The sequence below is a fragment of the Thunnus thynnus genome, chromosome 5, assembly GCF_963924715.1.
Source record: "Thunnus thynnus chromosome 5, fThuThy2.1, whole genome shotgun sequence".
Taxonomy (NCBI): domain Eukaryota; kingdom Metazoa; phylum Chordata; class Actinopteri; order Scombriformes; family Scombridae; genus Thunnus; species Thunnus thynnus.
In genome coordinates this window covers 34973692-35217119 of record NC_089521.1, presented here as the reverse complement: position 1 = coordinate 35217119, position 243428 = coordinate 34973692, and the positions used below count along the sequence as shown (strand labels likewise).

Genomic DNA, 243428 nt, shown 5'->3' with positions numbered 1-243428 from the left:
CCACATTACTAAAAGATAACCCCACTTTACTAAAAGATACCCCCACTTTACTAAAAGACATGCCCACATTATTAAAAGATACCCCCACTTTACTAAAAGACACCCCCACTTTACTAAAAGACATGCCCACTTTACTAGAAGATACCCCCACTTTACTAAAAGATACCCCCACTTTACTACAAGACATGCCCACTTTACTACAAGACATGCCCACTTTACTAAAAGACATGCCTACTTTGCTAAAAGACATGCCCCCACTTTACTAAAAGATAACCCCACTTTATTACAAGACACCCCCACTTTACTAAAACACATGCCCACTTTGCTAAAAGATACCCCCACTTTATTAAAAGACATGCCCACTTTACTAAAAGACATGCCCACTTTACTAAAAGATACCCCCACTTTACTAAAAGACACCCCCACTTTACTAAAAGACATGCCCATATTACTAAAAGATACCCCCACTTTGCTAAAAGACATGCCCACTTTACTAAAAGATACCCCCACTTTACTAAAAGACACCCCCACTTTACTAAAAGACATGCCCACTTTACTAGAAGATACCCCCACTTTACTAAAAGATACCCCCACTTTACGAAAAGACATGCCCACATTACTAGAAGATACCCCCACTTTACTAAAAGACATGCCCACTTTACTAGAAGATACCCCCACATTACAAAAAGATACCCCCACTTTACTAAAAGACATGCCCACTTTACTAGAAGATACCCCCACTTTACTAAAAGACATGCCCACTTTACTAAAAGACATGCCCACTTTACTAAAAGACACCCCCACTTTACTAAAAGACACCCCCACTTTACTAAAAGATACCCCCACTTTGCTAAAAGATACCCCCACTTTATTACAAGACATGCCCACTTTACTAGAAGACATGCCTACTTTACTAAAAGACATGCCTACTTTGCTAAAAGACATGCCCACTTTACTAAAAGATACGCCCACTTTACTACAAGACATGCCCACATTACTAAAAGATACCCCCACTTTACTAAAAGACATGCCCACTTTACTAGAAGATACCCCACTTTACTGAAAGATACCCCCACTTTACTAAAAGATACCCCCACTTTATTACAAGGCATGCCCACTTTACTAAAAGACATGCCCACATTACTAAAAGATACCCCCACTTTACTAAAAGATACCCCCACTTTACTAAAAGACATGCCCACTTTACTAAAAGATATGCCCACATTACTAGAAGATACCCCACTTTACTAAAAGATACCCCCACTTTAATAAAAGATACCCCCACTTTACTAAAAGACATGCCCACATTACTAAAAGATACCCCCACTTTGCTAAAAGACATGCCCACTTTTCTAAAAGACACCCCCACTTTACTAAAAGACATGCCCACTTTACTAGAAGATACCCCCACTTTACTAAAAGATACCCCCACTTTACTAAAAGACATGCCCACATTACTAGAAGATACCCCCACTTTACTAAAAGACATGCCCACTTTACTAGAAGATACCCCCACTTTACAAAAAGATACCCCCACTTTACTAAAAGACATGCCCACTTTACTAAAAGACATGCCCACTTTACTAAAAGACACCCCCACTTTACTAAAAGATACCCCCACTTTGCTAAAAGATACCCCCACTTTATTACAAGACATGCCCACTTTACTAGAAGACATGCCCACTTTACTAAAAGACATGCCTACTTTGCTAAAAGACATGCCCCCACTTTACTAAAAGATAACCCCACTTTATTACAAGACACCCCCACTTTACTAAAACACATGCCCACTTTGCTAAAAGATACCCCCACTTTATTAAAAGACATGCCCACTTTACTAAAAGACATGCCCACTTTACTAAAAGATACCCCCACTTTACTAAAAGACACCCCCACTTTACTAAAAGATACCCCCACTTTGCTAAAAGATACCCCCACTTTATTAAAAGACATGCCCACTTTACTAGAAGACATGCCCACTTTACTAAAAGACATGCCTACTTTGCTAAAAGACATGCCCACTTTACTAAAAGATACCCCCACTTTACTACAAGACATGCCCACTTTACTACAATGCCCACTACAACTACAATTCCTTATTATCAGGCTGCCCTAACAAGTCTCTAAAGACTCTCCAGCTGGTCCAGAACGCAGCTGCACGTGTATTGACTAAAACTAGAAAAAGAGACCACATTTCTCCCATTTTAGCTTCACTACATTGGCTTCCTGTAAAATCTAGAATAGAATTTAAAATCCTTCTCCTAACTTACAAAGCCCTTATTGGTCAGGCACCATCATATCTTGAAGAGCTCATAATACTGTATTATCCCACTAGAACACTGCGCTCCCAGTATGCAGGCTTACTGGTGGTCCCTACAGTCTTTAAAAGTAGAATGGGAGGCAGAGCCTTCAGCTATCAGGCTCCTCTTCTATGGAACCATCTACCGGATTCAGTCCGGGGTGCAGACACCCTCTCTATGTTTAAGAGTAGGCTTAAAACTTTCCTTTTTGATAAAGCTTATAGTTAGGGCCGACCAGGCTCGCCTCTGATCAGCCCTTAGTTATGCTGCTATAGGCCTAGACTACTGGGGGACTTCCCATGATGCACTGAGCTCCTCTCTCCTCCTCCTCCTCTCCATCTGTATGCATTCATGTAACATCAATGCATGTCACTAACTTTGCTTCTTCCCCGGAGTTTTTTGTGCTTTCTCATCTCACAGAAAAACCTGCCTCCCGGGCCGAACCTTCGCGGTCCTTCACAGTCCTGATGGCATCCTTCCCTGGCTGTTGCTGCTTGTGCTTGTTGTTGTTTGTTGTTGTCATTGTTTTTCTTCTGTCCCCCCTCCCCCTTTCCCTCTTTCTTTCTCTCTCTCAACCCAACCGGTCAAAGCAGATGGCCGCCCACCAAGAGCCGGGGTCTGCTTGAGGTTTCTACCCGTTAAAGGGGAGTTTTTCCTTACCGCTGTCGCCAAGTGCTGCTCATGGGGGAATTGTTGGGTCTCTGTAAATTAAAGAGTACGGTCTTGACCTGCTCTATGTGAAAAGTGCCTTGAGATGACTTCTGTTGTGATATGGCGCTATATAAATAAAGATTGATTGATTGATTGATTGATACAAGACATGCCCACTTTACTAGAAGATACCCCACTTTACTGAAAGATACCCCCACTTTACTAAAAGATAACCCCACTTTATTACAAGACACCCCCACTTTACTAAAAGACACCCCCACTTTACTAAAAGACATGCCCACTTTGCTAAAAGATACCCCCACTTTATTAAAAGACATGCCCACTTTACTAGAAGACATGCCCACTTTGCTAAAAGACATGCCCACTTTACTAAAAGATACCCCCACTTTACTACAAGACATGCCCACTTTACTAGAAGATACCCCACCTTACTGAAAGATACCCCCACTTTACTAAAAGATAACTCCACTTTATTACAAGACATGCCCACTTTACTAAAAGACATGCCCACTTTACTAAAAGATACCCCCACTTTACTAAAAGACACCCCCACTTTACTGGGGGTGGGGGTATCTTTTAGTATCTTTACTAAAAGACACCCCCACTTTACTAAAAGACATGCCCACTTTACTAAAAGACACCCCCACTTTACTAAAAGACATGCCCACTTTACTAGAAGATACCCCCACTTTACTAAAAGATACCCCCACTTTACTAAAAGACATGCCCACATTACTAGAAGATACCCCCACTTTACTAAAAGACATGCTCACTTTACTAAAAGATACCCCCACTTTACTAAAAGACACCCCCACTTTACTGGGGGTGGGGGTATCTTTTAGTATCTTTACTAAAAGACACCCCCACTTTACTAAAAGACATGCCCACTTTACTAAAAGACACCCCCACTTTACTAAAAGACATGCCCACTTTACTAGAAGATACCCCCACTTTACTAAAAGATACCCCCACTTTACTAAAAGACATGCCCACATTACTAGAAGATACCCCCACTTTACTAAAAGACATGCCCACTTTACTAGAAGATACCCCCACTTTACAAAAAGATACCCTCACTTTACTAAAAGACATGCCCACTTTACTAGAAGATACCCCCACTTTACTAAAAGACATGCCCACTTTACTAAAAGACACCCCCACTTTAATAAAAGACACCCCCACTTTATTAAAAGACACCCCCACTTTACTAAAAGACATGCCCACTTTGCTAAAAGATACCCCCACTTTATTACAAGACATGCCCACTTTACTAGAAGACATGCCCACTTTGCTAAAAGACATGCCCACTTTACTAAAAGATACGCCCACTTTACTAAAAGGTACGCCCACTTTGCTAAAAGATACCCCCACTTTATTACAAGACATGCCCACTTTACTAGAAGACATGCCCACTTTACTAAAAGACATGCCCACTTTGCTAAAAGACATGCCCACTTTACTAAAAGATACCCCCACTTTACTACAAGACATGCCCACATTACTAAGAGATACCCCCACTTTGCTAAAAGACATGCCCACTTTACTAAAAGATACCCCCACTTTACTAAAAGACACCCCCACTTTACTACAAGACATGCCCACTTTACTAGAAGATACCCCACTTTACTAAAAGATACCCCCACTTTATTAAAAGATACCCCCACTTTACTAAAAGACACCCCCACTTTACTAAAAGACATGCCCACTTTACTAGAAGATACCCCCACTTTACTAAAAGATACCCCCACTTTACTAAAAGACACCCCCACTTTACTAAAAGATACCCCCACTTTACTAAAAGACACCCCCACTTTACTAAAAGACATGCCCACATTACTAAAAGATACCCCCACTTTGCTAAAAGACATGCCCACTTTACTAAAAGATACCCCCACTTTACTAAAAGACACCCCCACTTTACTAAAAGACATGCCCACTTTACTAGAAGATACCCCCACTTTACTAAAAGATACCCCCACTTTACTAAAAGACATGCCCACATTACTAGAAGATACCCCCACTTTACTAAAAGACATGCCCACTTTACTAGAAGATACCCCCACTTTACAAAAAGATACCCCCACTTTACTAAAAGACATGCCCACTTTACTAGAAGATACCCCCACTTTACTAAAAGACATGCCCACTTTACTAAAAGACATGCCCACTTTACTAAAAGACACCCCAACTTTACTAAAAGATACCCCCACTTTGTTAAAAGATACCCCCACTTTATTACAAGACATGCTCACTTTACTAAAAGACATGCCTACTTTGCTAAAAGACATGCCCACTTTACTAAAAGATACCCCCACTTTACTACAAGACATGCCCACTTTACTAAAAGACATGCCCACATTACTAAAAGATACCCCCACTTTACTAAAAGACATGCCCACTTTACTAGAAGATACCCCACTTTACTGAAAGATACCCCCACTTTACTAAAAGATACCCCCACTTTATTACAAGACATGCCCACTTTACTAAAAGACATGCCCACATTACTAAAAGACATGCCCACTTTGCTAAAAGACATGCCCACTTTACTAAAAGATACCCCCACTTTACTACAAGACATGCCCACTTTACTAGAAGATACCCCACTTTACTAAAAGATACCCCCACTTTGCTAAAAGATACCCCCACTTTATTACAAGACATGCCCACTTTACTAGAAGACATGCCCACTTTACTAAAAGACATGCCCACTTTGCTAAAAGACATGCCCACTTTACTAAAAGATACCCCCACTTTACTATAAGACATGCCCACTTTACTAGAAGATACCCCACTTTACTAAAAGATACCCCCACTTTACTAAAAGACATGCCCACTTTACTAGAAGATACCCCCACTTTACTAAAAGACACCCCCACTTTACTAAAAGACATGCCCACTTTACTAGAAGATACCCCACTTTACTAAAAGATACCCCCACTTTACGAAAAGACATGCCCACATTACTAGAAGATACCCCCACTTTACTAAAAGACATGCCCACTTTACTAGAAGATACCCCCACTTTACAAAAAGATACCCCCACTTTACTAAAAGACATGCCCACTTTACTAGAAGATACCCCCACTTTACTAAAAGACATGCCCACTTTACTAAAAGACATGCCCACTTTACTAAAAGACACCCCCACTTTACTAAAAGATACCCCCACTTTGCTAAAAGATACCCCCACTTTATTACAAGACATGCCCACTTTACTAGAAGACATGCCCACTTTACTAAAAGACATGCCTACTTTGCTAAAAAAAATGCCCACTTTACTAAAAGATACGCCCACTTTACTACAAGACATGCCCACATTACTAAAAGATACCCCCACTTTACTAAAAGACATGCCCACTTTACTAGAAGATACCCCACTTTACTGAAAGATACCCCCACTTTACTAAAAGATACCCCCACTTTATTACAAGGCATGCCCACTTTACTAAAAGACATGCCCACATTACTAAAAGATACCCCCACTTTACTAAAAGATACCCCCACTTTACTAAAAGACATGCCCACTTTACTAAAAGATATGCCCACATTACTAGAAGATACCCCACTTTACTAAAAGATACCCCCACTTTAATAAAAGATACCCCCACTTTACTAAAAGACATTCCCACATTACTAAAAGATACCCCCACTTTGCTAAAAGACATGCCCACTTTTCTAAAAGACACCCCCACTTTACTAAAAGACATGCCCACTTTACTAGAAGATACCCCCACTTTACTAAAAGATACCCCCACTTTACTAAAAGACATGCCCACATTACTAGAAGATACCCCCACTTTACTAAAAGACATGCCCACATTACTAAAAGATAACCCCACTTTACTAAAAGATACCCCCACCTTACTACAAGACATGCCCACTTTACTAGAAGATACCCCACTTTACTAAAAGATACCCCCACTTTACTAAAAGACATGCCCACATTATTAAAAGATACCCCCACTTTACTAAAAGACACCCCCACTTTACTAAAAGACATGCCCACTTTACTAGAAGATACCCCCACTTTACTAAAAGATACCCCCACTTTACTACAAGACATGCCCACTTTACTACAAGACATGCCCACTTTACTAAAAGACATGCCTACTTTGCTAAAAGACATGCCCCCACTTTACTAAAAGATAACCCCACTTTATTACAAGACACCCCCACTTTACTAAAACACATGCCCACTTTGCTAAAAGATACCCCCACTTTATTAAAAGACATGCCCACTTTACTAAAAGACATGCCCACTTTACTAAAAGATACCCCCACTTTACTAAAAGACACCCCCACTTTACTAAAAGACATGCCCATATTACTAAAAGATACCCCCACTTTGCTAAAAGACATGCCCACTTTACTAAAAGATACCCCCACTTTACTAAAAGACACCCCCACTTTACTAAAAGACATGCCCACTTTACTAGAAGATACCCCCACTTTACTAAAAGATACCCCCACTTTACGAAAAGACATGCCCACATTACTAGAAGATACCCCCACTTTACTAAAAGACATGCCCACTTTACTAGAAGATACCCCCACATTACAAAAAGATACCCCCACTTTACTAAAAGACATGCCCACTTTACTAGAAGATACCCCCACTTTACTAAAAGACATGCCCACTTTACTAAAAGACATGCCCACTTTACTAAAAGACACCCCCACTTTACTAAAAGACACCCCCACTTTACTAAAAGATACCCCCACTTTGCTAAAAGATACCCCCACTTTATTACAAGACATGCCCACTTTACTAGAAGACATGCCTACTTTACTAAAAGACATGCCTACTTTGCTAAAAGACATGCCCACTTTACTAAAAGATACGCCCACTTTACTACAAGACATGCCCACATTACTAAAAGATACCCCCACTTTACTAAAAGACATGCCCACTTTACTAGAAGATACCCCACTTTACTGAAAGATACCCCCACTTTACTAAAAGATACCCCCACTTTATTACAAGGCATGCCCACTTTACTAAAAGACATGCCCACATTACTAAAAGATACCCCCACTTTACTAAAAGATACCCCCACTTTACTAAAAGACATGCCCACTTTACTAAAAGATATGCCCACATTACTAGAAGATACCCCACTTTACTAAAAGATACCCCCACTTTAATAAAAGATACCCCCACTTTACTAAAAGACATGCCCACATTACTAAAAGATACCCCCACTTTGCTAAAAGACATGCCCACTTTTCTAAAAGACACCCCCACTTTACTAAAAGACATGCCCACTTTACTAGAAGATACCCCCACTTTACTAAAAGATACCCCCACTTTACTAAAAGACATGCCCACATTACTAGAAGATACCCCCACTTTACTAAAAGACATGCCCACTTTACTAGAAGATACCCCCACTTTACAAAAAGATACCCCCACTTTACTAAAAGACATGCCCACTTTACTAAAAGACATGCCCACTTTACTAAAAGACACCCCCACTTTACTAAAAGATACCCCCACTTTGCTAAAAGATACCCCCACTTTATTACAAGACATGCCCACTTTACTAGAAGACATGCCCACTTTACTAAAAGACATGCCTACTTTGCTAAAAGACATGCCCCCACTTTACTAAAAGATAACCCCACTTTATTACAAGACACCCCCACTTTACTAAAACACATGCCCACTTTGCTAAAAGATACCCCCACTTTATTAAAAGACATGCCCACTTTACTAAAAGACATGCCCACTTTACTAAAAGATACCCCCACTTTACTAAAAGACACCCCCACTTTACTAAAAGATACCCCCACTTTGCTAAAAGATACCCCCACTTTATTAAAAGACATGCCCACTTTACTAGAAGACATGCCCACTTTACTAAAAGACATGCCTACTTTGCTAAAAGACATGCCCACTTTACTAAAAGATACCCCCACTTTACTACAAGACATGCCCACTTTACTACAATGCCCACTACAACTACAATTCCTTATTATCAGGCTGCCCTAACAAGTCTCTAAAGACTCTCCAGCTGGTCCAGAACGCAGCTGCACGTGTATTGACTAAAACTAGAAAAAGAGACCACATTTCTCCCATTTTAGCTTCACTACATTGGCTTCCTGTAAAATCTAGAATAGAATTTAAAATCCTTCTCCTAACTTACAAAGCCCTTAATGGTCAGGCACCATCATATCTTGAAGAGCTCATAATACTGTATTATCCCACTAGAACACTGCGCTCCCAGTATGCAGGCTTACTGGTGGTCCCTACAGTCTTTAAAAGTAGAATGGGAGGCAGAGCCTTCAGCTATCAGGCTCCTCTTCTATGGAACCATCTACCGGATTCAGTCCGGGGTGCAGACACCCTCTCTATGTTTAAGAGTAGGCTTAAAACTTTCCTTTTTGATAAAGCTTATAGTTAGGGCCGACCAGGCTCGCCTCTGATCAGCCCTTAGTTATGCTGCTATAGGCCTAGACTACTGGGGGACTTCCCATGATGCACTGAGCTCCTCTCTCCTCCTCCTCCTCTCCATCTGTATGCATTCATGTAACATCAATGCATGTCACTAACTTTGCTTCTTCCCCGGAGTTTTTTGTGCTTTCTCATCTCACAGAAAAACCTGCCTCCCGGGCCGAACCTTCGCGGTCCTTCACAGTCCTGATGGCATCCTTCCCTGGCTGTTGCTGCTTGTGCTTGTTGTTGTTTGTTGTTGTCATTGTTTTTCTTCTGTCCCCCCTCCCCCTTTCCCTCTTTCTTTCTCTCTCTCAACCCAACCGGTCAAAGCAGATGGCCGCCCACCAAGAGCCGGGGTCTGCTTGAGGTTTCTACCCGTTAAAGGGGAGTTTTTCCTTACCGCTGTCGCCAAGTGCTGCTCATGGGGGAATTGTTGGGTCTCTGTAAATTAAAGAGTACGGTCTTGACCTGCTCTATGTGAAAAGTGCCTTGAGATGACTTCTGTTGTGATATGGCGCTATATAAATAAAGATTGATTGATTGATTGATTGATACAAGACATGCCCACTTTACTAGAAGATACCCCACTTTACTGAAAGATACCCCCACTTTACTAAAAGATAACCCCACTTTATTACAAGACACCCCCACTTTACTAAAAGACACCCCCACTTTACTAAAAGACATGCCCACTTTGCTAAAAGATACCCCCACTTTATTAAAAGACATGCCCACTTTACTAGAAGACATGCCCACTTTGCTAAAAGACATGCCCACTTTACTAAAAGATACCCCCACTTTACTACAAGACATGCCCACTTTACTAGAAGATACCCCACCTTACTGAAAGATACCCCCACTTTACTAAAAGATAACTCCACTTTATTACAAGACATGCCCACTTTACTAAAAGACATGCCCACTTTACTAAAAGATACCCCCACTTTATTACAAGACACCCCCAGTTTACTAGAAGACATGCCCACTTTACTAAAAGACATGCCCACTTTGCTAAAAGACATGCCCACTTTACTAAAAGATACCCCCACTTTACTAAAAGATACCCCCACTTTATTACAAGACATGCCCACTTTACTAAAAGATATGCCCACATTACTAGAAGATACCCCACATTACTAGAAGATACCCCACTTTACTAAAAGATACCCCCACTTTACTAAAAGATACCCCCACTTTATTACAAGACATGCCCACTTTACTAAAAGACATGCCCACATTACTAAAAGATACCCCCACTTTACTAAAAGATACCCCCACTTTATTACAAGACATGCCCACTTTACTAAAAGACATGCCCACTTTACTAAAAGATACCCCCACTTTAAAAATGAGGAAATATATGTATTTGTGAATCGGGTAACAGTGAACTAATAGTCATGAATCTTATCAGAAACGTCTTCAACTAAATTTGAAACTGAATTAGAACTTTGTAATTGACTGCTGGCCTGTTGTTCATTCAACACATTACCTCTCTCTCTCTCTCTCTCTCTCTCTGTCTCTCACCACACACACACACACACACACACACACACGTGACTTCCAGTAAAGAAGAAGGAAGGAAGGCGCAAACAGGCAGGAAGTAAAGTTGAAAGTATTCAGTCAGACGCCATTTTATAGTCAACAGAGCAGGAGGAGGAAAACAGTCTGAGGCAGGGTGAGTGTTAATATCAGGGCTGCTAATAATGATTACTGTCATTATTGATCAATCTGATGATTATTTTACTGATTAATTGTTTAGTTGATTAAACTGTGTCAGCAGACAGCTGCAGCTTCTGTGGATCTTGAAGTTAATGTTTAAACAATGGGCATTTGCAGACCAGTTGGACTGCAGCTTTGTTGGTTGGATTGAAGGTGGGCTATGTTGAAAGAGGCAGGTGCTGTTTGGAGCACCGAGCTGGTGAACAGCAGCACTGGAGGAAGACTTCTGGTTTAACAGGATAATATTACAGGACTTTTTAGCCCAAGGAACATGAAAACTAAAGAACATGGAGCAGAAGGCTTTAGAGACTGCAGTGTCTGTGGTTGGAGGTCGATAAAGCTCACAGGACGAACTGAGAGGCCAGATAACTAACAAATAGGAGTCAGGGCTTTGAACTGGCTGTTTTCAGCAGGAGAGAACTACTGGCAGATGACCTTCAGCAGACAGGGAGGGATGTATTGTTCGTATTTTCTTAAAGAAATGCTAAAGTAGAGAGGAGAGATGACGCTTCACAGTGCTTCTAGAGAACCAGACTCATGTTGAGGAATGGGAGGAAGACTCCTGGTATCCAGTGGGGGAGTTTTTAATTCATAGTCATAAATTTGATCAGAAACGTCTTCAATTATATTCTCTGCTCACACTTTGAGCTGTGAGTTACTTTGTAAAGTTCAGAGTAATTTTTGATCTTTGTTATTGACACATGACCTGCAATTGTTCACCACACACACACACACACACACACACACGTGACCTCCAGTAAAGAAGAAGAAGGGAGGAGCAAACAGGAAGGAAGTAAAGGTGAAAGTATTCAGTCAGACTCCATTTTAAAGTCAACAGAGCAGAAGGAGGAAAACAGTCTGAGGCAGGGTGAGTGTTAATATCAGGGCTGCTAATAATGATTACTGTCATTATTGATCAATCTACTGATTATTTTACTGATTAATTGTTTAGTTGATTAAACTGTGTCAGGAAAATATGAAATCACAGTGTTGACGTCTTCAAACGTTGTTTCCTTTGTTCTTTTCCTGGTTTCTGCGTCCTCACAGTGATGTAACGTGACACACTGCTGCAGTTAAAATAGAGAGAAGTCACAGTTAAGAACCACACAGATGTTTATCTGAAGTCTGTTTGTTGGATTTAAAGCAGAGTCAAAGTTTATCTTTGTGATGGCTGGAAAACACACATGGTTGTAGTTAAAGTCATGTAAACTAATAAGAAGCCACTAAGTTGAGAGGAAGAACTGGGTTTATTATACTGTGTATGTGTGTGTGTCTCCAGTGTTACTGGTTTACCTCTCAGACTCCAGAAGATGAATGATTTGGAGGAAGAGGAGGACGGAGCAGAGTCTCTGATATCGAGCTGTCTGTCTATGAAGAGCGACTGGTCTAAAGATCCTCCTCTAGTCTTCAGTAATGAACCTGGACCCTCAGACACAAAGTAAGAGACTGTTTCTACTGTAAACTGACCTGAAGATGATTCAGTTTAATGTCATTTGATAACCTACATTACAACACTATTCTATTATAATTCTGTGTTTTTTAATTCAGTCACTAATCTTTTTGTTGTTTGAGTTTTGACTGCATTATTTCTTCATTTACAGCTTTCATTTTGTTTATAGATGCTTGATTTCTGTTCTGAAATGTTTATTAGTTGCTTCCACCAATATTTAATGCAGGTTAAATTACAGAGGACAGATTGTTGTGTTTGTTTTCTAGAAACAAGTTAATCTGACAGCCCAGCATCAGGCAGCAGTGCCTTTAGTTTAAAACTATAATACGTATCTATTCTGCATTAAAATAGCTTTTCCCTGACGTCCTGTGTCCTCTGAATAGCATCAGAGAAACACTGATTTTCTATGTGAAACAGCTTCATTCAGTTTTTACCTGTTTGTTCTGGAGAGGAGGAGACCTCTGCGGATACTTCGGCTCCCGTTAAAAACATCCTGAACGATGAACACTGGAGTAAACCTAACCAGGAGAACCTGGTTGTTCAACAATGCAGACAACAACTCCCATGATCCCTTGCTACTTCACAACATCATCACACTCCGTCTTTTGTTGTTGTTTTGATTGAGACCCCTAGCGGCTGAAATTACATGCTGTGCGTTTCACTGTTGGTAAATAAACTGTTGTATTTTTTTTTTTTTTTTTTGGCATTTTCACAGCTCACATGTCAGACTTTGTGTTCTTAAACATGTAGATGTTAAATAGATGTTTAGAACATGCAGAAGGAGACATGAACATAACTATCTGTTGTTATTATTGAATCATGACCCTGAGCCAAGTTTCATTTTAAACCTGCTCTTTACTAAAAGACATGCCCACTTTACTAGAAGATACCCCCACTTTACTAAAAGACATGCCCACTTTACTAAAAGACATGCCCACTTTACTAAAAGACACCCCCACTTTATTAAAAGACACCCCCACTTTACTAAAAGACATGCCCACTTTGCTAAAAGATACCCCCACTTTATTACAAGACATGCCCACTTTACTAGAAGACATGCCCACTTTGCTAAAAGACATGCCCACTTTACTAAAAGATACGCCCACTTTACTAAAAGGTACGCCCACTTTGCTAAAAGATACCCCCACTTTATTACAAGACATGCCCACTTTACTAGAAGACATGCCCACTTTACTAAAAGACATGCCCACTTTGCTAAAAGACATGCCCACTTTACTAAAAGATACCCCCACTTTACTACAAGACATGCCCACATTACTAAGATACCCCCACTTTGCTAAAAGACATGCCCACTTTACTAAAAGATACCCCCACTTTACTAAAAGACACCCCCACTTTACTACAAGACATGCCCACTTTACTAGAAGATACCCCACTTTACTAAAAGATACCCCCACTTTATTAAAAGATACCCCCACTTTACTAAAAGACACCCCCACTTTACTAAAAGACATGCCCACTTTACTAGAAGATACCCCCACTTTACTAAAAGATACCCCCACTTTACTAAAAGACACCCCCACTTTACTAAAAGATACCCCCACTTTACTAAAAGACACCCCCACTTTACTAAAAGACATGCCCACATTACTAAAAGATACCCCCACTTTGCTAAAAGACATGCCCACTTTACTAAAAGATACCCCCACTTTACTAAAAGACACCCCCACTTTACTAAAAGATACCCCCACTTTACTACAAGACATGCCCACTTTACTAGAAGATACCCCCACTTTACTAAAAGATACCCCCACTTTACTAAAAGACATGCCCACATTACTAGAAGATACCCCCACTTTACTAAAAGACATGCCCACTTTACTAGAAGATACCCCCACTTTACAAAAAGATACCCCCACTTTACTAAAAGACATGCCCACTTTACTAGAAGATACCCCCACTTTACTAAAAGACATGCCCACTTTACTAAAAGACATGCCCACTTTACTAAAAGACACCCCCACTTTACTAAAAGACACCCCAACTTTACTAAAAGATACCCCCACTTTGCTAAAAGATACCCCCACTTTATTACAAGACATGCCCACTTTACTAGAAGACATGCCCACTTTACTAAAAGACATGCCTACTTTGCTAAAAGACATGCCCACTTTACTAAAAGATACCCCCACTTTACTACAAGACATGCCCACTTTACTACAAGACATGCCCACTTTACTAGAAGATACCCCACTTTACTGAAAGATACCCCCACTTTACTAAAAGATAACCCCACTTTATTACAAGACACCCCCACTTTACTAAAAGACACCCCCACTTTACTAAAAGACATGCCCACTTTGCTAAAAGATACCCCCACTTTATTAAAAGACATGCCCACTTTACTAGAAGACATGCCCACTTTGCTAAAAGACATGCCCACTTTACTAAAAGATACCCCCACTTTACTACAAGACATGCCCACTTTACTAGAAGATACCCCACCTTACTGAAAGATACCCCCACTTTACTAAAAGATAACTCCACTTTATTACAAGACATGCCCACTTTACTAAAAGACATGCCCACTTTACTAAAAGATACCCCCACTTTATTACAAGACACCCCCAGTTTACTAGAAGACATGCCCACTTTACTAAAAGACATGCCCACTTTGCTAAAAGACATGCCCACTTTACTAAAAGATACCCCCACTTTACTAAAAGATACCCCCACTTTATTACAAGACATGCCCACTTTACTAAAAGACATGCCCACATTACTAAAAGATACCCCCACTTTACTAAAAGATACCCCCACTTTACTAAAAGACATGCCCACTTTACTAAAAGATATGCCCACATTACTAGAAGATACCCCACATTACTAGAAGATACCCCACTTTACTAAAAGATACCCCCACTTTACTAAAAGATACCCCCACTTTATTACAAGACATGCCCACTTTACTAAAAGACATGCCCACATTACTAAAAGATACCCCCACTTTACTAAAAGATACCCCCACTTTATTACAAGACATGCCCACTTTACTAAAAGATACCCCACTTTACTAAAAGATACCCCCACTTTAAAAAATGAGGAAATATATGTATTTGTGAATTGGGTAACAGTGAACTAATAGTCATGAATCTTATCAGAAACGTCTTCAACTAAATTTGAAACTGAATTAGAACTTTGTAATTGACTGCTGGCCTGCAGTTGTTCATTCAACACATTACCTCTCTCTCTCTCTCTCTCTCTCTCTGTCTCTCACCACACACACACACACACACACACACACACACGTGACTTCCAGTAAAGAAAAAGGAAGGAAGGCGCAAACAGGCAGGAAGTAAAGTTGAAAGTATTCAGTCAGACGCCATTTTATAGTCAACAGAGCAGGAGGAGGAAAACAGTCTGAGGCAGGGTGAGTGTTAATATCAGGGCTGCTAATAATGATTACTGTCATTATTGATCAATCTGATGATTATTTTACTGATTAATTGTTTAGTTGATTAAACTGTGTCAGCAGACAGCTGCAGCTTCTGTGGATCTTGAAGTTAATGTTTAAACAATGGGCATTTGCAGACCAGTTGGACTGCAGCTTTGTTGGTTGGATTGAAGGTGGGCTATGTTGAAAGAGGCAGGTGCTGTTTGGAGCACCGAGCTGGTGGACAGCAGCACTGGAGGAAGACTTCTGGTTTAACAGGATAATATTACAGTACTTTTTAGCCCAAGGAACATGAAAACTAAAGAACATGGAGCAGAAGGCTTTAGAGACTGCAGTGTCTGTGGTTGGAGGTCGATAAAGCTCACAGGACGAACTGAGAGGCCAGATAACTAACAAATAGGAGTCAGGGCTTTGAACTGGCTGTTTTCAGCAGGAGAGAACTACTGGCAGATGACCTTCAGCAGACAGGGAGGGATGTATTGTTCGTATTTTCTTAAAGAAATGCTAAAGTAGAGAGGAGAGATGACGCTTCACAGTGCTTCTAGAGAACCAGACTCATGTTGAGGAATGGGAGGAAGACTCCTGGTATCCAGTGGGGGAGTTTTTAATTCATAGTCATAAATTTGATCAGAAACGTCTTCAATTATATTCTCTGCTCACACTTTGAGCTGTGAGTTACTTTGTAAAGTTCAGAGTAATTTTTGATCTTTGTTATTGACACATGACCTGCAATTGTTCACCACACACACACACACGTGACCTCCAGTAAAGAAGAAGAAGGGAGGAGCAAACAGGAAGGAAGTAAAGGTGAAAGTATTCAGTCAGACTCCATTTTAAAGTCAACAGAGCAGAAGGAGGAAAACAGTCTGAGGCAGGGTGAGTGTTAATATCAGGGCTGCTAATAATGATTACTGTCATTATTGATCAATCTACTGATTATTTTACTGATTAATTGTTTAGTTGATTAAACTGTGTCAGGAAAATATGAAATCACAGTGTTGACGTCTTCAAACGTTGTTTCCTTTGTTCTTTTCCTGGTTTCTGCGTCCTCACAGTGATGTAACGTGACACACTGCTGCAGTTAAAATAGAGAGAAGTCACAGTTAAGAACCACACAGATGTTTATCTGAAGTCTGTTTGTTGGATTTAAAGCAGAGTCAAAGTTTATCTTTGTGATGGCTGGAAAACACACATGGTTGTAGTTAAAGTCATGTAAACTAATAAGAAGCTACTAAGTTGAGAGGAAGGACTGGGTTTATTATACTGTGTATGTGTGTGTGTCTCCAGTGTTACTGGTTTACCTCTCAGACTCCAGAAGATGAATGATTTGGAGGAAGAGGAGGACGGAGCAGAGTCTCTGATATCCAGCTGTCTGTCTATGAAGAGCGACTGGTCTAAAGATCCTCCTCTAGTCTTCAGTAATGAACCTGGACCCTCAGACACAAAGTAAGAGACTGTTTCTACTGTAAACTGACCTGAAGCTGATTCAGTTTAATGTCATTTGATAACCTACATTACAACACTATTCTATTATAATTCTGTGTTTTTTAATTCAGTCACTAATCTTTTTGTTGTTTGAGTTTTGACTGCATTATTTATTCATTTACAGCTTTCATTTTGTTTATAGATGCTTGATTTCTGTTCTGAAATGTTTACTAGTTGCTTCAACCAATATTTAATGCAGGTTAAATTACAGAGGACAGATTGTTGTCTGTTTTTGAGACATGAACAAGTTAATCTGACAGCCCAGCATCAGGCAGCAGTGCCTTTAGTTTAAAACTATAATATGTAACTATTCTGCATTAAAATATCAAAAAACAACCAGACCTACGTTCCAACTGTATCTTTAATCAGATGAAGGATTTTGAAGGATCTTAAATTATCAGAGAAACAAGCTGAGCAAATGTTAGCAGCAGCTCGGCTCGCAGCTTTTCCCTGACGTCCTGTGTCCTCTGAATAGCATCAGAGAAACACTGATTTTCTATGTGAAACAGCTTCATTCAGTTTTTACCTGTTTGTTCTGGAGAGGAGGAGACCTCTGCGGATACTTTGGCTGTCCTGTTGTGACACTGAATAGAAGACAGGTCTCAGCAGACAGCTGCAGCTTCTGTGGATCTTGAAGTTAATGTTTAAACAATGGGCATTTGCAGACCAGTTGGACTGCAGCTTTGTTGGTTGGTTGTACAGAGGTAAATGAAAAACAAAATGAAATTCATCCTCGACAACACAAAGATCACAAAAAACTATGAACATTCCTCTCCAGGAGTACCTTTATATCTGCCTACCTCAATTGTCAGTGGTAAAGTACCAGTTCTTAACCGAGCATACAGGGACCTTTGCCTTCTCTGTAAGTTTAGCTTTATATATGGTTCTGTATAATAATCATCTTTCATTTGAATGTAGTTTCTAAGCTTTGGCTTCTTATAAATGTCTTCCTTCCATTGCTCCTTATAAATCTTTAATAATTTTTGTGCAACTTTATTTATATTACACTGCAAGTTATTCCTGAAAATAAAATTCAAATCAGAAAGAGAAAATATTGCAGCAACCTCTCTCGACCAAGGATAATTGTGTGCTCGATCCCAGTTGAAGATCTTTTTGGTCAGTCTTTCCTCTGGCAACTGCATAACGCAGTTCCACAACCTAACCTTTTCAACTCTCTGCTTTACAAGAAATGACTCCCATCCGATGTCACCTTCAACAGCTTGCTTAGCATTAAATGTATGCACCCCAAGAAAACACCTCATGGCTTGATTCTGGATGGCATTACATCTTTAAAACTCCACACACCTGCAGCACAAAATAAAATTGAGCCAACCATTGAATCATAAAGTTTAGTGAAAGTTGAAAAACTAAGCTCAGGACACAATTTTATTTTATTCATTACAGACCCTAGTGCTCTTCCTGCTGATTCTGCTAGTACTTTAATTCCCTCTGTAAAGCACATATTTTCATTAAAATCCAAACCAAGATATGTGTAAGAACTGGTGTACTTTAGAGGCATTGGTCCAAATTTAAATATATAGTTGCTTTGCCATTCACATTGCTTTCTAAAATGTATAATCTATGTTTTGTCATTATTAATAGTCAGTCTCCATTTACTACACCATAAACTCAAAATATTTAACATTTTTTGTAAATTAATCTCTGTCTCTGCAAGCAACACAATATCATCAGCATATAATAAAATACTTCAATTCATATTATCAATCACTATACCTAGATTGGCCTGCTTAATTTCTTCAGTTTAATCATCTACATAAAGGGCAAATAATGTAGGGGAAAGTACATCTGCTGCTTCACTCCAAATGGAGTAGGAAACCAGCCAGTCCTAAAATTATTTAGCTGTACACACGAAATCAGGGCAGTATACAAGGCTTTGATGGCCTTATAAAATTTGCCATCAATACCAGAACATCAGAAATCAACAAAACAAGCAAATGTATTTTTCCCTTCTTGTAGTTTTGCTCTCACCACTGAGGATATAACATAAATATAGTCAATAGGGAAAGAGCTGCATCAACTTGTGAGCTGTCGGTTGGCCACCACTAATGTCATGTGTCATAAAGAATGTGTTCATGTCCACAGAGAGAGGAAGAGGAGGGGTGTTTCTGTGGAGGAGCAGCTGTCCTGCTGTTCTTTGTGTCAGGACGTCCTGAAGGATCCAGTCTCTACCAGCTGTGGACACTGGTTCTGCAGACAGTGCATCATCTCATACCGGGACCAGTCTGCTTCATCAGGAGACTCCTCCTGTCCCCAGTGTGCAGAAAGATCCAGAACAAGATCTGGACTGCAGACAGACAGTCAGACCAGCACTGTACAAAGTAAGACTGAAGATCTGTCTGCTGATGTCATCATCTCTGAAAACAGGACAGGAATCTACCTCCTCTATCCTGCTGAAAATTAACACAGTCAGACATATTTCTTTTTAATTATACATTTTATTCTTCTCTTTCAGCAGAAAGTGGTCTGCAGGAGGTTTTAGATGAACATAAGATCAGTCTGAGGAGGAGATGTGAATGTGTGACTGAAGGAACTGATGAAGCAGGAAGTGAAACCCTCCTCAACAGGATCTACACTGAGCTCTACATCACAGAGGGACAGAGTGAAGACGTTAATACCCAACATGAGGTGCGGCAGCTTGAAGCAGCTTCCAAGATGGAGACCCTCCATGACACTCCAGTCAGGTGTCACGACATCTTTAAAGTCTCACCTGACCAACAGAAACACATCAGAGTCGTTCTGACCAACGGCGTCGCTGGCGTTGGAAAAACCTTCTCAGTGCAGAAGTTCACTCTGGACTGGGCAGAGGGCTCGGAGAACCAAGATGTCAGTCTGGTGATTCTGCTTTCGTTCAGGGAGCTGAACTTGATCAAAGATGAGCAGTACAGTCTCCTCATGCTGATCCATGATTTCCATCCAACATTACAGAAGGTCACAGCAGAGAAGCTCGCTGTCTGGAAAGTTTTGTTCATCTTTGACGGCCTGGATGAAAGCAGACTTTCACTGGATTTCAAGAACATGAAGGTCGTGTCTGATGTCACACAGAAGTCATCAGTCAACGTGCTGTTGACAAACCTCATCGAGGGGAAGCTGCTTCCCTCGGCTCTCGTCTGGATAACTTCCCGACCTGCAGCAGCCAATCAGATCCCTCCTACATGTGTTGACAGGGTAACAGAAGTACGAGGCTTCACTGACGCCCAGAAGGAGGAGTACTTCAGGAGGAGATTCAGTGATGAAGAGCTGCCCAGCAGAATCATCTCACACATCAAGACATCCAGGAGCCTCCACATCATGTGTCACATCCCAGTCTTCTGCTGGATCACTGCTACAGTTCTGGAGCACATGTTGACTACAGACCAGAGAGGAGAGCTGCCCAAGACCCTGACTGACATGTACTCACACTTCCTGCTGGTTCAGACAAAGAGGAAGAGGCACAAGTATGATGAAGGACATGAGATGAGTCCACAGGAGCTGACGGAGGCTGACAGGGAACTTCTTCTGAAGCTGGGGAAGCTGGCGTTTGAACATCTGGAGAAAGGAAACATCATGTTCTACCAAGAAGACCTGAAGAAGTGTGGTCTTGATGTCACAGAGGCCTCGGTGTTATCAGGAGTTTGTACAGAGATCTTCAAAAGAGAGAGTGTGATCTTCCAGAAAACAGTCTACTGCTTTGTTCATCTGAGCGTTCAGGAGTTTCTGGCTGCAGTCTACATGTACCACTGTTACACCAACAGGAACACAAAGGTACTGGAGGACTTCCTGGGAAAATACTACAGTTACTCATCTCTGGATGACTTCCTGGGAGAACACAGTTACTCATCTCTGGATGACTTCTTGATGGGAGCCATGGAGAAATCTCTCAGAAGTGAAAATGGCCACCTGGACCTGTTTGTTCGCTTCCTTCATGGCCTCTCTCTGGAGTCCAACCAGAGTCTCTTAGGAGGCCTGCTGGGTCGGACAGAGAACAGTCCACAAATCATCCAGAGAGCCATCAACAACCTGAAGGAGATGAACAGTAAGGATATCTCTCCTGACAGAAGCATCAACATCTTCCACTGTCTGATGGAGATGAACGACTGCTCAGTACATCAGGAGATCCAAGAGTTCCTGAAGTCAGAGAACAGATCAAAGAAGAAATTCTCTGTGATCCACTGCTCAGCTCTGGCCTACATGCTGCAAATGTCAGAGGAGGTTCTGGATGAGTTGGACCTGAAGAAGTACAACACATCAAAGGAGGGACGATGGAGACTGATCCCAGCTGTGAGGAACTGCAGAAAGGCTCGGTAAGTCCAGATGTGATTATCAACATTATAAAGCTGCCATCAGTATTACAGTAAAGATTCACACATGCACACTATCAAAGTGTTAAACATGTGTTACAGCTGCTTGTTGCCAAAGTTATACATGAGTAGTGCTTCACTACAAGGAGTACCTGCAAGCACATTCACATGTGTCAAGATATCCTCATCACAAGGAAAACATATTTCTATTCACATCAATGTTTTTATTTTCATAGTGATGAGGATATCTTGACACATTGATTATGTCACTGGTCATTTTGATATAAACATCCTTCTTATCCCTCCTGTGGGTATTTGTCTGAGGAAGACCTGTAATCAGTTGAAATGTTACCAGTAAATTTAAATGGAGCTGTGATTCCAGTGTGTGAGTTCTCCTTGTATCCCAGTTGAATAGATTTTGTATCCAGCACCTATCCCACTGAGGGTTTGTGGATGTGAACATGACAACTCTGACTTATAATGCTTCACTTCAAATGTTCTTCACATGTTACAAATGCTATGAGAGCAAGAAAAACTTATTATTGTTGGTGTGTTTATACCTCACATTAGTAAACACAGTTATTCTGTTTATTTATAATGATTTTACAGCTTATTGTTCACCTTCTAGTTTTCTTCCTTTGGGTTTAATACAAATCCAGCAAAATATCTTCAGGTTTTAAGTTTTTGTTGAAAATGTTTAAAGAGTCATTATATTAAATAATGAATTTACAAACAGAATATCAATGAATGCAGATGCAAATAACAAATATATATTAGAAAAAGTTTCTGCCAGTAGAAATGTGTATTCAGTGTCTGAGCAGTTACAAACTGTTTGATGGATCTGTTCACAATATAACATGCAGATGTTTGTCAAACAGTTTATTTCAGGAGAAACATGCAGAGATATTTCACGTTGTCTTTTGTCATGTTGGAGGACATCACTACATCACTGTGCTGGCAGTGGTAACTGTACGCCATTATTCATTTTTTAGACAGTACATCACATTTAAACTCCAGCACATCAAAAGACATTGAAGAGCTGTTAACACCTGTAGACTGACAGCTGACGTCACTTCAGATGACACCTGAAAGGAAAGGATGTCCAAAAACATGTTTCCTTGATTCTTCTTCCCTCACATCTTTTCCTGCATCTCTCCCTTGTATCTTAGGTGGGAGGGACTAAGACACAAGGAAGCATAAATGCAACTCCTTTTTCTTTCCCTTTGTCTGCAAGATGAAACCAAAACAGAGAATCCCATTAAAAAGTCTGCAGTACAGCAGCAGAGAGAGTGAGGAGACTTACTGAATAACTCAACTTTGATTTGAAGGGTAAATCACAACATGACACATTTACATTACTTTCATTTTCAGACGCTTTTGTCCAAAGTGACTTACATTTTTTTACATACACGTACAATTTTGGATTGAGTGTGTTGCTCAAAGACACTTGGACATGTGGACAGAAGGAGCTCAAGTTTCAAGCCACCAACCTTGTGATTAATGGCCAACCAGCTCTGTCAACAGAGATAACTGAGCTATTCATCACATCTTAGTTTGTTTAGTGATAAAAATGCCTAGAATCTATATTTATTATTAAAGTGAATATTATATGTATGTTATCTGCATTACAGACTTGCTGATTGTGGACTCTCAGAGACTCACTGTGAAGTTGTGGCTTCAGCTCTGAAGTCCAACCCCTCCCATCTCAGAGAGCTGAATCTGAGCTCAAACAGTCTGTCTGTCTCAGCAGTGAAGCATCTGTCTGCTGGACTGGAGAGTCCAAACTGTAGACTGGAGACTCTGAGGTCAGTTCACTGACTGTCTGTTACTATTGTTGATCTTAATGTTTAACAACTGAACCTAATTTATGTACATACATAACTTACATCTATGAAGTAATTTTTTCCCCATATTTTCATTTTTTACTGTACAAAGATTAGTCTGTAGTTATAAAAGATGACTGATTCTTAAAGAAACTGTAGAAAATGTCCACTGTTAGTTGTTAAAGTCAATTAATGTTTATAATTTTTGGTAAAGAGTCACATCTGTATACAGAAGATCCTCTCAACTAATATCTGTTTTAAATGGATCAAGTTTACTTGATGAAGGAGAAATATTTCCTTATTATATTCTTTAATGTGTTTTAATGAATAACGTCTGCTGATTGATATTGATACTTCAGAACACACACACACACACACACACACACACACACACACACACACAGGGACACAGAGATCAATGCAGGTGACCTCAGAGTCTTCAGTCCACACTGTAGACTGGAGACTCTGAGGTCAGACACCATTTCTTACTGCTGTGCTGAGATTAATATGATGTGACAGTTGTGGTGACACTAAACTGCAGACATAAAGCTGATATTATGCTGATCCACACTGAGGATCTTAATGGGAAAGTCTATTTTCTTCTTCAGTGGTTTAGTCCATTGACTGTGTCAGAGCAATGTTGAGTGCACAGTGATAAATAAACACATCTTAAGCGCAAGTCCGAGGATGTTTGATTTAGTGCATGGAGCCGCCGCATAACGACGCGTCAATTACATGTCTCGGTAGCAGCCCCTCACTGTGGCTTAGGTTTTTTTTGTTTTGTCGAAATCAAGTCACTACAGTGATGATAGAGAGAAAGAAAGAGAAATCCATGTGAACACCTCACGCATACTTTAGACCAGGCGTACACATGTTTTTCCTAAGAGATCTGAGACTGATGTGATGAGGTGGAGGTGAAATATAAGCTGAGAGACGGAATCTTTTAGTAAAACATTGTTTGTTTAGGTTGATAACCAGCTGCACTGATTGTGTGTGTTTTTGGGTTCTTTTGGGGTGTTTACACAGGTATTTGTAAAATGCCAATCAAAGGCGCATTTATAAATTTAACATTGATTAATTATTTTTGTGTTTAATTTTGTCATTCCTTTAATTTCCATAGGAGCCAACATTTTATTTTGCTCTTATTATTCTTTTTATTTTATCCTTAGTTGTGGCACACCTTGTAAAGTCGGTTTAGATATGAGCTACAAACTACAACATTGATTCCATTTCTGAGATATTACTGCTGACGATTGTTTACAGTCTATGTGATGAATTAATGATATGGATGGTATAAAGAGCCGCACAGCCGTGTGTAATGGTGGTGCGTAATGACAGCTATTCTGGCTGTTGGAGAAACTCGCAGGTGCAACACAATTTAGTGAAACTGCACTTCTTCTTTCCCGTTTGTTTCATTGACAGCTGTACAGACTGATGAGGCAGGTGACCAATTGATATGAAAACGGCTGGTTCAGGGTGTGTCTTCATCCATTTATGGTTCATTGTGGGAGTGGAAATGAGGCTCATGCACATGCGCCCAGTTCCTCAATGATTGAGATTTATAAAACAGAACCATGCGTACGCACGGCTTTATATATCTGATGAAAAGAATGCGTCTGCATGTTTGTGGCTTTATGCGTACACATAGTTTTAGTCATGAATCTACACAGAGTTGTATGCATCTGGTCCCTGGTGTGTTGCATTTTGAATCAGAAATCCTGCCTGACAAAGTATTCTTAGATCATATCAGTTACCCAGTAAGGCTGTTTGTTCCCAAAACCCATTCAGTGCAGACGTTGTTGGAAATGTGGACACAGCTGGCTTGTGTGTAGACATGATTTGGGGATATGTGGTTAATGTGGAGATGAGACGTGCAGCAGCAGAAACTGTGAAAAAGAACCCCAGTGTAATCAGTGTGGGGGGAGACATGAGGCAAGCAGACAGTCCAAAGAGAAAGAAAGAGATGGAAGTCATGAGGATCAGGTCCAAGAGAAGGCTGAGCCATGAGGAAGCAGCTAGGAATGAAAAGATTCAAGAAGTGAAGGAGAACTAATCAGGTAGGAAGCATGATGAATATTGTTTTTGTGAGGACAAGATGAAGTTCTGAGCACTTCTGTCCATGGTGATTAACTGTGCTGCTGAGGCAGAAATGAAATGTGAGAGAATAGAGATTATTACTGGAGAGGAAGTGCAGAGGCTGCTGAGAGGCTTTCAGACTCTCTCAGAGCCTTGATTGAGAAGTTATATTAGAGAATGGGATGAGGGTGCGAATATATATATTAGTTTTATCTTATATATAATCATTTAGATTAAATAGGAGAACTGAGTCTTATTTTCAATCCAGTAGAAGGCAGTAATGTAACTGACAGTCCATGTGTTGCATTATGGGATAGCATTTATGTTGTGTAAATGTGCATAATGATGAAACTCTTGCAAGTGATGCAGGTCTTTTATTATTCTTGCTCAACTGTTTTGCACATGTAGGACTAAAAATATAGCTGTGTCATGTTTGAGTCATTTTGCATTTTTACTTGTGTTTGGCTGCACAACATGAGTTTGTATAGATGGAGTCACTGGTGGAGCTGCAGAGTTTAAGAGGTGAAGTCACTACGTCTTTATTGAAGTAGCAGCATGTTGTCATTAATATTAATGAGAGCTCTTTTTCACTGTTTGTATTTGACAGTTTTTAACCTGCATCCTGTTGGGTTCAGCTGTTTGGAGTTTCCATTTTATAAACTTACATTCTATCAATCAATCAATCAATCAAACTTTATTTATATAGCACCTTTCAAACAAATAAAATGCAATTCAAAGTGCTGCACAAGCGACTGACAAAACGTAGGATGTTAAAAATGGATTTAGAGACTAATGAACACCAAAGCAATTAAAAAAGCAAAAAAGGTTCAATAAATAAAACAACAATAAAAAATGGGTAGTTAAGATAATAAAATATAAATAATAAAAGATAATACAAGCAATAAAAACAACAAAAAAGTTGTCAAATACTACACATTATAAATAGATTATTAAAATAGTAAAATGTTAATAAACAATTAAAAAAATGATTTATAATGATCAACAGTAAAATGTTGATAAACAAAATAGAATAAAATAAATAATGATGATAAATAAAATAAGTATAAATAATAAAACCTTAAAATGATAAAACACTACATAAAAGCCAGACTAAACAGATGGTTTTTAGTTTATGTTTAAAAATATGTATATTTTCAGCTGCTCTCAGATCCTCTGAAGGCTGTTCCAGCAGCTTCTAAACCTTCTTCACATCTGAACAGATTATGAAACACTGAATGATTTAAAAAAGGAACTTTGTTTTCTAAAGTGACGTCATTTATTCTTTATTCAGATTGTGCGACTGCAGTTTGTCAAAGATCAGCTGTGATTCTCTGGCCTCAGCTCTGAAGTCCAACCCCTCATCCCATCTGAGAGAGCTGGATCTGAGAGAGCTGGATCCGTATACGGTTCTGTGGGGAAACAAGCTGCGGAGCGAAGACGTGAAGCTGCTGTCTGATCTTCAGGAGAGTCCAGACTGTAGACTGGAGACTCTGAGGTCAGTAGAGAGTTGGAGTCAGTCCGTGCTGGTTTCAGCAGTATTGTATTAAACACAGTTAGTATCAAAGCAAAGATCCAGTATTTCCTGGTGAACCTTCAACCTTCTCAGTGGCTGCTTTCCTCAGTGAAGCTGTGAGAGGAGAATGGTGACAGGCTTCAGGATTGGACAGAAAGACAGAGAAAGAGAGAACAGTCAGCCAATCAGATCAGCCAGAAGCTTGTTGTGATCATGTGTTTGAGTTGATGTGAAGACGACTGTTGTTGTTGTGTTGATGTCTGCAGGAAATAAAGCTGGATTACAGCTGACAGCCTTACAAGATGTATAGAGACAGTGGTCCTCATCATCAAACTGTCCTACCATCAAATCTGATCTGAAAGTGTTTGTTCTCTCATTTCAACACTAAAGAATTGATCAGTTCATCTTTGTCAGAGCTCTAAGATCAGTCTGACTGCAGCCTGCAAATCACTGGCTCTGATTTCACACAAGCATCATCACGTTTAGTAACCATGTGGTCTTTATACAGACCAGAACCTCTGCTGAAGTCCAGGAACCACAGCAGGTGTTTAGCTGAGAGCTCTGACTGATTGTCATGTGATGATTTAACAGCAGGAAAGATTTTCAAATCCCACAGAGACTCTGTAGCTTTCAACTTTTCTAACAGTTCACATGTATCAACAGTAAATCCATCAGTAAACTGATGAGTGAATGTCTCTGTTTCTGCAGTAATGATGTGTTCATGACTCTCAGCACTTTATTTCCTCTGTGTACTTGAGTGAAATCTGCAGAGTAAACAGACTTGATAGCAAAAGTCTGTGCAGGTGTGTGAGCTTGGAGCTCAGTGTGTTCACTCCAACACGTTAACATGAGAGCTGAAAGGAAGCAGGCTACGCTGCACAGCTGTTCCACTTCTGGTCTGAACAGGACTGAAGTCCCTGCTGCTCTTTATACTGGATGTGCTGCATCACTGACTGACAGCTGATGAAGTGAGTCTCACTAAACACTGATTTGTGACCTCTGTTGTTTCTTCTTCTCTCATCAGATGGAAGGATTGATCTCTGTCAGAGTGTGAGTGAACATCCAGGAGTGTGTGTTGAGAGAGGATCAGCTGGATCCTGATGATCCATCTGGACCGGAGTCTGGATCTGGATTTTGTCATCTTCACTTAAGTCTCTTAACTGACTACAAACTGAACAGTTATCTCTGGATTTTGTTGAATCAGCACTTTACAGATGTGTTATACATGAGCTGTTTGATGCAGAAAAGATTAAAAACAGGTGTTATAAGTCAGACTCTGACCCTGGGCCCATATTTATCAAGCGTCTCAGAATCACTGAGAGTTAACGAGGACTAAAACTAATTAATGAAGCAGAAGAGAATTTACTGTGACTGTCAGCAGGAGAAGGATTACTCCTGGGAGAGAGTGAGACGTCGCTGTTTTACCACAGTCAGAGCAGCAAAGTAGAAATAATGATGACGTGTTGTAGTTTTCTCACAGTCTCAGCTGGAAATATGAAACAGTGGTAATTTGGTATATTATGTGTATAGGCAGGTAACCAGGCAGGTAACTTACCAAGGTTATGGAACAAAACTATGATGCCAACATTCATTATAAGATGATATTTACAAAGTGTAAAGAAAGCCTGAGAGATAAATGTAGCCTATATGTTAATGAAGATAACAGGTAATTAGACTCAGCTGTGTGAAATGATCTTGGTTCAGCCACATGGTTTCACAGCCTGTAATAGTGCTGCATCTTGCACATATTGCACAGACACATGTTGCAAACCCTCTCCATGAAGAACATCTTCTCTTCCACTGTCCAATTCCTCTTTCAACTACACCCCAAGTTAACTTGTGTTCTCTACATGAAGGTAAATACAGCGTAACAATAGAAACATATATTGTTCAGGTGCATCCTCCTCTCTCAAATATCAGGCTGTAGCTCTGCTGTTATTTGAAGGAGCCTCAATAAAAAATAAGCCTATAAAATATTTGAGCTGTTGTAATGAAGTTGAGATATCCTTCATTCTGCAGCTGACATGATTGTGTGTTAATCAAAGTTTTAGTGGGCTGTAACTGAGGACCCTCGTCATGCTCATTATCTTTACGACGTGCATTAAGCAGGATCAAAGTTTGATTCATGACTTCCATCATTGTTGCTTCTGACAGAATCGTCACTGTTGCACAGCTGCATTTTCCCCGTTACCATAAAGTGTAACATTGTGAGGACGTTCTGTATTTATTTAAATGATGTTCTGTAGAAACATCATGTGTTCTCCTCTGCATCACACACAAAGTCAGTCTCACTAATGATTCTGTTTTAGTCCAAACAATCTTTTAATAAGCTCAGTGTCATCAAGCGTTCCCAAAACATCTCTCCTCTCAGGGAATATCTCTGCCTGAACTCCATCTCCTGCAGCTCCTAAATATTGGCAGAGATAGGAATCATTTACCAAGTTTGGAAAGTTGATAAAAAGGCTTTTTCTCCTAAAAGTAGAAGCAGAGATGCATCACTCTGATCATTTTTGGCCAGTTAGGAGTGATTTCCTGCTCTGAGACGCTTGATAAATACGGGCCCAGATGTGACAGATGTGACAGATTGGATGTCCACAAATTTCATTCAGTTAAATTGTGAAAGAATTTATCATTGGTCCAGAAAACCTGCATGCAGGTCAAATCATATCTTGGTTCTGTGGTGAAAAACTTTGTATTTTTTGATTCCAGTCTAAGTTTTGATGATCATATCAGCAGCTGGTCCAGTCCTGTTTTCACCATTAAAACATATTCAAATAATATCTATAAAACCAGCACAGAACACTGCTGCTGTCAGACTTTGAACTACAAGCAGGAAAAGAGATCATATTACTCCATTTCTATCATCACTTCACTGGTTACCTGTTTGTTTTAGGATTGATTGTAAAGATTTGATTGATTACTTTTAAAGGCTCTTCATGGCTCCAGATGACATTTCAGAGTTGCTCTGTGTGTAAATATTAAAGGTATCTAGCTTTTATATGCAAACATATGATGTCACAATGAATAGTTTATATCTCATAACAATATTTAACAAGTCATTTGCATCAGGCTGTAAGTAAACACTGGTCAGCCAATCAGGAGGCTTTAACAATAACTATATATTTAAACTTGTAGTTGAGATCATGTGATCCAGCTGTGTGATCCAGCTCTATCCAATCACATCCTTTACATCTTGTTTTCTACATTAGTGCAGCATCTTGCATGTATTGTACAACACTGCACACAGTGATAATGATGCAAACAGACTGTGGACACAACTTCATTAAAAACATGAAATGTATCTTCTCCACTGTCCAACTCATCTCCAGCTAAACCTCCTGTTGACTTATGTGTCCTTACAGCTCTTTGAAATATATCTCTGCCATCAGCAGTTTAACACTAATGAATCATTCAATCAATAAAGCCAGGATTTGCATGAATGCAGCTTGTTTTTCTATAAGTTGATACTGAGTGGTGGGAAATGAATTAGTGCTGATTATCAGCACAGATAAATATGGGTCCTGGTCTTTGCTGTCAGGGCTCTGGATCAACCTGTTTGAGGAGCTCAGTCTGATAAGTCATTATCTTCCTTTAAATCACTTCTTCAAACTCATTTTATCCACTGATCTACTGATTATTTTTGTTTTATATGCTGAACATCTTAAATGTGAATCTAATGTGTGTTTTACTGGTTTATTTTCTTCCTGTATGTGTGTGTTAGTTTTGTGTAAAACATTGTGTAACGTTGGTTGTGAGAAGTTTTATAGACTTGTGAAAGGAGGGTGGTGGGATGATGATGGTGGGAAACAAAGACCAAATTCTAATAAACATCTGTGGAAATAAATGAACTTGCAGTGTTTTTATCCTGTGTCAAGCTTCAGCTTCATGTAATCTATTTTTATTGTGGTTATTTTTTCTGTCTTTGTGTATAAATGAACCATATTTGATTGAATCTGTGTTCTTTGTTTTGTTTCTGTGGATCTGTTAGATGTTTTTGTCGAACCACTGGACCACCAGGACGCCATCTGAGTTTTTGTTTACGCTTTATTTTAAAGCTCCATTATTCTTATAATTTCTTATTAATTTCTTCAAAGTTTCCAGGAAAGAATTGTCTGTGTAATTTGGTCTATTTATAGATTTCCATTTCCACCTGAGTTCATATTTATTCATCAGTCATTTATTGTTGGAAACTTTATTCTCATATATGTTGAATTGTATGTTTTTCTGTAGATGAAACATGTTTGCATGTTTGTCTGACCTGCTGTGAACTGACTAAAAGACTTTAGCTGATGCTAGCTTAGCAACTGGAATTCATTCATTGGAAGTGAACCAACTGAACACTGTCTTTATTTGACCTATAAATTAGTGATAAAGTACTTGGTTCTTTCCAGGAAATTTACTAATTTTAGATTGTCTGTGTTTTCTTTATTCTTTCACTTTATTGCTGAAATCAGGTGAAACAGCGCCACCAAGTGACGATACAAGAAAACAGCAACCCATACAGACTGAACACACACAACAAGGAGGAATAAATACATGAAAACAGACATTTTAAAACATGTGAGGAGAGGAGAGTAAATCTAGTTAGAGATGTCTCTATTCATCATTTTGTCTATCAAATGTCAAAAAACAGAGAAAAATTTAGATTAAGAGTGAAATTGGTTTGCAGTGTTTGTCCAAAACTTAACAAACACAATAAAAGAAACACACACACTAAGAAGAAAAAAGCAATCCAAGACATAGTCCACACATGGCACACATCCTTCATAAAATACACTAAACTACTACACAGCAGCGTCCAGCAGTGCTCCTGGAGTACAAAGATTCAATGTGAGAGAAGACACAATGCAGCCCAGAAATATACACAATACCATACTTTCCACTGTGCAGCACTGACTACAGTACTGCTGTGAGTACCAGGAGTTTTTATGTGCTGCTGTGTGTTATAGAGAGCGATGGCTGATGGGATAAAGGAATTCCTCGCTCTGTTACTGTTGCAGCTGGAGGCCTGAAGACGTGGGCCTGATGGGAGGGGCTGAAGCTCACTGAACAGGGTGTTGTGGGTGAAGCAGCAGGTTTTCAGTCTTTGAGAATGAGATTGGAGGTTCGATTCTTTTTACTGACTCAACATTTTATGAGTCACTGACTAAATAGAGTTGGATTTTCAAGTGACTCGAGTCACTGAGTCAGTTGCCCAGAGCCTGGAGAATCCCCCACCGCTTAACAAACACTCGTCTACTGATTACAGCCGACAACTCGGCCCTGACTGGTACAAATAAATAAACCTCATGAAATATTTCTCTTGGAGAATGTTTGTGATTTGAATAGAGGTGATAGTCAATATATTACACTGTTGAATGTCATGGTTGATCAATCACAATCGAGTTGTAGTAAACTACTAAAAAGGACAAATTAAAATTGATGGATGGTTACTGTCTGTGGCGTGGAGCTTGTTGGTGAGTGAGTGATTCGTGCATCCCGAGTTAGACCTTCAGCTCCGGGCTTGGAGAGCGAGTACTGAGCTGAAACAAGCACCAAAGTGGTTGCTTTTCTGAGATTTCATCCTAAAATGTCCTGAAACTATTAGAAAACATGGATCCATCAGAGCAGTGCTGCACTGTGACAGAAATAAAGAGGAAACACTGCGACATGAAGATAGATGCTAAAAAACGTCTTTCTAAAGCAAAGAGCTCCATTACTAATATGAGAGGCGTCATGTCGACTGTGATGCAGTTTTGTTGTTTCCAACTGAAAAAAGGACTAAGAAGAAGATATTTACCTGTTTTTCTATTTAGGTGTTTGACTATAAAACCTCCTGAAACTCTTTGTGGACAAAAACAACAACTGAGTGTAAAATCAGACAGCTCAGTGTAGACATGATCAGATTCAGGTGAAAGATGCAGCATAGATCCTCATTATTGATCTACTGAGGGAAAAGTAATCAAAGTAAGAAAAATCAGTCAAGTTCTTCTTGAACATCTACACTGGTTCTGTTGTTGAAGATTTTTTAGAGACAATTAGGACTGAAACTAACTTTTATTTTCATTATCTATGAATCTTTGCAGTATTTTCTTGATTCACAGTCTATAAAATGTCAGATAATAGTGAAAATCACGTTATAATCTGCGACAGATGTTTAGTTTTGTCTGACCAACATCCCAAAACCCAAAAATATTCAGTTTATAATGATTTAAAACAGAAAAAGAGCAAATCCTCAGAAGCTGGAACCAGCAGATGTCACTAAAACAATCGATCGATCTGCTTCTGTCATGTTGACCTGATCTGATGTTTATCTAAAACTATTGTATCTTTACTGGTTTCTAACCGTCGTCACAGTGACTGAAGACGACACCAGGAGACTAATTGAGCTGCGAGCTGCTAACGAGTCTCTGTTCACCGGGAGGAGGAACACCGCCAAGCCGGCCTGGAGGTAAAGAAGCACAAGATAGAACATCTGCACTGATGTTCACATGTTCAGTCTGTGATCATTAAACCTCTGGAGCTTCATAATCAGTTTAATAAGGTTCCTCTTCATGTGTTTAATGAGATGTTTGACACCACAACAGAGCAGCTGCATGGTTATTGTACGTGTGTGTTTATATGATGTCGGTGTTGTTGGGTCTGCAGGGGAATAGTGAAGGAGATGGGTCTGACGGGGAAGATAACACCTAACCAGGTCGCCAAGAAGTGGGACAACCTGAAGACCAAATTCAAGGTGACAAACTTCAGTTTCGAACCGTCAGGGTCGTGTTACACTGAGAAGAAGTCGATCATATGATGTGTTTAGATGTGTTTACAGCTTGTGAGCTGCTGCAGTGGAAGGAGTTCAAAGTCTGTCGTTATAGATCAGTGAAGTGTTTTTCCTTGTTCTGTATTCAGTTTTCTTTAAACAATTTCCTGATTGTGACTGAACACAGAAACGCTCCTGGATCATGTGACCATCATATGTTTAAAGTTCCTCCTCTCAGAAACATGTTCGTTCTTGTTCCTTCAGCTGGATGTTTGTTCTCGTCTCTGTGCAGAGTTTGTTTTCATTCATCTGCTGAAGGAGGAAATTTCTCTGAGCTCACTGAAAATCTGATTTTCAGGATGTGACATCACAGCTAGTTTGGAGCCAATCATGGTCCAGTATTCAACTTGAACAGTGTGATGATGAAACTTGAAGCCTCCAGTGCTCAAACACTGAGAATGAACATTACAGTAAAGGAGGAGACATCTGGTGTCCAGCAGGAAAACTGTAGAAATAAAATATATTTACATATTCATAGATTCTGGATTTTTAATGAGGCAGAAGGAGGAGATGTAAGTTTTTTAAGGTATTTTATATACATCTTACAATATGTCAGGAGTGGATCTGTAAATTCTGACCATCAGTTCCAATTATTTACACTTTTGTTTCTGAGAAATCAAGTTTTGTCCATTTTAGTTTCTAAATACTACAATACCCATGATCCTCAGCTGTGTTGCACTCGGTTCACTATCAGTTACAGAAATAGTTTGTTTCGTTCCTCCACACACTTGAGTCCTCACAGTGCAGATCATGATTTGTTGTGTTTGGTACATGATGAGTCTGTTGTTCTGCTTTAATTACAGCAGAATTTATTTGGGCGTCTGAGTCGAACTGAATTTTTCCCATTTTTGTATTTATTTGTATTTAAAAGTCGTCTGGCAGCAGTTTGTACCTCTCATGTGTTTCCATTACAGCACAAAACATCCAATTAAAATCTGAAAATAAACTGTGATGTTCAGGAGATATTTCCAGAATCTTCAAAGACTCTTTGAACCGTCTGGATGAACAAATATTCTGTCTGTTGCTCCATGAAAAAGACTGAAACCTGCTTCTGGATCCAAACAAAGATGGCAGCTGTAAAAAGTTGTGAAACAATATGAAAAGGTGTGATCAGTTATATTGGTATTATGTTACTTTTTATTATGTTTTCATACAAAACAACATGTTCATATTTTCTTGTGTCGTACAGAAAGTGCAGTGTCAGGTTATTTTCAGCTACCTGGACATGAGACCTTGAAAAGTAAGAACATGTTTTGTATGAAAATATAAAATAATTATTAATAATAGTGACGCAATATATGTAAATATAACTGATAAAACCTTTCAGTCGTGTTTCACGTCGTACAAATTGAGCAGGAAGAGTCGACAGTTTTCAGCTTCCATATTTGTTTGGATCAGAAAACAAAGAAAATGTTTTTCATGAAGCAACAGACGGAATATTTTTTCATCCAGAAGATTCTGAAACAGCTTCAGAACAGCAGGACGTGTTGGTTAAACGTCTTCTGGGTTTTTAAAGATCAACATGTAATTATATTTCAGGAAATACAGAATGAATATTTGTGTTATTGTGTCATGAATATAACTGCCTACCAGTCAGAGCAGAGTGCTGCGTTTACATTTACAAACCAGAATAGAAACTTCAACTTTGACATCAGATCTTCAGACCTTCACCGTCTACAACAAACTTCATAAATCACAGACAGAAACATAAACTGAACACTGCTGCAGAAGCCAGAGGAAACACCAGAACATTTCAGGTTTTTGTTGAGTCATTTTATGCTAAATTAACTCTTTTAAATATAATATTATAACATGAGACAGATGTCGTGCGTCTTATCTTTACCAGGTAGAGTGACGTTTGAAGCTGTTTGCTGCTGTATTTGTAGTATTTTCTCTGGATAAATGAACCAGAACTTGTAGGACTGAAGCTGCTGATGAAGGAGATAAAATCGTACTCAAGTGTCCCTTACTACAGAAGACTTTTTGTTTTTAAGTGCTTTAAACACAAACTGTGATTGTTCTCCAGTTCAGACATTTTATAAATGCATTTTGTTTACACATCCTGGTTTCATTTGTTTTTAGCAGAAATCATCTAGCTGAGTGTTAAAGTTCATTCTTGGAAATAGTTTGATGAAATAATCTTAACACAAAGTCCACTTACTAGCTTTTTTCCAGAGCTTTCAGTGGATGAAGTTGTCACCTGTTGTCATGTGACTGAGGTTAAGACTCTAGTAAGTAGATCTTGTGTTAAAATCATTTTGTCAGACAAGTAAATCAGTTTTAATGAGTTCAGGTTGTTTCTGACCTCTGACCTCCACAGATAAGTTCTCTTCCTGTGGGAAACACTGACTTTGTCGTCGGTCCTGAACACAGACTCACGTCTTCTTTCTCTCTCAGACGTCACTGAGCTGTTTGGAAGCACAGAAGCTCCTTTTTAAAGCCTTCAGACCTGAGAGCTGCTCGGAGGCTCAGCTGTACGTTTCTTCTTCCTGTGAACGCAATAAACTGTGTTGTGTGGAGTCAATGTGTCTGAAACATCACGTCTGTCGGTTTGCTACATGCGTGTGAAATGTGTAGTTGATTTACATCACAGATGATTGTCTGCGGTCGGCTCTTTAACCAACGCTCATCTGTTTGTTTGTAACGTCACATTTTACAGGAAGGACTGATGGCGTGTTCCTGCTGAAGCCTTCAATAAATGGACCAGAAAAAAAAGACATGCCCACTTTACTAAAAGATACCCCACTTTACTAAAAGATACCCCCACTTTACTAAAAGATACCTCCACTTTACTAAAAGACATGCCCACTTTACTAAAAGATACCCCCACTTTACTCAAAGATACCTCCACTTTACTAAAAGACATGCCCACTTTACTAAAAGACACCCCCACTTTACTAAAAGATATGCCCACTTTACTAAAAGACATGCCCACTTTACTAAAAGATACCCCCACTTTACTAAAAGATATGCCCACTTTACTAAAAGACATGCCCACTTTACTAAAAGATACCCCCACTTTACTAAGAGATACCCCCACTTTAATAAAAGATACCCCCACTTTACTAAAAGACATGCCCACTTTACTACATGACGCCCCCGAGCTGGTGAACAGCAGCACTGGAGGAAGACTTCTGGTTTAACAGGATAATATTAAAAAACTTTTTAGCCGAAGTAAAGAACTAAAGAACATGCAGCAGAGGGCTTTACAGACTGCAGTGTCTGTGGTTGGAGGTCGATAAGGCTCACAGGATGAACTGAGGCCAGATAACAAACAAATGGAAGACAGGGCTGTTTTCAGCAGGAGAGAACTACTGGCAGATGACTTTCAGCAGACAGAGAGGGAGGTATTGTTCGTATTTTCTTAAAGAAATGCTCAGGATGAGAGGAGAGAGGACGCTTCACAGTGCTTCTGGAGAACCAGACACATGTCGAGGAATTGGAGGAAGACTCCTGGTTTCCAGTGTGGGAGTTTTTAAATTAATCTTTGAATACAGAACAGAGATTTATTAAAAAGTTGTGTTTTTTTTTTGAGGGGGGGGGGGGGGGGATTAAGAAATATATGTATTTGTGAATCGGTTAACAGTAATTGACTGCTGCCCTGCAGTTGTTCATTCAACACATTACCTCTCTCTCTCTCTCTCTCTCTCTCTCTCACCACACAAACATGTAACTTAAAGTAAAGAAGAAGAAGGGAGGAGCAAACAGGCAGGAAGTAAAAGTGAAAGTATTCAGTCAGACTCCATTTTAAAGTCAACAGAGCAGAAGGAGGAAAACTGTCTGAGGCAGGGTGAGTGTTCATATCAGGGCTGCTAATAATGATTCAAGGTTCAAGGTTAATTTATTGTCATTTGCATGCTTACACATGTAAACAAAATTTGTACTCAGGTTCAGCAGCGTACAATGCAATAAGTCTAAAAATAATCTATAATAATTAGTCCTATACTAAGAATAAATAACACAAATAAGCATATCTAATAAATACTGCAGTGCAATAGATAAAAAAAAGCTGCGCAGCATGATAAAAACAGCAGCGTTAGAAAAAGAGCAGCATGTTAAGTTAACATGGCAGCATGACAGATAGCAGAGCAGAGGCCGAACGGTGAAAGTGTGTTCAATGAGGCGTGGAGTTCACGAGTCTAACAGCCTCTGGGTAGAAGCTGCGTTTGAGCCTCGTTGTTCTGGTCTTGATGCTCCGCTGCCTGTTGACCAGACAAAACTGTTTTATGACATTTTATAGACAAAACAATTAACTGATTAATGTAGAAAATAACTGGTAGATTAATCAATAATGAGTATAATTGTTAGTTGCAGCAGGAATTCAATGTAATTTAATCCTGAACCTTCATGTACAGCTGATTATAGGACATTACTATCAGTGTACATTCAGCACAAAGTGTCATCTAGTTATTGCTCTATCTTTAGTCTGTTTATTTTTATATTTTATCCTAATTATTAAATATATAATTCATCTTTTAGTTGTTTATTTTTTTTACCTACCTACCTTGTTTTTATGATACACATCCTGAGGGGATCATGGATGTGTGAAACTAAATTTCACAGCAATCCATCCAATAGTTGTTGAGATATTTCAATAAAGAAGTAAAAAGTCGACCTCATGGTGGCGCTAGAGGAGAAGTCAGAGCATCACCAAAGTCAATAGGATTCATCCTCTGAGGAACATGAATGTCTGAACAACATTTAATAACAATACATCAAATACTTGTTGAGAAATTTCAGTCTGAACCAAAGCATCGGACTAAGCTGCTGCTGGCAGCTAAACATGCAGGAGGGTGTGCTTTATAACACTGAACAGGATGTTATCCACAATATGTTTGGTAAAAGACTGATGCCATCCTGTTAGAAAGTTATCTACCAGGAACATTTACCTGTACATATTTGATTGTGACATTGTGTTAAATTAGCAGATAGTTGAGTCAGATTCAACTTTACCTGCTAACTGAAAGCTGCTGTGAGCTGCTCTGCTAACAGTGAACATAAATGTTATCAGAAACGTCTTCAATAAAATTCTCTGCTCACACTTTGAGCTGTGAGTTAATTTGTAAAGTTCAGAGTAATTTCAGATGCAATTGTTCATTCAACACATTACCTCTCTCTCTCCACACACACACACACACACACACGTACGTGACTTCCAGTAAAGAAGAAGGAAGGAGTAAACAGGTAGGGAATAAAGGTGAAGGTATTCAGTCAGACTCCATTTTAAAGTCAACAGAGCAGAAGGAGGAAAACAGTCTGAGGCAGGGTGAGTGTTAATATCAGGGCTGCTAATAATGATTACTGTCATTATTGATCAATCTGCTGATTATTTTTCTGATTAATTGTTTAGTTGATTAAACTGTGTCAGAAAAATATGAAATCACAGTGTTGACGTCTTCAAACGTTGTTTCCTTTGTTCTTTTCCTGGTTTCTGCGTCCTCACAGTGATGTAACGTGACACACTGCTGCAGTTAAAATAGAGAGAAGTCACAGTTAAGAACCACACAGATGTTTATCTGAAGTCTGTTTGTTGGATTTAAAGCAGAGTCAAAGTTTATCTTTGTGATGGCTGGAAAACACACATGGTTGTAGTTAAAGTCATATAAACTAATAAGAAGCTACTAAGTTGAGAGGAAGGACTGGGTTTATTCTACTGTGTATGTGTGTGTGTCTCCAGTGTTACTGGTTTACCTCTCAGACTCCAGAAGATGAATCATTTGGAGGAAGAGGAGGACGGAGCAGAGTCTCTGATATCCAGCTGTCTGTCTATGAAGAGTGACCGGTCTAAAGGTGGTCCTCCAGACTTCAGTAATGAACCTGGACCCTCAGACACAAAGTAAGAGACTGTTTCTACTGTAAACTGACCTGAAGATGATTCAGTTTAATGTCATCTGATAACCTACATTACAACACTATTCTATTATAATTCTGTGTTTTTTAATTCAGTCACTAATCTTTTTGTTGTTTGAGAATTTTCTGAAATGTTTATTAGTTGCTTCCACCAATATTTAATGCAGGTTAAATTACAGAGGACAGATTGTTGTTTGTTTTCTAGACATGAACAAGTTAATCTGACAGCCCAGCATCAGGCAGCAGTGCCTTTAGTTTAAAACTATAACATGTATCTATTCTGCATTAAAATGTCTAAAAACAACTAGACCTACGTTCCAACTGTATCTTTAATCAGATGAAGGATTTTGAAGGATCTTAAATTATCAGAGAAACAAGCTGAGCAAATGTTAGCAGCAGCTCGGCTCACAGCTTTTCCCTGACGTCCTGTGTCCTCTGAATAGCATCAGAGAAACTCTGATTTTCTATGTGAAACAGCTTCATTCAGTTTTTACCTGTTTGTTCTGGAGAGGAGGAGACCTCTGCAGATACTTTGGCTCCCGTTAAAAACATCCTGAACGATGAACACTGGAGTAAACCTAACCAGGAGAACCTGGTTGTTCAACAATGAAGACAACAACTCCCATGATCCCTTGCTACTTCACAACATCATCACACTCCGTCTTTTGTTGTTGTTTTGATTGAGACCCCTAGCGGCTGAAATTACATACTGTGCGTTTAACTGTTGGTAAATGAACTGTTGTATTTTTTATTTTTTTTTGGCATTTTCACAGCTCACATGTCAGACTTTGTGTTCTTAAACATGTAGATGTTAAATAGATGTTTAAAACATGCAGAAGGAGACATGAACATAACTATCTGTTGTTATTATTGAATCATGACCCTGAGCCATGTTTCATGTTAAACCTGCTCTTTACAAGAACTAATGATATTTGTAAAACAATTGTTGTTTCCACAGACAGAGAGCAGAGTCTCTGATATCCAGCTGTATGTCTATGAAGAGTGACCAGTCTAAACATTGTCCTCCACACTTCAGTAATGAACCTGGACCCTCAGACACAAAGTAAGAGACTGTTTCTACTGTAAACTGACCTGAAGATGATTCAGTGAGACGATTTCATTAAGGTTGTAGTGTAGATATGAAGGAAACACAGTGGAAAAAAATAATGAACTACCTTCCATTCAGCTGTAATCTAGAACAGATCTTCATGTACATGTTAACCAGAGACAGAGACAGGGCTGCTATTGCTATTTGATTTTCCAGTCTAACAATCTAAAGTAGTAGCAGGTAACCCAGGGTGATATTTACTAAGGATTTAGTAACAAGTCACATTGTGTCTCCTTATTTACTAAAGGACTGCACCGGGGTTTTGTGCAGGTAAAATGGAAGAAAATGGAGTGTTTGGTCTCCTGCAATACAGAATGTGTCTTAACGTGTTCCTGTTCAAAGACACAAAATATGGGAGGAAGTAATGGAAATGTATACAAACAGCCTGCTGCAGCTGATTTATCACTGCAGACTGACCACTGCAGCAGAGGAAACTGAGTCTGACATTTAACGTTTGGGAAAAGTCAAATGTGTAAAACTGTTGTATCACACTGACACAGAGGGAGAGAGATTATAGCAGAAACAGTGAGAGAGAGAAACACAAATGAAAAGATGCATTATGAAGATATTTAGCAGAGCTCTCTGTTCAGCACCACAACACAAGACAAAAGAGCAGCAGTTTGTTATTTTTCTGTTTTGCTCAGTTGCCTCCTGCTTATTTTTCCTGACTTTTACTGTCTCATAGTAGCTTAAAGGAGCCCTGTGGAGTTTTCTTGTTAACAGACAAAAGTCATGTTTACATTGACTTACTGACCAAAACACATTGTGTGAATCCTTGTGGTCTAACAAATGTGTTGAATCCATTTCCCTCCTCATGAAACATTTGCAAAGTCGATTTTTGAATCTAGTATTTTAAATCCTGCATTGTTTACATCCATGTTTACTAGTTTGCACTCTTCTTCTTCTTCTCTGCCTTTGCTGGCACATTGTTGTGTCTGTCTAATTACTTCTGAACATTTGTTTGTTTGATTGATTGATTGATTGAATTGTTTATTTAAGTGTGCTGCACCTTTCTGGTGCCCAGCCCATATGGGCTTACAAGACACTAGACAAAAATAACCAAGATGGCCACATGACATATCATAATGTACAGTTCCACAAATTCAGAAATAAAGCATTTCGGAACATTTAGTTTACATGGAAGAAATGTCCCATTATGATGGATACAATGTTCTCTGTCTTAGCTGCCAAGCATCTCCTATAAATCTCGCTAAAATAAAAATTTCCATATTAAAAAGCCAACTCAACACATCAGCATCGGATAACCAAAACAAATCGGGGTTTTTCAATTCTATCTTTTCAAACAAACAATTCCTCAAGTCATTGCACAGAGGGCAATGAAAAACAAAATGAAATTCATCCTCGACAACACAAAGATCACAAAAAACTATGAACATTCCTCTCCAGGAGTACCTTTATATCTGCCTACCTCAATTGCCAGTGGTAAAGTACCAGTTCTTAACTGAGCATACAGGGACCTTTGCCTTCTCTGTAAGTTTAGCTTTATATATGGTTCTGTATAATAATCATCTTTCATTTGAATGTAGTTTCTAAGCTTTGGCTTCTTATAAATGTCTTCCTTCTATTGCTCCTTATAAATCTTTAATATTTTTTGTGCAACTTTATTTATATTACACTGCAAGTTATTCCTGAAAATAAAATTCAAATCAGAAAGAGAAAATATTGCAGCGACCTCTCTCGACCGAGGATAATTGTGTGCTCGATCCCAGTTGAAGATCTTTTTGGTCAGTTTTTCCTCTGGCAACTGCATAACGCTGTTCCACAACCTAACCATTTAAACTCTCTGCTTTACAATAAATGACTCCCATCCGATGTCACCTTCAACAGCTTGCTTAGCAGTAAATGTATGCACCCCAAGAAAACACCTCATGGCTCGATTCTGGATGGCATTACATCTTTAAAACTCCACACACCTGCAGCACAAAATAAAATTGAGCCAACCATTGAATCATAAAGTTTAGTGAAAGTTGAAAAACTAAGCTCAGGACACAATTTTATTTTATTCATTACAGACCCTAGTGCTCTTCCTGCTGATTCTGCTAGTACTTTAATTCCCTCTGTAAAGCACATATTTTCATTAAAATCCAAACCAAGATATGTGTGAGAACTGGTGTACTTTAGAGGCATTGGTCCAAATTTAAATATATAGTTGCTTTGCCATTCACATTGCTTTCTAAAATGTATAATCTGTGTTTTGTCATTATTAATAGTCAGTCTCCATTTACTACACCATAAACTCAAAATATTTAACATTTTTTGTAAATTAATCTCTGTCTCTGCAAGCAACACAATATCATCAGCATATAATAAAATACTTCAATTCATATTATCAATCGCTATACCTAGATTGGCCTGCTTAATTTCTTCAATTTAATCATCTACATAAAGGGCAAATAATGTAGGGGAAAGTACATCTGCTGCTTCACTCCAAATGTGAAGAGTAGGAAACCAGCCAGTCCTAAAATTATTTAGCTGTACACACAAAATCAGGGCAGTATACAAGGCTTTGATGGCCTTATAAAATTTGCCATCAATACCAGAACATCAGAAATCAACAAAACAAGCAAATGTATTTTTCTCTTCTTGTAGTTTTGCTCTCACCACTGAGGATATAAAATAAATATGGTCAATAGGGAAAGAACTGCATCAACTTGTGAGCTGTCGGTTGGCCACCACTAATGTCATGTGTCATAAAGAATGTGTTCATGTCCACAGAGAGAGGAAGAGGAGGGGTGTTTCTGTGGAGGAGCAGCTGTCCTGCTGTTCTTTGTGTCAGGACGTCCTGAAGGATCCAGTCTCTACCAGCTGTGGACACTGGTTCTGCAGACAGTGCATCACCTCATACTGGGACCAGTCTGCTCCATCAGGAGACTCCTCCTGTCCCCAGTGTGCAGAAAGATCCAGAACAAGACCTGGACTGCAGACAGACAGTCAGACCAGCACTGTACAAAGTAAGACTGAAGATCTGTCTGCTGATGTCATCATCTCTGAAAACAGGACAGGAATCTACCTCCTCTATCCTACTGAAAATTAACACAGTCAGACATATTTCTTTTTAATTATACCTTTTTTTCTTCTCTTTCAGCAGAAAGTGGTCTGCAGGAGGTTTTAGATGAACATAAGAACAGTCTGAGGAGGAGATTTGAATGTGTGACTGAAGGAACTGATGAAGCAGGAAGTGAAACCCTCCTCAACAGGATCTACACTGAGCTCTACATCACAGAGGGACAGAGTGAAGACATTAATACCCAACATGAGGTGAGGCAGCTTGAAGCAGCTTCCAAGATGGAGACCCTCCATGACACTCCAATCAGGTGTCACGACATCTTTAAAGTCTTACCTGACCAACAGAAACACATCAGAGTCGTTCTGACCAACGGCGTCGCTGGCGTTGGAAAAACCTTCTCAGTGCAGAAGTTCACTCTGGACTGGGCAGAGGGCTCGGAGAACCAAGATGTCAGTCTGGTGATTCTGCTTTCATTCAGGGAGCTGAACTTGATCAAAGATGAGCAGTACAGTCTCCTCATGCTGATCCATGATTTCCATCCAACATTACAGAAGGTCACAGCAGAGAAGCTCGCTGTCTGGAAAGTTTTGTTCATCTTTGACGGCCTGGATGAAAGCAGACTTTCACTGGATTTCAACAACAGGAAGGTCGTGTCTGATGTCACACAGAAGTCATCAGTCAACATGCTGTTGACAAACCTCATCGAGGGGAAGCTGCTTCCCTCGGCTCTCGTCTGGATAACTTCCCGACCTGCAGCAGCCAATCAGATCCCTCCTACATGTGTTGACAGGGTAACAGAAGTACGAGGCTTCACTGACGCCCAGAAGGAGGAGTACTTCAGGAGGAGATTCAGTGATGAAAAGCTGTCCAGCAGAATCATCTCACACATCAAGACATCCAGGAGCCTCCACATCATGTGTCTCATCCCAGTCTTCTGCTGGATCACTGCTACAGTTCTGGAGCACATGTTGACTACAGACCAGAGAGGAGAGCTGCCCAAGACCCTGACTGACATGTACTCACACTTCCTGCTGGTTCAGACAAAGAGGAAGAAGCACAAGTATGATGAAGGACATGAGACGAGTCCACAGGAGCTGACGGAGGCTGACAGGGAACTTCTTCTGAAGCTGGGGAGGCTGCCGTTTGAACATCTGGAGAAAGGAAACATCATGTTCTACCAGAAAGACCTGAAGAAGTGTGGTCTTGATGTCACAGAGGCCTCGGTGTTATCAGGAGTTTGTACAGAGATCTTCAAAAGAGAGAGTGTGATCTTCCAGAAAACGGTCTACTGCTTTGTTCATCTGAGCGTTCAGGAGTTTCTGGCTGCAGTCTACATGTTCCACTGTTACACCAGCAGGAACACAAAGGTACTGGAGGACTTCCTGGGAAAATACTACAGTTACTCATCTCTGGATAACTTCCTGATGAGAGCCATGAAGAAATCTCTCAGAAGTGAAAATGGCCACCTGGACCTGTTTGTTCGCTTCCTTCATGGCCTCTCTCTGGAGTCCAACCAGAGTCTCTTAGGAGGCCTGCTGGGTCAGACAGAAAACAGTCCAGGAATCATCCAGAGAGCCATCAACAACCTGAAGGAGATGAACACCAAAAGAATCTCTCCTGACAGAAGCATCAACATCTTCCACTGTCTGATGGAGATGAACGACTGCTCAGTACATCAGGAGATCCAAGAGTTCCTGAAGTCAGAGAACAGATCAGAGAAGAAACTCTCTGTGATCCACTGCTCAGCTCTGTCCTACATGCTGCAGATGTCAGAGGAGGTTCTGGATGAGTTGGACCTGATGAAGTACAACACATCATGGGAGGGACGATGGAGACTGATCCCAGCTGTGAGGAACTGCAGAAAGGCTCAGTAAGTCCAGATGTGATTATCAACATTATAAAGCTGCCATCAGTATTACAGTAAAGATTCACACATGCACACTATCAAAGTGTTAAACATGTGTTACAGCTGCTTGTTGCCAAAGTTATACATGAGTAGTGCTTCACTACAAGGAGTACCTGCAAGCACATTCACATGTGTCAAGATATCCTCATCACAAGGAAAACATATTTCTATTCACATTAATGTTTTTATTTTCATAGTGATGAGGATATCTTGACACATTGATTATGTCACTGGTCATTTTGATATAAATATCCTTCATTACCCTCCTGTGGGTATTTGTCTGAGGAAGACCTGTAATCAGTTGAAATGTTACCAGTAAATTTAAATGGAGCTGTGATTCCAGTGTGTGAGTTCTCCTTGTATCCCAGTTGAATAGATTTTGTATCCAGCAACTATCCCACTGAGGGTTTGTGGATGTGAACACGACGACTCTGACTTATAATGCTTCACTTCAAATGTTCTTCACATGTTACAAATGCTATGAGAGCAAGAAAAACTTATTATTGTTGATGTGTTTATACCTCACATTAGTAAACACAGTTATTCTGTTTATTTATAATGATTTTACAGTTTATTGTTCACAACAGACAACAGTATTTTCCAGTGGACAGTACCTGCTGTACCTTTCCATAATGTGTCTGTTTATTTTATATACAGACACATACATGTAATATCTGTGATCTGCTGCAGCTACCAGCTTGTATGAAGCCTGAGAGGCGAAACCCAGGGCATAAAAAGTCTACAAAGCTCTTCCTGCTGATAACACTTAATTGCTGTGAGTGCACGGTGATAATTGAAGAGACTCAGTTTGAAGCTGCTCAGGTTTTATGAGCAAGACAATTTCATTTGAACTTTGTGGAGACGCTCTGATATGATGGGTGCTTCTCATGATCTTATTTCATGTCTTCTCTCTCCTCGGGTGACCCAGATATTGATCTGGAAATTGGTCTCATCATGAAGGATGTTTGAAATTGCTCATTTCTGTTTGGAGGAGAGAGGAGGCTGCCTGAAGGAGGGAGTAAACAGTACACAAGACCATCCTTCATCTTTTATCAAACTTACACAACCCTTTATTGGAAATCTGTAGTGATTAGACGCAGCAGCTGATCGGACTGATCTGATATTACATCACTAACATCTCAGTTTTATATCGAGACAAATAACAGAACCAACTCAGGTGTAATATCACTCCCAAGTTTAGATTTGATTTGTTTTCTGATTCTCAGTCTATTTAACATTTTGGATTAAAATTTTGACTGTAGGCCTGATTAATAAAGGAAGCATAAAACAACTGTCATCATTCATTAGAAAGAGTATTATTTTTATATTCCTTCTACTAATTTAGCCTGTGTCATGGATGATATAGTCAGGGAGGGAAGGTGAGTCTGCTGTCTGTTAGCAGAAAACACATTTAATTAAATATCAGTTTCTATGAGGCTGAAAATCCCTGTGCGTCAGGTATGTTGTGAAGAGCAGAGCAGGTGGACCCAAACACAGGAGACTGCAGGCAACAGGAACTTGAAGAATAAATCTTTATCCAGAGGGATGTTCCATCAAGCTGGCTAACGGGATAGCCTGGTTTATTTCGATAAGCCTTGATAATTTAAGTGAGAGTTTGTTCCATCACCGCGGCTTATATGAGTCCCAGCTCAGTAACCATGGTAACTTAGTCAGCAGAACTAGCTGCTCCGTGGCAGGTTAACGGTCAAACTTAATTCAGCTGCGTGTCAAAGAATGTCTGACGGACGGAAACAGACTCTCAAAAGACGGTTCCATCAAGAGTCTTTTCACACTCACAACCCTTTTATTTAAAAGCTCAGCATTTATAATTTAAGAAATAAAAGTGTGCCAGCGTTATTTTGAAGTTATTTATTTATTCATTCACTCATTTTGTTCAAGCTGTGAAGACAAAAAGAAAATTAAATAAAGTCCGAACCATGACCTTCTGCTGTGTTTAAATGTATACAGTATTAACTGCTTATAGTGATCACAGTTACAGTGATCAGCTGTTTATATGGATCAAAAAGCTCTGAGACACAATCATTCATATACAACATTTATGCTGTTTAAATAAGTCACCTATAGAAATCAAGTAGTCCACCTACAGTGATCATTTTGGGTCTCTTCATACATGACAACATGTGGAAAAACATTTTAAACCACGTAAATCTATTTTTGTACTTTACTCCCATGACCAGCGGCTGCTGCTGCGTGAACACTGACATCATGACAGAGACAGAAAGTCATTTTCTCTCAGTGACAAACGTTGTCTACTCGAAGCTTATGACAATAAAAGGGGGAGGAAGAAATTTAAGTGAAATTCACTGCTCTCTTTGCCTGTTCTGCCGCCGGGGAAAATAAGAAACTTGGCTGGACTCATATAAGCCACAGTGATGGAACGAACTCTCACTTAAATTATAGAGGTTTATCGAAATAAACCAGGCTATCCCGTTAGCCAGCTTGATGGAACATCCCTCAGGACTTAAATAAAATTAAACTGAAGAGGGGATGAGGTGCAGGTGGAGCAGGAGAACAGGAAAGAAGCTGATTGGCTGGTGAAGACACAGGGAGCAGGGCAGGACTAACGAGGCTGATGCAGGGCAGGTGTGGAGGGAAAGTGAGGAGGGAAAAGCAGGCTGGGGAGGAGTACATGAACACAGGAAGGAAACACAGAGCAAACAGAAAACTAAAAACCCCCAAAACACAATGAGACAGATAATGTTCCTGTAAAATAAAAGGCAGTAGTGTCTCAGATTGCATTTTCCTCATAACAATTCCTTAAACTAAACACATGCTCCTATATGACAGCAGTGAGAAAGGTGAAACTGTCTCCTGATAGTTTGTGTGTAGGGAGATGGGCGGGAAGCTCAGGTGAGGGGAATGAGGTGATTGCAGTGATAGCAGGGCAGATGGGAGTGGCATAGTGCATCTAATGTTGAACACAAACTATATACAGACATCACTACTGTGGTGAAATAAGATGCTCATAAAAACTGGCAACTCATCGTATGAATGACTAAAATTACATGAGCAAAAGGACTGGATAACAGAAGTGTAACACATAAATGATGATGGATAAATACAACCTAAGAGAGTTATGTGTAGATGAAGAGTAACTAAGCCAACACTAAACAAGCCGCTCCATAACCAGCACTGTACATGACTAGATAGTCACATAAAGCAGTGAGGAAGAAAGTTGGTGTGAGTGAGACGTGAACTTAGTAGAGCCAGACTCACTCAGAGCTGAGAGGAAGATACATAGAGCCAGACTGTGACAAGGTAGAAAGTAAACATTGATGTCAGATATATTTACATATTTCCTCTTTCCTTAAAACATATAAACTACAAGTTTAAATTATTCCTGCAGATTATGAGACATTCTCATCATAACATGAATTATTAAATAATGAATTTACAAACAGAATATCAATGAATGCAGATGCAAATAACAAATATATTTTAGAAAAAGTTGCTGCCAGTAGAAATGTGTATTCAGTGTCTGAGCAGTTACAAACTGTTTGATGGATCTGTTCACAATATAACATGCAGATGTTTGTCAAACAGTTTATTTCAGGAGAAACATGCAGAGATATTTCACGTTGTCTTTTGTCATGTTGGAGGACATCACTACATCACTGTGCTGGCAGTGGTAACTGTACGCCATTATTCATTTTTTAGACAGTACATCACATTTAGTCCAGCACATCAAAAGACACTGAAGAGCTGTTAACACCTGTAGACTGACAGCTGACGTTACTTCAGATGACGCCTGAAAGGAAAGGACGTCCAAAAACATGTTTCCTTGATTCTTCTTCCCTCACATCTTTTCCTGCATCTCTCCCTTGTATCTTAGGTGGGAGGGACTAAGACACAAGGATACGACTCAAGTGAGCAAAGCAAGGAGACATTTAAGACAAATAAGAAGCAATCACTGTGGACTTTATAGAAGCATAAATGCAACTCCATTTTCTTTGCCTTTGTCTGCAAGATGAAACCAAAACAGAGAATCCCATTAAAAAGTCTGCAGTACAGCAGCAGAGAGAGTGAGGAGAGTTACTGAATAACTCAACTTTGATTTGAAGAGTAAATCACAACATGACACATTTACATTACTTTCATTTTCAGACGCTTTTGTCTAAAGTGACTCACATTTTTTTTACATACACATACAACTTTGGATTGAGTGTGTTGCTCAAAGACACTTGGACATGTGGACAGAAGGAGCTCAAGTTTCAAACCACCAACCTTGTGATTAATGGCCGACCAGCTCTGCCAACAGAGATAACTGAGCTATTCGTCACATCTTAGTTTGTTTAGTGATTAAAATGCCTAGAATCTATATTTATTATTAAAGTGTATATTGTATGTATGTTATCTGCATTACAGACTTGCTGATTGTGGACTCTCAGAGACTCACTGTGAAGTTGTGGCTTCAGCTCTGAAGTCCAACCCCTCCCATCTCAGAGAGCTTGATCTGAGCTGGAACAGTCTGTCTGTCTCAGCAGTGAAGCATCTGTCTGTTGGACTGGAGAGTCCAAACTGTCAACTGGAGACTCTGATGTAAGTTCACTGACTGTCTGTTACTATTTTTGATCTTAATGTTTAACAACTGAACCTAATTTATGTACATACATAACTTACATCCATGAAGTTATTTTTTTCCAATATTTTCATTTTTTACTGTACAAAGTTTAGTCTGTAGTTATAAAAGATGACTGATTCTTAAAGAAACTGTAGAAAATGTCCACTGTTAGTTGTTAAAGTCATGTAATGTTTATAATTTTTGGTAAAGAGTCACATCTGTATACAGAAGATCCTCTCAACTAATATCTGTTTTAAATGGATCAAGTTTACTAGATGAAGGAGAAATATTTCTTTATTATGTTCTTTAATGTGTTTTAATGAATAATGTCTGATGATTGATATTGATCCTTCAGAACACACACACACACACACACACACACACACACACACACAGGGACACAGAGATCAATGCAGGTGACCTCAGAGTCTTCAGTCCACACTGTAGACTGGAGACTCTGAGGTCAGACACCATTTCTTACTGCTGTACTGAAATTAATATGATGTGACAGTTGTGGTGACACTAAACTGCAGACATAAAGCTGATATTATGCTGATCCACACTGAGGATCTTAATGGGAAAGTCTATTTTCTTCTTCAGTGGTTTAGTCCATTGACTGTGTCAGAGCAATGTTGAGCTGCACATTTAAAACCTTCATATAACAAGAAAAATCTGCACTGGATAATTCACTCTGAACCACTGAAACTTTTTTGTCTTTTATATTTGACAGTTTTTAACCTGCATCCTGTTGGGTTCAGGTGTTTGGAGTTTCTGTCTTCTAAACTTTAGAGCTGAGCAAAAAATAAATAAAATAGTTGTGATTAATTGCAATTCTTATTTGATCAATAATCGGTTCTTGAAATCCAGAGAAAACTTTGCATTTGCACCTTTAGTCAGTGAACATGTATACATGTGCACTGTGTTGTGTGTATGCAGTGGTTACTTATTGTAAATGGTTCAGTTAGAACTGTGTGACGTGTAAAATGTCTACTTTGTGGAAATGGAGTTATTACAATGTGCACAAAAATCTGATTTCAAATTTAAAAGTAAGGTAGATGCTAGCTGCTATATTAGCTGCCCTGAGTCATGACAGTCCCATAGAAGGACGGCGGAAGGAAGATTGAGGTGGACGATCTTGAAAGAGGCAGCGGGAAGAAATCAGGGAGAAAACAAGAAAGAAGAAGAAATTTGAAGTTACAGTGATGATAGAGAGAAAGAAAGAGAAATCCACTTGTCTGGAATAAAACTGACTGGGAACAAGGACAGATTTGGAGTTCTGTTGAACAAACATGAAGTCGCCAGTTGGATTAAGGACAAACTTGGCAATGTCAACTTAGTTGATGTGAAAAGAAATGGATTGATCATTGTTGGATGTGTTTCACAGACACAGCTGAAGAAGTTGTTGGAAATATGAGTTAGATGGTTAGCAGGTGTCATGTTTCCCACTTCATAGAAGAGTTCCAGTAAGTTGTTGACAGTCATTGAATGATCAGGATGAGTGACGGAGAAAGGTTTGAAACAAGACCAGGGGCCAGATGGATAAACGATACATACACACAAAAACCAGGCACACGCCATTTCCCACACATAAACTGGTATTTATAAAGACAGAATGTACAGTGAGAATGTGAACACCTCACGCAGACTTTAGACCAGGCGTACACATGTTTTTTCTTAGAGATTGTTGTATCAAATTGTTGCAGAAAAATGTACCAGAGCAAAAAAACTAAACTCTCTCTTGAAAATAAAAATTGAGTCAGAGGTCCAAGCAGCAAAGTGTTCTTTAATGCCGGCAAAAAAGGGGAGCAATCAGCACTTTTACAACGAACCAAATCGCTCTGAAGGTTTTTTCTTTGGGGCATTGTTTTTATTCCCTTGGGTCGGCATAGGTCACACCTTATCATCCACCCTCCCTAATTTTTGACCAATTATTATGTTACTTTTATCTCCGTCACTCGTTGTTGGTCAAAACTCTTCAAAACAGGTTTTGAGCTGTTTGAGGATATGTACTGGCATATTCAATTCTACCTGATTATATCCAATTTTTATATAAGTATTGGGAATCATTTTACACCATTATTGCCAAGTTGTCTTCTGGCCTTTTATTTTTTTATAAGTTATTCTAGTCATTTTACACCCTTATTTCTTGATCTCCTCCAGAGAGTATTTTTTTAAGAGGTGAAGACTTTAATGCAGACCCAAGCAAAGTGACATGTAATACAAACACACTCAAATTTCTCCAGTGTATGATTATGATTCTTCTACTGTGCCTCTATATGTACATTGTGATTAAATATGGTTCATGAGATTATACCTACACCAATACAAATTGTATCACACTAGCCCTTATTGCTTATAAACTTATAAAATCAATATGCATAGCTTAATATTGTCTTTAAGCACACCAATGACTTTTAATGAAAGTACACCACAAGATCTGAGGCTGATGTGATGAGGTGGAGGTGAAATATAAGCTGAGAGATGGAATCTTTTAGTAAAACATTGTTTGTTTAGGTTGATAACCAGCTGCACTGATTGTGTGTGTTTTTGGGTTCTTTTGGGGTGTTTACACAGGTATTTGTAAAATGTCAATCAAAGGCGCATTTATTAATTTAACATTGATTAATTATTTTTGTGTTTAATTTTGTCATTCCTTTAATTTCCATAGGAGCCAACATTTTATTTTTCTCTTATTATTCTTTTTATTTTATCCTTAGTTGTAGCACACCTTGTAAAGTCGGTTTAGATATGAGCTACAAACTACAACATTGATTCCATTTCTGAGATATTACTGCTGACGATGATTTACAGTCCATGTGATGAATTAATGATATGGATGGTATAAAGAGCTGCACAGCCGTGTGTAATGGTGGCGCGTAATGACAGCTATTCTGGCTGTTGGAGAAACTCGCCGCTGCAACACAATTTAGTGAAACTGCACTTCTTCTTTCCTGTTTGTTTCATTGACAGCTGTACAGACTGATGAGGCAGGTGACCAATTGATATGAAAACGGCTGGTTCAGGGTGTGTCTTCATCCATTTATGGTTCATTGTGGGAGTGGAAATGAGGCTCGTGCACATGCACCCAGTTCCTCAATGATTGAGATTTATAAAACACAACCATGCGTACGCACGGCTTTATAAATCTGACGAAAAGAATGCGTCTGCATGTTTGTGGCTTTATGCGTACACACAGTTTTAGTCATGAATCTACACAGAGTTTTATGCATCTGGTCCCTGGTGTGTTGCATTTTGAATGAGAAATCCTGCCTGACAAAGTATTCTTAGATCATATCAGTTACCCAGTAAGGCTGTTTGTTCCCAAACCCATTCAGTGCAGACGTTGTTGGAAATGTGGACACAGCTGGCTTGTGTGTAGACATGATTTGGGGATATGTGGTTAATGTGGAGATGAGACGTGCAGCAGCAGAAACTGTGAAAAAGATCCCCAGTGTAATCAGTGTGGGGGGAGACATGAGGCAAGCAGACAGATCAGTGACTGTGGTTATATTATCACTAGACTGGATAATATCAGATGTATAATTAAAATGATGGTGTAGGCAACTTAAGAGAACCAACTTACCAACATTACCATACTATTTGACATATTTTCTCTTTCACAAAATGTCCATTTACAAGCATCGCTGAAAGTTAAAAATTAAGTTGCAGTTGGAGATAAAGAAACTGGAGAAGGATATAAATAAGTGGAAACTGCTGATCACGTCTGTCCGGGTCAAATATCACTATAATATCATAACCTTTTCTTTTTCTTTATTTGTCATGCAGAAAACCATCTAATTGACATGTGTATATTTATTAGCCTACATGAATATAAAGTTACTGAATTTTATTGACTGTTTCATGATACAGTACAGCTGTTTCAAACGCATTGTGAGCATTTTTGAAGCAGCAGGTTCTGACTTTTGCCAATGACAAGTTTCTTATTTTCCCCGGCGGCAGAACAGGTGAAGAGAGCAGTGAATTTCACTTAAATTTCTTCCTCCCTTTTATTGTCCTAAGGTTTGAGGAGACGACGTTTGTCACTGAGAGAAAATGACTTTCTGTCTCTGTCATGATGTCAGTGTTCACGCAGCAGCAGCTGCTTATCATGGGAGTAAAGTACAAAAATAGATTTACGTGGTTTAAAATGTTTTTCCACATGTTGTCATGTATGAAGAGACCCAAAATGATCACTGTAGGTGGACTACTTGATTTCTATAGGTTACTTATTAAACAGCATAAATGTTGTATATGAATGATTCTGTCTCAGAGCTTTTTGATCCATATAAACAGCTGATCACTGTAACTGTGATCACTATAAGCAGTTAATACTGTATACATTTAAACACAGCAGAAGGTCATGGTTTGGACTTTATTTAATTTTCTTTTTGTCTTCACAGCTTGAACAAAATGAGTGAATGAATAAATAAATAACTTCAAAATAACGCTGGCACACTTTTATTTCTTAAATTATAAATGCTGAGCTTTTAAATAAAAGGGTTGTGAGTGTGAAAAGACTCTTGATGGAACCGTCTTTTGAGAGTCTGTTTCCGTCCGTCAGACATTCTTTGACACGCAGCTGAATTAAGTTTGACCGTTAACCTGCCACGGAGCAGCTAGTTCTGCTGATTAAGTTACCATGGTTACTGAGCTGGGATTCATATAAGCTGCGGTGATGGAACGAACTCTCACTTAAATTATCGAGGCTTATCGAAATAAACCAGGCTATCCCGTTAGCCAGCTTGATGGAACATCCCCCAGGATTTAAATAAAACTGAACTGAAGAGGGGATGAGGTGCAGGTGGAGCAGGATAACAGGAAAGAAGCTGATTGGCTGGTGAAGACACAGGGAGCAGGGCAGGACTAACGAGGCTGATGCAGGGCAGGTGTGGAGGGAAAGTGAGGAGGGAAAAGCAGGCTGGGGAGGAGTACATGAACACAGGACGGAAACACAGAGCAAACAGAAAACTAAAAACCCCCAAAACACAATGAGACAGATGATGTTCCTATAAAATAAAATGCAATAGTGTCTCAGATTGCATTTTCCTCATAACAATTCCTTAAACTAAACACATGCTCCTATATAACAGCAGTGAGAAAGGTGAAACTGTCTCCTGATAATTTGTGTGTAGGGAGATGGGCGGGAAGCTCAGGTGAGGGGAATGAGGTGATTGCAGTGATAGCAGGGCAGATGGGAGTGGCATAGTGCATCTAATGTTGAACACAAACTATATACAGACATCACTACTGTGGTGAAATAAGATGCTCATAAAAACTGGCAACTCATCGTATGAATGAGTAAAATTACATGAGCAAAAGGACTGGATAACAGAAGTGTAACACATAAATGATGATGGATAAATACAACCTAAGAGAGTGATGTCTAGATGAAGAGTAACTAAGCCAACACTAAACAAGCCGCTCCATAACCAGCACTGTACATGACTAGATAGTCACATAAAGCAGTGAGGAAGAAAGTTGGTGTGAGTGAGACGTGAACTTAGTAGAGCCAGACTCACTCAGAGCTGAGAGGAAGATACATAGAGCCAGACTGTGACAAGGTAGAAAGTAAACTTTGATGTTAGATATGTTTACATATTTCCTCTTTCCTTAAAACATATAAACTACAAGTTTAAATTATTCCTGCAGATTATGAGACATTCTCATCATAACATGAATTATTAAATAATGAATTTACAAACAGAATATCAATGAATGCAGATGCTAATAACAAATATATTTTAGAAAAAGTTGCTGCCAGTAGAAATGTGTATTCAGTGTCTGAGCAGTTACAAACTGTTTGATGGATCTGTTCACAATATAACATGCAGATGTTTGTCAAACAGTTTATTTCAGGAGAAACATGCAGAGATATTTCACGTTGTCTTTTGTCATGTTGGAGGACATCACTACATCACTGTGCTGGCAGCGGTAACTGTACGCCATTATTCATTTTTTAGACAATACATCACATTTAAAGTCCAGCACATGAAAAGACACTGAAGAGCTGTTAACACCTGTAGACTGACAGCTGACGTCACTTCAGATGACGCCTGAAAGGAAAGGACGTCCAAAAACATGTTTCCTTGATTCTTCTTCCCTCACATCTTTTCCTGCATCTCTCCCTTGTATCTTAGGTGGGAGGGACTAAGACACAAGGATACGACTCAAGTGAGCAAAGCAAGGAGACATTTAAGACAAATAAGAAGCAATCACTGTGGACTTTATAGAAGCATAAATGCAACTCCATTTTCTTTGCCTTTGTCTGCAAGATGAAACCAAAACAGAGAATCCCATTAAAAAGTCTGCAGTACAGCAGCAGAGAGAGTGAGGAGACTTACTGAATAACTCAACTTTGATTGAAGGCTAAATCACAACATGACACATTTACATTACTTTCATTTTCAGACGCTTTTGTTCAAAGTGACTCACATTTTTTTACATACACGTACAATTTTGGATTGAGTGTGTTGCTCAAAGACACTTGGACATGTGGACAGAAGGAGCTCAAGTTTCAAACCACCAACCTTGTGATTAATGGCCGACCAGCTCTGCCAACAGAGATAACTGAGCTATTCATCACATCTTAGTTTGTTTAGTGATCAAAATGCCTAGAATCTATATTTATTATTAAAGTGTATATTGTATGTATGTTATCTGCATTACAGACTTGTTGACTGTGGACTCTCAGAGACTCACTGTAAAGTTGTGGCTTCAGCTCTGAAGTCCAACCCCTCCCACCTCAGAGAGCTGAATCTGAGCTGGAACAAGCTGTCTGTCTCAGCAGTGAAGCATCTGTCTGCTGGACTGGAGAGTCCAAACTGTCAACTGGAGACTCTGAGGTCAGTTCACTGACTGTCTGTTACTATTGTTGATCTTAATGTTTAACAACTGAACCTAATTTATGTACATACATAACTTACATCCATGAAGTTATTTTTTTCCCATATTTTCATTTTTTACTGTAAAAAGTTTAGTCTGTAGTTATAAAAGATGACTGATTCTTAAAGAAACTGTAGAAAATGTCCACTGTTAGTTGTTAAAGTCAATTAATGTTTATAATTTTTGGTAAAGAGTCACATCTGTATACAGAAGATCCTCTCAACTAATATCTGTTGTAAATGGTTTAAAAGGTTTATTTGATGAAGGAGAAATATTTCTTTATAATACTCTTTAATGTGTTTTAATGAATAATGTCTGATGATTGATATTGATCGTTCAGAACACACACACACACACACACACAGTGAAGTTCTGAGCACTTCTGTCCATGGTGATTAATTGTGCTGCTGAGGCAGAAAGGTAATCTGAGAGAATAGAGATTATTACTGGAGAGGAAGTGCAGAGGCTGCTGAGAGGCTTTCAGACTCTCTCAGAGCCTCGATTGAGAAGTTATATTAGAGAATGGGATGAGGGTGGGAATATATATATTAGTTTTATTTTATATATAATCATTTAGATTAAATCGGAGAACTGAGTCTTATTTTCAATCCAGTAGAAGGCAGTAATGTAACTGACAGTCCATGTGTTGCATTATGGGATAGCATTTATGTTTTTTTAAATGTGCATAATGATGAAGCCCTTGCAAGTGATGCAGGTCTTTTATTATTCTTGCTCAACTGTTTTGCACATGTAGGACTAAAAATATAGCTGTGTCATGTTTGAGTCTTTTTGCATTTTTACTTGTGTTTGGCTGCACAACATGAGTTTGTATAGATGGAGTCACTGGTGGAGCTGCAGAGTTTAAGAGGTGAAGTCACTACGTCTTTATTGAAGTAGCAGCATGTTGTCATTAATATTAATGAGAGCTCTTTTTCACTGTTTGGATTTGACAGTTTTTAACCTGCATCCTGTTGGGTTCAGCTGTTTGGAGTTTCCATTTTATAAACTTCTACATTCTATCAATCAATCAATCAAACTTTATTTATATAGCACCTTTCAAACAAATAAAATGCAATTCAAAGTGCTGCACAAGTGACTGACAAAACGTAGGATGTTAAAAATGGATTTAGAGACTAATGAACACCAAAGCAATTAAAAAGCAAAAAGGGTTCAATAAATAAGACAACAATAAAAAATGGGTAGTTAAGATAATAAAATATAAATAATAAAAGATAATACAAGCAATAAAGATAACAAAGTTGTCAAATACTACACATTATAAATAGATTAGTAAAATAGTAAAATGTTAATAAAACATTAAATAAAATAAAATAATTTATAATGATCAACAGTAAAATGTTGATAAACAAAATAGAATAAAATAAATCATGATGATCAATAAAATAAGTATCAATAATAAAACCATAAAATGATAAAACACTACATAAAAGCCAGACTAAACAGGTGGTTTTTAGTTTATGTTTAAAAATATGTATATTTTCAGCTCCTCTCAGATCCTCTGAAGGCTGTTCCAGCAGCTTCTAAACCTTCTTCACATCTGAACAGATTATGAAACATTGAATGATTTAAAAAAGGAACTTTGTTTTCTAAAGTGACGTCATTTATTCTTTATTCAGATTGGGGTGGTGCAATTTGTCAAAGATCAGCTGTGATTCTCTGGCCTCAGCTCTGAAGTCCAACCCCTCATCCCGTCTGAGAGAGCTGGATCTGGGAGGAAACAAGCTGCAGAGCGAAGACGTGAAGCTGCTGTCTGATCTTCAGGAGAGTCCAGACTGTAGACTGGAGACTCTGAGGTCAGTAGAGAGTTGGAGTCAGTCCGTGCTGGTTTCAGCAGTATTGTATTAAACACAGTTAGTATCAAAGCAAAGATCCAGTATTTCCTGGTGAACCTTCAACCTTCTCAGTGGCTGCTTTCCTCAGTGAAGCTGTGAGAGGAGAATGGTGACAGGCTTCAGGATTGGACAGAAAGACAGAGAGAGAGAGAACAGTCAGCCAATCAGATCAGCCAGAAGCTTGTTGTGATCATGTGTTTGAGTTGATGTGAAGACGACTGTTGTTGTTGTGTTGATGTCTGCAGGAAATAAAGCTGGATTACAGCTGACAGTCTTACAAGATGTATAGAGACAGTGGTCCTCATCATCAAACTGTCCTACCATCAAATCTGATCTGAAAGTGTTTGTTCTCTCATTTCAACACTAAAGAATTGATCAGTTCATCTTTGTCAGAGCTCTAAGATCAGTCTGACTGCAGCCTGCAAATCACTGGCTCTGATTTCACACAAGCATCATTACGCTTAGTAACCATGTGGTCTTTATACAGACCAGAACCTCTGCTGAAGTCCAGGAATCACAGCAGCTGTTTAGCTGAGAGCTCTGACTGATTGTCATGTGATGATTTAACAGCAGGAAAGATCTTCAAATCCCACAGAGACTCTGTAGCTTTCAACTTTTCTAACAGTTCACATGTATCAACAGTAAATCCATCAGTAAAGTGATGAGTGAATGTCTCTGTTTCTGCAGTAATGATTTGTTCATGACTCTCAGCACTTTATTTCCTCTGTGTACTTGAGTGAAATCTGCAGAGTAAACAGACTTGATAGCAAAAGTCTGTGCAGGTGTGTGAGCTTGGAGCTCAGTGTGTTCACTCCAACATGTTAACATGAGAGCTGAAAGGAAGCAGGCTACGCTGCACAGCTGTTCCACTTCTGGTCTGAACAGGACTGAAGTCCCTGCTGCTCTTTATACTGGATGTGCTGCATCACTGACTGACAGCTGATGAAGTGAGTCTCACTAAACACTGATTTATGACCTCTGTTGTTTCTTCTTCTCTCATCAGATGAGAGTGATCTCTGTCAGAGTGTGAGTGAACATCCAGGAGTGTGTGTTGAGAGAGGATCAGCTGGATCCTGATGATCCATCTGGACCGGAGTCTGAATCTGGATTTTGTCATCTCCACTTAAGTCTCTTAACTGACTACAAACTGAACAGTTATCTCTGGATTTTGTTGAATCAGCACTTTACAGATGTGTTATACATGAGCTGTTTGATGCAGAAAAGATTAAAAACAGGTGTTATAAGTCAGACTCTGACCCTGCGCCCATATTTATCAAGCGTCTCAGAATCACACTGAGAGTTAACGAGGACTAAAACTAATTAATGAAGCAGAAGAGAATTTACTGTGACTGTCAGCAGGAGAAGGATTACTCCTGGGAGAGAGTGAGACATCGCTGTTTTACCACAGTCAGAGCAGCAAAGTAGAAATAATGATGACGTGTTGTAGTTTTCTCACAGTCTCAGCTGGAAATATGAAACAGTGGTAATTTGGTATATTATGTGTATACGCAGATAACCAGGCAGGTAACTTACCAAGGTTATGGAACAAAACTATGATGCCAAAATTCATTATAAGATGATATTTACAAGGTGTAAAGAAAGCCTGAGAAATAAATGTAGCCTATATGTTAATGAAGATAACAGGTAATTAGACTCAGCTGTGTGAAATGATCTTGGTTCAGCCACATGGTTTCACAGCCTGTAATAGTGCTGCATCTTGCACATATTGCACAGACACATGTTGCAAACCCTCTCCATGAAGAACATCTTCTCTTCCACTGTCCAATTCCTCTTTCAACTACACCCCAAGTTAACTTGTGTTCTCTACATGAAGGTAAATACAGCGTAACAATAGAAACATATATTGTTCAGGTGCATCTTCCTCTCTCAAATATCAGGCTGTAGCTCTGCTGTTATTTGAAGGAGCCTCAATAAAAAATAAGCCTATAAAATATTTGAGCTGTTGTAATGAAGTTGAGATATCCTTCATTCTGCAGCTGACATGATTGTGTGTAAATCAAAGTTTTAGTGGGCTGTAACTGAGGACCCTCGTCATGCTCATTATCTTTACGACGTGCATTAAGCAGGATCAAAGTTTGATTCATGACTTCCATCATTGTTGCTTCTGACAGAATCGTCACTGTTGCACAGCTGCATTTTCCCCGTTACCATAAAGTGTAACATTGTGAGGACGTTCTGTATTTATTTAAATGATGTTGTGTAGAAACATCATGTGTTCTCCTCTGCATCACACACAAAGTCAGTCTCACTAATGATTCTGTTTTAGTCCAAACAATCTTTTAATAAGCTCAGTGTCATCAAGTGTTCCCAAAACATCTCTCCTCTCAGGGAATATCTCTGCCTGAACTCCATCTCCTGCAGCTCCTAAATATTGACAGAGATAGGAATCATTTACCAAGTTTGGAAAGTTGATAAAAGGCTTTTTCTCCTAAAAGTAGAAGCAGAGATGCATCACTCTGATCACTTTTGGCCAGTTAGGAGTGATTTCCTGCTCTGAGACGCTTGATAAATACGGGCCCAGATGTGACAGATGTGACAGATTGGATGTCCACAAATTTCATTCAGTTAAATTGTGAAAGAATTTATCATTGGTCCAGAAAACCTGCATGCAGGTCAAATCATATCTTGGTTCTGTGGTGAAAAACTTTGTATTTTTTGATTCCAGTCTAAGTTTTGATGATCATATCAGCAGCTCGTCCAGTCCTGTTTTCACCATTAAAACATATTCAAATAATATCTATAAAACCAGCACAGAACACTGCTGCTGTCAGACTTTGAACTAAAAGCAGGAAAAGAGATCATATTACTCCATTTCTATCATCACTTCACTGGTTACCTGTTTGTTTTAGGATTGATTGTAAAGATTTGATTGATTACTTTTAAAGGCTCTTCATGGCTCCAGATGACATTTCAGAGTTGCTCTGTGTGTAAATATTAAAGGTATCTAGCTTTTATATGCAAACATATGATGTCACAATGAATAGTTTATATCTCATAACAATATTTAACAAGTCATTTGCATCAGGCTGTAAGTAAACACAGGAGCTCTATTAAGAGAAAGGATGTAACCAGCCCTGTTGCAAGACATTTCAATGAAAAGCAACATCACATCTCATCTCTATTTTTCACAGGCATAGAAGTGATGAAGTCCAGTCCAAGAGGTGGCAATGTCAGTTTTCTTAGTCATTCTCATTTTGGATTTTCAAATTTCAAAGTTTATCTCTCAATTAATGAGTTTTTGTAGTGTTTTCTTAATACCTCTTAGTTATGTGCTTTTGTAGTGGTTTTCTTTGATATATTATTTCTTATTATTTTTTATCATTTTATATTGTTGTATAATGTATCTTTCTGCTCTATCTATACACAGCACTTCACAAAGCTTTTTATCTTTACTATTATTATTATTATCATTATTATTGTTGTTGTCCTAATAAGTGTTTTTAATGTACGCCATATCTAATAGGCACATTTTTGGATTAACACAGTTCTGCTGAGAAACACTTTAGTTTTTCTCTGAGATGCAAAAACGATTATCGAGGCTCAAATCAAATCTAGTCTTGTAATATTTATGTAAAATGTCATTTGTAATAATTCACCATGTTTATTTTTTTTATTGACTCACAAAAGTACAAAGAGAAAGACAGAAAATAGAGAATTCTGACAGTTAATGAAGAAACAACTGAGTCCTACCATCTCTAACGCTCCCAAAACAATGTGAAAATCTGAAGCAAGCCTTTACCCTCAAACAATAACAGTCATAAACCTTATTAATGTCCTTCAATTCTCACTGTACTTACATCTTACAGCACAGGCAGCATGCAGTGTTCATACTGTAGAGCAGCACTGACAGAAGAAGAAGACAACAACTATTCAATTCATTCAAATAAAGAGAAAAAAGTCAAATCAAATGAAAAGGTTGGATTGATTTGTATTGTGACATTAAGGACTTTTCCACTGGTGCTCATGTTTCATGGATTCTGTCTCATTATTTTACAGTCTAAAAGCTTCCTTTTCTAACTTCATCATTTCTGTAGCTTCAGTCATCCGTTCTTTCTGAGTTGGCATATTTCAAACAATACAGTTATTGATGATGACCTTCTTAGTGAGCGTACATAGAGAAAGATCTTTTTACCACATTTCTTTAGTGACAAACTACAACATCCTGCTTTCTGTCACAGATGTAATAATCAAACAAACTTCTTCTTCTGCTGCAACAAAAAGACGCATCAAAAGTAGATTTTCTTTCAAAAAGTCACTAAAACAAAAACTGATCAATCTCACATAGATAAAAGCTTTTTTACTTCTTTCTTTTTTAATATATTTTATCATCCAGTTTTATATACAATACCAGCCAAAACCTTGGACACACCTTCCCATTCACTTCAATGAGAAAGTCTGTCCTGTATATTGTTATTATATTTTATTTTTAGCTATTTATTTTAACTTTTTTTAATAATAAATTACTTTCATCTTTTCAAACACAGTTTTCAAATGTAGAGTTATTTCACTTGATTTCTAATTTTTATATTTTGCTTGTTTTGCTTTTTCTTGTTTTGTTTTGTTGTTTTTTTGAGCAACTTGATTTTAAATAGTTGTTTTGTTGGAAGGAAAAAGCTGATGGGACCCAAATAAAAAAGAGAGAATAAATGCTTCTTAGCTCCTCCCACAGGAAACAAACTATCAACATGTTGTTGTTTTTGTTTTGTTTTGTTTTGTTTTTGTTTTAATACACTGTTTCCCAAAGTCCAAGATGACGTCATCAAATGTCTTGTTTTGTCCACAACTCAAAGATATTCAGTTTACTGTCATAGAAACTAAAGAAAGCAGAAAATATTCACATTTAAGAAGCTGCAATCAGAGAATTTGGAACAGAAATATGTCTTTGAATGTTTGTGATGTTCTATATGTCCAAAAGTATGTGGACAGCTGAAAATTGCTGTAAGGTCCTTCCCCAAACTGTCAGCACAAGGTTTATTGTGTAAAATATCACTGTATGCTGTAGCTTTAAGATTTTCCTTCATTGAGACTAAGTGGCTTCAACCAAACCAGGAAACAAAAGGACACTAAAGTATGAGGCTCCCAACCAGGGAGTCAGGACCCCCACAAAGACTCACAAGATCAATCCATAGAAAATCATCAAAAACATATTTCTGCTGCACAAACACAAAAGGTTGACTTTTCTCCATGCTGGCAGACGTGGTTTAGAGGATGAACCCTAATAACTTTAGTGATCCTCTGACTGTCCATCATGTATCATCAGCTCAGCATTTCATTTGTCAATACTTTGCTTTATGAGCAAATACCTTCAGAAGGAATGACGTTCCCATCAGCCTCAGAACATGTTAACATGCTGCACTAAGATGGTGAAGACGCTCAACATTATACCTGCTGTATATCAGCATGTTAGCATTGTCATTACACGTATGTTTGTTAGCATGCTGACATCATTTTATGTCTCCAGGACTCAGAAAACAATATAATCTGATCTGAACTGCTCACAACCAACAGACAGATGCAGCCTGTGATGCAGAGTCACAAGTAGACAGTTTTAGGGGAAAGGAACCACTCAGCTGTCCCTTTACTTTTGGCCATATACTTTATAATCAAAGCACAAAGGGCCACTTACTAGCATGGAAGCTTTCAAGCAGATCTCATGGCCTTCATTCAGTGAATAGAGCTGTTGTGTCTGTGATATTTGACCTTTAGTTTAGTTTAGTTTCATCTTTGTGCTTAGATCAGATTTTCTCCATCAAATATTGTTTCTGAAGCTCATGAATGAACATCCACAGTCAGTTGATCATTTTTGATTTCATCTCAGATTATTTCACTTGTTAAGTACTAAACCCAGTTTGGACTTTGATGTTTTTTGGTGAAAGCTTCATATTATTGATGTGAAGTTTTGTGAACTGTGGTTGTGTTGAAGGAAGCTGCTCTGTTAAGTCCAGTGTTGATATTCAAGCATCTGATCACAGAAACACGTTGATGGAAGACTGAGAATCTTAGTAGTGTTTAGTTTTGGACTCTTATTCCTTGACAGTGGACATCTCTGAGCATGTTGTAGCCTGATGTTAAGTGTCTCTGTAGCTGCTGCTCATTTTGTTAGAAAATACAATCTACATGGTGCAGCATTAAACCAATGATACACGTATGTTTAGACTCATCTGTCATGGTATTTAATAATAATATTCAGAGTGAAGTTGTATTTTCTTCACTGAGCGTCAGTCTGTCCAACCTTTACTCTGCAGATCTGTTCACATCAGCATGAAAACATATTTTTATTATTAAAATGAGGATATTTTTGCCCTTATTGTAGCTGTAATGAACACTGTCATTCAAAACATAAATGAGGTAGATATGAGATGATATGATCCATCTGGAGTGTTGTAGAAAATCATTTGAACTGTGAGATGAAGCGGACAGAAAGTGGAGTTTCAGCACTGGACTGTCAGACTGTAGATGCTGTTTTTCTGTTTTCTGTTTGTCCAGCAGCAGTTCTGTTTCCTCTCTGCTGACGTGGAGCTGGACTCAAACTGACTCAGGAGGGAACCAGTAGCATCTCATGGTGCTCAAAACACAGCAAGCAGTCCTAATCTGAGCAAATACTACCCGGGATTAATGATGTAGAAGTCTGTCTGTGTGTGAGACAATTCCAGCTCAGCCTGGAGGTCTTCATGGGTCCAATAAAACAGACCTGCCTGTGTTCATACATGAAGTTTAAACAAACAAACCTGTGAAGACCTGAAGCTCAGTCGTCTGTTTCATGTTGATTTTCCTCCTTATTTTGTATCAGTGTACAATCAGGAGTCTGAATGTTTGCTGTAAAACTCCCAAAAAACAAAGCAAATGTGCTCACAGAGGTGGACTGATGACTGAAGCAGATTTTCTTTATTTTAACTTTATACTCATTTCAAAGACATTTTCAGCTTCATTTTTAGGACATTTTACAGACAGAAATGGGGGAAAGTGTTAAGATGGTTTGGTTGGCATGCAGTCAATATACTGAGATTCATATGTAGTTCCTCATTTGAATAATAATAAAATCAATGAGTTTTCAGTGTGTAGTTTTGTGTCAGTGGATATATCAGCATATCAGGTTGTTTATTTAATTACACCCTCCTCTCTGTAAAATGTCCTGAAAATAACACCTTAAATATCTGCTAATTAACTGTTAAATGAAGCCTCAGCTAGATTTTGAATGAGGATAAAACATATTTATTCACATTTAGCCAGCTGTAATTATTAATGAAGTATGTTGTGCTTTAGTACTTTGATAGATTTAGTGGAAGTTTGACTCAACATAGTAGATAGTTGATGAACTAGTGTAGCTGGTGAGCAGCTAATTACTAGCAGTGGAAGAAATACTCAGATCCTTTACTGCAGTAAAAGTCATGTGTTGTATTTGAAAAGCTTGTTATATTATCCATTGTGTCAAATCTTCATCTGAAAAGTAACTAAAGCTGTCAAATAAATGTAGTGGAGTAGAAAGTACAATATTTCCCTCTGAAATGTAGTGGAGTGGAAGTATAAAAGTCCATCATGTCATTCAGTAAAGAGTTATTGAAAATGATTCAAGGCTGCAACTAAGAATTATTTTTAGTATTGATTAATCCCAAATGTCTGTTCTCAGCATCCAAAGTGATTCTTCAAACTCAGTTTTTACTGAAGAAAATGAATCCCAGTTTAAAGGCTCTACTGCTGACAGGGAATATTTTGATTTTCAACACTTTAATGTGACACTGAAAACTAGTTTGATCTGGTTAATCAGTCGACCTCCAGCTGTTCATCTGAGCTGGAACTGATCTGCTGTAGCTGTTTCATTATCAGCTATTAAAAACATTCTTCTCAACATCACACACTCACAGAGAGCTGCAGTCAGGACAAACCTGTTTCTCTGAGAAGAAAAAATAAACTTGTATCATCAGGACTTTCTCACACACAGCAGAGTCTCTGCCAAACACTAGTGAGTACAGCTGATAATATTTACTGTAGTTATGGGACAAATGAAGCTTTCTGAAGCAGTGAATCAATATGAAGCAGTTGTGTTGAAAATGCTTCAGTTTCAAAGCATTTGATGGTCAAAATGGCGACATCTGCTGGACAACTTTGACATTGCTTTTATATGTAAGAATTCAGGGCAAGACGTCATGAAACAGACAAAATATAAGTAAACTCACCGCTGTCCTCTGTCATATTTTATTCAATAAAGCTTATTTACCAAAAACTGTCTCAGTGTCTGATGTACAAATATATGGAGATAATTAGTCATTTGTCAATAATGTTTATAGAAAGCTCTTACTACTTTTATTAACTCCGAGTTCCCGCCTCCTCTCACATCAACTCCGTGGGATCTGCGGACGAGCAGAGATACCAGAGCGGGTAGAGAGTTCCCCACTGCGGGCCGAACACTCCTGTCTTCAGTTACAGTCCTCCCCGTCTGCCTCTCTGGGAGGATACTCGCGGTTTTCTGGGCGACAGCTGACCAACTGCTGACCCAGACCCGAGGCTGCTTTTCAATACGCTAATTCTCTGCTTCCTCGCGTCCTCTCTCCTCCGTGAGCCGGAAACCGATCTCTCTCCGCCGTCATGGAGGATCTTCCGATCCCTTAAATGCACCTGGAGGAGACAAGGAGCGAGGAGAGAGGAGGCTCCAGGAGGAGAGTAGAGCGAGTAAACACAGGTGTATCCTATGCGGAAGTGTTTTAACGGACAGCAACACCCCTTTGATCCAAAGAGTGTGTATTGATTGATCAGCTGATCTGATGGGACAGTTAACAGTCGGGCTGTTATTGTAATACAGCAGATCAGGAAAACTGCCTGTGGAGAAGGAATGAAAGTGTGATATCTTAGGGTACACGTCATCAGATACGACACTTGTCTTCAGCTGAGCTGGCTTTAATGTAGTAACGGCCATAACCACATTATAACATGACCAACATGGGGGTACGACTTCTCTTGGTTACTGCCATAACATTCTGCGTAAGACTGTACATAATCCCTCTTAATGGCAAGTGGAACCAGAGCCCTCTACTGGCTCGGGGCTGCAATGACATGCAACAGTCACTTCATGACAGAAAGCATCAACAGCAGCTGATCATAGCCTATTTATTTATGAAATAAAGATGACTGAATCAACAAAACATTCTACTATTTTTCTTCATGAGCCAAAAGGCTTCTCCTCTTCTCCGTTTCAGTGCGTCTTAGTTCCTTCAGAAAAACATGACGCTGCGTCTCCTATAAAATCATCCTGAACCTGAAAAGCACGTCAGACTTTCACAAACTAAATAAGCAACATTTTATTTAAACATATTCTGCAGGCTGCAGCTGTTTCTATTGTTCCTTTATGTCGGTTCTGTTCTTTCAGTAATTAACAGATTTAAATTGTCTATTTGTGTCTTATTCTGTGACAGCCAGATGATGATGATGATGATGATGATGATGATGATGATGATTCATTGGAGCAGTTATCAGCTGTTTTCCTTCCAGCTATCAATATGTAGAAAGTATTAAGTAACAGTGCAAAGTGTTCATTAATTGTGTATGAATTTTAATTACAAACTTTAGACTTTAAACTGTTACTTAGTCATTTCTATTGCTGACTTATTCATAATTGACATTTAGGGCTAAGTGAGTTATAACAACTTGTCGTCTCCTCAAAATGACGCCGTTTGATAAATTAAATTCCTCCATCCTCGCTGGGAGGAGCTAAGGCTCGAGGAAGAGGCGCGAGAGACGGAAGCGAGGAGACACGTCAGCGTAATGAAAAGCACCCCGAGTGAACCGGACACTGGCTGCTGCATGTAGTCCCACGGTAACGCCGGGGTCGCTGGCTGGTGGCTGTCTGTCGTGTCGAACCGCTCCGGACTCTGTCTCTGGGTTCTTTCTCCGAACCGGGCCGTCTGCTCGTGTGTTCCGCGTCCTCCGGTTCCTCAGCTTGTTGCTCATTCTGCAGTTAGTGGGATGACTGGAGATGTGTCTCTCCCAGTATCATTACTGCCCAGTTCATCATGCAAAATAATCAATACTTAAAACACACATAAACACATTCAAAACACACCAAATGATCAAGAATAAAAAAGTTACACAGCAAAACAAGTAAAAGTGTCAACCAACAACATGCAAAGTGAAATAACATCATACAAATAAAAACATGCAAAAGGCATTTCTGACCCAGAACTGTTTTTAGTACAATGAGGAAGTCACACACACACACACACACACACACACACACACACACACACACACACACACACGCACACACACACACGCACACACACACACACACACACACACACACACACACACACACACACACACACACACACACGACTTCCAGTAAAGAAGAAGAAGGGAGGAGTAAACAGTAAAAGTGAAACTATTCAGTCAGACTCCATTTTAAAGTCAACAGAGCAGAAGGAGGAAAACAGTCTGAGGCAGGGTGAGTGTTAATATCAGGGCTGCTAATAATGATTACTGTCATTATTGATCAATCTGCTGATTATTTTACTGATTAATTGTTTAGTTGATTAAACTGTGTCAGGAAAATATGAAATCACAGTGTTGACGTCTTCAAACGTTGTTTCCTTTGTTCTTTTCCTGGTTTCTGCGTCCTCACAGTGATGTAACGTGACACACTGCTGCAGTTAAAATAGAGAGAAGTCACAGTTAAGAACCACACAGATGTTTATCTGAAGTCTGTTTGTTGGATTTAAAGCAGAGTCAAAGTTTATCTTTGTGATGGCTGGAAAACACACATGGTTGTAGTTAAAGTCATGTAAACTAATAAGAAGCTACTAAGTTGAGAGGAAGGACTGGGTTTATTATACTGTGTATGTGTGTGTGTCTCCAGTGTTACTGGTTTACCTCTCAGACTCCAGAAGATGAAGGATTTGGAGGAAGAGGAGGACGGAGCAGAGTCTCTTATATCCAGCTGTCTGTCTATGAAGAGTGACCGGTCTAAAGATCCTCCTCTAGTCTTCAGTAATGAACCTGGACCCTCAGACACAAAGTAAGAGACTGTTTCTACTGTAAACTGACCTGAAGATGATTCAGTTTTTAATCTCATTTGATAACCTGCATTACAACTCTGTTCTTTCATAATTCTGTGTTTTTTAATTCAGTTACTGATCTTTTTGTTGTTTGAGCATTGACTGCATTATTTCTTCATTTATAGCTTTCATTTTGTTTTAAGAGTGCTAGTTGCAATATTTAATGCAGGTTAAATTACAGAGGACAGATTGTTTTGTTTGTTTTCTAGACATGAACAAGTTAATCTGACAGCCCAGCATCAGGCAGCAGTGCCTTTAGTTTAAAACTATAATATGTATCTATTCTGTATTAAAATGTCTAAAAACAACTAGATCTATGTTATATGTTTTGTTGAGTTGTGTACTTACATTAAACCAAATGGTTCCAACAATTTTCAAACCCAGAGAAATTTGTAATTTTAATCAAGGTAAAGGTCTGTTTCATTTGGTCACCTGTCAATGGCGTCATACCTCCTCTACCAAAGAGTTTACACACACAAGATACATGCGTCAGCGTTGTGTTTGTCCTCTACAGTGGCATCTACCAAACAATATACACCTACAAGGCGTTGTGGTACCCGCCAGAAACTGTCATAAATCGACTCCTACTCTGTCTTAAGCCACATTTTATGATAAACTTTTTAGATCTTGGTCGTTTTTAACTGTATCTTTTAACCAGATGAAGGATTTTGAAGGACCTTAAATTATCAGAGAAACAAGTTGAGCAAAAGTTAGCAGCAGCTCGGCTAGCAGCCCCTCCCTGACATGCTATGTCCGCCGTACAGCATCAGAGAAACACTAATTTTTAACGTGAAACTGCTTTATTCAGTGTTTTAACCAGTTTTAATCACCGGGTCTGTTTGTTCTGGAGAGGAGGAGACCTCTTCCGATAATTCAGCTCATGCTAAAAATCTGCTGAACGTCTCGATATTAAGTTATTAGAGAAACAAGCTGAGAAAATGTTAGCAGCAGCTCGGCTAACAGCCCCTCCCTGATGTCCTGTGTCCACCAAACAATGTCGGAGAAACACTGATTTTTAAAGTGAAACTGCTTCATTCAGTGTTTTTACCTGTTTTAATCAGTGGGTCTGTTTGTTCTGGAGAGGGGGAGACCTCTGCGAATAATTCAGCTCCCAGTAAAGACATCCTGAATGATGAACACTGGAGTTATCCTAACCCTGAGAAGCTGGTTGTTTAACAACAAAGACAACAACTCCCATGATCCCTTGCTGCTTCACACCGTCATCACACTCCATCTATTGTTATTGTTTTGATTGAGACCCCTAGTGGCTGAAATTACATGTTGTGTGTTTAACTGTTAGAAAAATAAACTGTTATATAAAAATCATTTTTTGTCATTTGGCATTTTCACAGCTCACATGTCAGACTTTGTGTTCTTAAACATGTAGATGTTTAAAGACTCTTCACGCAAATATATCCAGCTGTAGATAAAATGTTTAGAACATGAAGAAGGAGAGATGAACATAACTATCTGTTGTCATTATTGAATCATGACCCTGAGCCATGTTTCATGTTAAACCTGCTCTTTACAAGAACTAATGATATGTGTAAAACAATTGTTGTTTCCACAGACAGAGAGCAGAGTCTCTGATATCCAGCTGTCTGTCTATGAAGAGTGACCGGTCTAAAGGTCATCCTCCAGTCTTCAGTAATGAACCTGGACCCTCAGACACAAAGTAAGAGACTGTTTCTACTGTAAACTGACCTGAAGATGATTCAGTGAGACGGTTTCATTAAGGTTGTAGCGTAGATATGAAGGAAACACAGTGGAAAGAAATAATGAACTACCTTCCATTCAGCTGTAATCTAGAACAGATCTTGTACATGTTAACCAGAGACAGAGACAGGGCTGCTATTGCTATTTGATTTTCCAGTCTAACAATCTAAAGTAGTAGCAGGTAACCCAGGGTGATATTTACTAAGGATTTAGTAACAAGTCACATTGTGTCTCCTTATTTACGAAAGGACTGCACCAGGGTTTTGTGCAGGTAAAATGGAAGAAAATGGAGTGTTTGGTCTCCTGCAATACAGAATGTGTCTTAACGTGTTCCTGTTCAAAGACACAAAATATGGGAGGAAGTAATGGAAATGTATACAAACAGCCTGCTGCAGCTGATTTATCACTGCAGACTGACCACTGCAGCAGAGGAAACTGAGTCTGACATTTAACGTTTGGGAAAAGTCAAATGTGTAAAACTGTTGTATCACACTGACACAGAGAGAGAGAGATTATAGCAGAAACAGTGAGAGAGAGAAACACAAATGAAAAGATGCATTATGAAGATATTTAGCAGAGCTCTCTGTTCAGCACCACAACACAAGACAAAAGAGCAGCAGTCTGTTATTTTTCTGTTTTGCTCAGTTGCCTCCTGCTTATTTTTCCTGACTTTTAAAGTCTCATAGTAGCTTAAAGGAGCCCTGTGGAGTTTTCTTATTAACAGACAAAAGTCATGTTTACATTGACTTACTGACCAAAACACATTGTGTGAATCCTTGTGGTCTAACAAATGTGTTGAATCCATTTCCCTCCTCATGAAACATTTGCAAAGTCGATTTTTGAATCTAGTATTTTAAATCCTGCATTGTTTACATCCATGTTTACTAGTTTGCACTCTTCTTCTTCTTCTCTGCCTTTGCTGGCACATTGTTGTGTCTGTCTAATTACTTCTGAACATTTGTTTGTTTGTTTGTTTGATTGATTGATTGAATTGTTTATTTAAGTGTGCTGCACCTTTCTGGTGCCCAGCCCATATGGGCTTACAAGACACTAGACAAAAATAACCAAGATGGCCACATGACATATCATAATGTACAGTTCCACAAATTCAGAAATAAAGCATTTCGGAACATTTAGTTTACATGGAAGAAATGTCCCATTATGATGGATACAATGTTCTCTGTCTTAGCTGCCAAGCATCTCCTATAAATGTCACTAAAATAAAAATTTCCATATTAAAAAGCCAACTCACCACATCAGCATCGGATAATCAAAACAAATCGGGGTTTTTCAATTCTATCTTTTCAAACAAACAATTCCTCAAGTCATTGTACAGAGGGCAATGAAAAACAAAATGAAATTCATCCTCGACAACACAAAGATCACAAAAAACTATGAACATTCCTCTCCAGGAGTACCTTTATATCTGCCTACCTCAATTGCCAGTGGTAAAGTACCAGTTCTTAACTGAGCATACAGGGACCTTTGCCTTCTCTGTAAGTTTAGCTTTATATATGGTTCTGTATAATAATCATCTTTCATTTGAATGTAGTTTCTAAGCTTTGGCTTCTTATAAATGTCTTCCTTCTATTGCTCCTTATAAATCTTTAATAATTTTTGTGCAACTTTATTTATATTACACTGCAAGTTATTCCTGAAAATAAAATTCAAATCAGAAAGAGAAAATATTGCAGTGACCTCTCTCGACCAAGGATAATTGTGTGCTCGATCCCAGTTGAAGATCTTTTTGGTCAGTCTTTCCTCTGGCAACTGCATAACGCTGTTCCACAACCTAACCATTTCAACTCTCTGCTTTACAAGAAATGACTCCCATCCGATGTCACCTTCAACAGCTTGCTTAGCAGTAAATGTATGCACCCCAAGAAAACACCCCATGGCTCGATTCTGGATGGCATTACATCTTTAAAACTCCACACACCTGCAGCACAAAATAAAATTGAGCCAACCATTGAATCATAAAGTTTAGTGAAAGTTGAAAAACTAAGCTCAGGACACAATTTTATTTTAGTCATTACAGACCCTAGTGCTCTTCCTGCTGATTCTGCTGGTACTTTAATTCCCTCTGTAAAGCACATATTTTCATTAAAATCCAAACCAAGATATGTGTAAGAACTGGTGTACTTTAGAGGCATTGGTCCAAATTTAAATATATAGTTGCTTTGTCATTCACATTGCTTTCTAAAATGTATAATCTGTGTTTTGTCATCATTAATAGTCAGTCTCCATTTACTACACCATAAACTCAAAATATTTAACATTTTTGTAAATTAATCTCTGTCTCTGCAAGCAACACAATATCATCAGCATATAATAAAATACTTACATTCATATTATCAATCGCTATACCTAGATTGGCCTGCTTAATTTCTTCAGTTTAATCATCTACATAAAGGGCAAATAATGTAGGGGAAAGTACATCTGCTGCTTCGCTCCAAATGGAGTAGGAAACCAGCCAGTCCTAAAATTATTTAGCTGTACACACAAAATCAGGGCAGTATACAAGGCTTCGATGGCCTTATAAAATTTGCCATCAATACCAGAACATCAGAAATCAACAAAACAAGCAAATGTATTTTTCTCTTCTTGTAGTTTTGCTCTCACCACTGAGGATATAACATAAATATGGTCAATAGGGAAAGAACTGCATCAACTTATGAGCTGTCGGTTGGCCACCACTAATGTCATGTGTCATAAAGACTGTGTTCATGTCCACAGAGAGAGGAAGAGGAAGAGGAAGAGGAAGAGGAGGGGTGTTTCTGTGGAGGAGCAGCTGTCCTGCTGTTCTTTGTGTCAGGACATCCTGAAGGATCCAGTCTCTACCAGCTGTGGACACTGGTTCTGCAGACAGTGCATCATCTCATACTGGGACCAGTCTGCTCCATCAGGAGACTCTTCCTGTCCCCAGTGTGGAAAAAGATCCAGAACGAGACCTGGACTGCAGACAGACAGTCAGACCAGCACTGTACAAAGTAAGACTGAAGATCTGTCTGCTGATGTCATCATCTCTGAAAACAGGACAGGAATCTACCTCCTCTATCCTGCTGAAAATTAACACAGTCAGACATATTTCTTTTTAATTACACATTTTATTCTTCTCTTTCAGCAGAAAGTGGTCTGCAGGAGGTTTTAGATGAACATAAGATCAGTCTGAGGAGGAGATGTGAATGTGTGACTGAAGGAAATGATGAAGCAGGAAGTGAAACCCTCCTCAACAGGATCTACACTGAGCTCTACATCACAGAGGGACAGAGTGAAGACGTTAATACCCAACATGAGGTGAGGCAGCTTGAAGCAGCTTCCAAGATGGAGACTCTCCATGACACTCCAATCAGGTGTCACGACATCTTTAAAGTCTCACCTGACCAACAGAAACACATCAGAGTCGTTCTGACCAACGGCGTCGCTGGCGTTGGAAAAACCTTCTCAGTGCAGAAGTTCACTCTGGACTGGGCAGAGGGCTCGGAAAACCAAGATGTCAGTCTGGTGATTCTGCTTTCGTTCAGGGAGCTGAACTTGATCAAAGATGAGCAGTACAGTCTCCTCATGCTGATCCATGATTTCCATCCAACATTACAGAAGGTCACAGCAGAGAAGCTGGCTGTCTGGAAAGTTTTGTTCATCTTTGACGGCCTGGATGAAAGCAGACTTTCACTGGATTTCAACAACATGAAGGTCGTGTCTGATGTCACACAGAAGTCATCAGTCAACGTGCTGTTGACAAACCTCATCGAGGGGAAGCTGCTTCCCTCGGCTCTGGTCTGGATAACTTCCCGACCTGCAGCAGCCAATCAGATCCCTCCTATATGTGTTGACAGGGTAACAGAAGTACGAGGCTTCACTGACGCCCAGAAGGAGGAGTACTTCAGGAGGAGATTCAGTGATGAAGAGCTGTCCAGCAGAATCATCTCACACATCAAGACATCCAGGAGCCTCCACATCATGTGTCTCATCCCAGTCTTCTGCTGGATCATTGCTACAGTTCTGGAGCACATGTTGACTACAGACCAGAGAGGAGAGCTGCCCAAGACCCTGACTGACATGTACTCACACTTCCTGCTGGTTCAGACAAAGAGGAAGAAGCACAAGTATGATGAAGGACATGAGGTGAGTCCACAGGAGCTGACGAAGGCTGACAGGGAACTTCTTCTGAAGCTGGGGAGGCTGGCGTTTGAACAACTGGAGAAAGGAAACATCATGTTCTACCAAGAAGACCTGAAGAAGTTGGGTCTTGATGTCACAGAGGCCTCGGTGTTATCAGGAGTTTGTACAGAGATCTTCAAAAGAGAGAGTGTGATCTTCCAGAAAACAGTCTACTGCTTTGTTCATCTGAGCGTTCAGGAGTTTCTGGCTGCAGTCTACATGTACCACTGTTACACCAACAGGAACACAAAGGTACTGAAGGACTTCCTGGGAACATACGGCAGTTACTCATCTCTGGATGACTTCCTGATGAGAGCCATGAAGAAATCTCTCAGAAGTGAAAATGGCCACCTGGACCTGTTTGTGCGTTTCCTTCATGGCCTCTCTCTGAAGTCCAACCAGAGTCTCTTAGGAGGCCTGCTGGGTCAGACAGAGAACAGTCCAGGAATCATCCAGAGAGCCATCAACAACCTGCTGGGTCGGACAGAGAACAGTCCAGAAATCATCCAGAGAGCCATCAACAACCTGAAGGAGATGAACACACAAAGAATCTCTCCTGACAGAAGCATCAACATCTTCCACTGTCTGATGGAGATGAACGACCGCTCAGTACATCAGGAGATCCAAGAGTTCCTGAAGTCAGAGAACAGATCAGAGAAGAAACTCTCTGAGATCCACTGCTCAGCTCTGGCCTACATGCTGCAGATGTCAGAGGAGGTTCTGGATGAGTTGGACCTGGAGAAGTACAACACATCACGGGAGGGACAACTGAGACTGATCCCAGCTGTGAGGAACTGCAGAAAGGCTCGGTAAGTCTGGATGTGATTATCAACATTATAAAGCTGCCATCAGTATTACAGTAAAGATTCACACATGCACACTATCAAAGTGTTAAACATGTGTTACAGCTGCTTGTTGCCAAAGTTATACATGAGTAGTGCTTCACTACAAGGAGTACCTGCAAGCACATTCACATATGTCAAGATATCCTTATCACAAGGAAAACATATTTCTGTTCACATTAATGTTTTTATTTTCATAGTGATGAGGATATCTTGACACATTGATTATGTCACTGGTCATTTTGATATAAATATCCTTCATTACCCTCCTGTGGGTATTTGTCTGAGGAAGACCTGTAATCAGTTGAAATGTTACCAGTAAATTTAAATGGAGCTGTGATTCCAGTGTGTGAGTTCTCCTTGTATCCCAGTTGAATATATTTTGTATCCAGCACCTATCCCACTGAGGGTTTGTGGATGTGAACACGACGACTCTGACTTATAATGCTTCACTTCAAATGTTCTTCACATGTTACAAATGCTATGAGAGCAAGAAAAACTTATTATTATTGGTGTGTTTATACCTCACATTAGTAAACACAGTTATTCTGTTTATTTATAATGATTTTACAGCTTATTGTTCACCTTCTAGTTTTCTTCCTTTGGGTTTAATACAAATCCAGCAAAATATCTTCAGGTTTGAAGTTTTAGTTGAAAATGTTTAAAGAGTCATTATTTCATCACAACAGACAACAGTATTTTCCAGTGGACAGTACCTGCTGTACCTTTCTATAATGTGTCTGTTTATTTTATATACAGACACATACATGTAATATCTGTGATCTGCTGCAGCTACCAGCTTGTATGAAGCCTGAGAGGCGAAACCCAGGGCATAAAAAGTCTACAAAGCTCTTCCTGCTGATAACACTTAATTGCTGTGAGTGCACGGTGATAATTGAAGAGACTCAGTTTGAAGCTGCTCAGGTTTTATGAGCAAGACAATTTCATTTGAACTTTGTGGAGACGCTCTGATATGATCAGCAGCTGATCGGACTGATCTGATATTACATCACTAACATCTCAGTTTTATATCAAGACAAATAACAGAACCAACTCAGGTGTAATATCACTCCCAAGTTTAGATGTTTTGTTCTCTGATTCTCAGTCTATTTAAAACTTTAGATCAAAATTTTCACTGCAGGCCTGATTAATACAGGAAGAATAAACTGTCGTCATTCACTAGAAAGATTTTTATTTTTATATTCCTTCTACTAATTTAGCCTGTGTCATGGATGATATAGTCAGGGAGGGAAGGTGAGTCTGCTGTCTGTCAGCAGAAAACACATTTTAATTAAATATCAGTTTCTATGAGGCTGAAAATACCTGTGTGTCAGGTATGTTGTGAAGAGCAGAGCAGGTGGACCCAAACACAGGAGACTTGTATAAACTACAAGTTTAAATTATTCCTACAAATTACGAGAAGTTCTCATCATAACATGAATTATTAAATAATGAATTTACAAACAGAATATCAATGAATGCAGATGCAAATAACAAATATATATTAGAAAAAGTTGCTGCCAGTAGAAATGTGTATTCAGTGTCTGAGCAGTTACAAACTGTTTGATGGATCTGTTCACAATATAACATGCAGATGTTTGTCAAACAGTTTATTTCAGGAGAAACATGCAGAGATATTTCACGTTGTCTTTTGTCATGTTGGAGGACATCACTACATCACTGTGCTGGCAGTGGTAACTGTACGCCATTATTCATTTTTTAGACAGTACATCACATTTAAAGTCCAGCACATCAAAAGACACTGAAGAGCTGTTAACACCTGTAGACTGACAGCTGACGTCACTTCAGATGACGCCTGAAAGGAAAGGACGTCCAAAAACATGTTTCCTTGATTCTTCTTCCCTCACATCTTTTCCTGCATCTCTCCCTTGTATCTTAGGTGGGAGGGACTAAGACACAAGGATATGACTCACGTGAGCAAAGCAAGGAGACATTTAAGACAAATAAGAAGCAATCACTGTGGACTTTATAGAAGCATAAATGCAACTCCATTTTCTTTGCCTTTGTCTGCAAGATGAAACCAAAACAGAGAATCCCATTAAAAAGTCTGCAGTACAGCAGCAGAGAGAGTGAGGAGACTTACTGAATAACTCAACTTTGATTTGAAGGGTAAATCACAACATGACACATTTACATTACTTTCATTTTCAGATGCTTTTGTCCAAAGTGACTTACATTTTTTTACATACACATACAACTTTGGATTGAGTGTGTTGCTCAAAGACGCTTGGACATGTGGACAGAAGGAGCTCAAGTTTCAAACCACCAACCTTGTGATTAATGGCCGACCAGCTCTGCCAACAGAGATAACTGAGCTATTCATCACATCTTAGTTTGTACAATCTATATTTATTATTAAAGTGTATATTGTATTTATGTTATCTGCATTACAGACTTGCTGATTGTGGACTCTCAGAGACTCACTGTGAAGTTGTGGCTTCAGCTCTGAAGTCCAACCTCTCCCATCTCAGAGAGCTGGAGCTGAGCGAGAACAAGCTGTCTGACTCAGCAGTGAAGCATCTGTCTGCTGGACTGGAGAGTCCAAACTGTAGACTGGAGACTCTGAGGTCAGTTCACTGACTGTCTGTTACTATTGTTGATCTTAATGTTTAACAACTGAACCTAATTTATGTACATACATAACTTACATCTATGAAGTTATTTTGTTCCCATATTTTAATTTTTTACTGTACAAAGTTTAGTCTGTAGTTATAAAAGATGACTGATTCTTAAAGAAACTGTAGAAAATGTCCACTGTTAGTTGTTAAAGTCATGTAATGTTTATAATTTTTGGTAAAGAGTCACATCTGTATACAGAAGATCCTCTCAACTAATATCTGTTTTAAATGGATCAAGTTTACTTGATGAAGGAGAAATATTTCTTTATTATATTCTTTAATGTGTTTTAATGAATAATGTCTGATGATTGATATTGATCCTTCAGAACACACACACACACACACACACACACACACACACACAGGGACAGAGAGATCAATGCAGGTGTCCTCAGAGTCTTCAGTCCACACTGTAGACTGGAGACTCTGAGGTCAGACACCATTTCTTACTGCTGTGCTGAGATTAATATGATGTGACAGTTGTGGTGACACTAAACTGCAGACATAAAGCTGATATTATGCTGATCCACACTGAGGATCTTAATGGGAAAGTCTATTTTCTTCTTCAGTGGTTTAGTCCATTGACTGTGTCAGAGCAATGTTGAGCTGCACATTTAAAACCTTCACATAACAAGAAAAATCTGCACTGGATAATTCACTCTGAACCACTGAAACTTTTTTTGTCTTTTATATTTGACAGTTTTTAAGCTGCATCCTGTTGGGTTCAGGTGTTTGGAGTTTCCGTCTTCTAAACTTTAGAGCTGGGCAAAAAATAAATAAAATAGTTGTGATTGATTGCAATTCTTATTTGATCAATAATCAGTTCTTGAAATCCAGAGAAGACTTTTGCACCTTTACTCAGTGAACATGTGAACATGTGCACTGTGTTGTGTGTATGCAGTGGTTACTTATTGTAAATGGTTCAGTTAGAACTGTGTGACGTGTAAAATGTCTACTTTGTGGAAATGGAGTTATTACAATGTGCACAAAAATCTGATTTCAAGTTTAAAAGTAAGGTAGATGCTAGCTGCTATATTAGCTGCCCTGAGTCATGACAGTTCCATAGAAGGACGGCGGAAGGAAGATTGAGGTGGACGAGCTTGAAAGAGGCAGCGGGAAGAAATCAGGAAGAAAACAGAAGAAAGAAGAAGAAATTTGAAGTTACAGTGTTATAGCCATTTGTCATTTGTATCTATGACTGTGTTAAGGTCATTCCCTGGTTGCCACAGTAGGTGGCGTATTGGACAGCAGCATATGGAAATGCATATGTAGAAGAAGAGGCAATTACTCCTCAGGTGTGCTGCTTACCGGGAGAAGCACACAGTTTTTTGACCGCTGTTTAGAGGCTAATCTTTAAGCCTTTTTGTTTGTTTTCATGCAAGTTATAGATATAAGTGTATGCATAGCAAATGCTTTATTGGTGCACAGTGATAAATAAACACATCTTAAGCGCAAGTCCAAAGATGTTTGATTTAGTGCATGGAGCCGCCGCATAACGACGCGTCAATTACATGTCTTGGTAGCAGCCCCTCACTGTGGCTTAGGTTTTTTTTGTTTTGTCGAAATCAAGTCACTACAGTGATGATGGAGAGAAAGAAAGAGAAATCCATGTGAACACCTCACGCATACTTTAGACCAGGCGTACACATGTTTTTCTTAAGAGATCTGAGGCTGATGTGATGAGGTGGAGATGAAATATAAGCTGAGAGACGGAATCTTTTAGTAAAACATTGTTTGTTTAGGTTGATAACCAGCTGCACTGATTGTGTGTGTTTTTGGGTTCTTTTGGGGTGTTTACACAAGTATTTATAAAATGTCAATCACAGGCACATTTATTAAGTTAACATTGATTAATTACTTTTGTGTTTAATTTTGTCATTCCTTTAATTTCCATGGGAGCCAACATTTTATTTTTCTCTTATTATTGTTTTTATTTTATCCTTAGTTGTGGCACACCTTGTAAAGTCGGTTTAGATATGAGCTACAAACTACAACATTGATTCCATTTCTGAGATATTACTGCTGACGATGGTTTACAGTCCATGTGATGAATTAATGATATGGATGGTATAAAGAGCTGCACAGCCGTGTGTAATGGTGGCGCGTAATGACAGCTATTCTGGCTGTTGGAGAAACTCGCAGGTGCAACACAATTTAGTGAAACTGCACTTCTTCTTTCCTGTTTGTTTCATTGACAGCTGTACAGACTGATGAGGCAGGTGACCAATTGATATGAAAACAGCTGGTTCAGGGTGTGTCTTCATCCATTTATGGTTCATTGTGGGAGTGGAAATGAGGCTCGTGCACGTGCACCCAGTTCCTCAATGATTGAGATATATAAAACAGAACCATGCGTACGCACGGCTTTATAAATCTGATGAAAAGAATGCGTCTGCATGTTTGTGGCTTTATGCGTACACACAGTTTTAGTCATGAATCTACAGAGTTTTATGCATCTGGTCCCTGGTGTGTTGCATTTTGAATGAGAAATCCTGCCTGACAAAGTATTCTTAGATCATATCAGTTACCCAGTAAGGCTGTTTGTTCCCAAACACATTCAGTGCAGACGTTGTTGGAAATGTGGACATAGCTGGCTTGTGTGTAGACATGATTTGGGGATATGTGGTTAATGTGGAGATGAGACGTGCAGCAGCAGAAACTGTGAAAAAGAACCCCAGTGTAATCAGTGTGGGGGGAGACATGAGGCAAGCAGACAGATCAGTGACTGTGGTTATATTATCACTAGACTGGATAATATCAGATGTATAATTAAAATGATGGTGTAGGCAACTTAAGAGAACCAACTTACCAACATTACCATACTATTTGACATATTTTCTCTTTCACAAAATGTCCATTTACAAGCATCACTGAAAGTTAAAAATTAAGTTGCAGTTGGAGATAAAGAAACTGGAGAAGGATATAAATAAGTGGAAACCGCTTAGAGTGATCACTTCTGTCCGGGTCAAATATCACTATAATATCATAACCTTTTCTTTTTCTTTATTTGTCATGCAGAAAACCATCTAATTGACATGTGTATATTTATTAGCCTACATGAATATAAAGTTACTGAATTTTATTGACTGTTTCATGATACAGTACAGCTGTTTAAAACGCATTGTGAGCATTTTTGAAGCAGCAGGTTCTGACTTTTGCCAATGACAAGTTTCTTATTTTCCCCGGCGGCAGAACAGGTGAAGAGAGCAGTGAATTTCACTTAAATTTCTTCCCCCCTTTTATTGTCATAAGGTTTGAGGAGACGACGTTTGTCATTGAGAGAAAATGACTTTCTGTCTCTGTCATGATGTCAGTGTTCACGCAGCAGCAGCCACTTATCATGGGAGTAAAGTACAAAAATAGATTTACGTGGTTTAAAATGTTTTTCCACATGTTGTCATGTATGAAGAGACCCAAAATGATCACTGTAGGTGGACTACTTGATTTCTATAGGTGACTTATTTAAACAGCATAAATGTTGTATATGAATGATTCTGTCTCAGAGCTTTTTGATCCATATAAACAGCTGATCACTGTAACTGTGATCACTATAAGCAGTTAATACTGTATACATTTAAACACAGCAGAAGGTCATGGTTTGGACTTTATTTAATTTTCTTTTTGTCTTCACAGCTTGAACAAAATGAGTGAATGAATAAATAAATAACTTCAAAATAACGCTGGCACACTTTTATTTCTTAAATTATAAATGCTGAGCTTTTAAATAAAAGGGTTGTGAGTGTGAAAAGACTCTTGATGGAACCGTCTTTTGAGAGTCTGTTTCCGTCCGTCAGACATTCTTTGACACGCAGCTGAATTAAGTTTGACCGTTAACCTGCCACGGAGCAGCTAGTTCTGCTGACTAAGTTACCATGGTTACTGAGCTGGGATTCATATAAGCCGCGGTGATGGAACGAACTCTCACTTAAATTATCGAGGCTTATCAAAATAAACCAGGCTATCCCGTTAGCCAGCTTGATGGAACATCCCTCAGAACTTAAATAAGACTAAACTGAAGAGGGGATGAGGTGCAGGTGGAGCAGGAGAACAGGAAAGAAGCTGATTGGCTGGTGAAGACACAGGGAGCAGGGCAGGACTAACGAGGCTGATGCAGGGCAGATGTGGAGGGAAAGTGAGGAGGGAAAAGCAGGCTGGGGAGGAGTACATGAACACAGGAAGGAAACACAGAGCAAACAGAAAACTAAAAACCCAAAAAACACAATGAGACAGATGATGTTCCTATAAAATAAAATGCAGTAGTGTCTCAGATTACATTTTCCTCATAACAATTCCTTAAACTAAACAAATGCTCCTATATAACAGCAGTGAGAAAGGTGAAACTGTCTCCTGATAGTTTGTGTGTAGGGAGATGGGCGGGAAGCTCAGGTGAGGGGAATGAGGTGATTGCAGTGATAGCAGGGCAGATGGGAGTGGCATAGTGCATCTAATGTTGAACACAAACTATATACAGACATCACTACTGTGGTGAAATAAGATGCTCATAAAAACTGGCAACTCAGCGTATGAATGAGTAAAATTACATGAGCAAAAGGACTGGATAACAGAAGTGTAACACATAAATGATGATGGATAAATACAACCTAAGAGAGTGATGTCTAGATGAAAAGTAACTAAGCCAGCACTAAACAAGCCGCTCCATAACCAGCACTGTACATGACTAGATAGTCACATAAAGCAGTGAGGAAGAAAGTTGGTGTGAGTGAGACGTGAACTTAGTAGAGCCAGACTCACTCAGAGCTGAGAGAAGATACATAGAGCCAGGCTGTGACAAGGTAGAAAGTAAACATTGATGTAAGATATGTTTACATATTTCCTCTTTCCTTAAAACATATAAGCTACAAGTTTAAATTATTCCTGCAGATTATGAGACATTCTCATCATAACATGAATTATTAAATAATGAATTTACAAACAGAATATCAATGAATGCAGATGCAAATAACAAATATATATTAGAAAAAGTTGCTGTCAGTAGAAATGTGTATTCAGTGTCTGAGCAGTTACAAACTGTTTGATGGATCTGTTCACAATATAACATGCAGATGTTTGTCAAACAGTTTATTTCAGGAGAAACATGTTTCACGTTGTCTTTTGTCATGTTGGAGGACATCACTACATCACTGTGCTGGCAGTGGTAACTGTACGCCATTATTCATTTTTTAGACAGTACATCACATTTAAAGTCCAGCACATCAAAAGACACTGAAGAGCTGTTAACACCTGTAGACTGACAGCTGACGTCACTTCAGATGACGCCTGAAAGGAAAGGACGTCCAAAAACATGTTTCCTTGATTATTCTTCCCTCACATCTTTTCCTGCATCTCTCCCTTGTATCTTAGGTGGGAGGGACTAAGACACAAGGATACGACTCAAGTGAGCAAAGCAAGGAGACATTTAAGACAAATAAGAAGCAATCACTGTGGACTTTATAGAAGCATAAATGCAACTCCATTTTCTTTGCCTTTGTCTGCAAGATGAAACCAAAACAGAGAATCCCATTAAAAAGTCTGCAGTACAGCAGCAGAGAGAGTGAGGAGAGTTACTGAATAACTCAACTTTGATTTGAAGGCTAAATCACAACATGACACATTTACATTACTTTCATTTTCAGATGCTTTTGTCCAAAGTGACTCACATTTTTTTACATGCACATACAATTTTGGATTGAGTGTGTTGCTCAAAGACACTTGGACATGTGGACAGAAGGAGCTCAAGTTTCAAACCAACAACCTTGTGATTAATGGCCGACCAGCTCTGCCAACAGAGATAACTGAACTATTCGTCACATCTTAGTTTGTTTAGTGATCAAAATGCCCAGAATCTATATTTATTATTAAAGTGTATATTGTATTTATGTTATCTGCATTACAGACTTGCTGATTGTGGACTCTCAGAGACTAACTGTGAAGTTGTGACTTCAGCTCTGAAGTCCAACCCCTCCCATCTCAGAGAGCTTGATCTGAGCCGGAACAGTCTGTCTGTCTCAGCAGTGAAGCATCTGTCTGCTGGACTGGAGAGTCCAAACTGTCAACTGGAGACTCTGATGTAAGTTCACTGACTGTCTGTTACTATTGTTGATCTTAATGTTTAACAACTGAACCTAATTTATGTACATACATAACTTACATCTATGAAGTTATTTTTTTTCCCATATTTTCATTTTTTACTGTACAAAGTTTAGTCTGTAGTTATAAAAGATGACTGATTCTTAAAGAAACTGTAGAAAATGTCCACTGTTAGTTGTTAAAGTCATGTAATGTTTATAATTTTTGGTAAAGAGTCACATCTGTATACAGAAGATCCTCTCAACTAATATCTGTTTTAAATGGATCAAGTTTGCTTGATGAAGGAGAAATATTTCTTTATTATATTCTTTAATGTGTTTTAATGAATAATGTCTGATCATTGATATTGATCCATCAGAACACACACACACACACACACACACACACACACAGTGACACAGAGATCAATGCAGGTGACCTCAGAGTCTTCAGTCCACACTGTAGACTGGAGACTCTGAGGTCAGACACCATTTCTTACTGCTGTGCTGAGATTAATATGATGTGACAGTTGTGGTGACACTAAACTGCAGACATAAAGCTGATATTATGTTGATCCACACTGAGGATCTTAATGGGAAAGTCTATTTTCTTCTTCAGTGCTTTAGTCCATTGACTGTGTCAGAGCAATGTTGAGCTGCACATTTAAAACCTTCATATAACAAGAAAAATCTGCACTGGATAATTCACTCTGAACCACTGAAACTTTTTTTGTCTTTTATATTTGACAGTTTTTAAGCTGCATCCTGTTGGGTTCAAGTGTTTGGAGTTTCTGTCTTCTAATCTTTAGAGCTGGACAAAAAATAAATAAAATAGTTGTGATTAATTGCAATTCTTATTTGATCAATAATCGGTTCTTGAAATCCAGAGAAAACTTTGCATTTGCACCTTTACTCAGTGAACATGTGAACATGTGCACTGTGTTGTGTGTATGCAGTGGTTACTTATTGTAAATGGTTCAGTTAGAACTGCGTGATGTGTAAAATGTCTACTTTGTGGAAATGGAGTTATTACAATGTGCACAAAAATCTGATTTCAAGTTTAAAAGTAAGGTAGATGCTAGCTGCTATATTAGCTGCCCTGAGTCATGACAGTCCCATAGAAGGACGGCGGAAGGAAGGTTGAGGTGGACGAGCCTGAAAGAGGCAGCGGGAAGAAATCAGGAAGAAAACAGAAGAAAGAAGAAGAAATTTGAAGTTACAGTTTTAGAGCCATTTGTATCTATGACTGTGTTAAGGTCATTCCCTGGTTGCCACAGTAGGTGGCGTATTGGACAGCAGCATATGGAAATGCATATGTAGAAGAAGAGGCAATTACTCCTCAGGTGTGCTGCTTACCGGGAGAAGCACACAGTTTTTTGACCGCTGTTTAGAGGCTAATCTTTAAGCCTTTTTGTTTGTTTTCATGCAAGTTATAGATATAAGTGTATGCATAGCAAATGCTTTATTGGTGCACAGTGATAAATAAACACATCTTAAGCGCAAGTCCGAGGATGTTTGATTTAGTACATGGAGCCGCCGCATAACGACGTGTCAATTACATGTCTTGGGAGCAGCCCCTCACTGTGGCTTAGATTTTTTTTGTTTTGTCGAAATCAAGTCACTACAGTGATGATAGAGAGAAAGAAAGAGAAATCCATGTGAACACCTCACGCATACTTTAGACCAGGCGTACACATGTTTTTCCTAAGAGATCTGAGGCTGATGTGATGAGGTGGAGATGAAATATAAGCTGAGAGATGGAATCTTTTAGTAAAACATTGTTTGTTTAGGTTGATAACCAGCTGCACTGATTGTGTGTGTTTTTGGGTTCTTTTGGGGTGTTTACACAGGTATTTGTAAAATGTCAATCAAAGGCACATTTATTAATTTAACATTGATTAATTATTTTTGTGTTTAATTATGTCATTCCTTTAATTTCCATAGGAGCCAACATTTTATTTTGCTCTTATTATTCTTTTTATTTTATCCTTAGTTGTGGCACACCTTGTAAAGTCGGTTTAGATATGAGCTACAAATTACAACATTGATTCCATTTCTGAGATATTACTGCTGACGATGGTTTACAGTCCATGTGATGAATTAATGATATGGATGGTATAAAGAGCTGCACAGCCGTGTGTAATGGTGACGCGTAATGACAGCTATTCTGGCTGTTGGAGAAACTCGCAGGTGCAACACAATTTAGTGAAACTGCACTTCTTCTTTCCTGTTTGTTTCATTGACAGCTGCACAGACTGATGAGGCAGGTGACCAATTGATATGAAAACGGCTGGTTCAGGGTGTGTCTTCATCCATTTATGGTTCATTGTGGGAGTGGGAATGAGGCTCATGCACGTGCGTCCAGTTCCTCAATGATTGAGATTTATAGAACAGAACCATGCGTACGCACGGCTTTATAAATCTGATGAAAAGAATGCGTCTGCATGTTTGTGGCTTTATGCGTACACACAGTTTTAGTCATGAATCTACACAGAGTTTTATGCATCTGGTCCCTGGTGTGTTGCATTTTGAATGAGAAATCCTGCCTGACAAAGTATTCTTAGATCATATCAGTTACCCAGTAAGGCTGTTTGTTCCCAAACACATTCAGTGCAGACGTTGTTGGAAATGTGGACACAGCTGGCTTGTGTGTAGACATGATTTGGGGATATGTGGTTAATGTGGAGATGAGATGTGCAGCAGCAGAAACTTTGAAAAAGAACCCCAGTGTAATCAGTGTGGGGGGAGACATGAGGCAAGCAGACAGATCAGTGACTGTGGTTATATTATCACTAGACTGGATAATATCAGATGTATAATGAAAATGATGGTGTAGGCAACTTAAGAGAACCAACTTACCAACATTACCATACTATTTGACATATTTTCTCTTTCACAAAATGTCCATTTACAAGCATCACTGAAAGTTAAAAATTAAGTTGCAGTTGGAGATAAAGAAACTGGAGAAGGATATAAATAAGTGGAAACCGCTTAGAGTGATCACGTCTGTCCGGGTCAAATATCACTATAATATCATAACCTTTTCTTTTTCTTTATTTGTCATGCAGAAAACCATCTAATTGACATGTGTATATTTATTAGCCTACATGAATATAAAGTTACTGAATTTTATTGACTGTTTCATGATACAGTACAGCTGTTTCAAACACATTGTGAGCATTTTTGAAGCAGCAGGTTCTGACTTTTGCCAATGACAAGTTTCTTATTTTCCCCGGTGGCAGAACAGGCGAAGAGAGCAGTGAATTTCACTTAAATTTCTTCCTCCCTTTTATTGTCCTAAGGTTTGAGGAGACGACGTTTGTCACTGAGAGAAAATGACTTTCTCAGCATAAATGTTGAATATGACTGATTCTGTCCCAGAGCTTTTTGAACCATATAAACAGCTGATCACTGTAACTGTGATCACTATAAGCAGTTAATACTGTATACATTTAAACACAGCAGAAGGTCATGGTTTGGACTTTATTTGATTTTCTTTTTGTCTTCACAGCTTGAACAAAATGAGTGAATGAATAAATAAATAACTTCAAAATAACGCTGGCACACTTTTATTTCTTAAATTATAAGTGCTGAGCTTTTAAATAAAAGGGTTGTGAGTGTGAAAAGACTCTTGATGGAACCGTCTTTTGAGAGTCTGTTTCCGTCCGTCAGACATTCTTTGACACGCAGCTGAATTAAGTTTGACCGTTAACCTGCCACGGAGCAGCTAGTTCTGCTGACTAAGTTACCATGGTTACTGAGCTGGGACTCATATAAGCCGCGGTGATGGAACGAACTCTCACTTAAATTATTGAGGCTTATTGAAATAAACCAGGCTATCCCGTTAGCCAGCTTGATGGAACACCCCCCAGGACTTAAATAAAACTAAACTGAAGAGGGGATGAGGTGCAGGTGGAGCAGGAGAACAGGAAAGAAGCTGATTGGCTGGTGAAGACACAGGGAGCAGGGCAGGACTAACGAGGCTGATGCAGGGCAGGTGTGGAGGGAAAGTGAGGAGGGAAAAGCAGGCTGGGGAGGAGTACATGAACACAGGAAGGAAACACAGAGCAAACAGAAAACTAAAAACCCAAAAAACACAATGAGACAGATGATGTTCCTATAAAATAAAATGCAGTAGTGTCTCAGATTACATTTTCCTCATAACAATTCCTTAAACTAAACACATGCTCCTATATAACAGCAGTGAGAAAGGTGAAACTGTCTCCTGATAGTTTGTGTGTAGGGAGATGGGCGGGAAGCTCAGGTGAGGGGAATGAGGTGATTGCAGTGATAGCAGGGCAGATGGGAGTGGCATAGTGCATCTAATGTTGAACACAAACTATATACAGACATCACTACTGTGGTGAAATAAGATGCTCATAAAAACTGGCAACTCATTGTATGAATGAGTAAAATTACATGAGCAAAAGGACTGGATAACAGAAGTGTAACACATAAATGATGATGGATAAATACAACCTAAGAGAGTGATGTCTAGATGAAGAGTAACTAAGCCAACACTAAACAAGCCGCTCCATAACCAGCACTGTACATGACTAGATAGTCACATAAAGCAGTGAGGAAGAAAGTTGGTGTGAGTGAGACGTGAACTTAGTAGAGCCAGACTCACTCAGAGCTGAGAGGAAGATACATAGAGCCAGACTGTGACAAGGTAGAAAGTAAACATTGATGTCAGATATATTTACATATTTCCTCTTTCCTTAAAACATATAAACTACAAGTTTAAATTATTCCTGCAGATTATGAGACGTTCTCATCATAACATGAATTATTAAATAATGAATTTACAAACAGAATATCAATGAATGCAGATGCAAATAACAAATATATATTAGAAAAAGTTTCTGCCAGTAGAAATGTGTATTCAGTGTCTGAGCAGTTACAAACTGTTTGATGGATCTGTTCACAATATAACATGCAGATGTTTGTCAAACAGTTTATTTCAGGAGAAACATGTTTCACGTTGTCTTTTGTCATGTTGGAGGACATCACTACATCACTGTGCTGGCAGTGGTAACTGTACGCCATTATTCATTTTGTAGACAGTACATCACATTTAAATTCCAGCACATCAAAAGACACTTAAGAACTGTTAACACCTGTAGACTGACAGCTGACGTCACTTCAGATGACGCCTGAAAGGAAAGGATGTCCAAAAACATGTTTCCTTGATTCTTCTTCCCTCACATCTTTTCCTGCATCTCTCCCTTGTATTTTAGGTGGGAGGGACTAAGACACAAGGATACGACTCAAGTGAGCAAAGCGAGGAGACATTTAAGGCAAATAAGAAGCAATCACTGTGGACTTTATAGAAGCATAAATGCAACTCCATTTTCTTTGCCTTTGTCTGCAAGATGAAACCAAAACAGAGAATCCCATTAAAAAGTCTGCAGTACAGCAGCAGAGAGAGTGAGGAGACTTACTGAATAACTCAACTTTGATTTGAAGGCTAAATCACAACATGACACATTTACATTACTTTCATTTCAGATGCTTTTGTCCAAAGTGACTTACATTAATTTACATACATGTACAATTTTGGATTGAGTGTGTTGCTCAAAGACACTTGGACATGTGGACAGAAGGAGCTCAAGTTTCAAGCCACCAACCTTGTGATTAATGGCCGACCAGCTCTGCCAACAGAGATAACTGAGCTATTTGTCACATCTTAGTTTGTTTAGTGATCAAAATGCCTAGAATCTATATTTATTATTAAAGTGTATATTGTATGTATGTTATCTGCATTACAGACTTGTTGGATGTGGACTCTCAGAGACTCACTGTGAAGTTGTGGCTTCAGCTCTGAAGTCCAACCCCTCCCACCTCAGAGAGCTGGATCTGACCCGGAACAGTCTGTCTGTCTCAGCAGTGAAGCATCTGTCTGCTGGACTGGAGAGTCCAAACTGTAGACTGGAGACTCTGATGTAAGTTCACTGACTGTCTGTTACTGTTGTTGATCTTAATGTTTAACAACTGAACCTAATTTATGTACATACATAACTTACATCCATGAAGTAATTTTTTTCCCCATATTTTCATTTTTTACTGTACAAAGTTTAGTCTGTAGTTATAAAAGATGACTGATGCTTAAAGAAACTATAAAAAATGTCCACTGTTAGTTGTTAAAGTCATGTAATGTTTATAATTTTTGGTAAAGAGTCACATCTGTATACAGAAGATCCTCTCAACTAATATCTGTTTTAAATGGATCAAGTTTACTTGATGAAGGAGAAATATTTCTTTATTATGTTCTTTAATGTGTTTAAATAATAATGTCTGATCATTGATATTGATCCTTCAGAACACACACACACACACACACACACACACACACACACACACACACACACACACACACAGGGACAGAGAGATCAATGCAGGTGACCTCAGAGTCTTCAGTCCACACTGTAGACTGGAGACTCTGAGGTCAGACACCATTTCTTACTGCTGTGCTGAGATTAATATGATGTGACAGTTGTGGTGACATTAAACTGCAGACATAAAGCTGATATTATGCTGATCCACACTGAGGATCTTAATGGGAAAGTCTATTTTCTTCTTCAGTGGTAAAAATAGTTGTGATTAATTGAAATTCTTATTTGATCAATAATCAATTCTTGAAATCTAGAGAAAATTTTGCATTTGCACCTTTAGTCAGTGAACATGTGTACATGTGTACTGTGTTGTGTGTATGCAGTGGTTACTTATTGTAAATGGTTCAGTTAGAACTGTGTGACGTGTAAAATGTCTACTTTGTGGAAATGGAGTTATTACAATATGCACAAAAATCTGATTTCAAGTTTGAAAGTAAGGTAGATGCTAGCTGCTATATTAGCTGCCCTGAGTCATGACAGTCCCATAGAAGGACGGCGGAAGGAAGATTGAGGTGGACGATTTTGAAAGAGGCAGCGGGAAGAAATCAGGAAGAAAACAGAAGAAAGAAGATGAAATTTAAAGTTACAGTGATGATAGAGAGAAAGAAAGAGAAATCCACATGTCTGGAATAAAACTGACTGGGAACAAGGACAGATTTGGAGTTCTGTTGAACAAACATGAAGTCGCCAGTTGGATTAAGGACAAACTTGGCAATGTCAACTTAGTTGATGTTAAAAGAAATGGATTGATCATTGTTGGATGTGTCTCACAGACACAGCTGAAGAAGTTGTTGGAAATATGAGTTAGATGGTTAGCAGGTGTCATGTTTCCCACTTCATATAAGAGCTCCAGTACGTTGTTGACAGTCATTGAATGATCAGGATGAGTGACGGAGAAAAGTTTGAAACAAGACCAGGGGCCAGATGCATAAATGAAACGTATGCACAAAAACCAGGCACACGCCATTTCCCGCGCATAAACTGGTATTTATAAACACAGAATGTGCGGTGAGAATGTGAACACCTCACGCAGACTTTAGACCAGGCGTACACATGTTTTTCCTAAGAGATCTGAGGCTGATGTGATGAGGTGGAGATGAAATATAAGCTGAGAGACGGAATCTTTTAGTAAAACATTGTTTGTTTAGGTTGATAACCAGCTGCACTGATTGTGTGTGTTTTTGGGTTCTTTTGGGGTGTTTACACAAGTATTTATAAAATGTCAATCACAGGCACATTTATTAAGTTAACATTGATTAATTACTTTTGTGTTTAATTTTGTCATTCCTTTAATTTCCATGGGAGCCAACATTTTATTTTTCTCTTATTATTGTTTTTATTTTATCCTTAGTTGTGGCACACCTTGTAAAGTCGGTTTAGATATGAGCTACAAACTACAACATTGATTCCATTTCTGAGATATTACTGCTGACGATGGTTTACAGTCCATGTGATGAATTAAGGATACGGATGGTATAAAGAGTTGCACAGCCGTGTGTAATGGTGGCGCGTAATGACAGCTATTCTGGCTGTTGGAGAAACTCGCCGCTGCAACACAATTTAGGGAAACTGCACTTCTTCTTTCCTGTTTGTTTCATTGACAGCTGTACAGACTGATGAGGCAGGTGACCAATTGATATGAAAACGGCTGGTTCAGGGTGTGTCTTCATCCATTTATGGTTAATTGTGGGAGTGGAAATGAGGCTCGTGCACGTGCGCCCAGTTCCTCAATGATTGAGATTTATAAAACAGAACCATGCGTACGCACGGCTTTATAAATCTGATGAAAAGAATGCTTCTGCATGTTTGTGGCTTTATGCGTACACACAGTTTTAGTCATGAATCTACAGAGTTTTATGCATCTGGTCCCTGGTGTGTTGCATTTTGAATGAGAAATCCTGCCTGACAAAGTATTCTTAGATCATATCAGTTACCCAGTAAGGCTGTTTGTTCCACATTCAGTGCAGACGTTGTTGGAAATGTGGACACAGCTGGCTTGTGTGTAGACATGATTTGGGGATATGTGGTTAATGTGGAGATGAGACATGCAGCAGCAGAAACTGTGAAAAAGATCCCCAGTGTAATCAGTGTGGTGGGAGACATGAGGCAAGCAGACTGTCCAAAGAGAAAGAAAAAGATGGAAGTCATGAGGATCAGGTCCAAGAGAAGGCTGAGCCATGAGGAAGCAGCTAGGAATGAAAAGATTCAAGAAGTGAAGGAGAACTAATCAGGTAGGAAGCATGATGAATATTGTTTTTGATGAAGTTCTGAGCACTTCTGTCCATGGTGATTAACTGTGCCACTGAGACAGAAAGGAAATCTGAGAGAATAGAGATTATTACTGGAGAGGAAGTGCAGAGGCTGCTGAGAGGCTTTCAGACTCTCTCAGAGCCTTGATTGAGAAGTTATATTAGAGAATGGGATGAGGGTGGGAATATATATATTAGTTTTATTTTATATATAATCATTTAGATTAAATAGGAGAACTGAGTCTTATTTTCAATCCAGTAGAAGGCAGTAATGTAACTGACAGTCCATGTGTTGCATTATGGGATAGCATTTATGTTGTGTAAATGTGCATAATGATGAAACTCTTGCAAGTGATGCAGGTCTTTTATTATTCTTGCTCAACTGTTTTGCACATGTAGGACTAAAAAAATATAGCTGTGTCATGTTTGAGTCTTTTTGCATTTTTACTTGTGTTTGGCTGCACAACATGAGTTTGTATAGATGGAGTCACTGGTGGAGCTGCAGAGTTTAAGAGGTGAAGTCACTACGTCTTTATTGAAGTAGCAGCATGTTGTCATTAATATTAATGAGAGCTCTTTTTACCTGTTTGGATTTGACAGTTTTTAACCTGCATCCTGTTGGGTTCAGCTGAGTTTCCATTTTATAAACTTACATTCTATCAATCAATCAATCAAACTTTATTTATATAGCACCTTTCAAACAAATAAAATACAATTCAAAGTGCTGCACAAGTGACTGACAAAACGTAGGATGTTAAAAATGGATTTAGAGACTAATGAACACCAAAGCAATTAAAAAAGCAAAAAAGGTTCAATAAATAAGACAACAATAAAAAATGGGTAGTTAAGATAATAAAATATAAATAATAAAAGATAATACAAGCAATAAAAACAACAAAAAAGTTGTCAAATACTACACATTATAAATAGATTATTAAAAGAGTAAAATGTTAATAAAAAATTAAATAGAATAAAATAATTTATAATGATCATCAGTAAAATGTTGATGAAACAAAATAGAATAAAATAAATCATGATGATAAATAAAATAAGTATTAATAATAAAACCATAAAATGATAAAACACTACATAAAAGCCAGACTAAACAGATGGTTTTTAGTTTATGTTTAAAAATATGTATATTTTCAGCTCCTCTCAGATCCTCTGAAGGCTGTTCCAGCAGCTTCTAAACCTTCTTCACATCTGAACAGATTATGAAACATTGAATGATTTAAAAAAGGAACTTTGTTTTCTAAAGTGACGTCATTTATTCTTTATTCAGATTGTGCGACTGCAGTTTGTCAAAGATCAGCTGTGATTCTCTGGCCTCAGCTCTGAAGTCCAACCCCTCATCCCATCTGACATGGCTGGATCTGAGAGGAAACATCCTGCGGAGCGAAGACATGAAGCAGCTGTCTGATCTTCAGGAGAGTCCAGACTGTAGACTGGAGACTCTGGGGTCAGTAGAGAGTTGGAGTCAGTCCGTGCTGGTTTCAGCAGTATTGTATTAAACACAGTTAGTATCAAAGCAAAGATCCAGTATTTCCTGGTGAACCTTCAACCTTCTCAGTGGCTGCTTTCCTCAGTGAAGCTGTGAGAGGAGAATGGTGACAGGCTTCAGGATTGGACAGAAAGACAGAGAGAGAGAGAACAGTCAGCCAATCAGATCAGCCAGAAGCTTGTTGTGATCATGTGTTTGAGTTGATGTGAAGACGACTGTTGTTGTTGTGTTGATGTCTGCAGGAAATAAAGCTGGATTACAGCTGACAGCCTTACAAGATGTATAGAGACAGTGGTCCTCATCATCAAACTGTCCTACCATCAAATCTGATCTGAAAGTGTTTGTTCTCTCATTTCAACACTAAAGAATTGATCAGTTCATCTTTGTCAGAGCTCTAAGATCAGTCTGACTGCAGCCTGCAAATCACTGGCTCTGATTTCACACAAGCATCATCACGTTTAGTAACCATGTGGTCTTTATACAGACCAGAACCTCTGCTGAAGTCCAGGAACCACAGCAGGTGTTTAGCTGAGAGCTCTGACTGATTGTCATGTGATGATTTAACAGCAGGAAAGATCTTCAAATCCCACAGAGACTCTGTAGCTTTCAACTTTTCTAACAGTTCACATGTATCAACAGTAAATCCATCAGTAAAGTGATGAGTGAATGTCTCTGTTTCTACAGTAATGATGTGTTCATGACTCTCAGCACTTTATTTCCTCTGTGTACTTGAGTGAAATCTGCAGAGTAAACAGACTTGATAGCAAAAGTCTGTACAGGTGTGTGAGCTTGGAGCTCAGTGTGTTCACTCCAACATGTTAACATGAGAGCTGAAAGGAAGCAGGCTACGCTGCACAGCTGTTCCACTTCTGGTCTGAACAGGACTGAAGTCCCTGCTGCTCTTTATACTGGATGTGCTGCATCACTGACTGACAGCTGATGAAGTGAGTCTCACTAAACACTGATTTATGACCTCTGTTGTTTCTTCTTCTCTCATCAGATGGGAGGATTGATCTCTGTCAGAGTGTGAGTGAACATCCAGGAGTGTGTGTTGAGAGAGGATCAGCTGGATCCTGATGATCCATCTGGACCGGAGTCTGGATCTGGATTTTGTCATCTTCACTTAAGTCTCTTAACTGACTACAAACTGAACAGTTATCTCTGGATTTTGTTGAATCAGCACTTTACAGATGTGTTATACATGAGCTGTTTGATGCAGAAAAGATGAAAAACAGGTGTTATAAGTCAGACTCTGACCCTGGGCCCATATTTATCAAGTGTCTCAGAATCACACTGAAAGTTAACGAGGACTAAAACTAATTAATGAAGCAGAAGAGAATTTACTGTGACTGTCAGCAGGAGAAGGATTACTCCTGGGAGAGAGTGAGATGTCGCTGTTTTACCACAGTCAGAGCAGCAAAGTAGAAATAATGATGACGTGTTGTAGTTTTCTCACAGTCTCAGCTGGAAATATGAAACAGTGGTAATTTGGTATATTATGTGTATAGGCAGGTAACCAGGCAGGTAACTTGCCAAGGTTATGGAACAAAACTATGATGCCAAAATTCATTATAAGATGATATTTACAAAGTGTAAAGAAAGCCTGAGAAATAAATGTAGCCTATATGTTAATGAAGATAACAGGTAATTAGACTCAGCTGTGTGAAATGATCTTGGTTCAGCCACATGGTTTCACAGCCTGTAATAGTGCTGCATCTTGCACATATTGCACAGACACATGTTGCAAACCCTCTCCATGAAGAACATCTTCTCTTCCACTGTCCAATTCCTCTTTCAACTACACCCCAAGTTAACTTGTGTTCTCTACATGAAGGTAAATACAGCGTAACAATAGAAACATATATTGTTCAGGTGCATCCTCCTCTCTCAAATATCAGGCTGTAGCTCTGCTGTTATTTGAAGGAGCCTCAATAAAAAATAAGCCTATAAAATATTTGAGCTGTTGTAATGAAGTTGAGATATCCTTCATTATGCAGCTGACATGATTGTGTGTAAATCAAAGTTTTAGTGGGCTGTAACTGAGGACCCTCGTCATGCTCATTATCTTAACGACGTGCATTAAGCAGGATCAAAGTTTGATTCATGACTTCCATCATTGTTGCTTCTGACAGAATCGTCACTGTTGCACAGCTGCATTTTCCCTGTTACCATAAAGTGTAACATTGTGAGGACGTTCTGTATTTATTTAAATGATGTTCTGTAGAAACATCATGTGTTCTCCTCTGCATCACACATAAAGTCAGTCTCACTAATGATTCTGTTTTAGTCCAAACAATCTTTTAATAAGCTCAGTGTCATCAAGCGTTCCCAAAACATCTCTCCTCTCAGGGAATATCTCTGCCTGAACTCCATCTCCTGCAGCTCCTAAATATTGGCAGAGATACGAATCATTTACCAAGTTTGGAAAGTTGATAAAAGGCTTTTTCTCCTAAAAGTAGAAGCAGAGATGCGTCACTCTGATCATTTTTGGCCAGTTAGGAGTGATTTCCTGCTCTGAGACGCTTGATAAATACAGGCCCAGATGTGACAGATGTGACAGATTGGATGTCCACAAATTTCATTCAGTTAAATTGTGAAAGAATTTATCATTGGTCCAGAAAACCTGCATGCAGGTCAAATCATTGTAGGAGAACCAGTTGATCTTTGTTTTTTCTGCAATCTCCAAAATAGCCCAAAGAAGGCCTGGGCTCAATCAACAATAACTTCTAACCTCTAAAGACATGGATGTATATTCAACTTTGTCTGGAAATGCCCTCAGGTAAACTGAAAACCCTTTCTTCACATTTAAATGTCAGTTTTGACTCCTCACAGAACCATCTCTTCACCCCAAACTCTTCCCAAACTGTGTGGGACAATCCCAAATGGAAATTATGACACTAATGATGCTACATGCTTTACCAACCCAAGTTTCAGAGGATACCGGATTAAAGGACCCTTTCCTTGGACAAATGCAGAGAGACTGTTTATCATAGTGAAACCTCATCCATTTGTTTGATGAGTTTGGACAACTCTACCTACATTTTATGTTCTCTTTTCACCTTCTAATCTCATACACACACACACACACACACACACACACACACACATTCCAAAGCACATCCTCCCCTGTTGCTTTCACCCTGGTGTGACTTCAGATAAAGATAGTCCAGACCTGTCATAAATTCAGTTAAGCCTTTCTGTGTTCCTTAAAACCAGAAGTTTGATTCAGTGTTTCTTAAGTATATAATCATCTTATAATCTATATATTATTGGTCACAAAGTAATTCCTGTTAAACCAGTCCAACTCGATCTTTCTGTTATAAAGTATAGCTGAGATAGAAATATCTAGCTTTAATTGTTCCATAGTAATGGAACCACAGTGCCATCTAGTGGACAACTTTCAATGAGGTTGAATGTTAAAGACAGACCTCTCCCGGTGTATGATGCATAATGTTTTATTATTGTAATATATATTAAATTGCCATTAAACTCTATATAATTCAGTAGGAATGTGATATGTATGAAAGATACTTTGATAAGCAAAGAAGTAACACTAGTAGTTATAAAGTATGTTAGCTAGTATGAAAAGTAATTTGTTAAATAACTATAGTATGTTTTAATTAAGCTGCATTGATGATTGTTAACTTTGTGTGTTAATGGATGTATAGCCAACAAACTACATTCTGTTTTAACCTCATCAAAGGATTAAATTCAGGTATTGTGATGGTGATTACATTATAGATGTGTGTCTCTGAACATTTGAGTAACGTATCGTACATTTGCAATTTAGGGTTAAATCTGGATGATCATGGTGAGATAGTTGAATGGTTGAAATGTAATCAACTCAGGGAAGATCACGTGTTTTCTTTTGCGCGGGAGAACATCTATCTCCACCCACACAGGCCCATCTTAGCGCCAGCCCTGATAAAAACAGTGTGCTGGCTACGCTCGCTCTCTCTGATACTCCGATACTCTGCTACGTAGACGTACGTTGCGTCCTGAAGACTTCCGCCATTTTAATTTTCTCCACACTTTTTCTTTTGTATCACGTGATCTTCTAAGTTAACTTTTTTCCCCTTTAAGGCACGTGCAGTATTGTTACTTCAGTAAAACAAATTTTATGTTGGAATTCTTTCACGCGTTTTATTTTGAAGTATAGTTTTGTTCGGCCGGCGAGATTATTATTGGAGTTATTTAGTAAGAAAGTCATTCAGTCAGAGACTTCAATTAAAACGATCCGCTCTCTATGGATCAATACCTCTTCAAGGTTTCAAGACCTTTATCCTTCTTTGTAACGGTGAACCCTGTGGTGATCAGGAGAATCACCTGAAGAAGCTGTAACGACATCACTTCTCCTTAAAGGCTCCCGCAACGCTCACGAGAGGAAACTCACCACGCAAAGTAGGCTGAACAACGCTACTCCTGCTATCCATCTCCTTCATGATTAAGAGTTGGTGTCGTTTAAATTGAACTCTCTGGTTAATTCCTTAGAGAAGTTTAGAGAAGAATTAATTCTCCGTTAATTACGCTATTATTAACATTTCACCATCATTCATCCATAACTTCATATATGCCATTTAGAACATTTATTCTGGTTGATTATTCATTTATCTGTTTGCATTGAAATCTCATTTATTTACTGTTCATTATTTAGTTCAATAAATATATCTTTATCAGCATGTCGTTGTCTGTGGCTTCAATTTAAGCAGATAATTAGATCACTGCATCGTAACACACTACATCAAACGTGAGACTGATAAGTTGTTTCTGTGTTTCTTCCCGGCACAGTTAAATTAGACTAATAATGGGAAGTGGTGCCCCTTTTCAAACAAGGATTTTGTATTAATAAAGGTGATGTTCCTACATCATATCTTGGTTCTGTGGTGAAAAACTTTGTATTTTTGATTCCAGTCTAAGTTTTGATGATCATATCAGCAGCTTGTCCAGTCCTGTTTTCACCATTAAAACATATTCAAATAATATCTATAAAACCAGCACAGAACACTGCTGCTGTCAGACTTTGAACTAAAAGCAGGAAAAGAGATCATATTACTCCATTTCTATCATCACTTCACTGGTTACCTGTTTGTTTTAGGATTGATTGTAAAGATTTGATTGATTACTTTTAAAGGCTCTTCATGGCTCCAGATGACATTTCAGAGTTGCTCTGTGTGTAAATATTAAAGGTATCTAGCTTTTATATGCAAACATATGATGTCACAATGAATAGTTTATATCTCATAACAATATTTAACAAGTCATTTGCATCAGGCTGTAAGTAAACACTGGAGCTCTATTAAGAGAAAGGATGTAACCAGCCCTGTTGCAAGACATTTCAATGAAAAGCAACATCACATCTCATCTCTATTTTTCACAGGCATAGAAGTGATGAAGTCCAGTCCAAGAGGTGGCAATGTCAGTTTTCTTAGTCATTCTCATTTTGGATTTTCTGTTTCCAAAGTTTATCTCTTAATTAATGAGTTTTTGTAGTGTTTTCTTAATACCTCTTAGTTATGTGGTTTTGTAGTGTTTTTTTATGATGTATTATTTCTTATTATTTTTTATCATTTTATATTGTTGTATAATGTATCTTTCTGCTCTATCTATACACAGCACTTTACAAAGCTTTTTATCTTTACTATTATTATTATTATTATTATTATTGTTGTTGTTGTTGTTATTATTATCATTATTATTGTTGTTGTCCTAATAAGTGTTTTTAATGTACGCCATATCTAATAGGCACATTTTTGGATTAACACAGTTCTGCTGAGAGACACTTTAGTTTTTCTCTGAGATGCAAAAACGATTATCGAGGCTCAAATCAAATCTAGTCTTGTAATATTTATGTAAAATGTCATTTGTAATAATTCACCATGTTTCTTTTTTTATTGATTCACAAAAGTACAAAGAGAAAGACAGAAAATAGAGAATTCTGACAGTTAATGAAGAAACAACTGAGTCCTACCATCTCTAACGCTCCCAAAACAATGTGAAAATATGAAGCAAGCCTTTACCCTCAAACAATATCAGTCATAAACCTTATTAATGTCCTTCAATTCTCACTGTACTTACATCTTACAGCACAGGCAGCATGCAGTGTTCATACTGTAGAGCAGCACTGACAGAAGAAGAAGACAACAACTATTCAATTCATTCAAATAAAGAGAAAAAAGTCAAATCAAATGAAAAGGTTGGATTGATTTGTGACATTAAGGACTTTTCCACTGGTGCTCATGTTTCATGGATTCTGTCTCATTATTTTACAGTCTAAAAGCTTCCTTTTCTAACTTCATCATTTCTGTAGCTTCAGTCATCCATTCTTTCTGAGTTGGCATATTTCAAACAATACAGTTATTGATGATGACCTTCTTAGTGAGCGTACATAGAGAAAGATCTTTTTACCACATTTCTTTAGTGACAAACTACAACATCCTGCTTTCTGTCACAGATGTAATAATCAAACAAACTTCTTCTGCTGCAACAAAAAGACGCATCAAAAGTAGATTTTCTTTCAAAAAGTCACTAAAACAAAAACTGATCAATCTCACATAGATAAAAGCTTTTTTACTTCTTCTTTTTTAATATATTTTATCATCCAGTTTTATATACAATACCAGCCAAAACCTTGGACACACCTTCCCATTCACTTAAATGAGAAAGTCTGTCCTGTATATTTTTATTATATTTTATTTTTAGCTATTTATTTTAACTTTTTTTTAAATAATAAATTACTTTCATCTTTTCAAACACAGTTTTCAAATGTAGAATTATTTCACTTGATTTCTAATTTTTATATTTTGCTTGTTTTGCTTTTTCTTGTTTTGTTTTGTTGTTTTTTTTGAGCAACTTGATTTTAAATAGTTGTTTTGTAGGAAGGAAAAAGCTGATGGGACCCAAATAAAAAAGAGAGAATAAATGCTTCTTAGCCCCTCCCACAGGAAACAAACTATCAACATGTTGTTGTTTTTGTTTTGTTTTGTTTTGTTTTGTTTTAATACACTGTTTCCCAAAGTCCAAGATGACGTCATCAAATGTCTTGTTTTGTCCACAACTCAAAGATATTCAGTTTACTGTCATAGAGACTAAAGAAAGCAGAAAATATTCACATTTAAGAAGCTGCAATCAGAGAATTTGGAACAGAAATATGTCTTTGAATGTTTGTGATGTTCTATATGTCCAAAAGTATGTGGACAGCTGAAAATTGCTGTAAGGTCCTTCCCCGAACTGTCAGCACAAGGTTTATTGTGTAAAATATCACTGTATGCTGTAGCTTTAAGATTTTCCTTCATTGAGACTAAGTGGCTTCAACCAAACCAGGAAACAAAAGGACACTAAAGTATGAGGCTCCCAACCAGGGAGTCAGGACCCCCACAAAGACTCACAAGATCAATCCATAGAAAATCATCAAAAACATATTTCTGCTGCACAAACACAAAAGGTTGACTTTTCTCCATGCTGGCAGACGTGGTTTAGAGGATGAACCCTAATAACTTTAGTGATCCTCTGACTGTCCATCATGTATCATCAGCTCAGCATTTCATTTGTCAATACTTTGCTTCATGAGCAAATACCTTCAGAAGGAATGACGTTCCCATCAGCCTCAGAACATGTTAACATGCTGCACTAAGATGGTGAAGACGCTAAACATTATACCTGCTGTATATCAGCATGTTAGCATTGTCATTACACGTATGTTTGTTAGCATGCTGACATCATTTTATGTCTCCAGGACTCAGAAAACAATATAATCTGATCTGAACTGCTCACAACCAACAGACAGATGCAGCCTGTGATGCAGAGTCACAAGTAGACAGTTTTAGGGGAAAGGAACCACTCAGCTGTCCCTTTACTTTTGGCCATATACTTTATAATCAAAGCACAAAGGGCCACTTACTAGCATGGAAGCTTTCAAGCAGATCTCATGGCCTTCATTCAGTGAATAGAGCTGTTGTGTCTGTGATATTTGACCTTTAGTTTAGTTTAGTTTCATCTTTGTGCTTAGATCAGATTTTCTCCATCAAATATTGTTTCTGAAGCTCATGAATGAACATCCACAGTCAGTTGATCATTTTTGATTTCATCTCAGATTATTTCACTTGTTAAGTACTAAACCCAGTTTGGACTTTGATGTTTTTTGGTGAAAGCTTCATATTATTGATGTGAAGTTTAGTGAACTGTGGTTGTGTTGAAGGAAGCTGCTCTGTTAAGTCCAGTGTTGATATTCAAGCATCTGATCACAGAAACACGTTGATGGAAGACTGAGAATCTTAGTAGTGTTTAGTTTTGGACTCTTATTCCTTGACAGTGGACATCTCTGAGCATGTTGTAGCCTGATGTTAAGTGTCTCTGTAGCTGCTGCTCATTTTGTTAGAAAATACAATCTACATGGTGCAGCATTAAACCAATGATACACGTATGTTTAGATTCATCTGTCATGGTATTTAATAATAATATTCAGAGTGAAGTTGTATTTTCTTCACTGAGCGTAAGTCTGTCCAACCTTTACTCTGCAGATCTGTTCACATCAGCATGAAAACATATTTTTATTATTAATATTAGGATATTTTTGCCCTTATTGTAGCTGTAATGAACACTGTCATTCAAAACATAAATGAGGTAGATATGAGATGATATGATCCATCTGGAGTGTTGTAGATCATCATTTGAACAGTGAGATGAAGCGGACAGAAAGTGGAGTTTCAGCACTGGACTGTCAGACTGTAGATGCTGTTTTTCTGTTTTCTGTTTGTCCAGCAGCAGTTCTGTTTCCTCTCTGCTGACGTGGAGCTGGACTCAAACTGACTCAGGAGGGAACCAGTAGCATCTCATGGTGCTCAAAACACAGCGAGCAGTCCTAATCTGAGCAAATACTACCCGGGATTAATGATGTAGAAGTCTGTCTGTGTGTGAGACAATTCCAGCTCAGCCTGGAGGTCTTCATGGGTCCAATAAAACAGACCTGCCTGTGTTCATACATGAAGTTTAAACAAACAAACCTGTGAAGACCTGAAGCTCAGCCGTCTGTTTCATGTTGATTTTCCTCCTTATTTTGTATCAGTGTACAATCAAGAGTCTGAATGTTTGCTGTAAAACTCCCAAAAAACAAAGCAAATGTGCTCACAGAGGTGGACTGATGACTGAAGCAGATTTTCTTTATTTTAACTTTATACTCATTTCAAAGACATTTTCAGCTTCATTTTTAGGACATTTTACAGACAGAAATGGGGGAAAGTGTTAAGATGGTTTGGTTGGCATGCAGTCAATATACTGAGATTCATATGTAGTTCTTCATTTGAATAATAATAAAATCAATGAGTTTTCAGTGTGTAGTTTTGTGTCAGTGGATATATCAGCATATCAGGTTGTTTATTTAATTACACCCTCCTCTCTGTAAAATGTCCTGAAAATTACACCTTAAATATCTGCTAATTAACTGTTAAATAAAGCCTCAGCAAGATTTTTAATGAGGATAAAACATATTTATTCACATTTAGCCAGCTGTAATTATTAATGAAGTATGTTGTGCTTTAGTACTTTGATAGATTTAGTGGAAGTTTGACTTAACATAGTAGATAGTTGATGAACTAGTGTAGCTGGTGAGCAGCTAATTACCAGCAGTGGAAGAAATACTCAGATCCTTTACTGCAGTAAAAGTCATGTGTTGTATTTGAAAAGCTTGTTATATTATCCATTGTGTCAAATCTTCATCTGAAAAGTAACTAAAGCTGTCAAATAAATGTAGTGGAGTAGAAAGTACAATATTTCCCTCTGAAATGTAGTGGAGTGGAAGTATAAAAGTCCATCATGTCATTCAGTAAAGAGTTATTGAAAATGATTCATGGTTGCAACTAAGAATTATTTTTAGTATTGATTAATCCCAAATGTCTGTTCTCAGCATCCAAAGTGATTCTTCAAACTCAGTTTTTACTGAAGAAAATGAATCCCAGTTTAAAGGCTCTACTGCTGACAGGGAATATTTTGATTTTCAACACTTTAATGTGACACTGAAAACTAGTTTGATCTCGTTAATCAGTCGACCTCCAGCTGTTCATCTGAGCTGGAACTGATCTGCTGTAGCTGTTTCATTATCAGCAATTAAAAACATTCTTCTCAACATCACACACTCACAGAGAGCTGCAGTCAGGACAAACCTGTTTCTCTGAGAAGAAAAAATAAACTTGTATCATCAGGACTTTCTCACACACAGCAGAGTCTCTGCCAAACACTAGTGAGTACAGCTGATAATATTTACTGTAGTTATGGGACAAATGAAGCTTTCTGAAGCAGTGAATCAATATGAAGCAGTTCTGTTGAAAATGCTTCAGTTTCAAAGCATTTGATGGTCAAAATGGCGACATCTGCTGGACAACTTTGACATTGCTTTTATATGTAAGAATTCAGGGCAAGACGTCATGAAACAGACAAAATATAAGTAAACTCACCGCTGTCATCTGTCATATTTTATTCAATAAAGCTTATTTACCAAAAACTGTCTCAGTGTCTGATGGTCAAATATATGGAGATAATTAGTCATTTGTTAATAATGTTTATAATAAGCTCTTACTACTTTTATTAACTCCGAGTTCCCGCCTCCTCTCACATCAACTCCGTGGGATCTGCGGACGAGCAGAGATACCAGAGCGGGTAGAGAGTTCCCCACTGCGGGCCGAACACTCCTGTCTTCAGTTACAGTCCTCCCCGTCTGCCTCTCTGGGAGGATACTCGCGGTTTTCTGGGCGACAGCTGACCAACTGCTGACCCAGACCCGAGGCTGCTTTTCAATACGCTAATTCTCTGCTTCCTCGCGTCCTCTCTCCTCCGTGAGCCGGAAACCGATCTCTCTCCGCCGTCATGGAGGATCTTCCGATCCCTTAAATGCACCTGGAGGAGACAAGGAGCGAGGAGAGAGGAGGCTCCAGGAGGAGAGTAGAGCGAGTAAACACAGGTGTATCCTATGCGGAAGTGTTTTAACGGACAGCAACACCCCTTTGATCCAAAGAGTGTTTACTGATTGATCAGCTGATCTGATGGGACAGTTAACAGTCGGGCTGTTATTGTAGTACAGCAGATCAGGAAAACTACCTGTGGAGAAGGAATGAAAGTGTGATATCTTAGGGTTCACGTCACCAGATACGACACTTGTCTTCAGCTGAGCTGGCTTTAATGTAGTAACGGCCATAACCACATTATAACATGACCAACATGGGGGTACGACTTCTCTTGGTTACTGCCATAACATTCTGCGTAAGACTGTACATAATCCCTCTTAATGGCAAGTGGAACTAGAGCCCTCTACTGGCTCGGGGCTGCAATGACATGCAACAGTCACTTCATGACAGAAAGCATCAACAGCAGCTGATCATAGCCTATTTATTTATAAAATAAAGATGACTGAATCAACAAAACATTCTACTATTTTTCTTCATGAGCCAAAAGGCTTCTCCTCTTCTCCGTTTCAGTGCGTCTTAGTTCCTTCAGAAAAACATGACGCTGCGTCTCCTATAAAATCATCCTGAACCTGAAAAGCACGTCAGACTTTCACAAACTAAATAAGCAACATTTTATTTAAACATATTCTGCAGACTGCAGCTGTTTCTATTGTTCCTTTATGTCGGTTCTGTTCTTTCAGTAATTAACAGATTTAAATTGTCTATTTGTGTCTTATTCTGTGACAGCCAGATGATGATGATGATGATGATGATGATTCATTGGAGCAGTTATCAGCTGTTTTCCTTCCAGCTATCAATATGTAGAAAGTATTAAGTAACAGTGCAAAGTGTTCATTAATTGTGTATGAATTTTAATCACAAACTTTAGACTTTAAACTGTTACTTAGTCATTTCTATTGCTGACTTATTCATAATTGACATTTAGGGCTAAGTGAGTTATAACAACTTGTCGTCTCCTCAAAATGACGCCGTTTGATAAATTAAATTCCTCCATCCTCGCTGGGAGGAGCTAAGGCTCGAGGAAGAGGCGCGAGAGACGGAAGCGAGGAGACACGTCAGCGTAATGAAAAGCACCCCGAGTGAACCGGACACTGGCTGCTGCATGTAGTCCCACGGTAACGCCGGGGTCGCTGGCTGGTGGCTGTCTGTCGTGTCGAACCGCTCCGGACTCTGTCTCTGGGTTCTTTCTCCGAACCGGGCCGTCTGCTCGTGTGTTCCGCGTCCTCCAGTTCCTCAGCTTGTCGCTCATTCTACAATTAGTGGGATGACTGGAGATGTGTCTCTCCCAGTATCATTACTGCCCAGTTCATCATGCAAAATAATCAATACTTAAAACACACATAAACACATTCAAAACACACCAAATGATCAAGAATAAAAAAGTTACACAGCAAAACAAGTAAAAGTGTCAACCAACAACATGCAAAGTGAAATAACATCATACAAATAAAAACATGCAAAAGGCATTTTTGACCCTGTTACATTAGACTCAGAGTTTGTTCAACCTGCTTTCTGGAATAAACCCTCAGAAAAGAACTGTTTTTAGTACAATGAGGAAGTCACTCACACACACACACACACACACACACACACACACACACACACACACACACACACACACACACACACACACACACACACGACTTCCAGTAAAGAAGAAGAAGGGAGGAGTAAACAGTAAAAGTGAAAGTATTCAATCAGACTCCATTTTAAAGTCAACAGAGCAGAAGGAGGAAAACAGTCTGAGGCAGGGTGAGTGTTAATATCAGGGCTGCAAATAATGATTAATGTCATTATTGATCAATCTGCTGATTATTTTACTGATTAATTGTTTAGGTGATTAAACTGTGTCAGAAAAATATGAAATCACAGTGTTGACGTCTTCAAACGTTGTTTTCTTTGTTCTTTTCCTGGTTTCTGCGTCCTCACAGTGATGTAACGTGACACACTGCTGCAGTTAAAATAGAGAGAAGTCACAGTTAAGAACCACACAGATGTTTATCTGAAGTCTGTTTGTTGGATTTAAAGCTGAGTCAAAGTTTATCTTTGTGATGGCTGGAAAACACACATGGTTGTAGTTAAAGTCATGTAAACTAATAAGAAGCTACTAAGTTGAGAGGAAGGACTGGGTTTATTCTACTGTGTATGTGTGTGTGTCTCCAGTGTTACTGGTTTACCTCTCAGACTCCAGAAGATGAAGGATTTGGAGGAAGAGGAGGACGGAGCAGAGTCTCTGATATCCAGCTGTCTGTCTATGAAGAGTGACCAGTCTAAAGATCCTCTTCCACACTTCAGTAATGAACCTGGACCCTCAGACACAAAGTAAGAGACTGTTTCTACTGTAAACTGACCTGAAGATGATTCAGTTTAATGTCATTTGATAACCTACATTACAACACTATTCTATTATAATTCTGTGTTTTTTTAATTCAGTTACTAATCTTTTTGTTGTTTGAGTTTTGACTGCATTATTTCTTCATTTACAGCTTTCATTTTGTTTATAGATGCTTGATTTCTGTTCTGAAATGTTTATTAGTTGCTTCAACCAATATTTAATGCAGGTTAAATTACAGAGGACAGATTGTTGTGTTTGTTTTCTAGACATGAACAAGTTAATCTGACAGCCCAGCATCAGGCAGCAGTGCCTTTAGTTTAAAACTATAATATGTAAATATTCTGCATTAAAATGTCTAAAAACAATTAGACCTACGTTCCAACTGTATCTTTAATCAGATGAAGGATTTTGAAGGATCTTAAATTATCAGAGAAACAAGCTGAGCAAATGTTAGCAGCAGCTCGGCTCATAGCTTTTCCCTGACGTCCTGTGTCCTCTGAATAGCATCAGAGAAACACTGATTTTCTATGTGAAACAGCTTCATTCAGTTTTTACCTGTTTGTTCTGGAGAGGAGGAGACCTCTGCGGATACTTCGGCTCCCGTTAAAAACATCCTGAACGATGAACACTGGAGTAAACCTAACCAGGAGAACCTGGTTGTTCAACAATAGAGACAACAACTCCCATGATCCCTTGCTACTTCACAACATCATCACACTCCGTCTTTTGTTGTTGTTTTGATTGAGACCCCTTGTGGCTGAAATTACATACTGTGCGTTTAACTGTTAGAAAAATAAACTGTTATATAAAAATCATTTTTTGTCATTTGGCATTTTCACAGCTCACATGTCAGACTTTGTGTTCTTAAACATGTAGATGTTTAAAAACTCTTCACGCAAATATATCCAGCTGTAGATAAAATGTTTAGAACATGAAGAAGGAGAGATGAACATAACTATCTGTTGTCATTATTGAATCATGACCCTGAGCCATGTTTCATGTTAAACCTGCTCTTTACAAGAACTAATGATATGTGTAAAACAATTGTTGTTTCCACAGACAGAGAGCAGAGTCTCTGATATCCAGCTGTCTGTCTATGAAGAGTGACCGGTCTAAAGGTCTTCCTCCAGACTACAGTAATGAACCTGGACCCTCAGACACAAAGTAAGAGACTGTTTCTACTGTAAACTGACCTGAAGATGATTCAGTGAGACGGTTTCATTAAGGTTGTAGTGTAGATATGAAGGAAACACAGTGGAAAGAAATAATGAACTACCTTCCATTCAGCTGTAATCTAGAACAGATCTTCATGAACATGTTAACCAGAGACAGAGACAGGGCTGCTATTGCTATTTGATTTTCCAGTCTAACAATCTAAAGTAGTAGCAGGTAACCCAGGGTGATATTTACTAAGGATTTAGTAACAAGTCACATTGTGTCTCCTTATTTACTAAAGGACTGCACCGGGGTTTTGTGCAGGTAAAATGGAAGAAAATGGAGTGTTTGGTCTCCTGCAATACAGAATGTGTCTTAACGTGTTCCTGTTCAAAGACACAAAATATGGGAGGAAGTAATGGAAATGTATACAAACAGCCTGCTGCAGCTGATTTATCACTGCAGACTGACCACTGCAGCAGAGGAAACTGAGTCTGACATTTAACGTTTGGGAAAAGTCAAATGTGTAAAAGTGTTGTATCACACTGACACAGAGGGAGAGAGATTATAGCAGAAACAGTGAGAGAGAGAAACACAAATGAAAAGATGCATTATGAAGATATTTAGCAGAGCTCTCTGTTCACCACCACAACACAAGACAAAAGAGCAGCAGTCTGTTATTTTTCTGTTTTGCTCAGTTGCTTCCTGCTTATTTTTCCTGACTTTTACTGTCTCATAGTAGCTTAAAGGAGCCCTGTGGAGTTTTCTTGTTAACAGACAAAAGTCATGTTTACATTGACTTACTGACCAAAACACATTGTGTGAATCCTTGTGGTCTAACAAATGTGTTGAATCCATTTCCCTCCTCATGAAACATTTGCAAAGTCGATTTTTGAAGCTAGTATTTTAAATCCTGCATTGTTTACATCCATGTTTACTAGTTTGCACTCTTCTTCTTCTTCTCTGCCTTTGCTGGCACATTGTTGTGTCTGTCTAATTACTTCTGAACATTTGTTTGTTTGTTTGATTGATTGATTGAATTGTTTATTTAAGTGTGCTGCACCTTTCTGGTGCCCAGCCCATATGGGCTTACAAGACACTAGACAAAAATAACCAAGATGGCCACATGACATATCATAATGTACAGTTCCACAAATTCAGAAATAAAACATTTCGGAACATTTAGTTTACATGGAAGAAATGTCCCATTATGATGGATACAATGTTCTCTGTCTTAGCTGCCAAGCATCTCCTATAAATCTCGCTAAAATAAAAATTTCCATATTAAAAAGCCAACTCAACACATCAGCATCGGATAACCAAAACAAATCGGGATTTTTTAATTCTATCTTTTCAAACAAACAATTCCTCAAGTCATTGTACAGAGGGCAATGAAAAACAAAATGAAATTCATCCTCGACAACACAAAGATCACAAAAAACTATGAACATTCCTCTCCAGGAGTACCTTTATATCTGCCTACCTCAATTGCCAGTGGTAAAGTCCCAGTTCTTAACTGAGCATACAGGGACCTTTGCCTTCTCTGTAAGTTTAGCTTTATATATGGTTCTGTATAATAATCATCTTTCATTTGAATGTAGTTTCTAAGCTTTGGCTTCTTATAAATGTCTTCCTTCCATTGCTCCCTATAAATCTTTAATAATTTTTGTGCAACTTTATTTATATTACACTGCAAGTTATTCCTGAAAATAAAATTCAAATCAGAAAGAGAAAATATTGCAGCGACCTCTCTCGACCGAGGATAATTGTGTGCTCGATCCCAGTTGAAGATCTTTTTGGTCAGTCTTTCCTCTGGCAACTGCATAACGCAGTTCCACAACCTAACCATTTAAACTCTCTGCTTTACAATAAATGACTCCCATCCGATGTCACCTTCAACAGCTTGCTTAGCAGTAAATGTATGCACCCCAAGAAAACACCTCATGGCTTGATTCTGGATGGCATTACATCTTTAAAACTCCACACACCTGCAGCATAAAATAAAATTGAGCCAACCATTGAATCATAAAGTTTAGTGAAAGTTGAAAAACTAAGCTCAGGACACAATTTTATTTTATTCATTACAGACCCTAGTGCTCTTCCTGCTGATTCTGCTAGTACTTTAATTCCCTCTGTAAAGCACATATTTTCATTCAAATCCAAACCAAGATATGTGTAAGAACTGGTGTACTTTAGAGGCATTGGTCCAAATTTAAATATATAGTTGCTTTGCCATTCACATTGCTTTCTAAAATGTATAATCTGTGTTTTGTCATTATTAATAGTCAGTCTCCATTTACTACACCATAAACTCAAAATATTTAACATTTTTTGTAAATTAATCTCTGTCTCTGCAAGCAACACAATATCATCAACATATAATAAAATACTTAAATTCATATTATCAATCGCTATACCTAGATTGGCCTGCTTAATTTCTTCAGTTTAATCATCTACATAAAGGGCAAATAATGTAGGGGAAAGTACATCTGCTGTTTCACTCCAAATGGAGTAGGAAACCAGCCAGTCCTAAAATGATTTAGCTGTACACACGAAATCAGGGAAGTATACAAGGCTTTGATGGCCTTATAAAAATTGCCATCAATACCAGAACATCAGAAATCAACAAAACAAGCAAATGTATTTTTCTCTTCTTGTAGTTTTGCTCTCACCACTGAGGATATAACATAAATATGGTCAATAGGGAAAGAACTGCATCAACTTATGAGCTGTCGGTTGGCCACCACTAATGTCATGTGTCATAAAGAATGTGTTCATGTCCACAGAGAGAGGAAGAGGAGGGGTGTTTCTGTGGAGGAGCAGCTGTCCTGCTGTTCTTTGTGTCAGGACGTCCTGAAGGATCCAGTCTCTACCAGCTGTGGACACTGGTTCTGCAGACAGTGCATCACTTCATACTGGGACCAGTCTGCTCCATCAGGAGACTCCTCCTGTCCCCAGTGTGCAGAAAGATCCAGAACAAGACGTGGACTGCAGACAGACAGTCAGACCAGCACTGTACAAAGTAAGACTGAAGATCTGTCTGCTGATGTCATCATCTCTGAAAACAGGACAGGAATCTACCTCCTCTATCCTACTGAAAATTAACACAGTCAGACATATTTCTTTTTAATTGTACATTTTATTCTTCTCTTTCAGCAGAAAGTGGTCTGCAGGAGGTTTTAGATGAACATAAGATCAGTCTGAGGAGGAGATGTGAATGTGTGACTGAAGGAAGTGATGAAGCAGGAAGTGAAACCCTCCTCAACAGGATCTACACTGAGCTCTACATCACAGAGGGACAGAGTGAAGACGTTAATACCCAACATGAGGTGAGGCAGCTTGAAGCAGCTTCCAAGATGGAGACCCTCCATGACACTCCAATCAGGTGTCACGACATCTTTAAAGTCTTACCTGAACAACAGAAAGACATCAGAGTCGTTCTGACCAACGGCGTCGCTGGCGTTGGAAAAACCTTCTCAGTGCAGAAGTTCACTCTGGACTGGGCAGAGGGCTCGGAAAACCAAGATGTCAGTCTGGTGATTCTGCTTTCGTTCAGGGAGCTGAACTTGATCAAAGATGAGCAGTACAGTCTCCTCATGCTGATCCATGATTTCCATCCAACATTACAGAAGGTCACAGCAGAGAAGCTCGCTGACTGGAAAGTTTTGTTCATCTTTGACGGCCTGGATGAAAGCAGACTTTCACTGGATTTCAAGAACAGGAAGGTCGTGTCTGATGTCACACAGAAGTCATCAGTCAACGTGCTGTTGACAAACCTCATCGAGGGGAAGCTGCTTCCCTCGGCTCTCGTCTGGATAACTTCCCGACCTGCAGCAGCCAATCAGATCCCTCCTATATGTGTTGACAGGGTAACAGAAGTACGAGGCTTCACTGACGCCCAGAAGGAGGAGTACTTCAGGAGGAGATTCAGTGATGAAGAGCTGTCCAGCAGAATCATCTCACACATCAAGACATCCAGGAGCCTCCACATCATGTGTCTCATCCCAGTCTTCTGCTGGATCACTGCTACAGTTCTGGAGCACATGTTGACTACAGACCAGAGAGGAGAGCTGCCCAAGACCCTGACTGACATGTACTCACACTTCCTGCTGGTTCAGACAAAGAGGAAGAAGCATAAGTATGATGAAGGACATGAGACGAGTCCACAGGAGCTGACGGAGGCTGACAGGGAACTTCTTCTGAAGCTGGGGAGGCTGGCGTTTGAACATCTGGAGAAAGGAAACATCATGTTCTACCAAGAAGACCTGAAGAAGTGTGGTCTTGATGTCACAGAGGCCTCGGTGTTATCAGGAGTTTGTACAGAGATCTTCAAAAGAGAGAGTGTGATCTTCCAGAAAACAGTCTACTGCTTTGTTCATCTGAGCGTTCAGGAGTTTCTGGCTGCAGTCTACATGTACCACTGTTACACCAACAGGAACACAAAGGTACTGGAGGACTTCCTGGGAAAAGACTACAGTTACTCATCTCTGGATAACTTCCTGATGAGAGCCATGGTGAAATCTCTCAGAAATAAAAATGGCCACCTGGACCTGTTTGTTCGCTTCCTTCATGGCCTCTCTCTGGAGTCCAACCAGAGTCTCTTAGGAGGCCTGCTGGGTCAGACAGAGAACAGTCCAGAAATCACCCAGAGAGCCATCAACAACCTGACGGAGATGAAGACACAAAGAATCTCTCCTGACAGAAGCATCAACATCTTCCACTGTCTGATGGAGATGAACGACCGCTCAGTACATCAGGAGATCCAAGAGTTCCTGAAGTCAGAGAACAGATCAGAGAAGGCACTGTCTGAGATCCACTGCTCAGCTCTGGCCTACATGCTGCAGATGTCAGAGGAGGTTCTGGATGAGTTGAACCTGAAGAAGTACAACACATCAAAGGAAGGAAAACTGAGACTGATCCCAGCTGTGAGGAACTGCAGAAAGGCTCGGTAAGTCCAGATGTGATTATCAACATTATAAAGCTGCCATCAGTATTACAGTAAAGATTCACACATGCACACCATCAAAGTGTTAAACATGTGTTACACCTGCTTGTTGCCAAAGTTATACATGAGTAGTGCTTCATTACAAGGAGTACCTGCAAGCACATTCACATGTGTCAAGATATCCTCATCACAAGGAAAACATATTTCTTTTCACATTAATGTTTTTATTTTCATAGTGATGAGGATATCTTGACACATTGATTATGTCACTGGTCATTTTGATATAAATATCCTTCATTTCCCTCCTGTGGGTATTTGTCTGAGGAAGACCTGTAATCAGTTGAAATGTTACCAGTAAATTTAAATGGAGCTGTGATTCCAGTGTGTGAGTTCTCCTTGTATCCCAGTTGAATAGATTTTGTATCCAGCACCTATCCCACTGAGGGTTTGTGGATGTGAACACGACGACTCTGACTTATAATGCTTCACTTCAAATGTTCTTCAGATGTTACAAATGCTATGAGAGCAAGAAAAACTTATTATTGTTGGTGTGTTTATACCTCACATTAGTAAACAGTTATTCTGTTTATTTATAATGATTTTACAGTTTATTGTTCACCTTCTAGTTTTCTTCCTTTGGGTTTAATACAAATCCAGCAAAATATCTTCAGGTTTGAAGTTTTAGTTGAAAATGTTTAAAGAGTCATTATTTCATCACAACAGACAACAGTATTTTCCAGTGGACAGTACCTGCTGTATCTTTCTATAATGTGTCTGTTTATTTTATATACAGACACATACATGTAATATCAGTGATCTGCTGCAGCTACCAGCTTGTATGAAGCCTGAGAGGCGAAACCCAGGGCATAAAAAGTCTGCAAAGCTCTTCCTGCTGATAACACTTAATTGCTGTGAGTGCACGGTGATAATTGAAGAGACTCAGTTTGAAGCTGCTCAGGTTTTATGAGCAAGACAATTTCATTTGAACTTTGTGGAGACACTCTGATACGATGGGTGCTTCTCATGATCTTATTTCATGTCTCCTCTCTCCTCGGGTGACCCGGAAATTGATCTGGAAATTGGTCTCATCATGAAGGATGTTTGAATTTGCTTATTTCTGTTTGGAGGAGAGAGGAGGCTGCCTGAAGGAGGGAGTAAACAGTACACAAGACCATCCTTCATCTTTTATCAAACTGACACAACCCTTTATTGGAAATCTGTAGTGATTAGACGCAGCAACTGATCAGACTGATCTGATATTACATCACTAACATCTCAGTTTTATATCGAGACAAATAACAGAACCAACTCAGGTGTAATATCACTCCCAAGTTTAGATGTTTTGTTTTCTGATTCTCAGTCTATTTAACATTTTGGATTAAAATTTTGACTGTAGGCCTGATTAATAAAGGAAGCATAAAACAACTTTCATCATTCACTAGAAAGTGTATTATTTTTATATTCCTTCTACTAATTTAGCCTGTGTCATGGATGATATAGTCAGGGAGGGAAGGTGAGTCTGCTGTCTGTCAGCAGAAAACACATTTTAATTAAACATCAGTTTCTATGAGGCTGAAAATCCCTGTGCGTCAGGTATGTTGTGAAGAGCAGAGCAGGTGGACCCAAACACAGGAGACTGCAGGCAACAGGAACTTGAAGAATAAATCTTTATCCAGAGGGATGTTCCATCAAGCTGGCTAACGGGATAGCCTGGTTTATTTCAATAAGCCTCGATAATTTAAGTGAGAGTTCGTTCCATCGCCGCGGCTTATATGAGTCCCAGCTCAGTAACCATGGTAACTTAGTCAGCAGAACTAGCTGCTCCGTGGCAGGTTAACGGTCAAACTTAATTCAGCTGCGTGTCAAAGAATGTCTGACGGACGGAAACAGACTCTCAAAAGACGGTTCCATCAAGAGTCTTTTCACACTCACAACCCTTTTATTTAAAAGCTCAGCATTTATAATTTAAGAAATAAAAGTGTGCCAGCGTTATTTTGAAGTTATTTATTTATTCATTCACTCATTTTGTTCAAGCTGTGAAGACAAAAAGAAAATTAAATAAAGTCCAAACCATGACCTTCTGCTGTGTTTAAATGTATACAGTATTAACTGCTTATAGTGATCACAGTTACAGTGATCAGCTGTTTATATGGATCAAAAAGCTCTGAGACAGAATCATTCATATACAACATTTATGCTGTTTCAATAAGTCACCTATAGAAATCAAGTAGTCCACCTACAGTGATCATTTTGGGTCTCTTCATACATGACAACATGTGGAAAAACATTTTAAACCACGTAAATGTATTTTTGTACTTTACTCCCATGATAAGCGGCTGCTGCTGCGTGAACACTGACAGAGACAGAAAGTCATTTTCTCTCAGTGACAAACGTCATCTCCTCAAACCTAATGACAATAAAAGGGACTCATATAAGCCGCAGTGATGGAACAGACTCTCACTTAAATTATCGAGGCTTATTGAAATAAACCAGGCTATCCCGTTAGCCAGCTTGATGGAACATCCCCCAGGACTTAAATAAAATTAAACTGAAGAGGGGATGAGGTGCAGGTGCAGCAGGAGAACAGGAAAGAAGCTGATTGGCTGGTGAAGACACAGGGAGCAGGGCAGGACTAACGAGGCTGATGCAGGGCAGGTGTGGAGGGAAAGTGAGGAGGGAAAAGCAGGCTGGGGAGGAGTACATGAACACAGGAAGGAAACACAGAGCAAACAGAAAACTAAAAACCCAAAAAACACAATGAGACAGATGATGTTCCTATAAAATAAAATGCAGTAGTGTCTCAGATTACATTTTCCTCATAACAATTCCTTAAACTAAACACATGCTCCTATATAACAGCAGTGAGAAAGGTGAAACTGTCTCCTGATAGTTTGTGTGTAGGGAGATGGGCGGGAAGCTCAGGTGAGGGGAATGAGGTGATTGCAGTGATAGCAGGGCAGATGGGAGTGGCATAGTGCATCTAATGTTGAACACAAACTATATACAGACATCACTACTGTGGTGAAATAAGATGCTCATAAAAACTGGCAACTCATCATATGAATGAGTAAAATTACATGAGCAAAAGGACTGGATAACAGAAGTGTAACACATAAATGATGATGGATAAATACAACCTAAGAGAGTGATGTCTAGATGAAGAGTAACTAAGCCAACACTAAACAAGCCGCTCCATAACCAGCACTGTACATGACTAGATAGTTACATAAAGCAGTGAGGAAGAAAGTTGGTGTGAGTGAGACGTGAACTTAGTAGAGCCAGACTCACTCAGAGCTGAGAGGAAGATACATAGAGCCAGACTGTGACAAGGTAGAAAGTAAACATTGATGTCAGAAATGTTTACATATTTCCTCTTTCCTTAAAACATATAAACTACAAGTTTAAATTATTCCTACAAATTATGAGACATTCTCATCATAACATGAATTATTAAATAATGAATTTACAAACAGAATATCAATGAATGCAGATGCAAATAACAAATATATTTTAGAAAAAGTTTCTGCCAGTAGAAATGTGTATTCAGTGTCTGAGCAGTTACAAACTGTTTGATGGATCTGTTCACAATATAACATGCAGATGTTTGTCAAACAGTTTATTTCAGGAGAAACATGCAGAGATATTTCACATTGTCTTTTGTCATGTTGGAGGACATCACTACATCACTGTGCTGGCAGTGGTAACTGTACGCCATTATTCATTTTTTAGACAGTACATCACATTTAAACTCCAGCACATCAAAAGACACTGAAGAGCTGTTAACACCTGTAGACTGACAGCTGACGTCACTTCAGATGACGCCTGAAAGGAAAGGACGTCCAAAAACATGTTTCCTTGATTCTTCTTCCCTCACATCTTTTCCTGCATCTCTCCCTTGTATCTTAGGTGGGAGGGACTAAGACACAAGGATACGACTCAAGTGAGCAAAGCAAGGAGACATTTAAGACAAATAAGAAGCAATCACTGTGGACTTTATAGAAGCATAAATGCAACTCCATTTTCTTTGCCTTTGTCTGCAAGATGAAACCAAAACAGAGAATCCCATTAAAAAGTCTGCAGTACAGCAGCAGAGAGAGTGAGGAGAGTTACTGAATAACTCAACTTTGATTTGAAGGCTAAATCACAACATGACACGTTTACATTACTTTCATTTTCAGATGCTTTTGTCCAAAGTGACTCACATTTTTTTACATACACGTACAATTTTGGATTGAGAGTGTTGCTCAAAGACACTTGGACATGTGGACAGAAGGAGCTCAAGTTTCAAACCACCAACCTTGTGATTAATGGCCGACCAGCTCTGCCAACAGAGATAACTGAACTATTCGTCACATCTTAGTTTGTTTAGTGATAAAAATGCCTAGAATCTATATTTATTATTAAAGTGAATATTATATGTATGTTATCTGCAATTCAGACTTGATGGATGTGGACTCTCAGAGACTCACTGTGAAGTTGTGGCTTCAGCTCTGAAGTCCAACCCCTCCCACCTCAGAGAGCTGAACCTGAGCCGGAACAATCTGTCTGTCTCAGCAGTGAAGCATCTGTCTGCTGGACTGGAGAGTCCAAAGTGTAGACTGGAGACTCTGAGGTCAGTTCACTGACTGTCTGTTTCTATTGTTGATCTTAATGTTTAACAACTGAACCTAATTTATGTACATACATAACTTACATCCATGAAGTTGTTTTTTTCCCATATTTTAATTTTTTACTGTACAAAGATTAGTCTGTAGTTATAAAAGATGACTGATTCTTAAAGAAACTGTAGAAAATGTCCACTGTTAGTTGTTAAAGTCATGTAATGTTTATAATTTTTGGTAAAGAGTCACATCTGTATACAGAAGATCCTCTCAACTAATATCTGTTTTAAATGGATCAAATTTACTTGATGAGGGAGAAATATTTCTTTATTATGTTCTTTAATGTGTTTTAATGAATAATGTCTGTTGGGCCGTGGCTACAAGTTTGGCTATCAGCAATAATTAATGATTATCAAAGATAATTGTTAATTATTAAAATCAATAAAATTATTAATAAGAATTAATAATAACGGGGCACCACCCTGGACTCAGGGAAAAAGATAGCCAATTCAGTCTCAAAGTGTACTAATCTATGAATTTGGGACTTTGATTAATAATTACTTGAATAACTATAAACAAAATCACCATATCAATAGCTAGTAAAGGTTAAAGGATTTGGAGTTCTTTACAGAGCAGAGGTTGGCAAAACTCATTCTTGTGCAACATTAAAACAGACAACAGGTATATCCAAAAGCATTTATTTAACAAAAGGGTAAAAGCAACACACAATACTAATCTAGCTAAGTGTATCTATATACAAGTATGAATGTGTGAGTGTGTGTGTGTGTGTGTGTGTGTGTGTGTGTGTGTGTGTAGGGAAGACAATAGCAAGATGGCTGCAGTCACCTGGTGACTGAGCACATGGCATGCCGACACTTTGGCTGATAAAGGGAACTACAGGGATAAAAGGCCAGACCATGTGGTGTCTTGAACCACATGTGCTGCCTGAACCAAAGTTTGCCAAACTAGGTTTTAACCTCTTAACTGTGTGGTTCTCTATTCAAGGCCAACTGGTGTATGCTAAAGGTGCCAGGTTAAAACGAGGTTAGTTGCATGCAAGGCCTAGTTACTGGATGTAACATGTGTTAAGCATGCTAACATTAACCTAGCGGTGTGGCTATGCAGTAACCTGACTATAGGCAACAAGGACATCACAACAACAGTTCAATGTATAACCTTAACCAAATCAATACACGTACAGTACATTGTTTGAGTTAAACATTCTTGCTTAGCCGTACTATGCTTCACTGTGTTGCTAGGCTATGCCCAGTTGTTACCAGTCCATGAAGGAAGAGATGCTTTGTGGTGTCCTGCTTTGTAGCCGGTGAATCCGTGGGTGAGTCAGGCTGAGAAGGCTTTGGCTCTGAAGCTGAAAGATGCAGGCGTTGCTGGGGAGAGAGCACTCCAGTCGTGCAGAGGGCCCAGGTCACTCCTTGGTGTAGAGTTAGCAGCAAGCTAACTCCATTTCGCGGCTCCTGTACTTGTTAAACTGGCCAGCAGACTTGTGTGTTAGCTGCTGGCACAAGGAAACTTAGTTTCTGAGTCTTAGGCAGGCTCTCGCGTCTTCTGCCGTAAAGAAGACTGTGTGTGTCTGCTGTGGGCAGGCCACACAAGAGAGCAGAGATGGTGTGAAAGAGAGCAAGGAGCTGCTCCTGCTGCAGCTCGTGGAGAAAAGAGAGAGATAAGAGGGGAATCTCTAGTTTTGATAACCTGGATCAATGGGTGGAGCTTCACACTTTGGGTGCGAACCCCCAGGGCTCAGGTTTCTTGGAGTCTTGAAACATGTGGTAAACTGTGGTTCACATGTAGTCCCAACATCCCCCCTTTGGTCCTAGGATTGCACCTGATGTGTGATCCTGGGAGCACAAACATACATGTACTGTATGGTCCACAGTTGAGTTCAAGAGTTCATTTGTCAGTTCATTCAAGTTTGTAACATCTGGGCGGTGGTTAACACTATCTATCTTGGCTAAGCAAGAACAGTCAGAGTTACAAATCAAAAGCATGATAGACAACAACAAAGGCATAGTCCTAAATAACATAACCTGGGTTTCTCATTACTCTTTGGGTTAGTGAGAACAGGAATGTTAGTGGTGTAACTTTGTTAAGGTGAGATGCAGAGAGAGTGGCACCTAAAATGATAAAGCCGTTTCTGGAGTGTCCAAGAGTGTTTGTTGTTTCACTCATTGGATCTGATGACAATACTGACTGCTCAATGTAGTACTCAGTCTGATCTTGGCAGACTTTACAATTTTGTCCTTCAGGCAAGTGTAGCTGCAGAAGGATGTCATCATATTTCCAAAAATCCCAAAGTCCTAATGGCTGTATCGTTGTTTGTTTGGCACTATGTCCTAAACTTGTGGTGGGTGAGGACATGTGTATGACTACTTCTGAAAGTACCTAATCAAGTGTCCTGAGCTAGTATTTTGCAAAGTGATCCTATTGACAAAATACTACCAAGGAGTTGATCCAATTGTACTTGCAAAGTAGGACAGTTGTGTCTGAGCTGAATCAGAATTTAGGCTTTCCTCAACTAATAGCAGGCTGTCTGGCTATTACTGAGTTTAGAATAACTGAGGTTGCTACTGTTGCTAACAAACCCAAGTTTACCTATGTAACTTCAGGAAAAGTAAGGCACTGGTATCTGTCTTACTGTCAGTACAGGGGTGGACTGTGTTGCTGTCTAGAATTGTGAGAAGCAAACTCTAGAGCTCTTGTGCCTTAAGTTTCTAACTTGTGGCTCAGGGCTGTAACGCTCCGTGTAGCCAGAGGGAGAGACATTCAGAGGCACTGTCACTGTCTGATAGATGGTGACCATGTACTGAACTGTGGTCAGAGATGCTGTGGTCATCATCTGATCTGTCCATTGTCTGGTCACACTTCTGGGCCAGAATCTCTGCGTATGGCCTTCTAAAGCTTCTACTGTGTGAATGCCTATCTCGACGCAGTTGGTGGACATGGCGCTTACGCTCAGTGTCCCTATGCTGCCTTTTGTCACCCCCCTTTGGACTGTTCTGAGGGTGATCTTTTGAGGCAGCAGACCTGTATGACGCTTCAGTGTTTGAGCTGGCAGGCTCAATTGTTTTCCCTCCTGCTTTGGAAGTGACAGCAGTTTCCCAAGCCACCTGTGTCATCTTTCTTATCTCACGCAGTGAGGGGTTACCTTGGTGCGTCATAAGTACAACGTGAGTGCGTACGCATGGATGAAGGTTCTGCAAGAATATGGACTTGAAGGTGGGGTTTTCTTCTAAGCCTGGTGCATTCTTGCCCTGGAAGTATGCATGCCTCAAACGTTGGTAATAATCCCTGGGATGCTCACGACGGGAATGTTTAACTTGGAGGGCTGCAACCATTGATGTGGTCTCGTCAGCAGTAGAAGAGAATTCTTTTACTAGTGCTTGACGGAGCTCTTGGTAGTCATTTCTGACTCTGGAAGGTTGTGATTGTATAAACTTGTGTACAGCTTTAGAGCTGGTTTTCCACACAAGTTTAACTTTCTCACTTTGGGTTGCATGGGGCAGGTCAACTAGATTGTATTCTAGTTCTCTAAAGTAATCTTCAATGTGGTGATTACAGCTGTCTGGGTCAAAATGATCAATGTCCTTAGCTATGAGCTCAAGCACTTTAAGGCGGGGACACTGTGAAGTCATTTCTGGTGAAGACAAGACTAAACTAGCACTATCATGGACATGTGCATCACGTACTACAGTTCTCTCTGGTTGAAGGGCAGGGGCTGAACAACTGTTATCACTTTCCTGATAGTGCTGAGGAGAGGCTGAACAGTTCTGGGATGATCTAGTCCCCCCTTCGGAAGGATGAGCACGGATGAATGTGTCATGTATCGGTGGCTGAGAAAAACACTGGGCAGAATATCTTCTAGAGGATAAACTACATGTCTCTTCAGTGTCTGTTTCAGAGAGATGGGAACTCAGGTAGCTGTTATCTCTGTCTCTCAGTGGAGGTTGAGAAGCTGACTTCATTCCCAAGAACTTAGGGTCAGTTGGGAATTGTTCCAATCTTCTGAGTGGAGAGGGAGTTAACCTTTCATTATGGGAGGAGTGTGAATCGGAATAACTGGAATCACATTGGCTGAATGACTGTAGTGGGGCAGGACATTCTAACCTAAGCCTTAACAATTCCTCCCTGTGTGAGCAGAGATTTAACTCTGCTGAGTACAGGTCTTCTAAATAGCGCATGGCTTTCTTATTGGCCGTCTGAACCTCATGGAGGAGGCAAGCATTTTGCGCTCTAAGGAAATCTACCTCCTTTTCTAGGGCTGCTCTGCTCTGACAGGCAAGGCTGGTTTGCCTGTGGAAGTTCAGAAGCAAGCATAACAATGGGTCTTTGGATGCGGTCTGTGCATCATTCCTGTCCTTGAGTAGTGAGTCTATCTCTTTCCTGCACTCACTGAAATTCAACCTGCTGATGAATTCTGGGTAGCCAGGTTCTAGGCTCTGTGCTAGGGAAGAAATAAACTGTTCTACACAGGGGTTCTCCATTGTTGTATCCGGAACGGAGGATTAGATTAACAGTTGACTAGTACAACAAAACAATGTGGTTGGCTATGGTGTTGCGTGGCAGACACTTAGTAGTGTAGTTTGGGCAGTACACTAGCCTAACCAAACAATTTTGTGGCTTACACTATGGGGAGTAGCTTCCTGTGGAGGAGGGGTAGCTACGACACCGTCTAGTGGCTCTAGTGGGCACAACAGATTTCAACATGCACTAACTGAGATGCAGCGCAGTAACAGCTAGAGGATTGTTTCTTAAAGTTGACTCAGGCTGGAATGCATGGCAGTAACAGCTAGAGGATAACTTCTAAGTTTCACAGGGCTGGTAGCACGCTGTGGCTCTATCTCACGGGCTCTATTTCTTACTCAGGCTGGAATGCATGGCAGTAACAGCCAGCTACAAACTCTCTATGTGTCACAGCGCCGGTGGCACACTGTGGTTTAATTAACAAGGGGAGCACTTGAATTAACAACTAATTCTGACAGCTTGACTGGATGGCATTGAATGTGTACTATTCGAATGCTGAACCAAAATTCTTACACTTCCTACAGAGTAGGTTCAACCTGAGTGGCTAGCAGCAATAGCAATCTCTTAGTTTAACACTACGAGGGCTTAAAGTGGTAGTTATCAACAACTCAAGATTTGGGTTACCAATTGCTTTAGCGAAAATTGATTTGAAAAAAATCAATTCTCCCAACACTTGACTTGTTTGTAAGTACAGCTAGATATCTTCTCCTATGGCAGACTGGTCGTGTTAAATATAAAGACTTTTGGATAGTCTAAAGGTTTTAGATTCCAGAATTTTGGTACTGGCCAAAATTATGCTGAAATTAATATTGCACAATTATGAATAATTGCCAACAATACTCTGCCTCACGCGGGGCGCCATTTTGTTGGGCCGTGGCTACAAGTTTGGCTATCAGCAATAATTAACGATTATCAAAGATAATCGTTAATTATTAAAATCAATAAAATTATTAATAAGAATTAATAATAACGGGGCACCACCCTGGACTCAGGGAAAAAGATAGCCAATTCAGTCTCAAAGTGTACTAATCTATGAATTTGGGACTTTGATTAATAATTACTTGAATAACTATAAACAAAATCACCATATCAATAGCTAGTAAAGGTTAAAGGATTTGGAGTTCTTTACAGAGCAGAGGTTGGCAAAACTCATTCTTGTGCAACATTAAAACAGACAACAGGTATATCCAAAAGCATTTATTTAACAAAAGGGTAAAAGCAACACACAATACTAATCTAGCTAAGTGTATCTATATACAAGTGTGAATGTGTGAGTGTGTGTGTGTGTGTGTGTGTGTGTGTGTGTGTGTGTGTGTAGGGAAGACAATAGCAAGATGGCTGCAGTCACCTGGTGACTGAGCACATGGCATGCCGACACTTTGGCTGATAAAGGGAACTACAGGGATAAAAGGCCAGACCATGTGGTGTCTTGAACCACATGTGCTGCCTGAACCAAAGTTTGCCAAACTAGGTTTTAACCTCTTAACTGTGTGGTTCTCTATTCAAGGCCAACTGGTGTATGCTAAAGGTGCCAGGTTAAAACGAGGTTAGTTGCATGCAAGGCCTAGTTACTGGATGTAACATGTGTTAAGCATGCTAACATTAACCTATCAATCAATCTTTATCAATCAATCAATCAATCTTTATTTATATAGCGCCATATCACAACAGAAGTCATCTCAAGGCACTTTTCACATAGAGCAGGTCAAGACCGTACTCTTTAATTTACAGAGACCCAACAGTTCCCCCATGAGCAAGCACTTGGCGACAGCGGTAAGGAAAAACTCCCCTTTAACGGGTAGAAACCTCAAGCAGACCCCGGCTCTTGGTGGGCGGCCATCTGCTTTGACCGGTTGGGTTGAGAGAGAGAAAGAGAGAGGGAAAGGGGGAGGGGGGACAGAAGAAAAACAATGACAACAACAAACAACAACAAGCACAAGCAGCAACAGCCAGGGAAGGATGCCATCAGGACTGTGAAGGACCGCGAAGGTTCGGCCCGGGAGTCAGGTTTTTCTGTGAGATGAGAAAGCACAAAAAACTCCGGGGAAGAAGAAAAGTTAGTGACATGCATTGATGTTACATGAATGCATACAGATGGAGAGGAGGAGGAGGAGAGAGGAGCTCAGTGCATCATGGGAAGTCCCCCAGTAGTCTAGGCCTATAGCAGCATAACTAAGGGCTGATCCAAGGCGAGTCTGGTCGGCCCTAACTATAAGCTTTATCAAAAAGGAAAGTTTTAAGCCTACTCTTAAACATAGAGAGGGTGTCTGCGCCCCGGACTGAATCCGGTAGATGGTTCCATAGAAGAGGAGCCTGATAGCTGAAGGCTCTCCCTCCCATTCTACTTTTAAAGACTGTAGGGACCACCAGTAAGCCTGCATACTGGGAGCGCAGTGTTCTAGTGGGATAATACGGTATTATGAGCTCTTCAAGATATGATGGTGCCTGACCATTAAGGGCTTTGTAAGTTAGGAGAAGGATTTTAAATTCTATTCTAGATTTTACAGGAAGCCAATGTAGTGAAGCTAAAATGGGAGAAATGTGATCTCTTTTTCTAGTTTTAGTCAATACACGTGCAGCTGCGTTCTGGACCAGCTGGAGAGTCTTTAGAGACTTGTTAGGGCAGCCTGATAATAAGGAATTGCAATAATCCAGCCTAGAAGTAACAAATGCGTGAACTAGTTTTTCTGCATCTTTTAGGGACAGGATGTGCCTGATTTTTGTGATATTACGTAAGTGAAAAAAGGCAGTCCTTGAAATTTGATTTATGTGGGAGTTAAAGGACATATCCTGATCAAAGATAACTCCCAGATTCCTTACGGTGGTACTGGAGGCCAGGGTAATGCCATCCAGAGCAGCTTTATCATTAGATAATTTGTTTCTAAGGTGTTTAGGGCCAAGCACAATAACTTCAGTTTTATCTGAATTTAGTAGTAGAAAATTGCAGGTCATCCAGGTCTTTATGTCGTTAAGGCATGTTTGGAGTTTGTTTAACTGATTGGGTTCATCTGGCTTCATTGATAAATATAATTGGGTATCGTCTGCGTAACAATGAAAATTTATGGAGTGTTTCCTAATAATATTACCTAAAGGAAGCATATATAAGGTGAATAGAATTGGTCCAAGTACAGAACCTTGTGGAACTCCGTGTCTAACTTTTGCCTTCACGGAGGATTCATCATTCACATGTACAAACTGAAATCGGTCTGATAAATAGGACTTAAACCAGGTTAATGCAGTTCCTTTAATGCCAATTAAATGTTCCAGTCTCTGCAAAAGGATTTGATGGTCAATTGTGTCAAATGCAGCACTAAGATCTAACAGGACAAGTATAGAAACAAATCCTTTGTCTGATGCAGTTAGGAGGTCATTTGTGACTTTCACCAGTGCTGTTTCTGTGCTATGATGCGCTCTAAATCCTGACTGAAAATCCTCAAATAAACTATTGTTATGTAGAAAGTCACATAACTGATTAGAGACTGCTTTCTCAAGGATCTTAGAGAGAAATGGAAGGTTAGATATAGGTCTATAATTGGCTAAAACACCTGAATCAAGAGTAGGCTTTTTAAGAAGAGGTTTAATTACAGCTACTTTAAAGGACTGTGGTACATAGCCTGTTACTAAAGACAGATTGATCATATCTAGTAAAGAAGTGCTCACTAAGGGTAAGGCTTCCTTAAGCAGCCTAGTTGGGATGGGATCTAAGAGACAGGTTGATGGTTTAGCTGAACAAATCATTGAAGTTAGTTCAGACAAGTCTACTGGAGAAAAACAGTCCAAATATATTTCAGGATTTACTGCCGTTACCAAGGTTCCTGTGTTTGGGGAGAGAACGGTGCCTGTTGAGGGCAGGAGATGGTTAATTGTGTCTCTAATAGTTAGAATTTTATCATTAAAGAAGCTCATAAAGTCGTTACTACTGAGAGCTATAGGAATACATGGATCAGTAGAGTTATGACTCTTTGTCAGCCTGGCCAAAGTGCTGAAAAGGAACCTAGGGCAGTTTTTATTCTCTTCTATTAATGCTGAGTAATAGGCGGCTCTGGCATTACAGAGGGCCTTCCTATATGTTTTAAGACTATCTTGCCAGACTAAGCGAGAATCTTCTACTTTGGTGGAACGCCAAATCCTTTCCAATTTTCGCGATGTTCGCTTTAATTTGCGGGTTTGGGAGTTATACCATGGAGCTAACCTCTTACGTTTTATTATCTTCTTTTTTAAGGGGGCGATGGAGTCGAGTGTTTGTCTTAGTGAGCCTGCAGCATTATCAATAAGATTATCAATTTGGGAGGGACTAAAGTTAACATAAGAGTCCTCTGTAGTATTGAGACATGGCAGTGAATTCAGTATTGACGGAATTGCTTCCTTAAATTTATCTACAACACTATCAGATAGACATCTAGTGAGGACATTTTTATCTAATGGTTTGTAATCCAGTAATAGGAATTCAAAAGTTATTAAAAAATGATCTGATAAAATAGGATTTTGTGGAAAAATTATTAAATGTTCAATTTCAATCCCATAAGTTAGAACAAGGTCTAGGGTGTGGTTAAGACGGTGAGTGGGTTTATTTACACACTGAGAGAAGCCAATTGAGTCTAATAATGAGAGAAATGCAGTGCTGAGACTGTCACTATCAACGTCCACATGAATATTAAAATCACCTACTATAATTACTTTATCTGTACTAAGGACTAAATACGACAAAAACTCTGAGAATTCAGATAGGAATTCAGAGTACGGGCCAGGAGGACGGTACACTATAACAAAAAGAACTGGCTGTAAAGTTTTCCAGGTTGGCTGGGAGAGACTAAGAACAAGGCTTTCGAATGAGTTATAATTAAATTTAGGTCTAGGGTTGATGATTAGGCTTGAGTTGAAAATGGCTGCAACTCCTCCTCCTCGGCCAGTGTCTCGAGGAATATGAGTATTAATATGACTGGGGGGAGTGGATTCATTAAGGCTGACATATTCTTCATGACACAGCCAGGTTTCAGTGAGACAAAATAAATCAATACAATGATCTGAAATTAAATCGTTTACTAAAACTGCTTTAGATGAAAGAGATCTAATGTTCAAGAGTCCACATTTAATTATCTTATTTTGTTGTACTATTGCAGCAGTGGTTTTAATTTTTACTAGATTTTCATGAATGACTCTTCTTTTATATACTTTGGATTTAATTGATTTATGTGGTCGGGGGACAGACACAGTCTCTATGTGGTTTTCGGTGGGTAACTGCTCTAATGGAAGCGCAGAGAAGCGTGTAGGACTGCAGCTCTGCCTCCTGGTCTCAACTCTGGGTTGTCATGGTTTTGGTCTACTAATAAACTTGGCCATATTTCTAGATATGAGAGCAGCTCCATCCAGAGTGGGATGTATGCCGTCTCTCCTAATCAGACCAGGTCTTCCCCAGAAAGTCTGCCAATTATCTATGAAGCCCACATCGTTTGCTGGACACCACCTCGACAACCAGCGGTTGAATTGTGACATGCGGCTATACATGTCATCACTGGTCAGATTAGGCAGCGGTCCAGAGAAAATTACGGAGTCCGACATTGTTTTAGCAAATGTACACACCGACTCAACATTAATTTTGGTGACTTCTGATTGGCGTAATCGGGAGTCGTTGCCGCCGACATGGATGACGATCGTACCATATTTACGCTTATTCTTAGCCAGCAGTTTTAAATTTGACTCAATGTCGCCCGCTCTGGCCCCAGGAATACATTTAACTATAGCTGCTGGTGTCGCTAACTTCACGTTTCTGACTATGGAGCTGCCAATAATCAGAGTTTGTTTCTCAGCGGGTGTGTCGCTGAGTGGGGAGAACCTGTTAGAAACATGAACTGGTTGGTGGTGAACCGTGGGCTTCTGCTTAGGGCTATGCTTCCTTCGGACAGTCACCCAGCCGCCCTGGCTTCCCGGCTGCTCGGGAGCTACCGGGGGAGTGGGAGCTACGCTAGGTCGGCCCGCACCGGATACTAGGGGCTGGCTAACTATATTAGCAGCTGATTGTTTTTCCATGGTGCGGAGCCGCGCTTCCAATTCACTAAGCCTTGCCTCCAGTGCTGCAAATAGACTACACTTATTACACTTATCACTATCACTAAAGGAGGCAGAGGAGTAACTGAACATTTGGCACACCGAGCAAGAGAGAGCAGGAGAACGAGAGGGAGAGAGAGAAGCCATCGCTAACTGCTTAGTTTGAGTTAGCTGCTAGTGCTAGCTGCAGAGCTAAAGTGACTAACAACTTGTGCGATTAGCGAGAAAAGTCGTTAAGAGAAAAGCGCTGAGAGTGCTTGTGTAAAACTAGCGAAAGTTTCAATATACAGCAGATATTAATCAACAGTAATGTGATATATATAGGAAAATCAACTGAGATGAGAGCAGCAACAACGCTATCAGTATACACAGTCGGCAACCGGAAATGATACAATACGCTTACCTAGCGGTGTGGCTATGCAGTAACCTGACTATAGGCAACAAGGACATCACAACAACAGTTCAATGTATAACCTTAACCAAATCAATACACGTACAGTACATTGTTTGAGTTAAACATTCTTGCTTAGCCGTACTATGCTTCACTGTGTTGCTAGGCTATGCCCAGTTGTTACCAGTCCATGAAGGAAGAGATGCTTTGTGGTGTCCTGCTTTGTAGCCGGTGAATCCGTGGGTGAGTCAGGCTGAGAAGGCTTTGGCTCTGAAGCTGAAAGATGCAGGCGTTGCTGGGCAGACAGCACTCCAGTCGTGCAGAGGGCCCAGGTCACTCCTTGGTGTAGAGTTAGCGGCAAGCTAACTCCATTTCGCGGCTCCTGTACTTGTTAAACTGGCCAGCAGACTTGTGTGTTAGCTGCTGGCACAAGGAAACTTAGTTTCTGAGTCTTAGGCAGGCTCTCGCGTCTTCTGCCGTAAAGAAGACTGTGTGTGTCTGCTGTGAGCAGGCCACACAAGAGAGCAGAGATGGTGTGAAAGAGAGCAAGGAGCTGCTCCTGCTGCAGCTCGTGGAGAAAAGAGAGAGATAAGAGGGGAATCTCTAGTTTTGATAACCTGGATCAATGGGTGGAGCTTCACACTTTGGGTGCGAACCCCCAGGGCTCAGGTTTCTTGGAGTCTTGAAACATGTGATAAACTGTGGTCCACATGTAGTCTCAACATGTCTGATCATTGATATTGATCCTTCAGAACACACACACACACACACACACACACAGGGACACAGAGATCAATACAGGTGACCTCAGAGTCTTCAGTCCACACTGTAGACTGGAGACTCTGAGGTCAGACACCATTTCTTACTGCTGTGCTGAGATTAATATGATGTGACAGTTGTGGTGACACTAAACTGCAGACATAAAGCTGATATTATGCTGATCCACACTGAGGATCTTAATGGGAAAGTCTATTTTCTTCTTGAGTGGTTTAGTCCATTGACTGTGTCAGAGCAATGTTGAGCTGCACATTTAAAACCTTCATATAACAAGAAAAATCTGCACTGGATAATTCACTCTGAACCACTGAAACTTTTTTGTCTTTTATATTTGACAGTTTTTAACCTGCATCCTGTTGGGTTCAGGTGTTTGGAGTTTCCATCTTCTAAACTTTAGAGCTGGACAAAAAATAAATAAAATAGTTGTGATTAATTGAAATTCTTATTTGATCAATAATTGGTTCTTGAAATCCAGAGAAAACTTTGCATTTGCACCTTTAGTCAGTGAACATGTGTACATGTGCACTGTGTTGTGTGTATGCAGTGGTTACTTATTGTTAATGGTTCAGTTAGAACTGTGTGATGTGTAAAATGTCTACTTTGTGGAAATGGAGTTATCACAATGTGCACAAAAATCTTATTTGAAGTTTAAAAGTAAGGTAGATGCTAGCTGCTATATTAGCTGCCCTGAGTCATGACAGTCCCATAGAAGGATGGCAGAAGGACGATTGAGGTGGACGAGCTTGAAAGAGGCAGCGGGAAGAAATCAGGAGGAAAACAGAAGAAAGAAGAAGAAATTTGAAGTTACAGTGATGATAGAGAGAAAGAAAGAGAAATCCACTTGGCTGGAATAAAACTGACTGGGAACAAGGACAGATTTGGAGTTCTGTTGAACAAACATGAAGCCACCAGTTGGATTAAGGACAAACTTGGTGATGTCAACTTAGTTGATGTGAAAAGAAATGGATTGATCATTGTTGGATGTGTTTCACAGACACAGCTGAAGAAGTTGTTGGAAATATGAGTTAGATGGTTAGCAGGTGTCATGTTTCACACTTCATAGAAGAGTTCCAGTAAGTTGTTGACAGTCATTGAATGATCAGGATGAGTGACGGAGAAAGGTTTGAAACAAGACCAGGGGCCAGATGCATAAACGATACATACACACAAAAACCATGCACACGCCATTTCCCGCACATAAACTGGTATTTATAAAGACAGAATGTACGGTGAGAATGTGAACACCTCGTACATACTTTAGACCAGGCGTACACATGTTTTTCCTAAGAGATTGTTGTATCAAATTGTTGCAGAAAAATGTACCAGAGCAAAAAAACTCTCTCTTGAAAATAAAAAGGGAGTCAGAGGTCCAAGCAGCAAAGAGTTCTTTAATGCCGGCAAAAAAGGGGAGCAATCAGCACTTTTACAACGAACCAAATTGCTCTGAAGGTTTTTTCTTTGGGGCATTGTTTTTATGTCCTTGGGTTGGCTTAGGTCACACCTTATCATCCACCCTCCCTAATTTTTGACCAATTATTATGTTACTTTTATCTCCGTCACTCGTTGTCGGTCAAAACTCTTCAAAACAGGTTTTGAGCTGTTTGAGGATATGTACTGGCATATTCAATTCTACCTGATTATATCCAATTTTTATATAAGTATTGGGAATCATTTTACACCATTATTGCCAAGTTGTCTTCTGGCCTTTTATTTTTTTATAAGTTATTCTAGTCATTTTACACCCTTACTTCTTGATCTCCTCCAGAGAGTATTTTTTTAAAAGGTGAAGACTTTAATGCAGACCCAAGCAAAGTGACATGTAATACAAACACACTCAAATTTCTCCAGTGTATGATTATGATTCTTCTACCGTGCCTCTATACATACATTGTGATTAAATATGGTTCATGAGATTATAACTACACCAATACAAATTGTATCACACTAGCCCTTATTGCTTATAAACTTATAAAATCAATATGCATAGATTAATATTGTCTTTAAGCACCCCAATGACTTTTAATGAAAATAGACCACAAGATCTGAGGCTGATGTGATGAGGTGGAGGTGAAATATAAGCTGAGAGACGGAATCTTTTAGTAAAACATTGTTTGTTTAGGTTGATAACCAGCTGCACTGATTGTGTGTGTTTTTGGGTTCTTTTGGGGTGTTTACACAGGTATTTGTAAAATGCCAATCAAAGGCGCATTTATTAATTTAACGTTGATTAATTATTTTTGTGTTTAATTTTGTCATTCCTTTAATTTCCATAGGAGCCAACATTTTATTTTGCTCTTATTATTCTTTTTATTTTATCCTTAGTTGTGGCGCACCTTGTAAAGTCGGTTTAGATATGAGCTACAAATTACAACATTGATTCCATTTCTGAGATATTACTGCTGACGATGGTTTACAGTCCATGTGATGAATTAATGATATGGATGGTATAAAGAGCTGCACAGCCGTGTGTAATGGTGGCACGTAATGACAGCTATTCTGGCTGTTGGAGAAACTCGCCGCTGCAACACAATTTAGTGAAACTGCACTTCTTCTTTCCCGTTTGTTTCATTGACAGCTGTACAGACTGATGAGGCAGGTGACCAATTGATATGAAAACGGCTGGTTCAGGGTGTGTCTTCATCCATTTATGGTTCATTGTGGGAGTGGAAATGAGGCTCGTGCACGTGCGCCCAGTTCCTCAATGATTGAGATTTATAAAACAGAGCCATGCGTACGCACGGCTTTATAAATCTGATGAAAAGAATGCGTCTGCATGTTTGTGGCTTTATGCGTACACACAGTTTTAGTCATGAATCTACACAGAGTTTTATGCATCTGGCCCCTGGTGTGTTGCACTTTGAATGAGAAATCCTGCCTGACAAAGTATTCTTAGATCATATCAGTTACCCAGTAAGGCTGTTTGTTCCCAAACACATTCAGTGCAGACGTTGTTGGAAATGTGGACACAGCTGGCTTGTGTGTAGACATGATTTGGGGATATGTGGTTAATGTGGAGATGAGACGTGCAGCAGCAGAAACTGTGAAAAAGAACCCCAGTGTAATCAGTGTGGGGGGAGACATGAGGCAAGCAGACAGATCAGTGACTGTGGTTATATTATCACTAGACTGGATAATATCAGATGTATAATGAAAATGATGGTGTAGGCAACTTAAGAGAACCAACTTACCAACATTACCATACTATTTGACATATTTTCTCTTTCACAAAATGTCCATTTACAAGCATCGCTGAAAGTTAAAAATTAAGTTGCAGTTGGAGATAAAGAAACTGGAGAAGGATATAAATAAGTGGAAACCGCTTAGAGTGGTCACTTCTGTCCGGGTCAAATATCACTATAATATCATAACCTTTTCTTTTTCTTTATTTGTCGTGCAGAAAACCATCTAATTGACATGTGTATATTTATTAGACTACATGAATATAAAGTTACTGAATTTTATTGACTGTTTCATGATACAGTACAGCTGTTTAAAACGCATTGTGAGCATTTTTGAAGCAGCAGGTTCTGACTTTTGCCAATGACAAGTTTCTTATTTTCCCCGGCGGCAGAACAGGCGAAGAGAGCAGTGAATTTCACTTAAATTTCTTCCCCCCTTTTATTGTCATAAGGTTTGAGGAGACAACGTTTGTCATTGAGAGAAAATGACTTTCTGTCTCTGTCATGATGTCAGTGTTCACGCAGCAGCAGCCACTTATCATGGGAGTAAAGTACAAAAATAGATTTACGTGGTTTAAAATGTTTTTCCACATGTTGTCATGTATGAAGAGACCCAAAATGATCACTGTAGGTGGACTACTTGATTTCTATAGGTGACTTATTTAAACAGCATAAATGTTGTATATGACTGATTCTGTCTCAGAGCTTTTTGATCCATATAAACAGCTGATCACTGTAACTGTGATCACTATAAGCAGTTAATACTGTATACATTTAAACACAGCAGAAGGTCATGGTTTGGACTTTATTTAATTTTCTTTTTGTCTTCACAGCTTGAACACAATGAGTGAATGAATAAATAAATAACTTCAAAATAACGCTGGCACACTTTTATTTCTTAAATTATAAATGCTGAGCTTTTAAATAAAAGGGTTGCGAGTGTGAAAAGACTCTTGATGGAACCGTCTTTTGAGAGTCTGTTTCCGTCCGTCAGACATTCTTTGACACGCAGCTGAATTAAGTTTGACCGTTAACCTGCCACGGAGCAGCTAGTTCTGCTGACTAAGTTACCATGGTTACTGAGCTGGGACTCATATAAGCCACGGTGATGGAACGAACTCTCACTTAAATTATCGAGGCTTATCGAAATAAACCAGGCTATCCCGTTAGCCAGCTTGATGGAACATCCCTCAGGATTTAAATAAAACTAAACTGAAGAGGGGATGAGGTGCAGGTGGAGCAGGAGAACAGATTAGGAGCTGATTGGCTGGTGAAGACACAGGGAGCAGGGCAGGACTAACGAGGCTGATGCAGGGCAGGTGTGGAGGGAAAGTGAGGAGGGAAAAGCAGGCTGGCTCATAAAAACTGGCAACTCATCGTATGAATGAGTAAAATTACATGAGCAAAAGGACTGGATAACAGAAGTGTAACACATAAATGATGATGGATAAATACAACCTAAGAGAGTGATGTCTAGATGAAGAGTAACTAAGCCAACACTAAACAAGCCGCTCCATAACCAGCACTGTACATGACTAGATAGTCACATAAAGCAGTGAGGAAGAAAGTTGGTGTGAGTGAGACGTGAACTTAGTAGAGCCAGACTCACTCAGAGCTGAGAGGAAGATACATAGAGCCAGACTGTGACAAGGTAGAAAGTAAACTTTGATGTCAGATATATTTACATATTTCCTCTTTCCTTAAAACATATAAGCTACAAGTTTAAATTATTCCTACAGATTATGAGACATTCTCATCATAACATGAATTATTAAATAATGAATTTACGAACAGAATATCAATGAATGCAGATGCAAATAACAAATATATATTAGAAAAAGTTACTGCCAGTAGAAATGTGTATTCAGTGTCTGAGCAGTTACAAACTGTTTGATGGATCTGTTCACAATATAACATGCAGATGTTTGTCAAACAGTTTATTTCAGGAGAAACATGCAGAGATATTTCATGTTGTCTTTTGTCATGTTGGAGGACATCACTACATCACTGTGCTGGCAGTGGTAACTGTTATTATTCATTTTTAGACAGTACATCACATTTAAACTCCAGCACATCAAAAGACACTGAAGAGCTGTTAACACCTGTAGACTGACAGCTGACGTCACTTCAGATGACGCCTGAAAGGAAAGGACGTCCAAAAACATGTTTCCTTGATTCTTCTTCCCTCACATCTTTTCCTGCATCTCTCCCTTGTATCTTAGGTAGCATGGACTAAGACACAAGGATACGACTCAAGTGAGCAAAGCAAGGAGACATTTAAGACAAATAAGAAGCAATCACTGTGGTCTTTATAGAAGCATGAATGCAACTCCATTTTCTTTGCCTTTGTCTGCAAGATGAAACCAAAACAGAGAATCCCATTAAAAAGTCTGCAGTACAGCAGCAGAGAGAGTGAGGAGAGTTACTGAATAACTCAACTTTGATTTGAAGGGTAAATCACAACATGACACATTTACATTACTTTCATTTTCAGACACCTTTGTCCAAAGTGACTTACATTTTTTTACATACACGTACAATTTTGGATTGAGTGTGTTGCTCAAAGACACTTGGACATGTGGACAGAAGGAGCTCAAGTTTCAAACCACCAACCTTGTGATTAATGGCCAACCAGCTCTGCCAACAGAGATAACTGAACTATTCGTCACATCTTAGTTTGTTTAGTGATAAAAATGCCTAGAATCTATATTTATTATTAAAGTGTATATTGTATGTATGTTATCTGCATTACAGACTTGATGGATGTGGACTCTCAGAGACTCACTGTGAAGTTGTGGCTTCAGCTCTGAAGTCCAACCCCTCCCATCTCAGAGAGCTGAATCTGAGCCGGAACAATCTGTCTGACTCAGCAGTGAAGCATCTGTCTGCTGGACTGGAGAGTCCAAAGTGTAGACTGGAGACTCTGAGGTCAGTTCACTGACTGTCTGTTACTGTTGTTGATCTTAATGTTTAACAACTGAACCTAATTTATGTACATACATAACTTACATCCATGAAGTTATTTTTTTCCCATATTTTAAGTTTTTTACTGTACAAAGATTAGTCTGTAGTTATAAAAGATGACTGATTCTTAAAGAAACTGTAGAAAATGTCCACTGTTAGTTTTTAAAGTCATGTAATGTTTATAATTTTTGGTAAAGAGTCACATCTGTATACAGAAGATCCTCTCAACTAATATCTGTTTTAAATGGATCAAATTTACTTGATGAGGGAGAAATATTTCTTTATTATGTTCTTTAATGTGTTTTAATGAATAATGTCTGATCATTGATATTGATCCTTCAGAACACACACACACACACACACACACACACACACACACACACACACACACACACAGGGACACAGAGATCAATGCAGGTGACCTCAGAGTCTTCAGTCCACACTGTAGACTGGAGACTCTGAGGTCAGACACCATTTCTTACTGCTGTGCTGAGATTAATATGATGTGACAGTTGTGGTGACACTAAACTGCAGACATAAAGCTGATATTATGCTGATCCACACTGAGGATCTTAATGGGAAAGTCTATTTTCTTCTTCAGTGCTTTAGTCCATTGACTGTGTCAGAGCAATGTTGAGCTGCACATTTAAAACCTTCATATAACAAGAAAAATCTGCACTGGATAATTCACTCTGAACCACTGAAACTTTTTTGTCTTTTATATTTGACAGTTTTTAACCTGCATCCTGTTGGGTTAGGTGTTTGGAGTTTCCATCTTCTAAACTTTAGAGCTGGACAAAAAATAAATAAAATAGTTGTGATTAATTGCAATTATTATTTGATCAATAATCGGTTCTTGAAATCCAGAGAAAACTTTGCATTTGCACCTTTACTCAGTGAACATGTGTACATGTGTACTGTGTTGTGTGTATGCAGTGGTTACTTATTGTTAATGGTTCAGTTAGAACTGTGTGATGTGTAAAATGTCTACTTTGTAGAAATGGAGTTATCACAATGTGCACAAAAATCTTATTTGAAGTTTAAAAGTAAGGTAGATGCTAGCTGCTATATTAGCTGCCCTGAGTCATGACAGTCCCATAGAAGGATGGCAGAAGGACGATTGAGGTGGACGAGCTTGAAAGAGGCAGCGGGAAGAAATCAGGAGGAAAACAGAAGAAAGAAGAAGAAATTTGAAGTTACAGTGATGATAGAGAGAAAGAAAGAGAAATCCACTTGGCTGGAATAAAACTGACTGGGAACAAGGACAGATTTGGAGTTCTGTTGAACAAACATGAAGTCGCCAGTTGGATTAAGGACAAACTTGGCGATGTCAACTTAGTTGATGTGAAAAGAAATGGATTGATCATTGTTGGATGTGTTTCACAGACACAGCTGAAGAAGTTGTTGGAAATATGAGTTAGATGGTTAGCAGGTGTCATGTTTCACACTTCATAGAAGAGTTCCAGTAAGTTGTGGACAGTCATTGAATGATCAGGATGAGTGACGGAGAAAGGTTTGAAACAAGACCAGGGGCCAGATGCATAAACGATACGTACGCACAAAAACCAGGCACACGCCATTTCCCGCACATAAACTGGTATTTATAAAGACAGAATATACGGTGAGAATGTGAACACCTCACACATACTTTAGACCAGGCGTACACATGTTTTTCCTAAGAGATTGTTGTATCAAATTGTTGCAGAAAAATGTACCAGAGCAAAAAAACTCTCTCTTGAAAATAAAAAGGGAGTCAGAGGTCCAAGCAGCAAAGTGTTCTTTAATGCCGGCAAAAAAGGGGAGCAATCAGCACTTTTACAACGAACCAAATCGCTCCGAAGGTTTTTTCTTTGGGGCATTGTTTTTATGTCCTTGGGTCGGCATAGGTCACACCTTATCATCCACCCTCCCTAATTTTTGACCAATTATTATGTTACCTTTATCTCCGTCACTCTTTGTTGGTCAAAACTCTTCAAAACAGGTTTTGAGCTGTTTGATGATATGTACTGGCATATTCAATTCTACCTGATTATATCCAATTTTTATATAAGTATTGGGAATCATTTTACACCATTATTGCCAAGTTGTCTTCTGGCCTTTTATTTTTTTATAAGTTATTCTAGTCATTTTACACCCTTACTTCTTGATCTCCTCCAGAGAGTATTTTTTTAAAAGGTGAAGACTTTAATGCAGACCCAAGCAAAGTGACATGTAATACAAACACACTCAAATTTCTCCAGTGTATGATTATGATTCTTCTACCGTGCCTCTATACATACATTGTGATTAAATATGGTTCATGAGATTATAACTACACCAATACAAATTGTATCACACTAGCCCTTATTACTTATAAAATCAATCTGCATATCTTAATATTGTCTTTAAGCACCCCAATGACTTTTAATGAAAATACACCACAAGATCTGAGACTGATGTGATGAGGTGGAGGTGAAATATAAGCTGAGAGACGGAATCTTTTAGTAAAACATTGTTTGTTCAGGTTGATAACCAGCTGCACTGATTGTGTGTGTTTTTGGGTTCTTTTGGGGTGTTTACACAGGTATTTGTAAAATGCCAATCAAAGGCGCATTTATTAATTTAACATTGATTAATTATTTTTGTGTTTAATTTTGTCATTCCTTTAATTTCCATAGGAGCCAACATTTTATTTTGCTCTTATTATTCTTTTTATTTTATCCTTAGTTGTGGCGCACCTTGTAAAGTCGGTTTAGATATGAGCTACAAATTACAACATTGATTCCATTTCTGAGATATTACTGCTGACGATGGTTTACAGTCCATGTGATGAATTAATGATACGGATGGTATAAAGAGTTGCACAGCCGTGTGTAATGGTGACGCGTAATGACAGCTATTCTGGCTGTTGGAGAAACTCGCAGGTGCAACACAATTTAGTGAAACTGCACGTCTTCTTTCCCGTTTGTTTCATTGACAGCTGTACAGACTGATGAGGCAGGTGACCAATTGATATGAAAACGGCTGGTTCAGGGTGTGTCTTCATCCATTTATGGTTCATTGTGGGAGTGGAAATGATGCTCGTGCACGTGCGCCCAGTTCCTCAACGACTGAGATTTATAAAACAGAACCATGCGTACGCACGGCTTTATAAATCTGATGAAAAGAATGCGTCTGCATGTTTGTGGCTTTATGCGTACACACAGTTTTAGTCATGAATCTACACAGAGTTTTATGCATCTGGCCCCTGGTGTGTGCATTTTGAATGAGAAATCCTGCCTGACAAAGTATTCTTAGATCATATCAGTTACCCAGTAAGGCTGTTTGTTCCCAAACACATTCAGTGCAGACGTTGTTGGAAATGTGGACACAGCTGGCTTGTGTGTAGACATGATTTGGGGATATGTGGTTAATGTGGAGATGAGACGTGCAGCAGCAGAAACTGTGAAAAAGAACCCCAGTGTAATCAGTGTGGGGGGAGACATGAGGCAAGCAGACAGATCAGTGACTGTGGTTATATTATCACTAGACTGGATAATATCAGATGTATAATGAAAATGATGGTGTAGGCAACTTAAGAGAACCAACTTACCAACATTACCATACTATTTGACATATTTTCTCTTTCACAAAATGTCCATTTACAAGCATCGCTGAAAGTTAAAAATTAAGTTGCAGTTGGAGATAAAGAAACTGGAGAAGGATATAAATAAGTGGAAACCGCTTAGAGTGATCACTTCTGTCCGGGTCAAATATCACTATAATATCATAACCTTTTCTTTTTCTTTATTTGTCATGCAGAAAACCATCTAATTGACATGTGTGTATTTATTAGCCTACATGAATATAAAGTTACTGAATTTTATATTCATGATACAGTACAGCTGTTTAAAACGCATTGTGAGCATTTTTGAAGCAGCAGGTTCTGACTTTTGCCAATGACAAGTTTCTTATTTTCCCCGACGGCAGAACAGGTGAAGAGAGCGGTGAATTTCACTTAAATTTCTTCCCCCCCTTTTATTGTCATACGCTTCGAGGAGACAACATTTGTCACCGAGAGAAAATGACTTTCTGTCTCTGTCATGATGTCAGTGTTCACGCAGCAGCAGCTGCTTATCATGGGAGTAAAGTACAAAAATAGATTTACGTGGTTTAAAATGTTTTTCCACATGTTGTCATGTATGAAGAGACCCAAAATGATCACTGTAGGTGGACTACTTGATTTCTATAGGCGACTTATTTAAACAGCATAAATGTTGTATATGAATGATTGTGTCTCAGAGCTTTTTGATCCATATAAACAGCTGATCACTGTAACTGTGATCACTATAAGCAGTTAATACTGTATACATTTAAACACAGCAGAAGGTCATGGTTTGGACTTTATTTAATTTTCTTTTTGTCTTCACAGCTTGAACAAAATGAGTGAATGAATAAATAATTAACTTCAAAATAACACTGGCACACTTTTATTTCTTAAATTATAAATGCTGAGCTTTTAAATAAAAGGGTTGCGAGTGTGAAAAGACTCTTGATGGAACCGTCTTTTGAGAGTCTGTTTCCGTCCGTCAGACATTCTTTGACACGCAGCTGAATTAAGTTTGACCGTTAACCTGCCACGGAGCAGCTAGTTCTGCTGACTAAGTTACCATGGTTACTGAGCTGGGACTCATATAAGCCGCGGTGATGGAACGAACTCTCACTTAAATTATCGAGGCTTATCAAAATAAACCAGGCTATCCCATTAGCCAGCTTGATGGAACATCCCTCTGGATTTAAATAAAACTAAACTGAAGAGGGGAAGAGGTGTAGGTGGAGCAGGAGAACAGATTAGGAGCTGATTGGCTGGTGAAGACACAGGGAGCAGGGCAGGACTAACGAGGCTGATGCAGGGCAGGTGTGGAGGGAAAGTGAGGAGGGAAAAGCAGGCTGGCTCATAAAAACTGGCAACTCATCGTATGAATGAGTAAAATTACATGAGCAAAAGGACTGGATAACAGAAGTGTAACACATAAATGATGATGGATAAATACAACCTAAGAGAGTGATGTCTAGATGAAGAGTAACTAAGCCAACACTAAACAAGCCGCTCCATAACCAGCACTGTACATGACTAGATAGTTACATAAAGCAGTGAGGAAGAAAGTTGGTGTGAGTGAGACGTGAACTTAGTAGAGCCAGACTCACTCAGAGCTGAGAGGAAGATACATAGAGCCAGGCTGTGACAAGGTAGAAAGTAAACATTGATGTCAGATATATTTACATATTTCCTCTTTCCTTAAAACATATAAGCTACAAGTTTAAATTATTCCTACAAATTATGAGACATTCTCATCATAACATGAATTATTAAATAATGAATTTACAAACAGAATATCAATGAATGCAGATGCAAATAACAAATATATATTAGAAAAAGTTACTGCCAGTAGAAATGTGTATTCAGTGTCTGAGCAGTTACAAACTGTTTGTTGGATCTGTTCACAATATAACATGCAGATGTTTGTCAAACAGTTTATTTCAGGAGAAACATGCAGAGATATTTCACGTTGTCTTTTGTCATGTTGGAGGACATCACTACATCACTGTGCTGGCAGTGGTAACTGTTATTATTCATTTTTAGACAGTACATCACATTTAAACTCCAGCACATCAAAAGACACTGAAGAGCTGTTAACACCTGTAGACTGACAGCTGACGTCACTTCAGATGACGCCTGAAAGGAAAGGACGTCCAAAAACATGTTTCCTTGATTCTTCTTCCCTCACATCTTTTCCTGCATCTCTCCCTTGTATCTTAGGTGGGAGGGACTAAGACACAAGGATACAACTCAAGTGAGCAAAGCAAGGAGACATTTAAGACAAATAAGAAGCAATCACTGTGGACTTTATAGAAGCATAAATGCAACTCCATTTTCTTTGCCTTTGTCTGCAAGATGAAACCAAAACAGAGAATCCCATTAAAAAGTCTGCAGTACAGCAGCAGAGAGAGTGAGGAGAGTTACTGAATAACTCAACTTTGATTTGAAGGGTAAATCACAACATGACACATTTACATTACTTTCATTTTCAGATGCTTTTGTCCAAAGTGACTCACATTTTTTTACATACACGTACAATTTTGGATTGAGTGTGTTGTTCAAAGACACTTGGACATGTGGACAGAAGGAGCTCAAGTTTCAAACCACCAACCTTGTGATTAATGGCCGACCAGCTCTGCCAACAGAGATAACTGAGCTATTCATCACATCTTAGTTTGTTTAGTGATCAAAATGCCCAGAATCTATATTTATTATTAAAGTGTATATTGTATGTATGTTATCTGCATTACAGACTTGTTGAATGTGGACTCTCAGAGACTCACTGTGAAGTTGTGGCTTCAGCTCTGAAGTCCAACCCTTCCCATCTCAGAAAGCTGAACGTGAGCTTGAACAGTCTGTCTGACTCAGCAGTGGAGCATCTGTCTGCTGGACTGGAGAGTCCAAACTGTAGACTGGAGACTCTGATGTAAGTTCACTGACTGTCTGTTACTGTTGTTGATCTTAATGTCTAACAACTGAACCTAATTTATGTACATACATAACTTACATCCATGAAGTTATTTTTTTCCCATATTTTCATTTTTTACTGTACAAAGTTTAGTCTGTAGTTATAAAAGATGACTGATTCTTAAAGAAACCGTAGAAAATGTCCACTGTTAGTTGTTAAAGTCAATTAATGTTTATAATTTTTGGTAAAGAGTCACATCTGTATACAGAAGATCCTCTCAACTAATATCTGTTTTAAATTGATCAAGTTTACTTGATGAAGGAGAAATATTTCTTTATTATATTCTTTAATGTGTTTTAATGAATAATGTCTGATTGAAATGGATTGATCATTGTTGGATGTGTTTCACAGACACAGCTGAAGAAGTTGTTGGAAATATGAGTTAGATGGTTAGCAGGTGTCATGTTTCCCACTTCATAGAAGAGTTCCAGTAAGTTGTGGACAGTCATTGAATGATCAGGATGAGTGACGGAGAAAGGTTTGAAACAAGACCAGGGGCCAGATGGATAAACGATACATACACACAAAAACCAGGCACACGCCATTTCCCAAACATAAACTGGTATTTATAAAGACAGAATGTGTGGTGAGAATGTGAACACCTCACACATACTTTAGACCAGGCGTACACATGTTTTTCACATGTTCTGCTGACTAAGTTACCATGGTTACTGAGCTGGGACTCATATAAGCCACGGTGATGGAACGAACTCTCACTTAAATTATCGAGGCTTATCGAAATAAACCAGGCTATCCCGTTAGCCAGCTTGATGGAACATCCCTCAGGATTTAAATAAAACTAAACTGAAGAGGGGATGAGGTGCAGGTGGAGCAGGAGAACAGATTAGGAGCTGATTGGCTGGTGAAGACACAGGGAGCAGGGCAGGACTAACGAGGCTGATGCAGGGCAGGTGTGGAAGGAAAGTGAGGAGGGAAAAGCAGGCTGGGGAGGAGTACATGAACACAGGAAGGAAACACAGAGCAAACAGAAAACTAAAAACACAAAAAACACAATGAGACAGATGATGTTCCTGTAAAATAAAATGCAGTAGTGTCTCAGATTACATTTTCCTCATAACAATTCCTTAAACTAAACACATGCTCCTATATAACAGCAGTGAGAAAGGTGAAACTGTCTCCTGATAGTTTGTGTGTAGGGAGATGGGCGGGAAGCTCAGGTGAGGGGAATGAGGTGATTGCAGTGATAGCAGGGCAGATGGGAGTGGCATAGTGCATCTAATGTTGAACACAAACTATATACAGACATCACTACTGTGGTGAAATAAGATGCTCATAAAAACTGGCAACTCATCGTATGAATGAGTAAAATTACATGAGCAAAAGGACTGGATAACAGAAGTGTAACACATAAATGATGATGGATAAATACAACCTAAGAGAGTGATGTCTAGATGAAGAGTAACTAAGCCAACACTAAACAAGCCGCTCCATAACCAGCACTGTACATGACTAGATAGTCACATAAAGCAGTGAGGAAGAAAGTTGGTGTGAGTGAGACGTGAACTTAGTAGAGCCAGACTCACTCAGAGCTGAGAGGAAGATACATAGAGCCAGACTGTGACAAGGTAGAAAGTAAACATTGATGTCAGATATATTTACATATTTCCTCTTTCCTTAAAACATATAAGCTACAAGTTTAAATTATTCCTGCAGATTATGAGACATTCTCATCATAACATGAATTATTAAATAATGAATTTACAAACAGAATATTAATGAATGCAGATGCAAATAACAAATATATATTAGAAAAAGTTTCTGCCAGTAGAAATGTGTATTCAGTGTCTGAGCAGTTACAAACTGTTTGATGGATCTGTTCACAATATAACATGCAGATGTTTGTCAAACAGTTTATTTCAGGAGAAACATGCAGAGATATTTCATGTTGTCTTTTGTCATGTTGGAGGACATCACTACATCACTGTGCTGGCAGTAGTAACTGTACACCATTATACATTTTTTAGACAGTACATCACATTTAAACTCCAGCACATCAAAAGACACTGAAGAGCTGTTAACACCTGTAGACTGACAGCTGACGTCACTTCAGATGACGCCTGAAAGGAAAGGACATCCAAAAACATGTTTCCTTGATTCTTCTTCCCTCACATCTTTTCCTGCATCTCTCCCTTGTATCTTAGGTGGGAGGGACTAAGACACAAGGATACAACTCAAGTGAGCAAAGCAAGGAGACATTTAAGACAAATAAGAAGCAATCACTGTGGACTTTATAGAAGCATAAATGCAACTCCATTTTCTTTGCCTTTGTCTGCAAGATGAAACCAAAACAGAGAATCCCATTAAAAAGTCTGCAGTACAGCAGCAGAGAGAGTGAGGAGAGTTACTGAATAACTCAACTTTGATTTGAAGGGTAAATCACAACATGACACATTTACATTACTTTCATTTTTTTACATACACGTACAATTTTGGATTGAGTGTGTTGTTCAAAGACACTTGGACATGTGGACAGAAGGAGCTCAAGTTTCAAACCACCAACCTTGTGATTAATGGCCGACCAGCTCTGCCAACAGAGATAACTGAGCTATTCATCACATCTTAGTTTGTTTAGTGATCAAAATGCCCAGAATCTATATTTATTATTAAAGTGTATATTGTATGTATGTTATCTGCATTACAGACTTGATGGATGTGGACTCTCAGAGACTCACTGTGAAGTTGTGGCTTCAGCTCTGAAGTCCAACCCCTCCCATCTCAGAGAGCTGGATCTGAGCGAGAACAAGCTGTCTGTCTCAGCAGTGGAGCATCTGTCTGCTGGACTGGAGAGTCCACACTGTAGCCTGGAGACTCTGAGGTCAGTTCACTGACTGTCTGTTACTATTGTTGATCTTAATGTTTAACAACTGAACCTAATTTATGTACATACATAACTTACATCCATGAAGTTATTTTTTTCCCATATTTTCATTTTTTACTGTACAAAGTTTAGTCTGTAGTTATAAAAGATGATTCTTAAAGAAACTGTAGAAAATGTCCACTGTTAGTTGTTAAAGTCAATTAATGTTTATAATTTTTGGTAAAGAGTCACATCTGTATACAGAAGATCCTCTCAACTAATATCTGTTTTAAATGGTTTAAAAGGTTTATTTGATGAAGGAGAAATATTTCTTTATTATATTCTTTAATGTGTTTTAATGAATAATGTCTGATGATTGATATTGATCCTTCAGAACACACACACACACACACACACACACACACACACACACACACACACACACACACACACACACACACACACAGGGACACAGAGATCAATGCAGGTGACCTCAGAGTCTTCAGTCCACATTGTAGACTGGAGACTCTGAGGTCAGACACCATTTCTTACTGCTGTGCTGAGATTAATATGATGTGACAGTTGTGGTGACACTAAACTGCAGACATAAAGCTGATATTATGCTGATCCACACTGAGGATCTTAATGGGAAAGTCTATTTTCTTCTTCAGTGCTTTAGTCCATTGACTGTGTCAGAGCAATGTTGAGCTGCACATTTAAAACCTTCATATAACAAGAAAAATCTGCACTGGATAATTCACTCTGAACCACTGAAACTTTTTTGTCTTTTATATTTGACAGTTTTTAACCTGCATCCTGTTGGGTTCAGGTGTTTGGAGTTTCCATCTTCTAAACTTTAGAGCTGGACAAAAAATAAATAAATAAAATAGTTGTGATCAATTGCAATTCTTATTTGAATGATCAATAATCGATTCTTGAAATCCAGAGAAAACTTTGCATTTGCACCTTTACTCAGTGAACATGTGTACATGTGCACTGTGTTGTGTGTATACAGTGGTTACTTATTGTAAATGGTTCAGTTAGAACTGTGTGACGTGTAAAATGTCTACTTTGTGGAAATGGAGTTATTACAATGTGCACAAAAATCTTATTTCAAGTTTAAAAGTAAGGTAGATGCTAGCTGCTATATTAGCTGCCCTGAGTCATGACAGTCCCATAGAAGGACGGCAGAAGGAAGATTGAGGTGGACGAGCCTGAAAGAGGCAGCGGGAAGAAATCAGGAAGAAAACAGGAGAAAGAAGAAGAAATTTGAAGTTACAGTGTTAGAGCCATTTGTATCTAAGACTGTGTTAAGGTCATTCCCTGGTTGCCACAGTAGGTGGCGTATTGGACAGCAGCATATGGAAATGCATATGTAGAAGAAGAGGCAATTACTCCTCAGGTGTGCTGCTTACCGGGAGAAGCACACAGTTTTTTGACCGCTGTTTAGAGGCTAATCTTTAAGCCTTTTTGTTTGTTTTCATGCAAGTTATAGATATAAGTGTATGCATAGCAAATGCTTTATTGGTGCACAGTGATAAATAAACACATCTTAAGCGCAAGTCCGAGGATGTTTGATTTAGTACATGGAGCCGCCGCATAACGACGCGTCAATTACATGTCTTGGTAGCAGCCCCTCACTGTGGCTTAGGTTTTTTTTGTTTTGTCGAAATCAAGTCACTACAGTGATGATAGAGAGAAAGAAAGAGAAATCCATGTGAACACCTCACGCATACTTTAGACCAGGCGTACACATGTTTTTCCTAAGAGATCTGAGGCTGAAGTGATGAGGTGGAGATGAAATATAAGCTGAGAGACGGAATCTTTTAGTAAAACATTGTTTGTTTAGGTTGATAACCAGCTGCACTGATTGTGTGTCTTTGGGTTCTTTTGGGGTGTTTACACAGATATTTGTAAAATGTCAATCAAAGGCACATTTATTAAGTTAATATTAATTAATTATTTTTGTGTTTAATTTTGTCATTCCTTTAATTTCCATAGAAGCCAACATTTTATTTTGCTCTTATTATTCTTTTTAATTTTATCCTTAGTTGTGGCACACCTTGTAAAGTCGGTTTAGATATGAGCTACAAACTACAACATTGATTCCATTTCTGAGATATTACTGCTGACGATGGTTTACAGTCCATGTGATGAATTAATGATACAGATGGTATAAAGAGCTGCACAGCCGTGTGTAATGGTGACGCGTAATGACAGCTATTCTGGCTGTTGGAGAAACTCGCCGCTGCAACACAATTTAGTGAAACTGCACTTCTTCTTTCCCGTTTGTTGCATTGACAGCTGTACAGACTGATGAGGCAGGTGACCCATTGATATGAAAACGGCTGGTTCAGGGTGTGTCTTCATCCATTTATGGTTAATTGTGGGAGTGGAAATGAGGCTCGTGCACGTGCGCCCAGTTCCTCAACGACTGAGATTTATAAAACAGAACCATGCGTACGCACGGCTTTATAAATCTGATGAAAAGAATGCGTCTGCATGTTTGTGGCTTTATGCGTTCACACAGCTTTAGTCATGAATCTACAGAGTTTTATGCATCTGGCCCCTGGTGTGTTGCATTTTGAATCAGAAATCCTGCCTGACAAAGTATTCTTAGATCATATCAGTTACCCAGTAAGGCTGTTTGTTCCCAAACCATTCAGTGCAGATGTTGTTGGAAATGTGGACACAGCTGGCTTGTGTGTAGACATGATTTGGGGATATGTGGTTAATGTGGAGATGAGACGTGCAGCAGCAGAAACTGTGAAAAAGAACCCCAGTGTAATCAGTGTGGGGGGAGACATGAGGCAAGCAGACTGTCCAAAGAGAAAGAAAGAGATGGAAGTCATGAGGATCAGGTCCAAGAGAAGGCTGAGCCATGAGGAAGCAGCTAGGAATGAAAAGATTCAAGAAGTGAAGGAGAACTAATCAGGTAGGAAGCATGATGAATATTGTTTTTGTGAGGACAAGATGAAGTTCTGAGCACTTCTGTCCATGGTGATTAACTGTGCCGCTGAGGCAGAAAGGAAATCTGAGAGAATAGAGATTATTACTGGAGAGGAAGTGCAGAGGCTGCTGAGAGGCTTTCAGACTCTCTCAGAGCCTCGATTGAGAAGTTATATTAGAGAATGAGATGAGGGTGGGAATATATATATTAGTTTTATTTTATATATAATCATTTAGATTAAATAGGAGAACTGAGTCTTATTTTCATTCCAGTAGAAGGCAGTAATGTAACTGACAGTCCATGTGTTGCATTATGGGATAGCATTTATGTTTTTTAAATGTGCATAATGATGAAGCCCTTGCAAGTGATGCAGGTCTTTTATTATTCTTGCTCAACTGTTTTGCACATTTAGGCCTAAAAAATATAGCTGTGTCATGTTTGAGTCTTTTTGCATTTTTACTTGTGTTTGGCTGCACAACATGAGTTTGTATAGATGGAGTCACTGGTGGAGCTGCAGAGTTTAAGAGGTGAAGTCACTACGTCTTTATTGAAGTAGCAGCATGTTGTCATTAATATTAATGAGAGCTCTTTTTACCTGTTTGTATTTGACAGTTTTTAACCTGCATCCTGTTGGGTTCAGCTGAGTTTCCATTTTATAAACTTCTACATTCTATCAATCAATCAATCAATCAAACTTTATTTATATAGCACCTTTCAAACAAATAAAATACAATTCAAAGTGCTGCACAAGCGACTGACAAAACGTAGGATGTTAAAAATGGATTTAAAGACTAATGAACACCAAAGCAATTAAAAAAGCAAAAAAGGTTCAATAAATAAGACAACAATAAAAAATGGGTAGTTAAGATAATAAAATATAAATAATAAAAGATAATACAAGCAATAAAGATAACAAAGTTGTCAAATACTACACATTATAAATAGATTATTAAAATAGTAAAATGTTAATAAAAAATTAAAAAAATGATTTATAATGATCAACAGTAAAATGTTGATAAACAAAATAGAATAAAATAAATAATGATGATAAATAAAATAAGTATAAATAATAAAACCATAAAATGATAAAACACCACATAAAAGCCAGACTAAACAGATGGTTTTTAGTTTATGTTTAAAAATATGTATATTTTCAGCTCCTCTCAGATCATCTGAAGGCTGTTCCAGCAGCTTCTAAACTTTCTTCACGTCTGAACAGATTATGAAACATTGAATGATTTAAAAAAGGAACTTTGTTTTCTAAAGTGACGTCATTTATTCTTTATTCAGATTGTGCTTCTGCAGTTTGTCAAAGATCAGCTGTGATTCTCTGGCCTCAGCTCTGAAGTCCAACCCCTCATCTCATCTGAGAGAGCTGGATCTGTGGGGAAACAGGCTGCGGAGCGAAGACGTGAAGCAGCTGTCTGATCTTCAGAAGAGTCCAGACTGTAGACTGAAGTTTCTGATGTGAGTAGAGAGTTGGAGTCAGTCCGTGCTGGTTTCAGCAGTATTGTATTAAACACAGTTAGTATCAAAGCAAAGATCCAGTATTTCCTGGTGAACCTTCAACCTTCTCAGTGGCTGCTTTCCTCAGTGAAGCTGTGAGAGGAGAATGGTGACAGGCTTCAGGATTGGACAGAAAGACAGAGAGAGAGAGAACAGTCAGCCAATCAGATCAGCCAGAAGCTTGTTGTGATCATGTGTTTGAGTTGATGTGAAGACGACTGTTGTTGTTGTGTTCATGTCTGCAGGAAATAAAGCTGGATTACAGCTGACAGCCTTACAAGATGTATAGAGACAGTGATCCTCATCATCAAACTGTCCTACCATCAAATCTGATCTGAAAGTGTTTGTTCTCTCATTTCAACACTAAAGAATTGATCAGTTCATCTTTGTCAGAGCTTTAAGATCAGTCTGACTGCAGCCTGCAAATCACTGGCTCTGATTTCACACAAGCATCATTACGTTTAGTAACCATGTGGTCTTTATACAGACCAGAACCTCTGCTGAAGTCCAGGAATCACAGCAGCTGTTTAGCTGAGAGCTCTGACTGATTGTCATGTGATGATTTAACAGCAGGAAAGATCTTCAAATCCCACAGAGACTCTGTAGCTTTCAACTTTTCTAACAGTTCACATGTATCAACAGTAAATCCATCAGTAAACTGATGAGTGAATGTCTCTGTTTCTGCAGTAATGATGTGTTCATGACTCTCAGCACTTTATTTCCTCTGTGTACTTGAGTGAAATCTGCAGAGTAAACAGACTTGATAGCAAAAGTCTGTGCAGGTGTGTGAGCTTGGAGCTCAGTGTGTTCACTCCAACACGTGAACATGAGAGCTGAAAGGAAGCAGGCTACGCTGCACAGCTGTTCCACTTCTGGTCTGAACAGGACTGAAGTCCCTGCTGCTCTTTATACTGGATGTGCTGCATCACTGACTGACAGCTGATGAAGTGAGTCTCACTAAACACTGATTTATGACCTCTGTTGTTTCTTCTTCTCTCATCAGATGGGAGGGGATGTGGTGATCTCTGTCAAAGAGTGATTGAACATCCTGGAGTGTGTGTTGAGAGAGGATCAGCTGGATCCTGATGATCCATCTGGACTGGAGTCTGGATCTGGATTTTGTCATCTTCACTTAAGTCTCTTAACTGACTACAAACTGAACAGTTATCTCTGGATTTTGTTGAATCAGCGCTTTACAGATGTGTTATACATGAGCCGTTTGATGCAGAAAAGATTAAAAACAGGTGTTATAAGTCAGACTCTGACCCTGGGCCCATATTTATCAAGCGTCTCAGAATCAGACTGAGAGTTAACGAGGACTAAAACTAATTAATGAAGCAGAAGAGAATTTACTGTGACTGTCAGCAGGAGAAGGATTACTCCTGGGAGAGAGTGAGACGTCGCTGTTTTACCACAGTCAGAGCAGCAAAGTAGAAATAATGATGACGTGTTGTAGTTTTCTCACAGTCTCAGCTGGAAATATGAAACAGTGGTAATTTGGTATATTATGTGTATAGGCAGGTAACCAGGCAGGTAACTTACCAAGGTTATGGAACAAAACTATGATGCCAAAATTCATTATAAGATGATATTTACAAAGTGTAAAGAAAGCCTGAGAGATAAATGTAGCCTATATGTTAATGAAGATAACAGGTAATTAGACTCAGCTTTGTGAAATGATCTTGGTTCAGCCACATGGTTTCACAGCCTGTAATAGTGCTGCATCTTGCACATATTGCACAGACACATGTTGCAAACCCTCTCCATGAAGAACATCTTCTCTTCCACTGTCCAATTCCTCTTTCAACTACACCTCAAGTTAACTTGTGTTCTCTACATGAAGGTAAATACAGCGTAACAATAGAAACATATGTTGTTCAGGTGCATCTTCCTCTCTCAAATATCAGGCTGTAGCTCTGCTGTTATTTGAAGGAGCCTCAATAAAAAATAAGCCTATAAAATATTTGAGCTGTTGTAATGAAGTTGAGATATCCTTCATTATGCAGCTGACATGATTGTGTGTAAATCAAAGTTTTAGTGGGCTGTAACTGAGGACCCTCGTCATGCTCATTATCTTTACGACGTGCATTAAGCAGGATCAAAGTTTGATTCATGACTTCCATCATTGTTGCTTCTGACAGAATCGTCACTGTTGCACAGCTGCATTTTCCCCGTTACCATAAAGTGTAACATTGTGAGGACGTTCTGTATTTATTTAAATGATGTTCTGTAGAAACATCATGTGTTCTCCTCTGCATCACACATAAAGTCAGTCTCACTAATGATTCTGTTTTAGTCCAAACAATCTTTTAATAAGCTCAGTGTCATCAAGCGTTCCCAAAACATCTCTCCTCTCAGGGAATATCTCTGCCTGAACTCCATCTCCTGCAGCTCCTAAATATTGGCAGAGATACGAATCATTTACCAAGTTTGGAAAGTTGATAAAAGGCTTTTTCTCCTAAAAGTAGAAGCAGAGATGCGTCACTCTGATCATTTTTGGCCAGTTAGGAGTGATTTCCTGCTCTGAGACGCTTGATAAATACGGGTCCAGATGTGACAGATGTGACAGATTGGATGTCCACAAATTTCATTCAGTTAAATTGTGAAAGAATTTATCATTGGTCCAGAAAACCTGCATGCAGGTCAAATCATTGTAGGAGAACCAGTTGATCTTTGTTTTTTCTGCAATCTCCAAAATAGCCCAAAGAAGGCCTGGGCTCAATCAACAATAACTTCTAACCTCTAAAGACATGGATGTATATTCAACTTTGTCTGGAAATGCCCTCAGGTAAACTGAAAACCCTTTCTTCACATTTAAATGTCAGTTTTGACTCCTCACAGAACCATCTCTTCACCCCAAACTCTTCCCAAACTGTGTGGGACAATCCCAAATGGAAATTATGACACTAATGATGCTACATGCTTTACCAACCCAAGTTTCAGAGGATACCGGATTAAAGGACCCTTTCCTTGGACAAATGCAGAGAGACTGTTTATCATAGTGAAACCTCATCCATTTGTTTGATGAGTTTGGACAACTCTACCTACATTTTATGTTCTCTTTTCACCTTCTAATCTCATACACACACACACACACACACACACACACACACACATTCCAAAGCACATCCTCCCCTGTTGCTTTCACCCTGGTGTGACTTCAGATAAAGATAGTCCAGACCTGTCATAAATTCAGTTAAGCCTTTCTGTGTTCCTTAAAACCAGAAGTTTGATTCAGTGTTTCTTAAGTATATAATCATCTTATAATCTATATATTATTGGTCACAAAGTAATTCCTGTTTAACTAGTCCAACTCGATCTTTCTGTTATAAAGTATAGCTGAGATAGAAATATCTAGCTTTAATTGTTCCATAGTAATGGAACCACAGTGCCATCTAGTGGACAACTTTCAATGAGGTTGAATGTTAAAGACAGACCTCTCCCGGTGTATGATGCATAATGTTTTATTATTGTAATATATATTAAATTGCCATTAAACTCTATATAATTCAGTAGGAATGTGATATGTATGAAAGATACTTTGATAAGCAAAGAAGTAACACTAGTAGTTATAAAGTATGTTAGCTAGTATGAAAAGTAATTTGTTAAATAACTATAGTATGTTTTAATTAAGCTGCATTGATGATTGTTAACTTTGTGTGTTAATGGATGTATAGCCAACAAACTACATTCTGTTTTAACCTCATCAAAGGATTAAATTCAGGTATTGTGATGGTGATTACATTATAGATGTGTGTCTCTGAACATTTGAGTAACGTATCGTACATTTGCAATTTAGGGTTAAATCTGGATGATCATGGTGAGATAGTTGAATGGTTGAAATGTAATCAACTCAGGGAAGATCACGTGTTTTCTTTTGCGCGGGAGAACATCTATCTCCACCCACACAGGCCCATCTTAGCGCCAGCCCTGATAAAAACAGTGTGCTGGCTACGCTCGCTCTCTCTGATACTCCGATACTCTGCTACGTAGACGTACGTTGCGTCCTGAAGACTTCCGCCATTTTAATTTTCTCCACACTTTTTCTTTTGTATCACGTGATCTTCTAAGTTAACTTTTTTCCCCTTTAAGGCACGTGCAGTATTGTTACTTCAGTAAAACAAATTTTATGTTGGAATTCTTTCACGCGTTTTATTTTGAAGTATAGTTTTGTTCGGCCGGCGAGATTATTATTGGAGTTATTTAGTAAGAAAGTCATTCAGTCAGAGACTTCAATTAAAACGATCCGCTCTCTATGGATCAATACCTCTTCAAGGTTTCAAGACCTTTATCCGTCTTTGTAACGGTGAACCCTGTGGTGATCAGGAGAATCACCTGAAGAAGCTGTAACGACATCACTTCTCCTTAAACACTCCCGCAACGCTCACGAGAGGAAACTCACCACGCAAAGTAGGCTGAACAACGCTACTCCTGCTATCCATCTCCTTCATGATTAAGAGTTGGTGTCGTTTAAATTGAACTCTCTGGTTAATTCCTTAAAGAAGTTTAGAGAAGAATTAATTCTCCGTTAATTACGCTATTATTAACATTTCACCATCATTCATCCATAACTTCATATATGCCATTTAGAACATTTATTCTGGTTGATTATTCATTTATCTGTTTGCATTGAAATCTCATTTATTTACTGTTCATTATTTAGTTCAATAAATATATCTTTATCAGCATGTCGTTGTCTGTGGCTTCAATTTAAGCAGATAATTAGATCACTGCATCGTAACACACTACATCAAACGTGAGACTGATAAGTTGTTTCTGTGTTTCTTCCCGGCACAGTTAAATTAGACTAATAATGGGAAGTGGTGCCCCTTTTCAAACAAGGATTTTGTATTAATAAAGGTGATGTTCCTACATCATATCTTGGTTCTGTGGTGAAAAACTTTGTATTTTTGATTCCAGTCTAAGTTTTGATGATCATATCAGCAGCTGGTCCAGTCCTGTTTTCACCATTAAAACATATTCAAATAATATCTATAAAACCAGCACAGAACACTGCTGCTGTCAGACTTTGAACTAAAAGCAGGAAAAGAGATCATATTACTCCATTTCTATCATCACTTCACTGGTTACCTGTTTGTTTTAGGATTGATTGTAAAGATTTGATTGATTACTTTTAAAGGCTCTTCATGGCTCCAGATGACATTTCAGAGTTGCTCTGTGTGTAAATATTAAAGGTATCTAGCTTTTATATGCAAACATATGATGTCACAATGAATAGTTTATATCTCATAACAATATTTAACAAGTCATTTGCATCAGGCTGTAAGTAAACACTGGAGCTCTATTAAGAGAAAGGATGTAACCAGCCCTGTTGCAAGACATTTCAATGAAAAGCAACATCACATCTCATCTCTATTTTTCACAGGCATAGAAGTGATGAAGTCCAGTCCAAGAGGTGGCAATGTCAGTTTTCTTAGTCATTCTCATTTTGGATTTTCTGTTTCCAAAGTTTATCTCTTAATTAATGAGTTTTTGTAGTGTTTTCTTAATACCTCTTAGTTATGTGGTTTTGTAGTGTTTTTTTATGATGTATTATTTCTTATTATTTTTTATCATTTTATATTGTTGTATAATGTATCTTTCTGCTCTATCTATACACAGCACTTTACAAAGCTTTTTATCTTTACTATTATTATTATTATTATTATTATTGTTGTTGTTGTTGTTATTATTATCATTATTATTGTTGTTGTCCTAATAAGTGTTTTTAATGTACGCCATATCTAATAGGCACATTTTTGGATTAACACAGTTCTGCTGAGAGACACTTTAGTTTTTCTCTGAGATGCAAAAACGATTATCGAGGCTCAAATCAAATCTAGTCTTGTAATATTTATGTAAAATGTCATTTGTAATAATTCACCATGTTTCTTTTTTTATTGACTGACAAAAGTACAAAGAGAAAGACAGAAAATAGAGAATTCTGACAGTTAATGAAGAAACAACTGAGTCCTACCATCTCTAACGCTCCCAAAACAATGTGAAAATCTGAAGCAAGCCTTTACCCTCAAACAATATCAGTCATAAACCTTATTAATGTCCTTCAATTCTCACTGTACTTACATCTTACAGCACAGGCAGCATGCAGTGTTCATACTGTAGAGCAGCACTGACAGAAGAAGAAGACAACAACTATTCAATTCATTCAAATAAAGAGAAAAAAGTCAAATCAAATGAAAAGGTTGGATTGATTTGTGACATTAAGGACTTTTCCACTGGTGCTCATGTTTCATGGATTCTGTCTCATTATTTTACAGTCTAAAAGCTTCCTTTTCTAACTTCATCATTTCTGTAGCTTCAGTCATCCATTCTTTCTGAGTTGGCATATTTCAAACAATACAGTTATTGATGATGACCTTCTTAGTGAGCGTACATAGAGAAAGATCTTTTTACCACATTTCTTTAGTGACAAACTACAACATCCTGCTTTCTGTCACAGATGTAATAATCAAACAAACTTCTTCTTCTGCTGCAACAAAAAGACGCATCAAAAGTAGATTTTCTTTCAAAAAGTCACTAAAACAAAAACTGATCAATCTCACATAGATAAAAGCTTTTTTACTTCTTCTTTTTTAATATATTTTATCATCCAGTTTTATATACAATACCAGCCAAAACCTTGGACACACCTTCCCATTCACTTAAATGAGAAAGTCTGTCCTGTATATTTTTATTATATTTTATTTTTAGCTATTTATTTTAACTTTTTTTTAAATAATAAATTACTTTCATCTTTTCAAACACAGTTTTCAAATGTAGAATTATTTCACTTGATTTCTAATTTTTATATTTTGCTTGTTTTGCTTTTTCTTGTTTTGTTTTGTTGTTTTTTTTGAGCAACTTGATTTTAAATAGTTGTTTTGTAGGAAGGAAAAAGCTGATGGGACCCAAATAAAAAAGAGAGAATAAATGCTTCTTAGCCCCTCCCACAGGAAACAAACTATCAACATGTTGTTGTTTTTGTTTTGTTTTGTTTTGTTTTGTTTTAATACACTGTTTCCCAAAGTCCAAGATGACGTCATCAAATGTCTTGTTTTGTCCACAACTCAAAGATATTCAGTTTACTGTCATAGAGACTAAAGAAAGCAGAAAATATTCACATTTAAGAAGCTGCAATCAGAGAATTTGGAACAGAAATATGTCTTTGAATGTTTGTGATGTTCTATATGTCCAAAAGTATGTGGACAGCTGAAAATTGCTGTAAGGTCCTTCCCCGAACTGTCAGCACAAGGTTTATTGTGTAAAATATCACTGTATGCTGTAGCTTTAAGATTTTCCTTCATTGAGACTAAGTGGCTTCAACCAAACCAGGAAACAAAAGGACACTAAAGTATGAGGCTCCCAACCAGGGAGTCAGGACCCCCACAAAGACTCACAAGATCAATCCATAGAAAATCATCAAAAACATATTTCTGCTGCACAAACACAAAAGGTTGACTTTTCTCCATGCTGGCAGACGTGGTTTAGAGGATGAACCCTAATAACTTTAGTGATCCTCTGACTGTCCATCATGTATCATCAGCTCAGCATTTCATTTGTCAATACTTTGCTTTATGAGCAAATACCTTCAGAAGGAATGACGTTCCCATCAGCCTCAGAACATGTTAACATGCTGCACTAAGATGGTGAAGACGCTAAACATTATACCTGCTGTATATCAGCATGTTAGCATTGTCATTACACGTATGTTTGTTAGCATGCTGACATCATTTTATGTCTCCAGGACTCAGAAAACAATATAATCTGATCTGAACTGCTCACAACCAACAGACAGATGCAGCCTGTGATGCAGAGTCACAAGTAGACAGTTTTAGGGGAAAGGAACCACTCAGCTGTCCCTTTACTTTTGGCCATATACTTTATAATCAAAGCACAAAGGGCCACTTACTAGCATGGAAGCTTTCAAGCAGATCTCATGGCCTTCATTCAGTGAATAGAGCTGTTGTGTCTGTGATATTTGACCTTTAGTTTAGTTTAGTTTCATCTTTGTGCTTAGATCAGATTTTCTCCATCAAATATTGTTTCTGAAGCTCATGAATGAACATCCACAGTCAGTTGATCATTTTTGATTTCATCTCAGATTATTTCACTTGTTAAGTACTAAACCCAGTTTGGACTTTGATGTTTTTTGGTGAAAGCTTCATATTATTGATGTGAAGTTTAGTGAACTGTGGTTGTGTTGAAGGAAGCTGCTCTGTTAAGTCCAGTGTTGATATTCAAGCATCTGATCACAGAAACACGTTGATGGAAGACTGAGAATCTTAGTAGTGTTTAGTTTTGGACTCTTATTCCTTGACAGTGGACATCTCTGAGCATGTTGTAGCCTGATGTTAAGTGTCTCTGTAGCTGCTGCTCATTTTGTTAGAAAATACAATCTACATGGTGCAGCATTAAACCAATGATACACGTATGTTTAGATTCATCTGTCATGGTATTTAATAATAATATTCAGAGTGAAGTTGTATTTTCTTCACTGAGCGTAAGTCTGTCCAACCTTTACTCTGCAGATCTGTTCACATCAGTATGAAAACATATTTTTATTATTAATATTAGGATATTTTTGCCCTTATTGTAGCTGTAATGAACACTGTCATTCAAAACATAAATGAGGTAGATATGAGATGATATGATCCATCTGGAGTGTTGTAGAAAATCATTTGAACAGTGAGATGAAGCGGACAGAAAGTGGAGTTTCAGCACTGGACTGTCAGACTGTAGATGCTGTTTTTCTGTTTTCTGTTTGTCCAGCAGCAGTTCTGTTTCCTCTCTGCTGACGTGGAGCTGGACTCAAACTGACTCAGGAGGGAACCAGTAGCATCTCATGGTGCTCAAAACACAGCGAGCAGTCCTAATCTGAGCAAATACTACCCGGGATTAATGATGTAGAAGTCTGTCTGTGTGTGAGACAATTCCAGCTCAGCCTGGAGGTCTTCATGGGTCCAATAAAACAGACCTGCCTGTGTTCATACATGAAGTTTAAACAAACAAACCTGTGAAGACCTGAAGCTCAGCCGTCTGTTTCATGTTGATTTTCCTCCTTATTTTGTATCAGTGTACAATCAGGAGTCTGAATGTTTGCTGTAAAACTCCCAAAAAACAAAGCAAATGTGCTCACAGAGGTGGACTGATGACTGAAGCAGATTTTCTTTATTTTAACTTTATACTCATTTCAAAGACATTTTCAGCTTCATTTTTAGGACATTTTACAGACAGAAATGGGGGAAAGTGTTAAGATGGTTTGGTTGGCATGCAGTCAATATACTGAGATTCATATGTAGTTCTTCATTTGAATAATAATAAAATCAATGAGTTTTCAGTGTGTAGTTTTGTGTCAGTGGATATATCAGCATATCAGGTTGTTTATTTAATTACACCCTCCTCTCTGTAAAATGTCCTGAAAATTACACCTTAAATATCTGCTAATTAACTGTTAAATAAAGCCTCAGCAAGATTTTTAATGAGGATAAAACATATTTATTCACATTTAGCCAGCTGTAATTATTAATGAAGTATGTTGTGCTTTAGTACTTTGATAGATTTAGTGGAAGTTTGACTTAACATAGTAGATAGTTGATGAACTAGTGTAGCTGGTGAGCAGCTAATTACCAGCAGTGGAAGAAATACTCAGATCCTTTACTGCAGTAAAAGTCATGTGTTGTATTTGAAAAGCTTGTTATATTATCCATTGTGTCAAATCTTCATCTGAAAAGTAACTAAAGCTGTCAAATAAATGTAGTGGAGTAGAAAGTACAATATTTCCCTCTGAAATGTAGTGGAGTGGAAGTATAAAAGTCCATCATGTCATTCAGTAAAGAGTTATTGAAAATGATTCATGGCTGCAACTAATAATTATTTTTAGTATTGATTAATCTCAAATGTCTGTTCTCAGCATCCAAAGTGATTCTTCAAACTCAGTTTTTACTGAAGAAAATGAATCCCAGTTTAAAGGCTCTACTGCTGACAGGGAATATTTTGATTTTCAACACTTTAATGTGACACTGAAAACTAGTTTGATCTGGTTAATCAGTCGACCTCCAGCTGTTCATCTGAGCTGGAACTGATCTGCTGTAACTGTTTCATTATCAGCTATTAAAAACATTTTCACATCTTCTGTGATTATTGATGATGATTATTGATGATTGTTCTCAACATCACACACTCACAGAGCTGCAGTCAGGACAAACCTGTTTCTCTGAGAAGAAAAAATAAACTTGTATCATCAGGACTTCTTCATCAGAAGTGAGTACAGCTGATAATAATTCACAGTCATTCTGTTTTTTCAGTCTGACTCCAGGAGGTTTAAATTGACACTGATATGAAACACAGAAGAAGAATCTTACTGCATGTCAGCAACACAAAGATATTAACTTTACTGGCCTTTGTTGTCACATGTTGGTGGGTTTTCTTCCACAGGTTTCCCTGTTTATCATTAGAAATGATTTGGTGCCCTCTGGTGGTGCAAAGATAAACTGAATGATGTCAGTATGAACACAGACAGAGCTGCAACAATTGGACAATTAATTGATTAGTTGTTGATTCAACAGAAAATGATTTAATTCGACAGCCAGATTGATTGACCGTTTTGAGTCTTTCAGTTTTTTTAGAAGAAAAAGTCCAAATTCTCTGATTGCAGCCTCATAAATGTGAATATTTTCTGCTTTCTTTAGTCTCTATGACAGTAAACTGAATATCTTTGGGTTGTGGACAAAACAAGACATTTGATGACGTCAACTTGTGCTTTAGGAAACACTGTTCAACAGTTGTCACCATTTCCTGACATTTTATAGACTAAACAACTAATCGATACATCGATAATGAAAATAATTGCAAGTTGCAGCTCTAAACAGATTCCATGAACTGTTTTGTTTAAATGGCAGAAGTGGTGAAACAACTCAACTATTGTCTTCTAACAGGTCAGACTGGTTTCAGATACCTTCTACATATCCCGCCTCCTCTACAGGTGGAGCTCAGACTCATTCCAGGAAACAGCTCACCTGTGGCAAACACTTTTCTGACAGACGTCGAGAGGAGAGTTTTTGTCTTCAGCAGTTTGAACTGTTCACTGTAAGTTTGTTTTGTTTCATAGTTTAAAATTTGTCTTTAGTAACTTCAGGGTTTGTTTCTTGCTGTCTGGTGTTTGTAGATCAGAGACAGATCTATTATTTTTATTATTATTATTGATTATTATTTTTAGTACAATGAGGAAGTCTTTGTGTATGAGTTTGTACCAGCGAGCGAACAGTCAGAAAACTTTTCCGAAAACTCACACACACACACACACACACACAAACACACACACACACAGACACACACAAACACACACACACACATACGTGACTTCCAGTAAAGAAGAAGAAGTGAGGAGCAAACAGGTAGGGAGTAAAGGTGAAAGTTCAGTCTATTCAGACTCCATTTTAAAGTCAACAGAGCAGAAGGAGGAAAACAGTCTGAGGCAGGGTGAGTGTTAATATCAGGGCTGCTAATAATGATTACTGTCATTATTGATCAATCTGCTGATTATTTTACTGATTAATTGTTTAGTTGATTAAACTGTGTCAGAAAAATATGAAATCACAGTGTTGATGTCTTCAAACGTTGTTTCCTTTGTTCTTTTCCTGGTTTCTGCGTCCTCACAGTGATGTAACGTGACACACTGCTGCAGTTAAAATAGAGAGAAGTCACAGTTAAGAACCACACAGATGTTTATCTGAAGTCTGTTTGTTGGATTTAAAGTAGAGTCAAAGTTTATCTTTGTGATGGCTGGAAAACACACATGGTTGTAGTTAAAGTCATGTAAACTAATAAGAAGCCACTAAGTTGAGAGGAAGGACTGGGTTTATTATACTGTGTATGTGTGTGTGTCTCCAGTGTTACTGGTTTACCTCTCAGACTCCAGAAGATGAAGGATTTGGAGGAAGAGGAGGACGGAGCAGAGTCTCTGATATCCAGCTGTCTGTCTATGAAGAGTGACCGGTCTAAAGATGAACCTCTAAACTTCAGTAATGAACCTGGACCCTCAGACACAAAGTAAGAGACTGTTTCTACTGTAAACTGACCTGAAGATGATTCAGTTTAATGTCATCTGATAACCTACATTACAACACTATTCTTATAATTCTGTGTTTTTTAATTCAGTCACTAATCTTTTTGTTGTTTGAGTTTTGACTGCATTATTTCTTCATTTACAGCTTTCATTTTGTTTATAGATGCTTGATTTCTGTTCTGAAATGTTTATTAGTTGCTTCAACCAATATTTAATGCAGGTTAAATTACAGAGGACAGATTGTTGTGTTTGTTTTCTAGACATGAACAAGTTAATCTGACAGCCCAGCATCAGGCAGCAGTGCCTTTAGTTTAAAACTATAATATGTAAATATTCTGCATTAAAATGTCTAAAAACAACTAGACCTACGTTCCAACTGTATCTTTAACCAGATGAAGGATTTTGAAGGATCTTAAATTATCAGAGAAAAAAGCTGAGCAAATGTTAGCAGCAGCTCGGCTCACAGCTTTTCCCTGACGTCCTGTGTCCTCTGAATAGCATCAGAGAAACACTGATTTTCTATGTGAAACAGCTTCATTCAGTTTTTACCTGTTTTTTCTGGAGAGGGGGAGACCTCTGCAGATACTTCGGCTGTCCTGTTGTGACACTGAATAGAAGACAGGTCTCAGCAGACAGCAGCAGCTTCTGTGGATCTTGAAGTTAATGTTTTAACAATGGGCATTTGCAGACCAGTTGGACTGCAGCTTTGTTGATTGGATTGAAGGTGGGCTATGTTGAAAGAGACAGGTGCTGTTTGGAGCACCGAGCTGGTGGACAGCAGCACTGGAGGAAGACTTCTGGTTTAACAGGATAATATTACAGGACTTTTTAGCCCAAGGAACATGAAAACTAAAGAACATGGAGCAGAAGGCTTTAGAGACTGCAGTGTCTGTGGTTGGAGGTCGATAAAGCTCACAGGACGAACTGAGAGGCCAGATAACTAACAAATAGGAGTCAGGGCTTTGAACTGGCTGTTTTCAGCAGGAGAGAACTACTGGCAGATGACCTTCAGCAGACAGGGAGGGATGTATTGTTCGTATTTTCTTAAAGAAATGCTAAAGTAGAGAGGAGAGATGACGCTTCACAGTGCTTCTAGAGAACCAGACTCATGTTGAGGAATGGGAGGAAGACTCCTGGTATCCAGTGGGGGAGTTTTTAATTCATAGTCATAAATTTGATCAGGAACGTCTTCAATTATATTCTCTGCTCACACTTTGAGCTGTGAGTTACTTTGTAAAGTTCAGAGTAATTTTAGATCTTTGTTATTGACAGATGACCTGCAATTGCTTACCACACACACAAACACACACAGACACACACACACACGTGACTTCTAGTAAAGAAGTGGAAGGGAGGAGTGAGACGGGTCGTGTCTTTCTGTGGATTTATGGTGGATGTATCCCTGATGTCTATGGTGCAGGAAGAACGGCACAGCCACACAGGACTTGTTCTCATTCTGGCTCTCTTTATTCTGGTACTGGTACAAAAATCAGCAACACACAGTCACCGTCAATAGTGTGTCATGTAACTGCAAGCGTTCAGGTCTCTCCAGCATGAAAGTATCTTTCTTTGCTGAGGCGCGTACGGTGCGCAGAGAGGAACACTATTTGTGCAGTTACGCTATTATTCCACCAGGTGGCTCTAAAACTATGTACATACAAGACAGGCACATCTATTTTGAAGAAATTCATAATAGGGGTTATTTCTAACCCTGTTACAGGAGTAAACAGGCAGGAAGTAAAAGTGAAAGTATTCAGTCAGACTCAATTTTAAAGTCAACAGAGCAGAAGGAGGAAAACAGTCTGAGGCAGGGTGAGTGTTCATATCAGGGCTGCTAATAATGATTCAAGGTTCAAGGTTAATTTATTGTCATTTGCATGCTTACACATGTAAACGAAATTTGTACTCAGGTTCAGCGGCGTACAATGCAATAAGTCTAAAAATAATCTATAATAATTAGTCCTATACTAAGAATAAATAACACAAATAAGCATATCTAATAAATACTGCAGTGCAATAGATAAAAAAAGCTGCGCAGCATGATAAAAACAGCAGCGTTAGAAAAAGAGCAGCATGTTAAGTTAAGATAACATGGCAGCATGACAGATAGCAGAACAGAGGCCGAACGGTGAAAGTGTGTCCAATGAGGCGTGGAGTTCACGAGTCTAACAGCCTCTGGGTAGAAGCTGCGTTTGAGCCTCGTTGTTCTGGTCTTGATGCTCCGCTGCCTGTTGACCAGACAAAACAGGACGCTTGAAGACGTCACCATGAACTCTAAGAAACTATAACGGACATTTTTAACTGTTTTATGACATTTTATAGACAAAACAATTAACTGATTAATATAGAAAATAACTGGTAGATTAATCAATAATGAGTATAATTGTTAGTTGCAGCAGGAATTCAATGTAATTTAATCCTGAACCTTCATGTACAGCTGATTATAGGACATTACTATTACTAAAAACAAACCCACACTCTACTACAACCATTTCCATCAGTTATTAGTGAGAGTCTGAAGATCTTCTGCAGCAGGTTTATCCATCTAAATATAAAGTGGCAGCTGATGTGTTTAAAAAAGCCGCAGCTCATGAAAATGTCTGTAAATGATACAAACTACATGCAGGCATCAGACTCTACAAACAAACTGAGTTTACAGGAGATAAATTCAGTGTTTACACAAGAAGTTAAAATGTTTTACTCTCACATCTGTTTTCAGCTGTAGATACAAATAAAAAAAACTAAATAGTGTTAATATGACATGTTACATGTGTTTATATCTGCTCTTTACCAGAAGTAATGATGTATGTAAAACATTTGTTGTTTCCAGAGGTCAGCAGCACAGACAGAGAGCAGAGTCTCTGATATCCAGCCGTCTGTCTATGAAGAGTGACTGGTCTAAAGAACATCCTCCACACTTCAGTAATGAACCTGGACCCTCAGACACAAAGTAAGAGACTGTTTCTACTGTAAACTGACCTGAAGATGATTCAGTGAGACGGTTTCATTAAGGTTGTAGTGTAGATATGAAGGAAACACAGTGGAAAGAAATAATGAACTACCTTCCATTCAGCTGTAATCTAGAACAGATCTTCATGTACATGTTAACCAGAGACAGAGACAGGGCTGCTATTGCTATTTGATTTTCCAGTCTAACAATCTAAAGTAGTAGCAGGTAACCCAGGGTGATATTTACTAAGGATTTAGTAACAAGTCACATTGTGTCTCCTTATTTACTAAAGGACTGCACCGGGGTTTTGTGCAGGTAAAATGGAAGAAAATGGAGTGTTTGGTCTCCTGCAATACAGAATGTGTTTTAACATGTTCCTGTTCAAAGACACAAAATATGGGAGGAAGTAATGGAAATGTATACAAACAGCCTGCTGCAGCTGATTTATCACTGCAGACTGACCACTGCAGCAGAGGAAACTGAGTCTGACATTTAACGTTTGGGAAAAGTCAAATGTGTAAAACTGTTGTATCACACTGACACAGAGGGAGAGAGATTATAGCAGAAACAGTGAGAGAGAGAAACACAAATGAAAAGATGCATTATGAAGATATTTAGCAGAGCTCTCTGTTCAGCACCACAACACAAGACAAAAGAGCAGCAGTCTGTTATTTTTCTGTTTTGCTCAGTTGCCTCCTGCTTATTTTTCCTGACTTTTAAAGTCTCATAGTAGCTTAAAGGAGCCCTGTGGAGTTTTCTTGTTAACAGACAAAAGTCATGTTTACATTGACTTACTGACCAAAACACACTGTGTGAATCCTTGTGGTCTAACAAATGTGTTGAATCCATTTCCCTCCTCATGAAACATTTGCAAAGTCGATTTTTGAAGCCAGTATTTTAAATCCTGCATTGTTTACATCCATGTTTACTAGTTTGCACTCTTCTTCTTCTTCTCTGCCTTTGCTGGCACATTGTTGTGTCTGTCTAATTACTTCTGAACCCTTGTAAATATATTATATATTATTTTATTTAAATTGAATGTGCTGAAGCTCAGAGCCTGAAGATCAAAAAACTGTGTAACTGTCCAAATACTGACAGTCTGGACTGTTTATGGAGGGAAAGAGCTGCATCAACTTGTGAGCTGTCGGTTGGCCACCACTAATGTCATATGTCATAAAGAATGTATTCATGTCCACAGAGAGAGGAAGAGGAGGGGTGTTTCTGTGGAGGAGCAGCTGTCCTGCTGTTCTTTGTGTCAGGACGTCCTGAAGGATCCAGTCTCTACCAGCTTTATACACAGGCTCTGGAGACGGTTCATCACCTCATACTGGGACCAGTCTGCTCCATCAGGAGACTCCTCCTGTCCCCAGTGTGGAAAAAGATCCAGAACGAGATCTGGACTGCAGACAGACAGTCAGACCAGCACTGTACAAAGTAAGACTGAAGATCTGTCTGCTGGTGTCATCATCTCTGAAAACAGGACAGGAATCTACCTCCTCTATCCTACTGAAAATTAACACAGTCAGACATATTTCTTTTTAATTATACCTTTTTTTCTTCTCTTTCAGCAGAAAGTGGTCTGCAGGAGGTTTTAGATGAACATAAGATCAGTCTGAGGAGGAGATGTGAATGTGTGACTGAAGGAACTGATGAAGCAGGAAGTGAAACCCTCCTCAACAGGATCTACACTGAGCTCTACATCACAGAGGGACAGAGTGAAGACGTTAATACCCAACATGAGGTGAGGCAGCTTGAAGCAGCTTCCAAGATGGACACCCTCCATGACACTCCAATCAGGTGTCACGACATCTTTAAAGTCTTTCCCGACCAACAGAAACACATCAGAGTTGTTCTGACCAATGGTGTTGCTGGCGTTGGAAAAACCTTCTCAGTGCAGAAGTTCACTCTGGACTGGGCAGAGGGCTCAGAAAACCAAGATGTCAGTCTTGTGCTTCTGCTTTCGTTCAGGGAGCTGAACTTGATCAAAGATGAGCAGTACAATCTCCTCATGCTGATCCATGTTTTCCATCCAACATTACAGAAGGTCACAGCAGAGAAGCTCGCTGTCTGGAAAGTTTTGTTCATCTTTGACGGCCTGGATGAAAGCAGACTTTCACTGGATTTCAAGAACAGGAAGGTCGTGTCTGATGTCACACAGAAGTCATCAGTCAACGTGCTGTTGACAAACCTCATCGAGGGGAAGCTGCTTCCCTCGGCTCTCGTCTGGATAACTTCCCGACCTGCAGCAGCCAATCAGATCCCTCCTACATGTGTTGACAGGGTAACAGAAGTACGAGGCTTCACTGATGCCCAGAAGGAGGAGTACTTCAGGAGGAGATTCAGTGATGAAGAGCTGTCCAGCAGAATCATCTCACACATCAAGACATCCAGGAGCCTCCACATCATGTGTCACATCCCAGTCTTCTGCTGGATCACTGCTACAGTTCTGGAGCACATGTTGACTACAGACCAGAGAGGAGAGCTGCCCAAGACCCTGACTGACATGTACTCACACTTCCTGCTGGTTCAGACAAAGAGGAAGAAGCACAAGTATGATGAAGGACATGAGACGAGTCCACAGGAGCTGACGAAGGCTGACAGGGAACTTCTTCTGAAGCTGGGGAGGCTGGCGTTGGAACATCTGGAGAAAGGAAACATCATGTTCTACCAAGAAGACCTGAAGAAGTGTGGTCTTGATGTCACAGAGGCCTCGGTGTTATCAGGAGTTTGTACAGAGATCTTCAAAAGAGAGAGTGTGATCTTCCAGAAAACAGTCTACTGCTTTGTTCATCTGAGCGTTCAGGAGTTTCTGGCTGCACTCTACATGCACCACTGTTACACCAGCAGGAACACAAAGGTACTGGAGGACTTCCTGGGAAAAGACTACAGTTACTCATCTCTGGATGACTTCCTGAAGAGAGCCATGGAGAAATCTCTCAGAAGTAAAAATGGCCACCTGGATCTATTTGTTCGCTTCCTTCATGGCCTCTCTCTGGAGTCCAACCAGAGTCTCTTAGGAGGCCTGCTAGGTCAGACAGAGAACAGTCCAGAAATCATCCAGAGAGCCATCAACAACCTGAAGGAGATGAACAGTGAGGATATCTCTCCTGACAGAAGCATCAACATCTTCCACTGTCTGATGGAGATGAACGACCGCTCAGTACATCAGGAGATCCAAGAGTTCCTGAAGTCAGAGAACAGATCAGAGAAGAAACTCTCTGAGATCCACTGCTCAGCTCTGGCCTACATGCTGCAGATGTCAGAGGAGGTTCTGGATGAGTTGGACCTGTACAAGTACAACACATCATGGGAGGGACGACAGAGACTGATCCCAGCTGTGAGGAACTGCAGAAAGGCTCGGTAAGTCCAGATGTGATTATCAACATTATAAAGCTGCCATCAGTATTACAGTAAAGATTCACACATGCACACTATCAAAGTGTTAAACATGTGTTACACCTGCTTGTTGCCAAAGTTATACATGAGTAGTGCTTCACTACAAGGAGTACCTGCAAGCACATTCACATATGTCAAGACATCCTTATCACAAGGAAAACATATTTCTATTCACATCAATGTTTTTATTTTCATAGTGATGAGGATATCTTGACACATTGATTATGTCACTGGTCATTTTGATATAAATATCCTTCATTTCCCTCCTGTGGGTATTTGTCTGAGGAAGACCTGTAATCAGTTGAAATGTTACCAGTAAATTTAAATGGAGCTGTGATTCCAGTGTGTGAGTTCTCCTTGTATCCCAGTTGAATAGATTTTGTATCCAGCACCTATCCCACTGAGGGTTTGTGGATGTGAACACGACGACTCTGACTTATAGTGCTTCACTTCATGTTCTTCACATGTTACAAATGCTATGAGAGCAAGAAAAACTTATTATTGTTGGTGTGTTTATACCTCACATTAGTAAACACAGTTATTCTGTTTATTTATAATGATTTTACAGTTTATTGTTCACTTTCTAGTTTTCTTCCTTTGGGTTTAATACAAATCCAGCAAAATATCTTCAGGTTTCAAGTTTTAGTTGAAAATGTTTAAAGAGTCATTATTTCATCACAACAGACAACAGTATTTTCCAGTGGACAGTACCAGCTGTACCTTTCTATAATGTGTCTGTTTATTTTATATACAGACACATACATGTAATATCTGTGATCTGCTGCAGCTACCAGCTTGTATGAAGCCTGAGAGGCGAAACCCAGGGCATAAAAAGTCTACAAAGCTCTTCCTGCTGATAACACTTAATTGCTGTGAGTGCACGGTGATAATTGAAGAGACTCAGTTTGAAGCTGCTCAGGTTTTATGAGCAAGACAATTTCATTTGAACTTTGTGGAGACGCTCTGATATGATGGGTGTTTCTCATGACCTTATTTCATGTCTTCTCTCTCCTCGGGTGACCCGGAAATTGATCTGGAAATTGGTCTCATCATGAAGGATGTTTGAATTTGCTTATTTCTGTTTGGAGGAGAGAGGAGGCTGCCTGAAGGAGGGAGTAAACAGTACACAAGACCATCCTTCATCTTTTATCAAACTGACACAACCCTTTATTGGAAATCTGTAGTGATTAGACGCAGCAACTGATCAGACTGATCTGATATTACATCACTAACATCTCAGTTTTATATCGAGACAAATAACAGAACCAACTCAGGTGTAATATCACTCCCAAGTTTAGATTTGATTTGTTTTCTGATTCTCAGTCTATTTAACATTTTGGATTAAAATTTTCACTGTAGGCCTGATGAATAAAGGAAGCATAAAACAACTTTCATCATTCACTAGAAAGAGTATTATTTTTATATTCCTTCTACTAATTTAGCCTGTGTCATAGATGATATAGTTAGGGAGGGAAGGTGAGTCTGCTGTCTGTCAGCAGAAAACACATTTTAATTAAATATCAGTTTGTATGAGGCTGAAAATCCCTGTGCGTCAGGTATGTTGTGAAGAGCAGAGCAGGTGGACCCAAACACAGGAGACTGCAGGCAACAGGAACTTGAAGAATAAATCTTTATCCAGAGGGATGTTCCATCAAGCTGGCTATCGGGATAGCCTGGTTTATTTCGATAAACCTCGATAATTTAAGTGAGAGTTCGTTCCATCACCGCGGCTTATATGAGTCCCAGCTCAGTAACCATGGTAACTTAGTCAGCAGAACTAGCTGCTCCGTGGCAGGTTAACGGTCAAACTTAATTCAGCTGCGTGTCAAAGAATGTCTGACGGACGGAAACAGACTCTCAAAAGACGGTTCCATCAAGAGTCTTTTCACACTCACAACCCTTTTATTTAAAAGCTCAGCATTTATAATTTAAGAAATAAAAGTGTGCCAGCGTTATTTTGAAGTTATTTATTTATTCATTCACTCATTTTGTTCAAGCTGTGAAGACAAAAAGAAAATGAAATAAAGTCCAAACCATGACCTTCTGCTGTGTTTAAATGTATACAGTATTAACTGCTTATAGTGATCACAGTTACAGTGATCAGCTGTTTATATGGATCAAAAAGCTCTGAGACAGAATCATTCATATACAACATTTATGCTGTTTAAATAAGTCACCTATAGAAATCAAGTAGTCCACCTACAGTGATCATTTTGGGTCTCTTCATACATGACAACATGTGGAAAAACATTTTAAACCACGTAAATGTATTTTTGTACTTTACTCCCATGACAAGCGGCTGCTGCTGCGTGAACACTGACATCATGACAGAGACAGAAAGTCATTTTCTCTCAGTGACAAACGTTGTCTACTCGAAGCGTATGACAATAAAAGGGGGGGAAGAAATTTAAGTGAAATTCACTGCTCTCTTCGCCTGTTCTGCCGCCGGGGAAAATAAGAAACTTGTCATTGGCAAAAGTCAGAACCTGCTGCTTCAAAAATGCTCACAATGCATTTGAAACAGCTGTACTGTATCACGAAACAGTCAATAAAATTCAGTAACTTTATATTCATGTAGGCTAATAAATACACACATGTCAATTAGATGGTTTTCTGCATGACAAATAAAGAAAAAGAAAAGGTTATGATATTATAGTGATATTTGACCCGGACAGACGTGATCACTCTAAGCGGTTTCCACTTATTTATATCCTTCTCCAGTTTCTTTATCTCCAACAATACAAACTAAACTGAAGAGGGGATGAGGTGCAGGTGGAGCAGGAGAACAGGAAAGAAGCTGATTGGCTGGTGAAGACACAGGGAGCAGGGCAGGACTAACGAGGCTGATGCAGGGCAGGTGTGGAGGGAAAGTGAGGAGGGAAAAGCAGGCTGGGGAGGAGTACATGAACACAGGAAGGAAACACAGAGCAAACAGAAAACTAAAAACACAAAAAACACAATGAGACAGATGATGTTCCTATAAAATAAAATTCAGTAGTGTCTCAGATTACATTTTCCTCATAACAATTCCTTAAACTAAACACATGCTCCTATATAACAGCAGTGAGAAAGGTGAAACTGTCTCCTGATAGTTTGTGTGTAGGGAGATGGGCGGGAAGCGTAGATGAGGGGAATGAGGTGATTGCAGTGATAGCAGGGCAGATGGGAGTGGCATAGTGCATCTAATGTTGAACACAAACTATATACAGACATCACTACTGTGGTGAAATAAGATGCTCATAAAAACTGGCAACTCATCGTATGAATGAGTAAAATTACATGAGCAAAAGGACTGGATAACAGAAGTGTAACACATAAATGATGATGGATAAATACAACCTAAGAGAGTGATGTCTAGATGAAGAGTAACTAAGCCAACACTAAACAAGCCGCTCAATAACCAGCACTGTACATGACTAGATAGTCACATAAAGCAGTGAGGACGAAAGTTGGTGTGAGTGAGACGTGAACTTAGTAGAGCCAGACTCACTCAGAGCTGAGAGGAAGATACATAGAGTCAGACTGTGACAAGGTAGAAAGTAAACATTGATGTCAGATATATTTACATATTTCCTCTTTCCTTAAAACATATAAACTACAAGTTTAAATTATTCCTACAAATTATGAGACATTCTCATCATAATATGAATTATTAAATAATGAATTTACAAACAGAATATTAATGAATGCAGATGCAAATAACAAATATATTTTAGAAAAAGTTTCTGCCAGTAGAAATGTGTATTCAGTGTCTGAGTAGTTACAAACTGTTTGATTGATCTGTTCACAATATAACATGCAGATGTTTGTCAAACAGTTTATTTCAGGAGAAACATGCAGAGATATTTCATGTTGTCTTTTGTCATGTTGGAGGACATCACTACATCACTGTGCTGGCAGTGGTAACTGTACGCCATTATTCATTTTTTAGACAGTACATCACATTTAAAGTCCAGCACATCAAAAGACACTGAAGAGCTGTTAACACCTGTAGACTGACAGCTGACGTCACTTCAGATGACACCTGAAAGGAAAGGACGTCCAAAAACATGTTTCCTTGATTCTTCTTCCCTCACATCTTTTCCTGCATCTCTCCCTTGTATCTTAGGTGGGAGGGACTAAGACACAAGGATACAACTCAAGTGAGCAAAGCAAGGAGACATTTAAGACAAATAAGAAGCAATCACTGAGGACTTTATAGAAGCATAAATGCAACTCCATTTTCTTTGCCTTTGTCTGCAAGATGAAACCAAAACAGAGAATCCCATTAAAAAGTCTGCAGTACAGCAGCAGAGAGAGTGAGGAGAGTTACTGAATAACTCAACTTTGATTTGAAGGGTAAATCACAACATGACACATTTACATTACTTTCATTTTCAGACGCTTTTGTCCAAAGTGACTCACATTTTTTTACATACACATACAATTTTGGATTGAGTGTGTTGCTCAAAGACACTTGGACATGTGGACAGAAGGAGCTCAAGTTTCAAACCACCAACCTTGTGATTAATGGCCGACCAGCTCTGCCAACAGAGATAACTGAGCTATTCATCACATCTTAGTTTGTTTAGTGACCAAAATGCCTAGAATCTATATTTATTATTAAAGTGTATATTGTATGTATGTTATCTGCATTATAGACTTGCTGTATGTGGACCCTCAGAGACTCACTTTGAAGTTGTGGCTTCAGCTCTGAAGTCCAACCCCTCCCATCTCAGAAAGCTGAACCTGGGCTGGAACAAGCTGTCTGACTCAGCAGTGAAGCATCTGTCTGCTGGACTGGAGAGTCCAAACTGTAGACTGGAGACTCTGATGTAAGTTCACTGACTGTCTGTTACTATTGTTGATCTTAATGTTTAACAACTGAACCTAATTCATGTACATACATAACTTACATCCATGAAGTTATTTTTTTCCCATATTTTAATTTTTTACGGTACAAAGTTTAGTCTGTAGTTATAAAAGATGACTGTTTCTTAAAGAAACTGTAGAAAATGTCCACTGTTAGTTGTTAAAGTCAATTAATGTTTATAATTTTTAGTTAAGAGTCACATCTGTAAACAGAAGATCCTCTCAACTAATATCTGTTTTAAATGGTTTAAAAGGTTTATTTGATGAAGGAGAAATATTTCTTTATAATACTCTTTAATGTGTTTTAATGAATAATGTCTGATGATTGATATTGATCGTTCAGAACACACACACACACACACACACACACACACACACACACACACACACAGGGACACAGAGATCAATGCAGGTGACCTCAGAGTCTTCAGTCCACACTGTAGACTGGAGACTCTGAGGTCAGACACCATTTCTTACTGCTGTGCTGAGATTAATATGATGTGACAGTTGTGGTGACACTAAACTGCAGACATAAAGCTGATATTATGCTGATCCACACTGAGGATCTTAATGGGAAAGTCTATTTTCTTCTTCAGTGGTTTAGTCCATTGACTGTGTCAGAGCAATGTTGAGCTGCACATTTAAAACCTTCATATAACAAGAAAAATCTGCACTGGATAATTCACTCTGAACCATTGAAACTTTTTTTGTCTTTTATATTTGACAGTTTTTAACCTGCATCCTGTTGGGTTCAGGTGTTTGGAGTTTCGGTCTTCTAAACTTTAGAGCTGGACAAAAAATAAATAAAATAGTTGAGATTAATTGCAATTCTTATTTGATCAATAATCAGTTCTTGAAATCCAGAGAAAACTTTGCATTTTCACCTTTACTCAGTGAACATGTGCACTGTGTTGTGTGTATGCAGTGGTTACTTATTGTAAATGGTTCAGTTAGAACTGTGTGATGTGTAAAATGTCTACTTTGTGGAAATCAAGTTATTACAATGTGCACAAAAATCTGATTTCAAGTTTAAAAGTAAGGTAGATGCTAGCTGCTATATTAGCTGCCCTGAGTCATGACAGTCCCATAGAAGGACGGGGGAAGGAAGGTTGAGGTGGACGAGCCTGAAAGAGGCAGCGGGAAGAAATCAGGAAGAAAACAGAAGAAAGAAGAAGAAATTTGAAGTTACAGTTTTAGAGCCATTTGTATCTATGACTGTGTTAAGGTCATTCCCTGGTTGCCACAGTAGGTGGCGTATTGGACAGCAGCATATGGAAATGCATATGTAGAAGAAGAGGCAATTACTCCTCAGGTGTGCTGCTTACCGGGAGAAGCACACAGTTTTTTGACCGCTGTTTAGAGGCTAATCTTTAAGCCTTTTTGTTTGTTTTCATGCAAGTTATAGATATAAGTGTATGCATAGCAAATGCTTTATTGGTGCACAGTGATAAATAAACACATCTTAAGCGCAAGTCCGAGGATGTTTGATTTAGTACATGGAGCCGCCGCATAACGACGTGTCAATTACATGTCTTGGGAGCAGCCCCTCACTGTGGCTTAGATTTTTTTTGTTTTGTCGAAATCAAGTCACTACAGTGATGATAGAGAGAAAGAAAGAGAAATCCATGTGAACACCTCACGCATACTTTAGACCAGGCGTACACATGTTTTTCCTAAGAGATCTGAGGCTGATGTGATGAGGTGGAGATGAAATATAAGCTGAGAGATGGAATCTTTTAGTAAAACGTTGTTTGTTTAGGTTGATAACCAGCTGCACTGATTGTGTGTGTTTTTGGGTTCTTTTGGGGTGTTTACACAGGTATTTGTAAAATGTCAATCAAAGGCGCATTTATTAATTTAACATTGATTAATTATTTTTGTGTTTAATTTTGTCATTCCTTTAATTTCCATAGGAGCCAACATTTTATTTTGCTCTTATTATTCTTTTTATTTTATCCTTAGTTGTGGCACACCTTGTAAAGTCGGTTTAGATATGAGCTACAAACTACAACATTGATTCCATTTCTGAGATATTACTGCTGACGATGGTTTACAGTCCATGTGATGAATTAATGATATGGATGGTATAAAGAGTTGCACAGCCGTGTGTAATGGTGACGCGTAATGACAGCTATTCTGGCTGTTGGAGAAACTCGCAGGTGCAACACAATTTAGTGAAACTGCACTTCTTCTTTCCCGTTTGTTTCATTGACAGCTGTACAGACTGATGAGGCAGGTGACCAATTGATATGAAAACGGCTGGTTCAGGGTGTGTCTTCATCCATTTATGGTTCATTGTGGGAGTGGAAATGAGGCTCGTGCACGTGCGCCCAGTTCCTCAATGATTGAGATTTATAAAACAGAACCATGCGTACGCACGGCTTTATAAATCTGCTGAAAAGAATGCGTCTGCATGTTTGTGGCTTTATGCGTACACACAGTTTTAGTCATGAATCTACAGAGTTTTATGCATCTGGCCCCTGGTGTGTTGCATTTTGAATGAGAAATCCTGCCTGACAAAGTATTCTTAGATCATATCAGTTACCCAGTAAGGCTGTTTGTTCCCAAACCCATTCAGTGCAGACGTTGTTGGAAATGTGGACACAGCTGGCTTGTGTGTAGACATGATTTGGGGATATGTGGTTAATGTGGAGATGAGATGTGCAGCAGCAGAAACTTTGAAAAAGAACCCCAGTGTAATCAGTGTGGGGGGAGACATGAGGCAAGCAGACAGTCCAAAGAGAAAGAAAGAGATGGAAGTCATGAGGATCAGGTCCAAGAGAAGGCTGAGCCATGAGGAAGCAGCTAGGAATGAAAAGATTCAAGAAGTGAAGGAGAACTAATCAGGTATGAAGCATGATGAATATTTTTGTGAGGACAAGATGAAGTTCTGAGCACTTCTGTCCATGGTGATTAATTGTGCTGCTGAGGCAGAAAGGAAATCTGAGAGAATAGAGATTATTACTGGAGAGGAAGTGCAGAGGCTGCTGGGAGGCTTTCAGACTCTCTCAGAGCCTTGATTGAGAAGTTATATTAGAGAATGGGATGAGGGTGGGAATATATATATTAGTTTTATTTTATATATAATCATTTAGATTAAATAGGAGAACTGAGTCTTATTTTCAATCCAGTAGAAGGCAGTAATGTAACTGACAGTCCATGTGTTGCATTATGGGATAGCATTTATGTTTTTTAAATGTGCATAATGATGAAGCCCTTGCAAGTGATGCAGGTCTTTTATTATTCTTGCTCAACTGTTTTGCACATGTAGGCCTAAAAAATATAGCTGTGTCATGTTTGAGTGTTTTTGCATTTTTACTTGTGTTTGGCTGCACAACATGAGTTTGTATAGATGGAGTCACTGGTGGAGCTGCAGAGTTTAAGAGGTGAAGTCACTACGTCTTTATTGAAGTAGCAGCATGTTGTCATTAATATTAATGAGAGCTCTTTTTACCTGTTTGGATTTGACAGTTTTTAACCTGCATCCTGTTGGGTTCAGCTGAGTTTCCATTTTATAAACTTCTACATTCTATCAATCAATCAATCAAACTTTATTTATATAGCACCTTTCAAACAAATAAAATGCAATTCAAAGTGCTGCACAAGTGACTGACAAAACGTAGGATGTTAAAAATGGATTTAGAGACTAATGAACACCAAAGCAATTAAAAAAGCAAAAAAGGTTCAATAAATAAAACAACAATAAAAAATGGGTAGTTAAGATAATAAAATATAAATAATAAAAGATAATACAATCAATAAAAACAACAAAAAAGTTGTCAAATACTACACATTATAAATAGATTAGTAAAATAGTAAAATGTTAATAAACAATTAAAAAAATTGATAATGATCAACAGTAAAATGTTGATAAACAAAATAGAATAAAATAAATCATGATGATAAATAAAATAAGTATAAATAATAAAACCATAAAATGATAAAACACTACATAAAAGCCAGACTAAACAGATGGTTTTTAGTTTATGTTTAAAAATATGTATATTTTCAGCTCCTCTCAGATCATCTGAAGGCTGTTCCAGCAGCTTCTAAACTTTCTTCACGTCTGAACAGATTATGAAACATTGAATGATTTAAAAAAGGAACTTTGTTTTCTAAAGTGACGTCATTTATTTTTTATTCAGATTGTGGTGCTGCAGTTTGTCAAAGATCAGCTGTGATTCTCTGGCCTCAGCTCTGAAGTCCAACCCCTCATCCCGTCTGAGAGAGCTGGATCTGAGAGAAAACAACCTGTGGAGCGAAGATGTGAAGCTGCTGTCTGATCTTCAGGAGAGTCCAGACTGTAGACTGGAGACTCTGAGGTCAGTAGAGAGTTGGAGTCAGTCCGTGCTGGTTTCAGCAGTATTGTATTAAACACAGTTAGTATCAAAGCAAAGATCCAGTATTTCCTGGTGAACCTTCAACCTTCTCAGTGGCTGCTTTCCTCAGTGAAGCTGTGAGAGGAGAATGGTGACAGGCTTCAGGATTGGACATAAAGACACAGAGAGAGAGAACAGTCAGCCAATCAGATCAGCCAGAAGCTGAGGAAATAAAGCTGGATTACAGCTGACAGCCTTACAAGATGTATAGAGACAGTGGTCCTCATCATCAAACTGTCCTACCATCAAATCTGATCTGAAAGTGTTTGTTCTCTCATTTCAACACTAAAGAATTGATCAGTTCATCTTTGTCAGAGCTCTAAGATCAGTCTGACTGCAGCCTGCAAATCACTGGCTCTGATTTCACACAAGCATCATTACGTTTAGTAACCATGTGGTCTTTATACAGACCAGAACCTCTGCTGAAGTCCAGGAATCACAGCAGGTGTTTAGCTGAGAGCTCTGACTGATTGTCATGTGATGATTTAACAGCAGGAAAGATCTTCAAATCCCACAGAGACTCTGTAGCTTTCAACTTTTCTAACTGTTCACATGTATCAACAGTAAATCCATCAGTAAAGTGATGAGTGAATGTCTCTGTTTCTGCAGTAATGATGTGTTCATGACTCTCAGCACTTTATTTCCTCTGTGTACTTGAGTGAAATCTGCAGAGTAAACAGACTTGATAGCAAAAGTCTGTGTAGGTGTGTGAGCTTGGAGCTCAGTGTGTTCACTCCAACATGTTAACATGAGAGCTGAAAGGAAGCAGGCTACGCTGCACAGCTGTTCCACTTCTGGTCTGAACAGGACTGAAGTCCCTGCTGCTCTTTATACTGGATGTGCTGCATCACTGACTGACAGCTGATGAAGTGAGTCTCACTAAACACTGATTTATGACCTCTGTTGTTTCTTCTTCTCTCATCAGATGGAAGGAGTGGTGGTGATCTCTGTCAGAGTGTGAGTGAACATCCAGGAGTGTGTTGAGAGAGGATCAGCTGGATCCTGATGATCCATCTGGACCGGAGTCTGGATCTGGATTTTGTCATCTTCACTTAAGTCTCTTAACTGACTACAAACTGAACAGTTATCTCTGGATTTTGTTGAATCAGCACTTTACAGATGTGTTATACATGAGCTGTTTGATGCAGAAAAGATTAAAAACAGGTGTTATAAGTCAGACTCTGACCCTGGGCCCATATTTATCAAGCGTCTCAGAATCACACTGAAAGTTAACGAGGGCTAAAACTAATTAATGAAGCAGAAGAGAATTTACTGTGACTGTCAGCAGGAGAAGGATTACTCCTGGGAGAGAGTGAGACGTCGCTGTTTTACCACAGTCAGAGCAGCAAAGTAGAAATAATGATGACGTGTTGTAGTTTTCTCACAGTCTCAGCTGGAAATATGAAACAGTGGTAATTTGGTATATTATGTGTATAAGCAGGTAACCAGGCAGGTAACTTACCAAGGTTATGGAACAAAACTATGATGCCAAAATTCATTATAAGATGATAATTACAAAGTGTAAAGAAAGCCTGAGAAATAAATGTAGCCTATATGTTAATGAAGATAACAGGTAATTAGACTCAGCTGTGTGAAATGATCTTGGTTCAGCCACATGGTTTCACAGCCTGTAATAGTGCTGCATCTTGCACATATTGCACAGACACTTGTTGCAAACCCTCTCCATGAAGAACATCTTCTCTTCCACTGTCCAAGTCCTCTTTCAACTACACCCCAAGTTAACTTGTGTTCTCTACATGAAGGTAAATACAGCGTAACAATAGAAACATATGTTGTTCAGGTGCATCCTCCTCTCTCAAATATCAGGCTGTAGCTCTGCTGTTATTTGAAGGAGCCTGAATAAAAAATAAGCCTATAAAATATTTGAGCTGTTGTAATGAAGTTGAGATATCCTTCATTATGCAGCTGACATGATTGTGTGTAAATCAAAGTTTTAGTGGGCTGTAACTGAGGACCCTCGTCATGCTCATTATCTTTATGACGTGCATTAAGCCAGATCAAAGTTTGATTCATGACTTCCATCATTGTCGCTTCTGACAGAATCGTCACTGTTGCACAGCTGCATTTTCCCCGTTACCATAAAGTGTAACATTGTGAGGACGTTCTGTATTTATTTAAATGATGTTGTGTAGAAACATCATGTGTTCTCCTCTGCATCACACACAAAGTCAGTCTCACTAATGATTCTGTTTTAGTCCAAACAATCTTTTAATAAGCTCAGTGTCATCAAGCGTTCCCAAAACATCTCTCCTCTCAGGGAATATCTCTGCCTGAACTCCATCTCCTGCAGCTCCTAAATATTGGCAGAGATAGGAATCATTTACCAAGTTTGGAAAGTTGATAAAAGGCTTTTTCTCCTAAAAGTAAAACCAGAGATGTGTCACTCTGATCATTTTTGGCCAGTTAGGAGTGATTTCCTGCTCTGAGACGCTTGATAAATACAGGCCCAGATGTGACAGATTGGATGTCCACAAATTTCATTCAGTTAAATTGTGAAAGAATTTATCATTGGTCCAGAAAACCTGCATGCAGGTCAAATCATATCTTGGTTCTGTGGTGAAAAACTTTGTATTTTTGATTCCAGTCTAAGTTTTGATGATCATATCAGCAGCTCGTCCAGTCCTGTTTTCACCATTAAAACATATTCAAATAATATCTATAAAACCAGCAAAGAACACTGCTGCTGTCAGACTTTGAACTAAAAGCAGGAAAAGAGATCATATTACTCCATTTCTATCATCACTTCACTGGTTACCTGTTTGTTTTAGGATTGATTGTAAAGATTTGATTGATTACTTTTAAAGGCTCTTCATGGCTCCAGATGACATTTCAGAGTTGCTCTGTGTGTAAATATTAAAGGTATCTAGCTTTTATATGCAAACATATGATGTCACAATGAATAGTTTATATCTCATAACAATATTTAACAAGTCATTTGCATCAGGCTGTAAGTAAACACTGGTCAGCCAATCAGGAGGCTTTAACAATAACTATATAATTTAAACTTGTAGGTGAGATCATGTGATCCAGCTGTGTGATCCAGCTCTATCCAATCACATCCTTTACATATTGTTTTCTACATTAGTGCAGCATCTTGCATGTATTGTACAACACTGCACACAGTGATAATGATGCAAACGGACTGTGGACACAACTTCATTAAAAACATGAAATGTATCTTCTCCACTGTCCAACTCATCTCCAGCTAAACCTCCTGTTGACTTATGTGTCCTTACAGCTCTTTGAAATATATCTCTGCCATCAGCAGTTTAACACTAACGAATCATTAAATCAATAAAGCCAGGATTTGCATGAATGCAGCCTGTTTTTCTATAAGTTGACACTGAGTGGTGGGAAATGAATTAGTGCTGATTATCAGCACAGATAAATATGGGTCCTGGTCTTTGCTGTCAGGGCTCTGGATCAACCTGTTTGAGGAGCTCAGTCTGATAAGTCATTATCTTCCTTTAAATCACTTCTTCAAACTCATTTTATCCACTGATCCACTGATAATTTTTGTTTTATATGCTGTACATCTTTACTTTTATAGACTTGAGAAGGGAGGGTGGTGGGATGATGATGGTGGGAAACAAAGACCAAATTCGAATAAACATCTGTGGAAATAAATGAAGTTGCAGTGTTTTTATTCTGTGTCAAGCTTCAGTTTCATGTATAACATCTATTTTTATTGTAGTTATTTTTTCTGTCCTTGTATATAAATGAGCCATTATTCTTATAATTTCATATTAATTTCTTCAAAGTTTCCAGGAAAGAATTGTCTGTGTAATTTGGTCTATTTATAGATTTCATTTCCACCTGAGTTCATATTTATTCATCAGTCATTTATTATTGGAAACTTTATTCTCATATGTTGAATTGTATGTTTTTCTGTATATGAGACATGTTTGCAACAAGGAAACAGCAATCCATACAGACTTAAACCTGCAGTGTGGAACTTCTGTCTCCCCTATCTGGCAGTGAGAGTAAATAGTAGTTACCTGAATGTAACTCCAGTTAAGTACTGTTACAGCTGTAAAATGGTGGATACATTTTTCTGAGCATCACAACCCACAAAATGACTTGTTTCACTATCTGGTGCTCATGCTCTATGGCCCTTCAGCTCTGGCAAACCAATCATCAATGGTTGACGTAAAATGCATCACTACTGGTGAACCAGCGCGGGAAACTCGCCACCAGATTTAAAACTCTGTATACTGTGAAGTATATATATGTATACAGAGAGATTTATCTGGCAGTGATAGGTTTAATCAGCAATGTGTGAACTTGTTTGGCTTGAATGTAACGGACATTCATTTATAAGTAAAAGTTCTGCATTATAGGTTTAAGATGCACAACAAGGAGAAATAAATACATGAAAAAAGACATTTTAAAAAATGTGAGGAGAGGAGAATAAATCTAGTTAGAAATGTTCCTATTAATCATTTTGTCCATGAAATGTCAAAAAATAGAGAAAAATTAAAATTTAGGGAAATTGGTTTTACTTAACAAACACAATAAAAGAAACACACACACTAAGAAGAAAAAGCAATCCAAGACATAGTCCACACATGGCACACATCCTTCATAAAATACACTAAACTACTACACAGCAGCGTCCAGCAGTGCTCCTGGAGTACAAAGATTCAATGTGAGAGAAGACACAATGCAGCCCAGAAATATACACAATACCATACTTTCCACTGTGCAGCACTGACTACAGTACTGCTGTGAGTACCAGGAGTGTTTATGTGCTGCTGTGTGTTTATAGAGAGCGATGGCTGATGGGATAAAGGAATTCCTCGCTCTGTTACTGTTGCAGCTGGAGGCCTGAAGACGTGGGCCTGATGGGAGGGGCTGAAGCTCACTGAACAGGGTGTTGTGGGTGAAGCAGCAGGTTTTCAGTCTTTGAGTGTAGAGATAGGAGGTTCGACTCTTTTTACTGACTCGACAGTCAGTTGCCCAGAGCCTGGAGAATCCCCCACCGCTGAACAAACACTCGTCTACTGATTACAGCCGACAACTCGGCCCTGACTGGTACAAATAAATAAACCTCATGAAATATTTCTCTTGGAGAATGTTTGTGATTTGAATAGAGGTGATAGTCAATATATTACACTGTTGAATTTCTTGATTGATCAATCAGAATAGAGTCATAGTAAACTACTAAAAAAGGAAAAATTAAAATTGATGGACGGTTATTGACTGTGGCGTTGAGCTTGTGGGTGAGTGAATGATTCATGCAGCCCAAGTTAGACCTTCATCTCTGGGCTGGGAGAGCGAGTACTGAGCTGAAACAAGCACCAAAGCGGTTGCTTTTCTCACACAGTAATTAACTCGATACATCTCCACAAATACAGTTAATATAAGAGTTGCATAATAGTGACACATTGTCTCGCCTCGTCTTCACAGTTCACACCAGCTAGTTAGCAGGTAGGAGGGGCGAGTCAGTGAATGAGACCCTGGAGATGAGGACTCGTCATTCCCAAGTCAGTAAGAAGAGTCATTCGTTTCAAATGATTCGTCATGACTTGCACATCACTGTTTGAGAGGGTTTGGTAGATGTCAGTGAGGCTGTCTTGGTGTTGTTTATTTTTCCAGCAATACTCACAATTTTACTGAGCAAGTCCTCTGTGCAGCATCAGCTTCACCAATATGTCTGGACTTCTTGGGTCATACTTTATAACACCTGACCTACACACAGCTGATCAGGGTTTGAATTTCTCTCCAACGGTGTGTAGGTCTCATTCTGCCCTCTGTGAAACAAGACGGCATCATTCAGTCATAGTTGCTGTTCAGTATTTTATTCATTAAATAAATAAAGCTTATAATCCTTACATGGCCTCCTCTGTCAAAAACAAATGATTGGACCCACAAGTCAAACGTTTGACTTCCTTCTGGAATATTAAACAAACAAAAATGAGCTGACTGGCCTCAGGGGTGATTTAGATAATTGGTTCTTAAAGTGGGGTTTGGGGACCCCCAGGGGTCCTTGGGGATATCCATAAAAATGGAGAGTAGTTTAATTTTACCAATATTCTATTCATTAGAAGTTAGCACGATGTATAAGTATGACTATTCTGATCAGAGGTTTCGCTTTCTCCACAGTTATCTCCCCACCTACAGTACAGACAGTGGCTGGCTCCTCAGAGGGTCCACAAAAAACATCTGTTCAAATGAGAGTCCACGGCTTGTTGGATATCAGTTTGGGGGTCTTTGACATGAAAAGGTTTGAGAACCAATTGTCTAAGTACCAATTGTTCAACTGTCAACTGAACGACTGATTAAGAATAAGCATCACAATATAATATTCAATAAACAGCATCCAATTCTATTTCATAAATATGAATAATAACCGTATTAAACTAAATTGCCAAAATCAAAATGTATCCAGAGTGCTTATTCTGTTGTTTATAGCTATAATTAAACGTACAGTTATCCTATTGCCTTAGCAAGTGTCCAAATGTCCCAGTCATAAGTTTGTGTTTTTAATCTTTATTTGTAAAACATCCCACTCATAAAGGCTGAAGTGTCCCCGTTACCATGACTACCGTCACAGTAAACTAATGTTAGCTATGCAGTCAATTTAACCCAGGTTGTAGCTGTTAGCTATGAACAATATGTTAGCCCGCTAGCTCAGTATAACCAACACTAACGGCAGATTAGCACTGATTAAAATACATTTCTAGCCAAAAGAAAGACATGACAGTCATTTTACAGAACTTGCTAACACACAATATATGTACCTCATGTTTAGAGTGTGTTTTTTTGTATTTATGTTTTTTGTGTGTGTATGTACGTACAAACCAGCCCTCCAGTAAAAACATTTGTCCCCCTGATAAAAGCTGAAGTTCTGACTTTCATAGTTTACATCAAAACTTTGACGTCATGTTTCATGAATCTGCTGCAGAACAAAATGAATCCAGTGATCAGCTTGTTTCAAAGCATTAAAACCCTGCTGTCAGCTGCTGTTTAAACTCTGCATGCTGCTGATATTAAGTCTAATAAACCTCCAGATTTTAATTCCACAACTTCAGCCTGTTGGACCAGAAACTCATCAGTTCCTCACAAACACAAATGATGTGTTGATTGACAAGCTGCTGCTGTTCATCATGTGGAGAACTAATAAAGTTTGTCTGTAGTCTCACAGTGACACACAGAACATGTATTCATGTGGGAGTCATGTGTAGACAAAAGGATTGAATAAGCTGTTAGGAACATGACATCAGATGCTAAACACTGTTAGAAATCTATTTTATTCTGACAGTTGTTTCTGATTGGTTACCTGCAGCCTGTTGTTATTGTTTTTATCTCAGTGTGTCTGATTGACAAATGAGTTGTTGTGTTTGTGTGTAAATTGAGCTGCTGTGTTGGTAAAGTTGTGTTGAATCTTGCAGGGAACCAATCAGAAAAATCTGTAAATTATTAAAATATAAAGTAAACATTTATTAGTTGAACATACAGAACGTTAGAGTAAAGCGACTGGAAGCTTCTTAGTGAAACGGTCTCAGTGCTGGTAACTTCATGCATGTAAATACTCCTTCATACTTTATAACGTTATCACCCGATGAGTCACATGGACTCTGACCTCCTGGGTGCAGCTGATTGGCTGTAACCAGGTGATCAGGCTGAGCGAGGCAGAACAGGATCAACTTGTTTGTCTGAACGCCTCCCGGGACTCGACAGAGTCATCGAGCCGGGACGTCAGAGACATGCTCACTGTGAGAATCGGTCAGTTTATTTAACATTCACTAAGCTTTATTCATAATGATCTCATTTCTCAGGTCAGGTGTAGTTCAGACGTGCAGCTCTGTGTTTAATCACAGAAGCTTGTATGTAAACAGATTTAGTTTCTGCTGAGGAGCTGTGATTCTCACCTCGTGTACCTGCACAGGTGTTTGTGCTTATTTAGGCTGACTGGACCTCTTTTAAGGTACTTTTTAGTTTTTACTCAGCTAAACTTTCTCTGCTTCTATAGAGCTGATCATTCAATTAGTCAATCCATATATCAGTAATTTAATAGTTTGAGTGATTTTCAAAAGCAAAAGATTTCTGCTTCTGGTTTCTCAGAAATGAAGATTTTCTCAGAAACAAACTGAATCTTTGTGTTTTGGACTTTAAGTCTGTCTGAACAACTAATCTGATTGCATCACTTTCAGCTCTGTGAAACTGTGATGTGGCATTTTTATCTCCTGACATCTCATAGACAAAATTATTGATTGAGAAAATAATTTGCAAATTAATCAGAAGTAGAAATTAATCTTTAGTTGCTACCAAAATGTTTGTATTCTTCCAGCTCTGAGAATGCTTGTGTTGTTGTACCTGTTTGGAAAAACTGACTGTTGACTTCAGTAACTTCTGTACTGACCAAAATACCTGAAAACACTGTGAGTGAAGCAGAAGCAGATTGAAACTGTTACTGTCCTATATCTCATAATTATTGTTTATTTTATTATTTTACAGGAAATACAAAAATGGCAAGACGACAAAACTACAGAAGTAAGTTTCCATCCCCCGACAGATTCTGTGTGTGTGTGTGTGTGTGTGTGTGTGTGTGTGTGTGTGTGTGTGTGTGTGTACTTTATGACGGTGGTTACTTCCTTATTACATACATATCTGGGTGTTGCTGATAATTCCTTCGAGTCATTCTGAAATGTTTTCTTTGTTTCAGCCACCACAATCTTCCACCTTCATTCATGTTTGAACAGTGAAACATTCGATGGAAGTTTGATCTACAGTCTGTCTATAAATCAGTCAGGTTTCCATAGTAACAGTAATGTAATCATTCCTCCTGTTCATACTGGATATTAAAAGATCCTTCAAATGTGCTTTCAATGGAAGTGATGGAGGATAAAATCCACAGTGTGTCCACACAGTCATTTAAAAGTCTGTGTGAAGCTTCTATTCAGCTTCAGCAGTCTGAGTTAGTCATATCAAGTGGATATCTGACACATTTACAGTCTTTTTAGCATCAAATTCCCTCTTTGTGTTTCCTCGGACAGTGTTTCCCTGTTGAGCTGCAGGTGGAAGTATAGAAACAAAAAGAGGAACTTTGGCACTAAAAAGACTGTAACGTTGAAAGATATCTTCTTGATTTGACTCATTTGGACGCTGAAGCTTCATATTAGCTTCAGAGAAACTTTGAAATACATTTTTGCAGAGAAGGAGGAATGTGGATTTTGTCCTCCATCACTTCCATTGTAAGGTTTATAGATAAGTGAAACTGTCCTTTAATGACATATTCTTATATTTATGTTTCCAGTTATTATAGAACTATAGATGTTTAAATGAACATTTTCTTCATACAATTCAAACATCCCATCATTTAGTGCATTTGCATCTCAACATTCTCTCATATATGTTTACATATAAACTTCATGGAATAGAGGCATCATGTAAAAGAATACAACAAGCAAGAAAAAACTAAAGTTACGGTAAAAAATAATAATAATAAAAAGAAAGATAATACACAAGAGATAATTTTCTGTATTCTGGCTCTTAGTTTTTGACAGAGCTAATATCCGTAGTGACCGTATATCTATAAAAATGTCCATTGTCAGCTGTATTTTAGCTGTGACATAATAAACACCCCAAATTTTCTTTATGAACATTTTAAGGACCTCTCGTTCATGTCAGCTTAAAGATGAAAATGTCTTCAGGTTCAGATCGTTTCTGTCACAACCAAGAACACAACTGAACGAGGAGCAACATAACGCCATCAGGCTGGTTATTAGATTTACAAAATTAGACACCAAATACAAAATGACACAAAGTGAAGAACTGAGATGAGCAACAGAGGAACAGAACTGCAGGTGGAAACGAATCAAAGAAACAAATACAACAAAAGTGTCACAGCTGTTGCTGGTTAATCAAAAGAAAAGAAAACCTGTCTGACGGCACTGACTTGATCTGCTGAAAACAAAACACGACAGACGGTTACAACCTGGACCAGTCCCAGAGCTGCTAAACCAGCGTCTCAGTGAGACACCAGTGAACACCAGCGTTAACTATTATTATTCATCTAACAGTCACAAGTTCACACCTGAGCCCTGATCAACACACACAAAGCAAACAGTTAACTAAACAAAACCTCTGTCAAACTAATCCAAAGCAAATAATATTAAACCCAATAAAGCCAGCTGGACTTTTGTGCTTTACAAGTTAGTTTACATTATTGTCTCACTCATGTTACCTGTTTCTGTCTCTCAGGGGTTTTGCAGTGCGTGTTGGTGTTGGTGCCAGCGGTTATTTTTATCACTGTCATGCTGCAGAAATACAGCAACCCGTTCACAGGTAGGAACATTTAACAGATAATGTGAACAACTAAGACTTTTATCAGTGTTTTATTTTAAAGGCTGCACTTTGTAATTGTTACAGCATTATTTAAATGATCTGATGGCATACTGTAGCTTCATGTTTCTAGGAGTTGGGACCATCTTGATTAAACTGTTGTGGAGGGGCAGCTATTGGTTAATAATCAATATGTTAACAGATTTATCATTTCACTCATCAGACTCATGATGGGCTGTTTTATTTTTTGTTTTTTTTTTAATAAGGATGCAGCAGAACCAGAGATATTGTCTTATTTTATTCCACACATTCTCCTTCTTTGTCAAATCTGCCGCCTACATTACCCACAATGCACCTGGACCTCTGACAGTTGGATGGGAAATTGACTTTTTTTCACAGAAGTCGTTTTAAGAAGTGACAGTAGGAAAAGCACAGGTGCACATAATAAAACATCCTCGTAAAGCAGCTGCTGGCTTGTTGTCAGACTAACGTGGTTTATGGGGACACTGAATAGAACAGAGACCATGTTGATGTTATTAGTAATAACGGAGGTTTTCCTACTATAGACTATTGATAAGTCAAAATGTCTGCTGTGAAAAAGCCTTTTATGGTGTGTGATGCTAGTAGCTGTTAGCCTCCAGCAGACGTCTGCTAACATCACTTCTCTCTACCTGCACGGCCCCAGATAACAGGAACACTTTATTTTACTTCCAGGACTTTTTGTCAATAATCTCCTAACAGCAGCTTTTCATCCTCAGACGTCTTTGAAAGGGTCGGGTAATTTGTTAATATGCAAATTATAACACAGACTAATTTCTGTCAGTTAAATTGTTAAGAGTCTAATTTATTAAGATTTCTTTTATAAATTAACAACCATGAATCCAAATATAATGAGTGTGTATTTACCAACTAAACCAACTAAACAATATTTTCTGTTTTCTCTTATAATTTGTATCAAACTGCACCAAACTGTAAAAATGTCACAGAAATTAACTGCTAAATACCTGCGATGATGATGATGATGATGATGATGATGATGATGATGACGATGATGATGATGATGATGATGGTGATTGATAAGTGGACGGCTGGTTCAGTATGTAAGGACGTTTTTATTTGTATTTCTATGTGTTAATTCTTGTTTCAAGCTGATGTCAGTCTGACTTTTCTATAAAAGAAACAAACATTTCAGGTCGACTGAGCTTTTTATCAGTTTGTGGTTTTATTTATTGTTTGTTTTGAGGATCTGATTATTTTTAAGATTTCTAAATGTATGGAGTATATCCTTTTTTTTAGTACTTTGTTTAGTTCTTCTAGTTTTGTGTTTGGTTTATTTGTTCCCTGTGTCAGAGAAAGTGCAGCACTGAGCGTGAATATGAGGTGAAGGTGGAAGCAGACAAACTGGTCTCACTTCAGTCGCAGCTCAATCTCACTTTTTAACAGCTTTTGCCAAGAAATCTGTCCAGGAGATCCTGTAGAACCGGTTTTATGTTGAGAATATTTCCAACTCCTGATTTCTGTCACTGTAATCAGAAGAAATAAACACATGATGCTGTAAAAGAATGGTAACGTTAGCACTAAGCTAACACAGGTCACTTTATTTAATATGTTAATATGTTTAATATAGAACTGCAGCTACAGACATCAGAGACTCGAGCTTCTTTACAGACATGGAGGCTTGTTTACATCCACCTACAGCCTGCATTCATGCACTATCGACGCCTCTGGTATTATATACACACTAACAATCACTGTGTTAAAGTTGGATCTGTTACTGTGAACCAGCGTTACACACAACAAGCTTTAGCTAAACACGGTCACAGATTTATTGTTTCTTGTACAAAAGGATGTGCAGATGAGATCCAACAGATACACAAGTTATGAACAATCGATAACAAACCCTGACATGTCAGTTTGATAAGATAAGTGGCTCAGAACACCATTAACACAGTATTGTGTCGGTGCCGTATTCACCCAAACTGGGATAAAGGCGAACCCAGTGATTTTTAGTGTGTGGGTCAGCAGGTGTGGTACCAGCATGCACCTGGGCGGCGAGTCTTCTCATATCTCTGCAGAGCGTCAGGAACCTTTTTATTGCAGTTTATTTCTGGACAAACAGCAGCTACAGTGATATAAAAGACAGATGTTTGGTGGAATATCCCTTTAACTCTGTCAGTACGTGTTTGTTCATCCTGTCAATAAAACTCTGACTGTTGTTCCAGCTGAATGGACTCGTGCATTATCTGGAGGTTTGGACGCCTCCAGGACCAGAGCGCCCTCCAAACAGTCAGGTGAGAGATCGATAACACACCTGATCAGCTGCTCAGGATCAATCCGTCCGACTCATCTGATGGGATCCGTTAATGTTTTGTACTTCCTGTCCAGTTGGATCCTGTTCTCCAAAGAGAGAGTGTCCAGAGGATCACTTCAGCTTCTTCATCCAGAGCGGCGCCGCCAACGTCGTGGGTCCAAAGATCTGCGTGGAGAACAATCTGTGAGCAGCTTCTTCTTTTCTTCACACACTTCCTGCTTTCATCCGACTCATAATAAATCCGACTCATTTTAAAATTCTCTCAAATTTATGGAAATTCACAGTTTTAATATTAAAGACGTGTTGCTGACGTGTTGTTGACATTACACAAACCTCCTCAGGGCTCTGGGAACAGTGAAGAACAACGCTGGTTTTGGGATCAACATCGTTATTATAAACGGTGAGTGTTGAACCAGTGAGCTGCTGCATCTTCCTGCATGATAAACTGGTTTCAGGAACATTTACACGTTTCTGTCTAACAGGGAAAACAGGAGAAGTCATGAAGACCGATCACTTTAACATGTACAGCGGCGGTAAGAAGCATCTTGTATTTTAATTGATATGTTTCAGCTGCAGTGATGGTTTGATTTAAAGATTAAACACATGTTTGTCCTGCAGATGTGGAACCTCTCATCGAACTCCTGAAGAGCATCGAGAAAGGTTCTATTGTTCTGATGGCGTCTTATGACGAACCTTCATCAAAGTAAATATAATCTCTCTTCTCCAAACTGCTATTAAAGGACGAGTTCACAGTTTTTCACGTCTGTCTATAACCAGCAGTCAGGTGTCTGTAATCATTCCTCCTGTTCATACTGGATATTAAAAGATCCTTCAAATGTGCTTTCAATGGAAGTGATGGAGGATAAAATCCACAGTGTGTCCACACAGTCATTTAAAAGTCTGTGTGAAGCTTCTATTCAGCTTCAGCAGTCTGAGTTAGTCATATCAAGTGGATATCTGACACATTTACAGTCTTTTTAGCATCAAATTCCCTCTTTGTGTTTCCTCGGACAGTGTTTCCCTGTTGAGCTGCAGGTGGAAGTATAGTAACAAAAAGAGGAACTTTGGCACTAAAAAGACTGTAACGTTGAAAGATATCTACTTGATTTGACTCATTTGGACGCTGAAGCTTCATATTAGCTTCAGATAAACTTTTAAATACATTTTGTCCTCCATCACTTCCATTGTAAGGTCATTATGAAGGGATCTTCTAATGGTCGGTATGAACAGGAGGAATGATTACAGCAAGAAACACAGGTTTCACTGTTCATTTGCTGACTGACTGTTGGTTTAAGACAGATTCTGCTAATAAAGCTCTAAGAAGATTCAAACTTCCTGCTAACTACGTTTGAATCAGAGTTCATAAAGCTCTCGCCGAACAAACAAACCAGTTGTGAGTTTATGTTTTGTGAAGTAAAAATGGTGAAACATTGAAACAGAAGATTAGTCTTATTTAGTCGTAAAAGTTTATTTTCAAACCAGGTGTGATCTGGAAGTATTTTCTGATTGGTTCCCTGCACAGTTGAACAGCCCAGAAGCCCCGCCCCCGCTGTGGTGTGATGGTGTTTATATCAAACAGCCCCTCAGACTCGGAGCTGAGCGGCTCGCTGTTCACTGTTTTATTCAAAGCTTATCAATATTAAACGTGTTCAGCAGTACTCGCCTATGTGATGATGATCAGATGAACAGTGAAGGACAGACACAGATTTGTTCCTTTATAGTTATATTTCACATATTTTTATTGTTAATATTCTATTTTATATGATTAATTATCACTTGACTTGTGGTATCTGTATTGTGATTGTTATTCATACAACACCGAGGCCTTGTCTGTGCAAACCTACATGAGATGAACCTGACTGGGATCCTGCAGGAGTGATGATCTCTGAGCTTTGTGTGTCTGTGTGTTGAAAGCTTCACTGTGTTTCGCAGGTTGAATGAAGATGCCAGGAAGCTGATCGCTGAGCTGGGCAGCTCCGCCGTCCAGTCTCTGGGCTTCAGAGATAACTGGGTGTTCGTTGGTGGGAAAGGAGCTGCAGTGAAGAGCAACTTCGAGAAGGTAAAAACCACCAGATCAGATGCTCTTTAACCTCCGTTTAACCTCCGTAACCCCGCACAGCGTCGAGGCATCACTGCATTAAATATGAAACACACAAAACTTTTAACTTCTAGATTCAGATGTTTCAAAAAAAAAAAAAGCCAAATATTAAAGATGAGTTAGAGGGAATGTGCTTGATAAAACATGTCAACAAAATGTCATAAAGTTTATTAATGTAGCACTTTTTTGAGTTCTTTACAGAATAAAAAACAAACACTGTGAACGTTGGAGGATGAAATAAAGTTAAATAAAGATATAAAACACAGAAACACGTTAAATATTCATAAACACTTTTCTATTGTTAATGTTTTAAGAACAGATGTTTACAGATGCAGCCTGTCGGAGGAAAACGTTTAATAATAAATAAATAAATAATAAATGTTTTCCAGAAGTTCTGAGTCGGTATTTATCAGAAAAAACTATTTACAGTGTAATCATCACTTCTTAAAAATTAAACTTGTATTGATTTGTGTGAAAACTTTAAATGTTTGAATAACGAACAACAATCTGATATATTGATCATGTATAAATATATAAATGTGGATGAAATATAAACTGAGCTGTGCTGCTGTTGGTAGAAATCAGATAATAACAAGAATCAAAGTGCTGCTGCTTCAGTTACGTGTTATTGATCCTGATCAATGATATTGAGTCCGATCAGACAGATGATGGAGGATCGACTCTCTGACATTTAAAGTTCAGAGCTGATTATTGTCTGATTATTTCCATCAGTTCTTCTTCTTCTTATGAATCTTCTACATGTTCAGCTGTTGTTGACGTTGTCAGAAAGGTGATGATTCTTCTTCCTGTTAATTATTGAGCTGTTGATAGATGATGGTGAACTGGAGAGAATCATATCAATAAAAACTGAAAATGTGTCTGTTGATCCGTAAATTTCATACGTAAACTGTAAATTCCTCCTCAGGTTCAGTAATGCTGCGTTTCCGCTTCACTCTGTCGGTAACATGAGAGAAATAATCTGGTTCCAACAACAAACCGACACAAACTACCAGATTAAACACAGGAGTTTAAAGGAGTTTAAAAGAAGTTTAAAGGAGTTTAAAAGGAGTTTATAGGAGTTTAAAGGAGTTTAAAGGAGTTTAAAAGGAGTTTAAAGGAGTTTATAGGAGTTTAAAGGAGTTTAAAGGAGTTTAAAAGGAGTTTAAAGGAGTTTAAAAGAGTTTAAGGGAGTTTAAGGGAGTTTAAAAGAGTTTATAGGAGTTTAAAGGAGTTTAAAAGAGTTTAAGGGAGTTTAAAAGAGTTTATAGGAGTTTAAAGGAGTTTAAAAGGAGTTTATAGGAGTTTAAAGGAGTTTAAAGGAGTTTAGAGGAGTTTAAAAGGAGTTTAAGGAGTTTAGAGGAGTTTAAAAGAGTTTATAGGAGTTTAAAGGAGTTTATAGGAGTTTAAAAGAGTTTAAAGGAGTTTAAAAGGAGTTTATAGGAGTTTAAAGGAGTTTATAGGAGTTTAAAAGAGTTTAAAGGAGTTTAAAGGAGTTTAAAAGGAGTTTATAGGAGTTTAAAGGAGTTTAAAAGAGTTTATAGGAGTTTAAAGGAGTTTAAAGGAGTTTAAAGGAGTTTTAAAGAGTTTATAGGAGTTTAAAAGAGTTTATAGGAGTTTAAAGGAGTTTAAAGGAGTTTATAGGAGTTTAAAAGGAGTTTAAAGGAGTTTAAAAGAGTTTAAGGGAGTTTAAAAGAGTTTAAGGGAGTTTAAAGGAGTTTAAAGGAGTTTAAAGGAGTTTAAAAGGAGTTTAAAGGAGTTTAAAAGAGTTTAAGGGAGTTTAAAAGAGTTTATAGGAGTTTAAAAGAGTTTATAGGAGTTTAAAGGAGTTTATAGGAGTTTAAAAGAGTTTATAGGAGTTTAAAGGAGTTTAAAGGAGTTTATAGGAGTTTAAAAGGAGTTTAAAGGAGTTTAAAAGAGTTTATAGGAGTTTAAAAGGAGTTTATAGGAGTTTAAAAGAGTTTATAGGAGTTTAAAAGAGTTTAAGGGAGTTTAAAAGAGTTTAAGGGAGTTTAAAAGAGTTTATAGGAGTTTAAAAGAGTTTAAGGGAGTTTAAAAGAGTTTAAGGGAGTTTAAAGGAGTTTAAAGGAGTTTAAAGGAGTTTAAAAGGAGTTTAAAGGAGTTTAAAAGAGTTTAAGGGAGTTTAAAAGAGTTTAAGGGAGTTTAAAAGAGTTTAAAGGAGTTTAAAGGAGTTTAAAAGGAGTTTAAAGGAGTTTAAAAGAGTTTAAGGGAGTTTAAAAGAGTTTATAGGAGTTTAAAAGAGTTTATAGGAGTTTAAAGGAGTTTATAGGAGTTTAAAAGGAGTTTATAGGAGTTTAAAAGAGTTTATAGGAGTTTAAAGGAGTTTAAAGGAGTTTATAGGAGTTTAAAAGGAGTTTAAAGGAGTTTAAAAGAGTTTATAGGAGTTTAAAAGGAGTTTATAGGAGTTTAAAAGAGTTTATAGGAGTTTAAAAGAGTTTAAGGGAGTTTAAAAGAGTTTATAGGAGTTTAAAAGAGTTTAAGGGAGTTTAAAAGAGTTTATAGGAGTTTAAAAGAGTTTAGAGGAGTTTAGAGGAGTTTAAAGGAGTTTAAAGGAGTTTAAAGGAGTTTTAAGGAGTTTAGAGGAGTTTAAAGGAGTTTAAAAGAGTTTAAGGGAGTTTAAAAGAGTTTATAGGAGTTTAAAAGAGTTTATAGGAGTTTAAAGGAGTTTAAAAGAGTTTAAAGGAGTTTAAAAGAGTTTAAGGGAGTTTAAAAGAGTTTATAGGAGTTTAAAGGAGTTTAAAGGAGTTTATAGGAGTTTAAAGGAGTTTAAAGGAGTTTAGAGGAGTTTAGAGGAGTTTAAAGGAGTTTTAAGGAGTTTAGAGGAGTTTAAAGGAGTTTAAAGGAGTTTAAAGGAGTTTTAAGGAGTTTTAAGGAGTTTAGAGGAGTTTAAAGGAGTTTAAAGGAGTTTAGAGGAGTTTAGAGGAGTTTAGAGGAGTTTAAAGGAGTTTAAAGGAGTTTTAAGGAGTTTAGAGGAGTTTAAAGGAGTTTAAAGGAGTTTAGAGGAGTTTAAAGGAGTTTAATGAGTTTAGAGGAGTTTAAAGGAGTTTAGAGGAGTTTAAAGGAGTTTAGAGGAGTTTAAAGGAGTTTAATGAGTTTAGAGGAGTTTAGAGGAGTTTATATTTAACTGACTTTTACACTGAAAACATGTTTGATCAACAGTTTTTATTCTCCAGTTTGTGACTAAAAGTGAAGAATTTGAGTTTCAGCCGTTTGATAAATAAATATGAGTTTCTTGTTGACGTGGTTTTGTTCTGAATCAGCTCTCTGTTTGTTTCTCTGTTTGTCTGTTTTAGCATCTGAAGAACGACAAAGTGAAGAATAAATACGAGAGCTGGCCCGAGCTCATCCAGCTGCAAGGATGCATCCCGAGGTATCTGGAGTGACGCGCTGTTCGAACATGAAGCAGCAGCTGGTGTTTGTACGATAAGAAGACAAAGAAGATCAAACCAGTTAGTGACTTAATGAAAAGTGAAGCTGTAAACTGTGTTTGTCCTGCTGGTCTGGATGAACCAGTTCTTCTCTTTACAGACACAGTTACGTTACAAACAGCTGCTCTCTCCGCTGCTTCTTTCCTCACTGAGTCTGTTACTGTGACACAAAGAGGAAAAAGACAAAATACTTTTATTATTCTTAATTTTAAACATTTTACTGGGGTCTGAAGGTAATAAATAAGCTGCTGAGGAAGTAGTTTATGGTGGAATCAGAGGAAACTGTCCTGTAAATGTCGTAGAAGAAGATATGAAGCTGAACGTGTCTGGACGTCAGACTTCCTCCTCTCAGAGATCAAAACCGATGATGCAGACGTCTGTTCTTCATCTGCTCGTAAAGTCATTAATGTTCACGTTGTCGAGGATGATCAGTGGCAACGACTGTCATCAAATAGTCTGGATGTTATATCAACTACCGAGTCTCTTCCTCTGTTAGCCATGTTAGCCATGTTAGCCATGTTAGCATGTTAGCCATGTTAGCCATGTTAGCATGTTAGCATGTTAGCCATGTTAGCATGTTAGCATGTTAGCAGCGTTACTGTGGAGGACGATGAAAATATCCGTTTAATGAATCACCGAGAAGGTTTGAACAAACATTCATGTTCCTCAGATGAAGATGTTTCCTCCAGCGCCACCATGAGGAAGGTTTTCACTTCTTCACTGAAATATTTCAACAACTACCGGACGGATCGTCATCATATCTGTTTACTACGTTCATGTTCATGTTCATGTCAGGATGAACTGAGATGTGCTCAGACCAAACGAGAAGCGTGTTTCTGTGTTTGTTTGTTTGTTTGTGTGTTTGTGTGTGTGTTTGTGTGTTTGTTTGTTTGTTTGTGTGTTTGTGTGTTTGTTTGTGTGTTTGTTTGTGTGTTTGTTTGTGTGTTTGTGTGTGTTTGTTTGTTTGTTTGTGTGTTTGTGTGTGTGTTTGTGTATTTTCTGTTATTTCCCTCCAGTCTCTCTCGTCTCTGTATCTTCATGAAGTTCATTCATTAAATGTTACGTGTAAGTTAAAACATTTGAACTCGTGCGGATGTGAACGAGTGTTTTTGGTTTCTATGCACTCGCAGCACATGAAAACTCACTTTGCGTTCGGTCTGAATGAAGTTTGATCGTCTGACTCTTCATCTGGTCGACGTTCCCTCAGCTGATCAGATCAAAGCACAAACACGTCTCTGCCGTCGTCAGTGTTCTTCAGTTTGACGTTCACTGTAACCACTGATGTGTTTGTTTATTATGAAGTTATTTAGTTGTTTTGTGGTTTATGGAGTTAGAAGCCACTTTAATATCTGTTTGACTGTTTATCTGTATGCATTTCTGTAAATGTAGTTTTGTTTTGTTTTGGGGGTTTTGAGGTTCTGTTTGGTTTTCACTGAGCAGGTTTTGATTACAGACGTCACCTGCTGCTGCTGAAAGGATCAAAGCTTGAAACTTGAGGAAGAAATAATTAATTAAATAATAATAATAATATCTTTATTTATGTATCACTATCAACACAAAGAGCTTCACACAGAATCACACATAAGAACAATAAAAGAAGAACAATCTGATTTGGTGTTTGAACCTTTTCTGGGTTTTGAACTTTAGCTTGTCGGCTCTTCTTTCTGCTTTTGGTTGATATTTGGGGTTTTTTTTGTTTTTTTGCTCAGAGCTGCAACAAACCGACAGAAACATGAATAAAAGCTGCATCATAGTTTCATTTGATGATTTCCTACAATAGTTCTAACTGCATCTCCTCAGATCTTCTACAGACTGTCAACACATCTCTTCTCTCAGGTTCTTCCCACAAACCCTGAAAACTGCCGTCATCAAACCACAAAAGATAAAATCTAGACACTTCACCAAAGAGCAACTACAGGCTCATATCAAACCTCCCGTTTTTAAGTAAAATCATTGAAAAAGCTGTTTTTCAACAGTTGAACAACTTCATGGCTTTAAACAACTGTTTTGATGTCTTCCAGTCAGGATTTCTACCGCAGCACTGAAACTGCTCTTGTGAAGGTCTTCAGTGACATAAACTTAAACACTGACAGTGGCAGAATTACAGTATTAATATTACTGGATCTCAGTGCCGCATTTGATACGGTCGACCACAACACATCACTAGACAGACTGGAAAACACGGTGGGACCTTCTGGCACCGTGCTGAACTGGTCTGAATCCTACTTAAAGGACAGAGACTACTTCATCTTTGAAAGTCAGATAAGAATTAAACTTTCTTGCTTATTGAAAAATGACTTTTTGATGAAATAAAAGATATTTTAAGAAGTAGTTTTGATCAGTTCATCATAAATACCAATGAACTGATAGAGAGAACTCTGAATCCGTCTGAAAACGGAACATTATGAACACAGAAGGCGGAACTTCATTTCATGTTGTACCCACCCGAACATGTTTCTACGGGCACCTAAAGTCTCGTCTCTGATTGGCTGTAGGAACCACCTGACTGTGGATACGAACCTGATTGGCTGTAGGAACCACCTGACTGTGGATACGAACCTGATTGGCTGTAGGAACCACCTGACTGTAGATACGAACCTGATTGGCTGCAGTGAATTGTTAATGGCGGAGCGGTGTGATGAGTTCAGTTTCAGTGTTTATGGACTAAATAAACTGTTTTCAGACTCTTAAATGGCGACTTTAGTTCTGGATAACGGAGCCTACACGGCGAAGATCGGATACAGTCAGGAGAAGGTCAGGTCAGTTAGTTCCGTGTCTGATAATAATAATAATAATAATAATAATAATAATAATAATGATGATGATAACGTGCAGCATTTATCGATATGAACGTATTTAACAGTAATAACGTATTAAACTCGTCCATCTCTGTCATAAACTGAAGGTTTTTTCTCTAAACTGTCGCCAAACTTCTTTTAGAAAATGATGATTTTAGGTTTTCAATGTTTTTTTTTAATAAACAAACTGACAGAATCAGTCCAAATATGAAATAACAGGATTCAGTCAGCAGATGTTCAGCTGATATTAATCAATCTATTTGTATTGATCCTAATAGAGCTGCAACAATTAGTCGATTTATTGGTTAGTTGCCAACTATTTAATTAATTGAGAACTATTTTGATAATCGATTCATCGTTTTGAGTCATTTTTTTTAAGAAAAGTCATTTTGTTAAATGTGAATATTTTCTTTGACAGTAAACTGAAGATCAAACAACTAATCAGTTAATCAAGAAAATAATCAACAGATTAATCAATAATGAAAATAATCATTAGCTGCAGCTGTGGATCATAATGTCAAATATATCTGGAGATAATCTGGACGTATCTAAAGCAATAAACAAATAAACAACACATATAGACATTAATTCTTCTTAAAGTTTATCTGTAAATAAGAACAAATGAACATTTATCATCACGTCTTTAACCTGCATCTGACTGCAACTGAGGATTCTTTTCACTATCGATCAATCTGTTGATTGTTAGTTTACTAACGATGGATCAGTTATTAGAATAGCTGCTGATTAATCGACTAATCGTTCGGTTCTGTTGTTTTGTGCTTTTTACGTGATGGAAACTCTGCGTCAGCTGACGATGAGATTATTGAAGGAGGTTTTTCAGGAACATGTTGAGCAGATTCAGACAGTAGAGAACAAACAGATGTGGAGATATCTCCCCGTCTTTATTCAACAGCGTAGTATATCGATTAGAGAGCAGGATTTATTGATTTCAGGTTCGAATCTTGTAATTTGTCCCTCAGAACTCTTCCTCTCACACTCAGGCTGCTCGTGAAACTTTTTTTGTGCAACAACGTTGTCACAATCCAACCAATAGGAGGCCAGGTTTACTGTTGACCAATGAAATGATCCCTGCCTCCTGGCGAGCTTGTTCGTTGTTGAACTCTTTAATCTACTCCCATTTATACACCAGCACCCGCGACAGAAGACCTGATTTATACTCATAAATCAATCAATCAATGTATTAGTTTAGATCAGCTGCATTTAAACTGAATTAAAACATCATGAAGCTTCAAATGTTTAATAAATATGAAAGCACAACAGCCAACCATTTCCACCATCATCATCACCATCGTGATTCTCACCAGAACACCTTTAAACAACCTGCTGTTGTTTGTGGTGTTTGATGTGTTTCTGTTTGCTTCGATGGTTGTGTGCAGTAGTTTTAGTATCTAGTAACGTTCCAGGAAGGTTTGGTGATTATAGTCGTCGTTCACTAGTGCGTCCCGTCAGCAGAGTGACCTCCTGTCTTTCTCCTGCAGCGTCATCCCGAACTGTCAGTTTCGCTCCAAGACGTCCAGATTAAAGACCTTCACTGCCAACCAGCTGGATGAGATCAAAGATCCCTCCGGACTCTTCTACATCCTGCCCTTCCAGAAGGTGACGCCAGTGAACCCGCATGAAGCATCAGGGAAACATCTGGGCTGCTTTTTTGATGTGTTTTTCTGTCTCCTGCCGTCTCTCTTCAGGGTTATCTGGTCAACTGGGACGTGCAGAGGAAAGTGTGGGATCATCTGTTTGGGAAGGAGATGTTCAAGGTGTTTAGTTTCCTTCCTTCAGCAACGTCTTGTTGTTTAGTTTGAAACGTTTCTGATCACGTTGTCCGTTGGTGTGCAGGTGGAGTTCGCAGACACCAGCGTCATCATCACCGAGCCGTACTTCAACTTCACCTCCATCCAGGAGTCCATGAACGAGATCCTGTTCGAGGAGTACCAGTTCCAGTCGGCTCTCAGGACCAACGGTGAGGCCGGCAGGAAGCTGCTGCTTCATCAGATCCTCCGTCATCATCCTCACGTCCTCAGAAACACGAAGCAGAATAAAATACAGACCAGGTTCTTCATCAGAACATCAAATACAAAATAAAACACAAAGACAATGAATGACTTCATGTCACTTCATTTATAATAATTTGTTGTAAACACGTCGTCTACTGAACTAACGTCCATGTTGTTGTCAGATTGATCCGATACGACACTTTATCCCACTTTATCTCACTTTATTTCACTTTATCCCACTTTATTTCACTTTATTTCACTTTATTTCACTTTATCCCACTTTATTTCACTTTATTTCACTTTATTCCTCTAATTTAAAAGCTGATCTTTGTGTATCAGAGTGTAAATAAATAAAATGTGTAAATATCTCTTATAATTAAACCACAATTCATCAAAACCAGTTTATCATCATTGTCTAATAAAACGAGCCTCGACTGTAAACCTCTGACACGCTTTAAAAAGATTCATCAATAAGTTATTAAATTAGTCAGCAACTATTTTGATCATCGATTCATCGTTTTGAGTCGTTTTTTTAAAGAAAAAAAAGTCCAATTTCTCTGATTGCAGCTTGTTAAATGTGAATATTTTCTGGTTTCTTTAGTCTCTGTGACAGTAAACTGAATAAACAACTAATCAATTAATATAGAAAATAATAATAAATAAGTAACAGATTGATGAATAATGAAAATAATCTAATTTCTCTATTTTTGAATCTCCTGAAACGTCCTCATGAACTTCTTCTGGGTTTGATGTCGGTCCTTCACAGTCACGTTCTCCTGGATTCTGCTGGTTATCAGATATCAGTTTAATCTGTTTTAATCTGTTTTAATCTGTTTTTAATCTGTGTTGTTTCTTCTCTCTGCAGCCGGCTCTCTCAGCGCTCATCACTACTTCCACACTAAACCGTCGGAGCTCTGCTGTCTGGTGGTCGATACGGGATTCTCCTTCACACACATCGCCCCCTACTGCCGCAGCCGCGCCATGAAGGACGGCATCCGCAGGTGACCGTAGCGACAACACCTCTAACAACAACAACAACAACAACAACAATAATAACCACAACAGTAATCTGATGTCTGCTGCTTTATTTTACCTTTTAGGATCAATGTAGGAGGGAAACTTCTGACCAATCACCTGAAGGAGATCATTTCATATCGGTAAATCCACCTGCAGTTTGTTTTGTTTCAGTCGAATCATCTAAATAAATAAATAATCTCTTGTCTTCTCCTCCAGACAGTTACATGTGATGGATGAAACCCATGTGATCAACCAGGTGAAGGAGGACGTCTGCTACGTGTCGCAGCAGTTTTACAAAGACATGGAGACGGCACAGTGAGTCCAGAAACACTTCGGTTGAAGCCTCTCAGCAGAGCGGCGTGTTTGCTGAGAGTCGGCGCCGTGATCTGCGGTGTCTGCGGCTTGTAGAACAAACGTCACGGATCTGATGATGGTTTGTGGTCGTTGGTCGGTTGAGTGATGGTTCTCTCTTGTGTTTCAGGCTGAAGGGGGAGGAGAACACGGTGATGAGGGACTACGTTCTTCCAGATTTCAGCTCCATCAAAAAAGGTTTCTGCAAGGTGAGACGGCTTGAGCGGGTCTGTCGTATCATCCCGACGCCATTTTCTGTCTTTTCTGAATGTTCTTCGGTCTCTCTGACAGCCGCGAGAGGAGATGATCTACAACGGGAAGTATAAGACCGGAGAGCAGATCCTGAGGTTGGTCAACGAGCGCTTCGCCGTCCCCGAGATGCTCTTCCACCCGTCAGACATCGGCATCCAGGAGATGGGCGTCCCAGAGGCCATCGTCCACTCCATCCAGTCCCTGCCGGAAGGTCAGATGTGATTCTTAAAGCTACGTCATGACCTCAGACTGAGTCTCTGTGTACGATGAAACGATACACACAGTTAACTCTAACTCACAGAAATGACCTGCAGCCGTCTCTCTGACAGGAAGTGCATGAAATGATTCTGAACTAATGAGTTAAATTACAGATTTCTGATTAATTACACACATAATTATATATATCTATATTATATATTTATCTGTACTAAAGACTAAATACGACAAAAACTCTGAGAGTTCAGAGTTCACGGACCAGGAGGACGGTTCACTATAACACATAGAACTGGCTGTAAAGACTTTCTAATGAGTTATAATGAAGTTCAGGTCTAGAGTTGATAACGAGGCTGCGACTCCTCCTCCTCGGCCAGTGTCTGGAGGAATGTGAGTATTAATATGACTGGGAGGACTGGATTCATTTAGACTGACATGTTCTTCATGACACAGCCAGGTTTCAGTAAGACAATCAATCAATATGATGATCTGAGATTAAATCGTTTATTAATACGGCTTCAGATGACAGAGATCTAATGTTCAAGAGTCCACATTTAATTCTCTTATTTTGTTTACTTTGGATTTAATTAATTTAAGTGGTCGGGGGACAGACGTGGTCTCTATGTGGTTTTGGGGACAGACACAGTCTCTATGTGGTTTTGGGGACAGACGTGGTCTCTATGTGGTTTTGGGGACAGACGTGGTCTCTATGTGGTTTTGGGGACAGACACAGTCTCTATGTGGTTTTGGGGACAGACACAGTCTCTATGTGGTTTTGGGGACAGATGTGGTCTCTATGTGGTTTTGGGTGGGTAACTGCTCTAATGGAAGCGTGAAGGACTGCAGCTCTGCTTCCTGGTCTCAGCTCTGGGTTGTCATGGTTTTGGTCATGTGATGTGGTGCTGTATAAATAAAAATTGATTGATTGATTGATAAATCCGTCTAAACATCGAGTCTTTTCACACATTAACACATATATAAAATATATTTTAATAACAAAAATCAACTGAATTTCCAACGTTTGGACTTTTACTCTGAAAGTCTGAGACTGAAGGGAACCAGGTTCTGTCGTTTGGGTTTCTGGACTCTGAACCTGTTTCACCAATTTTATTTCACTCTTTATAACTTCCAACAGTGTTTTGGTTTATGTGTCATAAACTGAATGTTGCATGTTTGCAACTAACAATTATTTTCTTTATTGATGGTTTGAACCATAAAATATCATAAAATAAAGAGAAAGTTGATGTTTTCAAGTAAAGAACATTAATATCTCTTCATCATCACATAAGAAGCTGGAACTTGAACTGTAGATCAACTAATCGATTTAATAAACATAACAATCAGTTTCTGTTTATTGATTGATGTGTTTTATGTCGTGTTCAGAGATGCAGCCTCATTTCTACCAGAACATCGTCCTGACTGGAGGAAACACTTTGTTTCCAGGCTTCAGAGAGCGACTGGAGGCAGAACTACGCTCGCTCGTCCCCGCTCACCTTCCCGTCTCCGTCCTTCTACCCGCCAAGTAAGAAACCTCAAACTAACTGGTTCTGTTTTAACAGCAGAGGAAGAAATATATATATTATTATTATATCATCACTGCTTTTATTTTGTCATGTAACACACATCATATACACCTAAAAACAACAACACACAAATACACAGATTCAGTCCAACATGAAGGTTAAAGGTGATCCAGTGATCCAGGTCCCGACAGCAGACTGCTGATCCTCTGATGACAGTAGAAACTCTTTATAAACATATGAAACAAGTGTCAGTGTTGTGATTATATCAGACTGTCTCTTATTAATCTTCTTCTAAATCCAGTTTTATCACGTAGAAGACAAAGTTGATGTGTCTCATTTAGAGGAAAGCTCTTAAAGGAGCATCATCATCATCATCTTCTTCATTTACTGGAATAGAATCTTAAATAAATAAATAAATAACATCCTTCTCTTATGTTCTTTCTAAGATTTGAAATTATATTTATGAGGACGTTTACCAGAAGAGTCTCAGAGTCTCACATTTAGCAGCATTATCTAACTAGTTGATGTTGTTTTCTGAGCTTCAGCAGCTTCAATCTAAATTATAAACACACAGACAATCTTTAATATCTTTACTAACTACTTTAAAATGTCATTTAAAAGCTGATCTTTGTGTATCAGAGTGTAAATAAATAAAATGTGTAAATATAATATAATTAAACCACAATTCACCAAAACCAGTTTATCATCATTGTCTAATAAAACGAGCCTCGACTGTAAACCTCTGACACGCTTTAAAAAGATTAATCAATAAGTTATTAAATTAATCAGCAACTATTTTGATCATTGATTCATCGTTTTGAGTCATTTTTTTTAAGGAAAAAATTGCAGCTTGTTAAATGTGAATATTTTCTGATTTCTTTAGTCTCAGTGACAGTAAACTGAATAAACAACTAATCAATTAATATAGAAAATAATAAATAACAGATTAATAAATAATGAAAATACTCTCATTTCTATTTTTGAGAAGTAGAAACTCTTTACAGAAATATTAAACATTCAGTCGTCTCTCTGCTTTCCATTTGATCAAATAAAAAGTTTTTAATCATCTGTTCAGCACAAACACAAGATCCAAAAGTCCCAAATCTTTGAACTTTTGACTATTGTTTTTATCTCCAGTCCGTTCAAACACGTGTAAACAGTCTGATACCATTTAAGCATTTAAAGGAGACTTGCTGCCCGATACTGAACCTGTTAGCATGTTTCATCGTCGTAGTGATTAAAATGTTGCTGTATTTAAGACATAACGTATCAGCCTTGTAATGGGGAAATTGCTGATGACTCAATAAACACACAAAGAGAGCATTGTCAGGTTATGAAATAATACAATCAGAAGTATAAAGCATCATAGTTCTGGAGACAAAGATACCACCTAGCTATCTTTTCTTTGTCTGAAAGGTTAACCAGTCCCTTAAATACTGCTCGTACAGAATTTAAGACATCTGTTTACTAACCTTACAGGTCAGCAACCCTCAGATAGAAACATAAGTCAAAAGTTCAGCTAACCTAGGAACAGACTTTCTTCACCACCATATATGACAGTACATAAGCACCAAGTAGCATCACAAAATAACATCACTACTATATTAAATTAAGGACAAACCACACTATCCTCTAAAGCTGATCAGTTTTACACATAAACATCTACATAACTACAGTTTATCTTATCACTGGCTCAGGTAAAGGTATAACAGAATAAACTGCCTCATCTTACACAGCAAAGAACTAAGTTTAGAATAGACACAGCACACAAACTAACACTAAACTGAACTTAAACACTGTCTGAAACATGTATGATATATTGAAGAAATACATCAAATGATAACCTGTTATTCAGTTTTCTTTTACAGCTTCCTACTGATTCATATCAGAGCCATATGTAACATGTTCTGGTGTTTTATTGTTTTGTCCGGCAGCCCGATCAGTTTCTCGTGGGAAGGAGGGAAGCTGCTGTCCCACAATCCGGACTACGATGAGATGGTGGTGACGCGGGAGGATTACGAAGAGAACGGACATTTTATCTGTGAAGAAAAGTTTGATATTTGACTGTCAGACAAAAACTGTTTTATATCTGATATACTTACAGGATCAAAATGGATTCAAACAAGTAAAATGAAATGTTTTTTTCATTGTTTTATATTTGAGTTTGTCTGGAACAAGGACTGTCAGATGTTTTATACATGTGTAAATATGCACTTTCTTTATTTTTGTTAGTAAACTCTGAACATGAGTATGATGTAAGAAGTGTTAAAATATTTCAACCAACACCACACAATCCTTGTTTTCACTTTTTACTTGTATTTCATTTTTGAAACAGTGTTGAATGTATTTTAATTTAATTTACAGAAATCTTGAAGAGACTTTAAGTAATTTTGTCTAAATCAAGAAAATATTTTTTTTTAGTATTTTTTTGGGGTCATTTAATGCATTTATTAGAGAGCAGAGAGGTGACAGGAGACGAGCAGAAAGAGACCAAATCCTGTTTATATAATAGAGATAATAGAGGTTTTTTGTAAAGACAGGAGATCACAGTATTATATTAGTCCCGTGGCCCACTGTGATAAAGTGATAAAATGAGCTTTTTTTTTAAATACACATGGTAAATTAAAATTTTACTTAGTCAAACTTATCGGCTTAAAAGTAAAAATCAATCATAATTGATTATGAGACGTCATCATTTCAACGTCTTATCTCACAACAAATTTATGAGATACAAAGTCAAAATTATGAGATGCCATAATTTTCACTTTTTACCCAGTAATTTTGACTAAACATGAGCAATTTATAAATTCACAACCAACTTTTCCTCTTGTTTTTCTTTTATTGGCACCATTGGTCTTCCATACAAAGGAAATCTAGCAGTGACGAAACTTTTATGCAAATTTAGGCTTAATGGAAATAACTTTTATAAAACAATATAATTCGACAGTTGAACAAATAAATATGATAAATCCAAGCAATTCAAGCATTTTACACTTTGATTTTGGACTCATGACCCATATTTTTTAAAATCCTGACTACAGAAGGCCCACATACAGGTTATTGTCCTTTAGACTGTCCGGGACTTATGGCGGGAATCCAGCCTGATTTGAGGCGCTAGCTAGGTTAGCTTTACCCGGTGTAGTTAGTGTGGTACTTATTGTGGTCTAAACTCACTCTGAGTAAAACCAGGAGCCAGGAGAGAGATGCGCTGGATTTAAAGAGTTCACTTAAAGCGAGTTGAGTCAGTCAGTTACTTAAACTGCTGTAATTAACAGTGGCCAGGTCGATTAGCAGCTAAAGCTAAGCTAAGCTAACGTTAGCCGCCATTAGCGGACTTCAGTTTAAAGTTTCAGATTATCTAACTGGGTCTATGCCGACGGAACAGACTGGAGGAATGGCGACAGGAAGAAGACAGATGAAGAAAAAACACCCAGAGGGAAAAAATGATAAAGTTTTTGATTTTACTGGAGACGAAAAGAAAGAGCTGAGCGGTTCAGAGGACGATGTGAGAGGTGAGTTTACCTTTAGCTTTACGTTAGCTGCTATTAGCTTATTACAGCTAGCAGCGGTGCAAAGTAACCGAGTGCTTTTACTCAAGTACTGTAGTACAATTCAGAGGTATTTGTACTTTACTTGAGTATTTCCATGTGATGCTACTTTCTACATTTCAGAGGGAAATATTGTACTTTCTACTCCACTACATTTATTTGACAGCTTTAGTTACTTTTCAGATGAAGATTTGACACAATGGATAATATAACAAGCTTTTAAAATACAACACATTGTTAAAGATGAAACCAGTGGTTTCCAACCTTTTTGGCTTTTGACGTCTTACAAAAAGCAGTGTGTAGTCGGGGTCACATTTCACATGTCTATGAGTTGTTAACAGCTCCACCAAATAAGTGATTTTTCCCTCTAAACTTCTCACATGCTTTCATTTCAATAAAAGATGTGAGTAATTCCTCCTCCGCTGGCAGCTGTTCAGTAATTATTATGAACTTGTTTGATGATGTTTTTCTAGATGAAACTCTGGTTGTGGACAAACTGGCAAAGAAAAGACCAGCTGCTGACTTTGAAGAGGAGGGAGTGACCTGTGCTGTTGGGTATCACAGTATTATTTATATATTATGGGAACTAATAGTGAACAATATCTGACATCAGTGCAGGATAAATGATCTAAATATGACTTTTGTTTCTTGTCACTTCTTCAGAAATGAGGTTCAGTCCATGTTGGAGAAGTTTGGGGGTAAACAGCTTTGTGTTTGTTTCTCTACTGATTAAACACTGTCTGTAGATTTTAATGTTTAAAGGGTTGTAAACTGTGGCAGTGAGGGTTTGATCAGATCTCTAGTCTCTAATTTGAAGCACAGCAGTGATGATTCTTTAACATGTTTAGTTATTGTTCAAACATTTAACACCAGATTATCTGAGCAGGTTTGCTGTCACGTGTTGTTAAATGAGGAATAAATGTGTAGAAAATGTTTTTATACGCAGAAAAGCAAAAATCATTTTGATAGAATTTGATAATAATTTGAAACTCACATTGAAAAACTGTAAATACATCCAGTCACCTTAAAGTAATGCAGCATTATTAATCTATTAATCTATTAAATGAATCATCAACAATCAGATTAAATCAGTGGCAACTATTTTGATCATTGATTCATAGTTTTGAGTCATTTTTATGTGAATATTTCCTGGTTTCTTCAGTCTCTCTGACAGTAAAGTGAATATATTTATATTATATTATATTATATTATATTATTATTATATTATTATTATATTATATTATATTATATTATTATATTTATATTATATTATTATTATATTATCAGCTGATATCAGCAAGGTGATGCAGGCCAAGAAGAAACGTCTGGAGTGTCTGACGAAGAACTACATGAAGGGAAGTCAACACAAGCTGGAGGAGCTGTGGAACAACTACCACGGTCAGAGGTCAGTCTGTCACCTGCACCCGACTATCGATCGGTGATCAGCAGCGACGGACGCGCTGTCTATACCGTCAATCAATAATCAATAGAAAAGGAGCTGAACATAAAGAGACTAACAGCTGCAGGAAAGACAAATAAGAACATTTACAGCATTAAAAGCGACTTTTATTCAATTTAGTCCAAAAAAATCTCCAAAATGAAGACAAACTGTTGTTAAGAAATCAATTTAAAAGTGTTTATTTTAAGAGACCAGCAGCATAAATACTGTTACAACAATAAATACAAACAATCATACCAGTGTCACACACTACAGACCAGTAAACACAAACCAGTAAGACTGACCAGTACCACTAACTTATTGATCCTTTAGATTGAGTTACATTCTGACTGGAGCTCTGCTGTCTGCTGGTCCATCAGTGTGTTTAAAAGCTTTTTCATAATAATAATGATAATAATAATAATAATAATAATAATAACGTGTGTGTGTGTGTGTGTGCGTGTGTGTGTGTGTGCGTGCAGGCAGAAGATGACTCAGCAGTATTCTCAGCAGGTGTCGTCGGCGTTGCAGCAGTGGGAGACTGAAGCGCAGCGAGCCGAGGAGCAGGAGGAGAAACTCAACGTCTGTCGACTCGTTTACTGTCAGACGGGAAACTTCCTGTTTATCCTCTCGCATTATATTTAAACATCAAACAACACGGTTTTATCCTTCAAAATAAAGTTCAGTTGATCCTCATCATTGAAGCTAAATATCAGCATATTTATAGTCTCCTAAACTAAACTATGATGGGGATTATTGACCTTTTTCACTCCGTGTCAGATTCAACAAACCATTTTTGGCTGAGCTGAGTTCTTCTTCTTCTTCTCTGCAGAATCTGTTCAGACAGCAGCAGAAGATCCTGCAGCAGGCTCGAGTCGTCCAGAACCAGAAGCTGAAGACGGTCAGAGATCTGTACGAGCAGTTTGTGAAGGTGAGACCGATTTAAAAAAAAAAAAAAAGCTTCCTGTCGGTCTCCACGGATCAGAAACAGCTCGTCCTCCGTCAGAGACAAACTCACCGAGTCTTCTGTCACAAACCTCGCTGTCTTATATGAAACGCATTTTAGATCTGTTGACATCTGAGCGTCAGAGACACAGAAAGCATCACAGCTGCTTCATTTCCTCACGAAAACCCAGAGAAAAGATCATTTTACTCCCCACTAATGTCTCCGTACTGGTTACCAGTTCATCATGTCGCCGGCGTCCTCAGACAGGAAGTCGTTGGCAGGTGTCGCACTGAAGAAACGTTTCCTGTCGATGAACTCAAGACTCACACAACCACAATCTGAAAACACAATAAACTTTTAATGAGGTGTCTGTGTGTGTGTCTCCTGCAGAACATGGAGGACATGGAGAAGAGTCACGAGTCCTTCCTGCAGGGGGCGCAACAGGAGCTGAGGAAGGAGATGGCCACTCTGCAGAAGAAGATCCTCATGGACACGGTCGGTTCACTTACTCTGTGAAAATAATAATGAACTACCGTATTTCCTCTAATAGTGACCGGGGGCCTTTATTTACCTCACCTGCAGAGGGCAGCAGGCAGGCTTATATCAGAGAGACGCCTTTAATATTTTAGTACGAAGCCTCCCTGTTCTCTGATCTGCTTCAGTTTGTTTTTGTTACTGCGTTATGCTATTAATAAAATTAAAAGCCTTCATTTCCCGACTTTTATTGTGAAACATTACACAAACATTTCAATACTTTTTGTGTGAAGTATGACCGGTCAAGTACGGGAGGGGAAATATGGCCGGTGTCAGTTAAAAACTAAACTAATCTGAGGTAACGTTACGCTGGATATAAACATTATCTAAGCTAACTCTAACGTTAGCTTCAAGCTAACTTTCTTCCTCCCACCTCCAGCTAGCCGTGCTCTCCTCTTGTCAGCTAACAGCAGCTCACGGTTTTGTTTTTTCCAGTATCTGATTCCTTTCGGGTCAAAATGTCTCGCAGCTTTCGCTCCTTAATTGCAAAACTCTCTTTGAATTTGACGTCAAACTTCCGTCTGGTGGGCGCCATGTTCGCTCTCTACAGTGTCGTGGCGTCAGTGGTGTTATGGAAAATCTAAGTGTCACTGACACTTGCACAGGTCCTATATGGTACTTTAATTATAGCTACCGCCATCCTGTGGCACTTGTACATCACTACAAACAACAGTCACATTATAAAAGGCGCCGAGAGGAGCCGGGCGGCTTTGCTGTCGGTTTCCCAACTCGTTTTAAAAAAAGACGAGAGAAAAAGAGGGAGAGGGGGGGCTAGAGAGAAAGCAGTGAACCAGATCAATAAAACAGTATCTAACTGTCAAGAGGTCAAATAAACACACCCGCACACCTCCGTACAACCCTGCAGCGGCGCGCAGCAGCACCTGATGTGGTCTGAATCCGTCCTGGTTTTTCCCTCCCCGGCCTGTATTTGTTCGTGTTGACCCCCCCCCGCCATTATTGGAGAACCGGCTTTTAATTGGCCGCTATTAGAGAAAATACGGTAATGTACAAACTATCGATACATAGTGACAAACGTGGTAAATGATGTCAGATGTGTGTGATGTCACTTCCTCTTGTTTGTCCGTTTCCACAGCAACAGCAGGAGATGGCCACAGTCCGCAAGTCTCTGCAGTCCATGCTGTTCTAGGCTGCTGTTGCCACGGCGACAGAGCTTTGTTCCTGCTAGGTGCTAGTGTTACCGTGGTTACTGCGGTTATTGTGGTTAAATAGCTGCCGTTGACTTTGTTTACATGTTTACATGTTTACACTGAGGTTCTCTGTTTGTTGCTGAAGCTCTGAGTTGTTTTATTTCAGTCAGAAACAGTTCGAACGTCTGTTCAACGTGTGTTTATATGAAATGTGATTTCATTTGTAGAAGAGCTGATGGTCAGAATGTCGACGTCTGTGAGAAAGTAAATAAATAAACTTTTCTACTTTTCTGTTTGGCTCAAAGTCTTTTTATTTAACGCTGATTATCTTTAATTTATAACTCATCAGGGCTTCATGAAGACACTTTGTTCATATTCAAAACAATCAAAGAATATGAGAAGAAATATCAATACGAAGAAGAAAAATACCACAAAAGGCGGTTTACACATATATAGATAATGTTTGAAGAATGAAAGGATACAGCATATTATATGTTATATATAGATATTAATGCTGCAGTTGATGTATAAAATGTCTCAGTTTGACAGTTCAGAGGGTTTATTAATGGCTCGTCACTGTGTTGTGATGTTATAAAGAGCGCCGGCCGACATGCTGATAATCATTTTAACCATGTTAGCAGCAGGATGATGATGTCACTGAAGATTCAAACACGTAAAACTGCAAAAAAAAAACATCAGAGACATGAAGGATCCACAAACATTACAGAGAAAATAAAATCAACACTGATGAAAGTCCAAACATGTTTCAGAGTCTGTCGTATTTAGTTCACATCCTTGGTAAATGTTTATTTCATTTTTTTAATTTTACAGTTAATTTGTAATGCTGGAAACTTCTCACATGCTTTCATTTCAATAAATGTTCAAATGATCCAATATTTCAGCAAAAGATTTGTGATCAGATTTGTGTACCAGAACTTTGTTTTTTCTTCTTTCCTCTCCCATTAATCATCTCACCACCCCTCAGATTTATCTGCTGACCCTTTGGAGGGGCCCGACCCCTAGGTTGGGAACCACTGGACTAAACTAGCTAACTGTATATAAAGTAGTGTAAACTAGCTCCACCTCCAGCAGCTACAACAGTAACATGCTGCTCTAACACTGATGCTTCACTATTAATAATCTAATGATGTCATATATAATAATATATCAGTCAGAGGGACCAAACCACTACTTTTACTGCAATACTTTAACTACATCAAGCTCATAATACTTATGTACTTTTACTGCAATACTTTAACTACATCAAGCTCATAATACTTATGTACTTTTACTGCAATACTTTGACTACATCAAGCTCATAATACTTATGTACTTTTACTGTGGGAGAATTTTTCATGCAGGAGGGTATTTTCACATTGTTGTATTGGTACTTTTATTGCAGTAGGGGATCTTAGTGCTTCTTCCACTAATTTTCTCAAATGAAAAATAAAACTAAAATATAAACGGAGACTTTTCGGGACTTTTCGGGATGACTCCATATTCACGACTTGCTGTTGGCAAATGTGTTTCCGTTGGATCGCGACGGAATGACCCGCCCTTCTCTGCCTCTGATTGGCTACTACTCGTTAAGGAGTGATATGATTGGGTTAGAGTAAGAATATCCAAATAGGTCAGAGCCAATCAGAGGTACAGGAGGGGCGGGTCTTCGTCCTAAGAAACGTACACTCGCTTCCTGTTGTGACTCCGGCTAATAGCAGCAGCTCATCGTCCGTTAAGAAGCCGAAAGAGGAATTCAACGTTTATGCAGGTAAATAAACCGTCAACACGTTTATAATCTGACTGTGTTGTAACATGTCGGTGTTTTTTATATCGATATATCGTCGTGTTTGTTTCAAAAGCAGCTACTTTCCTTTCTGCTAACTGCTAACTGATGAACGCTGCTGTTTGTACCGGTTAACTGCGGCAGGTTTGCTAACAGAGATGTTTTAGTTTCTTTGCTTTTTTTTTTTATAAATAATCTGTCATAGTGTCACTTAATCCCGAGTTTAGTTGTAGTTTAGCTTTAGCAACGTCAGCTCGCTGTATTATTCATTCGTCCGCCGGCGTGTGGACAGTCTGATGTCCTGCTCAGTGTTGGGTAACTGAGTGAATGAGATGTCGGTAATGTTATTATTAGTTACTATGTTAAGTAACGCGTTACCATCATCAGCACGTGAACCGGAGCGGTTTCCCGCTCACAGTGACGTTTAACCGGAGCTGTTTCACCGTAACGTTAGTTGACTCATCAGATTGGAAGAAGTAACGTTCCTGCAGTAAATGTTTGATTTATAATGAAAATGAAACAACATCACACTCTTCCATCTTATAACCTCTAGTCGCTCCTCTGCCGGTATTTTGATGATATTAATGTAAAAGTAGTGTAAGAAGTAACGCGTTACTCTAAACGCAGTGATGCTGTAGCATAATGTAGTAATTTCAAATGAAAATAACTAGTAACATGTAATCTATTACCTTTTGAAAGTAAGAGTGATTCTAGTTCATCCTCATGAACACCTGAGTGACGTCATCAGCCTCCTCCAGGTGATCTGATGCTGTTCAGGTGATATTTAGATATAAACCTAAAGAAGGAGACTGACAGGATGACGTCAGGGATCGTCTCTAAAGAGCAGCCTCCTCCTCCTCCTCCTCATACCTTCCTCATGCTGTTTGTAGATATTTCAAACCACTGTTATGTTCACCTATCGCACGCACATCCCCTGCTTTCAGATTAAAACCATGAAATATGGACTGATCAGTTTACAGTTATCACCTGTGCAGCATCAGTCGAGCTTTATTCTGTAATCACATCTAATCAGGAGGGATCGATGATGTCACTGAAGAGTTATTGAGGATTAACCAGAATATCCATCATCAAACTGTTGACCTCAGTACCTGCATGATATGAGTCTAAATCTGAGCTAACTGGCTAACAGTGCTGGAGGACGCCATGGACGAGCTGTTAGCAGGCACTTCCTGCTCGTCTGAGCCGGACAGTCCTGGAGCTCTGAACCAAGGCTGCCTGCTGGACCCCGCCGAGGTCCTGTACCATGACCTGTCCATCATCGTCCCAGAAACACCCAGGTAACGTTAACACAACTCTGTTTAAACCCAGAAACATTCAGATAACGTTAACACAACTCTGTTTAAACTTAGAAACATTCAGGTAACGTTACCACAACTCTGTTTCAACCTAGAAACATTCAGGTAACGTTAACACAACTCTGTTTAAACCCGGAAAAATTCAGGTAACGTTAACACAACTCTGTTTAAACTTAGAAACATTCAGGTAACGTTAACACAACTCTGTTTCAACCTAGAAACATTCAGGTAACGTTAACACAACTCTGTTTAAACCCAGAAACATTCAGGTAACGTTAACACAACTCTGTTTAAACCCGGAAACATTCAGGTAACGTTAACACAACTCTGTTTAAACCCGGAAACATTCAGGTAACGTTACCACAACTCTGTTTAAACCCGGAAACATTCAGGTAACGTTAACACAACTCTGTTTAAACCCAGAAACATTCAGGGAACTTTTAATTTAAAGAATAAAACATTTCAAGGCTACAAGAACAAACAAGAACTTGAAATAAAGAGTTGAATGAATCATTAAACTGATCAGACGTGTTGAAGTTGAAAAATTCAAGCTGAGAAAACGTTTTAAAAACGTTTTTAATGTTGATGAAACAGATCGCTGAGAGTTTGAGGACGTTGACTGAAGCTGCTGCTCCTGACGTCTTTACTGTCGTGACATAAACCTGGTTTCTATAATCTGGGATTAGACAAACCCGGTTTCTATAATCTGGGATTAGACAAACCCGGTTTCTATAATCTGGGATTAGACAAACCCGGTTTTTATAATCTGGGATTAGACAAACCCGGTTTCTATAATCTGGGATTAGACAAACCCGGTTTCTATAATCTGGGATTAGACAAACCCGGTTTTTATAATCTGGGATTAGACAAACCCGGTTTCTATGATCTGGGATTAGACAAACCCGGTTTCTATGATCTGGGATTAGACAAACCCGGTTTTTATAATCTGGGATTAGACAAACCTGGTTTCTGTAATCTGGGATTAGACAAACCTGGTTTCTGTAATCTGGGATTAGACAAACCCGGTTTTTATAATCTGGGATTAGACAAACCTGGTTTCTAATCAACATGTGATCATCACATGACTGATGTCTGAAACTGAAGCTGACGTTCTGACTGCTGTTACATTTACACACGTCGGGCGATGATGACGAGCTCTGATCTTCCTCACTGAGCTTCGTCTTCTGTCAGATCTGTGAGTCACCACGAGGTCTGAGTAGGACGTGTAAACACTTCAGAGGAAGGTCGAGAAACTCTTCATCACCTCCGACCTGCAGTCGCCGCCGTCAGCGTGAGAATAGTGATCTGATGTCAGAGTTACTGCCAGAAGTGAATCTGATGTTAAAATGTGTTTCAGTCCGCAGCTCGGCAAGCGGAGGAGACGCCGTCGTATCACGGAGGAACATTTCAGCCCGGTGAGTCACAGAGCTGCAGCGAACGGCGGTGACGAGATGCCGTCGCCATCACCGTCTGACTGTGACGGTCGGCGTCCCGTCACCGTCTGACTGTGACGGTCTGCGTCTCGTCACCGTCTGACTGTGACGGTCAGCGTGCCGTCACCGTCACCGTCTGACTGTGACGGTCAGCGTGCCGTCACCGTCACCGTCTGACTGTGACGGTCAGCGTGCCGTCACCGTCACCGTCTGACTGTGACGGTCTGCGTCTCGTCACCGTCTGACTGTGACGGTCAGCGTGCCGTCACCGTCTGACTGTGACGGTCGGCGTGCTGTTGCCGTCTGACTGTGACGGTCAGCGTGCCGTCACCGTCACCGTCTGACTGTGTGTTTCTGTCGTCAGGTGACGAGTCGCAGCTCGGCCGAAGCTCCAGAATCTTCTAGCAGCAGCAAACGCAGGCGGCTGACAGCGGAGTGCAGCTTCGTTCCTGCTTCATCACTCGGCGTGTTTCCTCTGAGCAGCTGGCTGGAGACGCCGCTGTCCACCGCATCCTGTTCTTCATCCTCATCCTCCTCCTCCTCCTCCTCCTACCTCACACCTGTATCAAAGGAGGAAGTGGAAGCGGTGGCTCTGACTGTGGCGGGCTCCACAGGAGAAGCCGGCTCCAGTCGTTTCAGTCGGAGAGGAAGTCAGACGTCTCCTCCTCTTCTTCCTCCTCCGTCTCCTCCCGGCCGCGACTCTCTGTCCTTCCTGACGGCGGAGGAGAGGAGGTGGCTCAGCGGCGAGCAGGGAAACATCTCACCAGGTGAGACAGCCAGTTTATGTTTTCTACACGTTATTGACGACGAGCTGATGATCAGTTAATGAAACTATCAGTTGATCAACAGGATCAATAGATAATCAATAGATTCCAGTTTGAATCATTTGACTTTAAAACGCAGACAAAACAACGAGAGATTCACCTGCTGCTGGTTGTCTGAAGACGGTGAGGAGAGAGAGAGAGAGGGCGGAGGGGAGAGTGAGTGTCACGGTGCAGATGCCTCCTCCTCTTCCTCCTCTTCCTCCTCTTCCTCCCCTCCAGCTGCCTCGGTGTCGCTGTGCTGCTGCTTACAGCTCGCTCTCTCTCTCTCTCTCTGCTTCCCCGCTGGAGGAAGCAGCATCACCGAGGCGGCGGGAGGAGGAGGAGGAAGAGGAGGCATCTGCACCGTGACACTCGCTCTCCCCTCCGACGTCTCTCTCTCTCTTCAGTCTCCTCGCTATCACGCCGCCGCCGCCGTTACATTGAGATTTAATCTACAATAATTCAGCATAAACTGTAAACTGCAGGACTTTGTTGAACAGGATCAGGTTTGTCGTCTTGACGCCTCGTTTGTTCTGCAGCAGCGGAGCAGATCATCATCAGCGACGATGAGGAGGCGGCGGTTCGCTTGGCGCAGGAGGAGGAAGACGAAGCGTTAGCCCGAAGCCTGCAGGTAGGAGGACGATCGGGACACAAACACAAAATAAATGTGAAACATTAAAGCGAAGTCCGGACTGTGAAACTGATGCGTTTCCTCCTTTTAAGGCTCAGTTTGACAGAGAACATCACCTTCCTCATCAGCATCGCCATCATCTTCATCAGCAGAGCCACCACACGGTGAGGCAGCACGGCGCCGCCGCCTCCTGCTGTTTGTTTGTTTAACAACTAGATACTTGTGATGAGTTTATGATTCTTACTGAGCGTCTTGTGTTGTTCTCCGCAGTATCATCGTTCCCACATGGAAGCCAGCTGGATGCCTCACCTGCTCGCCGCCGTCGCTCCGCTGGTCGGCTTCGAAGACGGTACGACGAGTTCAGGGAGGTCGTTAAACCAACAGTCAGCTGTTTATCTCGCTGTAATCGTTCCTCCTGTTCATCCTGACCAATCAGAAGATCCTTCATCATGACCTCATCATGACCTCACAATGACCTCACAATGGAGGACAAACGTGTTTAAAGTTTATCTGAAGCTGATATGAAGCTTACTATCCTTCCACCTGCAGCTCAACAGGGAAACACGAAGAGGGAATTTGATGCTGACTGCTGGTTTAACACACTGGGAACACTGGGAACACTGGGAACTGGTCCTTTTTAAACCTGTGATCAGCTGTTTCTGTTCCGTGAGGCGGCGTCTGACATGTTGTGTAATCGTGTGTTTGGTTTTCTTCAGTTGAGTCATAACTCAACTGCTAATTAGAAACTATCAAAACCTTCCACTATATATATATTTTTATCTTTTACCCATGATCCTTGGCTGCAGACGCTGTGTCGCCATGTTTTTGCTGAATTCACTCGACAGTGAAAATAAGTTTCTCGTCGTAATAATCTGGAGCTTCTGCTCGCCGTCAGCGGCACACGAGACAGAGAGTTGTTTGCAGCTCAGTTATTGGCTGTTCTTGCTGAAATGCATCTTGGGAGTCGTAGTTTCATGTCGATCAGAGAACCGAGTCACTGAACAGCCTGAAACTCTTCACTTCTGCTTTCCACAGATCTGATGGGTCAACACAGACGGCGTGGGCGGGGCCGGAGGAGGAACGCCATGCCCGACTTTTCGGACAACGTTCAGGGAAACGACTACGAGGTGAGGGAGAGGAGGAAGAGGAGGAGGAGGAGGAGGAAGGGCTGCGGTGTTCAGAAACACGACGTCTTAAACTCACCGTAGATGTTTTTATTGATCCAAACACCTGCACAACAAAAACACACTTCTGTTTGTTTGTTTGTTTATTGGTGCAGACATAAAGACCTGACACTATAACAAACAAACAAACAAACAAACAAAAACAAATTAACCATTAAAGCTGTGAGCAGCGTTGGTCGGGACCTCGCTCTCTGGCCCGTCAGGATCATTTTGCTTTTTAAAAATGAGAGATATTTCTTACAAGTGTGGTGTGCTTTTATTTTGAAAGTTTGATTGACATGTGTACTGTCAGGTGTGTAGAGACAATAAGTAACTGCAGCTGGACACAGAAAAATACTCATATATTTGAATGGAGAGTGTGAGTGAACCCACACCTTTTTGAACATTTACTGCTTCCACATAGTTTTAGATACAAACTTCATTTGAACTTTAAATGAGTCACGAGACTTTGACCTACAAATCTTGAATTTACATGTGTTTTCTATCTTTTATTGTTTTTGAGATAATAGAGTGTGAGTTTTAAAGTCTTTTCTTGCTCCTCCTGTGATTTTATAATGAGTGTGTATTGCGGAATGTTTCACAGCACTGAGGGAGTGACATCACCAGGAGCAGTTGGAGAGGAGGATTTTAGAGTACGCTTCTTGTGAAATCTCCTCATAAATCCCATGACTTTGGCCAAATCTCACATTAAAAATCATATTTTAGTAGGAAATTTCGTTGAGAATCCATTGATACAGGTTTGAAAGTGGTCAGACTTATAGTTTAGACGTCAGAAGCTTCTGTTTGACACAAAGTTCATGCCCATAGATTGCCTCCCCATTGGTTTACATTGTAAGGGGTGATGTGGCACTGCAACTTTCAGGGCTTATAAAATCTAAACCATTCGAGTTATTACAAAGTTTTAACAACTTTTTTTCAGCATAGTGTCATAAGTCATCTATTAAAGTTTGAAGCTGATACCATCAACGTTCTAGGAGGAGATAGTGTTTGTTCGGGGGCCAAAATTGGGGCAAAGTCTTATTTTGAAAGGTTAATTGCAGACTTCCTGTTGGATTTAGGTCAGGGGTGTCAGTGTATGATTTGTAGGTCTTGGTGAGACGAATAACTGAATTTTGGTTTGATCTCGCTACGACATTCCTAGGGGCCGTGGCGGCCATTTTAGTTACATAGGTGGCGCTAGAGAGCACATTTTGGAGTTTTTGAGCATGTTTAGGGGGTCAAATTAAGGGTTTAAGTAGCGTAATAATAAAGAAAGAAACAAACAAACAAACACATGAAAAACAATCAGGTCCTCGCTCTTAGACAGCGTCCCTAATAAAGGAAAATGAAAATAATTGTTAGCTGCAGTCTGAGGAAACAACAGCTCATTTTACCAACAAACTGTTGAAGAAGAAAATCTAAATCTGAACATGTTTTAAGAGCTTTCAGTAATAATTCATGTTAAAACTTTTTAATCCAGAACCTGTGAATGAAGCAGCAGTCAGTCGACAGTAACGGCTGCCGTCAACGTTATTCAATAAAAATCATCTACACGCTACACAATCATGTGTCTGACATGTTTTATCCTTTTAAAAGTATTAAAATCCTTCAGACGTCTGTTCTCACTGTTTGTGTCACGCTTGTGTAAACCGGATACTGGACCGTGATTGGCTCCAAACTGGTTGTGATGTCACAAATCCTGCAGGTGCGTCCAGGTGTTAAATGAGATGTAAGATGAGAACAACAAACAAACAAACAAACAAACAAACGCTGCTGTTATTCTGGAGTTAAAACCAGGAAACAACAAGCAGCAGGTTTCAGGTTCTCCAGGTTCTCCAGGTTCTCCAGGTTCCTCAGGTTCTTCTTCTCGTGTCTTTCAGGCTCTTCTGGAGTTCGAGGAGCGTCAAGGTGCCGTCGTGTCCAAAAAGTTGACTCGGAGGGAAATCCAGAGATTTCCCACCAAAACCTTCAAGTCCACCGGCGGCGGCGGGAACACGCAGTGAGTCGAGCTGCTGGTCACATGACTGAACATGTTCTCAGCTGCCATCAGCTGTGTTTCTCAGTCTGTCTGCTGATTGGTCCGCAGGTGTCAGATCTGTTTCTGCGACTACAGTGACGGGGAGAAGCTGAGGATGCTGCCCTGTTTCCATGACTACCACGTCAAGTGTATCGACCGATGGTTAAAGGTAACACAACGGCTCTCACTAACACACACACACACACACACTCTAACACACTCACTCACACTAACACACTCACACACACTAACACACACACACACACACACACTCTAACACACTCACACACACTCACACTAACACACTCACACACACTAACACACACACACTCACACACACTAACACACACACACACACACACAAACACACACACTCACACACTAATACACACTAACACACACACTCACACACACACTAACACACACTCACACTAACACACACACACACACTCACACTAACACACACACTAACACACACACACACACACACACTAACACTCACACACACACTCTCACACACTCACACACACTCACACTAACACACACACTAACACACACACTAACACACACACACACTAACACTCACACACACACTCTCACACACACTCTCTCACACACACACACACACTCACACTAACACACACACACTCACACTAACACACACACACACTAACACACACACACACACTAACACACACACACACTTTCACACACACACTCACACTAACACACACACTCACACTAACACACACACACACACACACACTCACACTAACACTCTCACACACACTTTCACACACACTAACACACACACACTCACACTAACACTAACACACACACACACTCACACTAACACTCTCACACACACTAACACACACACACACACACACACACTCTGCTCTGAATCCACAGATTAAAAATGAAAACATTTATTCAGAAATGTTTACTGTGAAACATTCGTCTGTCTGTGCGTCTGGTTTAAAGGAATATTTATTATTTATTATTTATTTATTTATTTATTTATTTATTTATTTATATCCTGTCTAAATATGAAACTACAGCTTGTTAGCTTAGCTTAGCATACAGACAGGAAACAGAGGGAAACTGCTAGCCTGGCTCCGTCTCTCCATCGACCAGCTGAAACAATCTGACTGTAGATCAGTTCACCTTCCCGCCTCACTGATCAATAAGTCATTATTAACGAGTCATTAACGAGTCTTAACGAGTCATTAACGAGTCACCATCATCATCCCAACCAAACACTCGGATCCAGACTGAAACATCTCAGCAGCTGAACTCTGTGTTTACTGCTGATTAGTAAACGTTAGCATGCTAACACGCTAATGCAGTGAACATCATCAGTCTCACATGTGACGCTTCGATGTTTCCGACTTGATAATAAACTGAATATTTTAGTGTTTGGGTGAAATTGTCTCCGTTTGCTTTTCTTCAGTTATGTTCAGTGAGTCTAACGAGTCTAATGAGTGTTTTAATGTTTACTTCCTGTCTCTCTACAGGACAACACCACCTGTCCGATCTGCAGAGCCAACCTGGCCGACAGCGACTCCCCCGGCACCTCTGACCTCTGACCTCTGACCTCACAGCGTTTCTACTGTTTTTGTACCGACGGGTTCAGTCTCTTCCCGCCGACATCGACTAAGTTTACTTGAAGACGTGAGTCGACGTTTCTTGTCGGATGAAGGACGACTCATCAACTCACAGCTCGTCTTTTTATACTTTTATTTTAAACGTTTCCTCGCTGCTGAATCGACTCGAAACAATAAAACGTTGAAGCTGCTTTTTTTTGTCGTCTGGTGTTTTCTGAGACTGAAATAAACAGAAAGGTTTTTCTCTCATGTTTTAGTGTCTGTCTGGTTTTTTTTTCGTCAGTCGTCATAGTAACGTTTCTTCATGGCTCGGTACTTCCGCAGGTAGTAAAGCGCCTCCAGCTCTCGGGCCACGAACTCTCCTCGAGCGATCATCTCTTTGATCCGCTCCGGGTCCTGGACCTGCTTGTTCTTAGTGAACGCCGCTCTCAGACGGTCCCTGAAGTAGTCGCCGCCTTTGGGATACTCGCGTCCGAGGTAGAGGAGCTGCGGAGCGAAGAGAGGAGACGTTCAGGTCACATGATCGGCTGAAACCAGCTCAGCTGTTGCTGTTTTTATTTAAATTTAATATTTTGGGTTTTTCAGGACGGATTAATTGTGAGAAAAGTTAATATTTTTATTTCTGGTGTTTAATTACATTTAAAATACATTTCTGATTGAAAACAGTTTATTAATATGTGAAGATATTTTTCACGTTTTAACGAGTTCTCGTTATTTTTTCCCACCAAATGAAACTTTTGGAAACTTTCCTGATGGAATCTGCAGCCGTCAGATGTTTTCATGTGAATTTAATTCATTATATTAAAATTTAAAGCTGCAACTAACAATTATTCTCATTATTGATTCATCTCTAATTATTTCCTGTGTTTCCTAAAGTCCAGGATGACGTCATCTTCAATCAATCAATTATTCAAATAGTTGGATTTTCATTTTCATTGGCAAATAATTGATTAATCAACTAATTGTTGCAGCTCCAACGTCATCAGTTATATTATATTACTGTTGTATTCTGACTGAAATCTGATATCATAATCAATAACTTCAGTTTGAAGGTTTTATCAGCTGCAGATATTCTGCTTGAGCTGACAAATAAAAACCGACGAAGAAGAATCTTCTACAAACGTCAGAGACGATACAAACTCACGTTTTTATAGAGTCGAACCACTTCCGCCCTCAGCGGGTTGGCCATCGTCACCCAGCAGCTGACACACTGAGGATGATGATGATGATAATGATGATGAAGAGTTACAGCAGCAGGAGACGAAGAAACAAATATTAAAGTATTAAAATATAGACAAGAACTAAATAAACTGACTCCAATATAAAAAATACACAAATAAATAAAACTGGAGACACAACTGGAACTAATCTAATATTTACTGAGTAAACAAACAAATAAACAAATATTCACAGCAACCAGCAGCTTCTACTAGATGACGTCAGTCCAACATCGTTCATGTTTACAATAATAACAATAACAACAATAATAATAATAAAACTTTTGTCTTAACAAACAGATGTAACACGACACGCTTCACAAAACATTTTTAAAAATTCAAATGCAAGAATTTTAGAAACATAACAGAAGATCAAACATGAACTAAAATATATATATATATATATATATATATATATATGTGTGATGCAGCAGGTTTATGTGGCATAAATATAACAAACATCAGTTTCTCACACTTTATTTTGAATGTTTAACTTCCGGTTTCTGATTCATTATGTCAAATATAAATTAAAACTATAATGTGAGAAACTAAAAACAGAATTAATTTTCAGGTTTTCAGTCGATACAGAAACATTTCAGACATGTTGACAGAAGGTTTTCTGTGTTTATTGATTTATGACTGAATTAGAGCTGCACTGATTAGCCGATTAATTGATTAGTCGCCAACTATTAAATTAATCACCAACTTTTTTATTCTGATAATTGATTAATTTGTTTTGAGTCATTTTTTAAAGAACAAATTGTCCAAACTCTCTGATTCCAGCTCGTTAAATGTGAATATTTTATGACATTAAACTGAATCTATGCGGGCAAAACAAGACGTTGATGACGTCATCTTGGGCTTAAATGTAGTGGAGTATAAATTAGCATTAAAATAAAATACTGAAGTAAAGAACAAACACCACAAACTGTACTTCAGTACAGTAATAGAGTAAATGTACGTAGTTACTTTGCACCGCTGCTGTTCTCAGACTTTAATTAAAATGTCAACAGATGAGTGTAAATGAAGGAATCCGGAGTTCGAGAGTTTAAAACCTGAATGTGACTGAAGCTAACACCTGAGCTAACACGCTAACTGAGACTCTGAAACAGGAATTATGATGAATAAATACAGATCGTGATGTTAGCAGCGGTGTTAATGCAGTTTGTGTCCTACCTGTCAGGGTGAACTCTGCTCTCTGACCGAAGTGCATCTGCTAACCGAGCTAAGCTAACTTCTGTTTGCTAACAGAGCTAAGCTAACTTCTGTCTGCTAACAGAGCTAAGCTAACTTCTCTCTGCTAACCGAGCGAAGCTAACTTCTCTCTGCTAACCGAGCTAAGCTAACTTCTGTCTGCTAAAGCCGACTAACTCGTCTTATGTCAGTTTGTGACGTTGGTTTATCTGAAAGGTCTGCAGTGACGTCAGCGGCCACTTTATGAACAGACGCGTTAAAATGTTTGTTAATGTTTAAACTTTTGTAACAGTGCTCCGTGTTTAAAAGGTAAACAACCAAAGAGTCGAACAGGTTGAGATGATAATCCTCCAACACACACACAAACTGTCTGAAGGCTCCGCGCATGCGCACAGCTGCCTCCGTTGTTCAAAAACCAACCAATTGGTCACGTTAGTTTATTTAGAAACGGTTCCAAAGACTAATAACAACATCATGTTTTCATTCTCTGGAGAGCAGTTCAGTGTAATGCAGACGCCTCCACATATACAAATAAACTGAGACAGAGAGTAAAACAAGTATTAACAAGTATCAACTACATAAAAACACTGATATATTATATTATATTATATTATATTATATTATATTATATAAGAGGATGTAAACGCCGTCGTTTCCTCTCTGCTGCCACAAATGAAAACATGTTTAGTGAAATGAGTTTGTCAGTTTGTCTCGTATCATCAGAATGTTGTGGAACAGAAAACACTTTGTCTTCTTCATCCTGCGTTTGGTTTCTGATGAACGTCTTCATCATCATCATCATCATCATCATCATCAGGTCACTTCAGCTTCGTCTCTGCTGCTGAAAACAACCTGCAGGATGTTTCTGTTCGAAACATCAACTAATCCAGTGTGATCATGAAAACTTTACTCACTGAACACGTTCAGGTTTCTCTCAGAGTCATTAAACAATAAAAAGATTAAATCAAGATAATATGATGATCCTTCATAACTATCAGCCAACACTGAGCTAAAACAGAAATCCACTGTTGTGTCTGTGATGATCGGATCCTGAAGGAAGTTTCCAGATGTGCTAAAGAACATCTGGCAGGAATGATGTAGAAACATCAGGATCTGTATATAAACTACAGACACATCTGGACTGGTTTGTGACCATGGATCCATGTTTGTAGTGAACAAACTCCATCTGTGTCTGAAGCATTCCCACTTCATTCAAACCCAACAGTGACCACCTGGCAACACCATAGCAACCGTTCAGCGACAACCCCAGCCATATCAACACCATAGCAACCGTTCATCAACAACCCCAGCCATATCAACAGCATAGCAACCGTTCATCAACAACCCCAGCCATATCAACACCATAGCAACCGTTCAGCAACAACCTCAGCCATATCAACACCATAGCAACCGTTCAGCAACAACCCCAGCCATATCAACACCATAGCAACCGTTCAGCAACAACCCCACATAGCAATGCCTCAGTAACCACGTGATAAGCAGCCTCATTCTCAGTAAGGTTGTAATGAGCTGTAATGAGCGTTGCAGCCTGCAGGAGGCGCTGGCAGCTCTTCAGACTGACACTGACTGATCTGTTGAATGATTTGATATGTGAACCTTATTAAATATGAGTATTAAACTGTAACTCTGCCTCCACTGATGTGAACGTGTTTCTATGTAAATCCAGATGTTGAACAGCAGCAGAGGATTCACTCTACACTGTAAAAAATGTCCCACCAACATGTTTCCATGAACCAAAAGCTCGTCTTCATTGAAAAATAAAGTTCCTGATATCAGTTAATGAACAGCTTTCATGTTTTTTAAAGGCGCACAATATGGGCAATTCAATTGATATTTTAAATGATGTTCATTTCACTGTTGCTGTGCTTGTGACACATTTACCGTCCTGACACACACACACACACACACACACACACACACACACTGTGTCTCCTGCTGGAGCTCAAGGACTGAAGGACACCGTAAAGCGCAGCTGATAAGCGGCTTTAAACGGTTAATTTGGCCCCGGTGGCCTTCAGCAGGCTGCAGGTAAACGCAGCCGCAGCCCGACTCACTGAGCTCGGTCTGAGCAGAGACGCTCCGGATGCTCTTCAGTCCTCAACATGAGCTTTAACGGAGGAAACATCTCATCATCCTCAGCTTTCTGTCATTTTAGGATTTTAACGCGTCTTTGAATCAGCTGATTTTCATCTTCAAAACATAAAATGTTCTTTTTCAAGAAGACAGGCGGAACTTTATTAGCATCTGTTTAATAACTATGAGTTAACGGTGTGAATGTGTGTTTTACTTTGTGAATAAGACCGACTTCCACCTGTTTCCATCCAGTTTTACGCGGAGTCTTTTGCGTAAAGTGCGCAGCGGCGCCCTGGAGCTCCACAGCACAGTCTGGTAGAGTCTCCGGGACACCGTGATGAGACTACAGTGCGGGGACCAGAGTCCTGCCCGGCCTTCATGAGAGGCCGCTGGCCGCGCTGCTGTGGCTCGGACCGGGACGGAGCGGAGGAGCCGCGGCGGAGATGGCGGCCAACCTGAGCGCGGCGGATGCGGCGGCGGCGGCTGCGGCGGCGGGACACAACGTGCCGGCCCTGGTGTTCGGGGTTCTGCTGATCGTGGTGATCATCTGCGGGAACCTGCTGGTGTGTCTGAGCGTGTTCACCGAGAAGGCTCTGAAGACCACAACCAACTACTTCATCGTCAGTCTGGCGGTGGCGGATCTGATGCTCGCGGTGCTCGTGCTGCCGCTCTTCGTCTACTCAGAGGTGAGACCGACCGGACCGGACCGGACCCGACCGTCTGAGAGAAACTAGTTTACCTGTTAAAGGTTCAGGTCAGGTGTCAAATCTGAACAAAAAACCCTTAAAACAGCTTTAATCAAACCTGAAAAACACTTAATATTAATCTGCAGATCACTGAAAATACAATTTAGAAACACTTAAACTAATGAAGTGACATTGAAGAAGTTGATGGGATGGCATATAGACAGTCCGCCACTTTTAAGGACACTGTCGTGTCATTTCTAACGCTGTTGGTTTGTTTAGTCATAAAAAACATTTGGTTGTGTTAAAATGCGGTAAAAATGTCCCGTTAACGACACTAAAATGCCCCACGTGACGGTCTCAATAAACTAACTATCTAACCAGCCTCCTAATGAGGAAAATTCAACTTATAAAATAAAAGACAGTCACATTATACAGACGTCATTTCAAACATAACGGAGTGAAACGACTATTCATACATATTATTACATCATTATGTTGATTCAGAGTTCAGATTATGAGATTGTATAAAAACACAAAGATGTTGCTGCTGCAGAAAGAAACACTGGACTGAACCTACAGTTCACATCTTTATTGACCCACAAGAGGAAATTCTTTACACTTCTATATATTCTATAAATTCTATATATTCTATAATACAATAAAATCATTAAAAGTGCTCAGAAAAAAGCAACAATACGAACAGGGAAGCGATAAAGTACCAAGAATGAACAATGATCAATGAACACTTGAAAATAAAGTGTGATGATTAAACTTAAACAAACAAGTAAACCCAGTAATAAACAGATAAAATATATAAAATAAATAAATAAAATGTTAACAGATGACAGATTGTCAGTCTGTAGCGGTATATACACATATAATACATTATTCATAATGTAGTTATAAGCAGTTATAAGGACATTTTAAGTGTTTATTACTGTACAGAAGACATATATTACATATTTTATATCATTTTATTACAGCTGTCATACTGTCTTTCATTATCTGTGTATGAACCAGCATCCAGGACTAATTCAATTTGCTTACAATCGCAACAATTAACACTTATAAAAGAGCTTATGTCTGCTTACAGCTGTATTATAGTGTGTTACAGTATGAAACATTGATTAAATGTTTATAAATGATAAATAGTGAGGAGTTACTGAGATCAGGGCAGGAAGTTAGTTTTTGTGAGATTTTTATGGACTTCAAAGCAGCTGTTATGTATGTTTCTATAATAATGTCTGATGTGTCAGTGTGTAACGTGTTGGTGATGAACCTACAGTGAATCATCAGAGACTCTGCAGCTCCTCTCGGCTTTACGGAGCTTTATAGTGAGTTTCAGCTCATTGTTTATCTGTCCGGCTGCAACTTTACTGTTCTGGTTCACTCTCAGCGTCTCATAGCGTCGTTTTCAGAGATAAAAAGCTGTAAAAAGCCGCTGAACACTACCTGCTAACAGTTAGCTGTAGACTAGCTGGTGAACATAGTGGAGCATTTAGCAGCTAAAGAGCCAGATATTTCCCTCAGGAGCTGGTAGAGAGTGAAAACAGCTAAAAGAGAAACACGACTCCACATGAATGATAATGTTGCTCCGTAACTGCTGGATGTGGAAATAAACAACTGTTTGCTAACATGTTAGCCACAAGTACTTTATAAGCTGATAATATGACAGAAGTAGTTTTTACAGACTATTCTGCTGAAAACAAGTTCAGGCAGCTTTAACCAGATTGAAACTATGAAGGACCAAGACTAGAACCCTGAGGAACCCCACATGTGATTATTGACATTATCAATGGGAGGATCATGTTGCTCCGTAACTGCTGGATGTGGAAATAAACAACTGTTTGCTAACAAGTTCAACATATCAGCTTAAAGATGATGATGAGTCAGAGTTTTATTCACTGCTTGTTTCTGCAGGTTGTGACACTTTAATATAAAGTCAGTTGTGAATTAATGTCTATAATAAAGTAACATCGTTTGTGAAGTAAATGCTGGTCGTTATTTTCAGCTCAGATAATTATCTGGTGATCTCTTTTAGGGGTCAGGACCCACAGGTTGGGAAACATCGGTTTAAAGGATCAGTTCCATGTTTTTACAGACTTCATTAACATCAGTCGCAGCTTCAGTCTTGAGTCAGGAACTTAACAACAAAACCATTTGAGGCTTTCTACCATATCACATGGTCTTCACTGAGCACGCTCAGTTGTACTGGAGCTGTAGACAAAGTCAAACCGAACCTGATCTCAACAACAGCTGACAGAACAGTCAAACTGAGGGATCTCTGGTGGCATTTATTTATTTATTTATGTATTTATTTATGTAATTCTATTAAATACAGTATATTCACTCTATAGTCTAGTATCGTCTAGAAGGAGGACGTCCAACTTTAGATAGAATTAGATTCAACCTGTCAACGGGGCAAACCAAACCCAGCAGCCTTCATTTATTCATTCGGGGTTCAGGTCTTTGAAACATTCAGTGTAACGAAGTCAGAACCAAGTTCGGCAGATTTCGGTGGCACTCGTAGTGATCCAGACCTGCCAGACCTGGACGGGATGTTTGGAGAACCACTTTGGCGACTTTGATGTGTCGGATGCAAACGCTGCCGTTCATACAATGAATCATTATACATAATTTGCATCATCTGCACGCATGCAGCAGTCAGACAGACAGATAAGTGATAGAAGCACTGACATGAAAACTCTAGTTGGTCATTTAGGCTACACGCTTATATAGTCTCTGTTGTTTACACCTCCACAATAATCAAACTTTAAGCCAATTAGATTTTTGAAAACATGGTTTTGATCATCTAGACTTGATTGCTGCTCCGTCGAACATCACCGGCTTTTTGCATAGAGTGACAGATCATATCAGCGTACTTTGATGTCAGAATGCGTAACCTGCTATCCAAAAAAGTCGGCAGGTCTGGTGATCTGAATCTCTCTTGAGCTGCAGATCTTTGTTTTCAGTCTCAGGAGAGTAGTTCTGTATAAGGCAGACGCTACTGAGCATGTGCAGGAACGTGGTTCTGTTTACAGCTTCACCAGCTTGTTGTGCTACGGATCACAACTTCTGGACTTTGTGCTGAAGCTCTTTGAGAAATGTATAACATCCAACGTCAAGAGACAAACTAACGTGACCAAACTCTTCATGAAGAGTCACTTTAGTTGTTTAGAAACGGCTTCAAAGACTAATAACAGTGATTTTCAGTCTCAGGAGAGTAGTTCTGTGTAAGGGAGACGCTACTGAGCATGTGCAGGAACGCGGTTCTGTTTACAGCTTCACCAGCTTGTTGTGCTGCATATATATTATCAATCAATCAATCAGTTTTTATTTATATAGCGCCAAATCACAGCAAAAGTCATCTCAGGGCATTTTTCACATAGAGCAGGTCTAGACCGTATATATATCTCAAAGAACTTGAGAACAAAGAGAAGCCTTTCATTCAAATTAATTAATCTATACATATAAATATATATTAAATATATATTTGTAAAATATTAAAGGGTATTACTGATGTGTTTTCATCTGTCTGTTGGACTAATTATTAACTAATTATTATAAATAACATGTCATCAGACCTGTTTGATGGTGGTGCAATATTAAACAATCGGCCAAAATAAAACAAAGCTTAAAATTAAGTTCAGTCAGCAACTGTTTCTTCATACATGGAGCCTTGATAGAGTGAACAACTTTGAAACCTGAAACAGATCTGCCTAAAACTGGCAGATCCGCTTTAGTCGAGGTGTAGAGACGAAGACGCAGGTGATTCAGACGCAACAAACCCCCTGAAACTCCCTGCAGGAACATCAGAGGAAACTCTGTGCAGTTGATTAAAGGGAAGAGGTCAAAGATCAGCCGTAACTCACCGACTCCGTGTCATAACCTTAATCTGTCTCAGGCCAGAGTCGGTCAGGATCAACCAGCTGGTTAATCAAACCAGGACACAGAGCTGCACATGTTATTAGTGACTCTTCGTGAAGACTTTGGTCACGTTAGTATGTTTAGAAACGGCTTCAAAGACTAATAACAGTGATTTTCAGTCTCCAGAGAGTAGTTCTGTGTAAGGGAGACGCTACTGAGCATGTGCAGGTTCTGTTTACAGCTTCACTAGCTTGTTGTGCTACAATATATATTATATATTTCTCAATATTAATTTCTCAAAGAACTTGAGTACAAAGCACGTCCACAGAACTACTCTCCGGAGACTGAAAACGTGATCAATGTTATTGGTCTTTGTTTAAATTTAAAGTACAGGCTGGTTAAACGGAACATTTGTCTTTTGGTTGTTGTTCTCTGAGCTCTGATGGACAAACACAAACACAATCTGTACATTCCTCCTGAGGTCAGCTGGGGGTTCCGGGGTCAGAGGTCATCTGAGGGGCCCCACAATGGATTTTAGGATAACAATGAAAACAAGTGTTTGTCAATTAGTGTTCACTCCTTTTTTTTCTTCATTGTGTCTGTTTATTTGTCCATTCATCATGTTTTCCTGAAGTTTCCTCCTCACAGTTTATCAGTCTGTGTGTTCTGTAATATATATACAAATATTTAACCACACAAACTAAACGGGACGGATCAGCTGACTCATATTTCAGCCTCAGGGAAAGCTGTTATACCACAATGACTGAATACTCCACTACAAGTAAAAGATCTCAAAATGTACATAAGAAAAAGTCCAAATTAAGTTTCAAAAGTAAATCTACTCATGCATTTAAAGGTCACATCGTTCCTCCGCTGTGAGAAACGTATTCATGGTTTTAATTCATCCTGCAGACTGAACGAGCTCCATGAAGAACCTGTAAAACAAAAAAACCTCCAACTGATCTGTTTAAAACTGCTTCAACTGTTACAGGATTAACTGACATTTTAGTTGCTTATTTCACTTCTTTTTAAATTAGTTTTAAAACATTTAAAACTCGTTTTCTCTTTTATAAAAATGATTTTACTTAAACACTTTTACAGGATTAATTGTCATTTGATTACTATTAATTTTGCTTGTTTTTGTCTTTTTTTTTAAATACTTCCTGTTATGTTTTTAATGTTTACAGCTTCTTGTTTATCTCTTTTCATGTTTTGCTTCTTTTTGTATTTAACCTGCTATTATTATGATTTAAACATGAGACACAAGACGTCATATTTTATTCATGTGATCAAATGTTTTGTAAAATCTTACAGCTGTCAGATAAATGTAGTGGAGTAGTAGTAATGAGGTGGACAAAATATTAGGAACACCTTTCAGTATAAAGCAGTGGACCAGCAGCTACAACCTCAATAATAAATATAAAGTAGAATAATCGCCGTTCTGACAACGTCAACACAAACTGAAACTGTAAAAAGCTCGTTTGCTCGTTATTATTGATGAGTGTGAGCGAACTCGGCGTCTCTGTGGTTCAGTTCCAGGACGGCGTTTGGACCCTCAGCACCACCATCTGTGACGCTTTGATGACCATGGACGTGATGCTGTGCACCGCCTCCATCTTCAACCTCTGCGCCATCAGCGTCGACAGGTCAGTGCTCACCTGGTGCACAGAATACACCACGAACCCTACTTTTATACTAAAATAACAGCTTTTATTAGGTGATACTGGTGGAACCATGTTACAAAACAGACTGATGAATGATTCTGGTTGTCTGACAGCTTTATATTTGACACTTGAACACCAGAAACAGCAGGATCAGTCTGGGTTGACTCGTTTCTAAACTGATGAAGCTGATGAAGCTGATGAAGCTGAAGAGGACGTCTGGTTGAGTTTCAGTCTTGAGAGGTTCAGTGTGTAATATTCTGAACTGCAGTCTGATACAGACAGAAGAACAATCAACTTGTTCTTGTTCTCTTAAATGGTCCAATGGATCTAAATTTGTGAGTGTAACTGATCTATCGATCTGTTCTTGAGACCTTTCAGAGACCTTTATGAAAATATGATTTAATGTTTCTTCTTCCGATCTAAAACTAAAAAACAAAACATTTTAAGATTTACGTTCCTTATAAAAAGAAAGTAAGATGTTATTGTTGGAGTTTAAAGTTCATATCTTCATCCAGAACACCTAAAACCAGAACTGGAGACTTGGACTCTTCTGCTGTAAGACTTGAATCACGTACTTCTGTTAGTACACTATGTACGCTATATATTACTGGCGTAGTGCATGAATTTCTACAGGGTAGTGTCGTCTCAAATCAAACACAGCCGTTGTGCACTTACCAGAAATGACGATCGCAAACTAGCATTAGCTAGCGTTAGCATTCACGTTATCGTTCGCGCTATCAAATCATTACAGACTGCTAAATTAACCCAAAAAACATCCTGATGGCTTAAATCTGACAACAGTATAGTGGTGCTTAGTGCTAAAAAACACATGTATAACTTACACTTGTATAATGTGGCGATGTTCACCGTAGTTACAACGTACCGTTCCGCTACGTAGCTAAGATGGCAACCATTGAGGGCGAGAAGCGTCCGTAGTGCCACACTCAACTTTTTGACCGTTGTGAGTGCATCATCCAGGTTCTCACAGTGCGTTTCTCCGTACTTCTCAGAGTGAACGCACTTATGCACTCAAAATGTTCAGTGTAAGTACAGAAGTGAAGCGATTTGAGACGCAGCACTGGTGACTCATGAATATTGAAAAATGCTGCACTGAACGTATTGATCCTCTCGGAGCTGCCAAACTGTCATTAATAATTAACAACATAATGAGGATACGCACAACGTCTCCGTAACGTAACGCAAACGCTCAGCTGCTGCACCGCGAATTAATTAATCTATACATATAAATGAATCTGACAATATTCTGATACACAAATGATTTCTGTACGTTATCTGCTAACTTTTTTGAATTGCAAGTCACATCTGAAACACTTGAAACCTGAAACAGATCTGCCTAAAACCGGCCCGGTTCTGATGTATCAGCAGATCCGCTTTAGTCGAGGTGTAGAGACGAAGACGCAGGTGATTCAGACGCAACAAACCCCTGAAACTCCCTGCAGGAACATCAGAGGAAACTCTGTGCAGTTGATTAAAGGGAAGAGGTCAAAGATCAGCCGTAACTCACCGACTCCGTGTCATAACCTTAATCTGTCTCAGGCCAGAGTCGGTCAGGATCAACCAGCTGGTTAATCAAACCAGGACGCCTCGCTGCGGGTCGTCAGGGTCACGCTGTCACCGTTCGCTCTCTGGAAATATGACGACGACCTTTAGTGTTTCCTGTAAAAAGCTCCAAAAGAAGAAAAATCAGAGCAGACAGAACAATTTAAAGCCCCAAATGAAGGACGCGTCTGCGATGATGAACTGCGCTGACGGTCGCTCGCCCTCGTTAGTTTGACTCAATGAGATTATCTGAACCTTTGGCTGATGTTGAAGGATGAAATCTGATGTTCTTACTCCAGGAAATATGATTACATGAGAGACTGATGGCGGCAGTGAAGCTAACGTGGACGGATGGTGATGAGCTGAAGCTTTTTGAAGCAGTTAGAGGTTTAACTGCAGGACAGAGTCTGAATAATTTACCAGACGGGGGCCGGAAACAGATCCTGGAGGTCTGCAGAGAGTCCACCTGCTGCTGGAGGGGAACTGGCTGCTGACCTGCTGTCAGTCATGGATGGATTACTGAACTGAACTGGGTCCCAGGGGCCGGGGTCTGTCCTGATCCTGATCTCCGTCCTTTAATATCGAGCGTCTGTCAAACAAGTCTGATCTTTATTTTGTTTCATAACACAGCTGCAGACACAGTAAGACTATATTCAAATGGTTCACTTCAGAACAACTTTGTTTCTGTTTCCTGTTTGGTTTCATGTCTCACCAGAACATGAAGCAACACGGAAACAACTTTTGGAAGCGATTCATGTAAAAATCAGGTTTATTTGTACAGACGTCGGAGTCCGAGTGTGATAAACGTCTTTTTGTGAATCTCAATGACAAACCTGGAGAGAATAAAGTCATAGAAATCTGTAAATCTAGAATAGAATTTAAAATCCTTCTCCTAACTTACAAAGCCCTTAATGGTCAGACACCATCATATCTTGAAGAGCTCATAGTACCGTATTATCCCACTAGAACACTGCGCTCCCAGTATGCAGCTTACTGGTGGTTCCTACAGTGTTTAAAAGTAGAATGGGAGGCAGAGCCTTCAGCTATCAGGCTCCTCTCCTGTGGAACCATCTTCCAGATTGGGTCCAGGGTGCAGACACCCTCTCTATGTTTAAGAGTAGGCTTAAAACTTTCCTTTTTGATAAAGCTTATAGTTAGGGCCGACCAGGCTCGCCTTGGATCAGCCCTTAGTTATGCTGCTATAGGCCTAGACTGCTGGGGGACTTCCCATGATGCACTGAGCTCCTCTCTCCTCCTCCTCCTCTCCATCTGTATGCATCAATGCATGTCACTAACTTTGCTTCTTCCCCGGAGTTTTTTGTGCTTTCTCATCTCACAGGAGAACCTGGGTTCTGGGCCGAGCCTTCGCGGTCCTGTTGGCGTCCTTCCCTGGCTGCTGCTGCTGTTGCTACTTATACTTATTTTTATTGTTATGATTGTTGTTATTCTGCCCCCCCCCTCTTTCCCTCTCTCTTTCTCTCTCTCAACCCAACCGGTCAAAGCAGATGGCCGCCCACCAAGAGCCGGGTTCTGCTTGAGGTTTCTACCCGTTAAAGGGGAGTTTTTCCTGCTGCTGTTCATGGGTTAATGTTGGGTCTCTGTAAATTAAAGAGTTTGGTCTTGACCTGCTCTATGTGAAAAGTGCCCTGAGATGACTTTTGTTGTGATTTGGTGCTATATAAATAAAAACTGATTGATTGATTGATTGATTGATCCTGACACAATGGCCACATTTATAGGAAACACATCAGTTCAAATAAACCAGAATAATATTCAGTCATTAGTAATTATCGTGAATGAAACTTCTCCATGAATCACGGTGCAGCGGGTTGTAAAAACTCTCTGATGTGTTGCAGGTTCATTGCCGTGTTGATTCCTCTCAACTACAACAGGAAGCACGTGGACACGCGGCAGATGGTCCTGCTGTCGGCCACCTGGATCCTCGCCCTGGCCGTGGCCTCGCCCGTCATATTCGGCATCAACAACGTGCCGGGCCGCGACCCCACCGAGTGCAAACTGGAGAACGACGACTACGTGCTGTACTCGTCCGTGTGCTCCTTCTTCATCCCGTGTCCCATCATGCTGCTGCTGTACTGCGGCATGTTCCGCGGCCTGCGGCGTTGGGAGGAGGCGAGGAAAGCCAAGCTGAGGAAAAGCATCCAGGCCTGCCGCAAACTGCAGGAGGCCGCTGCCTCACTGCCGCCGCTGGCCTCGCTGCCGCCGCCCCTGCCGCCCATCATTGAGCGAGAAATGACGGACACTCAGGACGAGCCGTCCACCTTCCCGTCCTCAGACCGGCCCTTCCCCTCGCCAGGGTGCAAAGACAGCCTCGTGAAGACGGTGAGCTTCACAGAGATCAAGTTCAACCCCGACCCTCACAGGAGGAAGACAGCCAAGATCAACAGCCGGGAGAGGAAGGCCATGAAGGTGCTTCCTGTCGTTGTGGGTGAGTTTACTTCCTGTCAGTGACATCACCGCCACCTAAAACTGGATTACCAACAAACTGGGCAACTGGTCCCGGGATTAAAGGGTCCAAACTCCAGCAACACTTGTAATATTAAGAACAAAGTGTGATTTACTGGCGTCTACATGGAGAAATTAAACATTATTAAAGAGTCCAAACTCCAGAAAGACACAAGCAAAACCCCCCAGAAGCTTTACTGTGTGTCAACAACCAAACATTTGACTCCTATCAGAGTCAAATTCCTTGTATGTATGAACATATTTGGCCAATAAAGCTGATTCTGATTCTGTCCTCATGATCAACGTAAACGCCGATCGGTTTATTCTGACAACATGAACGTGTCTTCAGAGAGGAAACTTTCATTCATCAGACAACAGTCAGCGCAACATGTGAAATAATACGAAAATAAATCTAAAAACTCAAATTTAATACCAACAGTAAACAGGCTGAAGCTCCTGAACCACAGTGACTAAATAAATAAATAAGAAAATAAAGTAAATGTCATTTCAGTCTAAATAACTGTCTGTGGTTTTATGTGTAAAGCTCAGTGACAGTATGAGGCTGTAACATCAGTAAACACCTGCAACACACAGTCTGACAGTCCTACAGCGTTTTATCAGGAAAAAGGTTCAGGCGGATTTCCAAAAAAGGACATTTGGTGACTCCTTATTTTTGTAAACACGTCCTGATTATGACACAATCAAAAAGAAAGTGAGAGAAGGACGACTGGTAGACGCTGGTAACAGCCACATAATGGTTGTTCCAGATATTAATGAGGCGTCAAACTGAACATCAAACCAACAACTGATCTGATGGAAACCTGTCAGTGGAGATCAGCTGATACCAGTTCAGCAAAAAGCTGAGCTGTCTATGAGTTGTTAACAGCTCCACCAAATAGTGATTTTTCCCTCTAAACTTCTCACATGCTTTCATTTCAATAAATGTTCAAATGATCCAATATTTCAGCAAAAATCAAAGATTAGAGAAAAAGTCCAAAAACTGAAAACAGATTTGTGTATCAGAACTTTGTTTTTTCTTCTTTCCTCTCCCATTAATCATCTCACCACCCCTCAGATTTATCTGCTGACCCTTTGGAGGGGCCCCACCCCTAGGTTGGGAACCACTGGACTAAACTAGCTAACTGTATATAAAGTAGTGTAAACTAGCTCCACCTCCAGCAGCTACAACAGTAACATGCTGCTCTAACACTGATGCTTCACTATTAATAATCTAATGATGTCATATATAATAATATATCAGTCAGAGGGACCAAACCACTACTTTTACTGCAATACTTTAACTACATCAAGCTCATAATACTTATGTACTTTTACTGTAGGAGGATTTTTCATGCAGGACTTTTACTTGTAATGGAGTATTTTTACGTTGCTATATCAGTACTTTTACTGCAGTAAAGTATCTGAGTACTTCTTCCATCGCTGTCAGTCTCATAATGACATTATTATTCTTACTACAAGTCCGGTTGGAGTTTCGACTCTTTAAGATAATTTTTGTTCTGCTGGAAATCTGAAAATTTCAATGAAGTTACGTTTAAATTCCAAACATTTAGTAAGATGTTTTCCATCCACACACTTGCATAAATAGTGATATAATGGGTACCTGAACGCCTCACCTCCACCTCTGATGTCTGTTCAGAGGCTGCGGGTACCTGAACGCCTCACCTCCACCTCTGATGGAGGCACTAACCCATCAGTTAGAAAAGGTCGGCCTATTAATAACCGCCGGTGTTGGTCCTAATGCGTAGAAGTGCTTCCCTTTAGCACACAGCAGCTAATCCTGCAGCTCCTTAATCTTAAATCCAATTATTACGTAAGACTGGGTCAGACATGAGTGTCAGTGTGCAGGTATCCCATGAAGCTCTGCCTCATTAGCTCCTTTGATTCAAGTGGAGGCCGGAGAGTAACGATAACAATACGAGAGAAATAACTAACTATCATTCTGGTGATTTTTTTTTAAATATTCTTTTTGGGACAGTTGTAAACCTTTATTATAGGGACAGTGGAGAGATGACAGGCATTGAAGGGTGACATGCAACATGTCTGCATGCGTCTTAAAGGGGACCTATTCTGCTCATTTCCAGCTCTATATTTTTATTCAAGGACTCCACTAGAGCAGCTTTGCATGATTTCCAGTTAAAAACTCCTTATTGATCTTTTACTGGTCCTTTATGCAGCCCCTCAGTTCAGCCTCTGTCTGAAACAGGCCGTTTTAGCTCCTGTCTCTTTAAGGCCCCGCCTCCTGATGAGCCCACTCTGTTCTGATTGGTCAGCTTTCAGGAAGCTTCGTAAACAAACTATGAAAGAATCTATAGTAGCAGGATTTCACAACTTTTTTTTGTTTTTTGTTCTTTACGCTAAATGTCAACTTCTGAAATCCATCCGTACATGTTGGAGCTGAATCGAATCCAAAATATGCAAGTTAAAAACGCAAACAATACATGGAACACCTTAGCAACCACCTTAGCAACCACCTTAGCAACCAAGGCAATGTAACAGACAGCCGTTTAAGGGCAACAATCTGATGTCAGCTGGTCTGCAAGGTAAAAAAAACACCACAAACTAAGTGTTCAGAGCAGGTTGAAGCCCTGAGTTTTGACTTGCAGGCAGCATTTTTACATACATTCACCTCAAGTTTTGGAACTTGAACCTTGTTTAACATCCGACATCAGAACAGGAAATAAACAACAGAAAACCTCTAAAAGCAGAATATGAACCCTTTCACCAGTAGGCTACCAGGGACAATTTAGGTGATTTTCTATATTTTTTCTTCAGTGAACTGATCTGTTAACCAGCGTTGTGTTTGTATCAAAGCTGATATATCTTATTTCCCCGTTGTTGTCCAGAAACTATTGAAACCCCTCAGTGAGTCACATGGCTGGTAGGTAGGTGAAGCTCTGTCTGATTAACTCACCTGATGATGCAGGTGGCTCCTGAGAGGGCCGAATGGTAAACTGGGTAGACTGGGAGGTAGGTTTGCCGGCTGGTAGTTAAAGTGGTGGATTGTCAGGTAGGATGGATGTAAGTTGGAGGCTGCTCAGTAGGAAATTAGATAGTTTGGTGGGTTGTTTCGTGTTTTGAGGACCGGATTTCAAAAAAATATAAAATAAATTGTTCAGCCCAACCTGAGAAACATTCTGTGTTTCTATTCTGGTCCAGATTATCTCAAGATGTAGTGTGAACAGTAAGTGTCACGTACATTTGATGGTGGATTTCCAGTCGTTGTGCTAAGCTAAGCTAAGCTAAGCTAAACCCTGAACCTGTTTCTGTACTGCTCACAGAGATGAACCTGAATCTGACTGTTCTCTGGGGAAACGAGGGTTTACAGACGTCTTTCTGTCCCGCTGTAGAGGAACTTTTTTTGATCTGTGATTCATGTCCTCGTCCTGCAGGTGCCTTCCTGTTCTGCTGGACTCCCTTCTTTGTCCTCCACACGATGCGAGCTCGCTGTCAGGACTGCTACGTCCCGCCGGCGCTGATGAGCGTGGTGACGTGGCTCGGCTACGTCAACAGCGCTCTCAACCCCGTCATCTACACCGTTTTCAACACGGAGTTCAGGAACTTCTTCAAAAAGTTTCTGCACCCCTGCTGCTCCTGAAAATGCCTGAACAGGATGCCGCTGCTGCTGCTGCTCGGACGACTTCTGAATACACAACCGCAAGAAACGCTTCTGACTGTCAAAGTAGCGTCTTTAGTCTGTATATGTTGCCATTGTTTACTTCCTCTTTTGATTTTCTACATGTGACGACAGCAAAGTTTGTTTGAGCTTCCATGTTTCCCTGTGAAGAAGCTTCAGAGGATCAGCAACACGTTATCATCGTACATCACACAGCAGACGAGAGCTGGTTTTATATGTTGAAATTCATCTTTTCAGAATAAATGTTTTCATTAAAATGCAGTCAGAGCAGTGTGTTTGTGGAGCGATGAAGATACAACAGCTGAGATCTGCAGATTAGAAGACTGGATCAGTTCATCTCACAGCTTAAAGGATCAATTTGCTGGTTTTCTATCTTTGTCTTCATGTTTGGATCCAAACCAACATTGAACTGATCTACTAACCAGTGTTGTGTTTGTACCAAAGCTGATATATCTGATTAAAAACACGTCAGTGAGTCACATCGCTGCACTGGGTCACATGTTCCTTCATCATGAAGAGTTTGGTCACGTTAGTTTGTTCAGAAACGGCTCCAAAGACTAATAACAGCATCATGTTTTCAGTCTCTGGAGAGTAGTTCTGTGTAAGACAGATGCCACTGAGCATGTGCAGGAACACTGTTCTGTTTACAGCTTCACCAGCTTGTTGTGCTGCAGATCAAAACATCTGGACTTTATACTGAAGTTCTTCACAGTGTAAAGATGAAGCAGTTCACTGTTGGTTTGTTGACAATAAGAAAAATACAGAAAATCAGCAGATTGATCCTTGAACAGGGAAAAATGGAAGAAACTTTTCCTGAAAATCATCGCTGGAAAAGAAGCAGCTGGAAAACAGTAATTAAATGTTTTTGAGTGAAATTATTTGTTTTATCATCAGAATTTGATGCATTCGGTCTGATAACATTTGGAAAACCTAAAACAGCTGCATGATTATTTTATCCCCGTTCAAGTGATCGAGGAGCCAACAGGAAGTCAGCCAGCTCTGTGGGTCCAAAAACATCCGTGTCCTCTCTTTACAGCCTGTGTTCAGAATCACACACTAACATACTAGTCATACTAAGTATGATTTAATATGAGCTCATTGGACATATTCAACCAACCCACAATGCATTGCGTCTCCTCAGACAGACGGTCCTGGCAAAATATTTAACAACTTTAATTTGATTTC

At 39.1% G+C, this 243428-nt stretch overlaps 7 protein-coding genes across 44 annotated transcripts; 6 read left to right on the top strand and 1 right to left on the bottom strand.

The window, feature by feature from the left end:
- The first annotated feature begins 11131 nt into the window (after positions 1-11131).
- On the top strand, positions 11132-182795 carry LOC137183723 (protein NLRC3-like). 37 transcript variants are annotated; one of them, XM_067590985.1, is made up of 17 exons: positions 11132-12568; positions 17283-17441; positions 39658-39816; positions 40789-40893; positions 70057-70215; positions 71826-71930; positions 74708-74961; positions 75099-76941; positions 79389-79562; positions 85507-85680; positions 91450-91623; positions 119649-119822; positions 137497-137670; positions 144018-144191; positions 146896-147069; positions 151292-151468; positions 152511-156195. In XM_067590985.1, the coding sequence occupies exons 1-17, from the start codon at positions 12441-12443 to the stop codon at positions 152527-152529; spliced, it is 4326 nt and encodes a 1441-aa protein (XP_067447086.1). In that variant the 5' UTR covers positions 11132-12440; the 3' UTR covers positions 152530-156195. The 37 variants fall into 37 exon arrangements, with proteins under 37 accessions (XP_067447086.1, XP_067447093.1, XP_067447092.1 ...); XM_067590984.1 differs by having other exon boundaries at positions 12035-12568; positions 75096-76941; XM_067590988.1 differs by lacking the exon at positions 70057-70215 and having other exon boundaries at positions 12040-12568; positions 75096-76941.
- A 3952-nt stretch (positions 182796-186747) lies between these two features.
- LOC137183721 (protein FAM3C-like) lies at positions 186748-199063 on the top strand. Of its 2 annotated transcripts, none has more exons than XM_067590978.1 (10): positions 186748-186896; positions 187629-187664; positions 189375-189458; positions 191678-191746; positions 191841-191949; positions 192108-192166; positions 192249-192299; positions 192385-192469; positions 193699-193825; positions 197176-199063. In XM_067590978.1, exons 1-10 carry the CDS (start codon positions 186878-186880, stop codon positions 197263-197265), a joined length of 729 nt encoding a protein of 242 aa, XP_067447079.1. In that variant the 5' UTR covers positions 186748-186877; the 3' UTR covers positions 197266-199063. The 2 variants fall into 2 exon arrangements, with proteins under 2 accessions (XP_067447079.1, XP_067447080.1); XM_067590979.1 differs by lacking the exon at positions 186748-186896 and adding an exon at positions 186911-187098.
- Positions 199064-199899: 836 nt separating this feature from the next.
- actr6 (actin related protein 6) lies at positions 199900-207761 on the top strand. Its single transcript, XM_067590976.1, has 11 exons — positions 199900-200069; positions 201608-201725; positions 201815-201883; positions 201963-202086; positions 202986-203121; positions 203221-203277; positions 203354-203452; positions 203619-203697; positions 203780-203951; positions 205337-205475; positions 207411-207761. Exons 1-11 carry the CDS (start codon positions 200002-200004, stop codon positions 207538-207540), a joined length of 1191 nt encoding a protein of 396 aa, XP_067447077.1. The 5' UTR covers positions 199900-200001; the 3' UTR covers positions 207541-207761.
- Positions 207762-208550: 789 nt separating this feature from the next.
- sycp3 (synaptonemal complex protein 3) lies at positions 208551-213381 on the top strand. The gene is made up of 8 exons (XM_067590977.1): positions 208551-208988; positions 209498-209579; positions 209688-209722; positions 210312-210429; positions 210945-211044; positions 211295-211393; positions 211799-211903; positions 213036-213381. The coding sequence occupies exons 1-8, from the start codon at positions 208847-208849 to the stop codon at positions 213087-213089; spliced, it is 735 nt and encodes a 244-aa protein (XP_067447078.1). The 5' UTR covers positions 208551-208846; the 3' UTR covers positions 213090-213381.
- A 1372-nt stretch (positions 213382-214753) lies between these two features.
- On the top strand, positions 214754-224092 carry si:ch211-59o9.10 (uncharacterized protein LOC561841 homolog). Its single transcript, XM_067590975.1, has 11 exons — positions 214754-214858; positions 216024-216171; positions 217547-217604; positions 217987-218389; positions 218965-219056; positions 219149-219220; positions 219327-219405; positions 220092-220183; positions 222100-222218; positions 222306-222405; positions 223754-224092. Exons 2-11 carry the CDS (start codon positions 216038-216040, stop codon positions 223823-223825), a joined length of 1221 nt encoding a protein of 406 aa, XP_067447076.1. The 5' UTR covers positions 214754-214858; positions 216024-216037; the 3' UTR covers positions 223826-224092.
- On the bottom strand, positions 223960-226599 carry lyrm5b (LYR motif containing 5b). The gene is made up of 3 exons (XM_067590981.1): positions 226237-226599; positions 224988-225053; positions 223960-224329 (listed from the first exon to the last, which is right to left on the bottom strand). Exons 2-3 carry the CDS (start codon positions 225030-225032, stop codon positions 224123-224125), a joined length of 252 nt encoding a protein of 83 aa, XP_067447082.1. The 5' UTR covers positions 225033-225053; positions 226237-226599; the 3' UTR covers positions 223960-224122.
- A 1609-nt stretch (positions 226600-228208) lies between these two features.
- drd4a (dopamine receptor D4a) lies at positions 228209-242504 on the top strand. Its single transcript, XM_067590974.1, has 4 exons — positions 228209-229034; positions 234435-234547; positions 237982-238571; positions 241999-242504. Exons 1-4 carry the CDS (start codon positions 228792-228794, stop codon positions 242202-242204), a joined length of 1152 nt encoding a protein of 383 aa, XP_067447075.1. The 5' UTR covers positions 228209-228791; the 3' UTR covers positions 242205-242504.
- The last annotated feature ends 924 nt before the right edge of the window (positions 242505-243428 follow it).

Excerpts from the sequence above, each read along its gene's own strand:
- si:ch211-59o9.10 (XM_067590975.1), top strand. The coding sequence starts at position 216,038 with ATGGACGAGCTGTTAGCAGGCACTTCCTGCTCGTCTGAGCCGGACAGT. Across the intron at positions 222,219-222,305 it reads GGCGGCGGCGGGAACACGCA|GTGTCAGATCTGTTTCTGCG; the intron begins GTGAGTCGAGCT and ends ATTGGTCCGCAG. Across the intron at positions 222,406-223,753 it reads GTATCGACCGATGGTTAAAG|GACAACACCACCTGTCCGAT; the intron begins GTAACACAACGG and ends GTCTCTCTACAG.
- LOC137183723 (XM_067590982.1), top strand. The coding sequence starts at position 12,441 with ATGAATGATTTGGAGGAAGAGGAGGACGGAGCAGAGTCTCTGATATCG. Across the intron at positions 45,837-50,258 it reads AGGAACTGCAGAAAGGCTCA|ACTTGCTGATTGTGGACTCT; the intron begins GTAAGTCCAGAT and ends TCTGCATTACAG. Across the intron at positions 119,823-137,496 it reads TGTAGACTGGAGACTCTGAG|ACTTGATGGATGTGGACTCT; the intron begins GTCAGTTCACTG and ends TCTGCATTACAG.
- drd4a (XM_067590974.1), top strand. The coding sequence starts at position 228,792 with ATGGCGGCCAACCTGAGCGCGGCGGATGCGGCGGCGGCGGCTGCGGCG. Across the intron at positions 234,548-237,981 it reads TGCGCCATCAGCGTCGACAG|GTTCATTGCCGTGTTGATTC; the intron begins GTCAGTGCTCAC and ends GATGTGTTGCAG. Across the intron at positions 238,572-241,998 it reads GGTGCTTCCTGTCGTTGTGG|GTGCCTTCCTGTTCTGCTGG; the intron begins GTGAGTTTACTT and ends CTCGTCCTGCAG.
- LOC137183721 (XM_067590978.1), top strand. Across the intron at positions 189,459-191,677 it reads ATACAGCAACCCGTTCACAG|CTGAATGGACTCGTGCATTA; the intron begins GTAGGAACATTT and ends CTGTTGTTCCAG. Across the intron at positions 192,470-193,698 it reads TATGACGAACCTTCATCAAA|GTTGAATGAAGATGCCAGGA; the intron begins GTAAATATAATC and ends TGTGTTTCGCAG.
- lyrm5b (XM_067590981.1), bottom strand. The coding sequence starts at position 225,032 with ATGGCCAACCCGCTGAGGGCGGAAGTGGTTCGACTCTATAAAAAC. Across the intron at positions 224,330-224,987 it reads TGGTTCGACTCTATAAAAAC|CTCCTCTACCTCGGACGCGA; the intron begins GTGAGTTTGTAT and ends TTCGCTCCGCAG.
- sycp3 (XM_067590977.1), top strand. The coding sequence starts at position 208,847 with ATGCCGACGGAACAGACTGGAGGAATGGCGACAGGAAGAAGACAGATG. Across the intron at positions 208,989-209,497 it reads TTCAGAGGACGATGTGAGAG|ATGAAACTCTGGTTGTGGAC; the intron begins GTGAGTTTACCT and ends ATGTTTTTCTAG. Across the intron at positions 211,904-213,035 it reads AGAAGATCCTCATGGACACG|CAACAGCAGGAGATGGCCAC; the intron begins GTCGGTTCACTT and ends CCGTTTCCACAG.
- actr6 (XM_067590976.1), top strand. The coding sequence starts at position 200,002 with ATGGCGACTTTAGTTCTGGATAACGGAGCCTACACGGCGAAGATCGGA. Across the intron at positions 203,122-203,220 it reads ATGAAGGACGGCATCCGCAG|GATCAATGTAGGAGGGAAAC; the intron begins GTGACCGTAGCG and ends TTTACCTTTTAG. Across the intron at positions 205,476-207,410 it reads TCCGTCCTTCTACCCGCCAA|CCCGATCAGTTTCTCGTGGG; the intron begins GTAAGAAACCTC and ends TTTGTCCGGCAG.